We start from the raw sequence: 288,358 nt of genomic DNA, 5'->3' as shown, positions 1-288,358 counted from the left end.
CCCCATTAAAAAACGAAAATTAAAAAAAAAAAACAATTATATTCTACGTACCCGTCATGGAATGAAGTTCTCATAAAAATTTTCACTTAATTTCATCAAGTAGTTTTGTTTTTATCGCTAAAAGCATTTATTCGAGCCATTCGAAACAGTCAATCTAAACTAAGCCATTAGCCTTGATTTTGGTCGAAATGTAATGGATTACTTCCCTTTGATATCAATTAAGCGATTTATTAGAGAAATTCCATGTTCCCGAGATTGAAAACAAGCTGTAAAAACAAAACTACTTGATGAAATAAAGTGAAATTTTTTTAGAACATCATTCCATAACAGGTACGTAGAATATAATTGTTTTTTGAAATTTTCGTTTTTTATTGAGGGACATAAACTGCACAAGTACTATGATCGCTTTTCTTTCCGCCAATTTAAAAAAAATGTTCTAACACGTAATCTATAAAAGTTATATTTCATTTTAGAATAAGGGTTTAGCTCCATGTTAATCTACAAAGTCGTTATTGTTGTTGTGGTCGTCGTCATCATCACCATTTGCACTTCGTTTTGTTTTATTTTTTATAGCAAAGTAAATCGATTTAATAACCTACCAAATTTTTATAATTAAAATAAAATTTTAGTTCATTCATAGAGAGAAGGCACAGAAAGCTCACGCAATCTCACGTTAAAAATGTTTTACTAAATAGTAACATTATTATATAGAAATTCGTTCGTAACAATGACAGGTGGCGTTGTTAAATATATTGTTCTTACATCGTTTTCTTATTTTGCCTACCAATCTTTGAATATTTTCAACTATTTAAATATTTATGTAAGTAGCATGTTATACAGTAAATACGAACTGATACTATATAGCTTTGTTTAAAAATCAAAATAAAGGTTTTGTTGTCTTATAATTGTTAATCAATTACAGAGCAAACATCTGAGAAAAAATATACGCGGACATTACCCAGGGTTTCATGTAATAATTTGAAAATTGACAAAAGAAAAAAAAATCAAAAAACAAAACACATCTCTAATTAAATATGCATAAATTTTAAAAGAATCGGAATCGGAATAGGATCGGAATCGGTAATTGTATTGGAATTGGGAAAAATTTTGGAATCGTCCCATCACTAATATATATATATACACACATACACATGTATATATATATATATATATATATATATATATACACACACACACATATATATATATACACAAAGATATACATGGATATATACACACATGCATATACATGTATATATACACACATACATATACATGGATATATATATACACACATACATATACATGGATATATATACACACATACATATACGTGGATATATATACACACATACATATACGTGGATATATATACACACATACATATACGTGTATATACATGTATATATATATATGCACATACATATACATGTATATATATGCACATACATATACATGTATATATATGCACATACATACGTATATATACACGTATATATATACACACATATACATGTATATATATACACGTACATATATATATCCACATACATATACATGTATATATATACACACATACATATATATATACACACACACACACATATATATATAAACACACATACAGATACATGTATATATAAACACACATACATATATATATATACACACACACACATATATATATAAACACACATACAGATACATGTATATATAAACACACATACAGATACATGTATATACATACACACACATACATATACGCATGCATATACATGCATATATATATACACTTACATATATATATACACATACATATACATATATACACATACATATACATATACATATATATATACACTTATATATACATATATATATACACACTTACATATACATATATATATACACACACTTACATATACATATATACACACTTACATATACATATATACACACTTACATATACATATATATATATATATATATACACTTACATATACATGTATATATATACATGTATATATACACACACATACATGTATACACACATATACATGTATATATACGCACACATACATGTATACACACATATACATGTATATATACGCACACATACATGTATACACACATATACATGTATATATACGCACATATACATGTATACATATAGACACACATGTGTATGTGTATATATATATATATATATATATACACACACACGTATATATATGCACATACATGTATATACACTCACATATATACACACACACACACACATATATATATATCATTCAAACAGTCATGTTGTAATATATGGTTAAGTGGCAGTTTTAGTCATTTAGAACTGCTTTAAAGCTTCACCGCTGACTCATTTTGGGACCAAATTTTAAACAATATAGTTTATAGATTATCTATCTTCTCAGCTAAAATATGAAAAAAATATTTTCAATTTTCGTTCAGTAAAACACAAGTTATGATGAATTTCCTGCTGTTCAAAATCGTAAAAATGTGTAAGGAGGAGCGGCACATTTTATAACTGTTTTCCATAGCAACCATGTCGCTTCACCGACTACTGTTGCTACTATTTCACTGCTGTCTCAAAAAGAGAAGTAACAAGTGAAACAGAGAGAATGAAAGCATGATTGGGGGGATTTTAGTGAAAGCAGACGACTGCCATACATTGTTATTGGAGATGTGTTTATGGGGCAAAAAAAATAAGACAAATTAAACAAACAAGTGAATTTATTGGAAGCCTGGAAAAATCATGGATTATGCGAGCATGAAAGTAATATGGTTAAGCTTAACCATGATAAAATAAAGGACTATTGTTTCAATCTTTTTTTTTATTACATTTTCACCCCAAACAAGACACATTGCTACTTTGGTGTGGGGCTACTAACAGGGACATAAGCTACTGGAGTACTATGTAAGGAGTTGGGCAGCAAGATGTCGGTTCACGTTACACTTCTGCATGTCAGTACAGTTGGGGAAGCAGAGACCTGGAAGAGAATTCCAAAGTGTAGCGGTTCTGGGGAAGAAACTACTGGAGTAGAAAGCTCTCTTACATCTAGGGATCTCTACTGTGTATGGGGTGAGATTTAGCTGCTTGTCGGGTTTGTCGGGAGTATTTATGTTGTGGGGGCACGAGTGCTTGCAGTTCGTCAGAGCATTCACCATTAAAATACTTGTAGAACAGGCAGAGGGATGCAACATTTTGTCGATGAGACAGAGGCTGAAGCTTAGATGACAGTTCAAGACCTATCAGGATGGCGACTCTTTTTTGGACTCTGTCCAGGAGCAAGAGACTAGTAGCAGATGCATCAGCCCAAATATGATAACAATACTCCATATATGGGCGAATGGTGGCCTTATAGAGGTACAGGATACTTTTGGGCGTTACTAGCTTTCTAGCACAGCAGAGAGAGTCCATCCTCTTCGCAGCAATCCTGACAATGCTCTCAATGTAATTGTTCCAACTCATGTTTCCTGTGAACGTTAGGCTAAGGAGTTTAAAAGATGTACTTTCAGATAAAGAGTCTTTAGCCATTGCTATTGGTGGTAGAGAAGATTTCTTTTAATTATTGAAGGAAACAAGTTTAGTCTTGGCAGCATTGAATGCGACCATCCATTTTTGTCCCCATTCCATTACAGATTGAAGGTTATCCTCTAGTGTTTCTGCCATTTCCATAGATATGTATTCATTTGTTTTCCTGTCATGCCTGTTATAGAGCGTGGTGTCATCAGCATATATACTCATCTCAGAGGTAGTTGTTAAAACTGGAAAAGAAAAGGACAAGTAAAAAATATGATACATTTATAACTTAAAATATTGCAGCATTAAGAATTTTTTTTAAATTCAATTTATAACATAATATAATCAATTCTTAATGCTGCAATATTTTAAGTTATACATTTATTTTATTTTTTACTAAAATACCTTGTCCTTTTCTTTTCCAGTTTTAACAACTAGTCCTTTACTTTTCCATGTTTAAGCTTAACCATATTACTTTTCATGCTCAAATTTTTCTATTGTAATATATACACATACACACACATACACATATATACATATATGTATATATGTGTATGTGTGTGTATAAAACAGTACTTCCATTTTGATTCTTTTCTTTTTGATCAATCACAGCAGATATCAATTGTTATTTTGTTCTGAAACCTTTGAAGAAAAACCCTGCTGCTATTTAGTATAGTCTGTGCATATTTCTATTTGCCCCCTCCCTTCATCAAACTACAGAGAGATACAATAATAATATAGACTCACAGACGCTACATTAAAATGGAAAGTTAGTTGTATCGATTTTTTAAATAAAAGATAATGTAGAATAATATAGTTTCTATTGAAGAGACTTTTATATATTAGATGAATAGAATGCTTACAATGTATAGCAGCAACAAAATGTTCAAGGGCATCACCATAGAGTTGAACAGCATCATGGATATTTTCAGCCTTATCTGCCTCCACAGCTTTGCTGACAATTATTTTCTAAATACAAAAATAAATTAAGTTTCATCACACGTTGATTATTATTTTGTAATATTTATGAGATGATATGAAAAAATAATCATTTTGACTTTTATACAAAATATTAAATGAAAGTAATCATTTTAATTATAAGGAATAAATAAAATGAACTCATTTTTTCCCGTCTGATTTTGACATTAATAGGATTAAAAATCAAGATATTTCATGCAAATATAATATGCACAAACGGCAGAACAATATCTGAGGTGTGTTATAGGCTTATTATTTCTCAAATTCCTCGATAATCTTAGATTTCTATACTTTTTCTGTTGAGAAGTCACGGCCAAAATCGGTTAAGATCAATGGAAGTGGTAAAATATTTTCTCTCTAATAAATTCCTCCTCCCTCTGCCACCACTTAACACCGTTTGGGGATCGTTCACAAGGAACAGTTGAGAAGAGAACACCGGTTTGGCTTCGTAGTTCTTTCATGTGAAGTTATTTAAAATCACTAAACTAAGCTGCAGTGCTCTGTGGCGTAGTGGTTAGCGTGCTGGAAAATTCACATTATATTTTCACGTACGCGCCGTAGTCGTTTTTTTTTTTTTTCCTAAACAACTGGAATGGACTTTTCTTGGTGGCCGAACTGTTAATGTTACAGATGTTTTTGTTTTTTTTTTTACACTTTATTTTCCTACTTTTACTCATGACTCCGGATTTGATCCTTCCTACTTACCTACTATAACATTTTTTAAAACTCCCCCCCCCCGTCCCGGAAACAAACACTCGGGCAACGCCGGGTACCCCCGCTAGTAAGGAATAATCTTTTAATGTTATATCAGTAAAGTTATTATGAACACCTGTTGAAAAGTTTTTTTGATGTGTAGCTTTACAAATTTATGTTGTAAAATTAGCAGCTATGTTCATCATCATCAGCATCATAATCATAATGTTGAGTTTAACGTCTGTTTTACATACTTGTACGTTTTGGATAGCTTTTAGAAATTAACTTCCAAATTAATCTATCTCTAGCCAGGTCTTTATTCCTCTTTCTCTCAAATCATTACTTATCGCTTTCCAGGTTTCCCTTGTCTTTCCCCTGCCAACTGATGTTCTTACTGCAACTGTTTTACATTTAACCCAACAAGTCTCATTCATTCTTTCAATTTGACATAATCAATAAAGTTTCCTTTAATAATTCTGTACACATCTCCCTATACTACACAGATTTAATCTTCCTCTGACGCCATCAGAACTAAGCCTGTTATTAAGACTCACATTAGACATTCATTGTATTCTTTTCATGTCATTTCTTTCTATGCAATGCATATATTCAACATATTGTGGCCTAATGCTAACACAAAGCTGTCCTTCAAGTCTAGCTTAACAAAATATACATTTCATTGGGTTTTTTTTAAATTTTTTTTTACCAAAAACGTTCTCTTGCATTTGTTTAAAGATAGTTGTAAGTTAAAATAACTTATGTTACTTTATGTTTTTCTCTTCATTTTGTTGGGGTCAACTTCATAGAAAAAGAAAAATACACGTCAAATGTGGTTGACGGTTGCCACTATTGTAGGTTGCATGATTAGCACACATTTTAAATAGAAAACCGTGGTTCTGTTTTTCAAATCATTATTGTACAAGTTGAAAATTTAGAAAATCGAATGATGTAACATAATTTTTTATTAAATGATTAAAATCATTTTTTTCATTCTGAAAATTTTGTTAAAACAAATAATTCATAGAAGAAGACTTAGAGTTTTTATTTTTCACTTTTTTCAATAGAAATGATTATAACTCTTCTTCTAATAGAAATAATTATGATTCTTCTTTTAATAAAAATAATTAAAATTCTTTTTTTTCCAAAAAATAATTTTAATTTTTTTTCTTCCAATAAAAATAATTTTAATTCTTCTTATAATAGAAACTATATTAATCCTCTTTGTTCCAATAGAAATAACTATTTTTTTTTCTAATAGAAATAATATTAATCCTACACTTTCCACAATAAATAATTGTTATACTTCTCTTCCAATAGAAATAATTGTAAATATTTTTCTTTCAATTTAAATAATTGTAATATTTTTACTTCTAATTTTTCTTCTTCCAATAGAAATAATTGTAATTTTTCTTTTTCTAATAGGAATGATCATAGTGATTTTTCTTCTAATCTATATATCTATATATATATATATATATAAGTGAAAATGTGTGTTAGTGTATGTGTGTGTGTGTGTGTGTGTGTGTGTGTGTGTGCATTTTTGAGTAGTCCGCCAAAGGCTTTTTTCGCTGGGCTTCTCGGTCAGCTCACTCCTTAAAACATTTTATATAATGTCTAAATCATAATATCTACGACTTAAGAATGGGGGTCACGGCTATCTTTAATTTGCCTGACTTTTATGCGCTATTTTCAAGATATTTTTCATTACACTTTTCAGTATAAAAAAAGCGAATGATTAGCACTTCCTCTCCCCTCGTGGCCAAGACGGTTAGGTCTTAAGAGTTGTTTTTTTTCGTTTCCACCTTCGCCTCAAGGCCTACCTACCTACTAAAACTTTTTTTTTCTTTTATACCTCCAAACACCCGACCAATGTTTTTTTGTTTTTTTTTAAACAGGGTTGTTTTTATCTACCTCCAAACATCCGGGCAATGCCAGGTACCACCACTAGTCTATATATATAAAAGACAAAACGGCCATGCGTGTTTTTGTATGTCCAGCAAAGGCTTTTTTCACGGCGGTTCTTAGGAGGGTTACTATTTTTTAGAACTTTTTATATATTCCTTAGGTTATAATATCGAAGATTTACGACATTTACAAAATTCACGCTATTCCTTCCTCCCACTTGTTTGTTCGCGTTTTTCATATAAAAGCGAAGGCAGCTTCCTAGCTTTCATGCCATGGACGTCCAGAAGCAATTAGCTTTGATCAATGTGGGGAAACCCTCTTATCAGACAATTGCTATTCATTTGGACACCCCTTTTTGTGGGGAGCATGAACTCATTCACTTAACTTTCACTTTCTGCATGTCAACTTTTTGATCGCTATGGTCTCGTAGCGTAGCGGTAAGTTTTCACGTTTCCTTTCACTTTCTTTTCTGCCTTCGTATCAAGGCTTCGGGTTTGAGCCTACCTGCCTACTAACACTTTTTTTTATTTTTTCACATTCTTTTCCTTCTTCGTTGTTCAGATTCGAGCCTGCCTCACTACCACTTTTTTTTCCTCCACACACACCTACAAACACCCGGGAAACACCGGGTACCCCCGCTAGTCTATAAAATAAATCTCACCTGCCTGTTTAAATGTGCGAATGTATGCATGTCTCGCAAAATCTTTCGACGGAGGCGATGGATTTTCACGAGATCAATATCATTTTGAAGCTTGACCATCCGGATGAAAAAAATGGCCAAAAATATTAATTCCTTCACCCTCAACCGGGCACTTTTCTACAGGGAAGGGTCGCTTTTTCACCAATATTTAAAAAAGTCATCGTCTCTTTTTGATTGTCTAGCCTTAATTTAAACCTACGTCATTTCTGGTTTGGCGATGGCCGCAACAGCTAATACATCAGGGTTTTTTTTTTCATTTTCTTTTCCTCCTTCGTGGTACGGGTTCGAGTCTGCCTGCCTAATACCACTTTCTTTTTTCTTTGCTTAACCAACACTTTTCTGCCTTCACTTCACGAGTTCAAGCCTGCCTACTACAACTTTTTTTTTTTTTGCTCAACACACACCTCCAAACATCTGGGCAACACTGGGCACCCAGGCTTGTATATATATATATATATAAGGCAAAATGTGTGTGTGTGTGTGTGTGTGTGTGCATTTTTTGTGTATGTCTGCCAAAGGCTTTTTTTGTAGAGGCGCTCGGTGGGGTCACTCATTCTTAAAACTTTTTATATGCTCTCTAGATTATAATAACAAATAGCAAATAAAACTAAGTTCATTTTAGAATAATAAGTTATAAAATGTTAGTGACAAAAAAAGCACATTTCTACTTACTGCTTTTTCCAAAGAAGTCGATGAAGGTGCATGTTCAAGATCAATAAATGGATGGCTGAAAAATTCAGTAAATTCAATACGTTCGTCTGGATTTCTCTTTAATAAGCGTAATAATAAATCACGACATTTGTGAGATACTTCTACACCATAAGGAAGCTGGAAATAATAAAATAATGTTATTTTACAGATGGAAAACATGCTCAGATGTAGATATTTATTGTTTTTATAATCTACCAAAGCAGATATATTTTTCTTATGGAAATCACATTTTTTCTCATCTATTAAATGTGTAAAATATAAAAACAGCAAGCATAATATTCAATGCAAGATTATCAAATATGAAGCAGCTCATACAGGCCAACATTCCCAAACCTCTTCCAAGCAAGATATCATCTTTAGCCGATTATGTTGAACTTCATTGTCAACCTTGTTACTTTTAATTGTGAAGTTTAGTTTTGTTAATAAGGTCCCCTTGAAGAAACCTTGAAGATTTTTCATGATAAATTAAAAAATTATTATGATGATCTAACAAAAACAGTCCCTATTCAGTAAAAGACTTGTTAAGTTAAAAACATGTAGGAATGCTATAGAACGTCTGAAAGCGAATATTACGAAAACCAAAGAGATGAACAATGAACCAAAGTGATGAACAGTGGTTGTAACAAAACTCTCAGCAAGAGGAAGGTTTTCCTGTTCAGTTTGTGGAAAGTGAGTGAATGAAATCTTTTATGATATTTGTAAACATTGGTTACACAAGAAGTGAAGTAGAATTACTGGTATGTTAAGAAAGGATGACAAAAGATAATGAATAATTGGTAATCAACAATTTCTACACTATCCAATAACCATGAGGTCACTTGCGTGGGAACCAAAAAGGCTAAGATGCTTGCCCAGTGGTTTGCTTCCAACTCCATTTTAGATCCCACAAACCACTCTCTCCCAAATTTTCCTTTACGAACAGAAGCCATACTTATAGATCTGAAAATAACTCCTTCTCATGTCAGTGATGAAAAAAACCTAGATACCTCCAAGGCATGTGGGCCTGACTTCATCCTTGCTATTCTAATCAAGAAATGTTCCACTGAGCAAATACTTGTCCTCTCTAAATTCTTCAACAATTCTTGCCTCTGTGGTACAAGTATTCAAGAATTCTGGTGAAAGAACTGAACCGCACAATTATCGCCCTGTCAGTCTCCTCTTCCTTTTCATTAAAATCTTTGAGTCATCTATATATATATATAAAAGCGAAAATGTATGTATGTTTGTTTGTGTGTATGTATGTGTGTATGTTTGTGTGTCTGCTAAAAACTTTCGACACACGCGACGAAAATTCACAAACTCGGTATCATATCGAAGCCCCATCCTTCGCTTGCAAAATATTGAAAAATTGGCCAAAAACGTTAACTTTTTCACCCCGAAATCGACAATTTTCCACAGGGGAGGTCAACAAAAATGGGTTTCTCGTAACGATGCCTGATTCTACGCATGTGTCAGATGACATCATGACGTCGTGACCTGATTTACTTTAAATAGTTGAAAAACCGAGTAAACTTCATCTCCGTCGCTTTAGCGCAGTTGGTTAATGCGTTTGTTCATTATCTAAACGTTTTGGGTTCGAATCGTGGTGTGAGATGTTTTTTTTTTTTCGATTTTTTAAATTTAAATATTGAACCCTGTATTATTTAAGCCACTTTTCACGTAACGTTCGTTTTCCTGGTTTTTTCTTTACTTCGCTTATTCTAAGTGACACCCGGGTATCTACCGATTTTTTAAATTTTAATATCGAAACAGGCTCATTTAAGCCATTTTTCACATGTTCGTTTTTCTGTTTTCAACGTTCGTTTGCCTTACGTTAGATTTTTTTGTGTTTTTTTTAATGTTTTGATTACCCCCCTCCCCCCGCTTAATTAAAACGTTGTTTTCTTTTCTTACTTCGCTTATAACAATGCTTACATCGTCGTCGTAACACTCAACGACTTTCAAACATCTTTCACTAACTCATTCTGGCTGGACGATTTTATTTTCACACTTCGCCTCAGGACGTCGGGTTCCATCCTACCCCCCCTCCCCGATTATTTTTTTATTTAACACCACACACACCTACAAACACATGGGCAACGCCGGGTACCCCTGCTAGTTAATCAATAAAATGCTAGTTCACCATCTCATAAATGCTAAATTTCTTTCTAACCAACAATATGGATTTAGGCAAGACTGTTCTATTGCAGATATTTTAACCATCACTGGATAAGACAGATATAGATAGAACTGTAGCCCTTGATATATCCAAAGCCTTTAACACAATTTAGCATGAAGGGTTTCTCATACAAAATCCTATGATATTTGGACAAATACTTAACATAATCAGATCCTTCCTAGGCAAGAGAACAATCTAGGTTGTCCTCGATGGCTGTACATATAAACAACATGATATTAATGCCTCAGAAGTAGAACCTAGAACCTTTATTATTCCTGATATTCATAAATGACCTGCCTGATAATATTCTGTCTGATGGCACCACACTTTATAATAGACATGAGGGAAAAACAAATGTATACATATCCAAAGTGATCATAGAAATTTTACAAAACTGTCTCCAGTGAAATGTAAATGGTTGGTAACATTTAATGCTACTATGCTTCTTTGCTTTTAACAACTACAAGAAATCTTCTCAACCATTGATTGCTATGATTAATAGCACCCTGAGAAATACTTTCATGGAATATGTTTAATGAACTCATAGCATTTGTGCCAGGCTCAACATACATACTTCTGACAGGCTCAACAAGCAACAAAATCCCACCTCTTCACTGTTTAGGTCTCTAATTGCTGGAAAGCCTTCTACTTAAATAGTTTCTTCCCTTGTACTACTCGACTTTGGAATTCTCTCCCAGTTTCCTGCTTCACTAACTGTACTAACCTGAAAAAGTTTAAATGTTATGTGAACAGACATCCCGCTGCTCAACTCCTCACAGTCCCCTGTTAGACATGATCCCAAATAGTAGCCGCTTATGCAATATGCCTTGTTTGAAAAGGAGTAAAAAAAAATAGAAACACATAGAAATCAGATGTGGACAAAGTATATTTGGATGGCAGAAAGTTTTGTGTCAGTAAATTTAGAATAGTTAAGGTAGAGGTCCACATCACAAGGGAAGGCCAAGTAAAACATGGGAGGGAGTAATAAAAATAGAGAGAAAGAGGGTTAATTTAGTAGTTAATTTCTTAAAGCTGTCCCACACAATAGCATGTAAAACTTATTGATAATGGTACAGAGTTCTGTTTTAATGTTTATCAATTTGTAAAAATGAGGTTCTATCTAGTTTCTCTAGCAATTTTAATGTTAGTTTTTTCAAAACCGAACAGAGAGAGGGTGTTTCTTGACTGTACAGAATCTTTCATGCCACACAAGCACCAACTCTGCAGGCAAGTAAAGAGATCTTTCATTATTTTTATGAGTCTCTTCAAAATATTGAAGCAGTAAGTATCGAAAGGAAATAAATTTTAAAACTTTCAATCTTTATTTATGATGATTTGCTAAGAATTTTAAAATCAGTTTAAATGACTTTCTACTCAACAATACAAATGCTTTCAAAACACACAAACAGTACATTTTGCATTCATTATTAGAAACGTATGATTCTTCTATTGTGTGAAGTTGAATTTGTCATTTTATTGCTAGAGCGAAAAACGGGCCAACATTATAAATGTATAGAGAATTAAATTTTTTTTTTTAAATATGATTTTTGAAAGTTATTGGGAGGAGTGTATGGGGGGAGAGTAAAGATAAAATAACTCATTCTTTTTTTTTTTGTTGTTTAATTATTAATAATAGATTAAAATGACTGACTTATTTAAGATTGAACGAAATACATTAATGGTGAATTTAATTGTATAACTTAACATCATTATTAGATTTTTTTTTTCATTAGCTAGTTGGTTGAGGATAGCTTAAAAATAAAAAAAAAATAAAAATTTAGACTCACTGATTTGTTTGCTTGGGTAATGGTTAGAGTAGCTTTGTTTTTAATTTATAATTTACAACTAAATTGCAACTTATTAAAATGTTAAGAATTTATCTATGAAATGAAACAATCCTCTGTCTAGTTCTCTAAGATATTTTTAATACAGTCATCCAGATATTCTATAAAGATAAGTCTTAGAATTGTAATGCCTTTGGCAGCTGATCTCACTTCTATTACTCTGTCAGTTTGGTTATTTTGTTTTATGGCAAATCAATCCCTTTCAGGTTATTTAATGTCAAATCCAGTAATTTGGAAAAAAGTTTTTATACTTCAAGTTCTTTATATTTTTAAATACTTATTCATGATATTTGTTTTCTAGCTTTTCGGTTTACTTAATGCAAAATTCAGTAATTTTGAAAAAAAAAAACCTTTTACGCTTTAAGTTCTTTATATCTTCAAATATTTATTCATGGCATTTGGTTTGGTTGTTTTATAGAAAAAATTGTTTTTGTTTTCAACTTTGCAGAACATGATTAAGTTTTGGGTACTTGTGCAGATTTTGAACCGAACATATCTAAGCATTTGCTCAGCTTTGGTCAAACCATGCTGAGCATCACCAATGATCAAATGTTAGCAGTACAAAACAAAAATAGTAAAATAAATAGAAATAAAATTTAAAAAAAAAAAACTATTACCATAATTTTGTTTTATTATTCATTTAATGTTCATAGCAAACTTTTTTTTATGCAGGGTGTGGAGAGGGGGGCTACTATAACTATTATTTTTGTATTTTTTGTTTTCATTTTTGATAGAAAATGTTTAGCAAACAAAAATTGTTTTTGTTATGTTTTTTTTTTCAAAACAAATTATGTACTTTTTTTGTCTTTGAAAGTTTTTTAAAAAGGTTCAAAGAAACAAAAATATTTTTTTTGTTTTCAAAATTCTTTTTCTTTTTCTGTCAAGAAAATTTTAAGAAAAGGTTTGTGCATCTCCAGCCATATCTGTCGCTTATGCAGTCTATCTTTGCATCTAATGCCACATGTAAAGCAATACTTTTTGGTACCTGATTAATTTCTTACTTTGACAGAAAAACAACTACTCCTTCGGGTGTCTGCAGTTGTTTTTCCAACAGTGATAAATTCATAGTGTTTTCCATGTAAAATCTAGTTTTATCTATATATTTTTCTTCCAATATTTATCCAAAAAGTTGTCTGCTCATTGCTACGCATTATTATTGACTGATCGGCATCTGATGTCAAATTACAGGCAAACTCTAGTGGTTGACGTGATATTTCAGGCAAAGCCGAGTTGGCGCTTAGATACAACTGGTTCAAACTCTGCATCAGCACCAAGTTTTGCAAAGGAAAAAACAACATTAATGGCTGACAGAATGAGAGCATGGAAGCTGTTTAAAATTGCATTCCAAATCCAGTTTGTTTAGACAGCCTGATCTGGTAGCATCATGGCTCTGTTGGTCATTATTGGAAAATGTCACCAGTGTTGAATAGGTATAGTTTTTTTGTTTTATTTTTTGACAAGAACATAATCCAAAGTTCCACAACAAAAACTGAAGAATTATTATTATCAGTTTTTATTTTCTCATCTTATGAGGTTAGACATTTAATTAATAACTTCCAATTTCCCTGTTAGTAGGATGGAAGCTATAGAACACCATATTTGAGAATTAGTTTATTATTACAGAAATATAAAAACATTAAAACTTGCCTACAAAATAGTAATAAACTAAGAACACACTAATACTGAAGCAAAAGTAAACAAATCATTTTAGTTTTATATTCTGACATGTGTTGGATGCCTTTTAGAAACTGACTTCCAAGTCAGCAGTAGAAACGTTACATTTCACCATCACAGCAGCAGTTAGTTTGATCCTGTTATTATAAAGTAAGTTTATTTTCACCTCTCTGAATGATTTAACAAACTTTTGTTTTTATTCACAAACATTAAGATTGTTTTTTATCGAAATGTAATTTCAAAATGTTTTTATATAGTGTTTGTAAAATCGATGACATAACTTTGGGATTATGTTCTATATGTGTAAAGGCGCCTCTTAGTATGAGAACTTCTGTGGAAATAGCATTTTATTACTAATTTCATTTGTAATTCATTTACTTTCACTGTGTGATCTTTGGTTTAATCTAATATTACTTACTTATCTATATTTGGTCTGTTATACCGGAAATAAGAGGAGCAAACATTTACAGGATTCCAACCAAGTCCTCCATACTGGATGTCAAAGGAGCCCTTGCCGATCATTACACTCAAAGTTACACTCAGTTTTTACTGAGAACTACAGCTTTTGTCCTTGTTTGGTGTAATCTTTTTAATTGTCTTGTTGGTGTATGCATCAACACTGAGTGCAGCCTTGTTTTTCTTTAGCTGTGATCCTGTCTCAGGGATAATGTTTATCCAACTCATATGTAGAAATAGTAGTACACTATCACACACATTGAATGTGTTAGATGTTTTAAATCTAGAGTGTTCATCAGTATTGATATCAATGATTCATAAGCATTTTTGAACATACGTTTACACATATAATCTCAAAGTTATGCCATTGATTTTTCAAATGCTTGCTATTAATTTACAATTTTTTTTATTACTTCAGCAAATTATCTTTTTATGTTTATGTGTATTTAATCCTAACGCTCATATTTTCTGCAAAAACTTTGATAGAAGTCTTTAAAGATCATTCATTTTATTAATGTATAAATTCATCATAATTTTGATTTCATGTCATATAAATAAGCATTTATTAAATTTGGATTTGAACTAGGATCACCTCGATTGGTTTAGAATCAGTGATTTTCTCTTCCAATTCTTGAAAACTTTTGGATGCAAAAGGAGCCTGGCCAAAAAGACATTCTGAAAGTATATAAAAAAGAAAATTACATTAAAAAAAATACACAGAACTTTTTATACCAATATTAAGGCAGCTGAAGCTCAGAAAAATTAATAGTAAATCTGAATTAAATCTTGCTAAGTTATAAATCTTATATATGAAGTGAATTTTCCCTTATTTTATTAACTATTATAGCTACTTAACCAAAACCTGCATATGTTACTGATTTGACAGCCATTTAAAACAATCCCTGATACATGTTTACCGAAAAAAAATTTTGTTTGCTGATATGTCGTGTATAACGCTAAGCAAGCGTTCAACAACCACCTGTTCTAGTTAATGTCAATTTATAAATATGAGCTATCCGCTCATATGTAAATTATATTTAATTTGCATACCACTACATCTCCCTATAACGGAGGGGCTTTATGCAGCAAGTATTTCTTGCACTTCTTTTCGTACCCTCCTGAACATCTTCCTTTATCTCTCTCCTTTTCCTTGGAGATCTGGATCTATCACGTCTTTCCCTATAATCACAGTGTTCCTCCTGCATATTCTGATCTTCCGCTTCTGCCTTGTCTCATTCTACTTCTTCCTCTTCTACCTCATCTCCCCTCTACTTCTTCCTCCGCAGTCTCATTCTGCATTAACTCTTCTGTTACGTCAATAGTGGCAGCTCTGAAAGCATTTCTATATCTGATTGTTCTCCTTGGGATCTTATTCGGTCAGTATGAGCTTGAATACTGTTCCCATTTTCTCTATTAAATATTGCAGTATTATGTCTTTTCTGCATAATAAATTCTGCTGTCACGGCTTCCATATTCCTATTTTATTTGTACCACATCTTTTTATGTGGCATATGACATAGTTAAAGGAGACCTTAATTGTCTGCCCATTAAGGCAGATGGACTTACTGGCCTGCCTGCATGTGGAATTGTTCTATAACTTAGTAATAATCTTGGTAGGAAAGCATCGATTTTCTCCTGTTGCAAGCATGCTTTTATGCCCTTCTTTACTGTCTGGACCATCATTTCCGCTATTCTGTTACTTTGAGGGTGGTAGGGAGGGGTCTTGTAAGGTCTGCATCCTATTTTTCTTAACCATTCATGCAAATCAGCATCCGCAAATTCTGGCGCGTTATCCGTCACCAATGTTCTCGGTATCCCATTTCTCAAAAATATTAATCTTAATATTTGTTTTACGGTAGTACTTTTTTTATCAGGTACTCTCACCACTTCAGGCCAACCTGAATATGCGTCTACTAACATTAATAACAGTCCTATCTCATTGACATAGGCATGATCCATGTGTACTCTGCTCCATGGTTCTGCTTCTCAGGGCCACAAATGTATTTTCTTTTGCTCAAAATTCCTGAGTTCTGTGCATTTTTTGCATCTTTTTACATAGTCCTCTACGTCTCTTGAGTACCCCGGCCACCATGCTTCTAATTTTAATCTTCTTTGCATAGCTGCTACTCCACAATGTACATCATCATGTACACTGTTTATAACCTGTCTCCTCTGTGTTTCTGGGGGAACTACCAAGTCACCATTGCATATTACCCCGTTTTCTATAGTCAGTTTATGTCATATTTATTTGAATGATCTTTCAGCCATTGAACAATTTCCCTAGCAATTCTCTTTTATTCTCAACACTATTCTGTTTAACAATGGGTCATTTGTTGTTTCAGTAGCCATTTTATCTACAGATATTACATCGGTTTCTACAAGGTGCAGGAATGTCTCCTCAAATTCCTTGTTGTTTTTGTCCTTATCCTCTCTATAAAACCTCAATCTAGATAAGGCATTAACGTGCGGTATCGTATTCCCTTTAACATACTCAATGTCAAAGTTGAATGCCATCAATCTGATCGCCCAACGTAATATTCTGGACGTTGTAACTTTCGGTAGTTCTTTTCTTGGGTTGAAAATAAATTCCAGTGGTCTGTGATCACTTTTCAACAAGAATTTTTTTCCCATCAAGAACTGTCTTGCTCTGTCCGTTGTCCACACTATGGCTAGTGCCTCCCTTTCTATATTAGAATAATTGTGTTCAGTCGTTGTTAATCTCCTCGATAAGTACATTACGGGATGACCATCTGGTGAGAAAATACCGGATACGGAATACTCAATAGCGTCAGTAGTTAGAGTTATGTGATTCTTAGGGTTAAAAATTTGCACTATTGGCTTTTTCGCCAGAATCTGCTTTAAGTTTTCAAAGGCTTTCTGTTGGTGTTCTAACCAAATGAACTCTGCATTTTTTTTTTCTTAACTTCACAAATGGTTCTGTCAATCTATTATATTTTGGTACATATTTTCTATAAAAATTTACCAAACCCAAGAAAGACTCCAACTCTTTTTTTATTTTTTGGTGTAGCCACTTTTAGAATTTTCTCTATTAACGCTTCATCTGGAGAGATCCCTTCCTTTGATATTGAGTAACCCAGAAATGATATTTCATTAATGTTGGTTACACATTTTTTTGTATTTACTGTCATTCCAGCGTCTCTTAGTCAGTTCAGTATATTTTCAGTTTTTTTTCTTTAAATCATCTTCATTTAAATCTCGAACACATATATCGTCTTGATAACAGATGGTATTTTCAACATTTCCTATTACTTTTTCAATAGCTTTTTGAAAAATTGCACTTGCCGTTTTTATGCCATACGGCATCCTTTTCCACCTTAACAGACCTATAAGTGTGTTTATGGTCGTCACTTCTTTAAAATTTTCATCTATGGGTATTTGGTAGTAAGCTGATTTTAGGTCTATCTTTGAAAATACTTTTATTCCGGCAAGTTTATGTAGAGCTACTTCCACATTTGGAATAGGGTATGAGTCGGCACAAACTTTATGGTTCATCCCTATTTTATAATCTCCACAGATTCTCAAGTCACCGTCTTTTTTTTTTTAATACCACAATGAGTGATGCCCATTCACTTCCTCCTGAAGGGGCAGGTTCTAATAAATCTTCCTTTATTAACTTTCACAACTTAGCTATTACTAACGGTAATAAATGTGCTGGTACTTTTCTCGCTTCATAGTAGGAGGGGGGGGGACATTTTCTTTTAATTTCAGGCTAGCTTCATAATTTTTAATTTTCCTGTTTTTCCATTTCTATCTCATTAATCAACTTTGTTGAATTTATTTTTCATACATCATTCCCCAATAGTCCATGCATTTTTCGGCAATTTGTAACTATAATGGGTACTACTTCATATTTTTCTTTTAGTGCTGTTGAACCTTCAAAGTAACCCATAATTGCTATAACTGAGCCATCAAACTGACATAATTGTACGTTGCTTTTTTTTTAAACGCGGTTTTCCCATTTTTTCTCCACAAATTTCTGGGTATTATTGTTACTTCACTGCCAGCATTTCAACAACACAATCGTTGATTTTCATTATTATTTTTGCATTTCCATTCCTTGATCCAGTATTTTGTATATTATCTTTCTTTACATTAAAAATTTGTCTATTTTCATCCCCTATTCTTTCCACATTTTTCGTTTTACATACTTCTTTGAAGTGATTCTTTTTAAAACACTTTGAACATGTTTTTCCAAATGCTGGGCATTTTTCTTTTTTTTATTTAATGAATTTTTCTACAGTAAAGACATTTTTTTCTTTTCGTTTCTACCGTATACGTGTAAGCCATTATTTCTTCGTAGGAGTTTTTATTTTTATTTTGGTTGTAGGTATTTATTAATTCCTGCTGTTGTATAAATTCTAGACACATATTCAAGGGCATGTTTGTAAGTTGTAACTGTTCCATTAGCTTATATATATGTGCCGAATTATGTATACCGTCAATCAATCTTAGTTGAATTAAGTCTTCTTCTGTTGTCTGTTCCTAGTTTTTCAAAGTCACAGTATTTACTCGCACTTCTTAACTGGTGTAAATATTTTACTATTGGTTCATCCACTTCCTGCTTCATTTCCATAAACTTGGTCCTTTCTGCAATCACCAGTCTTTTCTTTGGCCTCATGTTTTGACGTTAAATTTGAACTCAACCTCAGATTAAAAGTCTCAAATTCAGATCCAACTGTTCTCTTCTCTCTGCACTTTCCACACTGACGCCAAAATAAAGAAGACAGCTCTTTTATAGAGAGACCCAACCACATCTCATTTGCATACCCCCTCCCCCTCTCGTCACATCACGTGATCATCAGTCCATAAATACCAGGGGGCGGTCATTTTTATTTTCTCTTTTTTTTCTTTCCTAACATGAGCCGCACGATGCATGAGGTAAGGTTCTTTACTTTTAACCACACGCTCGCTTGATCTCTAAGATCAATAATTAATATCATAGTCCGCCATCCACGCTGAGCGTTTTCATTCACGGTGCGATCGTCGAAGAGACTCTTCTTCAGACACTTCAACATCAGCATCAACCTCCCCTTCCTCTGATGGCAAGGAGACTCTCCGTATATCTAAAATGTGATGAGGCATTCCGTCAATCGCTACCTTGTTTTTGGAGAGTACTTCAGTCACTGTACCTTTTCCCCAGCGAGTCGTGCAACGAGAACTAGGCGGTTTCACCCACACCTCTTCACCAACTGCGATGTCCACGCAGGCCTGTTCTCTCTTTGTTACAGCCAATGGATGTTGCCACTCATAAGAAAAAATAGACCGGTGCGGCACTGAATTTTCGTCTTGATCAGCCTTCGGCGTCATATTGTACAAAAAAACTGCTTCTTGGGGTGAAATCTGGCTTCTTGATGCCACAGCTTTTATAGTGCGATGGTGCCTCTCTATAATTCCATTTCCACTTGGACGGTATGCAGCTTTAAAATATAGCCCCACATTCCACTTTGCACATAAGTCTCTAAAAACTTCCGAGCGGAAAGACGTATCATTATCCACCAACACCTCTTCTACTGGCTCCCTTTCCATAAAAACCTCCTCGACAACTCTCTTTACCTCTTCTGCTGTTTCATTCTTGATTTTCCACCATATCACTACTCTCCTAGGCCCACAATCTATCATAGTTACATGCAGTTCATGTTGATAATGTGTGATGTCAATGGCCAATCTCCGCCAATTCTCTTCAACATGCAGTCCCCCTTTTTCATGTCTAGCCGGTGCAGGGTTGATTGATTGGCATTCCCTACATTGTTCCACCACCTTTTGGACGTCTTGCATTGTGACGTGCGGGTTTACTTTTCTTGCCAGGTAAAGGGTCCGTTCCTTTCCAAAATGATGCAGGTTATGCAGGTCTTTTAAATTCTCTACTGCACAACATGCTGGAGCCCCGTCTATTCCCTTGTGTAGCCAGGCTTTCTTGAATCTTGTCAGCCCATTTGCTTTATTTTTTTGTGACGGAACTAAGGTAATAGTTACCTTTAGTTCGAATTCTCAAACCAAGTCTCCCAGCGCTCCAAGTCTACGCTTGATAAACATCTCCGTTGCTCCTTTTGTTTTGATCCGCTTATCACCAGACAGCTCCGATTTAATCCACGACACCACTGTTGCAGAGTCTGTTTTAACGTTCACTATCTGTAGCCCCATTTTAGAGCCAGATTGATGCCTTTTATCACAGCATCGAGTTTCGCAACATTGATATGGGCGCTATCATCCTTTTTGCGTAGCCAAGCAGCATCTTCAACAGCCACTTCTCCTATTTCCAATAATACCCCTAATGCTACACTGCTAACATCAGTCAATGTCACCCCTTCATGGCCCTCCTTTACATGCCATTCTCCTCTCACAGGGTCCATTTTTTTCACTTCTGCAATGACTTCTTGTATCATGAGAAGCACTTTTTGATCAACTGCATCTTCCCAACTGTCTGTCCCAGTCTGCCTTTTAATAAAACTGCACGCAGTTCGCAGTCATCCAGCTATTGGGTAGTGGCCAATCAGCTTTCCACATATAGAGAAAAGCTCTCTCTTGGCTTCAGGGATCTCATTTCCTCGTCCAAACATCAATTTTCTAGCCTTATTGTTCTGTAGTCGAAATCCCAAAGCCATTCTGTTTTCCAGTGACTCAGGTGGTTTTGTCGTCAGTCCATATGCTTTGATATGCTCTCTCACCCTTTTCGCAGTCACCTTTGTTTCTTCCACTAGTACATCATCGATGTAAGAGCAGGTGCTTCTCTTCACTGCATCATCTTTGGCCAGCACTGTCTTAAGAACTGCCGTCATTATCTTTGGTGCGGAGTTCAGACCAAATCCTAATCTGATCAGACAATAAACTTGACCTTTGTACTCTACCAATTGATATTTCCACAATTTCTCATCCACATGAAGTTGGAGGTAGGCTGACTTCAGGACCACAATTTTAGTTGTTCAGCTCCCAGAAATCCAACACTGGCCTAACTTTCTTCTTAATAGGTTGGACCACAGCCATGAGTGGCAAAATTCCTTCAACTTTCCCTGACCACGGCATTAATATTCCTTCATCTATCCATCTCTCAACTTCTTTTTCAAACTGCGGCTCCGCAGCTCCTTTCAGTGTGCTTTTGTAGCAGCTGACCCGATTCGTCAATACAGGTGGCTCCACGGACCATCGCCATTCTACCATCCATTTTTCGCCATCGGAGCAGGCTTGAAAGTCATCATCCTCAATCAGACATGGTCGGGGTTTCGACGGTTGGTTGGTATCACCCCTGGTTACACTTCCTGTTATTCCCGGTGCACTCTGATTGCCAAACTTCACCTGGCCTTTAGCAATAATAGCTCCTCCCAGTCGGTCTATCGCGTCCAGACCCAGCACCACATCAATTCCTGCAACCAGTCTATCCAGCACGATCACTCTTAGTCGCAATGGCATATTCCTTACTACAATCTTCGCATCGGCCTCTCCACAGCATTCCACTTCTCTGCCATCCACCGCTCTAACGTTGCTGGTTCCATTCCAAGAGTTGGCGACGCTCGTAGTAATAAGTGTTGTTGTACATCCAGTATTAACAAGAGCAACAAATTTCTGGGTATTATTGATTGTGATCACTAACTGTGGCAGCAAACTCTCATACGTCTGTTCAGTATAAAAGGGGTGACTACTGGCACAATAGCACCCCTTTACTCGTTTCCCGGAAGCGAAGGGCAATTTCTGCTAATGTGCCCTACTTGGCCACACCGAAAACAGATAATGTCTGGCCGTGGCTCCCTACAGTCTCTCATCAGGTGTGGTCCTTGACATCGAAAGCATTTATTGGTAAATCTACGCCCTTGCTTCATCACTGGTCGCTCCTTTCTGCTTGCCACAGCAGCCGCGACCGCCCCCCCCCCCAGCTCACTGGGCTGTTTCGCCAAAACTCTAGCATGCCTTAGAATCTCCTCCACCTCCATGGTTTCAATATCAGTAAGTCGTTGCAGTTCCATGGAGATGCGATCAGGGAAACCACTTACAAGCGCCAGCTTTACAGTCTTCTCAAGGCTGCGTCCCCCATATCCAGCCAATCCTGCTAGTCGCCTTATCTCTGCCATGTACACGTCGACAGACTCCCCAGTCCAGGTGACTCTTTTGAGCTTGTTGTAAGCCTCAAACGCGCTCTCGGAAAATGCGGTCTTTAACCGGTTTTCAATGCTCTGAGCAATGGCCTGATCCGTCTCCCCCATTTCTTGATAGACCGCTAGAGCACTTCCTTCCAAATACATTGGTATTAACGTGGCTACATCCTTGATCTTCTGCAGCCTTGCCACCAACTTCAGCTTGTTAAGCCACGCAACCACGTCACCTTCTCCAGTAAATGGCCTCAGGATATCGCTGCTCAATCTTACTCGGTCACCCATTTTTGTCACTGTGCCGAAATAGCTTGACGTTAAATTTGAACTCAACCTCAGATCAAAACTCTCAAACTCAAATCCAACTGTTCTCTTCTCTCTGCACTTTCCACACTGATGCCTAAAATAAAGAAGACGGCTCTTTTATAGAGAGACCCAACCACATCTCATTTGCATACCCCCTCCCCCCTCCCCTCTCATCACATCATGTGATCATCAGTCCATAAATACCAGGGGGCAGCAATTTTTATTTTCTCTTTTTTCTTTCCTAACACGAGCCGCACAATGCATGAGGTAAGGTTCTTTACTTTTAACCACATGTTTCCTTTGATAACCTGACTTATTTCTTCGAAAGTCATTTCTTCTAGTTCTCGAGGGTAAACCATTGTAGCAACTTTCATAATTGCTTCACAACCAGCGTTAGCCATGAACAAGTCAGTGATTTCATTTTCCTCTCCTGTTTTTGTTGTCTTTCAACTTCTTGCATCTCGCATTAGCAGTGAAGCAACAAATCCAAGTATCTATGTATTCCAGGTCTTCAAAGACCAGGGAACATCCTATCGGCGACGCCATTGATATGTCATGTATAATGCTAAGCAAGCGTTCAACAACCACCTGTTCTTGTTAATGTCAATTTATAAATATGAGCTATCTGCTGATATGTAAATTATATTTAATTTGCATATCACTACATTCGCTTTAAATAAATTTTACATTTTCTCCTACTCAACAGCTTCATCTAACACAGCTATTCTAACAGGAGGTTGAAGGTATTTTCAACCTCACACTTACATCGGCATACCGTTACTCACTTCATCAATTTATACTGTTACCTACTTCATTGAGAATTCTTTTCCATATTTTGTTGTATTTTTGACTTACTAATAACTTCCTTTCACAACACTTTCTTTTTCTTTGATTGCTTTTTGATTGTTTTCTTTCACATTCCTGATTGGCAGAATACATAAATAACACTGGTCAACAAAAAGAAACTTTTTAAAAGGTGTCTGATATTTTTGCCATGCTAAATCTAGAAATGACATCTATTTTGCTCTCGGAGATCAAGTTTTTTTGTAAATTTGAATTTAAAATTATGCGACATATTTTTTAAAACAATGTTTTCAAGATTTACTAATGATGTTTCAATGGCAAAATGTCAGTTTTTATGATAAAATTGCTGTATTCTAACAACGAATCATGTACCCTTCATGTACAGTACATGTAACTAAAAATAAAAACTTAATGTTTGCATTATTACAGTCTAAATTTTCGTTTTTTTTTATTGTCGCGAATGTTTTGGTGCTTGCACATCTCTTTTTAAATTCTAACAGTAGTCCGCCATCATCACCATGTCCCTCCTTCCCTGGTAGCGTAATTCCATTTCTCTCAAGTTCTGGTGAAAGCTCTCTCCATGCTCATCGCTTAAAGAGCCAAGATTTTCGGGAAAGCGGTCCATGTGCGAGTACAGGTAGTGCATTTTTATGCTCATATTGCAGCCAAGGTTCCTAAAGGCCACTAACATGTTTGCTACTAGATCTTTATAGTTCTCTGCTTTTGTGTTGCCTAGGAAATTCATCACGACCTGAACAAAGCAATTCCACGCTTGTTGCTCAACAGGATTCATGGTCTCCTCAAACGCGGGAGAGTTTTTTTATTAGCTGCCTAATTTGAGGACCATCAAAAATACCAGCTTTTAATTTTTCAGTTGACAAATTGGGGAAAGTTTTACACAGAAACTGAAAACACCGTCCATCTTTATCCAGGGCTTTTGTGAATTGCTTCATCAAACCGAGCTTTATGTGCAGTGGAGGAAATAAAATACATCCCCTGTCAACTAGAGGCTTGTTTATCAGATTTTTTGCTCTAAAAATTGTAAGCTCTTCACGTACTGGCCATTCTTTTTTTACGTAATGTTGAGTACGATCCCTACTATCCCAGAGGCATAAAAAGCATGGGTATTTGGTAAATCCAGACTGTTGACCAAGTAAGAAGTTGACCATTTTTAAGTCAATGCAAATCAGCCATTTATGTTGGTCATAAGAAATTTTTTCTAGGACGTACTTAATTGCTTCATGCTGTTCTTTTAATGTTGTCGAATGTGCCAATGGCACAGATGCAAATTGATTTCCATTGTGTAACAACACACATTTCAAAGACCTTTTGCTGCTGTCGATAAGAAGTCGCCAGTCCTCTGATTTGTATTCAGGTACGCCGAGATGTTTCAGTAGCTCTACTATGTCATTGCAATAGACTAATTCTTTTTCTTGAGCAAAATATCTTAAAAATTCCTGGTGCCTGGTACGGAAGAAACTTACCTTAACTTTACCATTTAGCATGTTCTTGTCCTTTAAAGGAGATGCAAGAAGTTTGGCAGAGTCTTTTGGCAAATTTAAATCGCAAACAAGATCGTTTAGTTCGTTTTGGGAAAACAATTTTGGCTGCTCATCATTGTCATCGGGAAAGGATGCATCATGATGATCATCGGTAGTGGTAATGCTTTCAGTTTCATCCTGGCTACTGCTGCTTTCTTCAATAATTGTATCTTTAAATACAGGTACGGGAATTTCTTCACTATGAGGAGTAGGGCGCATAGCTGATGGCAGATTGGGATACTCCAGTGTTGTGCGATTTTTTTCTGTTAATCCCCATGACATTGATAGCACAAAAGTAGCAATCGGTTGCATGATTTGAAGGCTCTCGCCAAATCATGGGGATGCCAAAGTTCATGGACTTTCGCGTGTCTTTGCTCCATTGACGGAGATGCTCTGTGCATCTTTTGCAAACCATGTGAGGTGCCCAACGTTTGTCTTGATCGCCGAGCTTCATGCCAAAATATGCATAGTAAACGCGCTTGATAAAGGTGGTGACAGTATTGCGATTTGGTGCAAGTGTGTATTCACCACAAACATAGCAAAAAACATCTGGCTTATTTACACACATTCTTCGAGTCGCCATTGTATACCTGAAAAAATTAAAAATTAAATTTGTGTACGTTGTCTCCATGAAATTTAAAGTCTGTATCAAAAAAATTCGGCACAATTATATCTATGTCCTGCGAACAGTTTTAATCGCACAATAATGAAATAATTTGACTCTGAAACACACAGAACCAATATGTAAGACTTACCTTCTCGTCTGCTTTCATATGTTGGTGTGTTTTGTTTTAATAACAAGTTTTACCATTGAATTCCCGTATGGGCCAAATAAAGTCTTATCTTATCTTTAAATATTGCATAATAATCGCAAAACTTAGACTCCCTAATTAAAATTTAATCAAAAATTGTTTATTCAAATGCTTTCTTCTTTGTATTGCTAGTGCTAAAAAATTTTAATTTGTTCAGGTAATAGAACTTTAAACGGTAAATGGTTAATACTTCTGTTGTACCTTTCTCGGGTATTTAAAAGTTAAAAAATAGAAAATTAACGATAGCTTAAAATGTTGACCTGACCCAGCAAAAAGAGTGTTATTTTTGGATTCAGCACATCAAAATTGTCCAAAATCAGCTTACAAAACTGAGACACCAAATTTGCTATTGACCAGTGTAATAGATTGGCAGAATACATAAATAATAGATTGGCAGAATACATAAATAATAGATTGGCAGAATACATAAATAATAGATTGGCAGAATACATAAATAATAGATTGGCAGAATACATAAATAATAGATTGGTATAGAATACATAAATAATAGATTGGTATAGAATGCATAAATAATAGATTGGTATAGAATGCATAAATAATAGATTGGTATAGAATACATAAATAATAGATTGGTATAGAATACATAAATAATAGATTGGTATAGAATACATAAATAATAGATTGGTAGAATACATAAATAATAGATTGGTAGAATACATAAATAATAGATTGGTATAGAATACATAAATAATAGATTGGTATAGAATACATAAATAATAGATTGGTATAGAATACATAAATAATAGATTGGTATAGAATACATAAATAATAGATTGGTATAGAATACATAAATAATAGATTGGTATAGAATACATAAATAATAGATTGGTATAGAATACATAAATAATAGATTGGTATAGAATACATAAATAATAGATTGGTATAGAATACATAAATAATAGATTGGTATAGAATACATAAATAATAGATTGGTATAGAATACATAAATAATAGATTGGTATAGAATACATAAATAATAGATTGGTATAGAATACATAAATAATAGATTGGTATAGAATACATAAATAATAGATTGGTATAGAATACATAAATAGTAGATTGGTAGAATACATAAATAATAGATTGGTAGAATACATAAATAATAGATTGGTATAGAATACATAAATAATAGATTGGTATAGAATACATAAATAATAGATTGGTATAGAATACATAAATAATAGATTGGTATAGAATACATAAATAATAGATTGGTATAGAATACATAAATAATAGATTGGTATAGAATACATAAATAATAGATTGGTATAGAATACATAAATAATAGATTGGTATAGAATACATAAATAATAGATTGGTATAGAATACATAAATAATAGATTGGTATAGAATACATAAATAATAGATTGGTATAGAATACATAAATAATAGATTGGTATAGAATACATAAATAATAGATTGGTATAGAATACATAAATAATAGATTGGTAGAATACATAAATAATAGATTGGCAGAATACATAAATAATAGATTGGCAGAATACATAAATAATAGATTGGCAGAATACATAAATAATAGATTGGCAGAATACATAAATAATAGATTGGCAGAATACATAAATAATAGATTGGTATAGAATACATAAATAATAGATTGGTATAGAATACATAAATAATAGATTGGTATAGAATACATAAATAATAGATTGGTATAGAATACATAAATAATAGATTGGTATAGAATACATAAATAATAGATTGGTATAGAATACATAAATAATAGATTGGCAGAATACATAAATAATAGATTGGCAGAATACATAAATAATAGATTGGTATAGAATACATAAATAATAGATTGGTATAGAATACATAAATAATAGATTGGTATAGAATACATAAATAATAGATTGGTATAGAATGCATAAATAATAGATTGGTATAGAATACATAAATAATAGATTGGTATAGAATACATAAATAATAGATTGGTATAGAATACATAAATAATAGATTGGTATTCCCAAAGTTTTCTGATTCAATGCGACAGTTATGTTATTCATACTTTTAACTATTTGATTCATTTTACTTTCTTTTCACATTCACTCATGATTCCTGTAAGAACAAGCAATTCATTCCTGGGTCATTCTGGGTATACTAAGCTTATTCTTTACATTTTTTTACTTTTCTTCAGTTCCAAATTTATTTCTGCATATGTTAGACCATTGTGATATATAGTATCTTAAATAAGGAAGTAGCAAAATTCACATTTTTTTTATGCACCACAAACTTCGGTGTCAGTAGTTGCTTTCTTATTCTAATAAAAATTATTTTTTACTTTTCCTTTTAAAACATTCCATTTCTTATCTTTCAGGTAATAACAAATTCCAGCTTCCTGGACAACACAGGTTTTATTTTTCATTACTTTTGATTACCAAAGGTTTCAATTTCACCCTAATTTTGCTATAATCCAGTGGATTTTCCTCCCATTATAACACAACATAATGTCTAAATCTGTCTCCATGGAGAGGCACTAGAGCCAGCTGCAGTAGTTGGGTACAGAACTGACAGTGTTCTTATGATGTGTATATTCTCAACATTCACTAGCTAGGTTTCACTTCCATACATCATCACACTGTGCACTCATACTTGAAAAGCCATCAAAATATACTTTCTCCATATTTGAGTTTTCAGTCATCTCTGAAACAGTATAGATCTTTAATTTACTTTAACATTAAATCTGTTACTAAATGTGTTGTTGATTCTAACACGACTTTGAGCATTTCCGTTCATTGCTTAAACAATCTAAACCAACAACTTCCTTGCCCTTGATTTATACAAAGATCACAAGTCAACATCTCTTGGCACTCTGTCAAAGCTTTCTTCAGATCTACAAAAGTAAATTAAATTTTAAAGAAACATTTCATATTTTCCAATTCAATGTTTAGATTTTCTGCTTATTAATCTTGCTCATTACAAACAAGCAAGTTCCAAGATTGAACTGTAACACTATGTAAGAGATTTTTATAAATTGTTAAACACTGTAATGCAAACACAAATTACAGACAATGTGAAACTATATGGGAGGAGGGGGGGACTGGAAATGAGCATAATCTCTTTTGTATCATCTTTTGTTTTTATTTATACAAAAAAACATAAAACCTTCATTCTATGTAGAAAATGCTATAAAAAAAACAATCTAGAAATAAAAAAAATAATTTAAGTTGAATAATAAAGGACTATTAAATTATTATCAAACAAAATTATATTCTATAAACAATAACAAAAATAATAACACCAAAGTTTCAACTGGAAAATTTAGATATCGGAAAATATGTTTTTTAATAAAAAACGGCAAAAGTATGTTCAATTCACAAAAACTGAATATAAGTATTATATATTACCATAAAGGATCACTCCTATTGACCAAAGATCAACACGACTATCATATTTTCGTTTACAGATTATCTCTGGTGCCATATACAAAGGTGACCCTCGTAATGTATGAAGTTCTGTTCCTTCCAAAATGTGTTTAGCAAAACCAAAATCTGAAATTTATCATAAAAATAAGAAAATTTTTAATATAAATAAAGCAAACTAGTCAAAATGAAGATAAAGATGTGTTTCTAAAAATTAAAGAATCAACAAATTTCTAAATTATTTAAATGCCCCTACTCCAACCCCAAAAGATAACACATTATATAAAATTAAATAATAAAAAAGTAAAACTTCAGTTTATATTTTAAATTTTATTTATTTTTCAATTTTTATTAATAAATAAAAATAGGATCAATTTCATCTGAGTTATTTGCTCTCATACAAAAAGCCTAATGCCATCAACAGCATTCTTTCATCTAACATTATTCCTGGTTTCTCTCTTTTCTTTATTTTCTCCATCTCTTTTTTTTAAGGGAGGATTTTTATTGACACCCTCTTTCATTTCCTCTGTGGGTTTTAGTTTAGTATTAATTAGCTAAATGTTCATTTTCTAAGAGTGCTCAATCATACCCTCACTTTTTCTACAAGATTTCATTTACAATAGAAGCTTGCCCTTCTCTTATCCTCATTGGGGACTTTTTCTCATCATCTGATAGAAAAAAATCTGTTCCAAACATGTTTTAAATAAGATTTGAAATTTTTGCTGCAAATTGTAGAACATTGGTGTTAATGATTTGAACCAAGTGTAACTATATGAAAAACTCAACCATTTTGATAATGTATACTTTCATTAGTAGTGATATACATTTTGAAATCAGGATAATTAATACAAAATATTATCTGTTAAAATTAAATGCAATTTTGAATACTACTTCTTCTAATACAACTAAAATCAAATTTTAAAAAAATGACACTAATGAAACAAAGCCAATTTTTTTTTCTTTTAATGCATCACTAGAGGCAGTTTGAAGCTGATTTTGGGCTGATTTTTTTATGATGGAAATCAATCTAGGCAATGCATGAAGCCATTCGATGTAAAGAGCTAACAAAAAGGAAAGATGATTATTGCAAAGACAGATAAAAAAATGAAGGCTCGAAAACAAATATTAAAAAAACAAACAAAAAAAGCTTCAAAAAAATTTTTGGGAGGGAGGTAGGCTTGAACTCGATGTACCTGGCGTTTCCCGAGTGTTTGTAGGTGTGTGTGTGTGTGTGTTGGGAGGGGGGGGGGGTAAAAAAAAAAGAACATTTTTTAAAAAGTTTTTGCAAGACAGTCAAACACACACACACACACATTTTAGCTTTTATATATATATATATATATATATATATATAAAGCAAAACAAATCAAACTCAATCGCCAACTTCCAGGCCGAGATCAAAGTATAGTATCTGTTCTGATGCTTCAAAAAAAAACAAAAAAAAAAAACTCGAACTCGGGGTACCCAGAGGTGTGTGTGTAGATCAAAAAAGAAAACTCAAATTAAAAAACAAAAAAAAAGTTTCGGGAGGGAAGGTAGGCTCAAACCCGAAGCCTCGAGGGTAATAGTCTGATGACATACCACGCAGCCAGAAAGCCAGGGACTTTTGAAGTCATCGAGTACTACGACGATGATGACAGCAAATGAGGTCAATGACCAGGTTTGTTTGTTATAAGCGAAGTAAAAAAAGAAAACATAAAAACGAACATTAAAACTCAAGCTTGGGGAGGGAGGGTAATCAAAACATTGAAAAAAAACACAAAAAAAACTAACGTAAGGCAAATGAATAATGTTAAATGTAAAAAAAAAAAAGAAAACAGAAAAACGAACACGTGAAAAATGGCTTAAATAAGCCTGTTTCGATATTAAAATTTAAAAAATCTGTGGGTACCCGGGTGTTTTTGGGTGTGTGGTCAGGGGTGGATAAGCGAAGTAAAAAAAAAACAGAAAAACGAGCGTTACGTGAAAAATGGCTTAAATAACACTGGTTCAATATTTAAATTTAAAAAAAAAAAAAAAAAAGACATCTCACACCACGATTCGAACCCAAAACGTTTAGATAACGAACCAACGTGCTAACCAACTGAGCTAACGCGACGTACATGAAATTTAGTCAGTTTTTCAACTATTTAAAGTAAATCAAGTCATGACGTCATCTGACGCATGTGTAGAACTAGTCGTCGTTACGAGAGGACCGTTTTTGTTGACCCCCCCCCCCTGTCGAAAATTGTCGATTTCGGGGTGAAAAAATGAACGTTTTTGGCCAATTTTTCGATATTTTTGGAGCGAAGGATGGGGCTTCAATATGATACCGAGTTTGTGAATTTTCGTCGTGTCTGTCGAAAGTTTTTAGCGGACACACAAACACACATACAAACATACATACATACATACACACATTTTCGCTTTTATATATATAGACTAGCGGGGCTACCAGGCATTGCTCAGGACCCTATAAACAATGAGAAAATTGAAGTTGATTCTGAACATATTTGTTATCCTTCGGATAGAGGAATTTTTAATGTCTATGTATCGTTAGCTTTTTCAAGCAAAAGAATATTTTACATAACCTTTTTTTTTTTTTTTTTTTTTATTACATTTTCACCCCAAACAAGGCACATTGCCACTTTGGTGTAGGGGGATACTATTAGGGGCAGCAACTACTGGGGCACTATGTAGGGATTTGGGCAGCAAGATGTCGGTTCATGTTGCACTTGAACTTCTGCATGTCAGTACAGTTAGAGAAGCAGGAACCTGGAATGGAATTCCAGAGTCTAGCAGTTCTGGGGAAGAAACTACTGGAGTAGAAAGATCTTTTACATCTAGGGATCTCTACTGTGTGGGGGTGGGATTTAGCTGCCTGTCGGGTTTGTCGAGGGTGTCTACATCATGGGGGCACAAGTGTCTGCAGTTCGTCAGAGCATTCACCATTAAAATACTTGTAGAACAAGCAGAGGGATGCAACGTTTCGTCGATGGGACAGAGGCTGAAGCTTAGATGCCAGTTCAGGGCCTATCAGATTGGCGACTCTTTTTTTAACCTTGTCTAGGAGCGAGAGACTAGTAGCAGATGCACCAGCCCAAATGTGACAACAATACTCCATACATGGCCGAATGGTGGCCTTATAGAGGTACAGGATACTTTCAGGTGTCAGTAGTTTTCTAGCACGGTAGAGAGAGCCTACCTTTTTCACAGCGGCCCTGGCAATGTTTTTAATATAATTGTTCCAGCTCATGTTTCCTGAGAACGTTAGGCCAAGTAGTTTGAAAGATGTAATCTCAGACAGGGAGTCACTGGCCATTGCTATTGGTGGTAGAGAAGGTTTCTTGTAATTATTGAAGGAAACAAGTTTAGTCTTGGCAGTATTGAATGTGACCATCCATCTATGTCCCCATTCCACTACAGATTGGAGGTCATCCTCTAGTGTTTTTGCCATTTCTTTAGATATGTGTTCATTTGTTTTCCTGTCATGCCTGTTATAGAGTGTAGTGTCATCAGCATATATACCAATCTCAGAGGCAGTTTTGTCAGGAAGGTCATTAATAAATATCAGGAACAATAGAGGTCCATGAATAGACCTCTGAGGCACTCCCGCATTTATATCACACTGTTTAGATGTTCGACCGTTGAGGACAACCTGGATTTTTCTCTTATCTAAGAAGGATTTAATTATGTTAAGTATTCTACCAGTGATACTGTATGATCTAATTTTCCTGAGGAGACCCTTGTGTCATACCTTGTCAAAAGCCTTAGATATATCTAGAGCTACCGCTCTGCCCTCCCCCGCTTTGTCCAGTGAATGGTATATACGTTCAGAGATTGCAGTGAGGATGTCAGCTGTGGAACGGGCTTGTCTAAATCCATATTGTTTGTCAGTCAGAAGTTTAGCATCTGTAAGGTGCCGGACTAGAGCATGGTTAATTATGGTCTCAAATATTTTGGCGAAAAGTGGGAGGAGGCTAATGGGGCGATAATTTGATGGGTCCGTTCTTTCGCTAGAATTCTTGAATATTGGTACCACAGAAGCAGTTTTCCAACAGCCCGGAAAGCATGATTCATTAAGGCATTTGTTGTAATACCCTAAGATGGGTATTACATATATCAAATAATTGTACCTTATCTAGGATAAGTAATTTATACCATATATATGAAATAATGTTTCCTTTGAGAGGAGGGTAATATACAACACATATTTAAAATAATTTTACCTACCCTCGGACGGGTAATTAAAATAAATACATGAAACCATTTCACATACTATCTGCAGGTATTGTACAACATGTTAAATAATTTCTCTTACCACCAAGGCTACCATAATTTTTAGAAAACTGAAACAATTTTTAGAAAGTAGATCATTAGACTTTCCAAATTAGTACATAAATACATCATCTTGGTTAAGAATTAGGCAACCATTGCTCCATCAAAAATTGCGATATTACTGGGTTTTTTCCTTCGTCACTATCGGCACTAAAACTGCAAGAAAAATTATGATATTTTTTTAACAAAGTCTCAGTATGATTTTCAAATTAATGCATAAATACATTGACACAGTTAGTGATTAGACAACCCTTGCTTCATTATCAAATTCCACAGTACTGTGTTTCATTTTAATTCCCCACAACCGACACCAAATTAAAAAAAAAAATACTTCATTTTCTGAAGATTACTCAGTAGGTTTTACAAACAAATACACAAATGTGTTAAGTTTAGTGATTAGACAACCCTTGCTTTACTACAAAATTCCACATTACTGTGTTGAATTCCTTCCGACTACCGATGCCATATTTTTAAGTGAAATGATATCATTTCTGGAACATAACTGAGCAGGTTTTCCAAGTAAGTATAGAAAAAAAATTAAAAAAATATGGATCACCCCCTACAGAAACTGGCCTAGTAAATTTTCATAGAAAAACAACAATATATATGAATTAATCTGATTTTGAGATCGTAAACTGTCTCAGCCATATCCGGAATAAACTTCAGAAATAAAGTAATTTAGAGATTGAAAATTATTTAAGCCATTTCCAAGACAAATTTTACATTCTACCACCCTCATTAAATCCAAGCGACGCTGGGTTGCTAGTATATATATATGATCAAGACAATGTTGCTTAACTTTGGTGATCCACATAAAGCATTTGGTATTCCTAAGTAGTCACCCATCCGATAATGACCAAGACAATGTTGCTTTACTTTGGTGATCTACATAAAGTATTTGGTATTCCACAGTAGTCACCCACCTGATAATGGCCAGACTCCATGTTTCTTAACTTAAGTGATCTATACAAAGCATTTGGTATTTTCAAATCGGACCTATACTGCAGAAGCGCCTTAAAATTTTTCAATTCAATTTGCACAAACACCTTAAAATATTTAAAAATCGGAAATATACTGCACAAGGATCTTCAAAATTGTAAAATCGAACTTATACTGCACAAGCACCTTTACAATTTTTCAAATAGGACCTATACTGCACAAGCACTTTCAAAATTATCAAATCGGACCTATACTGCAAAAGAACCTTTACAATTGTCAAATCGGACATATACTGCACAAGCACCTAAAAATTTGTCAAATCGAACCTACACTGAACAAGCATTTTCAAAATTGTCAAATCGGACCTATACTGCACAAGGACCTTCAAAATTGTCAAATAGGACCAATACTGCACAAGAACCTTAAAAATTGTCAAATCGGACCTATGCTGCACAAGCAACCTGAAAAATGTCAAATCGGACATATCCGGCACAAGCATCTTCAAAATTTTTCAAATCGGACCTATACTGCACAAGCACCTTCAAAATTGTAAAATTGGACCTATACTGCACAGGCACATTCAAAATTTTTGAAATCGGATCTATACTGCACAAGCACCATCAAAATTGTAAAATACTATCTATACTGCACAAGCACCTTCAAATTATCAAATCGGAACTATACTGCACAAGCACCTTTACAATTGTCAAATCAAACCTATACTGCACAAGCACCTTTAAAATTGTCAAATCGGACCTATACTGCACAAGCACCTTCAAAATTGTCAAATCGGACCTATACTGCACAAGCACCTTCAAAATTGTCAAATCAGACCTATACTGCACAAGCACCTTCAAAATTGTCAAATCAGACCTATACTGCACAAGAACCTTCAAAATTATCAAATAAGACCTATACTGCAAAAGCACCTTCAAAATTGTCAAATCGGACCTATTTTACACAAGCATTTTAAAAATTTTTAAATCGAACCTATACTGCACAAGCACATTTAAAATTGTCAAATCGGACCTATACTGCACAAGCACCTTCAAATTTTTTCAAATCGGACCTATACTGTACAAGCACCTTCAAAATTGTCAAATCGAACCTATACTGCACAAGGACCTTCAAAATTGTCAAATAGGATCTATACTGCAAAAGCACATTCAAATTTTTCAAATCGGAGACATACTGCACAAGCACCTTCAAAATTTTTTAAACCAGACCTATACTACACAAGGACCTTCAAAAATGTCAAATCGGACCTATACTGCACAAGCATATTCAAAATTTTTCAAATCGGACGTATACAGCACAAGCACCTTCAAAATTGTCAAATCGGACCTATACTACACAAGCACCTTTAAAATTATTCAAATCGGACCTATACTTCACCTATGTCATACAATCCCGGGCGACGCATGGTATTCTGCTAGTACATATATCCACCTATGTAATACAATCCCGGGCGACGCCGGGTATTTTGCTAGTACATATATCCACCTATGTAATACAATCCCAGGCGATGCTGGGTATTTGGCTAGTACATATATCAACCAATTTTTTTCAATCACAGGCGACGCCAAGTGTTCTGCTCGGAAAAATTCAATGCCAGGCCATGCCGGGTATTCTGCTAGTACATATACACCAATTTTACCGAATCCCGGGCTTCGCTGAGTATTCTCCTAGTACATATATCCAGCTATGTAATTAGGCTAGTACATATATCAACCAATCTTATCCGATCCCAGGCAAAGCTTGGTATTCTGCTAGAAAACATTCAATGTATTTCCACCTACGTCAGGTAATCTGCTTGTACATAATACTTTTATATGAATTCCTTAAACCCTTCCTCCTTAACTGAAGATTATATAAAAAACATAACCCCCCGCCCAATACTAAGAATTGCTTTCTGATTAATAATGTTTTTATTTCAGAATTTGGAATCAGCAGTTTAACGATGTGTGATGTTTGGAATATGACATCTTGTCTCAATATAATATACGATAAATATATAATATGACATTTTTTTTACTTGGTCTTTTGGCTAAGATCAAAGTGTAGTATCTGGTCTCTGATACATACACGCGCGAGGCAGTGCTGTTCTGGCGACACATTCTCGTGCCCAGAACACCTGACGAGCTTGTTGGGTAGCGTTCTGTCCGCACCCCCACTTTGTCTGTCTTTCTCTGCTTTCCCCCATCACAGGGGAATCCGAGCTGATAATTTACGATCTTCCCACGAGGGAGGGTCAGAAACACCTACTCTCTTCCCTCCACTAACTTCCCACTCCCTCTCTCCGTTCTATCTCCCCTCTTGCCGCTTTTTGGCGCCAAAGTCGGCTCCCCACTTTGGATGCCGACTCCACGTCACTCTTTTCAGTGATTTTTAAAAGAAGGAATCAAAACGGACACCCCAACCAGGGGGCCACCAATATGGATACCCCCAGCCAGGGGGCTACTGCTCCCCAAGAGGACGACTCCCCAACAGGAGGAGAAAAAAACAACGTACCACCCGGATATGACAGCATTGGACACTCCTCAGGAGGGGGAAAATTTACCAATAGCTCCCCCCGAGGGCGACTTCCCCCAAGGAGAGCAAAACCAAAATCGGTCGTAGCATCTCACTCTGACCACAAAAAGGAGGAGGTGCCAGGCTAAAAGGACAATAAAGGGGACAGCGCTCCCCAGGAGGGCTGCTCCCCCAAGAGGGGAGCAGATCAAGAAAATGAGGGGGCATACCGCCTGGACCTCACAAACGAGGAAGGGGCAGATGGCCTCCAAGTAAACAAAAAAGATCATGTTCCCCAAGAGGACGACTTCCCAAAACGGGAAGTTGCTCCCGAAAAAGACTAACCAAGGAGAGTCAGGCCCAAAAGACACTGAAAAGGGAGACCCCTCCCCCCCCCCCAAAAAAAAATGTGACATTCCCACAAAAGGACAGACTAAGAAATCTGGGGAGGCAGGAAGCGTCGCCAATAAACAGGCAGGGGTGACCTCCATAAAAGACCAAAAACGGGCTAACCCCACTAAAGACCCCATACCAACACCAACAAGAGGGTCTGCGTGGGGGAAGACCGCAGAAAAACAACTGTCGCCTCAAGAGTATAGAAACCTGTACCTGACAAAGTACAGACAATACATAGAGGGGGCAGATATAAAACACATACCGGATGCCTGGGAGGCGACTGAGGGCAGAGTCCTGTCCTTCGTCATTTCCGATATACCGGAAAACCGCCTTCTGGGGATGAAGAAGTAAGATATGGCGGGGCTCCTCCACAAACTTAACATCTCAGTACTTTACCTGTACCAGAGGAACTTCGCCGTGTGGGACATCCTCCTACCCACCAAGGACGATGCGGAGAGACTCTCCCTCCAAGAAATAAAGCATGGAAGAGTGAAACTAATACCCAAATACCAGGACAAGAGAAGGACTCAGGTGCAGGTATTTAATGTGCCAACCCAAATACCTGCGGACCTGTTAGGAGACCTCTTCAGCCAGTACGGTCAAAAACTGGGACTCACCTGGGTTGTTACACAATAACAATGAGGCTGAAGAGGGAGGGTGTTCGGGCGATACCAGTGCTACTGACATACAAGGACACCAGCATAACGGTAGTGGTGGAGGGCCGTCGTCCGCACTGCTGGTTCTGCCAAAACAGGGCCACATGGCTAGGAGCTGCCCCCAAAGGGTAACCTCTAATAAAACAACCCAAAAGAAGGTCACAACCCCTGAGACAGCGCCCGCGCCAAAACAGGCGGCAACAACCCCTGCAACTGCGGCAACAACCCCAGCTCCAAGGAAAACCCAAACACTCCAGGAGGCCAAAGTGGAGGAATGGAGTACGGTAGTGAGACAAAAATGGAAGCACATAATCCCTTCCGCCACCGTCCCACCACCAGCCCAAAAATCTAGGCAGCAGCCTCTGCAAATGCAGCAACAACAACAGCCACCGCAGCCGATGCCGCGGAAACAGCTGCAGCAACCACAACTACCGCAGCAGCAAGTGCAGCAGCAGAAGCAGCAGCAACAAAAACAGCCGCAGCAGCAACTAGAGGAACAGACACAACCAACGGTCCCTACACCAATCGAGACAGGGATCAAGCGGAGAAAAGACTGCTCCTCTGAGGATGAATCCACAAGTGAGAGGGAGAAGAACTCAACCTCACCTCTCCCCGGTTCATTCGAAAGACTAAAAACGAAAAACAAAAGAAGAAAAGGGGAAGAAAAGGTGCCCCCCCACTCCCTGTGAACATACACTACCCCTAACAACAAAATCCACTTCCACCCCCAAACCAGACACCGCACCAACACCAGACACTGCACCAACACCAGACACTGCACCAACAACAACACTAGGCACCACACAAACACCCATCCCCACACCAATGCAAACTGAGCCACCATCCCAAAAAAAAAAAAGGAAAAGAATGAACCAAGAGACTCCTCTGCCTCTCACAGACCAACCAAATTAAACGCCCTTGCCCCCGAGGAACTATGTTATGTAGACCCTCTATCTGTGGCAACAGACATTTCCCATCGGCAGAGGAAAAACTTAAAACCTCTGTTCGATTACAAACAGATGGAGGGGAAAGATGTAAATATCCCCTCAAATTTCCCGGACGCCCTTTTGTCAGAACTCCAGAGGCCTGCAAGACCAATTTGTGGACATGGCTGCAGGCCGCTGAAGGGGCATTTCCGGAAATCGAACTGGTGAAGAAAAATGACCCTTCTCTTGATGAACTGTCAAAACAATGCAAGGGAAGGGTCCCAGTGTTGGTCAATCCGTCACTCTACAGTTGGACGTCGGCGGCATTGCGAGAGAAGGTCAGGATATGAAAAACCTGACCACCTTGAGCATGGCACATAACGTTGGCGTCCTCTCCCTGGCTGACTTTGGAGCTGAGTGTGACACACCCTAAGGTAGGTACAATGGCTTTGAATTTGGCTAGTTTGAATGCGAGGGGCTTGAGATCATCGGGCCGGGCGGCTCGCCTCCGGCACGCCCTCTTCTCCCTGGGAGTGGATGTGGCTACAATTCAGGAGACGCATTTTGTTTCCTCTGTGGACTCTCAGGTGCTGGCCCGAGATTTTGAGGTTTTCTTGGCATATGGCAGCCCGCGGGGGAAGGGAGTTTCCATGCTGGTTAAACGTACCCTGTCTGCGACGGTTGACGTCGTTCATAGGGATCCGGTGGGCAGGTTGGTTGTGGCCGATGTTGCCATAAAAGATTCTGTGTTTCGGGTGACCGCGGTTCATACGCCCAGCATCGCTCGTGAGAGGGTCTCATTCTTCAGTCAGCTTAACGTGTTTGTAGATTGTCAGAAGCGGGTAGAGCTAATGGGAGATTGGAATGCCATCTTAGACCCCGAGATAGATAAGGTAGGAGGCGATGCTAGAGGATCGGAGAGGTGCGAGCCCAGCTTGGCTGATCTCATGGCTAGATGCGGTCTGGTCGACAGGTTTCGGGTTGAGCATCCGGGGCGGGAGATGTGGACGTGGACCAATAGCGTTTTCTCCTATCCAAACACTTACTTGGACAGGAGAGGCGAAGTAGACTTCTTATCTTGTCCTACGTTCACTTGGCTAGGCCAGACGGACCATAAACTAGTTATCGCCCGGCTGAAGCTAGGAAATAGGCCTAAGTTAGTGGATCACTGGAAGTTAAACACCTCCCTTCTGGAGATACAAGACTTCCAAGAGAAGCCAATAGAATTAATTCAAAAAGCACTAGTGGGGGCGGTTACCAGAAGTAAGTGGTGGATAGGTCTAAAAGCCAAAATTAGAACCTTCTCCGTCAAGTATGCCCAGCGCCCCGCACTAGATAAGGCCAAGATGAAGAAGAAGCTAGAGCAGAAACTAGCCCGGGCTACGGGGGAGGGTGATAGGGTTTGTCAGGAACTAGCTAAGCAGGACCTTCTGCATGAGAAATGAGAATAGCGAGCATTATGAAGGTCAAGTAGTCAGAGTTAGGCTTAGAAAGGTAGGCAATGAAGCAGTCAACTCCAACACTGACGCGCGTCGTGAAATTTCTAGGCGTGGCTCGGACAAGTACATTGCAAAGGTAAGACATCCGGATGGACGCACCCTGGAATTAACTTGGGAGATCTGCGAGGGGTTTTGAGAACATTTCGAGGAGCGTTATACGCAGCAGCCCGATCTTCCGGTCCTTGAGTTTAGCGACTATTTGGCTGACTCTTCCCGCCTCGAGGTGGCTAGAGCAGCTAGTTGCGAGGGCCGGGTGATGGAGCGGGAGGTTTTTACTGCGCTGAAGCAGGTCAGCTGTGACAGATCACCGGGACTCAATGGTCTGCTATATGAACTGTATTTGAGGCCATCACCCATGTTTCTACCTCTTCTGACGGATGTGTTCAACCATTGGTTTGCTCAGGGATCCATCCCAGGGCAAGTCAACAAGAGAGTGATCACATTGCTGAGGAAAGGTGACAGGCATGGTGGGGAAGAGTTAGACAATTACAGGCCCATAACTCTGCTAAACACAGTGTTGAAGATTTTGGCCAAGATCCTGTCGAATCAGCTGCAGTATGGGGAGATCAAATCGGTGTGCCCAGTCAGAGGCCCGCGTAACCTCATGACGGGAGATTACAAGCTTATCATGAGGGTTGACCGAGACAGTTTTGACAAGATCCCTGCGGTTCTGAAATATGAAGAATGGACAATGTCAGTAATAGTAGAGGGGAGGAAGCCACACTGTTAGCATTGTCATAAGCAGGGACATATGTCTAAAGATTGCCCCAAAAGACCGTCTGCAAATTCACCAACCAAGCCGCCAGAAAACAAGGCAACTACAACTGCTCCAGTGAGCCCAGTGGAAGAGAACAGCTGGAGCAAGGTCATCCGGAAAAACTGACCAGGTAATCAACAGACCAGCAGCAGACGGCAGAACAATAACTGCAACAACATGAACAAAGACAACACAAAACAAAACAAAGACAATACAAACAAACAAAAAGACATTACAATCAACACAAACAAAAACACCACAGTCACCACAAGTGAAAACATCACAAACAAGAGCACCACAAGCACCAACAACGCATGCAATAGCACCTCACACTCAAATGCCTACAATAAAACCAACATGCATGCAAACAACAAAAACAAAGACGTCACTGTAACAAAAAAAGACAAAACAATCACCATCAATGTAGACAAAAAACCGTCTCCAGAAGAAATAGAGACTCAAACGTCGACCAAGATAAAGCTTCCTTGCTCCCTGTCAGAGTCAGAGGAGGAAGCGGTCTCAGAGGTGGAGGAGGCTTCTGCAGATTCCAAGGAAGCAGTAACAAGGAGGAAAGGGAAGAGGAGAAATAAGAAGAAGAGAGAAACCACTCCAACAGGGGAGGCTGCTACCATCGAGCTGGCTCTGTCTGAAATAAAAGAACCCAACAACGCTCAGGCGGAACAGGCTGATGCCCCCCTGAGCACCTCACAGCAGACCCCTCTTTCCTCTACAACCCCGGGTGAAACCCCACCAAAAGCTGAAGACAACAAACCCCAACCTGTCAGAACGGAACACGAAAAAGCTTCCATTCCTGCCAGGGAACAAAATCTGTGAAATAAGCCCTACGCTAGCCACCAACGAACTCAAAGGCAAACCAAGGGCTCAATTTCACAAACTCAAGCAACTGGAGGCAGCCGAGGAGAAATGGATTATCAACCCACTGAGCTTTGCGGATGCTCCGATGATGACCACTTTTGTAAGAACGGATAGGGATGGCAGAACCAAAGGACTTTGGAATATGCTGGAGGCTGCCAATACGGCTTTCGAGGAAGTCAATCTGGTAGACCTCGAGTACACATCTCTCCATAAACTTTCATTAAGGTGTGAGGGAAGGGTCCCTGTTTTTGTGCACCCTCATTTTACAGGGCACTTAAATTAACTTTCCCACTGGATGTAGGAGGCGCCTCTCGAGACGGATGATTCACGTCCGAACTACTCACGGGCAGTCTCGGTCATGCCTGCTGCGTCCTCACCCCCGAGGATTTTAGACCCGTTTGTGACACTGCTTAAGGTAAGTGAACATGTCTTTGAACTTGGCCACTTTTAATGTGAGGGGCATCAGGTGTCGCGCGCTGTGAGTCCCAACCAGAATGCCATCAGCGGCTCAGGTTACCTCAGCAGCTGAGGGTGGATGGTCGACGGTCACCAGGAAGGGTAAACCTTCCAAAAACTTACCCAAGCAAGTGATGATCAAAGACCATCCCGAAAAAGCTACTAGTATTTCGGCCATGGAAGTGGAGGTACCCTCTTCCTCTGGCAAGAGGAAACTACAAGAGTCGGAGGAGGAGGAGGAGGAGGAGGAGGAGGAGGAGGAGGAGGAGGGAGCATCCGAAAAAAAGGCCGGCCAACCCGAAACAACCAGCAACACTGTCACAAAGACTTCAAAGGAGGAGAAAAAGACGAGGAGGAAGAAGAGCCGGAAAATCAAAGTTATCTCCCTGGACATTACCATCATTGAAACCCCCCTACCCCCAACCCCCATTCAACCAGAGCCAAAACCCCCTCCCCACCAAGATCCCTCAAGAAGTCATCCCAGTACCCCCCTGGAGACAGTGTAAAGGGGATGGAAAATCACCCCAACCCCCAACTCAGGACACTCCTCAAAGTCCTGTCACCACCCTTAACCCTATCCTTCCGCCTCCTCCTCCCCCTCCTCCTCCTACTACCAAAGAAGACCAGGCCACCGCTACGAAAGTTCGTACAGAACGGACTAAGAAGTTTCCCTTCCTACCAGGAGACAGGATATGTGAAGCGGGCTCTCTGATACCAGTTCCGGAGTTGAAAGGGAAGCAGAAAGCACAGTACGAGAAACTCCGGAACTTTGTGCACATCGGGGCGGAGAATATTACCAACCCCAGCAACTTCAAGGATGCACTGACGCTGACAACTTTTGTTCCGGAGAACAAAGACTCCAGAACTCAAGTCCTCTGGAATATGCTAGAAGCAGCGAGGGATGCCATAAAGGGCCAGCAGCTGGTGGACATGGAGCACCCCTCGCTCAGAAAAATAAACTTTCAGTGTGAAGGAAGAATCCCCATCTATTGTCATCCTTCCTTCTACAGGGCGTTAAAACTAACCTTTCCCCTGGATGTGGGAGGCGTGGCTAAGGATGGACAGCCTTCTACGGATTTACTTACCGGCAGCCTTGGCCAGGCATTCCACGTCCTTACAGCCAAGGATTTCAGACCCGTCTGTGACACTGCTTAAGGTAAATGAACATGTCTTTGAACATGGCCACTTTTAATGTGAGGGACATCAGGTGTCGAAGCAAGGCCTCGTGCGTTGTGAGAAACCTGGTGTCCCTTAAGGTAGATATTGCCGCTATCCAGGAGACCCACTTTGTTTGTGACGAGGATTGTCAGGTGCTGGTAAACGATTATGTTTACTCAGCATATGGCAATACTTATAGTCATGGAATCTCCTTGCTAGTGAGTCGCACCCTGTCACCGTCGGTGAATGTTGTTCATGCAGGCAAGAATGGGCGGCTAGTCGTAGTTGATGTTGCCGTTAATTGCAGTGTTTTTCGGATCGTCGCTGTTTATGCTCCCAATTCTGCTGTAGAGAGGGTATCCTTTTTTCGACGGTTCGAGGGCTTCTTAGTGGATCCGGAACGGTTAGTTCTAATGGGTGATTGGAATGCAATCCTTGATCCCAAGATAGATGAGGTCGGAGGGGCTAGTGGGTCGGTGTGGTGTGACAGCAGTCTGTCTGACCTGATGGCCTCGTGCGATCTCGTTGATTGATTCCGTCTGGATCATCCGGGGCGGGGGATGTGGACGTGGCAGTCTGTAGTGCCTTCCCATCCGAGTACCTACTTGGATCGGATGCTAGTTAGAAGAGGCGACGTAGACTTTCTATCTTGCCCCACGTTCAACTTGTTTGGACACTCGGACCATAAACTTGTTATGGCCCGTTTGAACTTAAGTGCTAGGCCTAAACTAGCCGGATACTGGAAGTTCAACAGCACCTTGTTGGAGCTGGAGGACTACCGGTTGAAGGTTACCAAGTTAATTCAGCAGGCTTTAGTGGGGGTGGTTACAGGGAGTAAGTGGTGGGTTAGTCTTAAGGCCAAAATTAGACGCTTCTTTGTCAAGTACAGCCAACGCCTCGCGTTAGATAAGGGTAAGGCAAAGAAGCGTATAGAGGATAAGCTGACCCGGTCGGTGGAGGGGGAGGGGGGAACCCCGTAGAGACAGCACTAGTTAAACAGGACCTCAGTTGCTTGGCTAGCGAGCGGTATGAAGGTCAGGTAGCTAGGTTAATGAAAGTCTCTAACGAAGCTGTGAACATTGACGCTGTTTAGCGTAAGGCTGCTTTAAGGCGTGGTTCGGACAGGTACATTCGAAAAGTACACAACCTGGAAGGACACGCCCTCGTGTCGACTCGGGAGATCTGTGAGGGGTTTCAGGAGCATCTATCAGAACGCTTCACCCAACTACCCAGACTCAGGGTCGAAGAGTTTGGCAGCTATTTGGCTGATTCGCCCCGCCTCACGGCGGCTCGGGTAGCTAGCTGTGATGGTCTTGTTACAGAACATGAGGTCATTACTGCGTTGATGGTTTGCCCTATGAGTTCTACTTGAGGCTGTCGCCCATGTTGGTCCCTATTCTGAAGGATATGTTCAACCATTGGTTTGCTCAGGGTTCCATCCCTGGACAGGTGACCAAGGGAGTGATCACATTGCTGCCCTTGACTCTGCTAAACACAGAGTTAAAGATTTTAGCAAAGGTTCTAGCGAATCGCTTGCAAGTTGTCATCAATGATTTGATCGAACCGGACCAGAGCTATGCTGTGAAGGGGAGATCGATTCAGGACAATCTTCATCTGATTCGTTCGATCAGGAGGGAGTAGAAGACGACACCGAAGCCGCACTGATAGGGTCAACCATCGGTTCCTGGGATCTGTGCTAGAGGCCGCCGGATTTAATCCGGACTTCCGCAAGTGGATCTTTGTCCTGTATGATAGGCCAACGGTAGCGGTGCAGATCAACGGTAAGCTGTCGGAGTCATTCGCCGTCTCCCGGTCGGTGCGTCAGGGTTGTCCGCTGTCGCCTCTTTTGTATGCCCTGGCGTTGGAACCCCTCCTTCGCAAGTTAAGGGACGAGGCGGCTACACCAGTCCTGGGCGGAATTGCTTTACCTGGAGGCACATGAACCAGGGTTTTCGTGTTCGCCGATGACGTCACCGTGTTCGTGTCTTGCCCCACGGACTTTCAAGCGGTGGTCGAGGCACTCGCTCGATACGAAGAAGTCACAGGGGCCGTCTTCAACCACAGCAAATCTGTCGGCCTGTGGTTGGGGGCCTGGACCGGGGTAAACTCGCTTCCAGGAATCTTCAGCTGGACCGATGGACTGGTCTGTATTCTCGGTGTCTGGTTTGGACCGGGACTTCAGCTGGAGAAAAATTGGTCGGAAGTACAGATCAAGGTCAAATCGTCAGTTAAGATTTGGATTAGAAGGAAATTGTCCTTGAAGGATCGGGCGGAGGCGTGTGCTACATACGTCTTTTCGCTCATCCTTTACTGATTGTCTGTACTTCCTCTCCCTGCACAACGCCTAACCCGCTTACAAAAGCGCCTCGACTCACTTCTGTGGGACGAAGGTAAGCACTATGTCTGCAGAGAGGTCTGTGTCCAGAGTCCGAGCGAGGGAGGACTGGGTCAGCCCAGTCTCTTGTGTCATAGAAACGCAGACAGATTGGTTTTCTGGCTCGTTCGCTATAGGAGAACACTCCTTGGGTCCCTGCGGTTGAGAACTCGTTTCCCAATCTCAAACCTGACCCCTCGGTAAAAGGTCGTCGTAGACCGAGGGGGGAGTCCAAGTTCTTTGCCGAATGCCGGACCGCTCTTAGAGCTTTGCCAGGGACTAGTGTCGTTGATCAGCCTAAAAAGAGACTTTATCAGGAACTAGTGGTGGGTACCGCGAAGGATCCTCCTTGTAGGTGGTTAGGTTGGTCGATGGAGGTTATCTGCTCTCAATGGAGTTGGGCACCGGGACGGTATTTTCTGACAAACTCGGAATTCTCCCTGACCTGACGACTGGTCCGAAGAGCACTGCCCCTCTCCGACGAATTCTGCCTGTACAAAGAACAAACAAGGGCCTGGTGCCTGCGCAGGGACGAACACAAGCTCAAATTGGTCGAGCATGCGTTTTTCTGCTGCAGCCGGATCCAGGCCCTATTGGAGTATGGTGATTTGGATCACGCGCCTCAAGTTGGTCCGCGAAGGGATATCTGTTCCAGATCGGGATCTGATCGTTTACTTTAAACATTTGCTTAAAGTAAAGATCAGATGCGATTGGAGGAGGTTGCCTCGAGTGGAGTTTAATAAGAGGTGGGTGCACAACACTGTGCATCCGTCGAGGAGCCAAGTTTGAATACGTGTTCCCTCCTTGAGCATGGCATGGGCGGTACTGGGTCCATCGGAACCCATCCCGCCTAGGTTCTAGCTAAAGAAAGATTAAGAAGACTTGACTGGTGGTACAAATGAGATCCTGTTCCTGGTTTTATTTTTTGGTGCTAGAGAACCTCTGAGTCTGCCCACCCCCTATTACACCACCTGTTTGCTTTTTGGACACCCCCCTCCCCCCGGTCCCAGTCACTCTCCTACTCAGAGTTCACCTTCCAACCCCCTCCACCCGTTGCTTTATTTTTTCTCTCACTTCCATTAAGGCCGCTCCCCAACCCCCAATAGGGATCTCCCTGCTTGTTTTCAGTTCCCCGGAAAACAGTGGGGAATCTAGTCACTTAGAGTAGGACAGTAGGCGTTATATTGTTATTTTTTTAAAAGAACAATTTTGATTAGCCTCTCCCCACTCCATGAACTTTTTCACATTTAATTCAGGAACTCTCTTATTTTTCCAATGAAATTGAACTCTTTTATACAACACACATGCACATACATTTATTTAAAAAAAAAAAAAATGTATACACAACATACAGATATTTTCTTTACACAAATTGTAAATATGTTATTTAGATTCTAAACGATGGGGAATCATTAGTTAGATTAGGATCCACAGAGTGAATGAGGTATTGTGGTAAAAGTTGCCAGTCAAGAGTGAGACTCCAAAAGTCATCATTTAATCATTTGTCAGATAGTCACAAAGACCCTGAATCCACCCCCTCCCCAATTTCTTATAGGGCCTTGTGCCTAATTTTGTTGTTTGTTATTTTTGTTTTTATGATTTTTTAATTGTAATTTCATTTCTGACGATAATAAAATATATAAGATCAAAGTGTAGTATCTGTTCTTAGAAATGCATTGTTTACATTTTAAAATATAATAAAACTATTCTCGTTTCCTGTCTAGACATGTCTCTCTCTCTCTCTCTCTCTCTCTCTTCGCCTTCCTCACTCTAAAGAGAAATTTTTTTTTTTTTTTTTTTTTTTACAAAGGCATCACCACATTATCAAGGCCTAGAGGCCACTCAAGGATAAGGGTTAAAGAGTGTACAGTAGAAATTGGTCAACATAGTAATCATTAGTAATGAAAATTTGGTAAATTTAATAACTTATATGGAACGGCTCATCAAGAACTTATTTACGTTAGACTTGAACACAACCATATTGTAGTCAGCCGGAAAGCAGGAAAACGGAAGACAATTCCACAGGCGTGCAGTTCTAAGAAAGAAGCTTTGTTCATGGAATCTACGTTTAGGTTTAGGCACAGATAAAGAGTGGGGGAAATTATTGATAGTGTTTACAGCTAGACGAGTGTTTCTTGTGAAAGTTTGGCGAGGGGGGACCATAGATTGAAGCTCAGTTGAACACTTTCCATGAAAATAACGATACATCAGAGACAAACTCGCAACATCTCTTCTGTGAGATAGAGGTTGCAAGGAGGAGAAAAGGACATCTCCTACGAGGCTACGAAGTCTATTTTGAACTCTATCAAGGCAGGACAAGTCCTTTCTAGCAGCTCCTGCCCAGATGTGGCAACAGTATTCCATCCTTGGACGTACCTGGCTCTTATATAGGTAGAGAATAGCATCAGCAGTGAGATATCTACTGGATCGATAGAAAGATCCCACCATTTTTCCAGCGGCCTTGGCAACAGATTTGATATACGTGTTCCATTTAAGATCAGGAGTAAAGGTCAAGCCCAGAAGCTTGTCAAAACTTGAGGCCTCCTGAAGACGAGAGCCATTCATTTCAATGTTGATGATGTAAAGAGAGAAGCTTGGTTTTAGATGCATTAAAAGTAACCAGCCACTCCTTTCCCCATTGTACTACGTGCTCAAGATCAGAGGAGAGAGAATTGGAGAGAACTTGGTCGTTTACTGTCTTAGATGTGGTACCATAAATGGTAGTGTCGTCAGCATAAATGTCTACAAATGATGTAAGGATATGATTTGGAAGATCATTAATGTAGATCAGGAAAAGAGTTGGGCCCAGGATGGATCCCTGAGGGACACCGGCATTAATACTGTGAGCTTCTGATTTTTGCCCCTCAACTACTACTCTTATGAACCTATCAGAAAGAAATGATTTAATAATTGAGAAGACTTTTCCAGCTATACCATAGCTAGCGATCTTATGAAGTAAACCTTTATGCCATACCCTATCAAAGGCCTTAGATATGTCAAGAGCAATTGCCCTAGAAAGATTGCCACCGTCGAGAGATTTGCTAATCCTATGCGATATAACTGTAAGGACATCTGCTGTAGATCTAGCAGAACGGAAACCATATTGAGTGTCACTAAGAAGGTTATTTTTGTTGAGATGTTTGATTACTTCTGTATTTAACACAGATTCTAGCAACTTACTCATGACGCACAGGAGACTTATTGGCCTGTACTGAGAGGGGGATGAGCGATCACCTGAATTCTTAAATACAGGGCATACTGATGAGATTTTCCAGGGAGATGGGAAACTATTCTCCTTAAGACAACGTTTAAACAGTTTTGTAAGTATGGGCGCTAATTCAGGTTGAAGTTTTTTGAGTACTATAATTGGAATACCATCAGGGCCAGTTGCTTTACTGGAATCAAGGTTTTTAATGAGCTTGGCAACATCACGTACAGATATACGTATATCACATAGCGTGTTTTCTGATACAGGAGGAAATATTGGAGGTTGGCGGTCTTGGTCGCAAAGGGTAGAATTAGCTGCAAAGTTCTTGACAAAGAGTTTGGCTTTGTCTGATGCTGACGAGATTACCTCAGGTCCATTGATAATAGTTGGGATGGAGCACACGCTTCTATTCAGGATTCTGTTTGCAATTTGCCAAAACTGGTGGGAACCAAGCCTCTGCTCAGCTACTTTGGACTTAACAGATTGAGCATATAACACTCTTGTGTTCCTTATTACTTTCTTACAATGGTTGCTGGCAGTCCTGAAAACGGCTTTAGTTTCCATACAATTATTACGTTTGAAGCAGTGGAAAAAGTGATTTCTGTGCGCAATGGCAGCAGCACATTCTGGAGAGAACCATGGCTGGCTGTTAGGTTTTTGCTGAAACTTTTTAGAGGGTATGAAATGGTCAATACCTACAATTAACCATTCAGTTAGGTCTAATACTATAGAGGACACATCCTTTTTAAACATGAAATGCAGAGGTAGATCAGATATAAATGTACGGAAGCTATCCCAGTCAGCCTTAGTGTATCGATATACTGTACGATGAAGAGGTACGTCTGGGGACATATTACATTTCATTTTTATCTTAATTGATACAACAGAGTGGTCGGAAGATCCAAGAGGCGACAGAACAGAAACTGAACATAGTTCAGGGCAAGTTGTGAGAAAAAGGTCTAGTAGGCTCGCATACTGGCCGTCATTATCGGGCACACGGGTAGGTTCCTGAACAATCTGAGTGAGGTCATAGGCAATGGAGAAATCATGACAGAACCTCCCCTCATCATCGGTCTTGTTTGAGTGGGTCAACCATTCGACGTTGTGAACATTGAAGTCTCCACATACGTGAATGTTAGCTGAAGGATAAGTAGAAAGGACTTGGTCAATTTTCTCAGATATGCTTTGAAAGATAGTAACTCCGCTGTTGTGGGGGCGATAGAGAGTAAATATAAATGCAGTAGTGTGAGCTAAAGCAACCCGGAAGCACATATAGGGTAAGTTAGGATCTTCCCTGGTGATGTCCCTCCCACATGGAAAGCTATCTTTAATATAGGCACATATTCCATGCCCATGGCGATCTTGGGGGTCAGATTTAGAAGTTAAGTTAGAGTATCCTGAAATTGCAAACTCATCTAGGGAAATAGCCTGTCCAATGCCAGTTTCACTTAAAAATAAAAGGTCTGGTTTAGTCTCCTGTAATTGGGTTTCAACCTCTGGAAGGTTAGAACGAAGACCCCTGATGTTGGAGAAGGAGACATGGTAGTAGGGGTCTACGTTGGAAGTTGGAGAACCGGGTTTAATCGTGTATTTTTTCTTGAAACTTGTCATGATGAAATTTTGGAATTTGTGGACTAGGTCGACAGATTTACTTAGAGCAGGACAGAGAGGGGAAATTAAGAGAGAAAAAGAAACGAAGAATTTTTTTTATTTTTTTTATTTGTAGCTAATGATAAGGTAAAGCCGTAACAATTACCCACTAGTATGGCATCGAGAGGCCCCACCAGAAGCTACTGCATGGTCCAGAATCCATTCACCAAATGGCAATACAGCAGCCCCAGTACTTTGCACCTGCTGATAGGACAGCCTCCTTAGTGGTTAATCCAAGGTTCGGGTCCCTGACTATCAGGCGGATAACGTCAGCCCAGACAAAACGTTTACCTCCAGCACCCTTACTAGTGACATGGCTACAAGGATAGACATAGAAACAGAAAATTTCCGCCATCTCAGCCAACTGTTCGCAAAAATACTGCCAACCTAGAAAACAGCTTTTTCTTCTCCCTTTGTCCGAAAAATCACTCATTTAAAAAATGAGGACTGAGGGACAAAAAAGAAGAAGCGAGAGTAACAGGAGCTGCCGATAACGCATCCACAATGCATTTTCTACTCTCCATTAAAAAAAAAAATAAATAAATAAATAACTATTAAGTATTGTACTTAATAAAAGTCCAACAGACGTGTATAAGGGAAAGTATGGCGATAGATTCCCCTCACACGAACTAAAAATGAGTATAATTCGTAATTTTTGCTATCAACTCGGTAGATAAATAAACATATGTACGAGGAAAAAAAAAAAAAAAAAAGCTAGCATTTAATAAAACAGAAATACACAAATTAAATACTGAAATAAAATGGAGTTGTTAATATTTTAAATCTAAAATAAAAAGCATGATTGAAATCACTTATCTCAACAAAAACAATTCCGTCTCCAAATTGCAAACTGTATTGAGAGAAATTCAGATTAGTAGCGTTCAAAACATTTTTTTTGAAATCAGCCGTTAAAAGAAAATCGTGATTTTATTCTGAACTTAAGCTAGTAACGTTTTAAGAAGCTTACGATATAAAAGAAAAGGCTGATGGGGGGGTTCTTCAGAAAGTAAGTTTGTGCCGTTATAAGTAATTTCGAGATAAGATGGAAGCTGGTATTGGACTAGAAAAAAGCTAGCATTTAATAAAACAGAAATACACAAATTAAATACTAGTGTTACTAATATAAAAAAGAAAATGGCGTTTGGCTTTGTTTTTTTGTAAAAACATCGATCGCTTAATATTTTTAAGCATATTTTTTTTTATTTCACATTTTTGGCTTGTTATTTGTTTTCGTTTAACTCTCGTATCTAACTATTTTTAACCTGCTAATAACTTTGGTAACGTTTTCATAACGTGTAAGTTAATATTTTAATTTGTATTTTTAGTCAACTTTTTTTACCGATAACAATCTCTTATTATATGAATTGTTTTATATACAGACCACCATTACAGCTTGCTGACATCAAGGTCACGTGACATGACTCAGCGTTTATTAAATTACGTGTAAATATTGTTAAAATGTCACTTTTTGGGGCCCCCCCCCCTCTAGAAAAACGGTCAGCTGACTAACTTAGAGTTGACCTTTTGGGCCAAAAATTCAATATTTGTCGTCCGGAGGGTCGGGCTTTAATATGAGACCAAATTTGTGAATTTTTGTTCTGTCTGTCGAAAGTTTTTGGCAGACATACAAACACACATGTTCGCTTTTATATATATAGACTAGCAGGGGTACCCGGCGTTGCCCGGGTGTTTGGAGGTGTGTATGTAGGAAGGTGACCCAGTTTAAATATTATAAAAAATACACAATGTTAAAATAATTGGAAAAACCAAACCAAAACAAAACCGCGAACGAACGTAAAAAACAGAAAAAAGAAATGTAACGGCGAAAACCAGAAAAATTGGCATAAATAACCCTGTTTCAACCTGCAATCTTATAATAACAACTGATGACCACGTGTTTGGAGGTGTGTGTGTAGGGCGGGTAAACTAAAGAATAAGCGAAGTAATAAGCCTGTTTAAATAAAATTTTTAAAAGTTACCCGGGTGTTTGGAGGTGTAAAAGAGAAAAAAAAAAGTTTGGGTAAGAAGGTAGGCTCGAACCCGAAGCCTCGAGGCTAAAGCGGAAAAAAAAGTCTGACACACGTTACCCCTACGCCAAAGAGACATACAACTGTTACCCTCACCTTGTAGAAAAGGGTCCAGTTTAGGGTGAAGGAAATAATGGTTTTGGTCAATTTTTCAATATTTGTCGTCCAAGATGTCGAGCTTCAAAATGATACTGAACTTGTGAAAATCTGTTGCCTCTGTCGAAAGTTTTTGCGAGACATACAAAGACAAACATGTTTTCGCTTTTATAAATATAGACTAGCGGGGGTACCCAGCGTTGCCCGTATGTTTTAGAGGTGTGGGTGGTGGGTGGGTAGGGGGGGTCAAAACAAAAGAATAAGCAAAGTAAGAACCCTGTTTAAATATAAAAAAAAAAACAATGTTAAAACTTCTTTAAAAAAAATTCATTGCCCGGGTGTTTGTGTTGGGGGTGGGGGAACTTAAAAAAAAAAACAGTTTTGGTTAGGATCGAACCCGAAGCCTTGAGGCAAAGGTGGAAAAGAAAGTGTGCAAAAAACCTGACACGTTATCCGCTCGGCCAACAAAGAGCAACTGAAACACTTTTTAATTTATTTAAAAGTATTAAAAACAGAATTGACACGTGCCCGCAATAAAAGTTAACTCTGCTCCTTTTTGACCTTATTAATGAGGTCAAAAAAAAGGAGCAGAGTTAACTTTTAGTGCGGGACAGCTTTTGGGTTTGTTTACCCAACTTTGGCTGGTTGTTTCCCTAAGATGTTGAGGAGGGGAAAACCAGCTCCCCATTGTCCAAATTGAATAGCAATTGTCTGATATAAGGAGTTTGGCCCCACATTGATCAAAGCTGATTGCTTCTGGACGTTCCTTGGTGCGATTGCCGGGAACTGCCACCTTAGCTTTGAATTAGTTTCTGTTTTATACAAAAAAGCTGAACGAACACAAGACGGGCTGAAATAGCAATAATTTTGTAAAAATCAACGTAAATAAATCTAGACACAACGCGCATTCGCAAATCATAGATATTATTATCTAGGGGCTATATAAACAGTTCTAAGCGATAGTAACCCCCCCCCCCGGGACCGTCGGCGAAAAAAGCCTTTTCAAGACATACAAAAAATGTGCGCACATTTGCCGTTTATATATATACATTTTATATATATATAAAGCAAAACAAATCAAACGCAATCGCCAACGCCCGGCCTTCCAGGCCGAGATCAAAGTGTAGTACCTTTTTCTGATCAGGATCTGATCGCTTTCTTTAAACACCAACTACGGGTGAAGATCAGATGTGATAGAAGAAGGCTGCATCGTGCAGCATTTGACAGAAGATGGATACATGTAGCAAGTCTGTGTGTATGAAAAGGAGCCAAGTTTGAATACGTGTTCCCCGTGTGGAACGTGCAGTTCCGTCAAGCATAATCCATTTTCAGTCTCTTAGCTAGCCGAGTAAATGCTTCATCCCTCCTCAAGTAAGAAGCCTCCAAGATCCCCATCCCCTCCTATCTGCAATTTTTTTTTCTAACCCCTCACTCTAAATTTCATCGATCTTGGAGAGAAAGAAATCAATCACTAACTCCCCATCCCTCACCCACAAAATTTTCTTTTCTCCATTTCGTCCCATCTAGAGAGCATCCCCACTTAGAGACCGGCCTGCAGGAGCTCAGGTTCCTTTACAAACCAAGTGAAACAGACAGTCTATTAACTAGACGAGGTTGGGAGGGTCCTACTAACCACTTTCTTTTTTTCTCCCCACCGTCCTCAACACAGATGAATTATCGTACCATCATTGTTATCCTTTTTGTTTTTACACGGAAATAAAAAATGTTTTAAACAATTGGGTGCCAAGTAGGACGTCCCCAAGTACGAAAGGGCGAATGCGGTATTATGGTGAAAGAAGATTCTAGCTAAGAGAAACTTTTGTTTAGTTCTAGAGTGACAAGGATGACCAACGACCTCCATCTTCCCCCCTTTTTAGTTGGCCTTGTGCCTAAGTTTTTTGTTCATGTTCTTTTTTTTTTTTGCCTGAATAAAAGATTTAATATCTCAAAGTTTAGTACCTGTTCTGATGCTTCACGGCACTTAAGTAATTAGGTTTGGTCAATATGGAGAAACCTTTCATATTGGACACTGCCTGAGTGCCCTCTTTTTGGGGGAGCTGATTTTTCCCCCCCACATTAAATAATGACCTTGTGTCTAATTTGCTTTCATGGGGAAGCAAATAAATACCTCAATAACTCCCAGCCTTTGCTAGGTAGTATCTGTTCTGTAATTGGTCCTTAATGTAGGGGAAACCTTTCATACTGAGACAATTACTATTTATTTGGATACTGCCAGAGTGCCTCTTTTTTTAGGGGAGCTGCTTTCCCCCCCACATTAAAAACGACCTTTGTAGGAGGTTTAAAAGCGTTTAAAAGCAACATCATTTCTGCAAGTCATTTTTTTTATTAACTATGTTAAATTTAAACGTTTTACACTTCTGGTCACGTCATGGAGTAGAGGTAAGACGTCAGATTTTCTTTCACTTTCTTTTCTGCCTTCGTATCACGGGTTTGAGCCTGCCTGGTTACTACCACTTTTTTTTGTACTCAACATACACCTCCAAACACCCGGGCAATGCCGGGCATCCCTGCTAGTAAGAATGAAAGACCAAAAAATTTCAGTTTCAGAGCAGAATTTCAGAAAGAAAAGAGACAAATCTATGCTTAAACAAAACATGCCATTTCATATCCCAATCTACAACTGAACTCAGATCAACTTCCAGATTAGCTGCATATTTCAAGTTATCTGAGGAAGATGGGAAAGAAGCAATAAGAGAGTGGTATCATCAGCTAATTTTCAGGAAGATCACTGACATAGAGTAGAAATAGCGTCGGACCTGAAAAGAGAACAAAGAAACAACATCCAGAGTTAATTGCAAGCTCTGATCAGGAAGAAAAGACAATGATGTAAAGAACCTTACAACTATTAGAAAACTAGAATGCCACATTCTGTCAAATGTCTTCAAAATGTCGAGCACGATGACCTTATTCTCTCCTTAAACTAACAGATGCACTCAATTACAAAAATTAAAGTAGTTGAATGAAAACAATGGAAGCCATACTGAACATCAAAATCATTATATGTAATCAGGAATTGAGCTATGAATAATAGAGACAAAGGACTTTCATCTTTGATACATCAAGATAAGTTTGTGAAAAGAGCAAGTGGAAACAGGATCAATAATACACATATGCAGTGTTATGCTCCACTTTGATCAAGATTATGAAAGCTTTTACACAAAACAATAATAAAAAGATAAAACATATTACTTAAGGTCTCAGGGTCCTGATTAAATAACACAAAGGGTTCTCCAATTTAAGACAAAAAAGTAAAAGTGAATAAAAAGCAATAAACAACAAAGTTATGAATTCAAAAACATATTTGCAGAAAATATAGAAAGAAAATATAAAACAAAAGATCAAAATCTAATAAAAGACAAAATGGTTTAAAGAATATATCAAATCGATGGACAAAGGATACACTTAAATACACAATATAACTTTATGAAAGAAAATTGTGTTTTCTGGGTCATTACTACACAATCTTTATTAGACATCACAAATCAGGACATCAGGTCAATAACCGCAGACAGTATAAACAAAGTTGTGGTATGGTCAAGTTTGTTGGATAAGAAAGATAATGGTATTTTATCGATGAGACAAGTGGATAAGTACTGAAATTGATTCAGTAACTCAAATTGAACCGTTTCTTGTTCAAATTGTTCACAGTGGCATTTTTGTTAAGTTGAAAATCCATCTTCTTCAAGACACTTTTTACTCAATCGTTTACTCAGTCAATATTTTACTTTCTCATTTTGATATTATTTTCCTTGTTCACAGCAGCATTTTTATGAACTTGAAAATCTGTTTTTCTTTTTTCAACACGCTTATTGTCCAATCTTTTATTTTAAAACAATAAAGTCCATTTTCCTTTTTCTTTTTGTTCTTTGATTTGATCAGCAGCATGCAAGAAAATGTGTAAGCTATGTCTAAGTGCCTAGGTAATTATATTATTGTTAATCATGTGACTAAGAATACATCTGTGTGAGTGTATGGCCTGACAGACAATTCTAGTGAAAAGGTTGGATGTAATTAGTCAAGGTTAATCTTCACTAGTCAAGGTCACAAAGTACATTGATAGGGTAATAAAATCGACAATGTGTAGGCAGTAACACGTAAGGGGAATGTACAATAAATGATATATGTCTTTAAATCTCTACATTCTTTTCTCTCACAAACTAGAAGGCAAAAAAATAAAATATAAAAATACATTCTGATAAAATGAATAAAATCTCAATAAAATATGAAAACAAGTACAACAAATATATATTTACAAAATATGAAAGTTATTTTGCATGAGTGAATTGTCTGCAAATTTAAAAAGTTGTTCATTTGTTCATAGAGTGCAAGATAGATGTGTGTAAAAAGTGTGTACGAGGGACGTGCAATAAGTAATGCCCCTGACCCACTTTCAGTTGTCTGATCTAGCTGAAATTTTGCATGTGCAATGATTCATATTTATACAGGTTATGTTGCAAATTACAGCTCTGAACTAAATGTGGTTTCTGTTTTATAGGTGTTTGAACTGAGTCAGGTGTGAAATGGAGCCTGTTGAATGTCGAGCAGTGATCCGTTTTTTTGTATTTGAAAGGACGCACACCACAGGAGACTTTTGAGGAAATGAAAGAAACTTATGGTGATAATGCCCCATCATATGACCTTGTAAAACGCTGGCATCGTGAATTGAAACATGGCCAGAAATCTGTGGAAACAGCTCCCAGACCTGGTCGCCCCTTCCTTCTGCCATTGATGAGGCATCTGTCCGTCAAGTTGAGACTGCCATTTTGGAAGATCGGCACATTACTATTCGCCAAATAGCCCAAGATGTCAAGATTAGTACAGGGTCTGTGGAAACTATCATTCATGACCATTTACATATGCATAAGGTGTCTGGCAGATGGATTCCTAGGTTGCTCACACCATTCCAGAAGCGAGAACGTGTTGAGTGCTCGAGGATGAATTTGGAGATGTGCCAAGAAGATGAGTCAAAGTTTTTCAAAAGACTGATTACACAGGATGAAGCCTGGGTCCATCACTATGATCCAGAGACCAAAGCCCAGTCAATGCAGTGGAAGCACTTGGACTCACCACCTCCAAAGAAGGCAAGGGTGCAGCCCTCCGCTGGCAAGGCCATGCTCACAGTCTTCTGGGACCAGGACGGAGTAGTGATGACAGATTTCCTGGCAAAGGGTACCACAATTACAGGAGCCTATTATGCTCCACTTTTGAGGAAATTAAGGGACGCTATCAAAATCAAGAGTCGGGGCAAGATCAGCAAAGGTACCCTCCTCCTGCAGGACAACGCTCCGTACACAACTCGCATGTCGCCAGATCAGAAGCACAGGCGTGTGGCTATGAAATTCTTCCCCATCCTCCCTACTCTCCTGACCTTGCACCCTCTGACTTTCACCTCTTCCCAGCCATGAAGTTGTTTTTGAAAGGAAAGCATTTCCCAGATGATGCAGCCTTGATTTCTGAAGTCACGTTGTGGTTGGAGGACCAACCTGAGGTGTTCTACAAAAACGGTCTCCAGAGCTGCATCAAACGATGGAGAAATGCATAACTCTGGGTGGTTCCTATGTAGAGAAAGACTAATAACTGTGCCAAGTTTCGTTGCTCTACTGCTATGGGAAGTGGGTCAGGGGCATTACTTATTGCACGGCCCTCGTACATATATATATATATATATCTGTATCAGTGAATGTGTATGACATTATGTGAAAATTCATACCCTTTCCCTCAGTGAGTCATCAAGAGAGAGTGTAATTGTGTTTTGAGCAATCTCTCTTTGCTGACTAAAGGAGACTGGCTTTCGTGGTTGTGTGGATTAATTTTATCAGAAACATTTGACTGACAAGGGGGAATTTGTTGTGCATGTAAAAATTTGTGCGTAATCAAAAACGTTTAACATGATTTATTTTATCAATTTCGTTTTATTCTGTTTTGGGATGATTTTTGTGGGAAAATGTGCTTTTAAAATATAATTTTGAGGCATGGCCTGTATGTATATATATGCAATGCCTCAAAATTGCTCATTCTATGTTAATCCTATAGTTTTTTCTCTTTGTGTTTTATTTTTATTTTATTTATTTATTTATTTTTATTCATTTTTTTTTTTCAAAATCAGCCATCTTCTTTTTTCGTTCAAATTGAAAACAAATAAGACAATTTTTCAACTTTCATAAAATAGCGAAAATTTTCTCAACCATTTTCTAAGGGAGACAACTCAATTCATCCTTTTTGTTTCTTTACAAAATTAATCATAAAACAATTATAATTATCTTTTATTGCATGTGAATGAAATTTAAATAAAAAGACTTCTTTTCTTCAATCAGAATATTTTTCTTAAGAGAAAAATTAAAACTCTCATTAGAAAAATCTCGATTGTGCAAAAAGATGCTGTTCTCTCAATATTATATATCTAAATTAACTGCCAATTCTCTCTCATGAACCAGCAGATGTAACCAGAAACAAGTGAGAACTCCCAACCAATCAGAAGCAAACTCCCTTACTCTTTTAAAAATTTAACTATTTTAAATCAAAATGCAAATATGAGCAAACAAAAATTAGTCACCAATTGACAGTAGGTGACATTGCTTATGTAAGAATGTTGTCAAAGAAAATACCTTAAGAAAATTTAAAGATCATTTACTCATAAATCATTTTTTACTCATATTCAACCCAAACAAAGCAAATTGCCACAAGTATTATTGTGAATTAGGGATCATGTCTACAGGGACACTCTAAGTAGGGAGTTGAGTAGCGAAATGTTTGTTTATTTTACACTTAAATTTTTGTATGCTAGTACAGTCTGAGAAGAAATGTAATCATCGTGCACAAAAGAAAACATTTTTAATAATAACCATAATTTCAACTGAACTTTGAATTAGTCTTTTACTTCAGTTGAACTTTTGTATATTATAAAAAGTGCACAAGAGGAAATATGAAAATGAATTATTAATTTCAGTTAAATATTCTTAATCCTGATTGTAGCATAATATTGTCAGCTGTCTGACTAGTTCATCTAGAACTAAATAAATAGAGTCAGTATATAAGCATGGTATTCTATTGTGTTTACATGAACAGGCCCATTTTAGGTCTGCTTATAATTTATTCAAACAAAATAAAAGATATCATTATCACTTACCACCTATCTTCAACACAGGATTCACAGAAGAAGATAATAAAATGTTTTGTGGCTTCAGATCCATATGGGCAACATTGTTTAATCGAAGGAAGTGCAAAGCTAATGCTATAAAAAGAAATTTAAAAAATAATGCAATCAAAATTATTGAAGAATTTTGTTTGAAATACTTTTTCATATTATGAAAAGTTTGCATCCAAAATGGAAAATAGGTTATTAAACCAATGTATAAAACAAAATACTACAAGCTCATTATGAGAAGAGAAATAATAAAAAAACGAATGCAAATTATTTTAGTTTTGACATACAATGAAAATAATCATTATTAATAAACACAATCATTCCTTAGTTATTTCTTATTGGATAAGGTGAGGAGAGTTACAATAATAATAATAACTGATTTATTTAAAAGGTAAATAAGTTAGTTCATAAGATGGAAACTGTACTTACCAATTTGTTGGAGGAATCTACGAACCACTATTTCTGGCAGAGCTCTTTTCTTACGTAAGAAATGGGACAAATCTCCCCCAGAACATAAGTCCATAATCAAAAAAATATATTTATCATCCCACTAGAAGAACAAATAAAAAATAATTCTTTAAAAATTAACGATTTAAAATATGAATCACATTCAAGTAAAAAACCTGTTCTTTTTAATAAAAGATATTTGAAAAAAGTACATTTTTTAAAAACAGATAAAACACAATAATAAATAAATTACAATGATAAATAGCTTTTATAGCAATGCAATTTCTTCAATTTGTCTCGGAAAATTGAATAAGAAAGAATTCCTTATAGGACAGTGTTTCCAATGCAATGTTAAAATGACATTGCATTTATACCGTTTTTGCTATCATGTGTGCACCATACATAATATAAAGTTTTATTTGAAATTAGTTTTTTTCCCAATTCTTTTACCATCAACCATCAATATCTATTTTAGTAATTGTTATGGGACCGTTACCTACCCATTGATAAACTCTTCCAAATGCTATATTAATTGATAGCTAAGTACTCTTAGGGATATAGGACTCTACTGATATCCGACTGACAAGTAAGCCTAACTTATGTCATCACTTTTCTCTGTATTTTGTTCCTTTGTCAATATGCCGTTAAAACCTATTTCAAGTTCAGAGTTGTCCTTCGTGGTCCCAATCTAGCTCTACATCAACTGGCGAATGAGGATTTGAGATGATATTACTCACACAAAAAGAAATTAAAGTTGATTCATACAGTTGTAGAAGTATCGAGACAATACTCACACAAATAGCCCAGTCAATTCATATCGATGGACTAATGGAAATTCAAGGAAATTACATGCAAAAATTCGGTGGATTTATACATCAACTATCAAATTAAAGAAATGAAGATTTCAAATCAACGATCAACCATGAATCTTGTGCATAAAGCTACCCTTCCTTGAAATTACTGAATGTGATTTTCAAAAATATAACCAGTTTTTGTTAAACAGAAATTTCAACAATTTTGAAAATAAAACCTGTTTCTGCTAAACAGAAAAAATAAGTTTTTCTGACTTACTGGGTTATTTCAACTTTAAAACTAGTGACTCGTACGGAAGAAATGATAACCATTCCCACAATTCAAAGTTTACCAACAAATGTCAGAGTATTCCAGTTAAAGAAATAAAACCCTGTTTCAGTTTAAATAAATTCAAACAAATTTTGACATGTTTTTTTTTTTATTTCTGTTAAATTATTTTTGGAGCGACTGCAAAAATAAGTGTGGAAAAACTGTAAATTGTCTCATGAATATTTCAGAATTATGGGGGGGGGGGGTTTAAAAAGAAAAAATATCTAAGTACATTTTTTTTTTTTAATGTCTTTTCCCCTTCTGGTAAACTGGAGGTGAGAGCTTGAATCTCTCTAGAACCTCCTTTATATAACAAAAAAAAATCTTAACTAGATTTTTTTTTTGTTGTTGTTCCTCCTCTTTTTATTACATGTTTGGAAAAGAAAATGTAATTACTGTTTTTTGTTTGTGTCTGACTTTTTTTTTTTCTTCCACATAAAAATTTGTTATACTTTTTGTCATTGTCTGAATTTTATAAAAAAGTTCTGCATGGGGGACTTCCAAAAGATAAATCATGCAAATGTTAAAAGTGCAGATAGACAACCAACAGAGAATAGAGGAGTGTCTAATGGAACAACAGCAAATGCAACAAAGAAATGAGGAAAGATTTTTACAAGCATTAATGAAAAGTGAGGAATGACAGAACCAAATGAAAAAATTACTGTTAAAATCGTTAAACAGTATTAAAACTGTTGAAAACGATACTTTTTCTCAAGTTACTATTTACCATAGAAACTTTTGAGTATGTACCAAGAAATGATAAAACTTTTGATGCATTCTACAGACAATATGTAGACATATTTAACGTGGACTACAAAGAATGGTCAAAAAAAATTACACTTATTACTCAGGAAATTGGGTAGAATTGAACATAGTAGGTTCATTGACCTTACCTTCGCAAAGAAAACAATGGATCTGAAGTTCTCAGAGACAGTTAAGTGAACTATTGGGGCCAAATACGTCTCTTTACCGTAAGAGATGTAAATGTCTCAATATAGTTAAGAAGGACTAGCAAGATTATTTGATGTTTGTAGCGACAGTGAATAAACATTGTAATTATTTCAATTTTAACTGCAGATGACTTCAAATGGCTTATTTTCGTGTAAGGTCTGGTCTCAGCAGAAATTAAATGTGTATTAATTAAACTGGAGAACAAACAAGAGCTGACCTTTAAAAATTTGGCAGAGGGTAATCTGTTAAAAGTGACTCTTCAACTATTGAGGAATCGAGAGTTGCTCATATTGAAAAGATCAAGAGCAAACTCGCTATTCCCCATAAAGAGAAAGGTAAAATCATATGATCAAAATTTTACGACAAAGAAAAGATGAAAGAATACACCCTCAGAACCATGTTATATCTGTCATGAATTAAACTGAAAGAAAACCTGTAAAAACTGTGGTAATGTTAGCCACGAAGTAACATGTTGTTCGTATGTCAAAAGAAATTGAATAAACTAAAATAAAACACAAGCAACAATGAAGATAGGAATTCACACAAATATGTAACGGTTAAAATCTTAAACAAGACAGTAAAATTCCAACTTGATTCAGGTTCCAACGTCTGGATAAATAAATTGCATACATGGCATCATCTAAACAAGCCATCTTTACTGAGAACAAAAAAAGTTGTCTTCAGTGTAACTTTGGACGGAATTACAAACGAACTGAAAGCATATGTGCTGAAGAACACAGATAATCTATTCGGAATGAACTGGATTGAAAGATGCAGCCATTGGGACTTCCCTATAAGCACGTTTTGTTGTAAATTAGAAAGCCCAACTACTAATATGAAAAAATCAAAACAGAAACTCAAACAAAAACTGAGGTGTTTACAGGGAAATGCACTAAAATTAAAGATAAAGTTCCAGATAAAGGACAAATGCCCAGCCTATATTCAAAAAGAAATCAAACGACCCTTCTGCAGCTCTAGAGCAAATAAATGAAGAGCAGGACATGTTGGAAAGAGCAATTTTTGCTATGACCAAGTTCCACAGATACCTTCACGGCAAACAGTTTACATTACAGACAGATCACAAACCCCTGTTATTGATATTTGGGTCAAAAAAAGTTTACCTGTATATTCTGCCAACAGACTTTTATGTTGGGGTACAATACTATTAAAGTACAATTTCAAAATTAAATACCTGTCTTCTAAAAACATCTGTCATGCCAACAAGTTATCCTGACTTGTTCTAAAAAACAATAAAGTATTTGAGGATTCAGTCATAGCAACAGTAAGAACTAACTGAAAAATAAAGAATATAATCATGGATGCTATAAGAACTCCCAGTCACACTTGCAGACATAAAAAGAGAGGCTCTGAAGGATGACTTTATCCAGACCACAAAAAATAAAATATATAATAAATTATGGAACCGTTACCTACCTATAGATAGATTCTTAACTTTTATAGCATCTTAATATATGTTTAATGCAGATTTATAAATGAAATTAGTTATAGAAGTCATTCCACAAATAATAAATATATGTTTAAATAAATGAACAAGGTTTCTTTCTTACTAGTAACATAAATAAAAAAAATATTTTTTTTACAATAAAATAACTTTTGCATAATTTTTTTATAACACAAAATATAAAAAAAAATAGTTCTAGGAGTGAATGTAAAATATATTTAACATTCACTCCTGGAACATTTTCTTTGATGATTTGCAATGATCAAATTTTTATGCGTTCAACGGAAATATTTGTCATTGAAAACTTCTTACCAAAAAATCTTTCAGTTCCACAATGTGTTCATGTTTTAATTTCTTTAAGAGTTCAATTTCGGTCAGCAAATTCTCTGTGGATTTTTTGTTCAAGCTGGTTTTAAGAATACATTTAATTGCAACCACTTCTCTAATGCCTGTCTAAACAAGAATGCAAAATATTATATTGAAAAATGGAAAGGAATTCAGTGTGATTAAGCAAAAAATAATTGTGATTAACATAGAAAATCAATAAAAAGTAAAAATAAAAATAATCAAACAAAAACAAGAAACTAAAAGGCCTGTCCAATAGCAATTTAAACGATCAGGTTATAATATATTGCGGTAAATAAGAAACTAAAAGGCCTGTCCAGTAGCAATATTCTACACATTAGATGTAGAATAGCACTTCCACAAGACTTTAGTGCCTTAAATTAACATTAAGATATTTTCTGTCAGTACAGAGGGATTTGCACAAGCAATATCTTCATCACAAATGATAGACTTCACATGGTCAAACACCTCTTTGATATCGTCACACGCAATAATTTCCAGGCAGTGGGGAGGGGGGGCATCCAACTCAAAATCATTTGATTTGCAAAAGCAGTATGTTCATCACATGTGGTTTAATACTGCTTTGATATTGTCTCAGATGATACTTTTCATATGAATAATCCCTCTCCAATATTCTTCATAAGGGACTCATATATCATACTCTTCAATACTCCTCTCTCTTACAATCTTTCCTCACTAACAACTTTTTTTTAAGTTAAATAAAATGATTGTAAAACAATCAGTCAAAAGTCAATTCTGTGCTTTGTTTATTTCTTTCTCACTACTACACACTTTATTATATAACATTTAGAATCTCATTCTTAACATGTTTTTTTGTAACTACACTATATACTTGTGTATAACTCGAATTTCTGGGAGATGATTTAAGTTTATTTTGAGGGGGGTCGACTTATACATAGGTAATGTTTTGGGAAATGTTGATAAAGAGTGACTCGGTGCTCAATCATAACATAGAAAATGCCATTTTGTTTGTGCACTTGGTATATATTGGTACTCCTAGTAATTAATCACACTCCTTCTGAACCCCACTGCAGTGTGTTTGCCAACATGTAAACACATGCACAGTTTTTTAGTGGAAGGCTTAATAATAATTGGAATAGCTCTCGCAATGTTCACTCTCTAGATGTGGCTATAGGCCTAAGTCCGATATGATATATTCCATGATGATATGACATTTTTTTAATAGATTAGGAAATGTAGCATTTATGATATGTCATTCTCCCCCAAGTTCAACAAGTTTTAACAATTTAATGAGAACTATTTAATGAAACCATTTAATGACACTTAACGCAGGCATTCAAATTATTATGGTATATTACTGTTACAAGAAAAGAGCCCTTTTCTTGTAAGTAAGAAAAACATTAGATAAGTAAAAATGAGATTAGGATAGACCGAGATTCGAACCTTGTAAGCAAGGTTCAGAAATAGATTCAGAAAGGAATTTCGCATTGTTCAGTTTCACATAAAATAGTTAGATATATTGTTGTAAAAAGGAATTTTAATTGTTCAATTCTTTTTATGAAAACTGAATTAAAATAAGGTCAGTTAGAGAAGAACGAACAATAGCAAATTAAAAACATATTGAAAAATAAGTTAGGTCGAAAAATAGGTTAGTAAGAAGTGTTTGTCTACAGAAATGGTTTGGAAACATGTGCGAACCACGCATGCTCAGGCCATGTGGGTCGATCACGTTTTTGCACACACGTATGACGTCATGGCAGAAATGAATTCTCAATATAGGAGCTAGAGTCGAAGATGAGTTAGACAGAGTTGGAGACGAAGATAGGAGACAGAGCTGACATGGTCAGAGGAGGGTCCCTTTTGAAGCGAGGGAGAAAGTTTTAATCATGTAGAAACAACTTTGAATTCCTGGATCATTTTGACCGGTCAAATGGAATAAAAGAACATCTCATATTTTTGTAACTGCCATCTTCGTGTCGTCTTTCTACAACAAAGGTAATGTGTAATCATCTTTAATGGATTTTGAATAACTCATCCTAAGTAATGTCTCTCTCTTCATCCTAAGTAATGTCTCTCTCTTCATCCTAAGTAATGTCTCTCTCTTCATCATAAGTAATGACTGTCCCCCTCTTGTGTTATAAGAACTGATCACCCTCCCTCCTCTCTACGATCTATGTATAAAAAACCACAGACTGTAAAATGTATAAATGTCTCTTCTCTATCTTCCCCTCATCACATTAAAAAGACCCCAACTACACAACATTACGGCCTGTGCAATGTATGTGTTTATATTATTATGGTATGCAACATAAATTATGTCTAAAAGCAGTAAATGCGCATGGAATCTACAACATGTTATTGATCAGAATGTCTGATTAGCAACATTTGCGTTCGTTGCATGTAAGTGTGCAACAGGTTGATTCTATATATGAAAATCAAATTGATCACATTTGCATAAATGCGCATATTATCACTTACGGATGCCGAGAAACAATTTATAAAATGTCTTACTATCACACTATATGGTGTCATGAATGCATGCAGCGAGGTGCATATTGCGGTGAGGGGGGGGGGGGATGACCAGACGGAATGGTGTGAGGGAGCGCAGAGAGATGTAAAACCTTAGTTAGGAAAATAGGACCAGCTGCTGATGTGTCATTGTAAGCTTGTTAGACGCAAAGCAGATGTTGTGTTGCCTCAAAAAGGGAGACAGATTTGGAATTATCTACATGTCAAAAGAGATGATCTTGTTTTTCAAATAGAGGAAGAGAGGGCAAGAGAGTGGGGTGTTGATGTCTGATTGGCACAGGGCAGAAATGTCTGAGACTTTGACAAGAAAAGAGAAAAAAACAAAGAATAATTGTTTTTATCTCATTGTCGTTATATATCTGTTAATATGAAAGGTTGTTTTTAAGGCCACTGTTGAGAGATCTGAAGAGATCCAGACCCTTAGCTGATTGGGGCTGACAGCTTAGGGTCGGGGGTGAGGGTCGCCGCCGAGCGTTGTTCGACCGGGGTGACTAATCACCCCTAATTTGATAATAAGTAAAAACCTCAGTACAAATTAATAGGATAAAAGGGAGAGAGAGAGAGGTGCTGAGTGGACAAGACGAAGAGTAAGCTCTAAGAGGAAGAAAGGAAGAGTGTTTGTAACCACTCTCTGAAGGAGATGTGGGGGGAAAAAGGGGTTGGATTTAGAAAAAGGAATTCTAAAAAAGAGAAGAGTTGTAGCCAGCAAACCGAGCGGCTGGGCTGCTCAAGTGCTCCGGATCTGAAGTCCATGTTATAAAATCAATATAACTCAAAGAAAAATTAATTTCTCAAACTAACAATATTATCATTGAATTAAGTATTGTTTATTCAATGTTTTCAAAAAAAAAAAAAAAAAGAAGAAAGAAAAAATATAATTTCAAAAATATTTCATGTGATTTTAATAACAGTTCTTGGAAATTTTTTAAATGTGATATAATATTTCCTTCATACAAATGAACATGTAAACATCAGTGTAACAATTTGTTTTGACAAAACAGAATAATGGGCAACTCCTAGTCTGCCAGAACCAGATGTTTTTATAGAAAAATATTCTGCTTACTAAACAAGGCTTCCTGTTTTAGTTAAAAATAATTTTTCAAATTGGTATAAAAGAAAATATGTAAAAGTTTTGAACGCATTTTTTATTTATTATTTTATGCAAAAAATGATTAAGTGTTACTTATTTTTATAAAATATATTTTTAAAAATAAAAATTTGGAACTAAAACAGGAAATCAGGGTTAGTAAGCAGAACATGTTTATAAATTTTATCTGATACTGGTTCGACAGAATTTGAATCAACCATTGTTTTGCTATTTTTTATAATCTTGAAAAAAAAAAAAAAATTGAGGATCTGCGTCACTAAGAAAAATTTAAAAAATGGGATAATTTCTACTAACAATTAATTTGGAGAAGTACAAGTGGGCAACATGCTGAAAAAAAGAAAAAAAAAAAAAAAAAACAGAAAAACAGACAGAATTTGTATGCTACCCACTGTTGTGATAATTATGTCCCTTGTATAACTCAGAAGTAGAGAGACGTTATTGTCCTTAGTTTTTATTGATTTTCTTGTAATGGAGTTTCATAAATAAAGTATGTGATGAATCAGCTCGTCTTGTCTGTTCATTATCACAACCATTTTATTTGATAATCCCCCATAACATGGTGTCAAAAGTGGGATTATAAGGATACACTTAGACCAAAAATGAAATGAATTGGAATAATGAATTAGTTATGACATTTGTTTTTCTCCAGGAGGATGTTTTTTTAAAAGTGAACATGTGCATAGCAGCTAAACATTAAGGTAAGATAACTAATAATAAAATTTAGCAACTTCATCTCAAGTTCCTCCACCAACAATATAATTGGTCTAGCACAAACCTTGCCAAATAAATTGCTAAGTCAGGCTCCATTTTGAAAGACCCATGTGCCATGTTGATGACAACATCAAACTTAGATATTTTTTGCTATGGGCTGATATCGAGGGACAAGAAATAAGTGACACATTTGTTTTTCAACATGAAGAAGAAAAGACCGTCGAAACGTACATTAATTACTTTGCACATCCCAAGGTCGAATTTTCTTGTGGCACGAACTGCTGCAGTGCAAGTAAAATTCAGACAAATTGGTACACTCATTCTTGAAACAGCTTCACCAAATAGTCAAACAGTGTGAATACGAGCAAATGATGAAAGACACCCTTATAGTCAATCTCTTCATATTTGACATTTATTTAAAGTCAAAACAGAAATCCTTAATTATGAAAGTATTCATCTTACTATAGCGAAAACACTAAGCATGGTAGAGACAGAGGATATGATTCCAAGCAAGTTGAAGCTATACACATCCCAGTAGAAAAGAGCAGTATGCATTCAGGTTAAAAATAATAAAAGGCCAACACAGTGTGGATATTGTGATAAATATCCTCATGGAGAATGCCCAGCAAAAGGAAAATCATGCAAGATATGCAACAGAAAGGGACATTTACGATACGTTCAAGAATAAATCAAGTCATCATGTAAAAATAAATAAAATAAAAATTGATGCTGTAAGAATTTTACAAAAAATTTATTTAAAAGTATCAAGAAAAACATTGATAAGCAGACTTCATCAATATTTTCAGAATATTACTGAATTTGGGATTTTTTAACCAATAATACTGTTGACTTGTTAAAAATGCTCCTGAATTTAAAAGTAATATCAATCTTTTAATAGATTTAAAAAATCTGAGTTATATAACATTGAAAAATATTTTAATTAAATAAGCACTTCTTTTTTATTACAACAAAAAAAAATTTATATTAAAAATACAGAAATTAGAATATTAAGGAACTAGCAGGACCCATTAACCAGTGTTGCCCGGTGGTAGCATTCCTTTGTGTAAAAAATTAAAGTACAGTTGGTGGTGGTGTTGTAGTCCAACAACCAACTTCCTCATGTTAAGAATGGCAATTGGAATGGAACCCCCAACCTACCTATGTTAAGAACGGCTTTCACAACAGACACTCCATTTTGTGTGGGTGTGGGTGTGGTTGGCAAGAAATTAGCCCGAAATGTAATAATAAAAAACAATATATTTTGTTTTGTGACATATTTGGGTCAAAAATGAATAACAAAACATTCAATAATAGTTATAATAGATTAAAGTAGACACAAATAGTTTTAAACTTCAATGGTATTTTGCATTATGACGTATTTGTGTGTAAAAATATAAAAAAGAACCATTTAATAATAGTTAATCTCTATGTGAGGTTTCCGGAAAGAAAAATCTATAAAAATGTAAAGTGCACCACCAACCCCCCAAAAAAATAAGAAAAAAAGAAAGAAAAGGAGAAAAAAAGAAAAAAGAAAATTACCTGCATTAGCAAGGTGCTAACATATGATGGCAGAAGGAAAACAAGATGTAGAAAAAAAGAAAGAGTCAAATGGGCCGTGGTGAACCTATGATGTTGGGAAGAACGAAAGCTCTCTCTCTCTCTCTCTATCTGTGCATCTATCTATGTATCTTTCTATCGATCTATTTATATGTCTCTATCGGCAGGATTGTCGTTTAGTTGTATGAATATCTGCTAACCCTATATCAAGCAAAAAGGAATAAAGTGGGTGACACTGATGGCAGAAGGAAAAGGAGAGGAAGAAAATTCTTTTTTATTCGTGTCGAATGAGCTATGGTGAACCTACGATGTTAGGAAGTATGAAAGCTCTCGGTCAGCTCTCCATCTGTGTATCTATCTATGTATCTTTCTATCGGCAGGGTTGTTGTTTAGTTGTATGAATACTTGCTAACTCTATATCGAGCAAAAGTGGGTGACACCGCTATCACACTGAATGTAAACCAAATGTTTTTACAAGTAAACAAGTAAATAATCTAAGTTAAGAATTTGAAATAAAAAAAATGTCTTTTATTTTAAAAGTAAAACTTTTTCACAAATAAACCAAAAAGTTAAAGAGTTTAAAGTAAAAATAATTTCCTGTATTTTAAATAAAATAAAACTTATTCATCAATAAACAGAAATATTTAATAAAACCCGGTTCTTATGCAGTTTTCAATGTCCGGTTCCAATTTATATAAGTTATTAAATTTACCAAATTTTCATTACTAATGATTACTATATTGACCAATTTCTACTGTACACTCTTTAACCCTTATCCTTGAGTGGCCTCTGGGCCTTGATAATGTGGTGATGCCTTTGTAAAAAAAAAAAAAAAAAAAAAAAAAAAAAAAATTTCAAATTTAATCAGTCTTTTCGTTTTCGTTTCCTCAGGAACCATTGTTTCTTTTTGTGTGGTTGTCTTTTAGGTGTTGTAACTCTTTACCAGATTTTTGCCAAGCAGCATCTAATCTAAGTACAAACACAATTTAACATGTACCTTTAACTAAAACCTGTGACAATATCAAACCTGAGTAAAAGAAACGATCTCGCTTGTTCTCTCTCTATCTATCTATCTATCTATCTATTTATGTATCTATATATCTTTCTATCTATCTCTATCGGCAAGATTGTCGTGTAGTTGTAAGAATACTCGCAAACCCTATATCAAGCAAAAATGAATAAAGTGGGTGACAATACTATCACACTGAGCTGACGTACACGAGTGAGGCCCCCATTGCAAAATACACACCGACTACAATGTTGTATGCAGCATGTTGAAGAGAGCGTTCTGTTTTTGCTCTGAAAAAAAAAAAAAAAAAAAAAAAAAAAAAAAACTTTGCGCTTTTCGGATTATTTTGTTATTTCTTTTTTTTTTTTTGCCGGAGATTATTGTTATAGGTAATTATTAACAGGAAAATTAGTGCAAGTCCAGCTTTACACTTGTAACGATAAACAAAAATAAAAGAAAAACCTTTAACATGTACCTACCTGTCACAGAATGAAGATGGTTATCAAACCAAGTTTTCATTTCAATTTCATCGCTGTTTTTTCTCATATCGAGAAACCGTGAAATTTTATTTGGTGCAAGTGCACTTATTGATCCGCGCTATTTTTGAAATAGTATTTTCAAGTTTAATTAAAGTTTTACGGTATCTGTTTTTATTAAATTGTTAGGTCTAACTACAGAATAGGTACACAACACCCTCCCATCCTCGTGTTCAGAATGGCTTTCTAAATAATATTGTTATTATTTCAGCACGAATCAATAAGTGCAAACCATTCTCATTGGTTCTGTGATTTCACACATACATGTGAAATCCGTATTATATACTGTATTTATTGGGGGGGGGGGTCTACTTAAAGTATCCCTAATATGTATGTGACCGGGTGAAAGGGGTATGAGCACAAGTTCCAAATATTTAAAAGCAATTAGAAACACTTCAAATATTGCGGAAGGCACTTAAATCATAAAAAAAAATCACGATAACATAAGTGCATAAGCACCATTTATATTTTGTTTGTTTGTTAAATCTGGCAAAAAAAGAATATAACAAAATAATTAGAAAATCGCCAAGTTCAAGCCAAATTGAAATTTTCATTTTTTTATTTTTGAATAAAAAAGAATTATTTAAAAAAAACAGTCATGTTCTTGTCAAGTAGGGTTTTTTTATCCAAGAAAATAAAATTTCACTGTTTTTCGATTAGCAGAAACAGAACACTCCCTGCAACAAGCTGCATACAACATTGTAGTCAGTGTGTATTTCACAATGAGGGCCTCACATGTGTACGTCCGCTTTGAAAGTTTTCACAAGTAAACAAATGAATAATCTAAGTTAAGATTTTGTAATAAAAAATATCTTTTATTTTTAAAGTAAAATGTTTTCACAAATAAACCAAAAAGTTAAGAGTTTAAAATAAAAATAACTTCTTGTATTTTTTAAATTATCAATAAACAGAAAATTATAATAACACATGGTACTTATGCAGATTATGAACATCCGGTTTCAAATCTAAAATAAATCATAACCTTTTCATTTTCGTTTCCTCAAGAACTATTGTTTCATTTTGTGTGATCGCCTTTTGGGTGTTGTAACTTGTTACTGGATTTTGTTTTCACAAGTAAACAAATGATTAATCTATGTTATGAGTTTGCAATGAAAAATTTTTTTGATTTTTTAAGTAAAATCTTTTTACAAATAGACCAAAATATTAAAAGTTGTAAATAGAAATAATTTCTTGTGTTACAAAAATAAAACTTAATAATGTTTACATACAAAAATGGCGACATGTTTCACAGTGGCAAACTGTTTGTTTAATGGTGGAAGAACCGAATAGCGGAACTTTAGAATGTCTACTTCTCAGCCAATCAGCTGGACCGGATTTCGGTACAGGAGAAATTATTATTTGTGTCGATAAAAAATGGTAAGAATATGCAATGTGTATGAATTAAGTAGCCAGTTAATAATGGCGTAGACACAGGAAAGCAGGAAAAAATATAAATTCATGTGGTAAAGAATGAGGTCATACGGAATAGGGGGTGAAATTGGAATGCCATCATCATCTACATAGCCTACAGTAGCTATGTAGATGATGATGGCGCTCCTAGGAATAAATTTAATGTTTCAATATTATGAATTAATGTGTCTAAAATGTCGTTCTATAGTTAAAAGCGGTAAGGGCTAATAGTGTAAACATAATAAATTTGTATGTGGCATCAGTTATTGTAAACCTAAAGTATTTTGGTCCAGAGAGGAAAAACTGCGCCTCTTTTATTATATATAGGGAGGGATTAAGGTTTAATAATGTTTCAATTTCTTTATAAATTTAAAGATAAAATGAACTTTTTGAGATTGGGCTTCCATAAAAACTCTGCATCGCTAATCATTTTTTGACAATTGCCTGAAGGCTGGTTTCTGTTTTTTATCACTTTTTTTTTTTTGGGGGGGGGGGATAATTATACCATTTTTAGTAAAAAATAGTTTGTTTTTTTTCAGTATTTTAATACTTTAATTTACTAATTATCTTTTAATTATTTTTACTTCCAGAAAATTACTATTTATCTTTCAATTAATTAATTTAAAATTTAGCTGAATTTTATGAGCCACCATAAAATTTTTCATTATTATTTTTTTTCGCATGTAAAAAATATATTTTTATTTTAGAAATTAACTTTTATTTTCCAAACACAATGAAAAAGTAATCAGAAACTTATTAAAAAATATATAAGCCAGCTTTTATATCAATGACCTTTCATCATTATTTTGCATATACCTAGTACGATAATTTCTTCTGTTTTAAAGCTATCACAATATTTAATTGTGAAAAAATGGCAAATCCCAGTAGACGATCCTATTTATTTGTCTGTCCACGAGAGCAGAGCTAGACACAAGGTCAGTTTTTAATGTGGGGAAAATCCAGCTCTCCAAAAAGGGGCACTCTGGATAGGAACAAAAATTAAAATTGTCTCAGTCATGAAGGATTTCTCCTCCACTGACCGAGGACAGAAAAGGTGAAGTGTAGCATCAGAACAGATACTACATTTGGTCCGACCGTGATCTTGGCTTGAAGGAATGTTATAAAAATACAAAGCTGTGCTATGTTCTCACAGCGGACGTTTAGGAAATTGCCCCCACCTTTAAATTCCACAATTTACACTTTTTTTTCTTTTTACACGTTAATCTCATCGATTTTTTCTTTTTACACGTTAATCTCATCGAGAAAAATGGTTTATGACTTTTATCATCGGGATCAGTTTTCAATTATAGCATTCTATTAAACTGAGCACCCACTTTGTGACCACCATGTGCATGAAGAACGTGCAAACACACAATGTTGTTGATTATTGACTGTTATTCTCTTAAAAATAATCACATTAATTCCAAGGCACACGTGACACTCTGGAGATAAAAATCAGTAATTTCAAACGTTGTGCTAATCTCACAAAATCCTCACTTTCTTAATCCTGCATAATGAACAATCCATACAAGAAAACACTTATGTTGGAACAATTCAAACTAATATTAGTGACACATAAATAATAGTTGTTTATTTTGTGTTAAAACAGTGATTTCGAGTTTTTTGTTAAGTGTCGTTATTTTCTGGAGTTATTTCTATATTTTTATTCTTATTTATGTGAGGATGTGCCTTGGCGAAAACCTTGTATTAATCTGCAATCTCGTTAAATTTACCTTTAACGGTCCCGTGGATACCCTCCTACTTTCGACTTCAAGAAATTTCAGCACCTGCAACCTCGGTCCTAAAAATTGATAGATCCTGGTTATGAATTTGTGAACACTGACTCACACCATTACAAACAGGTTTCTGCTGGTGAGTTCTTATAATTAGTAACTTTGCGTGAGGCTTTACAGTTAGTGACTCCATAGCCAGCACCTACATGATGTTAAAATAGAACATTACTAGGTACGGGCAATTCTAATGGCTGCTTAGGTATGGGACCTGGTTTTGAACGCTGACTAATCTTATTTTTTAAATTTTCGGTTACTTTTTGATTATGTTTAAAAGATTACAGCTTAAAGTTAATTTCTCAAAGAAAAACTAGCGTATGAAATAAAAAATACATGGAATAATTTTATCTCAAATCTGAAAAACCGTACATTTCACGTAAAAATTCATCATGACAAAAATCGTGTTTACATTTTTCTGGCAAGAGAAATATAAGTTTTCTGGAATTATTTCCAAGTGAAGTATTAAGTTTGTGGGAACATGAGAATTGGCAGCCAACCGGATGTTAACGTATCCACCATGAGAGACAAATGAAAAATCGTCTTTTGCACATGGCTCAACGCATCGCTTCCGCTTGGGAAGAAAAAAATAAGATAACCACAAAATAATTATCGACCAATGGCTGAGCTCCGCGCCTAAAATAAACACCTCAAATATCACAGTCGCTGGGAGCCAGTTTGCCACTATAAAAACGAGGGATTTGAGGGAACCAAAAAGGGGGAAGAGGAGATTCGCCCTGCTGCGTCAGTGAACGCACGGGCGGATTCTCCCACCCAACCTAAAGAGATGAAGAAGAAAAAGAAATAAGGCACCAGTGAACTGAAGCCGACTACGCTCTCATGTTATGGGCCAAACGCCTTCAATTCTAAACAATGCCTAATTCACACAAACCAAAGAAGAGAGGAGGAAAAAGACAAAGACACCGGGCTGCTAGCTGCTGATGAAAAAGTCACTCGCTTTCCAGTTACAAGCCAGGACATGCACCACCGACAGCAGGATGACCGACCCCTATCCTAACCATCTCCATCGTCCAAAAGATAGGTTACATTTTACGAACATTCATTCCTCGTCAATTCATACATACCTACAAACATTTTATGAACATTCATTCCTTATCAATTCATACATATCTACAAACACGTTTACGAACATTCATCTCCTTTGTTAAATCACATTCCATCCTACAAACTCTTTGCTTCTCCTAATACAAATTGTTGGTTGTAAATAGAATCGGTTCGCAACCTTCAATATTCGTCTGTCTTTAATTATATGGAGTCAGAATCTACACACTTCCAACGCTGTTCATTTCATGTATCTTTTGTTGTAAAGTCTATGGCATCCTTTTCCCACCTCTAATCCCCTTTTATAAAACCTGGAGGCCATAAGTTAAAATCTTAAAATAATGAATGTACTTAACTTTTGCTAAAAAGGGTAATAATTATCCAAAAATATGGCCATGGTATAGCAACAAGATTAGAATCATGTCAAAAAATAAGTCATGGCGGCAAAATTCAAAGAAGTATGGAAGCACATTAATGATATAATTTCATTATTATTTAACAATGTTCCGGCTTATCGAGAATTTTTTTTTTGCAGTTGCAGACTCCTCCCTGTACTTAAAAATTCATAAAAATTCAGGAAATCAACCAATTTTTATGAAAATCTCAGTATTTATTAATTAATGATCATAGAATACAATGAACCCATTATGGTGTTCCAGAATTTTGACCGACTCTATTTTGGAGTCGAAAAGTTATGCAACTCCAAAACAGTTCTAACTTTGCAGGCTTTCCGAATATTTAAGTGTTTTTTTTTTCTATTAAAAATAAAGCTATTAGTTAGAATACGCACACACAAAAATAAACTGATCTAGTTATGTAGAAAGATAGCTTGCCTTTGGTAATATTTATTTGTTTTTGTTTGTTTTTTTGCTGTTTTTCCCTTCGTTTTTGCTTCGTCGGCTACTCTAAATGCATCGATAAATTATTTTTTAATAAAACTACAAATGTATTTTAAGTGTTGGAAGGTCAATTTAATTGACTCAATTAAATTCAGTGAATTCAATTCACTAAGTTACAATGACAATTTATTCATTATAAAAGTTCAAACTATTATTAATAGAATTTAAACTTTCATAAACTTTAAACGGCATAAATGTTAATTAAATTAATTGAAAAAAAAGTTAACACTATTATTTACTAATATCTATACAGAATTCAAAGTGGAAAGGAAACAATTTATAATCATTTAAAAAATTAACACTTAAAAAAAATACAAACTTACGTTTTAATTAATCGGAATGTTTAAACGTGAAATTTGAAGTCGACTTTACACAATTTGAAACGTATCTGAAAATGACATCGGGTAGTTGGAGGGAAAAGGTAGGAGGCAGAGGTGGAGGGGGCAAAACGGACAGGGTTCCTTTTCTTTTCAAAAATGGGCATCCGTAGTTATCGACATTGAACGTTTGTATAAATTTTTCCATTTTTAAATTTAATTATTTTTGTATATTCCTGTTTTTAAATTAATTTTTTTTTAAATTATAGTTCAATATTATATAAAAAATATGTTACGCTGAAAGTTTCACATTCTTGCAAGCAAGGAAATTATTAAAAGCTTGCATATAAAAATTATGCAAAATCTGTAATTAAAAAAAAAAGTAGAAATATTTTGTCAATTATGATTTTTTTGGTGAAAATATTAAATAAGCAATGCTTAATTCATTGGTAATATCGGTAGTTCGAGAAATTCATTTTTCTTCGAGTTATATCGAATTCATTAATACAGACTTTAGGAGCTTTTTTTCGTAATGTTCCTGTAAAAATTATTTTATTTTATTTTTATTGTTACAAATTACGATGCTTTATTCATATAAAAAAAGCAAAAATAAATTCTTGCGTTTTTTATTTACTACTGAAAATCATAACTTTAGTAAAGGTATTTTTTGTTTAAACAAAATAATACATTTCCACTAAGAGTTCAATAAAAATAATTAGTTCATTATATTCCGCGATCATTATTTGATAAATACTGAAAATTTCATTAAAATTAGTTAATTTCCTGATTTTTGGTGAATTTTTAAGTAAAGGGAGGGGTCAAAATATTTATACATTTGGAGCGTCAGCATTCATTTTGCCCGTACCTAAACATTAGGTGTGTCAGAAACTTAATGAAAAATATTGAATAATTCGACCCCCTGTCTTTCCAAGCTTATAACTACTCGAAAAATGTAATTCAAACCCTAATTTTTTTTTCAATTAAAGGAGCAAGGACCAAGGTTTCATTTAAGATAAAAAATAAAAAAAATCAATGTGGTTTAAAAAAAAAAAGGTTTTAAACTTCAGACTTTACAGGTAAATTTCTAAAAAACTCTTCTTTTTTTTGTTTTAAATTTGAATATATTATTTATTGATCTTTTATCTTCAATTTGTGATATATAAAACTTTGGTGAGTAAATTAATTATTTACTTTTTAATAGACATTTCAAAATGGGGGGGCGTGAATTAAAAAAAAACGTTTGTCTAAAATATTATATTCGGTTTATTGGAAAGAGCATAAAATTTCACATTGACCCTGAAAATATCGTAAAAATAGAATCAATAGAAAAATTTTGATAGATTTTTAAAGTTTAAAAATTGAAAAATACTGAACTCGTAAAATTCAATTAATTTCATTACTGTTTTTTAAAAAATAATATTTCTATTACTTTTTATACAACTTTAATAGTTTATTTTGGAAGTATAATCTGTAAAGAAAATAAACAACCCATTTTTAAAAGAGAAATTACGTTTTTTATATTTTATTTGCAGTTTCGTGTTAAGGGTGTCAAAAATTCATACAAAAATTCTGATACACCTACCTAAACATTACCAATATGACATTTATATTCAGAGCAGACAAGCAGTTTTTTTTTTAATTCACAAGAACATTGTTACCAAAGGCAAGAAATAATTTATTAAAAAAAAAAAAAAATCAAATAAGATAGATGAGAGAGGAGGTAGAGGGGGTTAAGAAAGTTCCCTTCCTAACTCTTTTTTAGATAGGTATATTCATGGGTCATGTGAGAGAGTCATAATATTTTTCTCGGTGATGGTCACAAAGTAGGTGTTTAATTTAGTAGAACGCTATGATTGTAAACTGATCCCCGATGAGAAAAGTTACTAAAAATATTTTTTTAAATCTTTTTTTTAATCTGAAAGTTAAGTTTGTAATCGATGAGATTGTGTGATTAAACACACCTAAAAAAATGCATTCACTTTTTTTTCTAAAAATAACAAATAAATAAATAAGAACACAATTACGCGGGCAAACAAAAAAATTAATTTCAGAGGCGCAAAGATTTAAAAAAATATGCCCATGCAAATTCTGTGAGGAACAAAACTTAAAATGCGTTTTTTTTCCGGCGGATATAGTTGAAAGCATACCACGTGATAAAAGAGTGCACTTCTCGGCCAATCAACGCCCAGAGAAAAATTTAATTTTCAAAACCTTTTTTCTCACATCGCCTTGGAGCCGATCGACAAATATTAAACAAATTCACTCACTTACTCATGCATTCTTGCTCCGCAATCTGCGTTCCTCACTCTTCACTCACCGTTCTTTGCTCATTTCACTATTCACGTCAACGACTTTGCCTGTGGCTACCGTAATATGATGGCCTAGCGACGACTATAATTTAGTCTGGTGACGTCATGAACATCAGTCTGTTGAAATTTGGTCACGTGTCTCATGACTAAACCGGAAGTTGGTTTAAAGTTTTGGAGGGTTATATAAATTTAAACATGCTGTCGAGATGTATAGTTCCAAAATGCCGAGGTAACTACGAAAATGGACCAAAAGTTACCGTGTTTTCATTTCCCAAAAAAAAGCAAATAATTTACCCGTGGATTAATGCAATAAAAAGAAAGGATTTTACTACATCTAAATATAGCAGAGTAAGTGTTAAAATATTTGAGATATTTAAAAAAAAAAAAAAAAAAAAGTGCACCTTTTTTTATTTTTATTTATTTATTTTTTTAGAACATATTTTAAAATAAAAATGAAAGTATGTATATAAAAAATGAATTTTACATGTAATTTAAGTTATGTGCTGAAATAATAAATTATTATTTAGAAACTTATTTAAAATGGGGAGTATGGTGAAAATATTATGTACTTTCACCTAACAATTTAATAAAAGCGATATCGTAAAAACGGAATTCCTTGTTTAAATAATTCTAAATAAGAAAAATCATTTATCTTTTTAGTTCAACTATTTTACTGTGCAATATTTATATCAGCATGAAATAGATTAAACTTTTTTTTTAAGTTTATGACCGTTTTTGTTATCCCAAAAGCTTATTAATAATTATTTGTGGTAAATGTTGTGGCCCTGTAGGTGTCAGAATTTTGGAGAATATACTTCCAAAATAAACTATTAAAATTGTTTAAAAAAATAATAGAAATATTATTTTTTATTTAAAAAAAGTTTGGGTTTTTTGGGGTTTTTTTTACAAGGAGCTCACCTCATCAAGGCCTGGAAGCCACTCAGGGATAAGGGTTATTGCATGTACAGTACGTTGTATGTTAGTGTTTAAGATTTCATAAAGTGTCTACTTAAGGAGGCGGTTCATCAGGAATTTGTTTACGTTGGATTTGAAGACATCCAAGTTGTAGTCAGGTGGGAAACAGGCAGACGGAACAGAGTTCCACTGGCATGCTGTTCTAAGAAAGAAGCTGTGTTCATGGAATCTACGTTTTGATTTAGGCACAGATAGAGAGTGGGGAAAATTTTTGACAGTGGCTTCAGCTAGACGGGTGTTTTTCGTAAAAGATTGGCGAGGGGGGGGACCAGAGATTGGAGTTCAGACGACCACTTGCCATGGAAATAACGGTAAAACAAAGATAGGCTTGCAACGTCTCTTCTGTGGGAGAGAGGTTGCAGGGAAGAGAAAAGGGCATCCCCCACTAAGCCACGAAGTCTATTTTGTACTCTGTCAAGGCAGGATAGGCTGTTTTTAGCAGCTCCTGCCCAGATATGGCAGCAGTATTCCATCCTTGGACGTACTTGGCTTTTATATAGATAGAGAATTGCATCAGTAGTGAGATATCTTCTGGAGCGGTAGAAGGAACCCACCATCTTTCCAGCGACCCTGGCAACAGTCTTGATGTACATGTTCCATTTCATATCAGGAGTAAAGGTCAAGCCCAGAAGCTTGTCAAAACATTGAGCTTCTCCTAGACGAGAGCCATCCATTACAATTGATGCCAGATGGGGATCAGAGCGTTGATGGTGTAAAGATAGGAGCTTGGTTTTAGATGCATTAAAGGTAACCAGCCACGTCTTCTCCCACTGAACTACACGCTCGAGATCAGAGGAGAGAGAATCAGAGAGAACTTTGTCATTTACAGCCTTTGATGCGTTGCCGTAGATGGTCGTGTCATCAGCATAGATGTCAACGAATGATTTAAGTATGTGTTTAGGGAGATCATTGATGTAAATCAGGAAGAGAGTTGGGCCCAGGATGGACCCCTGAGGGACTCCAGCATTAATAATGCAGGCCTCTGATTTTTGTCCATCGACCACTACTCTTATGAGCCTATTAGAGAGAAATGACTTAATGATTGAGAAAACATTTCCAGTTATACCGTAGCTGGAAATCTTGTGAAGTAAGCCTTTATGCCATACTTTCTCGAAGGCCTTTGATATGTCAAGAGCAATTGCCCTAGAAAGGTAGCCTTTGTCAAGAGATTTGCTAATCCTATGAGATATAACCATTAGCACATCTGCGGTAGATCTTGCAGAACGGAAACCATATTGCGTGTCACTAAGGAGGTTATTTCTGCTGAGGTGGTTGACTATTTCTCTATTTAGTATGGATTCCAGCAACTTACTCATGACACACAGGAGACTTATAGATCTGTACTGAGTGGGAGATGACTTATCACCTGAATTCTTAAATACAGAGCATCCCCATCCAGTTAGAACGACTCAGTGCATATATTAAAATGCATTAGAAACAATTGGCTTGGCCAAAAAGATGAACGTAAATGCATTATGTTCTAAAGTTTTGTTATAATGGAAATCATGAATTAGATAGCATCCAAAGTGCTCCATTTTCTAGTTTACATAAACTTTATGCCCTAGAATCTCAATCACTTGTGAAATATTGCTATAAGTTGACTTCAAAAGCTCTTTCTCAGACTACTTTTGAAAGGCAAAATGTTAATTTGGTTTTGCAAATTTTCAATGAATATACTATTCAAGGTTTGTTAACCTTAGGAAAACAGGAATGCTTGCCAAATTATGCAGAAATCGCAGAATACATTCAAATATTTTATATTTGGTGGACAATACTGAATGTGAAAACACCATATAAAGGTTGTCGACTTTGTAATAAATATGCTAATCCACTTACATTAAATAGTGATAATTATAGTTTCCTAAATGTGTTCTGTGACTGGTTAGAAACTTGAAATAGCATTCCTGGAAGAACTGGTAAGTTAACAAAGGAAACATATACTGCTTTGCACCATACTACTTACGCAATTTTAGAATTGACTAAATATTGTATAAATGTACTGAACAGTGTGTATATATTACCAGGAAAGTTTCAGACAGATAACCTTGAGGCGAGGTTTGGCCAGAATCAACAACTTAGTGGAGATCAGTATAATATATCGATACGTCAGGTGTATGAATGTGAAAAAAAACTCAGAATGCTGTCAATTTTAAAATTGAGCTTACCAATTAATAATCGAACTATTGAATTAAAAAATTTAAAAGAAACTAACTGGGATGAAATGACAAGGGAGCAAGAGTTACATGTTTATAAATTTAACATAGATGTAACAGAAGATGATGTTAATCAATGCAAGGAAGCAGGTTTTTGCTGTCATGCAGTTTTCAAAAAACTGAAATGCAATAGCTGCAAAAATTTAATATCCGGGAGAGAGGTTGTTGAAGAAATAGCTGAATTAAACAGCTACTTTCAGGGTATTAACAGAGGTTCTCTGCTATACCCAAATGATATAACTAATAATTTTGTCTTATATAATTATATAGTTATAAACAAACTTACAAAATATGATTCTTTTTTACATTCGATTCGTCAGAGAAAATTAGCCATGTACATAACTTTAAATATTTTGGATGATCAAAATCGATTATTTCATGTTGACTCTTGTGATGAGGGTCACACTATTCAGCAAATTGAAAAAATACTGATATGGAGTTCATCGAATTCCCTTATAAAAAATTTTGTCGCAAAAAGAATGACAATATTAGTAAAAAAAAAAATATCAGAAAAAGAAAAATTCAAACTTTTAATTAAATTCTACAACAGATTTTTGAAAAGTTTTAATATTCAATGTTTGAAATATTTCTGCCTTAGTAACTTTGTTTATACTAACATTTGTTTGAATTTAATTTTTAACTTATTGTTTGTTACTCAGTTAAACTAATTTATTGTTTGTTATTCAGTTAAACCAATTTATTGTTCGTTTTTCAGTTAAACTAATTTATTGTTTGTTTTTTGAGTTAAACTAATTTATTGATCGTATTTCAGTTAAACTAATTTATCGTCTGTTTTTCAGTTTTGATTGTTAAAATATTGTTTTTTTGATTTAAAAAATATTTATTGTTCATTTTTATTTATTTCTATTGAATAAACTTCAGTTACATACAAATCTTTTTTAACTTTTTAACAACTTTTCTCCCTTTCAATTCGTTTTTTATTATTAATATTTTTATTATTAATATTTTTATTATTAATATTGAGTGAGTTTCAGTACAAAGTATCATGTTTATCTTTTTTAATCCAATTTTGAAGTTTTCTAATGCTTTCTGTAAAAAATGTCTGCTCATTATCGACAGTTTGTGTTCCACTTATCTTGCTTGCTAGGACCTATGGCGATGACGTCATTTTTTAGCTGACAGGCCATCTATGATGGTCACGCTCTGCCAGCATGACAAAACACGATTATCCACATGCACGCACACACACAGCAGCGAATAATGCAGATATTCAGCCGTACATAAGGACATTTATCTTCCTGTTTATTCCTCCTTGCACACACAAAAATTAATCCTGTTTTCTCGCTAAGAAAACAAAGGACGCTCTCTGCTTTCTTGTTTCAAAACAAACAGTCTCAATAACTTTCACATTTGCAAGAACTGTCTATCCAGACACACCTTCTGGACACTAAAAAGTGATTCATTTGTTACTTATTATTTTTGTGTAAATAAACACTATTTATTTCACATGTTTTATTTTATTTTAATTTACTTTATTAGTGGTGGAAAAGGGGATCTTATGAGACTTGAATTCCACTACAAGATTAACATGAAAAAAAGGGGAAAAAAGTCTAACTCATGATATTTAGAGGTGGGTCCAATTTCTTAAACGTCCATCATTCTCACCAAACGCCACCATAGGATGACTTTTAAAGGCCAGAATTATACTTTCAATACATTTTTTTTTGGGGGGGGGGGGGTTGTATTACTGTACAATACATTGGAAAAAGTTGTCAAAAAACAAATATATAACAAATAAATGTTGTTATCAAAGGCAAGATAAGTTACTTTTCTACCTAACTGGATATGTTTATAGCGTTTTTATTTAATGTAACATGTTTATTTAGCTCGAAAAACATGCAGTGTTTACCGATGTATTGGAAAATTTAAAATGGTGCTGGATTCTCTGTTGAACACGGTAAGGGGAAAATGAGTTAAAAATTTTAAAAAATATACAAAATACTGTTACAAACCCACTGAATATGTCAGCCTATGTCACAGTAATATATATTGAGTGAGTTTCTAACAGTATTTTGTCTAGTTTTTTTTATTTATAACCCCATTTCCCAAACTTAAGAGACCTTTATGTAGTTATGGTGGAAGAGAAAACGAAATGAACAAGAGAACAATTCTTCATTACCTTTCGACATGCTTTGTAGACAGTGGCATAAGTTCCACTTCCCAGTTTTTCGGCAAACACATAATCTTTTAATTTGGGTGTAACATTAAACGACAAGGAAGATTTAGCCATTAGTTTTCTTCTCGGTGGCTGGATGTCAAACCAGTAACGCATTTACTCCGATATACGAAAATATCAGAGGAAAAAAAAAGGAAGCTAATATTATTTATTTGAAGTTAATATTAATATTAACTCTTAAAATTATTTTAGGGTGAGAACTTTTTAAATAATTAAAGCGATTAAAAAATAAATAAAATCAACAAAACAAAATTATTTTAAAATCTAAGTTAGCTTTACATGAAAAATAAAGGGGAACAACTCTAAACAGCTTAGCTTGTCTATCAGGGTTGCCAGGTTAGCTTTTTTTTAAGGCCAAATTTCGCGAATCTGGCCTTTTTGGGTTTTTTTTTAAAGTAGTTTAGCTTTCAAAATTTCTGGGTACTCATGCAGTTGATCCGTGCTTTTTTTTTTTTTTTTTTTTTAATAACATTTTCACCCCAAACAAGGAACATCGCCACTTTGATGATTATCAGGGACATAAGCTACAGGGGTACTATGTAGGGAGTTGGGCAGCAAGATGTCGGTTCAGGTTACACTTGAACTTCTGCATGTCAGTACAGTTGGGGAAGCAGGGTCCCGGAAGGGAGTTCCAAAGTCTAGCGGTTCTGGGGAAGAAACTACTGGAGTACAAGGCTCTCTTACATCTAGGGATCTCTTCTGTGAAAGGGTGGGATTTAGCTGCTTGTCGGGTCTGTCGGGGGTATTTACGTCGAGGGGGTACAAGTGTTTGCAGTTCGTCAGAGCATTCACTGTTAAAGTACTTGTAGAACAGGCAGAGGGATGCTACATTTCGTTGATGGGACAGAGACTGAAGCTTAGATGACAGTTCAGGACCTATCAGATTGGAGACTCTCTTTTGAACCTTGTCTAAGAGCGAGAGACTAGTGGTAGATGCACCAGCCCAAATATGACAACAATACTCCATACATGGGCGAATAGTGGCCTTATAGAGGTACAGGATACTTTCGGGCATTAGTAGTTTTCTAGCACGGTAGAGAGAACCTACCTTCTTCGCAGCGGTCCTGGCAATACTCTCAATGTAATTGTTCCAACTCATGTTTCCTGTGAACGTTAGACCGAGGAGTTTAAAAGATGTAAGTTCAGATAAAAAGTCTTTGGCCATTGCTATTGGTGGTAGAGAAGGTTTCTTGTAATTATTGAAGGAAACAAGTTTAGTCTTGGCAGCATTGAATGTGACCATCCATTTTTGTTCCCATTCCACTACAGATCAGAGGTCATCCTCTAGTGTTTCTGCCATTTCTTTAGATATGTGTTCATTTGTTTTCCTGTCGTGTCTGTTATACAGCATGGTGTCATCAGCATATATACCCATCTTAAAACAATTTTGTCAGGAAGGTCATTAATGAATATTAAGAATAATAGAGGTCCAAGGATAGACCCCTGAAGTACTCTCACATTTATATCATATTGTTTAGATGTACGACCGTCGAGGACAACCTGGATTTTTCTCTTATCTAAGAAGGATTTAATTATGTTAAGTATTCTTCCAGTGATACCGTACGATCTGATTTTCCTGAGAAGACCTTCATGCCATACTCTGTCAAAAGCCTTAGATGTATCTAGAGCTACTGCTCTACCCTTCCCTGCTTTGTCCAGTGAATGGTATATATGTTCAGAGATTACAGTTAGGATGTCTGCTGTGGAACAGGCCTGCCTAAATCCATATTGTTGGTCGGTCAGAAGTTTAGTATCTGCAAAGTGATGGACTAGAGCCCAAATATTTTGGCAAAAAGTGGGAGGAGGCTAATGAGGCGGTAAATTACTGGGTCAGTTCTTTCGCCAGAATTCTTGAAAACTGGTACTACAGAAGCAGTTTTCCAGCAGGCAGGAAAGCAAGATTCATTAAGGCATTTGTTGTAAAGTTTGAAGAGAAGTGGAGCTACTTCGGCGGAGCATTTTTTTAATAGCACAGCTGGGATGAGATCAGGTCCACATGCTTTTGAAGTGTCAAGATTTTCAGATCGTCTCGTGTGGCGTCTGTCCACAAAAAAAAGTCAGGGAGGGGGCGGTTAGCAGGGTCCAGTGTGGAGTTGGAGGCAAACCGACTGGCAAGCATGTTATCCTTCTCAGTTGCTGAGCAAACAAGCTCATGATTGTTGGATAGTGGGGGCATAGTTGATTGCCCATTATTTACTACACTGTTATAGAATTTCCAGAAGTCACGAGTTCCTAATTTCTGTGCGTCGATGCGTTTTTTGGTGGTTTCAGTAAATTCTCTCTTAGCTGTCGCTATTTCTTTCTTACAGTTACTTCTGGCTTCTATATATTTCTGTCTATTTGAACTGGATTTATGTCGGTCAAATCTGTGGTATGCATGCTGCCTTTGCGTAAGTAGAAGTAAACCATTGGGGAGAGTGGCGCTTGCTATAAAATTTCCGCATGGGAACGTGTGCTTCAATTGCCATTTTGAACCATTCAGTGATCTTCTTGGCGCACTGTTCAACAGGAAGTGAAAAGATATTTCGCCATGGGGCGTCTCTGAGGAGATTCCTGATGGCTTCCCAGTCAGCCTTTTTATAATATCTTGTTGTTTTGAGCAGTGGCTTTTCAGTTTTGGCTCTAGAGTTAAGGGCGATTTCAATCATTATAACTGCATGATCAGTGTTCCCAAGTGGGCTGTGGGTATTCGTTACACAATCATCAGGAACTGTGGTCAGAAACAGATCTAGAGGTGAAGCGTGTTGTTCTTGCTGGTCTGGAAAACGGGTTGGAAACGTAACCGTTTGTGATAGGGAATGAGATATAGAGAAGATATGTGTTGTAGTACCAGCTGCGTCTCTGTAAGTAGAACATCCAAGCCAATTGCTGTGGGGGACATTAAAGTAACCAAATACAGGCACTTGTGCGCTAGTATCGAGGGAAAGTGCTGTATCTATACTGTCATAGATTTTGTTTATTAGGGTACAGTCCTGGGTCGAGGGATAGCGGTAGAGAAAATAAAAGTAACTAATGTTATGTTGCATCTAAAACACATAAAGGCTTGATCGTCCAATTCTAGTTTTATTTCTTTAGTCAAGGGGGGGGGGGTTACGAATATAGACTCCAAGCTTGTGCATATGCCTGTCAGAGTCCTTACGACAGAGTGAGAGATATCTGGGCATGTTAAAGTAGTTAGAGGGGATAGAGGAGTGTAGGTTAGTCTCACTTAGTGCTAAGATATTCGGGGTGGTTATTAGGAGAAATGCTTCAACATCATCTAAATTAGTTCTAAGCCTAAGCTGAAATAATAACGTTATTATTTCAGAGGGTGTTTTGTACCTATTCTGTACTTTAACCTTATAATTGAATAAAAAAAACATATCATAAAACTTTAATTAAACTTGGAAATACGAATTATAAAATAGGACGGATCAGTAAGTGCATTATTAGCATCAATGGACTTTTTTCAAATTTGGCCTTTTTCTGATCATTTTATATAAATACTAGTTGTACCCGGCCACGCGTTGCTGTGGCTCAGTTTGTTAAAATGGAACACATTCCTCAAGAAAAATTGCATTTTGTTCGTTTATTTACTTTTATTATTTTTTGCAATTTTTTTTAACTAATAAAAGTTGTTGTTTCCCCCCCCCCCAAAAAAAAACATTAATTTTGTACCATAAATTGTTAGGTGAAAGATTTTTTGGGGTTTTTTTTCAGGAAAACTTGCATTTTTTTTTAAAAAGAAATTTGGCAGTAAACGTTTCTTTTTGAAAACGGAATTTTTATTATAAAAAGAACAGATGAATGCTTTATATGAACATTGTAAATAGTACGGTGAAAGTAGAGAAAAGTTTGATTTTTTTTATTTTCAAAAGACTGTATAAATTATTTTTTTTTCAACAGATGTTAAGAAAAACAGAAAACATACTTCCATTATTAATTATGAAAAAAAAAAAATAAAGTGGAAAACTTTCTGTTATTAATGTTTGCTAAAAAATAAATACAGTAAACTTCGCTGAAATATTAGCATATGCTGCATCTTAAAAAGTTGATTCATGCTGACAATTAAATAAAATAGACGTCTACAAATTAGTAAAAATAAGTAAAATCATGAATGACGGCTCTTGGGGGGGGGCAAGTAAGTAGGAACAACACAATCATTTGTGTAAAATAATTAATATTCGAGAAATTGTAAACAATAACAAAAATACCTGATACCAAATGCAGTAAAATTCAAGTATCTTTTATACGTGCTGAAACTGTTTAAGTTATTTTTATTTCATTTCTTTTATTAAAAGTTGTTTTTCCAACAATTAACGGGTTGCATGTCGTTTAACCATTGGGGACTTCACTCTTGGAAAATTGTATAAAAAATCTATGACTATCACTAACTCTAAATTTGGGAGTGCAATTCGAACTTAGGGTTAGTGGTAGATAAGTCATTTGTTAGGTGTGTCAGAAATTTTGTGAAAAATATTGAATAATTCCACCCCGTTTTCCAAGCTTATAACTCCTCGAAAAATGTAATTCAAGCCCTAATTTTTTTTTTTCAATTAAAGGAGCAAGGACCAAGGTTTCATTTAAAAAAAAAAAAAAAAAAAAAAAACAACGTGTGTTTTTAAAAAACAAAAGGTTTTAAACTTCGGACTTTACAGGTAAATTTCTAAAAAACACTACTTTTTTTTGTTTTAAATTTGAATGTATTATTTATTGATCTTTTATCTTCAATTTGTGAGTAAATTAATTATTTACTTTTTAATAGACATTTCAAAATGGGAGGCGTGAATTAATTCGGCCCCCTGTCTTTCCAAGCTTATAACTACTCGAAAAATGTAATTCAAACCCTAATTTTTTTTTCAATTAAAGGAGCAAGGACCAAGGTTTCATTTAAGAAAAAAACAAACAAACAATGTGGTTTAAAAAAAAAAGGTTTTAAACTTCGGAGAGGTAAATTTCTAAAAAAAAACACTTCTTTTTTTGTTGTTTTAAATTTGAATATATTATTTATTGATCTTTTATCTTCAATTTGTGATATATAACACTTTGGTGAGTAAATTAATTATTTACTTTTTAATAGACATTTCAAAATGGGGGGGTTGTGAATTAAAAAAAACGTTTGTCTAAAATATTATATTCGGTTTATTGGAAAGAGCATAAAATTTCACATTGACCCTGAAAATATTGTAAAAATAGAATCAATAGAAAAATTTTGATAGATTTTTAAAGTTTAAAAATTGAAAAATACTGAACTCATAAAATTCAATTAATTTCATTACTGTTTTTTAAAAAATAAAAAAATAATATTTTTATTACTTTTTATACAACTTTAATAGTTTATTTTGGAAGTATAATCCATAAAGAAAATAAACAACCCACTTTAAAAGAGAAATTACGTTTATTATATTTTATTTGCAGTTTCGTGTTAGGGGCGTCAAAAATTCATACAAAAATTCTGATACACCTAGTCATTTGTTTACAACTTTTGAGAAACTAAGCCTCCTTACTCCTTAAGCGATAAGCGGACATTTGTTTATTATATTTTTTTTTTATTCAGTGTGTAAAATCCACTTTGAACAACTTATTTGAAAATTAGAAAAATAAAAAAAACAAAAAAACTTTGTTTTAGCATGTTAAAAGAATTTAGGTTGGTAGATAATAAAATTCTACTGTGTTTGGTATAAGTTTTTTTTTTTTTTTTGCTGTAGTTTCTTGCTTTTTAGAATTTTTGACTAAGGGGGGTTGCTTAGATCGTATTTTAAACTAAACTACGGAGATTGAAATGCCCCCCCCCAAAAAAAATGTACTTGGAAAAATCGATTTTATAGCGAGATTTAAGAATGGTTAGCCGAAAAAAAAAGGTGAAAAACAAAACAAATAATCAATAAATAATTGTTACCAAAGGCAATAAATGCTACTTTTTTTACTTACATGAATGAGTTTATTTTATGTTTTAAAGTATTTTCAAGCGCTTTTCTTTATTTTTTAATCTAAAATTGCGGGTGTGTGGATGCGAAATATCTCCAGATTTTCTGGAATTCCCCGCTAGATTGCAAACGAAATCTCCAGATCTAGCGGGAAAACCGCTAAATTGGAAATACTGGTCACGTGACGGCAAGCGCTGATAAATAATTGTCCATAAATAAAAATAAAAAATGGCCTATCGGTACAAAGAAAGCCACCTATTTATTATAGAAAAATTAAATATAATCTTATAATTAAAAAGAGATATATAAAAACACGCATGGGTACAGTAAACATATTATACCAAAATGTCGAAACAATCATTTATTTAGTTATTTAGACTATTAATTACGAACGAACCAATAGTTACATTTTATATATATATATATATATATATATATATATATAGATTTATTTAATAGTAATTATTAAAGAAAAGGTCATAATTAAGTAATTTAAAAAGTAGTTTGCATGTCAAAACTTGTAGATTTTTTTCATTTTGCCTTTTTTTCTCGATTCATGGATTTGCCTTTGAAAAACAGCTACCATTTGTTATACCAGGAAAAAAATATTTTTCTAAAGACTAGGGAATCTCACACTTAAATGTTTAAATTAATTTTCACACTTACTTACTAAATGTATACATGGAACATCTCATAGTTTACAGTTGAGCATAAAACCGTTCTGGGGATATTTTTGTAATACTGGCGCCTTGGCCCTGTCTAGTCAGGTCACTGAGTTTCATTTTTTCCTTTTATTTTTTTCATTTCAATAAATGATACAAACAGACACACACATATGCACATGCGCGCACACACACGCCACTCATCAAGTCTAGCCTTTGAATTGGACAAATATTACTTTTTTTTTCTTGGTTATTCCTTCAAAATACCCAAGTGGAAAAATAGTTATGAAACTGGGCATAAATATAATAAAGCCTGGGAAAAGTCGTATCCATGGCTCAAAAGTGCTGATGATTGTCAGCGATAATACTGTGTGTTGTGCAAAGTGAAAGTTTTACCTAAACAAAACAATATTTCAGCTCATGGAAGAGCAAAAAAGCATCAAGATAAAACACCAAACAGGAATATTTCCGAAATTTCTCTTCATAATTTTATATGTATAATACCAAATGACCAAGAAAAGGAAGCAGAAATAAAACTTAGTTTAAGTATAGCTTGTTATTTTTCAATCTGTTCAATTGGTGAGATTGTGAAAAAATATGGTGAAAAAAAGTGTTCTAGAGAATATAAACATGCATAGAACTGTGCCAGTTGACACAGTTAAGATTCGGATTAAAAATTGTTATAAAAATAAATACAATTTAGGCGCGCAGTATGATTATGATTATGTTGCCGCATGAAAAATAAAAAATAACTCCCACGCAAATTCCGGCGTGGCCTTATATATTAAATTGACTGAAAACGAGCGGACGTAGTACAGAGCACCCCACGTGATGTTTCCGTCCAATGGGATTTCTCCAAGGACATTTTTCTAAACTTTTCTTTTTAAGCTCGCTGGGAGCCGGTCCAAATAGTATTTTAACACACACAAACATCAAATCTCGCTCTCAACTGCATTCTCATTCGGACGTTCCACGCGTGTTACTATCACTCTTCCATTTTCACCGCTCCGCGCGCTTCATACAATTTCACAGGCGAACATTACCTATTTCCTCTCTTAACATGTTTTAACATATGAACAGTTCAACAAAAAAAGACATTCTCCTTTTTTTTATACTAACACTTAAAAAGGACTTCTGAACTCATTATAAAGAGAATTATATTTTATTTGTTAATGGTTGGTTTCTGTGAATAAACCTCCGTTTGTTTTGCATGTAAGTCTTCTTCTTTTTATTTTTATTTATTTGTGGAGTAAGTTAGTTCCTAAAAAGGCCTGACGACCCCCACAGAACTAAGTGCACTGCAATACTTAAAAATGTAATTTCGGCTGCACTAAAAGAACTAAAAAATGATTTGAAAGACAAAAAATATGTTTACTTGTGATGTACTCAGAAGCATCTATCTATTCTCGTTAGATTTTACTGCAATAAGAACGAAAAAATCCAAACAGCTTTTCTGTCTATTGTACCAGTAATCGAAACTACTGCACATATTTTGTTTGACAAAATAGTTGAAGAAATAACTGATTTCGGCAAAACTCTTAAAAACTGTATAAGATTTGCTAGTGATGATGCAGCTTCTATGGTGTTGGATTTTTTTTTGTACCAATAATAGTGCATCCCCCCTGTTTACATTTATTATTTTTTATCTGGTTCTTATATATGATTTTCTGTATTTAGTATCCTTTATGATTTTTAGTTTCGTATATTTTGGGTTTGTACAAAACTCCCTTTAATTTGGAGAAAAGGGAAATGCTAGCTCCGTGATGACGTCACGAGCCCAGCGTGAGATTCTTCCTCTTTTGAAATTCTGCTGACGTGGAGATTGAACATGTTGTTCATTGCCTGGTGCTGAAAATGGAATTTTGACGAGCCTCCTTCAAAGAAGAAAACCCGGCAAGAAATTAATACCCAGAAACTTGACGAGACGTACTTCTGGAAACTATTTACGTGACTACGGGTTTGCATGTATTTTAGAAGGAGTGAAATTATTTTAAAGAAAATACCTTTTTACGTGACAAGGAATTTTGGAATCTCCTATCCGGACAAGCGACGTGGTCTTGCTCCTGAAACCCATCTGTGTGTGTCTGCGGTTTGCATGCAAACATGGAGGGAGAGAAAATTCTAAAAGGACTTTAAACAAAAAAAAAGAAAAAGGCACCTTCCTGACTGGCTTTCAATTTGTGAGTACGCTCCTAAAATTTGTTTCATATGCGAGTGTGATTAGGAGATACTATTTTGAATATTATTATTGAATTCGTTAATGGATACACGCAACTTCTTTGTAAGAACCAGTGTTATATTTTTCATAATATGTTACTTTGGCGTTTCATAAGTTTGATGCCCGCAAATGGAAAAATTTGCAACTTATTATTGTAAATAAAAAATTTTCTTCGTTTCAAAGCAAGACCTTTATATTTTATTCTTTACCCCCTCCCCCTCTTTTGTTTCATGCTGTTTTTTTTTTTTGTTTTTTCAGGTTAGTTACTTTAGCGTCGAATTTATCAGGAAGCAAGATAAATTCCGACAATGGTAGGCAGTAAAAATTCAGTGTGGTCACGAATTAAGTCTGAATCACCAGGTTGTATTCAAATGAAATACATGTCATTCTTTGAGTCTTTGCATCGAACATGCATTCTCAAAGTTGCCTGCTAATATTGGTTTTCTTTTAATTGAAGTGCTAGTATGGTTCAGTAATAGTGCCCTTAGACAAGAAGAATTCAAAAATTTATTTCAAACTAGCAGTTCAGCCCGGCTTTGCCCGAGCCCTATGTACTGTTCATAACTTTATGTGCATATGTATATATGCATATTAAAAAGTTTGACTCATATCCAGGTAATCTAATTCTAAAATTTCAAACGTTTAGACCCAAAATTGGCTGAATAGTTTGCTAGAGACCGCAAAGGTCAAATCTTCTGAACTTTGACCCTTTGGCAGCCAAATTTTCGGCCAAAAACCGATGAAAAACTTGCCCTATGTCTGAATATACTTTACTTAAAATTTCAAATGTTTACACCTAAAATTGGCTGAGTAATTTTTAAAACTTTGACCTCAATTTTGACCCTTTAACATTTATTGTTTTAAGCTCAAATCAAATTAAAAAGTTTGATGCATGTCCAAGTAACCTACATCTAAAATTTCAAGTGTTTAGATCCAAAATTGGCGGAGGAGTTTGGTAGAATTTTCAAAGGTCAAATCGTTGACAGCCAAATTTCTAGCCAAAAACAGATTAAAAAAATGTTCTCAAATTTTAATACCCCTTATGTCAAATCTCGGGTCTGTAGACTGACGATTGACTGAGTAGTTTGGTAGGGAAATGCACACACACACACACACACACACACATAATTTCACTTTCATAGATATATAGATAATGAACCCTGTAGATGAAGAAAACGACCAAGGGAGAAATGTTCCTCTTCTATTTCAAAATTTATCTAAACCAAGATGGCTAGTAAGAGGAAAAATTTTATATCATATTTTGATGAACTGGAAGGAATTATTAGGTTATTTTAGTACTTGTGAAGCAAAATTAAGTATTAGTGTAAAATACAAAAATCGTCTGCTTAAAGAAATGCTGTCAGATAGGATTAATCATTTTTATTTTTTGTTTGCAACTCCTATTGTTCATTAATTTAAATGATAAATTCAACATTTAAACAAGAAAATAGTGATCCACACGAACTGTCAAAACAGTTGATAATGCATTACCAGAGTTTGTACGAAAGGCTTTTCAATAAATAAGAAAATGTTGACTTTGGTGCCAGTTTCAGTCAAGAAATCCACAGGTTCACATTAACTGCTGGTGCACAAGTAGACAAAGACTACAAAATAAAAGAAATGAAATTGAGGAGTCAAGCTTTGTTGCAAGAAGCCTTACATCAAGTAAAAAACAGATTTCCCGAAGCTGCCAACTTGTTTAAAGGACTTTCTTTTCTAAACCTTGATAAAGTTTTTAATCAAAGATTAAGAGCAAAGTTTGAAAATTTGCCATTTCCACATATCATGGGAAATAGCTGCATAATTGAGGCACAATACAGAAAAGTTTGTTTGGTAGAATGGTGTGGAGAACCATATTTTGTAGAGAATGGATTTCCTCTAGATTCTCTTAAATTCTGGCAGTTTGTGGGCAAACATGATAATTTTAAGGAACTTGCAGCATATGCTTTAACATCCCTGATAACACCCGCAAGTAATGCAACTGTTGAAAGAATGTTTTCTTTAGTTACTGCTATCAGAACAAAGCCTTGTAACAGAATTCAAAGTAATTTACTGGATGCTTTTGTAAGAGTTCGTTCTTACCTTTTATATAACGGTACTTGTTGCAAAGACTGTATATGCACTACTAAAATGATAAAGCTTGCGCTTTATACACTGCATATATTTTTTTTTCCTAGGAAGGGGAGTATTGCGCGAACCTTTTCTAGTCTCACACAAAAACATGCGTTCACATCTCAAGCTATATTACTTGCCATATACATACGCGCACACAAACATATGCATGCACGTCCACACACGTACATATATTCACATTCGCGTACATACACTCACATTCACGTGTATACACACACACGCTAACACGCACAGATGGACAACGTCACTTCCCCTTTCAAAAGAAATCCACACATGCGCAATAGACCACCGGAAACAAGTATAAAAGAAAGAGCAATAAGCGGCTTCTTCCTTTTTCCAACCTGCCTTCTGAGGTGGTTGGTCGGCGCACCAGCCACCGCCGTTTTGGCAGGCGCGCGCACGCGCGTACCTCTCACCACTTGCTACTATGTGGAACAAAAAGCTAACAGACTGTACGTACACTTTATACGCTTTCTCTCTCCATTAACTGGATTGACTTTCTCACTCTATCTCCCCTTTGGCTTTGGTCCATCAACAGACATGTGCGCGACTCTCTACTGAGCTTAACCCTCTCTTTCTACAGGCCGGCTTGCCACTTCGCGTTTCTCTATTGCATTCCCCTTTCCTTCTACGCGCATAGTCGTCAACGGCTGAATGAACACATGTACACCCAAGACTTTCATTTCTCAATAGTTTTCTAAACGACATGTTTATTTTATTCCAGCATTTGAGTTCTTTGTTTCCTTCATTCAATTCGTTTCATTATTTATTCTTGTAGGGAGTTAGGGTATTTATATCCTAGTCTTCTACAAACTACACAACAGTGACAATCTTTATAGTAAAGAAGAAAGCAGCACCAGAAATAATGATGAAATTAAGTATTTCTCCACTCTTTGCCATGAACTTTCAGCTTATTACCTTTTATTTCTTTGCCATGTTATAGACATTTTAAGGAAGAATTATGTTTCTCTTTGCATTTCATTGGCCAATATGTGTCTTTTTATACAATGTCATTTTACTCCATTAAAAAATTTTCCATTAATTATTGCACATTCAATTCTACAGACTTGCAGTTCTGCATCTTTCATATAAAAAATCGGATTAACTGAACTTTCTGGACCAATTATATTTCTGTTATCGTTTTAACGTTTGTGTGCATAGCTGCATTTCAATTCGATATTTGTTTTTATCTTGTTTTGATGTTTTTCATATCTTCTAAAGATAAAGTGCAAGAGTTAAACCTTATTCATGAAAAAGCCGAACTCATTTCTTCGTTCCCTCATAATTTTTGTGTTTGTCGGATAGATATCCGATTTGTGATAATAATTAATAGAAAGTATTTTGAACACATTTTCAACTATATTGAAAATGTTAGCTCAAATGTTTGCATGATTCCTCTATTTGTTTTATTTTCTTAACGGTGAGGGTACAAAGCCTTCTTTATGAAATTGAAACCGTAGTCTCTTTGATATCATTGGGGATGGGGGTGGGGTGGGGTAAAAAATATATTTAGATAAATAAATTCACACTGTGAAACAAGTCTATTATTTTTTAAATTGTACTGGAGGACATTAAAGGAAAAATAACATGTGAAAATGTTATTTTTAAATAATTTAAGTCAATAATCTTGTAAAAAACATAATTCATCTCCTTTTGCAGAAGAAGTTCTGGTCATATGCTCTTAAAACACTATCCTGTTAGAAATGGGTGGTCACCATATGTTAAATTTATATGCGAGACTGAGCTCTCACTCTAAATTCTAAAATAATTGTTTTACCCAAGTTTTCAAGATATTCAAACGTAATCATCTAAAAAGTAGATCTATTCGTTATTGGGGGCGGGGGCGGAGTACTTTAGAGTTCTCATCTACAAATTTACCAACTTTTCCTTATATTATTTAATATTAAAATAGTACTAAAACGTTAACATTTTCTTGTATAATCTTAAAAATATCTAAAGTGTAGAATGTATTGTAATTAAATTATTTGCCTAAATATGAAAAATATAACCGTTCTCTATTAAATTAAAACTGAAAAATATGCTTGGAGGGGGGGGGGGCAAATCATATTTTTCAGTTTTAATTTCATAGGTAACAGCATTGCCAGGAAAACACTACAAAACTAATACAGAAAAAAAAAGTTGCAGAGATATAGGGGTTAAAAACTTCAATATAGTCAATTTTTCTTTAATTTTTTAATTTGGCTTTTTTTTTCTTTTCTTTTTTTACCTTCTTTACTTAAAAAATGCGTCTTCGCTTTTAAATTTGGCCCTTTTTTGGCTTTTTTTTCCTGAAAAATTTGGCTTCAAACATTTATTATAGTCTGGCAACCCTGTTGTCCATCGTGACATAACGAAAATGACGTACAACAATAATTATCGGTGCTTGTTAAGATGCAGTCAACAGTCTACCCAAATTCCAATAAGTCTCAGTCTTGTGAAACCTTTGATCAAAACCATATCTCCCACTTTGATCTCATTATCAAAATCAGCTTGATATAGATCTCAAGACAATTCTCTCAAGCCCAACAAATAATGTTTATACCACAACTGTTTAAACTTGTGCAAAAGGGAGTCTCTGCATTTCAAACTTTTGATTAGATCCGATCTATAGAAGGACTATTCAAAAAGGGATCTTCATCTAAATTCAAAAATACCGTATTTCGATAGAAGAGGTGAATAAAGGCACTAGGGGCAATCACTTCCAAACTGGAATCATCGGAACAACGATAAATTAATGGTCTATCGTTGATTGACTTCTGCAAATCTGACAAAACAGTCAATAACTGAAAATAATCCAATCTATTATGGCCTATGACCTTAAGTAAACGCTTCTTAATCAATCTTTTCCCATACCGCTCCAAACCATGTGGAGTACATAGGTATAGTGTTTAATATTACAAGCATCAAGATTTCCTTGGAACTCATCAGATAAATATACCTTCTTTACCGAGTTACAACCTGAGACAAAGGACAAGGCATTATCAGAGTAATTGTGTGTAGGAACACCAAACAAGTTAAAGAATCTTAGGAAAGCCAAAACTACAGAATGAGTAGACATATCTGGCAAGAGTTCCAAATGAATAGCTCTGACATTGAAAAACATAAAGATCAAAAGATACATTTTCTTAGTTTCACTACCATCACTAACTCACAGGTGACACATGAAATCAATGCCTGTATGCAAAAAGAGTCTGACAAGGTTTACCCTATGCCTAGGTAAGTTAGTTACCTTGGGATACTTGAAGGACAAGGAATTATATCTTTTTAATAGCACAACCAGAGATGACAGGCTTGTCTGGCTTGGGTAATCAAAATCTAGCAGTGCATAATCTACTAAGTGTAGCAGCAATCCCTAAATGTTTGGATTTAGCATGACAATCCATAAGAAACAAACTGTAATATGACACGATTTAGGAAACACAATAGGATGAAGTACATCGCTAGGAAAATAATCAGAATTGTCTATTCAGACATGACTGCAAATTAGGTTTTTGCTATCTAAGAACAAATTATACCTAGATATCAACGGTGGTACCTCACCTAGATCAGGATGTTCCAAAAGATTCTTCTCCCTGGTGAAGAATTGACTTTGAGCTAATTTAATTAAGTACAACTTAGCTTTAATACCAACATCATCGTTCATATCCTTCAATTTGGTAATGAACTTAAACACAACAGTTAATATTCTTACTAACCTATTTAAAGAAGAGAACCTGTCCAACTTAATTACAGAAACAGGACAATTCTTCTCCACAACTGGTGTAAGCATTAATCGACCTTTTACATTTCACACTGAGACACTGCAAGTTGTAATCAGGCCAGATTAAGTTGTCTTCCCCTCAATCATACCGGACTCTTTTACAAAAATCCTTCTCTTTAACAAATTTATTCAGTGAAATTCCCCCTTGTCACGAAAACAGCAGGATTTTCGACTGTATTCACGTACCTAAACTTTTGAATAAAGCCTTTATCACGTAAGTCACGAACCATCACCTTTATATCCTTCAGACGATTCCTAGTGAATTGACACTTCATGTTAACTGTTTCTAATAGTAACGATGTCACCACTGAGTGTCAATTGCTACTATAATTTCCTTCAACATTATAGGAAACATCTTAACTAACACTGAGACATGTTTAATGCCTAAATACATTGACAACAGCTCCAATGTAGACAGAGTTCTCCTGACAGAAAGAACAGACTTAGCAAACAACAAATTAGCTTGACCATGTTGATGCAAATATTCAACAATGCCATAGGCTTGATTAGAAGCATCACAAAACATAACTAAAATAGCCGCAAAGTCGGTATCAATAGAACCTCTGTTGAAACCAATATCGTCAACACCAACAAAATTTTCATAAAACTTGCCCCAGGAAATCAATATATTGTGCAGAACCTGCTGGTCCCAGAAAATACCTAGTTTCCATAACTTAGTATTATTTTACCTTTAATGGTAGTAGACAGCACTAAGCCTAGAGGATCAAACACTGACAGCATGTCTCTTTTAGTAGAGACAATCCTCTTAGTAATACTACTAATAACCTTTAACTCGTCCAATATAGGATTATATAAATAACCTAAAACTTTTTCATGCGTAGTTCCATGAGAGAACTATTATTATCCAATGTCATGCGACACGATACTAATTTACTATTGCTACAAACAAGCGTTACATTCAAATCCACCTTCCTACATGATAATTACAGCCACTGCATACAACTGTAGCAGGTCTGAAGGTGACTGTTATGTCTTCACCAAATTATCTACATAGAATTCATTCAGCAACATATCCCTACAAGGCCCAGAAGAATACTTTTCTATGCAATTCTTTACAATGTAACTCAAAATGAAGGGACTAGACACAAATCCAAAAATAAGCTTCTTATACCTGTAGCATACTAACTCATTCCTCAATTTCAAAAAGAAACAAAATCGATTCTTATCAGACTCGTCTTTCAACTTAATCATTAAAACGGTTTTTCTTCACTAGAAGGATGTAACGGTTTGTTCTAAACTTAAGTATAAGTTCTAGCATGTCTGCGTACAACTTCACAATAAGCACAATCGTTCAGAGAGGGTTTACCACCAGTTCTCAATGAACAATTGAACACAGGATGAATCTTTGTAGTACTTTGCAATTTCTGCTGTCCAGTGTTTACTGGACGATGAGGAATCCAAGTGTATTTTTCAAAGTCAGAAATTTGACATAGATTCTTTCTAAGTACAAACCTCTGTCAGGCAGATAACAGATAACCACACCCAATAATTTGAAGTCACCAAATCAAGCTTATTCAAATTCCATGGCAAGCTCACATGATAACTATTTTCCAAATATTCGATAGATGAATGAAAAGATTCTATTTTCATTTTATTGTAATCACTATACTCTTCATCAACAATGCTTAAAGTTTCCAAACTAAACATCTTATTGGCATTTCTGTCGACTGAAGCCTGGATCAAAATATTCAGATTTCGCGTCCATAACAAAATAAACCCATGTAATATCACACAAAGAAAATTCCTTAATGATATAAGTGTAATTTAAACCTAACTGCACCGATTGTCAAGGCGTAAAATTATCAAGATCACAAAATAAAATAATGCCTTGGGATAATTCCAAAAAACGAGTCCGCCTCTAAACTTATTCAATCGCATAGGTCCTTTATAAGATCTATTCCCAAAAGACCATACACAGGAAGAGTGTTATTTCTCATTCCAGAGAAATCTATGGCTAACTTAACCTTATGCTTTTCCAAATCTTCAACCACTGAACACAGTCCTTCAATGCAAAAGGACAAGTCTAATTTTTCATAAATCAGAAAAATTCACACAGATTAATCTCTTTTAAATCTCTAATCTTATTCCACAAAGAGGTCTTAATAAGAAACTTACGATCTCTTGAGGGTAATGACAAGTGAGCAAACTTGTTCAATAATTCTTTGCATAAATATGATCTCTTGCTGCCTGTATCCGGCAGACAATTAAATGAAACATCTTTGCCACCACTTAAACTGACTGAAATATTAATTACTGGAAACAAAGATGTACTATTAGTCAATCAACATGCATTGGATGCTGTCATGGGGTTAAATGCAATCAGACATAAAGCACAGAGGTGTCCCTGTTTGTTGCAAACCAACAAGAACTGGAATCTCTCTTATTGAGAAAACAATCCTTATCTTCATGGAGTGCACTAACACATTTAACATAAAGTTTTAACTCTTGACATCTCTTTATCTTAGCAGCATAAGTCACATGCATAACCTACATGCACGTCTTCTATGGTCATTAGACTTGTAAAAAGTACAATTGTAATTAAACTTAGAAGCTTTGGCACAAAAATTTTCCAAAGTAGAAGGCTTCTTAGCTTCTGAGGAATATCTAAACTTTTTCTTAGCAAAATCCGCTGCCTTACGATGTTATCATTCTTACAGAACTCAATAGTACGAGCGATATCCACACAATTTTCTAGAATTTGGTCAAGTGAGGATAAATTACTACCAATCTTGTGCACCAGTTCAGATTTAAATAAAGCTGGCAGCTTACTAAAAACTATGTGACTAAGTAAACGATTTCCTGGCGTTCCACATTCCACAATATTCATTCCAAAAGAATTTCTTAACTCGTAAACCTGCATTTAAACCATATTTAGAAATTTTCTGACAGTTACAATACTAGTCAGTCTGTCCACACCGAATATAATGGAAAATATAGAATCTATTATGCTATTCTCATCCAAACATTCCTTGGAGAAGAGTTCCAATGCTGCCCCATAATTTTCTTCAGACAAATGCCTAATCAACTGAAATGCATATCCTGTAAGATATTTTTTTTTTTTAATTTAACACATCATTATCAAGATTAGCAACACAATTCAGAAATTCTCTATGAAAACTCAAATATGCCAATTTATCTGCCTCCAAGTTTCTATTATTAAACTGAGGGCATTCAATCTTGGGAGCTAAATCAATCAGTAGATGCCGAAACCTCAATTTTCTTGCCTCCCCACGAGGGCAGAATTATACACCAAGGTCTAATGTGAGGAAAGGAACAAAAAAGGATTTCTTCTCCACTAACTGAAAACAAAAAATTGAAGTGTAACATCAGAACAAATACTCTATTTTTTATTTACTCTGAAAAGTTGCCAAACAAAACAATAAAATAAACAAAAAATTAGGCAGAAGACCACTCAAAATTTGGGGAGGAGGTGTCTATGATCATCTTTGTCAATGTACCTTTGTTAGTCTATGCAGATCCTAGCTAAAGTTCTCATTCACCACAATACCTCAAGCACACCGAGGGTCGTTCTACTTAAGATTCCCAAATCATATTGTGTGTTTTTTTTGGGTTTTTTAAACAATAAAATAAATTTGTAAACATAAAATTTTATAAAAAGTCGTTTGTTTAATTTTATTTCATTGGTTTGGGATATGGGGGAAAAAAAATCCCAAAAATATTTAAAAAATGTTACTGAGACCCTCCCAACCCTCTCTAGGTGGTAGAACACCCACTGTTTTCCGGCTTGGTGTTGGCCGAAAACAAGCAAATTATTCTTTATATGGGGCTGAAGTTCTAGGCAGGATCAAAGAAACTGGGGTTGGGTGGGGGTATGTGGAGTTTCTTGAAGATTGCTTATTGGGGTAGTTGCGGATGAAAAAGAAAGAATTGAGGTGTGGACATCTTGGAGGTTTCCTACCGGGGATAGGGGGGGCCATTCACTCGACTAACTAAGAACCTAGTCAAAACACTTGTTTAAGGGTCTGGAGTCTTGCAGATCTTGGAACTGTGTGTGCCATGCTTAGGTAGGGAATACAAACTCCAACTTGGCACCTCTACGCACGCACAGACTCACCATCTTTATCTTCGATCAAAGGCCTCGGAGTACAATCTTTTCACATCTGATCTTTACATTCAGTGCTTGAAGAAGGGGGCCAGCAAAAGATTCAATCCCGGACTTCTCTTGCACTCTTGAACTCCATATCACCATTCTGGCCATAGTCAAGATCACAAGAAACATCATTCACCTCTCCCTGTCCCACAGCGACTCTGCGCTGTGGATGACGTAGGACATGTGGTCGGGATCGATGACATATGCCCAGTACTGTCTGAGACCACTGCAATCAAAGAATGCGTGTTCCAGCATTTTTCAGCGGGGTCCTGCAATGGGGACACCCTGAGGACTTTACTAGTCTGGCACTTTTCAGTATGGCATTGAGGTGTGATGCATTTCAGGCCAATCACCAGGTCAAGAAGAACTCAGAGTGATTGAGATGACTCAAACTTGATGCCCAACTCCACCGGGAGCAGATCTCCTCCTTTGACAACCCCAGACACTCAACAAGCGAGTCGCCCCCCCCCCCACTCGTTCCTTATATAACTCCTTTCTAATCAGCCATGAAAGGTCGCTGAACCTTGAGAGGTTTCTTAGCATGATACTACACTCTTTCAAAACTATGTCACTCCATGGTTTTCGACGTACATCGACCTTGTGGTCGAGGATAGAGTCGGGAAAAGTGGCCTCGACCGTGGGGTTCCACGCAAACTTTTCTGTCAAGGTTCAGCTCAGGAAGGCCAGCCTCTTGGCATCTCAATGACACCTCATGACACCTCAAGTCGAGCATTCCCAAACTTCCCTCACACAGACGTTGAACACAGACCTGTCTGCAAACCCAATATGTCTCTTTGTCCCAAAGAAGCGAGGACAACTTGCTCTGTAGGGATTTTAGATAGATCTCAGGCAGGAGAAGTACAGCCAGTCAGTAAAGGATGAGCAGAAAGATGTAGGTAGCACACGCTTCTGCCCTGTCCTTCAAGGATAGTTTCTTTCAAACCCATGAGTCGACTGCAGGCTTCGACTTTACTTTGACTTTACCTCTGATCAATTCTTTTCCAGCTGGAGGTCCAGTCTGAACCACACACCGAGGATCCAAACTGGGCCGTTGGCCCAGCTGAAAGGAGAGAGAAGGGAGTCAGTGCTCCTCCAGGCTCCCAACAGCAGACCGGTCAACTTGCTGCAGTTGATTTTGGCCCCCGTGGTCTTTTCATACTGTATCAGCGCCTCTGTCACTGCTTCAATGTCTTGGAAGTACAACAGAAAGACAATGATGTTATCCGCAAATGCAGAAACTCTGACTCTCAATTCGCCAGGCAGAACGATTCCATGCAAGACCGGACTTGCCTCCTCCCACCTCAGCTCCAACGCAAGGACATAAAGCAGGGGAGAAAGCGGACAGCCCTGATGCAGGGAGATAGTGAAGGATTTCTAACACTTTCCGTTTACCTGTACTACTGCCGTCGATGCATGGTACAGTATGGAGATCCATTTGCGGAAGCCCAATGGGAATCTGGCAGCCTTCAGAACAGATGCCAGGAAGCAATGGTCGACCCTATCGAAAGCTTTGGACTGATCCAAATTGATCAGCTCGGCTTCCATGTCATCTTCTATCCCTCCCTCTAAGATCATAAAAATCAGGTGCAAGTTGTTTTGAATTAATCTCCTCTTCATAGTATAGTTCTGCTTTGGTTTGATCAATTCGCCGATAACAACCTGCAGCTGATTTAATAGGATCTTGACCAAAATCTTTAGCTTTGTGTTTAGCAGAGTTATGAGCCTGTAATCGTCTTTCCTGCCATGTTTATCCGTTTGCCTCAGCAATGTGACCACTCCCTTGGTGACTTGACTCGGGATGGAACCCTCGTCAAATCAATGGTTGAACACATCCATCAGAATCGGTATCAACATGGGCGACAGCCTCAAATACAATTCGTAAGGCAAACCATCGAGTCCCAGCAATCTGTTGGTGCTTCAGTGCAGTCAAGACCTCCTGCTCAGTTACCCTGCCCTTGCAACTAGTCACTCTAGACGTCTCGAGGCGTAGAGAGTCGGACAAATTCGTGGACAGGAAGATTGGGTTGCTGCGTGAAACGCTCTTCGAAATGCTTCCCTCAGTGGACCTCAGGATGCGTCTGTCTGGGTGTTTGACGCTAGCTATATACTTGTCTGTGCCATGCATGGAGACCTCTCTATGTGTGTAACTACTTGGCTCTCATAATGCTTGCTAGCCTTGCATCAAAAGTCCTACCTAGCTAGTTCCTGACCTATAGTATCCCTCAACACCCATGGTCCTAGCTAATTTTTCCTCTAGCTGCTTCTGTGTCCTGGCCTTATCTGCTGCGAGGAGAAGTTCCTAATCTTAGTTTTTAAGCTAACCCACCATCTACTCCATGCAACTGCCCCCACTAAAGCCTCTTGTATGAGCCAAGCTAGTTTTACCTGGAAGTCTTGTATCTCCAGGGAGGTATTAAACTTCCAATACCCTCCTAGTTTGGGCCTATTACTAGATTCAGACGGGCCATAACTAGTTTATGGTCCAACTGTCCTAGCCAGTGGAACATGGGACAATCTCTATGTCGCCTCTTTTTATTAACATCCTTACCAGATAGGTGTTTGGGTAAGATTCTATGTTATTGGTCCGCATCTCCCTGCCCAGGTGCTCGACACAGAACCTGTCGACCAGATCACATCTAGCCATCAGATCAGCCAGGTTGGTTTCACACCCCTCCGACCTTCTAGCTTCGCCTCCTATCTTATCTATACTGAGGTCAAGGATGGCATTCCAATCCCCCATTAAAACTACACACTTTGGACCCACAATAAAAGCGTCAAGATCGAGGAAGAAGATCCTCTCTCGAGCGGTGCTAGGCACATGAACTGCAATGACTCGAAACACGCACTTTTTGACGGCAACATCGGACACAATCAGCCTGCCCGCATCGTCCCTATGGACAATGTTTACCGTCGGGACAGAGTGCATTTCACCAGTTCCCATATGCTGAAAAGACATCATAATCTCTTAACAGCACCTGAGAATCCACAGATGAAGCAAAGTGCATCTCCTGTAGCACTGCCATAGCCACTCCTAGAGACAGGAGGTCTCTCTGGATGTGAGCTGCCCAGTCTGAGGCCTCAAGCCCCTCACATTCAAACTTGCCAAGTTAAGAGCCATGATTGGTTACTCACCTATTCAGTGTCGCCCACCATCTGCCAAACTGGGGTTTTGTGGTCAGTGGGCGATCTGATAAAGGCTGTTACAAGGTTGGTATCTGGTAAGTTGTTGGGTGAATCAGTGTCTTTTCCCTTTATCTGTCAGCAGCAACGGCTTTAGATTTCTCCTCCTGCCAACCAATAGGGGGTTGATCTTACATATGTTCTTCCTTGATTTAAAGGGAAGGGCTTTGACATCCCTTTTCTTTAGCTGAGAGGGAGATGCTGATTAGCTTCTTTTCCTCCCTGGTTCTTCACGGTCGGGGTGAAGTGGTCAGTGTGTGTGTGCCGGTGTTTGATTTAGGTGCAGTGTAGGGGTGGGTTTGGTGACCAGTGCTGGTGGTGGGACCAGAGTTTGTAATGTGCATGCATGTTTCGTTGTTCTGGGAGTGGGCGTTGGTGGTATGTGTGTGGTGCCGGTATTGAATGTTTGGGAGAGTGTATGTACAAAGGGGCAATAACCTCTTCCTTGCCCTCATTCTTTACTCTTTTTTTGTAGGACCAGGGGAGGGTGATGTAGCAGTAGTCTCCCTCTCACTCATTGGAAGAGCTCTCAGTTTCTCTCTTTGTTCCTTGTTTGGTGGAGACTGGGAGGTCCTGATTTTTTTTTTTTGTTGTTGTTGTTGATGATGACCTTTCTGCTTCTGTTTCGGCCGCTGTTGCTGCTGTTTCGGCTGCTGTTGCTGCTGATTCATCTGCTTTGGCTGCTGCTGTTGTTTCATCTTGGTGCTGCTGCTGTTTTACTTGTTGCTGCTGCTGCTTTGGCTGCATTAGTGGCTGCTCTGCCACCTGTTGTGGCAGCTGTGGCTGCGTTGTGGTTGGTACTGCTCCCTCTCTTGTTTTTTCAACAGTGGCTTAGAGCAGGTGTTGGAGCCATGGCAGAGGTGGTTGAGGTTTTTCCCCTGCAACCCACTATAGTGCTCCAACCCTTCTTTGTTACATCTGGTGGTTTAGACAATCTCCGGGCGTGCGGTAAGGCCAGCCTTAGCAGGGCTTTTTTGGCTCCTTCCTGAGCTTTAGGACAGCTTTTGCTGCTGATTGGGCAGAGGCAAATTTCTTGGGGCACTCTCTGATCAGGTGTCCCTGTTTCTGGCAAACCCAGCAGTGCAGACGACAGCCCTCCACAACCACTCTTATCTTCCAGTTTTGGTACACTATCACCACTGGAATTGCCAGAAAGTCCTCTTTTCTTAATTTCAATGACACCACATAGTCGGAATTGTAGATGCCATTTCAGGACCTCACCAGGACTACTTGTTCCACCTCCTCGAATTGGCTGAAGAAAGAGCCCAAGTATTCGGTGTAAAAATCAATGGGCATGTTGAAAATGCAGACCTGAATCCTCTTTCCTTGATACTCAGGGAGGAGCTTTACTTTGCCACTTTTGTGTTCTTTCTAGACCAGTTCTGGTGAAGCTCTTTTCACAGTAGAAGGTTGCCGGGATGTTGAGTTTCTTTAGGAGCTCCACCATCTCCTCTTTTTCCATTCCAACAAGACAACTTCCTGTAATGTCCTGGGTGACTAGGGACAACCTGTTGCTATTGCCTCCTACACTCCTAGTACTCTCTGGAGTACATTTCTCCTCTATATATTTCTTATATTTAGTAAGATAGAGGGACTTGTAATCCTGAGGGTTAACTTTGCCTCTGAGGTCTAGCCACATGCGGACTTGGCTGGAGGTATGTCTGCTGGTTCCTTGGCGGGGTTTGGCCTGGTGTGGTTCCTTTTTTTTGGTGGTTTGCTCTTTTGTGGAACTCCTCCCTGGACAGTGTCTTTTGGGGTTGCTACCCCTTCTCAGGAGACTTCTGTCTTTTCCAGGTTTGGCTCTCTTTTTGGGAAGCTGCCCTTTTGGGGAGCGTTTGCTCTGGCAATGTTTTTGGGGTTGCTGCACTTTGGTTTGGCAAATCCATTTGGTGGGCCTCCTTGTTTTTTGAGAAAGCTACCTCTTTAGGGGAGTTGCGCTCGTGGGGAACATCTTCCCAGGCAAAGTCTTTTGGGGCTACTGCCCCTGCCACCATGTGGTCTGGGCGGTATGCCTCTTGGTTTTTGGTGTTGCTCCCCCATTTGGGGAGTCATCCTTTGGGGGAGCCGTCTCTACCACGCTGTGATGTGTTGCTGGCATCTCTCTTCCACAATTTTGCAGTCTCCATGGTCGTTCAGAAGAGGTGGGGGGTAGAAGTAAAGTCCAAGATCACGATTTTGACCGACTTGGAGACAGCGTCCAAAGTGAGGAGCCGACTTTGGCGCCATAAACAAGTGGCGCCAAAGGCGGCAAGAACTGAGAGAGGGAGTGGGGAGTTAATTGGTTTAAGTGTTTCCGACCTTCCCATAAGGGAAGGTCATAATTATCAGCTCGGATTCTTCCTCGTGGGGGTAGAGCAGAGAAAGATAGACAAAGTGGGGCGTGCAGACAGAATGCTACCCCCCAAAAAAAGAACAAAAGCTTGTGTGTTCCGGGCACAAGAATGTGTCGCCAGAAGAGCACTGGTTAGTGCGAGAGAAAAAATGTAGTAAGAAAAGATACTACACTTACCTATGCACATACTAACAACACAACACTACACCTCTTCCCCCAAACAAAAAGAAACCCTGAAAGAAATATGTATGGGTACCATTGTTTATTTTTGGATCTTGGAGCAAACCTTACCCGATACTATTTTTTTTTTACCCGATACTATTTTTTTTTTTTACCCGATACTATTTCTTTTCTTTTACACTGCTTACCATTCACTATTTTTTTGTTGGTTCATAATATTTGCGGGTGGGTATTCTGAGAATGATTATCAAGGTTAAATTTGGAGCAAATACTTTGGCAACAAAAATGATGTTATGTTTGATTTTAAGCAAATTATACTTTCTGTGAAGTATTTTGCTTATTTCTCTTTTCTGCATATACATTACCTTTGTTTACGTTTTTTCATAAGTAAATTTTTACCTTAGCTCCATGTCCACACTTTTTTTTAAAATGATAATCTCTATAGGTTTTTTGACTATGCTGATTAAGAAAATCTCATTTATATTTGGCAGATACAAGTAGTTTACAAGATATAAAGACCTGTATTATGCACTTTAAAACAGTGGCCGCCAGATTTTTGTACACACACGAGGAGCAAATTTAATTCTATCCAACTTAAACTGTCAAACCCTCAATTTTTTTGCTTGGTTTATAGTATTTGCAGGTGAATATCCTGACAATTATGATTATCAAGGTTACATTTAGGGCAAATATTTTGACAACCCCCCTCACAAAATCGGGTGTCTATTCTGATAGCCTTAACATGGGGAGGTTAGGGGTGTCTATTGCAAAAACTATTCTTAAAATAGGGTGGTTGGGGGTGTCCATTCCAAAAGACGTTCTTAATATGAGGAGGGTGGGAGTGTCTATTCTGAAAGTCGTTCTTAATATGAGGAGGTTGAGGTTTAAGCAACAACAACAATCGTAATTTAATTTTTTATGAGGGGGGGGGGCATGCTTCCACCGGGCAACGCCAGTTAATCGATCCTGTTAGTAAAAAATATTCTGTTTTCTAATATTATTTCACTTTAACTTTATTACATCAATTTCAATATAGTTTTATTTTAATTTTAAAATTCTTTTACACTAATTACGTCAATTTTCGTATTTTATTTCAAGAAATCGTTTTAGTGTTGACATTTCTTGTGTTATCATGAAACGAAAAAAAAAACTTTTATTTTTTACATTTTCTGTAAATACGGTATTTTTTATTTTTTTCGGTTTAACACTTTTATTATGAAACAATAAAAAAATAAAATATTTTTGGTAAATGTTTACTTTAACTACAACAGAACACCGACCAATAAAATTTGGTTCTGAATAGGTTTTCGGGGTCGCTGACAACGAATCTGATATTCAAATCCGTCGCAAATTTACCGTTTGCATGGTATTAACTCCTGAACCCTCGCACTATTTTGTGCCATATCACCGCACCGCCTTCATTTATGCTATTTTTACATGATGCGTTCACGCGTAGTAAAGTGACGTCACTTCGCGGAAGAATTTTTTAGCAGACATTTGAAATAACAAGAAAGTTTTCAAAAACAAAGAAATGTGGTCCATTTTTCGGTATTACGTAGTTTTTGATGTTTATTGTTTTTTTAATTGATCTAAAAACAACAATAAGTTTTCACAAGGGGTATACAAAAACATTTTTATTTTTATTTTTTTGAGAGGAGAATTCAATTATAGAACTTGTACAACATTTAACAGGTGCTTCTACAGTTTAATTTACTGTTTTTCAATAAGTAACGCCCCCCCCCAATTTATCGTTTTTCCATAAGTAATGCGCCGACATACACTGAGCATTCTGAAACAATAAAGAAATAAAGATTTTTTATTTTACATTTCTATAAACGAAGTCTTTCTGCAATATATTAAATATATCAACACAAGTTTTTGAAACTGGGATATTTTTTTGTAATAGGTTGTTTCTGTATGGTTTTGTGTTTCATTTCATGCTTGGTGGCTTATTCCATATGTGCATCAACTGTATTCATTTCTGTCATCTTGCTTTAGGGAACACAGTTGTTAGAGATTGTTCCAAAATTTATATTTAAAGTAAAAGAAGGTTCATTACCCTATTTGCCTCCTTCCAGAGTAAAAGTCAGACACCAGATCGGTATTAATATTATCGGAATTTTGGGTTCGTCACCAAAATCCGTTTTTCATGGTAACAAAATGGAAAGAAAAAAAAACGGGAAAAAAGCATTTATGGCAAATTTCTCGGAAAAGAGTAACTAATAGAAATGAGCAAAGAAATACAGACCCGAATGTGTTTAAAATGATCCAAATTTATTAAAAACAAAAAGTTATCGATTGCCTTTATTTCCCAAGGCTGGGGTTAAAAACCCCTTAAGGAAACATTTAAAAATACATATAAAAAAATACAAAAAAAGACGTCAATCTTTACTTGCAAGAAAGGCTGAAAGAAAAGAACATATAAAAAAACGGGAAACAGTCCTTGTTTTGAATTCAGTCCTTTTAACAAAATATTCAGTCTTTCTTTGACACAATGTTCTTCTTTCCCCCCCCCCGAAAGGACAAACAAAATATTTCTTTGACCTAAAATAGGAGAAAGAAGTATTTTTCCTTTGTGAAGGCTCATGTGCCTTTTAATTCAAAGGGGAGAGAAGTCTATGACGCCGCTTTGGTAGGCTTTATGTGTACAAATACGTGGTAAATTCTCGTATTATGGAAAATTTCCTTTCTGAAGGGCGATATTCTGCTCGTCTCGTCAGAGAAATTAATTTTTGTTTTTCTTAGAAAAGAACTCCTCAACACACGGTTGTTTCCTTCGTTACGCATTTGAGAATAATAATTTACCAGTTGTAAGACTCGTTTGTCTTTTAATAACCGGTATTAATCTTCCAGTCGTAAGACCTAGTTGTCTTATAATGACTGAGAATAAACTAATGTTAACAGTTTAGTACCACCCAATGGAGTTCTAAAAAAACGTCTTTCTCCAAAGGAGGAGACAAAAAAAAAACGTAGAATTTAATGTCAAGAATCCTTTTTTGACGGAGCCGAATAGCGTCCTTCTTCTTGGACGGCTAGATTCGAACTGACGAAAACGGGCAAAAAGACGATTCTCTTCCTCCCCCTCCAGAGGGTAGGAGTGAAGCCGACTGCTAGGAAGGGAATTATACCTATGCTGCTGATGATGATAATAGAAGTGACTTGCCAGTCAAGGAATGCGTTCCTTGACCCAAATGAGGAGATATTGAATGGGTATAAATAAAAAAATAAATAAAAAATTATTTCTCTATTAAAAATTTCAACAATATGAGGAAAATATATTTTTCCAAAAAGCGGCACTCCTGATTGAGGAAAAATTTATTAATCTAGAAGGATTTCTCCTTTACTGACCATCACGTGGACAGAAAAGATGAAGAGTAAAGTTCCATAGCCTACTTTACAAAATCAATTATTTACAACTTTATTTGTCGTGTTCCAAGTATAGGTGGAGAAAGTGAACAGAAAATAAAAGAGTTGCATATTTTGTACAAAAATTAGCTTTCAAATCTTCTGTTGTATTCCTATAGTGGGGTGTATATATTCTGACCATATTATGCACGTGTATATAACGAGTGTCTTATTTAATGTGTGTTCGCGGTTTCAAATCACCATCTCCATTTTTCTTTGTTTTTCTTTGTTCGTCATCTCCACTGTTTACTCTTTGCCTGTGTCTACCTTGTTAGTTGTTGGGCTGATTGTCCCCGGATGACTGGCCCCGCAATAAGTGGTGACCCCGATGTGATACTTAACATGGGCAAACAGCTGGTAGAGAAGATGGCTGAAAATACAGACGAACCTGAGATCAACTCATCAACTCCTTTCATACAGCTCCCACCGTACAATGCGGTCAACACAAGGAATTGGTTCATCCAACCTGAGGCGATATTTGCAGCCAGGAAAGTCACACGCCAAGACACCAAATTTGACTCAGTGGTACAAGCCCTTCCTGCAATAGTAGTGGAAGAAGTGGAAGGCATCCTCTTCAACACACCAGGCCAGCTCCCATGCACCCACCTGAAAGAAATCATCCTCAAGCCTACGGGACGTTCGGATGAGGACCTCATTAGAGATCTATTCTCTAATGTGTCTCTGGGCGACAAAACACCATCCCAGTTCCTTCGTCTCATGAAAAGTCGCCTCGGGAACCACACCATGGCTGAACCCATCCTCCAAGACCTATGGATGGATCGGTTACCATCGAACATTACTCAAGTTCTGGCTCTGGTGCCAGTAGACACACCCCTGGATATTGTAGCCAATTCTGCCAACAAAATTTACTCCCAGGGCCATCAAAGGGTCCACCAAGTCGAAACTCTACTCAACGCTTTGACGAGATGATAGCTCACTTAAGAGCCGAGTCCAAGACCTGAAATTCTCCCTACTCCAGAGACGACGAAGCTCAGCACCAAATACCTAGAATCGATGCCCAGCACCACATACCCAGAATTGCAGCCATACTCGCAGCTCAAATCGGGGACGAAGTAACAACCCAGACGAATGTTGGTACCATCAAAACTTCAGTGACCAAGCCCACAAGTACCGACTCCCCTGCAGACACCAGAAGACCCAGGGAAACGACTAAACCAGCAAGCAGTGGCGACGACTCCTGTTGGTACACAATTACATAGTCGTCTCTTTTATGTGTGTGACCGAAACAATGGCCTAAAATTCCTTGTCGACACCAGTGCAACCATCAGCGTAATACCTCCTGCCAACAAATCCATTTTGAAACCCACCCCATTTCAACTTCGGGCAGCAAATGGTTCTGTCATAGAAACCTACGGGAACAAGGAATTAACATTTAATATCAACCTCAGGTGTGACCTCAAGTGGTTGTTCACCATAACAAACGTCAGAACACCCCTGCTTGGCGCTGATTTCTTGGCTTATTACAATTTGGCTGTTCACATGAAGATGAGGAGCCTGTCCGACAGCACAATATCTCTCAAGATTACGGGGACTCCATCACGTCTGAACTCAACTAGGATTAGCGTGGCAACACAGCATGACCCACACTATGCAGGAATTCTGAGTCGATACAAGGAGGTTACCCAGCCTATTAAGCCTACTGACACTGGTGAACATCAGACACAACATCATACTCCTGGCCGCGACGACTCCTTCCACACAAGTTGACATATGCTAAGAAGGCATTCGAGGAGATGCTGGCAGACACCATCCATCCTTCAGACAGCCCATATGCCTCATCACTCCATCTGGTACCAAAATCTGATGGGGAATTCAAAGTCTGCGTGGACTACCGGAAACTCAATGCATCTACTGTTCCTGACCGGTATCCCCTCCCACATATTCACGATTTTGCCTCGGCTTACAGGGGGCCCGTATCTTCTCAAAAACAGACCTGACGAAGACGTACTATCAAGTCCCAGTCGCTCCAGAGGACATTCCAAAGACAGCAGTCACAACCTCTTTTGGACATAATGCGGCCCAGACATTCAAGAGATTGATCGATGAAGTCCTGCGTGGTTTGCCATATGTCTTTGCATACAGAGACGACATTCTAGTGGCCAGCAAAGATGCAGATGCCCATGAGCAACACCTAGAGGAAGTGTTTTGCCACCTGAAACATTATGATCTCCAAATGAACCCTGACAAATGTGAATTTGGGGCCCAACACAGATTTTCTTGGACACCACACAGATGCCCACGGAATCACCCACTTTCCCGCTAAGATAGACACCATCCAGGATTTTCCAATACCTACATCCATAAAGCAGCTGCGTCGTTTCTTGAGAATAGTAAATTTTTACCGACGATTCAACTCCAGATGCTCAGACCTCCTCACCTCCCTGACGAATCTCCTCCAGAGAAAAAACAAAGCCATCACCCTGGAGGGCGACCAGGAAAAGGCATTTCAAGCCACAAAAACTGCCTTAGCTAACTTTACCAAGTTAGCGTTTCTAAACAAGGACACACAGATGCAGATATACCTCACAACAGATGCTTCAGATACGGGAGTGGGAGTGGTGGTAGAACAAGAGTGTGGTGGCCAACGCAAACCTATCGCATTCTTCTCTGCAAAGCTATCACCCGCTCAGTCAAGATACAGTACTTTCTCAAAAAGGGCTTCGGGCAATATATCTCAGGCACGTTTGATACCCACTGGAAGAGCAGAACTTCACTGTCTTGACTGACCACAAACCACTGACAACCTCTCTATCAAACAACTCTGACAGGTATTCGGCCCGTGAAATCAGAACCGTCATCTCACAATTCACCTCTGATATCCAATATGTCAAAGGAAATAACACCCTGTTGCAGATGCCTTGTCCAGATCCAACATCAACGCCTTAGAAAACAGCCCACTCAGCCAAGACCTAATAGCAGAGGCCTAAGGATCCAATTCAACCCTCCCGGAAGTGTTGGCTAACACATCCCTGCAACTGAAAGAGTTTTCAGCCCCTTTCAGCAACAGAACTATATACTGCGATACCACACTGGACCATCCCAGACCATACATACCTCCAGCACTCAGAAGGCAAATCTCCGACCATCTGCACAGATTGTCACATGCCAGCAAACATGTTACGGTCAAACTAATTGTTGATCGTTTTGTGTGGCCCAGCATGAATAGTGACATTCGTGATTGGGTATCAACGTGCCTTGAGTGCCAGAAATGCAAGGTACACAGACACACTAAATCCCCACCAGGCACATTCAACAACCCAGACGCATCATCACCACTGACCGAGGTGCACAGTTCCAATCTCTACTCTTCCAGGAGTTCACTCAGCTACTCTGTGTAAAACACATCAAGACGACGGCTTATCATCCTTGCGCCAATGGCCTCGTACAAAGATTCCACCAGACACTAAAGGCTTCCCTGACCACGAAACACCCCACCAACAACTGGGTAGATGAGCTTCCTCTGATTCTTTTGTCAATCCGCAACTCACTTAAGAAAGACCTAGGTTGTACTCCAGCGGAAATACTCACTACCCGGCAAATATTTTGAGGACACTATTCTCGATCTCATATCCGCAAGTCCTTTCACTCAGGAACTACGCCATAAAATGACCCAACTAAAGTACACACCACCCAGGCAACCGTCATCAACAGTCCACGTCCCACATCAGCTACAGGACTGTGAGTTCATTTTCATCAGAAATGATGTGCTAAAGCGACCTCTGACACCAACATACCAACATACCTTTAAAGTCCTGAAGTACTCAGAGAAGCATCTCACCATCGACCGAGGAAATCAAACAGACACCATTTCCATCGACAGAGCGAAGCCAGCATTTCTGGAAAAAACACCGCCAGGGACAGAATTTGTCTCAACCCACGCAGATGCCATAGCCGTCCCACCAACCATGCCATCACAGTCAGCACATCAAGAGGTACATCCATCTTCAGAAGTGTCCATCCCCTAAACTAGACACACTCATCGAGGAAGAAAGGTTACCTTCCCAAGCAAATACAAGACATATATCTATTATTAATTGATAAAGATCAATTATCCAGGGAGAGGGCATTGTCATGGTTTCAAAATCCATTTTCCTTTGTTTTTCTTTGTTTGTCACCCCCACTGTTTCTCTTCACTTTCCCTTACCTTAAACAAAGGACACGATTGGCTAACACAAGCTATATGTATGAACATATCTGGATTCAGTGAATTCATTCACTTCCCCTTTCTCTTTTCATCATCAACGTCGCTACGCACGTCAGAATTTAAACATGTCAACAAACACCAACAAAACAGACGATTGACTTTTTACCTTTTAGATGAAATTAATTTAAATGGAATCAACAAACGCACAATCCACTTTTGATTGCATAAATTTTGTTCTAGAATTAATTACAGTCATTTGTTTGCCTTATTGGGAGCGACAGCACTAACATCACAGCTCGTTTTGGCCAATTCAGGTCAACTCGGCCGGGGAGTAAGAGAAGCTCCCGAAGCAATGACTGACGCTACCAGTCACATCGACCGAATCCACCAGCGCCAAAGGATTCCAGCAGCAGCAGCAGCGACAGCAGCCATCTCAGCAGCAGCTCAAACAACCCTTATCAGGGCTAAACAACCAGCCCTTATCAGGGCTAATAAGTTTTTTCACTAATGCGATTCACTACTGCTTGCTTCCTGAGACCCACCAGCAGTGAACTTCACTCCCAGTCTCCAGCGCTTCCAGCTTACTCCAGCGGTTTCCTGCTCATTCCCACAGCCTTCCAGCCCTTAGTGCCTCCAGCTTCCTCCTGCAGTTTTCCTGCAACCTTGCCTGCACCTTGCTCCTCCAGGCCTGCAACCTTGCCTGCACTTCACTCCTCCAGCCTGCAACCTTGCTTGCACTTCACTCCTCCAGCCTGCAACCTTTCTTGCACCTCGGGTCTGCTACCTCCAGGCCTGAAACCTTGCTTGCACTTCACTCCTTCAGCCTGCAACCTCTCTTGCACCTCGGGTCTGCTACCTCGCTTACACCTTGTTCCTATGGTCTGCAACCTCATTTGCACCTATTGACCATCTGTTCCTTAACACTGATCCCCCGTTCTCAGTGTTGTCCGTTCCCTAACACTGATCCTACACTCTCAGTGTCGTATGTCCCTTAACACTGACCACCTCATTCTCAGTGTCCACCGTCCGTTTCCAGATCGCCCTGGCATCCAGCCGATTGTTCCAGACCCGGCGAGCAACCCTGAACCATGCTATATCTAGAGTACCTGTTCCAGACCTTCAGACCTTAGCCTCCAGTGACGTGTGACATTCCAGGCGACTAGCATCCAGATCATACGATTTTTCCCTTCCTTTGCAAATAAAAGGCGAACCCTCGTCTTTAACCAAACAACCTGTGTCTGTCATTCTTCTTTGCCTTTTTGTTGTTTACTTTTTGCCTGTGTCTACCTTGTTAGTTGTTGGGTTGATTGTCCCCGGACAACCGGCCCCGCAACATATGTGTGATTATGATTTCCAAATGTCGCAAAACAATTTATCTGACAAGTAAGGGACAGAATAAACATCAGACAAAGGAAGATTAAACTATTATTCCTAAGCAAAACTGACATTGGACTGATGAGTTCGTAATTCAAGCATACTCTAACTTAACATCCAAATCTGACCCCCAAGATCGCCATGGGCATGGAATAAGTGCCTACATTAACGATGGGTTTCCATGTGGTAGGGACATTTCCAGAGAAGACTCTAATTTACCCTATATGTGCTTTCAGGTTGCACTTGCTTACAACACAGCATTTATATTTGCCCTCTATCGCCCCTACAACAGTGGAGTTACTATCTTTAAGAGCATATCTGAAAAAATTGACCACATCCTGTCTGCTCATCCTTAGAATTCACGCCTGTGGAGACTTCAGTGTTCACAATGTGGAATGGTTGACTCACTCAAACAAGACAAATGATGAGGCGAGGTTTCGTCACAATTTCTCCATTGCTTATGACCTCACTCAGATTGCTCATGAATCTACCCGTGTGCCCGACATTGACGGTCAGTATGCAAGTCTCCTAGACCTTTTTCTCATAACTTTCCCTGCGCTATGTTCATCTTCCATTCTGTCTCCACTGGGATCTTCCGACCACTCGATTGTATCAGTTAAAATAAAAACAAAATGTAATAAGTCCTCAGGTGTACCTCTCCATCATACAGTATATCGATACTCTATGGCTGACTGGGATAGCTTCCATATATTTATATCTGATCTATCTCTGTGTTCCATGTTTAAAAATAATAGCATAGTATCAGAGCTGACGGAATGGTTAATTGTAGGTATAGACCGTTTCATACCCCCCAAAAAAATCCAGCAAAAACCTAACAGCCAGCTGTGGTTCTCTCCAGAATGTGCTGCTGCCATTGCGCACAGAAATCACTTTTTCCATTGCGTCCAACATAATAGATGTACTGAGATTAAAGCCGCTTTCAGGACTGCCAGCAACCACTGTAAAAGAGTAATAAAAAAAATGCAAGAGAGTTTATACTCAGTCCGTTAAGTCCAAAATAGCTGAGCAGCAGTTTGGTTCCCACCAGTTTTGGTAAATAGCAAACAGGATCCTGAACAGAAGCTTGTGTTCTATCCCAACCATCATCAATGGACCTGAGGTAATCTCGTTAGCATCAGACAAAACCAAACTCTTTGACAAGAACTTTGCAGTTAATTCTACCCTATATGACCAAGGCCATCAACCCCCCGTATTTCCTCCTGTAACAGAAAACACACTATGCCACATGCAAATATCTGTACATCTTGTTGCCAAGCTAATCAAGAATTTTGATCCCAGCAAAGCAACTGGTCCTGATGGCATTCCAATTATACTGTTGAAAAAGTTTCAACCAGAACTAGCTCCCATACTTACTGTTTAAGCATTGTCTTAAGGAAAATCGTTTCCTAACATCTTGGAAAACCTCATCAGTATGCCCTGTATTTAATAATCCAGGTGATAGGTCACCTTCCTCTCAGTACAGACCTATAAGTCTCCTGTGCGTTATGAGTAAGTTGCTGGAATCTGTGTTAAATAAAAAATGTGCTTACGTTATATATCTAGAATTAGCGAATCTCTCAACAAAGGCTTCCTTTCTAGGGCTCTTGACACATAAAAGGCTTTTGATAGGGTATGGCATAAAGGCCTAATTCACAAGATTTCTAGCTGTGTATAGCTGGAAATGTCTTCTCAAGTATTAAATCATTTTTCTCAATTATTAAATCATTTTTCTCAATTATAAAATCATTTTTCTCATTCCCACAGAAGAGATGTTGCGAGCCTATCTCTGCTTTATCATTATTTCCATGAAAAGTGCTCGTCTGAGCTCCAATATATGGTCTCCCCTTTGCTAAAGTTTCACGAAAAGCACTCATCTAGCTGAAACCACTGTTTATAATTTACCCCACTCTTTATATGTGCCTAAACCAAAACGTAGATTCCATGAACAAAGCTTCTTTCTTAGAACTGCATGTCTGTGGAACTCTCTTCCATTTGCTTGTTTTCCAGCTGACTCCAATTTTGTCATCTTCAAGTCCAACATAAACAAATTCTTGATGAACTGTCCCCTTAAGTAATCCAATTTACCAAATTTCCACTACTAATGATTACTAAGATATTATCCTATGTATTACCATACACTCAATAACCCTTATTCTCGAGTGGCCTCTGGGCCTTGATAAGTGGTGACTCCTATGTAAAAAAAGGGACGAATATAATTCTATGGGTCACAACATGTGGCCAATTAAGGAACACATTTGTCCCATCTTTGATCTTGTTGGATGGAAAGCTGCAATGAAAATTCTACCACAAACAACAGACCTCAGATTTATTTTCGGTAACCTTTATTGTAGAATGTTGTTCACATCTTGGAAAGGTTTAACACTGATGCATCCCTGTTTCCATCTTAATTATCGATTTCGACCCTGCTGGGTGCCATTCTGTCTATTGACCATCTCTCTCAGCCGCCCGTTATAGACTGAATGCTAACTAATTTTGTAAGGTGTCTCTAAACACGTTATGTCAAGTATCTATGTAACCAAAGATACTTGCCTGGTCTTTTGTCACATATCTTTGTTTACTAAAACCAAACATTCCAATTCTATATTATTAAACATCCTTCTAAGCATTTTATTGTTTCACATATTTCTGGCTTAATTATCTCTACATTAAATTCCAGTCCTATTTCAGAACATTCTTCCCTTATCAAAACACTTTGCTATTTCCATTAGATTGCCACCAGTTCAAATATCGGTCACTCACCTCTCTACTCAGGACATCCGACGTTGCCCGGGCCATAATATAATACTTCTTCCTCTCTACCCATAAACAAAGGCAAGCATATACACACCCTGACTACTGAACTCATTCAAATGCAAATTCACATGTATACACTTATATTGATTAAATAAAGGCAATCGTATATAGATACATGCACTGTCTACATTGCCTACTGTCACATGCACTGTCTACACATGACAGGAGGCAAACATATAAATATTCTTAAACAAACCAATTCATTTTTAAAAGATGCAAACATTTAACTTTTCAAACTCAAACAAACATTTCATTCATATAAATTATTTTATATCTTATATTTGTAAATTCTTATGAAAATAAAAATGTTTTTAATTTTTTCATTTAAAAGAAGCATTTTTGTCCATCTCAACATTTTGTTAGCATGGCTATGTATTCAACTTGGCGAATATTCAGTAGACAATTTTAAATTCTCTGTAATTAAATTGCACCAAAATTTGTTCTTTCTGGAGAATCTGAAAACCATTTACCGTGGAAGAAATAAAATTATTTTGTTCAAGAACTCTGGTAAAAGAACTGCAAAATTATTCCCCCATAACTCTCCTCTTGTTATTCAATCTTTGAATTATTAATCAATCTATAAAACGCTATATTTTTTTCTGACAAACTGTATGGATTTAGTTTCTACTGTAGATATTCTAACGGTCATCTCTGAACGCATCAATCCTATATATGTCAGATGAAGCTTGATATTTTAAAGTCTTTAACAAGATCTGGCATGAAGGTTTACTTGAGAAAATTAATTTGTATAGTATTACTGGATGAATATTTAATATAATCAGATCCATTTTATTTAAAAGAGAGATCCAGGCTGTCCTCAATAGTCGTACATCCAAACAATATCACATTAATTTAGGTGTACTCCTTGAACCTTTATTATTCTTGATTTTCATAAACGACCTCCCTGATACATCCATATTCGAGATGGATTACATTTGTGGACGATATCACTCTTGGTTCTCAACATAAGGGAAATCAAAGGCACATATATTCAAGGCAATGGCTGAAACTAATTGAAAATGCCCTCCAATCTGTAGTGCTAAAAATAGATGGCTATATTTACTGCTCTTTTTTTTTTTAACAATTATGAGAAAACTTTCCAACCACTGATTCCATCCCGAGAGTCCAATATTCAAACTGCTTGGCCTGACATTCACAGTAACATGAATTAGAATAAATACGTAGAAGATACTAACAGGTCTGCTGCAGAGAGGACGACCTCTCTTTATTAAGCTGGAAAACTATTAAGCTTTCATTTGCTCATACATGGAGTATCGTTGCTGCACCAGCCATTAATCTCTCCCCCCTTGTACAGTCGTCTTGTATAGGCCATACAGAAACAAAGGTTATATGTTGTGCTAATAAAGTGTCTATTATGCATTATTTACAGCTAGTATAGCTACCCAGCATGGTTTGAGGGTATGAACAACAGACAGGTTAGTATTGGATGTACCCAAATGAAGTAAAAATACATGCACGAGCAAATGGTGTCATCATAGAGATACAAGATATTGGCAAATCAAAACATTTTTAATCAAATAACAGTTTTGTGTAAGCTTTTAGCATCACAGATTCTATTTTCAAAAGCTGGAAAGAGAATTGTGGATGCTGCAAATACACATACACCAAGTTTATTAAATTAGCAGTTGCTAATGAACATGGCTTGTGTAATGATGTGTAAGTCACATATCGATTTTGTTTTTGCTTTTTTTATTTTTTTATTACATTTTCACCCCAAACAAGGCACATTGCCACTTTGATGTAGGGGGCTTCTATCACGGACATAAGCATCAGGGGTACTATGTGGGGAGTTGGGCAGAAAGATGTAGGTTCACATTACACTTAAACTTCTACATGTCAGTACAGTTAGGGAAGCAGGGACCTGGAAGGGAATTCCAAAGTCTAGCGGTTCTGGGGAAGAAACTACTGGAGTTAGAAAGCTCTCTTACATCTAGGGATCTCAACTGTGAAGGGGTGGGATTTTTCTGCTTGTCAGGTTTGTTGGGGGTATTTACGTTGAGAGGATACAAGTGCTTGCAGTTCATCGGAACATTCACCGTTAAAGTACTTGTAGAACAGGCAGAGGGATGTAACATTTCGTCGATGGGACAGAGGCTGAAGCTTAGATGACAGTTCAGGACCTATCAGATTGGCGACTCTCTTTTTAACCTTGTCTAGGAACGAGAGACTAGTAGCAGATGCACCAGCCCAAATATGACAACAATACTTCATACATGGGCGAATAGTGGCCTTATAGAGGTACAGAATACTTTCGGGTGTTAGTAGCTTTCTAGCACGGTAGAGAGAACCTACCTTTTTCGCAGCGGTCCTGGCAATGCTCTCAATGTAATTTTTCCAACTCATGTTTCCTGTGAACGTTAGGCCGAGGAGTTTAAAAGATGTACTTTCAGATAAAGAGTCTTTGGGCATTGCTATTGATGGTAGAGAAGGTTTCTTGTAGTTATTAAAAGAAACAAGTTTAGTCTTGGCAGCATTGAATGTGACCATCCATTTTTGTCCCTATATATAATTATTTAAAGTTTATTGTTTTAACTATACTATACAATTACTATGGTTATCTGGCATTACAACAAAATAGAAAAATTAAAGTAGGTGTAAAATCTTTGTTTTAAACCTTTTCTTGCTCTATCTTTCTCTATCACTCCTCCCTCCCCCCTCCCTATTACAAATCACACCTAAGGTCTCTTTTTTCTTACCTTCCACAAGGTCGTTTTTTATATGAGAAATATCTAATATTCTAACAGGAAACTGTGGACTGGGACAAAAATAAAAATTATCCCAGTTCAGAAGGATTTTCCCTCCTCTGATCTACTACACTTTGATTCTAGTCGAAAGATAAAGAAAGTGTACTTGAGTTTGAGTTTCACATTAAAAGAAAAATCGCTCTGTTGATCTTTCACTTCTGATTAATTTTGTTCCGAGTGACTCCCAAAACAATGAACATTAAAAATAAAATGTGTACATTGCGCAAGCCTTTTCTAGTCTCACACAAAAACACACTTACACATCTCAAGCTATATTACTTGTCATATACATACGCGCACACAAACATACGCGCCCACGTCCACACACTTACATATATTCACGTTCGTGTACATACACTCACATTCACGTGTATATACACACACGCTAACGTACACACATGTACTCATATACACGCACGCATGGACAACGTCACTTCCCCTTTCAAAGAAAATCCCCACATGTGCAAAAGACTACCTTCCGGTAGTCTCTATAAAAGAAAGAGCAATACGCAGCATCTTCCTTTTTCGACTTAGCTCTTGAGCTGAGCGGTCGTCGGACCATTTGCTCACCTTTCGGGGCGCCCGCACGCGTCGCGCCCCTTGCGACTATGTATGGGGCACGAGCTAACAAACAGTACGTACACTTTATACGCTTTCTATCTCCATGAACTGGATTGACTTTCTCACTCTATCTCCCCTTCGGCTTTGGTCCATCAAAACAGACATGTGCACGACTCTCTACTGAGCTTAACCCTTTCTTTCTACGGGCCGGCTTGCCACTTTGCGTTTCTCTATTGCATTCCCGCGCGTAGTCGTCAATGGCCCAATGAACACGTGTACACCCAAGACTTACATTTCTCAACAGAAGATAAACGACATGTTTATTTTATTCCAGCATTTGAGTTCTTTGTTTCCTTCATTCAATTGGTTTCATTATTTTTTCTTGTAGCGAGTTAGGGTATTTATATCCTGGTCCGCAACAACATATTCTGTCGGTGGCAATGTTGAAATAGAATATGTTGCCTTTGTGGATGCATCTTGTGTAATTTCTGACTTTCTGCTAGAGAAACAAATAGTAAAATCACAATTTGATGGTCTGAATGTAATTCAATAATTGTTATTTTGTCTTGTTTTTGTTAAATAAATAAATGAGGAACCATTTCGAGTTAAAGTATTATGCTTGTAATCTTAAAAACATGAAATGTGCACGTATGCTGAAATAATCTCTTTGAAAGGAAAACAATCTTCATAGAAACACAGAAGGATTTCAAGTGTAATATTAAATATATTTTTACTTTAAGGAGAGTAGAAAGTGGATCTTGCGTTTATTTCAGCAGCTGTGTAATTCTTGCTTCCTTTATTTTTGTTTTTAATCCTCACATTCCATAAACAGACAGATCAACTGAGTTACAACAGTTAATCAAGAGTTGAACAAAAACCACAAAAACCTTACTGAACATCAATAATGAGACTTTCCAGAAAATGAACAAGCTTGCTGCTAACCAACATTTCAAAAACTTTGCTAATAACAAAGAGCAGACTAACGGGGTGATACTGAGTTAAGTCAGACCGATCAATAATATTTCCTTGACGTTATTCTCGCATTACCTACACACTGTTCAAACATTTCAAAATACAACCGCCAGATACAATGCGCAGCTCTTTACAAACAGACTTCTTTCTCCAAATTTACAACATGGCAAGGAAGAAGAAAAGGAAAAAAAAAAGAAACAAGACAATACACTGAAGATGGAGTATACTTCTGAAATATATTTGTGATAAATTTCAAACAAGTAAAATATTTGTTTATTTTCCTAATATTACGTTGTATTTGGCTTTCAAGCGCACTTGATGCGTACTTTATTTAATTCATAAGCTAAACGTTTTGGCTCTGATTCTCGGTGGTGAGGTTCGAGTCATTTTTTTTTTTTTTAAATCATTATGATATATGGGGTCCAATATAATATAAATACGAAATCTGCATTGATCAAAATATCATATTTAAGCGTACTTTACGACTGGGCAATGCTGGGCGGCTTGCTAGTAATACATAAAAATGTTGAACTTTGTGGAAATAATCAAGTCTTATTTGCTTTTAGAAAAGACTATCAAAAGCATGCTATTTTTGTAACTGCTGTGAACGCACCCCTACTACTTGAAATAATGAACTATTCCATGACGTCACTTCCGTTCATGACGTCACTTCTGGGGAACGAGAACCGTTTTACCAGAGTCTGACTCCTCTGGTAAACAGACATAAGGAGAGTATGGTCGTCATTACAAGTCCAGCAGTGAGCGAAGATATTGCTAAATTACCTCTTTTACATATTTTTGTTAATACATATTTATTTAATTATTACTGTGTGTTTCTCGTCAGTTATCCAACAACTAACACCACAACAATAACAAGTAACTGTAGCTTCCAAAACTTTATATCTTTGCAAGGACAACCTCAGTGTTTATTCTGAACGTTTTTTTTTCTGAGGTGGGGTGTTCAAAGAAAAGATTTTTATGAAAGAAGTTTTTAGAATAAAAAAATTTTTCAGCATCTGAAGATATAATTTTGCTGCTTGTCTGATTGGCAGAATTCACATTGAGTAATTGGAACAAGTTTGGAGCACATTCTGTTGAAGTACTTACTAAACAATCACAGGAATTGCAATGATGAGACAGAGGCTGGATCTTGATAGACAGTGTCGTATCTATTAGGTTAAAGACTCTTTTTAGGACCTTGTCCAAAGAAGGAAAGACTAGTGATTGCTGCACAGATGTGTCAGGAATACTTACTCCATGTATGGAAAAATAGTGACTTTGTAAAGATATAATATACTGGCGGGTGTGAGAATTTTCTAGTCCAGTAGAGGGTGTCTACCTTCTTTACAGCAGACTTAATATATCTTCTATATATTTATTCTTAATTCATATTATCTGTGAATGTTAAGCAAAGGAGTTTGGATGTTGAAGTATCAAGAAAGCAATCAGTAGTTAGTGAGGTTTTTAATAATAACAATTACTACATTCTGACCGTACATTCATTGCCCTTTATCCTTGAGTGGTTTTTGGGACTTGATAAGTGGTGACTTCCAAGTAAAAAAAGAAGAAAAAAAGAAACGACTCCCCACCTGATAAAAATTCTGCTTTTTAGTAAATTTGTTTTAATGCTGGTTCAGTTTCGCAGTTTATTATAACCAAAAGTTGAATAAAAAAAATTATGATTTTTTTTCATAAAAAGAGGTAAAGCAAATACATGCATTACTTTGTTGATGCCTCATCACAGAAGAAATACCTCCTACCTCTTCTCTCTTTTCTTCTCTCTACCCTTCCCCCTCTCTCTACCCCTTCCTCCTCTTTCTTCTTCTCTTTGACTCTCCTCTCTTTTCTCTCTATCTCCTTCTCCTTTTTCTATTCTCTCTACCTCCTCCTCCTCCTACTCTCTCTCTTCTTCTCTCCACTCCTCCTCTCTCTCTTCTCTCTTCTTTTCTCTACCTCTCCTCTCTCTCTCTCTCCTTCTTTTTACACCTATTCCCTGTCTCTCTCTTCTTTTCTCTACCCTCTTCTCTCCCTCTATCTCCTGTTGAAGCTTTCACTTCCTTAAAGTATTTATCCTTTTGATTTAAAAATTAAACAAACGCAGTCAAATATTGCACATTTCTATAAATATCTATGAAATTAAGATAACACGCCTAATAACCTATCATCTCATATGTTTCTCAGCTTCTTTCCTGCCTTGACAGAATTTCAAAACTGGCTTTGAAATCTACTTCCTCTTTCTCATAGAGAAGACATAACGAGTCTATTTCTGCTATTCTCTCACTATTTTTCTGGCAGATGCTCAACTCAGCTTCTATCTATGATGCAATCTGTAAAACATTCACAATAAATGTTCGCCTAGCTACAACAACTGTCAACTATTTCCTTTACTTTCTATCTGTGCCTTAAACTAAGTATAAATTCCATGAACAAAGTTCCTTTTTCTAGAACTGCTCGTCTGCGGAACAATGCTGCAGAGCTGCTTCCAAGATGACTATAATATTGATGTTTTCGATGTCTAACATGAACAAGTTCTTGTTGAGCTGTCTGCTTGGATAAACAAACACTGGCCAAGAAACATTATTAGTGATAATTACAGTGTTGTCTCATCGGTCACCTGACACTCGTGGACTCTCCTTAAATGGTGTTTAGGCCTGGGCGAGTGGTGACCCCTCCCTCCCGCTACCAGTAAAGAGAAGAAGAAAAAAACTCTTCTGAACATTCAGCCAGATCAAATTGTATTTGTTGTGGTCATGTATGCAAATAAGCAAATACTGTTGGGGGGATACAACCAAGCATTGATATTCATGATGCTATTGTATGGCTGTGAGATCTGCCCCTTTAGAAAGATGATTCACACACTCAAAATCTTTTATCTATACTGCATGCCATGCATCCACTTCTGCAACCAAATCTAAAGCCGTGCAAGTGTCACATTTTCAATGTCTAAATGAAAATACTATCCTGTGGGGTGTTTGTATGGGCATCTCTTTTTTATAGTTGTTTCCTCTCGTCGTCACCATTTCATCTTGTAATTACTTAAGGAATAAGCTTCTTTTCATGAAAAAGACTATAGGTAAGGTCTCATCTGCCCGACTTCAATATGGAGACTGATCTGAAAAACCTTTGTTTCTCTCGAAAACGTGACATCATTCTTCATCTCTCTGTTTTGTCTAGTGTTTGACCTCTAGCTCCTACGTGAACTTTCTGTTACCCATCTTTGGGAACGATTTTGCTTGCAGATTAAGATTATTATTACATGTACTAAATGTGAGCCTTGTCAAAATTCACACTAGCTGACTTAATTGCAATTGACATAGGATTCCTAATATATAACACAAGATATAAAACCACCAATATGAACGGAAACTTTTCTACTATGCTTCGATGTACTAAGGAAGATTCATCCATAAGTTGGTAGCCCTACTCACATGTACAGACTGGAGGAAATGCAAATGAAGTCAACTGAAGACATGGATTAAAACAGTGAAAACAAATATGAAAGTGGTAACTGGACCATTTTTTTTTTTTTTTTTTGTATTCATTGCTGAAATTGTGAATGGCTTAAGTATGCCAATAACTTGTCAATAGAAAGTCCGGTTGGTATCACCACGTGTTAACTTGTCCTTTTGGTACCAGATCTCAAGTGGAATACATGGAAGCTTTATCCCTCCATGGCCTTACGATAAGTTAAATACAAATATGTCTATGCTTCTACAAACACTTAACTCTTTGATTTTGTCTGTGCATCAAATTTTATTTTAAATCCTTATTATCAATTTAACCATACTTTAACATGCTATCCTATTCCTAAACTAACAAACAATATTTTAACCATATATTAACATCTCTCTCTCTCTCTCTCTCTCTCTCTCTCTCTCTCTCTCTTAGACCGACCAGTTGCAAATTTAGTTGCTTCAACCGCATGAATTTTTACTTACCCCTTTTCCAGTAACAATGAAATGGAAAGCATAGTAATGTCCTTTTCAATTTTTGAGGAGCGTAACTTTTCAGTAGATATATAACCTTTAACTACCCATGCAGGGTTGAAGAAATACCTGGTTTAGAACCCAGGTGTGGGGCTAACCCTCTCGGTTCTGATGGACCCATAGATCTTCTCAGGTCATGTCTAGGAGAAGAAAAACTCTGAAGCTAAACCTGTGCTACTAACCCCATACGTTTTATCACCAAATAAAGGGAAGGGAGGCCTCTTCAGTTCTGGTTGACAACCTTCCTAGAGCTAGTGACTCAAACAAATTACCAGTTTGCAAACCTAAACTGCTTAAGAAGAAGATAGGCTCTATCGCCTGCCTTTCATACTCCTTTGCCCATTAGCTAGGCGCAGAGGTGCAATCACAGGGACTCGATAAAAACACTCAATGGTTGACCTTGTTTCCTGACTAGAGCAATGAACGTCGTTCCCCATTCTGTCACATTCCCATCCCCTAAAACTGAGCACTGTGGGGGTGCTTGAGTGCCATATATGCCAATGCAATTGGATTGGGTTGATTTTTGTCTGACGGGTTGAGGGTACCAGTTTGATAGTTACTGGCTGCTGTTTTCGACTGATAGTACAGGAGCTCCAACTCTTTGGTAGAGCTTAGAGCAGTTGCTCCATCATCAATTGTATAATATAGGGATGGTTGTAGTGCCAGGTCACACATGGAAAGGGATCTGTATCTATCTCAGGTGGGTTACAATCCTGTAGATGAATAGTTGGCTGATGGTCTACTTGTTTGCTATTCTACACAAGCACTTTGTCCAGCAACTCTCACCCTTAAACTGAAACATTTAAATAAAATAAAATGGCAATTCAACCAAAAATTATGATTAAACCGGGCATAAACTCAAACAAAACCAATTTGCCTCCTCCCTTGAGGCTTGCATTCACAAATATCCACAGGCTTAGAACTAATTTAGATGATGTGGAATCATTTCTCCTAGCAAACACCCCGGATATCTTGGTGCTAAGTGAAACTAACCTACACTTCTCCATCCCCTCTAACCACTTTAACATGCCTGGTTATCTCCCACTTTGCCGTATGCATTCACTTGGAATTTATATGCGAAACACTGTCCCCTTGACTACAGAAACAAAACTAGAATCAGACGACCAGGCCTTTATGTGCTTTCAGACTTAACCTGCAACATAACGCTAACTACTTCTATTTTCTCTATTGCTCTCCCTCGACCCAGGAATATTTCATAATCAACCAAGTCTCTGGCAGCATAGATTCAGCACTCTCCCTTGATACTAGCGCACAAGGACATGTATTTGGTGATTTCAATGTCCACCACAGTAATTGGCTTGGTTTCTCTACTTACACAGATGCAGCTGATAGCACAACACATAATTTCTCTATATCTCATTCCCTATCACAGTTACATTTCTCAGACCAGCAAGTTCAACAAGCCTCACTTCTAGATCTATTTCTGACCACAGTTCCTGATGATTATGTAATGAATGCTCATAGACCACTTGGAAATGCTGATCATGCTGTGATAATGGTAGAAATCGCCCTTAATTCTCGACCCAAAGCTGAAAAGCCTTTACTCAAAACGACAAGGTATTATAAGAAGGGTGACTGGGAAGCCATCAGGGATCTCATAAGAGATGCCCCATGGGGAAATATCTTTTCTCTTCCTGCCAAATAGTGCGCAAATGAGACAACTGAATGGCTCAAGTGGCAATTGAAGCACATGTTGCCACACGGAAGTTCTATAGCAAATCCCACTCTCCCCAATGGTTTACTTCTACTTGTGCAGCTGCCATTGCTTAAAGGCAGCATGCATACCACAGATTTATCTGATATGAGTCCAGTACAAATAGACAAAAGTTTATGCATGCTAGAAATAATTGTAAAATAGAAATAGCGACAGCTAAGAGAGAATACACCGAAACCACTAAAAAAACCTCCCTGATAAAATTGTCTCGAAGATGGGTATATTTGCTGATGAAACCACGCTCTATAACAGGCACGGGGGGAAAACAAATGAACACATATCCAAGACAATGGCAGAAACACTAGAAGACCTCCAATCTGTAGTGGAATGCGGACAAAAATGGTGACATTCAATAATTACAAGAAGCCTTCTCAACCACATACAGCTTTGGCTTGAGATACATTATCTGAAAGTACTTCTTTCAAACTTCTCGGCTTAATGTTTACAAGGAACATGAGTTAGAACAAATACATCAAGAACATTGCCAAGGCTGCTGCAAAGAAGGTGGGTTTTCTCTATCGTGCTAGAAATTTATTTACACCTGAAAATATCCTGTGCCTCTATAAGGCCACTATTCATCAATGTATTTAGTATTATTGTCACATTTCGACGGATGCATCTGCTGCTTGTCTTTTACTACTGGACACGGTTCAAAAGAGAGTCGCCAACCTGATAGGTCCTGAACTGTCTTCTAAGCTCCAACCTCTGTCCCACCATCACACCGCTACACAGTAGCGATCCCTAGAATATAAGAAAGCCTTCTACTCTAATAGTTTCTTCGCCAAAGCTGCTAGAATCTGGAATTTCCTTCCAGGTTCCTGCTTCTCCAACTGTACTGACATGCAGAAGTTCAAGTGTAATGTGGACAGACTTCTTGCTGCTCATCTTTCTACAACTTGTGTCCCTGATAGTAGCCCCCCTACATCAAAGTGGCACTATGCCTTGTTTGAGGTAAAAATGTAATTTAAAAAATAAATAATTGTTAGAGGAAAGGAGTTTAGGGTTAGTAGCATCAATGTAAACATCCATTTTTAGCCCCATTCCACTATGGACTAGAAGTTATTTTCTAAGGATTCAGCCATTGCCTTGGATATGTGTTCGTTCAATTTGCCCTCATGTCACATCGACACAATTGCATCAGGTTGTTTATCAAAATCAGTCATAATAAAAGTCATAATACAAGTAAAAGTCATAATAAAAGTCATAATACAAGTCAAAGTCATAATAAAAGGTCCCCTGATCACCTTCTAAGACATATCCACATTGATACAATACTTAGATTTTTGGCCATCAAGGATAAGTTGGATCTTAAAGTTAATGGTTTTGTTTGGTTTACAACATACCAATTATCAATGGGTTAATGCCGAACAAAGTTGTCAAATATAATTCTATACATGGAGTAATCTATTATATAAATCTCACCTGTCTGTTTAAATGTATGTATGTACTAGCCTAGGTGCCCAATGTTGCCCGTGTTTGTAGATGTATATTGAGGAAAAGATAAAAAAAAGTAGTAGGCAGGCAGGTGCAAACCCGTGAGGCGAAGGCGGAAGTAAAAAAAAAAAAAAACTGACGGACGTCCTACCACTACTCCATGATGCAACCGAAAATTTAAAGCGTTCAAATTGAACGTAGAACTTGCAGAAATGGTGTTGCTTTTTTTTAAACCTCCCACAAAAACAAATTGAACCCAAGGTCGTTTTTAATGTGGGGGAAAATAGCTTCCCCAGAAAGGGGGTATTCTGGTAGTATCCAAATAAAATAGTAATTGTTTCAGTATGAAGGGTTTTTCTACATTGACCAAGAACCAATTACAGAACAGATACTACTGGCCCGAAGGGCAGGCGGTTGCGTGCTAATAGTTTTGCTTTATTTATACAAAAAAGACAAACAACCGACATGGTGAGAATTTTGTTTAACTTGATAAAAAAAAAAAAAAAAAAAAAAAAAAAAAAAAAAAAAGAGACGATATCCGGATATCCGTTTGCGAATCTGAGAAATTACGATCTGGGAAGTATGCAAAAACTTCTTGCAGAATCTGATTCGAGACCTCCTATTCAAAAAGCCTTTCATGGACACACAAACACTCGGGTTCGGACCTGCCTGCCAATTACCAATTGAAAAAAAAAAACAAAAAAAAAAAAAAACACCTCTCTCCACCTGGGATGAGTACTGTTATTCACTTTTTTTCATCAACACTTTTGCAAGTCATTCAATCAATAAGACCGTTTGCTTCTTTTTTTCACCTTTTTCTTTTGTGCATTAAGGGTTCGAGCCTGCTACCTACTCCTAATTTTTTTTTTTTTTTGCTCAACCAACACCTTCACATACACCTCCACACACTGGGGCACCCAAACCAGTTATTTAAATGGCTAGAATATATTGCTCTCAGAATATACTGCATTACCCTTAGAAAAGATTTCATCTAGAAGAAAATCATCCTATTTTTCTCAAATATGGCTACTCCCAGAATATATTGTTTTGGGAATATATTGCACCTGGACATTGATAATCTTTGTTCTCAACACTATTGGCTCTCATCCATTGCCTTCTAGTGTCTATTTGGGAAGAAAAAAAAAAAAAAGGAGAAATACTTTGATTATTTGAAGAATCAGATTGAATACTATGATTGAGGATGAATTTATAGATACTAAGGCATGACCAACTAATTGATTGGATTGGGCATCTCCGATCTAACTAGCCGAAATAGAATGGCTCAGCCACCAGGTATAATGGGTTGCCAGTTATAACCCAGAGTGGCCCCATATTTTGGGTGTGTGTGTGAGGGTATTATCCCTTTGCATGGGATTGCAGTTGGTGAATACGTGACCTTGCCAACAAGGCAATTTAGCTAAGTAGAATCTGATTATATTAAATATTCGTCAAGTAACTTAATTTTTCTTTCTCAAAGGTTTTGGATATATCAAGCGCTACCACCCTAGTTTTACCTATTTTTTCCCTTTGTATGGTATATAGAAATGGCCATAATGTTGGTCAAAGAAATTTAGTATTTTTGAGGTGATAAACTATCATTGAATTGATAATGATTCAAAGATTTTAGCAAAGAATAGGAGACAATTTTGCAAGTCAGTTTTTCACTGGTATTCTTGAAAATGATATCACAGAGGTAATTTTCCAACTACCAAGGAAGCAAGACATTTATAGTTTGGAGAGAATAAGGGTCAGTTCAGTAGAAATGAGATCTGGTCTCAATACTTTGGCGGTATCAAGGTTTTTTTCATGCTAGCTAGGAAATTGGAATCTAATAGTTATCATTTCTGATATCCTGACTAGCATAAGTGTGGTCTCAATCCCATAGTAAAAAATAAGGGAGGAAATAATTTATAGCATTCACGGTAAAGTTTGTGGAAAACTGTTGAGCAAAAAATTCAACCTTGTCTGTTGCTGTGTGACAAACCTCTTGTTTAAGAGAATGGAAGAATTGTTAACCACATTACAGATTTAAGGTGTATAAATTTAAAAAAGAAATACTATACATTTTGCATCTAAGATGATTTTATTTAACAATAATTGATTAAACCAACATTATATAAAACCAATTTAATTAGTAAAGAGTGATGTTAAAAGAAAACGTTCTACGCAAATTCACAGCATAAGAAAATGTTGTATGAACATAACTTTGTTTTTTTCCAAATAAATATTCTATTAGATGAATTAAAAATTAAAAAACAGACGAGCATTTTCAATGGTAATTTTTATTTGACAGTATTTAATATATCACATAAATGACAGGTTATTTAAAAGAAAGAAAAAGGTTGCAAGAAAAATGTACAACATAAAATATAATTGAAAAAATAAAAGGGAATTATAATTTTTTAAAGTAAAATTCAGCACTAAATGAAAGTGTATTTAATGTTAATGTTTTCTGTTCTTTCAAAAGAGAAAGTAAAATTTATCATAATGAAAATCTTACAACTAAAAGACTATATTCTCTAAGAAAAGAAATTACATAAGAAAAAGAAAACAGGTAACTTTAATTACGCTATCTTACAATTATACTAAATTATTTTACAATTTTTTTTTTATATTCACGATCCAAAGAGTTTCAAGGAAATAAATTCCAAAATAATTATGAATTCTCTTAAGTTCATAGACAAAATCAGCAAGATTTTGGTGTGTGTACTTGTGAATACGATGCTATACAGACACAAAAATGTTTGCTTTTGTTATCAAATTAATAAAGACGTATAGTAAATGGAAGAATTTTATGGTTTTCAATTTTAACAAGAAAATGTCATTTTTGATTTAATCCAGAATTGCTCACTGAAAAAAATTCTAGAAGTTCGTTATTACATTGTATTATTAATTATCTTTTGGGGTTTAGTTTTAAAATGCATAGCTAACAATTGCATTATAGTAAAACACTTTAGAATATTGTTAATGCCAGTTCGATATACCAGAATTTTAATATATATATATTGGTAAAAAAAAATTACCGCACTAAAAAGGTGACATTACAATTATAATAATCTGGTGTACAGGTGTATATATTTAGACATTGATATTTTTCTTTCATCTGAAATTTGTTGTTGCTTTATTTTTGAAGTTTCCAAATCAAAATCATGTTGATTAGTCAATGCGAAAGAATTAGGAAAAAAAAAGAAAAAAGGCAACTATAAATTAATTTATCTTAAAAAACCATTAAAAATCATTAAAACCAAAAATATGCAAAGGCCCAATAAATGAATAATACAAATGAAATACATTTCAGTGTTTAATTTAGATTCACCTTTAATATGAAAACTGATTTGAGCAATTAAAAAGCATTATGTTATTATCATGGTTTCCCAACAACATAGAATAAATATTAAAGAAAAGAAATTAAAACTCAAATGTGAAAAACTTTTTAATCATGATTCAACTTGCTTCATTGAAACACCCTTAAATGACATTTTAAAAATAACAATGTAATAAATGAAGAGAGGAAATGAGAATTCCTCAAAAATTATTAAAAGAGGAAGTGAAGGAGTAACAGATATGCTGAACAGTCGAATTACACGTTTGAAAATAGCTTTTCAAAAATTTGCAATTCATTTGCCATTCAACATTTGTGCATATCACTTGGGTAGATTTCTAAGATTCTGGTAAAATAATGGCCCCATCAGCACCATAGCTTGGTTTGCTTTCTTGGCTGAGAACTGTGGTTTCTGTGACATTGCCAGCAGCCTCATCAGCTCCTGGTTCTTCACTTGGTTGAACACTTGAAGTTGGCTGTGCAGTAACAGGGGAAGTTTCTGCAGATTCGCTACTCAGTTCTTCCTACAAATATATATTAAAAACGAATGTGACTAATTGATTCATAGGTAGAAAAAAACAGACAAATGCACAACAAAGAAAACTAAAAGCTAAGCAAGAGTAACAAATATAAAAAAAAAATTTATCCAAACAATTGACTAATATCAGCTCAATCTGTGTGATCCATTTCCACTACTAATGATGCATTTTACTTTGTTTTTCTTAATCTGCTTTTTTTTTTTTTTCTTCTCCATTTTAAGAAATATACATATTGGATATGTTTTTATTGAAGTGGAAAAATTTTAAATTCTTTATTATTTGACACTATTTCTGAGTGAAGGTTTTTACAGGTTTCTTCATCTTGGTTATTGTTATGTGCAAACGTTTTAGCTGCTCTCTCCCTGGCCTTCTGTTGCTTCGGGTCATATACATTAAAAAAAAAAAAAATAAAAATAAAAAAAACCCTTTCGATTTCAAACTGAATATCTTATTTAACTGCTCTGATCTTGCATTCTATGATTTTTAGTTTTGTATCAATTCATTTTATTATGTTCTTAGAGATTGAATTTACAACTTCTAAATTATATCATAAGAAATGTTATCCAGTTGACTGTCTAATAGAACAACTGAGGATAAATTTTTATCATTATAAACATGGAGATTCAAAGGAGGTTCAGTTTGAAATTCACAGGTTATGAAGATATGACGGTAGTAAATGAAATGTGAAAATGACAAGAGCTAAGATGAAAACATGTAAATACTTATTTCATATTATTATTATTATCATCCTCATCATTATACTATTATTGCTTATTATCATCATTACTATTGCTTATTATCATCATTACTATTGCTTATTTTTATTATCATTATTGCTCATCATACTCATCATCATTATTGCTTTTTATTATTACTATTGCTTATTTTTATTATCACTTATCATCACTTATTATTTTTATTGCTTATTATTATCATTATTATTATTTTTATTGCTTATTATTATCATTATTATTATTTTTATTGCTTATTATCATCATCATTGCTTATTATCACCATTATTATTATTTTTATTATTATTGCTTATTTATCATCATCATCATTCTTATTATTATCCTCATTATTATTGCTTATTTTTATTATCATTATTATTGCTTATTATCATCTTAAACACTCATAGAATCCTCATAATATTCCATTGATCTAGTTTTTTGCAAACAAAAACAAATGTTATATATATTGGTGTTTACACTTAACACCATTAACTGACACTTGTATATATTACTGAAATTCAAATATATTTCTCTGATAGATGAAAGCCAGTGCAATGCCCTCTCTCCCAGTATATATTCAATTTTGTATGCTTACAGAATTACGATGACTAAAGATGTTTGAAAATTAAAGCTCATGTAGAAAATGCCAGATAAGTAAGCCAAATGTTACATTTTAGCTCTTCAAATCTGTAATATAGATATAGAAATTTATCACTAGTTCATTGTTTTTTGCCATCAACACAGCAAAAGATAAAGAATATGATGTTAGATATACTAACAATGAACTTAATTCTATGATACAGACATTATCACATAACCATTGAAAGATTCTGCATAAACTTTGCTCACATATTTTCTAAATAGCACTGCTCTATTATTTTATAGTTTTTAAGCTTATTTAGAATATTACTCTGCAACATTAATTTTCTGTTACATTTTTTTATTTATGATTTCAAAACAAAATTACAATATTTCTTTCCTTGGCAACAACTTAAGGAAATATATGTATGTAAAGTATGTTGAAAAATTAAATAATTTTTACCAAAACTTTTTAAATTTATATTTATGGCTTATTGCTTTAGTTGACTGTAATTTGAGGATTAAAAAAAAAATAAATAAAAGAAAAAAAGATGATCAATAAACACTGATTTTCAGTAATTTTACTTAATAAACCAGAATCATAGTTTTATTTAGTTGTGTTTTTTGGCATATCAATCCTTTCTGGATTATTTAATGTAGAATCCGGTCATTTTCATAAAAGTTTTTATGCATCAAGTCCTTTATACCTTCAAATATTTATTCATGGTGTTTGGTTGTTTTGTAGAGAAAAATTCTTGCTTTTGGCTTCACAGAATGTAACTAAGTTTTGCATAGGGAAAGGAAAAAAAAACAAAAAAAACAATAACATCAATGTTTGCTACTCTTTAGATTAGGAAACTGGTATCTAGAATCATAAACCCAAATTCTAGTACATATTGTTTTCAATGCTAATATGTAGTTAAAAACAAAAGAAATTGTTTTAGACTATTAAAATAATTTCAAGACTATTGATAATGTTTATTCATTCCTTGTGTTTGAATTCATGTTTTGAAACATGATGTGATATCAAATCGATATTTTCTTAGGATGTTTTAAGCTCTATTTATAAGAAAGTTTGAATAGTTCAGCTGGTAGAATGTCAAACTGAAGAACTCAAGATTCTGGTTTTTATTTCTGGTCATGTCATCTGCTTTATTTGTTAGGAATTTATTATTTACAATGCAACATGTTCTATCTCTAAATATAGAGAAGATTTGATATTTTGAAATGTGACAAATTATGTTTTAAAAGAGTGCACCAGATAGAAAAAACTGGGGAAGCAGAATCTATAAGATATTAAAAAATATTTATAATTTAAAAATGTGCTTTCTTTGAAACTGCCCTTAAAAATTGTGTTGCTGCAGATTCTATCAAAATCATAGAAATTACAGTGGTGCTTATCGTTGCCAAGGATGCGGCTAAATCACGTTACAAAAATTTCAACACATTGAGTATGAAATAAAATTATTTATTTTCAATATATTTGGTATCTGGCCAACGCTGGCTCTATTAATATACAAATTCAACTATGAAAGAAAGAATGAAATCATCAACTTGTAGAAATGGTGAAAGAATTTTAAGTACAATATCTGTTGAGTATCCGTTATCAAAATATTAGTAGTATAAAATGTTCATCATCAGAAAAATATATTAGTTCAGTGTAAAAGACGATTATACAGTACTATAAATTGAAGAGTTTTATTGTATACAAAATGGAGCAAAATTTTTTTTTAAAAATGATTTCCTCTTAATTTCTCATGTACAAACATGCATTCACCTTCAACACAAAATGCAAATGTAGTGAGAAGTTTTTAATTTCTACCAAAGACGATATCAAATGAATAAGAGGATGAATTGCATGCAGAAGCAGCTGTACATAACAAATACAAATTTCTTGAGCATTGATTTATTTGGAGCCAGCCTTAATATATACCTAAAATATAGCATATAAATCCAATTATGTAACTAGAGTGATGTATATTGATTTACCCACTAAAAGTATTGCAAACATGTTATTTTCGGATATTTTTTTAAATTAATAAACATATGCAAATACTGTACAAGGCTATTCAACAAACAAATTTGGAAAGATTCTAAGAAAAACATTTTTAATCACATAAGTAAAAATTGTACTGAATATTGTTTTGACTTAGAATATACAGATTCTTGTAATTATTCTTGAAATAGTGCCCATTGTGTTAATGCAATTCATGGTTTAACTATTGTTAGTTTATCAGATTATAATCAAAACAGAAAACAGTTGACATGAAACATAACTTAGATTATGAATTTGAGGTTAGGAGAAATGTTTGAATTAAAAAGATTTTTTAAAGAGTTGCAGACTTAATTATTCAGTTTATCTACTTTTAGATGAATATTCTTCCCAAATTTTGTTTATTTAATGCCAGAAATATTGTTTGAAAAGTGATGAGGATTACACATATACAAGTTTGGAGCAGGTGCAGCGTATGAACAGCAATGTGAAAGAGAATGCAAAGGTTATCCAAAAGCTAATAAACACTTGCTAAATAGCAAAACTTGAAAGGTAAATTTTTAAATAATGAAACATTTTTTTAAATATTTTACACAGTGGCTTAACTTAGTCTCAAGACCTATACAAATACTCACTGCAATTTGTCAATAGAGAATTCATATTGTGAATTAAAAAAAAATTTCAAGCAAACCATATCTTTTGCTTAATTAATTCATAAATTTCAGAATTTAAAAGCAATGCTAAAATAAATTTTGTATTTAATAAATTTATCAAAAAGTAGATTCTATAGAACTTCAGGAACTTTATTCTTATCAAATTTGGAACAGAGATTCAAAGATATCAGCACTGGAAGCAAGACTGATATATTTACATAAATTTATTTAGTATTGTACATATGCTTCTAAAGATCTATTTTGAAAATGTTTGGTGTTTCAAGTATAAAACAATGTTATTTTACTAATTTTATTTTATTATTTAATATTTTAAATGCCCTTCATTTTTTATCAGAAATAATCAAAGAAAATATATTAAAAAATAAGAAAAAACAAAGAGGAGGAACAGAAATGCAATTACACCTATGTGAGGTATATTTATGCTAGAAATAGAACTGTCAAATGGTTTTTCGTGATGGGGGTGGGGGACTAGGTGTTGAAATGCTGTGATTGTTTTTTTATTTATATAAAAAAAATGTTATATAATTACTGAAGTATAATTACCAAGTGAGAATTATCTGCAAGATTATAACCACTTTACTACTTCCATTATGGTTACAAGTACAGAGTTTTGTGAATAAAAGGACAACGATGATATAGTTTTTTGTGTTTAAAATCCCATGTTCTGTGTAGATAGAGCAAATTTATATTCTAATGAATACACTTAAAATTCAGATCTTTATAAAATAACAGCCTATAGACACTATTTAACTATACTGATATTACTCAAGTGAATTGTTTTTCAGTTTTTTCCTTTTTTCTTTTTTAAAGTTTGACAAGTATATATTTTAACATTCCCTTTTAAGTCTGAAAAACATTTTTTACTTTTTACAAAGATTTTCTTTGGTTGTAATTTTGTTCTGCAGATTTGCTATTGTGTTAAAAGAAAATTTTTTTTAAGTAAACAGTTATTTTTATTTAAGATTTATTTCAAACACCTTTGTAAGAAGTACATAGTTTAATTTTTTTTCTTTAGATACAAGTGGGAATATAAAAAAAACAGTTTATTTTTGCAAATATCTTTTGAAGTCCATATTCGAGTTTCATAGAATCTTCACGGTTGAAAGTTGTAAGTAAAGCAATTTTTTTTTGTTTTTTTTTTTCAAATAATCGTAATAGAAATATTTCATAGTTTGGACTGAAGTTCACATTAGCTAAATGATAGCAGGAATAGGAGTTGACTTATACAATGAGCCTAGATTGCCTAGATAAAGAAATCATCAGCAGCAGTGGTGGTAGTGCCTTGTCATGTTTGGTTGAGCTGCCATATATAGTTTTATAAAAATAATACTTATCCTATCATAAACCCTAGGTACGAGTGGTAAGCCCTTCTAAAAAAATAAACAAAAAAACCTTTTTCTTAATCTCACCACTAATCCTGGTAATTTCACCTCAACACAAAAATCAAAAAAATTGTAAAATCACATGTTTAACAAAATAAACCCCTGCCCTAAAAAAAAAAAAAAAAAAAAAAAAATACAAAGCTTATCTCTCATAGAAAATTTTTTTTAAAAAGTGGTTAATTGCTCCAAAAATGAGGAATCATTTTATTTTAAATTCATATACGAGACAGATCTCTTACTCAATTTTAAAATAAATTTGTTCATGTTTTTTTAGGGTGTTTACACATATTCACCTCCCAAGAAAATAGAATCTCATTTTTTTGGTGGCAAATGGTGTACATCTAAAAAAAATTTTTCATCATACTAAAATGTTACATTTAACAGAATTTATTGAATTTAAAAATCCTTAAATTCTGTTAAGCTGAAGTTTTTATCTAAAAAAAAAAAATAAATAAAAATAATCAAGTTTTTTATGTCTGCTCCAATAAATAAAAACATAACTATTAGTTCCTGCTAATGACCATCCAAGTGTTTAGGAAATAATTTTTGGAGTCAAAATCTTTCCTATCCATCGCAATTTATTTTTGCAATTTGGCAAAATAAGCGGTTTTAAAGAGAGGGGAAAATACAAGATGAAAGAAACAGAGAAAACAGAAAAAAGGGAAAGAAAAATAAAGCATGAAAGAATTAAAATAAAGGCAAGACAGAAATCAGACTTCTTTATATAAAAAAGACATTTTATTCAGCGTTCAAAAGAAAAAAAAAAAAAACAAACAAAAAAAAAAAAAAAACGAATGTCTCACATCCCTGCAAAGTATATAATGAAAAAGGGCCTTGTGGAAACATTGATTCACTCAGTTTCAGTAAAAAAAATGGATACACTTGAAAACCAAAAGGATCATTCTCCAAGAGACCCTGGATTCTTCAGATCCAATAAGACTAAACTGTCTCTAGAAAGATTATACTTCTATTAACACAATCAAAAGTTAAAAAATTGATTTTGTATTTAGAAAGCTCTTGATAATTATATTTGAGAATTCAACTATTTTATGAAATAGATCTATTTAAACTAATTGTCCATACCTGGCACTGCCCATAACTCATTAATGTAAAGTAATTCTTTTAGTATTTGGATTTTAAAAGTTCAAAATGTAGTAAATTTTTCCATTCAAGTAGTTATTAAAGATGAAAAATATTGAATTGTTTAAGAATAAGAAAAAATGCATTATGATAGTGTAAGATGTCAAAAGAAATAAAAATGAACGTTTAATCATATAGAGGCATTACTATGTCTATTTACTGAAATTGCTGATTTCTTCCTGAATGAGCTGAAATACAAGTAATTGTTGTAAATTAAAGAAATTTTATATGTTATTGCATTTAGGATATAAAGAAATTATAATTCATGTTATCACATTGTTTAATTCAATAGATACGCAAATAAAAAGAAAAAATAATTTTTTAAAGGCATTGATTGCCCTAACATGCAATAGAACCCTTGACCTTCAACTATTCGATCTAATGTGTAGCCAATCAAGCTGTGATGGCCCATATAATAAAAAAGATGAAATATGTGTGTAGTGAGGTGAAGAAGGTGTCCACAATGAAATCAATTTCTCCTCCTACTCATACCCTTTCCTTCTCTTCTCCAGTTAATAGATGATACTATTACTGAGGCTATTTTTTCACAAATAAATTATTTTCAATGTTTTGCTAATTATTCTAAGCAAGGTGATAACATGACTTTCTTGTATTTAATTTTTTACATATCCAATTTCAATGTACAAATTACTTCACAAAGAAAGTTTAACTATGTTTTTATAAGGAATGAAAAGCTACTTTTAGCAATGACTAATCACTTAAGAAAACCTTAATTAAACTATTTAAATTGTCTTTGGATTTCACTAAAATTATAAATATCAATGTTTATGAAATTTGTTTCCCGATTATATTAATGAAGAAAATTTGATTTATTTAACAGTCATTTTTATCATCATTCAATCACTGTTATTCAACATGCGTGGGTGATATAACGTTTTTGTTTTAGTAGTATTTAACAAAAATGAAACAACTATATCATAAAATGTAACAAAAAATATTAAATGAAACAAATTCGTTTCAGCTCAAAAGTTAGTGTTTTAAATCTTTTGTTTCAAATATAAAAAAGTACCTAGTGACCCCTTGTCATGTCTGATAAGTTGCAATGACCAGAGGCAAACAGATTTAATACAAATAATTCTATCGATCTGTTATTCTGATAAGATAGAATACAAGCATTTTAATGTGCAAAGGAAATTACTTAGATTATCCAATAAAAACGCTTTGTAAAAAAGAAAGAATGAAAATGAAACCAAATGTCAGTGTTGCGGTCAAAATGTTAGTGATTACAAACTTTTGTTTATTAAAAAAAAAAAAAAGTAATTTGTGAACGCTTGTCATTTGAAAAGAAATTTGGAATGAACAGAAGCAAATACGATTCAATAAATGCAATTCTGATGAACCTTTAATCATATAAATGAGAATAGTGAAAAAGTAAAAGAGAATATTATTTGGAGTATCCAATCAAAAATGCATCAGAGAAAAAGAAAAGAGTGTAGTTAGGTAGGTAGATAGAGAGAGAGAAAGAGTGTGTCTTTTGTTTAGATTGAAAATGTAAAGCATTTAACAGACATTAGAAAAATTGAAATATGAAATAATACTATACCAATAAAAAAAAAAATCTTGTGTATACAGGAAGATGTGGTAGTAAGATTGAAAATTCCCATGATTTTTTTTTTGTGTGAATCTTAAGAAAAAAAATCGAGTATGGCGAAATACAAAATTTGATGAAAGGGAATGAAACATGCATATAATCTGAAAAAAACACATTAACAGCATAAATATATGCTGAAGTAGATTTGTATAGGCAGTTTTTGAATAGGCAAATATAGTGGGGTTTTTTTTGTTTTTTTTTTACTGCTTTTTGTATAGGCAGCTATACTGATCAGTGAAATGGGGGAAAACATTTTATTTCCTCTTTCAAACCCATCTTTCTGCTTTAAAAGTAAATGCAACTTCCTTATATACTTAGTTATGCATATACTTGCGACTTCAAAAAGAATAACGAATTTGCATATTCCTTTAAAAACGAACTTCTATTAATTCATTGTTTGTTTCTTTCTGTTTAATGAATGATTACTTCCATTTCACTCTTATACACTGTTTTCTTAATGAATGACTACTTCCATTTCACTCTTATACACAGTTCTATTTGTGCATATTTTCTACATTGTGCATAATTGCATGGCATTTGGAGTTACATTTAGAGTAAATCTATTTCTCTATAGAACAGTCAATTTTTTACCTACAGACTTGAAACTTGATATATGGGCTCTTTGGGTCTGTAGAACAAAATAGATTTGTTTTTTTAACCAGAAATATGGCTGCCAAGAGATCATAACCGAAAATTTGGAACTTTGCAGGCATAGTTTGATGTAGTATATATATACTCTACACATGTGCATTTATACATTAATTTGTCAAGTTTTGATATGCATAGTTGTGAATACAGCTAGAGAGCTAAATGTTTTGGTTTGGATTCTAGTGAATGGCACCCAAATTATTATTTTTTTTACTTTTGAAATCACTATGTATTGGGTACAATATAATAATCAATAGATAATTGGCACTAATAAATACAAAATCTGTATAAATTAAAATATCATATTTAAGCAGGTTTTAGAATCAGCCAATGCCAGGCAGCCTACTAGTATGTGTGTATGTGAGTGTAGCAAAATTAAATACAAAAAACAGCATTTCAAACTGTTAATATGGCTAAAAAAATAAAAATAACAGATTGTGTGTGTGTGTGTGTGTGTGTGTGTGTGTGTGTGTGTGCACACATATATATATATAGACACTCACATACAGAAAATCTGGGGTTTTTTTTTGTTTGTTTGTTTTTTTTTACAATATTAACAGTTTGAAACACTTTTTTTTTTAATTTAATTTTGCTACCTGAGCAAAGAGAGAGTTACCTGTCCTTTGTTTTGCATATAAATGCATCACCCCCCCCTTTTATTGACAGAATGTATTTATTTTTTAATTTTATTTTTAAATATTTCTACATGGATAAAAGTTATACATGGACACGATTGTTTTCGGCTATCAGCCATCGTCAGCATGACAAGGATCAAATACCATGAATGCACAGAAAAATATTAAAAAAGAAAATTTCTTTTTGAATTAAAAAAAAATACATCTCGTCAGTAAAAGGAGTAAACACATAAGCAAAACAAAGGGTATAAGGTAGCGAAATTAAATACAAAAACTGCGTTTCAAACTTAATATCATTTTAAAGAAAAAAAAAAAAAAAGATCTATTTAAAAGTGATAAAAATTTTGCATAAAACGTGGCTCAGTGATAAAAAGTCAGACTGCGGATTGCATAGTCATGAGTTCGATCCTTAGCCATGTTGACAAAAGATCAACTATATGAAATAAAAAAAAAAGTATAGAAATAAAATATTTCTGTTACAGAAAAATGCATGAATAATAAGAACACTTTAAGACACACAAATTATTTTTAATCCAATAAATCCAGTTTGTTAAATCCATATATGAAACTTAAAATGACTACTCTATCAAGAACTGAAACAGCTAAATAGGTTAGAGCATAATGAAAATTATCTTTGTACCTGCAATCACTTCTGATTAAATATTGATCACAATTTTGGATTACTTTGGGATAAAAACTAATTAAAGAATGTTTGCATAAAATAAAATAAAAAATTTAAAGTGAAAAATGGATCACCAGTATATGATTTGTGCATAATGAAAACCTAATCTGAAAAGTTTCAATAATTAGGAAGCATTTTTATCTTTACAAGAGACAAACCAGATTTGCTAAAATATGCACACAACTTTTTGCATGTTTTGCAGAATAAACTAAATGTAATTTTAGATATTTTGTGACCAAGTGTAATTTTTGCCAATTTGGAGATCATTTTCAGTCAGCTGAGGTAGCAAACCAGGGTTTTAATTTAATTTTATTGCAGTAATTGAATTACCACAAAAAAATTAATGTAAAGAACTATTAATCACAACATTTGGTGAAATTGGTACAAAAACTAATGAATTTTAGAGGTTCCGAAAATATTCCCATTTTTGTTTCTGATACCCTTACCTCCTAAATAGTTTAGTCAGTTTTTTTATCATAATTTGATGCAAAATTTTATAAAAAAACTTGATGAATTTTGATAAAATCAGAAGAAATAAACAAACAGTAACAAAAAAATGGGGTTAGTGTGATTAATCAGATTCTAAATTTTCATTTGCTTTCAATTATGATCAGAATAATTCATGTATACCTTGGATAAAATCTTGAGCCAATCACCTATCCTCTAAAAAGTTTTCGCAAATATTTTCAAAATATATTCAAGTTTACTATAGATTGCCAAGTTTGCTAAAAATCATGATTATAAAATATTTTTTTTTTAAATGGAACCTTAACTTGCCTAATTTTTGGTATGGATATTTCTAATTTTCGTAACCATTTTAAAATAATTGCCAACTTGGAGACAAATGTATATATAGTTTAGGTTTTCACCTAGTTTTAAAGTAGCCAAAAAATAACAAATTCTTACTCTACTCTAACTGATTAAAATGCTTATTTATTTTTTAAATAAATGTTTATCATTTAATTTATTTTTTTTGGTTGCTCCCATATATGGAGTCATGAAAAGGCTATGTTTATACACGTTCTTTCACAGAAAACAGATGAATTAACACTGGCAACAAAACTCTCACAGGTAAGAACATTTGTTTTCAATAATTGTGTCAGACTGATAGTAAATTTAAGTACTTATAAAATAAATTTTCAAAAAAGGTCAAAGATTTCAAAAGGGGGAAGATTCATTAGCCTAGAGGCAAGTCTATGAAGTTAAAGGTGACTTGAATCTCCCAACCAGCAGTAATTATCATCTACTATACTGAAAAATAAATATTTATTTAAAAAACATTATCGTTTATACACACACACACACACATTATATATATATATATAAATAAAATATTTATTTTTTTTTCCATTATCTGGTTTGATAGTAAAAATTTTAGTCCATTATCAAATGTTGATTTTGAATCCTAGACCAGGTGATAAATATTTTCACAATGTGTATATACAGAATTTACTCCTAAATTAACCGATCATGAATTTTGGAACAACCAACTGCTAGGCGTACGGACGGATGAATAATGTGGGTTATATTTAGTTTAAGTTAGTTTAGCATTATGAAAAAAAAAAAAAAAAAAAAAAAAGAGTATGAAAGTGTCCTGTTTGCGAAATTTATTTTATCCATCTGAAACTTAAGTATATCTTAGCCAATTATTCAAATTTACTTATTGAAATTTAATTAAATAATATTTTATAAACTAAATTTTTTTTTACATGTCTTAAACGATAATATTTTGAGGAAAAAAATGAAACAAAGAGATAGAATTAGAGAAATTGATTGTATTTAGTAATCTTTTTTTATCAATATAAAAATTTTTTTTAATTCAGGTGTGAATTTAAAAACAATAAAAAATACTAATTGCCATATTCAAAAATAATTCATAAAAATAACCAATTGCCATATTCAAAAATAATTCATAAAAATTACCAATTGCCATATTCAAAAATAATTCATAAAAATTACCAATTGCCATATTCAAAAATAATTCATAAAAATTACCAATTGCCATATTCAAAAATAATTCATAAAAATTACCAATTGCCATATTCAAAAATAATTCATAAAAAGTTACCAATTGCCATATTCAAAAATAATTCATAAAAATTACCAATTGCCATATTCAAAAATAATTCATAAAAATTATCAATTGCCATATTCAAAAATAATTCATAAAAATTACCAATTGCCATATTCAAAAATAATTCATAAAAATTACCAATTGCCATATTCAAAAATAATTCATAAAAATTACCAATTGCCATATTCAAAAATAATTCATAAAATTACCAATTGCCATATTCAAAAAAAATTCATAAAAATTACCAATTGCCATATAAAAAACAATTCATAAAAAAATACCAATTGCCATATTTAAAAACAATTCATAAAAAATACTAATTGCCATATTTAAAAACAATTCATAAAAAATACTAATTGCCATACTTAAAAACAATTCATAAATAATACTAATTGCCATATTCAAAAACAATTCATAAATAATACTAATTGCCATATTTAAAAACAATTCATAAAAAATACTAATTGACATATTCAAAAACAATCCATAAAAATACTAATTGCCATATTCAAAAACAATTCATAAATAATACTAATTGCCATATTTAAAAACAATTCATAAATAATACTAATTGACATATTCAAAAACAATTCATAAATAATACTAATTGACATATTCAAAAACAATTCATAAATAATACTAATTGCCATATTAAAAAACAATTCATAAATAATACTAATTGAAATATTCAAAAACAATTCATAAATATTACTATTTGCTATATTTAAAAACAATTCATAAATACTAATTGCCATATTTAAAAATAATTCATAAATACTAATTGCCATATTTAAAAACAATTCATGAATAATACTAATTGACATATTTAAAAACAATTCATAAATAATACTAATTGCCATGTGTAAAAACAATTCATAAAAAATACTAATTGCCATATTTAAAAACAATTCATAAATAATACTAATTGACATATTTAAAAACAATTCATAAATACTAATTGTCATATTTAAAAACAATTCATAAATACTAATTGTCATATTTAAAAATAATTCATATATACTAATTGTCATATTTAAAAACAATTCATAAATACTAATTGTAATTTTTAAAAACAATTCATAAATAATACAAATTGCCATATTTAAAAACAATTCATGAAAAATACTAATTTCCATATTTAAAAACAATTCATAAATAATACTAATTGACATATTTAAAAACAAATCATAAATACTAATTGCCATATTTAAAAACAATTCATAAAAAATACTAATTGACATATTCAAAAACAATCCATAAAATACTAATTACCATATTCAAAAACAATTCATAAATAATACTAATTGACATATTAAAAAACAATTCATAAATATTACTATTTGCCATATTTAAAAACAATTAATAAATAATACTAATTGCCATATTTAAAAACAATTCATAAATACTAATCGGCATATTTAAAAACAATTCATGAATAATACTAATAGCCATATTTAAAAACAATTCATAAAAATTACTAATTTCCATATTTAAAAACAATTCATAAAAAATACTAATTGGCATATTTAAAAACAATTCATAAAAAATACTAATTGTCATATTTAAAAATAATTCATAAATAATATTAATTGTCATATTTAAAAACAATTCATAAATAATACTAATTGTCATATTTAAAAACAATTCATAATACTAATTGCCATATTTAAAAACAATTCATAAAAACTAATTGCCATTAAATAAAAAAAAAACAATTCATAAATAATACTAATTGCCATATTCAAAAACAATTCATAAATACTAATTGACATATTTAAAAACAATTCATAAATAATACTAATTCCCATATTAAAAACAATTCATAAATACTAATTGCTATATTTAAAAAACAATTCATAAATAATACTAATTGCCATATTCAAAAACAATTCATAAATAATACTAATTGACATATTTAAAAACAATTCATAAATAATACTAATTCCCATATTAAAAACAATTCATAAATACTAATTGCTATATTTAAAAAACAATTCATAAATAATACTAATTGCCATATTCAAAAACAATTCATAAATAATACTAATTGCTATATTTAAAAACAATTCATAAATAACACTAACTGCCATATTTAAAAACAATTCATAAATACTAATTGCCATATTTAAAAATAATTCATAAATACTAATTGCCGTATGCAAAAACAATTAATAAATAATCTAATTGCCATATTTAAAAATAATTCATAAATAATACTAATTGCCATATTTAAAAATAATTCATAAATAATACTAATTGCCATATTAAAAAACAATTCATAAATAATACTAATTGCCATATTTAAAAACAATTCATAAATAATACTAATTGCCATATTTAAAAACAATTCATAAATAATACTAATTGCTATATTTAAAAGCAATACATAAATAATACTAATTGCTATATTTAAAAAATTCATAAATAATACTAATTGCTATATTTAAAAACAATTCATAAATAATACTAATTGCCATATTTAAAAACAATTCATAAATAATGCTAATTGCTATATTTAAAAGCAATTCATAAATAATAATAATTGCTATATTTAAAAAATTCATAAATAATACTAATTGCTATATTTAAAAAATTCATAAATAATACTAATTGCTATATTTAAAAAATTCATAAATAATACTAATTGCTATATTTAAAAAATTCATAAATAATACTAATTGCTATATTTAAAAAATTCATAAATAATACTAATTGCTATATTTAAAAAATTCATAAATAATACTAATTGCTATATTTAAATAATTCATAAATAATACTAATTGCTATATTTAAATAATTCATAAATAATACTAATTGCTATATTTTAAAAATTCATAAATTATACTAATAGCTATATTTAAAAATAATTCATAAATAATACTAATTGCCATATTTAAAAGCAATTCATAAATTATACTAATTGCCATGAACATGTTCAAAATTACTTGATTTTTTTGCTCTTTTGTGGACAAAAACTCCAGATCCAGCAGAGAAGATGGATTTGATTAAACATATTTCCATTATTTTATTCTTTCTGATTAAAAAGTAATTCCCTGAAAAGCTTTATTTTTCTAAACGATTTTACACAATATAACCAGAGTGTAAAAAATTATGGATTTTTTAGAATTATTATGCTGATATCATTTTATGCATATGATGTAATATATTATTGATAATTTAAATCTAGTTTCTATTGTTCTATTGTAATCCAATGCAATAATCTTAATTCATTATATATCATAATTTTTATTTTTAAATCAAATTTATGAAAAAAAAGGGAAGAACTCTAGAATATTATAGCAGTCCAACAATCTATAAGCAATGTTATAAGCAAACATAACATGAGAAAATGTGATAATTTTAATTAGATATTAAATATTAACAAGTCAATTTAATAGAATTTTATAAGAAATTGAAAGTCTCATGCATAGTAAAGTTAGATAATTGGCAACTAATTGTATATATCTAAGAAAATGTGTGTTAGGTTTCTATATACATTACTTTGGGCATAACCAATCATTAATCTTATTTAGCCAAGAAAAAGTTAAATACGATTTCAACTAATGAATTTTATTTGTACTTTAGCACTGTAACAAATGTTTAAAAATTTGGGAAGAAGCACAGAATTGTAAAATTAGAAAGATGTTATGACAAAGTGTTCACACACATATCAGCCATTGTCAGAAACTGCACATTCTTTAAAGGAGACATTTTAATTCATAAGTGACATCTGAATCTTCTTAGATTCTATCCAGTATCTTTACTATATCATGTAAAGGAACAGAGATCTCGAACTGTCTTCTTTTATTTTGCACAAACAGAACAAGTTTAATTACAAAGCTCCCATTACCCCAAAGAAGGATGTTCTTTTTTGGTTTGGCTGCTTAGTCAGCACCAAATGACTGACTGGACCCTTTTTAAAAAACATTTTTGTTTCTTCTAAATTATCCTACAACAATTATGATAATGAATCAGCAAATCGTCTGACATATCCCTTTTTCTAGACAAAAGGACCAGATTTTGTGCCCCCCTCCTCATTTTAATGAGAACAAAGACCTCAATCCCTTTTCGAATACATGCCCATTCATCTCAATAACTTTCCTCCGCTGAAAAACTTGAGTCAAAAGTCTTGTGCATTTGTTTCAAATTAATTCTAATACTGTTAACTGAATTTGAAAATCACACAAGCTAGAGGTATCTAGGGGATTGTGCCATGATGTAAATATATGCAGAAATAGAAGCCATTCTGAGTGAGTGTATCATATGGGCTAAAGGGTTAATGATCTAAGTTCTAAGTTAGCAGGATGCGGAGTAACAGTGAAAAGGAAAAACCAAAAGAAAAAACAAAACGTTTTAATCCCATTTATCTGCTCACATAATACTTACCTTTGTAATACAATAAAATGAAATGAACTGCATCATTTGCATTATTAAAACTACTACTCTCATCTTGAGTGTTATTCTCACGTTTTTCACCTTCTTCAAGCGTACCTTATTGAACTCAAGAATCTTTCTGTCAAACTTGGGTAATTTGCATTTCAACCTTTTTATTTAATCCATGGGGGTAGCATGCTTTTATTTTGTCAGCTATGATCGGGTAGAAGTCTGAAGTAAATCGCAATTATATTCTTATTACTGAGGATTGAACGTTCAACCTCTAGAAGAGTGTCCCTTAGAACTAAATATTACCTTTATCAACTACACCACGCGTTCTTATGAACCCGTGGTGTAGTTGATAAAGTACTAGGTAATATTATGTTCTAAATAACACTCTTTTAGGGATTCATTTTCAAGTTCAACAAGATACACCTGAAGAAGAAACATTGTGGAAATAACACTCAAGATCAGAACAGTATTAGAAATAATACAAATTATCAATCCGTATCTCATAAATTCAGAAACAAAAAATGAACTGCAGCTCATTGAAAAATCTATTATATGCATATAGCCATTTTTTTTTTTTTATGTAGCTTATATACTTATATCAGAAGTCATACTGAGCTTGTCATTTAATTTTAAATATTATTTGTGAGGTTTCATAAATTCATACAAGACAGTTATGCCTGGCATGAATTTATGAAAAAAATTCCAAGCATTAATTTTAAAGTGTTAGCTTTTATTAATAATTTATTAAATAAAGTTATTTGGAATTTTATAAATTTTTGATAATCAGTAGAATTATAAATACTATTATTTATGATATTAAAAAAAAAATCTCATAATGCAGACCATAAACTAAATTTTGCTCCGGTCATTACCAGAGTATATAAAAAAAAATATGTAGTAGCTGGAGTGAAGATCTGAATTCTTAACTATATAAAGCTTGCCTCTCAACCAATTTTTTCTTTATCATTTAGGGCGGCCAATAACCAAGGTAAAAAAAAAATAAAACTAAACGAAAAATAAGAAAACTATAAGCCCAAGTTACATCTGAATGTTTATTATTTAAATAACTATGATGATGCTATTATTTTTCACTTATTTCAAAATATTTCCTCTAAACATTTTTTAAAACTTGGGAATGTATATACTTGGCAGCATTTGAAAAATATAAGGATATTCATTCATTTTTATTGAATATTAAATTCTCATTTTTATAAGGTGATTCAATATAACTTCTGAAATAAATGTGTCATGCAGATATAAAATCATTTTGCTTTGAGAGCAATTTAGTATTTTAAATGACCACAGAAAATATGTCAAGACTTAGGTTAATAAAATGAATATAAAAAAAGAGAAAAAAGAAACAGGTTTTATGTTTATTTAATTGAATACAATATCGTTTTAAAGAAAAAATTACAAAGTAATTTTAGTTTTTAAAGAACAAATATAATTTAAGGTGGTTAAATGAAGGAAAACAATCATTAATTAAGAGAAAAAAATCTTTTGGGAAAAAATTTTAAACTTATATAGAAGAACAATTAAAAATGTTCTAGAAATAAAGACTTTGTAGATTTTTAATTTTTGAAATATCAAGAACTTTTAAAATTCAAATAAAACTGTAAGCTATTGTGTATTTAAGTAAAATTAAATACAAATTCAATCGAAAAGGGATAATCATAACTAAGCAGTAGTCCATAACCAAAAACTGAACCAAAAAAATATACAAACCGATTTTACTCGTTCTCCCTAGAGAGAAAGAAAATAAAAATTAATCAAACTAAAATAAACATATTTTGTCTCAGATTATAATTTCATAAGGACATAAAAATGAAAATTTTCTTCTTCACAAGATTTACTTATCACATTTTATGTTTCAGTTTTAAATTAAGATTTCCTTGCAGTATGTTTTATATCTTATTCATATAATTCATTCATATTCCTAAAATAAGTTTGCCCACGTCATCTAAAAAAAACAAAAATGTCTTAATTGTAAATTAAAGCAGATATTTGACCAGTGAAAAATAGAATAGAACAATAAAATAGTTAACAGTTATTTTGTGACATAATGAGTAAATAAATATATCTATCTCCTTAGCAATAAACCATCACAGCAAACTTTAAAATTAATACTATATTAAAATCGTAAACAAAATACATATCAAAAGAAACAAAGATTAGATAACAATAAAATGACAAAAAAAAAAAAGAAAAAAATACATGGGAGCCAAATCAAGCAAACATATTAAGACAAATAAAAATGCAAAGATAGAAATAAACAAAATAACAAAGACAAAGAAATAAAAAAAACACAAAAAAAATAACACAAAGACAAAAGAATAAAAAAAAATAACACAAAGACAAAAGAATAAAAAAAAATAACACAAAGACAAAGGAATAAAAAGGAAATACAAAGGACATTAGGAAAAATACGAGGACAAAATGAAGACAAATACAAGGATAAAAGAAAAAAAATACTAAAACAAAAGAAAAAATACATTGATAAAAGAAAAAAGTAAACAAATACAAGGACAAAAGGAAAATACGACAAAAGTTATGAAAAGAAAAATACAAGGAGAAAATGAATGACAAAAATACAAGGACAAAAAGAAGATAAATACGACAAAAGGAAAAAAAGAAAAATACAAGGACGAAAGAAAGAAAAATACATGGACAAAAAGGATGAACAAAAAATACACGGACCAAGGAAGAAAAAATACACGGACCAAGGAAGAAAAAATACACGGACCAAGGAAGAAAAAATACACGGACCAAGGAAGAAAAAATACACGGACCAAGGAAGAAAAAATACACGGACCAAGGAAGAAAAAATACACGGACCAAGGAAGAAAAAATACATGGACCAAGGAAGAAAAAATACACGGACCAAGGAAGAAAAAATACACGGACCAAGGAAGAAAAAATACACGGACCAAGGAAGAAAAAATACACGGACCAAGGAAGAAAAAATACACGGACCAAGGAAGAAAAAATACACGCAAACAGAGGATGAAAAAAATACACGCAAACAGAGGAAGAAAAAAATACACGCAAACAGAGGAAGAAAAAAATACACGCAAACAGAGGAAGAAAAAAATACACGCAAACAGAGGAAGAAAAAAATACACGCAAACAGAGGAAGAAAAAAATACACGCAAACAGAGGAAGAAAAAAATACACGCAAACAGAGGAAGAAAAAAATACACGCAAACAGAGGAAGAAAAAAATACACGCAAACAGAGGAAGAAAAAAATACACGCAAACAGAGGAAGAAAAAAATACACGCAAACAGAGGAAGAAAAAAATACACGCAAACAGAGGAAGAAAAAAATACACGCAAACAGAGGAAGAAAAAAATACACGCAAACAGAGGAAGAAAAAAATACACGCAAACAGAGGAAGAAAAAAATACACGCAAACAGAGGAAGAAAAAAATACACGCAAACAGAGGAAGAAAAAAATACACGCAAACAGAGGAAGAAAAAAATACACGCAAACAGAGGAAGAAAAAAATACACGCAAACAGAGGAAGAAAAAAATACACGCAAACAGAGGAAGAAAAAAATACACGCAAACAGAGGAAGAAAAAAATACACGCAAACAGAGGAAGAAAAAAATACACGCAAACAGAGGAAGAAAAAAATACACGCAAACAGAGGAAGAAAAAAATACACGCAAACAGAGGAAGAAAAAAATACACGCAAACAGAGGAAGAAAAAAATACACGCAAACAGAGGAAGAAAAAACACATAAACAGAGGAAGAAAAAACACATAAACAGAGGAAGAAAAAACACACAAAGGAAGAAAAACACACAAACAGAGAAAGAAAAACACACAAACAGAGAAAGAAAAACACACAAAGGAAGAAAAACACACAAACAGAGAAAGAAAAACACACAAACAGAGAAAGAAAAACACACAAACAGAGAAAGAAAAACACACAAACAGAGAAAGAAAAACACACAAACAGAGAAAGAAAAACACACAAACAGAAAGAAAAAATACACAAACAGAGAAAGAAAAAACACACAAACAGAGAAAGAAAAAACACACAAACAGAGAAAGAAAAAACACACAAACAGAGAAAGAAAAAACACACAAACAGAGAAAGAAAAAACACACAAACAGAGAAAGACAAAACACACAAACAGAGAAAGAAAACACACACAAACAGAGAAAGAAAACACACACAAACAGAGAAAGAAAACACACACAAACAGAGAAAGAAAACACACACAAACAGAGAAAGAAAACACACACAAACAGAGAAAGAAAAAACACACAAACAGAGGAAGAAAAAACACACAAACAGAGGAAGAAAAAACACACAAACAGAGGAAGAAAAAACACACAAACAGAGGAAGAAAAAACACACAAACAGAGGAAGAAAAAAATACACGCAAACAGAGGAAGAAAAAACACACAAACAGAGGAAGAAAAAACACACAAACAGAGGAAGAAAAAACACACACACAGAGAAAGAAAAACACACACACAGAGAAAGAAAAACACACACACAGAGAAAGAAAAACACACACACATAGAAAGAAAAACACACACACATAGAAAGAAAAACACACACACAGAGAAAGAAAACCACACAGAGGAAGAAAACCACACAGAGGAAGAAAACCACACAGAGGAAGAAAATCACACGGACAAAAAGAAAAAAAAATACAGACAAAGAGAGAAAAAATACACAAACAAAAATTAAAAAATACACTGAAAAATGAAAAATACTCGGACAAAAAGAAAAAACTACACGGACAAAAAGAAAATATACAGACAAAAAAAAAAAAATACACGGAAAAAATAGAAAGAAAAAAAAAACACACAAAGGAAATAAAAGTACATGGACAAAGGAAGAATAATTATGAGAAAAAAAAAAAAAGATATAAAGACAAAAATTAAAATTATTTTTAAATATGGTTTCATAATCATAATGTATAAATAAAAACAAAAATACAAACAAAACAAGTGATTCCATTACAGCTTCTCACATGAATCTCAATTCAAATTTTTTAGAAAAGTGAACAAGTTATATTTTTCCATTTTACTTTTTATGCAGGCGGTATGACTAGTCCAGTTGGCAAAACGGTTGCTGGATCTATATTGACGTTCATTTGAGCAATCTTTGTGTTTCAACTTAAGCAACTTCTGATTTTCCTTAGCATTCAGGCTATCTCTGTTTGTTGGCCCAAATATCCAAAGTATTTCTTGCTGTATTATTTGAAATCTATCTACTTATGTGTGTGCGTCTGAGTTTGTTCCCTATCAACTCTGAAATGGTTGAATCCATTTTTTTCTTTCAGTTTCACACAAATGTACTTCATGTGTCAGGGAATGTTTTTAGATAAATTTTGTATCAGAATACCCTCGAAAAGTATTTAAAAAAAAAAAAAAAAAAAAATTGATAATCGAAAAGATCTGATTAAAGATGGAACAGTATTTTGTTTAAAATTTATATTGGAGTCTAATTTTGACTAAAGTATTTCTGATATAGCGTAACATCACAAGTGCATTTTACAAGTTTTATCACCACACAAGCAGGAGAGTTCGGCATATAATTGATAAAACAGTGGCATGTTTGAAATGAATGTTTCTGTTTAGAGCATAATTGAACCATTACTTTTGCAATTTAAACTTTAATTCAAGCCATTATATAAAAATAATTTCCTAAAATCAATGGTAGGTTCTCTACAGTGCAATGTAGACTATAATCTATTGTGGACTAAATCACTGTGGGGAGGCATGTGAAGCTTCCTCCCAATGCACCAAGGTGGGTTCCCAACTAGAGCAAGCAACGGGCAATTTCACCGATTTTGATGACAATAAAAGTATTGGAAGTGTGGAACATTCATTAATCCTTATTCAATCCTGGGCAAAGTCGGCCCCCCTGCTAGTATATATATATATATATATATATATATATATATATATATATATATATATATATAATAAAAATGGATAAAGATACAAATAGTATTTTAGTAAATTAACCTATGAAAATAATAGAAGCTCTATACAGTTAAGTGGAGCAATTAATATAAGTAACAGATGAAAATTGGAAGTTCAATAAAAAAAAAACTTTATTAACTCATCAGATTAATATGGAAGACAGAAAAGAAAAAACTCTTTAAGCCAGATCATTTCGAAGCTAAATGCTTTTTATCAGAATAGAATAAAGAGACAGAATTATAAACTTAGAAAAAAGCTGGCTTGATGATATTAGCTAAGATTTGTATGCATATATTCTTTTTCATTTTTATTCTAATGTCGTTAAGCCAGTTTTTTTCTAAATTTATAATTCTGTCTCTTTTTTTCTATTCTGAAATGCCACAGTTTAAAGTTTCTTTTTAATGTCTTCCTTATTGATCTGAAGAGTTTTTTTCCCCCCCAACTACAAACGCTCATCTCCAATTTCTCTCCCCCTCCCTCCCTCTCTCTCTATATACATACATATAGAAAGAAAGAGAGAGACAAGTTGAGGTTTTGTCGCACTGAGACTGATATTAAAAGCCTACTTTTTCTATTTAAAAATTATTAAAATGAACTTCTTAATATGCTCAGTCACAAATATGTGAGCAACTTCAGAAAAGTTAATTTGCATATTCTTTTAAAAAACCAACTTTAATTATTCATTTTTATGCTTTATTATTTGTTCTATTTATTTTACTGAATTCTACATATGCATATTTTCTACATTGTGTAGAATTGCACAGTATTTAGGATAAAATGTTCTAGCCCATGCACACACACACACACGTGCAGAACGGTCTTTACCAATCTCCTCTCTCAATTTTTTGTCTACTAACTTGAAACATAATATATAGGAGATTTGGACCTGTGGAACAAATTCCATTTGGTTTTTTAGATGGTAAAAATAGCTGATAAGAGGTCTAAATTGAAAAAGAAATATATACTGAACTTGGCAGAAGTAAGCTGACTAAACCTGTTACTTTTATGCATGTGCAAATATACATTTATAAATTAAAGTCGCTTTATTTTTTACGTTTTCTCATCAATCTGCTGGAGCACTAAATGTTTTGGCTTTGATTCTAACTCATGGCATCCAGCCTGTTTTAACTTTTGAAATCATTATTATATATTGGGTATAATATAAGAATACAATTACGACATAGCTTTATAAGTAGGTATCCCAAACTAGTCTAGTTTATGATGCGAAAACTGGTAAATAAAGTTAAATTTCCCTTAACTTCAACTTGCGATATCTCGTTATTTTTTTAGGTTATTTTGATAAAGCTTTGATTTAAATAAAATTTTATATTTTTGCTTTATAAATATATAATTCTTTTTCTTGTGTCTTTAATAGTTTTTTTCCAGGCTACTTCAAGTTATGTCACTAATTTTGATGAACGCTGCTTTATTTTTTAAACAAAAAAAATGTTGGTGTTTTTTCAAATTTGGTGCGCAGAATATTGTGAGTCTAAGTATAAAAAAAAATAGTACCATTTTAAAGAAAAAAGGTCACTCATCAATATGGTGAGCTTAAAAAAGGGTTTTAAGTTGTTTTTCACAAAAAAAATCTAACTTGAAAACTTCAGTGAAAGAAATAAGAAAGAAATTCAATTGAAAAAAATTCTGAAAATGGCACCGTTTTGTAGAGAAATATCTCCTCTTTAATAATCTGTTGGCGTCATATTACTACGCTCATAAATCAAGGAGTGCTACTAATAAAAGTGAGTGTACCTACACATCGAGATTTACAACTTAATGCCAAGTGACCAAAGTACTAAGTATCATCACCAAAATCAACTGTCAGCATGAACAGATATATCAAAGTTCTTAAGTGAGTTTGTTTTTGTTTAAAAGTTATAGAAAGTTATTGTTTAAAATAATATTTTTAGTGTGACAAGCATGTCAATAAAAGAAATGAAAATTTACAATTTAAAAAATGTCAGTTGTTTATTTTCTATATCTTCTTTCAAACTTTCATATATTCTTTGCTTTATCTTCTTTCGGTTGGATAAACTTCAGTATTGTTAAATTATCTTTTAAAAATTAAACTAGGTACATTTTAAACCAAAAACAACATTTTTAGTTGTGTGTGACTGTGACGGAATTTTTTTTTCCTTTTTTTGTTTACTTATTTATTTCTCTGATGTTTTGTCGGGCGTTTTTGATATATCGAACATTTTAGGTTATTTTTTTATTAGACTGTACAGTTACATTACAAAAAAAAAATAAAATATAGCTAAGTTTTAAGTTACGTGCAACAAGTTGTGTGTAAATAAAAAAATTAATTTCACGTAAAAATGTGCATTTTTTTGTTTATGTTCTATTGTGCGTTTTTGATAAATTTTAAGATTTTGTTAAATTATTTCTTAATTACACTACATTACTTAAAAAATAATAAGTGAAAATATAGTTATGTGCACGTGGCGTGTAAATGAAAACTGTAAAAATCATTTTTTCTTTTTTTTGTTTATTTAATAATTCCTGAGACGGTACTTCTACAGTTTATCCCCGAAAATGGAGACGCCATTTTCTTTTTTCGCGCACCTGTCGTTAAAATCCGAGGGGGGAAATCAGTATTTGAAACTATGACTGAAGTTAGAAATAAATAACAAAATTAAACTAGATATTCATTCCGGAAAGAAGTATGAAACAAAGTAAATAAAGAAAGTGAAAGAGAACATATATTCATAATGGTTTAATAAGTCGTCTCCCTCTCAGTACAGACCAATAAGTCTCCTGTGTGTCATGACTAAGTTGCTGGAATCCATATTAAATAGTGAAGTAATCAACCACCTCAGTAGAAATAACCTTCTTAGTGACATGTAATATGGTTTCCGTTCTATCAGATCTCCAGCAGATGTGCTAACGGTTATATCTCATAGGATTAGTGAATCTCTTGACAAAGGCTTCCTTTCTAGGGCAATTGCTCTTGACATATCAAAGGTCTTCGATAAGGTATGGCATAAAAGTCTACTTCACAAGATTTCCAGCTACAGTATAACTGGAAATGTTTTCTCAATCATTAAATCATTTCTCTCTGATAGGCTCATAAGAGTAGTGGTTGATGGGCAGAAATCAGAAGCCCTCAGTATTAATGCTGGAGTCACTCAGGAGTCCATCCTGGGCCCAACTCTCTTCCTGATCTACATCAATGATCTCCCAAAGTACATACTTAAATCATTCGTTGACATCTATGCTGATGACACTACCATCTATGGCAACACAGCAAAGGCCGTAAATAAAAAGTTCTCTCTGATTCTCTCTCCTCTGATCTTGAGCGCGTGGTATAGTGGGGGAAGAAGTGGCTAGTTATTTTTAATGCATCTAAAACCAAGTTCCTATCTTTACGTCATCAACGCTCTGATCCCCATCTGGCATCAATTGAAATGGATGGCTCTCGTCTAGGGGAAGCTCCATGTTTTGATAAGCTTCTGGGCTTGACCTCCTGGCCTGAAATGGAACATGTACATAAGGTCAGTTGCCAAGATCGCTGGAAACATGGTAGGATCCTCCTACCACTCCAGAAGATATCTCACTGCTGATGCAATTCTCTATCTGTATAAAAGCCAAGTACATCTAAGAATGGAGTTGTTGCCACATCTGGGTGGGAGCTGCTAAAACAGCCTATCCTGCCTTGACAGAGTACAAAATAGGCTTTGTGGGGATGCCCTTTTCTCTTCCCTACAACCTCTCTCCCACAGGAGAGACGTTGCGAGCCTGTCTTTGTTTTATCGTTACTTCCATGGCAAGTGCTCGTCTGAGCTCCAATCTCTGGTTGCCCCTTTGCCAATCTTTTACGAAAAACACCCGTCTAGCTGAAACCACTGCCAAAAATTTTCCCCACTGTTTACCTGTGCCAAAACCAAAACGTAGATTCCATGAACAAAGCTTCTTTCTTAGAAGTGCACACCTGTGGAACTGTTCCGTTTGCCTGTTTCATACCTGACTACAACCTGGATATCTTGAAGTCCAATGTAAACAAATTCCTGACAAACCGCCCCCTTAAGTAAGACACTTTATCAAATCTCCAATACTAACGTACTGTACATGCAATAAACCTTATCCTGAGTGGCTTCCGGGCTTATAAATGGTGTTAAAAAGAAAAAAAAAAATGTTTTGATTTAATTAATGAAAACGAAAAAGTTTTCATGAAACATATATATATTTTTATCATTAAAAACAGAAAATGAAAAAAGTATTAAAACAAAAAAAATTATTAAAAACAGAAAATGAAAATGACATATTGTCTAAACTGGGCGAGCGCCACTTAAAAACCAAAACATTTACTGTTATAAAAATTTATCAAAATATAATTGTAAAAAAATTTATTGAAAAGTTTGCGTAAGAAAATATAATTTTAATAAAACAATTTTATAATGAAAGCAACATTGGATTTTTATAAAATAGTTTTTTTGTTTTTCGAACAAATAAATAATTTTAATGAATATTATATTATGAATAGCATAGTTTAAAATACTGATTTCTCTCTCGGATTTTAACGACAGGTGTGTGAAAAAAAAATGGTGTCTCCATTTTCAGCGATAAACTGTAGAAGTACGCCCCCCCACCCCCGAAACGTATATGTTCTATCAGGTGTTTTTGATAAACTTGAACTGAGATATCTCAAGGTTGTGTTGGATGTCAAAATCAACACCAGTGGAAATAAAGTTCAACTGGAAACTGCTTTCTCTGACTACTTAAGAAGAAATCCAGTTGATTCATTTCCACCTCCAAAGCAACAAAAAAAGTCCCTTAGTGAATCTGCTGAACATTCAGATAACTCCTGTAGTTGTGATGAAGAACCATCTCAGGATATCTTTAGTTATGAGCATCAAGGACAATGGGTTGCTGTCTACTATGACACCAACTTTTACATTGGCCAAGTCATTGAGGTTATATTTGCATCCTGCGCTGTAATGAAATTTTTTGTTGCAAACCAAAGTTAGAAAAGATTTTTTTTTTTGGCCTTTGTCAGATGATATTGCACAGGTAGAGTCAGCATTTGTTTACAAGTGGGGTTTTGAGGTAATGCCAGTTTCAAGTGATGGTAGGATTTGGAGTGTTTTCGATATATCTACCATAGCAGAAGCCTATGAAAGAATTCTGAGAGAAAATCAATAAAAAAAGGATAGCTCAGACAGTAACGAGGAAAGCTGAAGCCCTAAATAACAACGCTAGAATATTGAATGTTTTGGTTTTGATTCCAGATGGCACCAAAGCCCCCCTCCCTTTTTTTTTAAACTTTTGAAATCCTTACTATATAGATTGGGTACCAAATAATAATCAATAGAGAATTTGCTCTATAATAATCAATATGAAATCGGTATGAATTAAAATATATTTAAGCGTATTTTGAAATTAGGCAAAGCTGGGTGGCATGCTAGTTAAAAATAAAACTACTTTAATTGTAAATGTTACTCGAATATGGACCTAAAAAATATATTTGCCAAAATAAATTCTCACTTTGGAAGAGAATTAAATATTTGTTGACATATTTGTGTTCTATTGCATTTACTATTTTTAAAAATTAAATTGACATACCAAAAAGTATTTTTTTTTTTCAAACTAAAAATCAAGAGATATTTGCTTTTCAGTTTGGTTCATATTTTTTTTTAACTTTTTTAAAAGCTGTTTGCGAAACAAAGCACACAGTTTTAATTTGGACAGGCTGATCAGTTTCTGTTTTTGATCATATTATTTAATTATTATAAATAGTAACTATTTATTTAACAAAATGACAATAAAAAGTAAATATATCAACAAATTTAACTCCCAAAACACTGAAAATTTTTTATGGGAAATATATTTTACCAGCAAAGAAAAAAAACAAAAAAACCCAGCATGTCAGCTCATCAATTTGGGTGCTTTTTGATATAAGAATTCTAAATAATTACAGTTCAAATTTTATGTTATGCAGATTTGTTATGCTGTTAAACACAGACTGTTTTAAATGTTAGGAAAAACAAATAAGCAATTTCGAATTTCCATAATTAGTTTGAACAGCTTTTTTTTTTTCTTTTTTCACTAGTAAGGTTTTGGAAACAGTTTCATAAAAGTAAAAAATACACTTTTTCTTTTGTTTCAGACTTCATAAAAACATCTAAGTTTAATAAAAAAAAATGTTCATTTTTATTTTATTTAATGAGACATTTAAATAATAAAGGTCCATAAGTAAATATATATATATTTTTTGCAAATATCTTTTTAGGTTCATATTTGGATTCCATATAATTTTTCAACAAAGTTGACTAAATCAGTTTTATTCTTTTTTTTTTTTTTCCAATAATACTGCAAAAATATTTCAGATACTTTAGGTTAACAGAAATCAAAGGTTGCTAGAAACAATGGGCACAGATTATCTGAATGCCGACTGCAATAGACAATCAGTAGTGGAACCCTGAATCTTTAATTATCAGATAAGTATCTTGAATCAAATTATTTTCATAAAATACATTTATTGTTAATGAAATGTTTCATGAGAAAAGTTACATGACTATTAGAGTAATTAAAATTAACTTAATCCAATAGAATAGAAAAATTTTGTTAAGCAAGACCAAAAATTATATTTTCCTTAGAATGAAAACTACATCCATTCAAGTTAAGTTTTTGAAATAACATTTGTCATATATATATATATATATATATATATATATATATATATAGAGAGAGAGAGAGAGAGAGAGCGCAATAATCACTTTATTAAAAAAAAAGAAGAAAACAACTTTATAACTATCACAATAAACTAAAAAAAATAGAGCAGCTGCAGATACTTCAGTTTTGTGAGTGAATAAAAAGAAAAGCTGGAAATTTAAATAAGTTTTATAGTATAAAAATTTAAATAAGTTTTATAGTATAAAAATTTAAATAAGTTTTATAGTATAAAAATTTAAATAAGTTTTATAGTATAAAAATTTAAATAAGTTTTATAGTATAAAAATTTAAATAAGTTTTATAGTATAAAAATTTAAATAAGTTTTATAGCATAAAAATTTAAATAAGTTTTATAGCATAAAAATTTAAATAAGTTTTATAGTATAAAAATTTAAATAAGTTTTATAGCATAAAAATTTAAATAAGTTTTATAGCATAAAAATTTAAATAAGTTTTATAGTATAAAAAAATTAAATAAGTTTTATAGTATTAAAAAGCGCTCTGACAGAGTAAAGTATAGAATATATATATTTTTTTAATAACGTGTTGTAAGCGGTTTCAATGATTTTTCAAATTCATATTTATATAATGTTCATTTTATGTGTAGCAAGTGAGTGGATTGAGGATATTCATTTGAGAGAAAACTTGAGGAGGAGGAGGAGGTGAATAACATTGCCATTTCAACATCAGTTGTAAGAGTAAAAGCACTTTATCGAAGAGGCAGAAACTGCAAAGGTAGATATCATCATCAGGTGTGTGAAGGGAGGAACAGGTACAGAGTTCTCAAGAGTATTGAATTAATAAAATATATTTATAAGCAATTTGTTTTATGTAATTGATTTGAAAGAAAAAACTATCCATGATTAGTATTTTAATACATCTTTTAGAGCAACTTAATATAAATAGAAGTAATTTTCCAAACATTATCCCACTTCAAACTCCTCAGTAAAACAATCTAGACCAGAAGACAAAACTATGAGAAAGAAAACAATGAGCTTTGGAGAAAAAAAAACAATCCATAAATTTTGATGCCAAAGTACAAACAACTGACATGTTATTGACAGTGGGCCCAGAGGTGGTAATTTTGTCAAAAATAATTATCAAGCAAAGCACCTAAAATCAAAAGGTAGATAAAATTTCTGATTCAATGCAAAATTGTTATTTCAACTAGAACCAATTTTATAGGCTTTTGATTATGAAGAATTTAAGAAAATTGGAAATCTGACAATTTTCCTTAGCATTTTATAAAATTCTGTAATATTTTTGATATTACTTAAAAAATTTAATTTTATCTATTTGTAAGTGCTTATATCCAACTTTTTATGTTATATGGATCATAAAATCACCAAGAAAATTGATTTTTACACTTTTTGCACCTATATCCTGATCTTTTTTTTATAACTTAAGGGGAACTTAAAAATAGCCTTTTTTTTTTTCATAGAAAAATTCTACCAAATAAATATTCAACCTCCTGGCATGTGGAGATAGGCAAAGTATATATATTCTGGATCCCTAACTTATACATTACATGAATCAATAATTGTCTTGTACCAATCAAATCCATTTTGTAAAATTACCTGAAGATATCTAGGAGTGGAAATAACAGGGGTAAGACCTGAAATTTTTTTAATTTTAAAAATCCGATCCAACATTGATTATTGAACTTTCCCCAGGATCCAAAATGCCTCTAAATCAAACTAATTTCACTATATTGAGAGCATAACCATTGAAAATACTATTTTTGAAGCCAATTCAGCTTCCACATTGTCTGATTCTGGCCCTTTTTTATAACCCTGGGAGTGTCAAAACTAGCCACACTTTTGAAAAACAACCAAATACTCATTTGCACTTGAGATTGATCCCCATATGAATTAACAAATAAATAGAAAGCAAATTTAAAAGTTCAAACAAGATGAGTGAAGAAAATGTCAGAGGAAAAGAAAATCCTCCAATCCATCTTCTTTTAAGTGATTTGTATCATGAGTTCGGACTTTGTGATCAGACGCTTTGCATACTATACATAACTTTGCTCCAATGTACTTTAATGTTACGCATGTCAGATATGGATTGCTCCAGTAATTGATGGTGAACATCTTAGATTTGCTTGTTGACATCGCATTTTCTACTAAGGTGTTCCAAATAGGCCCGAATGTCCTTACTCTTGGAATCTAACACTTCCTCAGAATACCATCACAAACTCTCCCACCATTCATTTGATCAATTCAATACTGTGCTGTATGGTTCCATGTAAAGTGTGCCCCAGACATGAAGAAACTTTCTTTTTTTAAATTCCAGTGCATTTGCCTTGACCATAGCTCACAGGTTCACCCAAATTTGAAATATCCCAATTTTAGTGTTTTGGGACTGCACTGCCTAAATGTAAAAATTCAGCCCCAGTGGATAATTAGAGTCCCCTTTCACAGATCTCTGTAAATGAAGAAATTTTAATTTTCTTTTATTTCGTTGCATTCACCTTGATCATACCTTTCTAACAAGCTCTCACATAATATCATACTATATAATTTCGTTGTTTTATGCTCAAATTATCAAAAAATGGCATTCTGGGCCCACTGAGTAATGTTGCTAAAATGTAATTATATTTCAATAAAAAATTATTAACTTTAATTTATTACATTTAAAGATGTTTTAATAAAAATCAAGAAAAAATTCAGCCACAAAAAAAAAAAAAAAAAAAAAAAAAAAAAAAATCAAATATAAAAGCTAAAATATTTGAATAAACTTTGATAGCAAATAAAAAATAGGACAATTAAAAATTAACCATTTGATGGCAATTATCAATTTGATAGTGTTTCGATTTAATAACACTAAACAATACAAAAATAAAATTTTCCATTACAAACCTAATTATTTTATTAAAAGTGATGAATCTTAAATCACTATGAGAAATACCTAATTCCAAAGCAAATGCTACAAATCACCTTAATTTCCAATTTCATGCCAAAGTAAGAGGTTAAATATGAAAAATTTTTGAGTAGAAATTTCCATCAACTCAGATTAAAAAATAAACACTAAAAAAAAAACAACAAAAAAAAAACACAAATTCAACAACTAGTTTATCAGACAAGATTTATCATCACTACAAAATGAAAGCTTTCACAATTTTTAATTGTTACAGTGAATCATAACTTACAAAAACTAGTAAAAAGCCAATAAAAAGCTAAACTTTTGAACTAAAAACAACAAAAACAAGCATTAAATTTACAGAAAATAAAACGTTTTTACTAAACAAAATATGCATTTCATTTTGACCTGAAACTTAACTTTTTCAAATTTCAAATACTGAAAGTTGAAAAGTAGAGAAAAGTAAAATCAAAAATCAATTTACAAATGACTGGCCTAAAATTGTATATTTCTAAGTGAATTAATTCTCAAAATGATGAAATCTGCTACGCAGTGAACATAAGGGCCATGCAGGATTCAATGGGCGCTCTCCAATAGTGTTAGCAAATCTTACCGGTGGATGATCAGAGTCCCCTTTCACAGGCTCCCTCTGTAACAACAAAAACTAAGGGTACTAAATCTGCTGTCAAACAAGTTCTTTTAAGTTTCAATTACTAATTCCAATAAAGGCGAGAAAAATCTGTTATGTTAGAATATGTATAAAGAATAAGACAATATTACTTTTTTATTATTAACAAAGAGCACAATTTTAGAGTATCGCCTCAACTTATGAATTATATATATATACCAGACAACCTATTCGGTCAATATATATCATAACCAGCTATGGAACAGTGAGTATATTAATTATGCCAAAAATATGCAGGCTTGCATGTACAACAATGGCCACCACTTTTAACATAAGGAATAACATTGCTTAATATCTGAAAAATTACTTATTTGCAGAAAATTTAAATGCGATATTCGTTTTCACCATACCCAAAAACCTATAAAAAAGTCATCATTTTTAAAGGAAAATGTTAAGGTGGAAACCAAGTAAAAATTTACTAAAACTTCTATTTTTATATTTGCTTAAAAAAATAAATTAAAAAAAAAAAAAACAAACATTATATACAGTGTTGGTCATCCATACCTTAAATTTGTCTGACGTCACATCTGCTGAATGTTTTGTAAACAAAGAAGTGTGACTCTTAAAGAAAGCTAGTATGGCATGAATCACTTATCACAAGTTAACGACAATAACTTTTGCCCATTTTTAACAGGTTAAAAAGTCTATAGTTGTTTGCATAATCTACAAAGTAATAATAAACATTTGTAAGTAATTTTAATCTCTTTAAACTGCCAATTACGGAATCTAATGCAATAAAAAAAAATAAATTAAAAAAAAAAAAAAAAAAGAGTTAAAAATAGTTTAAATTGTAAAAAAAAATAAATAAATAAATAAATAAAATATGTAAGAAAAGTAACCGCTATTGTGTTTGGTTACAGTGAGAAATAGGATTTACTGGTTAAATGGTTTCATTTTTTTTTTTTTTTTTTAACCAACCAGTTAACTACGAGATGTCACTTATTGCCTTTGGTAACAGTTACTTATTGTACAATTTTTGGTTATGTTCAATTTATATATATAAAAAAAATTAGATGTTATTATGTGTTGATAGTAAGTAGTTTCTTTTTATTAATACAGTTTCAATGACAGGGCAAGCTGATTTGAGTTATTTTAACATCTTTAAACTGTCAATTACAGAATATATAAAAGATTAAAATATATTAAACTGTAAACATATTTGTTCTGTTTTTGTTTGAAAACGATTCCAACTTGCAATGAAAAATACAAATAAAATCTGTAAAATGCCAATGTAAAACAAAAAAAGCGAAAGGGAATTAGTTTTGTTTTTATTTGCATATTTTAAATGCGAAAAAATTGTCAATTAAAAAAAACTTTCAGGGTTTTGTTTTTATTTTACTACACACGCGCAGAATTGTTCAAACCAGAAGCTGTAAAATGGATAGATGGTTTTAAGCCCAAGCAAGATAATTTGAGTTTTATAATATAATAGATATATAATTTGTTAATAAAATGTTTTTTACACTTGACCTTACTTTCTTAAAAAGAGCAAAAATTAAGTTATTATTGATTTTTTTTTTCAATCAATCGAAGACTACCGTTTCAGATTATAATTTTTTTTCTTCAAAAGCATGCATATTTAATATTTGCCATAATCAATTTAGTATAAACCAGATTCTTATATTTTTCAAATTTCTTTTTTATAATCTGAAAAATATGGGAGGAGCAAGAGAGAGAGAGAGAGAGAGGGGTGGGAAGAAGAGGGAGAGAGAGCAATGGGACAAAAGATAGGGGACATGAAAGAGAGCAAAACAGGAGATGTGAGAAAGAGTCGGGAAGAGGAGAGTTAATATTTCATCTATTATTAAAATTCTCTTCCCCTTCTCCCTTGTATCAGTCTTTTTTGTTCCTAAAAAATATAAATATCACATTTCTACTTTGTCTTCAATTTGCTGTGTCAGATTTTCTGATGCGATGTTCCCGATAGTTATGTACATCCGTGTTGTTTGCTTCTAGTCCCTCTTTCAAATACCATTCCAAACTTTCACCGCCATTCCTCTTAATCACCTCAGTACTGTGTTGGATCGTACCCTGCAAGCTATGATTTTAGAGAAGGAAAATTATTCACAACAGTAAGTACAGTTTCCTTGCAGTGTAGCGCAAACTTGAGCACATCAATTTTTTTCTTGTAGAGAAAACTATCCAAAAGATCGTACCAAGTACCGATACACTATGGCTGACTGGGATAGTTTCCGTACATTTATATCGGATCTTCCTCTGCGTTCCATGTTTAAAAAGGATGTGTCGTCTATAGTATCAGACCTGACAGAATGGTTAATTGTAGGTATAGACAATTTCATACCCTGGAAAAAGTTTCAGCAAAAACCTAGTAGCCAGCCATGGTTTTTTCCAGAATGTGCTGCTGCTATTGCGCACAGAAATCACTTTTTCACTGCTTCCAACGTAATAGATGTATGGAAACTAAAGCCGCTTTCAGGACTGCCAGCAACCATTGTAAGAAAGTAATAAAGAACGCAAGAGAGTTGTATGCTCAGTCCGTCAAGTCCAAAGTAGCTGAGCAGCGGCTTGGTTCCCACCAGTTTTGGCAAATTGCAAACAAAATCCTGAACAGAAGCATGTGCTCTATCCCAACTATCATCAATGGACCTGAGGTAATCTCGTCAGCATCAGACAAAGCCAAACTCTTTGCCAAGAACTTTGCAGCCAATTCTACCCTTTGCGACCAAGGCTGCCAACCCCCAGTATTTCCTCCTGTATCAGAAAACACACTATGTGATATAACAATTTCTGTACGTGATGTTGCCAAGCTAATCAAAAACCTTGATTCCAGTAAAGCAACTGGCCCTGACGGTATTCCAATTATAGTACTCAAAAAACTTCAACCTGAACTAGCACATACTTACAAAACTGTTTAAACGTTGTCTTAAGAATTGTTTCCCATCACCCTGGAAAATCTCATCAGTATGCCCTGTATTTAAGAATTCAGGTGATCGTTCATCCCTCTCTCAGTACAGGCCAATAAGTCTCCTGTGCGTCATGAGTAAGTTGCTGGAATCTGTGTTAAATACAGAAGTAATCAACCATCTCAGCAAAAATAAACTTCTTAGTGACACACAATATGGTTTCCGTTCTGCTAGATCTACAACAGATGTGCTTACAGTTATATCTCATAGGATTAGCGAATCTCTCGACAGAGGCAACCTTTCTAGGGCAATTGCTCTTGACATATCAAAGGCCTTTGATAGGGTATGGCATAAAGGTTTACTTCATAGTAATAGTATAGCTGGAAATGTCTTTTCAATTATTAAATCATTTCTCTCTGATAGGTTCATAAGAGTAGTAGTTGATGGGCAAAAATCAGAAGCTCACAGTATAAAATGCTGGAGTCCCTTAGGGGTCCATCCTGGGCCCAACTCTTTTCCTGATCTACATTAATGATCTTCCAAATCACATCCTTACATCATTCGTAGACATTTTTGCTGACGACACTACCATTTATGGTACCACATCTAAGCCAGTAAACAACCAAGTTCTCTCCGATTCTCTCTTGATCACGTTGTACAATGGAGAAAGGAGTGGCTGGTTACTTTTAATGCATCTAAAACCAAGCTTCTATCTTTACATCATCAACGTTCTGATCTCCATCTGGCATCAATTAAAATGAATGGCTCTCGTCTTGGGGAGGGGAGGCCTTAAGTTTTGACAGGCTTCTGGGCTTGACCTTTACTCCTGATCTTAAATGGAACACGTACATCAAATCTGTTGCCAAGGCCGCTGGAAAAATGGTCGGATCCTTTTATCGATCCAGTAGATATCTCACTGCTGATGCAATTCTCTATCTATATAAGAGCCAGATACGTCCAAGGATGAAATACTGTTGCCACATATGGGCAGGAGCTGCTAGAAAAGACTTGTCCTGCCTTGATACGGTTCCAAATAGACTTCGTGGCCTGGTGGGAGATGTCCTTTTCTCTTCTCTGCAACCTCTATCTCACAGAAGAGATGTTGCAAGTTTGTCTCTGCTTTATCGTTATTTTCATGGAAAGTGTTCGACTGAGCTTCAATCTATGGTCCCCCCTCACCAAACTTTCACAAGAAACACTCGTCTAGCTGTAAACACTATCAATAATTCCCCCCACTCTTTATCTGTGCCTAAACCTAAACATAGATTCCATGATCAAAGCTTCTTTCTTAGAACTGCACGCCTGTGGAATTGTCTTCCGTTTTCCTGCTTTCCAGCTGTCTATAATATGTTTGTCTTCAAGTCCAACGTGAACAAGTTTAACAAATTTACCGAACTTCCATTACTATCGATTACTACATTGTCCTTTTGACTACTCTACACTCTTTAACCCTTATCCTTGAGTGGCCTATCGGCTCTGGTAAGTGGTGACGCCTATGTAAAAAAAAAAAGAAAAATGAAAAAAAGGTGTTTATGCAGTTTACTCATTGCATCTCAGTGTTTGAGATTGTGTCTTTTACTGAACAAACTCTGTATCACAGGTTTCAATTTCACAGAAATAAACAACGCTCTTGGTTACCATATATAGAAGTACCTCCTTTTCCACAAGTTAAATTTACATAATTTAATCAAAGACCAATTTTTTTTTTCTTCATATATTCTTTTATCTCCTGTTTTGATCTATTTAGGTGATCTGTGAAGCCCTCTCTTTTAACCCAAACCTTGTAATCTACATGATGTGTGCAAAGCATTGTCCATTTATGTAGAAATGGGTGATTGTGATGGAAAGTTGGCCAGGATTTCAAAGAGATTCCTGTCAAATTTGCTCATTTCAAAAATCACCTGGTTTGATTCTGATATTACCATTTTCATCAAAGGCATTGTTAGACGCATACTTATCAAGTTGAAAGTCATTTTTCACTCTGGTTGGATCAGTCCAATCTTTGACCTTTGACTTGTGTAGCATACAATTGGCACCTAAATCTAAAATTAATTTCTTAAATTTGTAGTCCTTCATGGTATCTTTCACAACACATGTAACCCTGTCCGTTGACGTCTACATTCACTCCATTGGTGTTAAGGTCATTGCAACCTGATTTGTTTCTGTAATGAAAAAAGTTGAGATTGCCCATAACCACGTCAACTTTCTAATCAAATTAATTGCAATGATCCTGCAGCAGTTTTGGGAACCCTGTTCTGCCAAATATGTTCATCTTCCTATGTTAATTTCAAAGAAGCCATATAAAAGAATTAAGCCATATAAAAGAAGATGAAAATATTGATCTCCATCCTCTTCCTTGTCATCATTATTGACCTCATCATTAAGAACCATTGTTGCCACCAGCCTCCTGTTTGGATTTGAGTGCAAGCATGGTATCAGCACCATGGTATTATAAGGTACAATCACGTTGACGTACTAGTTCTCGCCAGATCACTGAAGTTAAGCAACGCTGAGCCTGGTTACTACCAGATGGGTGACCATTGAGGAAGGCGAGGCGCTGTATGTACCGCGAGGTAAAATACCAGGTTGGGAAACTGGTGCGGTCTATCCTTCTCTCAAGGGTAGATGAGCCTCTCTTAAGCCGTGGTAGGCAACCCATCTAGTGATGGTGTCACGATAAAAATATTCTTGATAGCCCTTACAAAGCATCAAGTATTCAGCTATGAACAAGATTTGAATTACACTACAAACTCATCTAGGGAGTTCAATCTTGGCTGCAGCCGCATGTTACATATGTTATCAGCTCCATCTCCACCATCTAAATCTTGCAGAGGCTGATGTCTTACTATTTTGATTACAAATGATATTGTTTTCCCTACAAGTTCCTTATAGCCTTTATTCTTTAATGAGCATGTTCCATGACCGGCAAAATAGAAAAACAATATAATCTCTTTATTTGAATATATTCTGGCCATTAAGAGTTTTCAAATGAACACTCATTGAGGTTATCCACCTCTCATAGCAAAGAAGAGATATCTCATTTATAGTGTTTTAGAGCCATTATACTTAAACAGGGAAATTCACACCACCACCCCTTTGAAAATTTTTGTATTTGATTGTATTTCTGCTATCAAGAGCTTTCCAATGAATCCTTACTAACCCTTTTTTTTTTTTTAATCTATTTCAAAGCAAAAGAGATATCTTATTTTAGTGTTTTCACACCACTGTGCCCAAATATGAAAATTTGATCCCAGACTAGACAACAAAATAATATTTATCTAAATGCTTTCCAAAAAGCCCCAACCCATTAAAATCGATCATTTTTACAGAAATTGCCACTATTTGCCAATTTGAGTCCACTACTTACAAAATTATCTTCATTTAGAGCATGAAAAAATTATTAAATGTATGATTAAATTTGAAATATACCAATAAAAATATATACTTGTGTTTGAAATTCAATTATAGATTGGTTTGATAATCTAAATTATTACTAATACTACTGGTTTCCACTTAAAAATTTAAATGTTATAAATAAAGAGTCATCCTTAATTTTTTTGTGAAATACATCAAAGTGTTACTTGTGTTTAAAATTATATGCTTTCTTAGCATTGTCTATAGCTTAAATTTGTTAGAAAATTGACTGGGGAGAAAAGGAGATAGGAATGTTCATTTAAATACAATATTTTATTTTCAGTTTAACATCTGTCTTACATGCTGACTATGTGTTGGATGACTTTTAGAAATTGACTTTGAAACTAATCTATATGTAGCCAGGTGTATATTTATCCCCTTTTCTTTCAAATCTTTCATAGGGATTGATTAGAGAGATAAATGATAAGTACTTCCTCTTGTTTTCCTTGGTTTTCCCTTGCCAACCAAATCTGCTACCTAAAGAGAATTCAATGCGACTAAAGCTTCCTATTCTGCACATATTTCCCTATACTGTCCAGATTTAATCGGAGTTCATCAAATCTAAAACTGTCTATAAATTCACACAACATGACTTTTTTTCTTTCTTTCTAAAGTGTCAAATTTATTCCAAACAACCAACCCAATAGTTTTTTATATCAAAATTATCTTTATTTAATCAAGAAAATGTACAATTTTAGTGAAATTTTGGTCACTTAAGGAAAGATTTGTTTTATAGGCCAAGGGAAATTTGTTTTTTTAATATGAAAAAACTTGTATCTTTTTTAACTTCTATTCATGCAATAAAGAAATTAATGAAAAAAAGATTTCTACCAAGATGCCTTTTCATTGTCAACAATATATTGTTGAAAACAGGAGCAAAAAAATGTAGATGATAAGATAGTCAAATAAAAATGCTATGCTGTAAATTAGCAAAGAGTAAAGCAGAAATATAGAGAAATGATTATGAAAATCACTCCTCTCACCATATGCTCATAAGCCCCAAATTGGGATGATTGACATAAATTAATGGCAACCACTTTGAATATGTTTGGATGATTTTTTGGACAAGTCTTGGACAAAATAGAAAATGCTTCATCTGAATCACCAATATTAGGAACTAAATGTTGCTAAATATCAAATTGAGGACAAATTGAGAATTTCTAACCTAGACAATAACCAGATGACACAGCAAACATAATTAGCCTCATACTATGGAAATAATGAACAGTAAGATTATATATTGGATAGAGACCACGTCCATATGAATGGAGGGAAATATTACTTGAACATTATTTACATAAAAAAAAAAGAAAAAAAAAGAAAGTATCTAATTTCAGTGGAGAATGAATCCCAACTGATATACACACCTACAAACGTAGATTTCCTGCTGCTACAAAATGATCACCCATTTTGACAAAAATGTCCAGGAAAGATGAATTATTGAACTCCCTGACCACAGTAAAACTTAATGTAGAGTGAATTAAATTCAAACATCCAAAAAATCTATTTAAGAATGATAAAAAGTATCATCTGCATAGCAGAAATAATAAAATGGCTTTGGCAAACTTTCAAACAAACTATTCCTGAAATACAAATATGTGTGTATGTTCTTAGCTGTTAAGTTTTATTGAGAAAATTTAAGAAAAAAAGTACAATTAAAAATACAGAATTTTAATAGCAATACCCACCAGCCATAAAATGCTTTGGATAAGCACAAATTTCAAGGATGTTCTATCAAAATAGCCTTCTTTTAAAAACCAAAGCACTTCAAGTCTTTAAAATGCCACCATTTTCTTTGAAAATTAATATTCTTTCATATGCACTAAAAAATGATAATCTACATGATATATTTGAAGAACTTTGAACAAAGACAGTGATAAAAATTTTGACTTTTGTAACTTTTTTACAATCCTCTCTCCTGTTCTTTTAAAAGTTATCACTCCTGTATGAGGAATTTCAGCATGAATTTGAAAACTAACCAGAAAAAAACATTTATCTCAATTATTATCAAAATACAAAATAAACCGGCTAATTCCTTTCTTTTATTCTCCGTGAATGTGAAGAGGAGAATCATATGCTGCAGCACTGCTTTCTAGCGGCCAACCAATGCAACTTGAAAAATCTTGCTGTGCTCAATGATAATGCAAAAGACTGTATGAAGATGTATGACCACATGTTTCAAGGACACACAAAGTGCAGTTTTATCGAAAATTAGGTGTACCTGCCTGGGCCTTTTTATTTTCAGTTTTATATTTTTTATCAAATTATTCTTTTAAATAGGATTTTCAAAATTAAATTTAATTATTACGGCATTTTCCTAATTTAATAATGCACAAAAAGCTTTTATTCTTTTCTTTTCCAATGTGGATTGCTTAGAGTTTAAAATGTTACATCCTTTTATCTTTTTTTTTTTTACTTTATTGAAAAAAAAATTATTTAAAAAGATAAACCATTTAGGTTTCTGTAATTTGTATATTAGTTGGATTATTTTGGAAATTGTTCACATTTTGGTTGTTATTTTCATCAGATTTTAGTTGATGTAACATCCAGATTTCGTGGAGTGCGTCTTTTTTAACATAATAGTCACGGCCGAGAACCTTTAAAAATTTGGAATTAAACCTTTATAAAGATTTTCACATTCGAAAAGATGTATCCAAAGAAGGTAGGAGGTTACATCAGCCAAAGCATTGTGAATATAACAAGCAAAATGAGAATAATAATCTCAATAATTGAACATTGAATTGTTTTATTTTGCAAATTTGATTTTAACTTAAAACTAGCAGGACCCATATACTGGTGTTGCCCAGTGGGAAGATAGCACAAAACTAGAACAGATTTCATTGAAAGAGACCCACCCACAAATTAAACTGTGATTTTCTAGCGCATTATCATATACTGATCTCATTTTGTTTTTAGTTTTATGAAATGATCTGTATTATGGTCTTAACCGACTAAAAAGTAATGTTAAAAAACCATGCTTCCACCCCTTTATAATGGAAAATAAAGAAAATATTTTTATGGAGAAATATTTTAAACAATTGTGAGACAATAAAGAGAATTGTTAAAAAGCATGTCAGTTAACTTTGTAATAAAGTTTGCATATGTAAATGACCCCCCCCTCCAATAAAGGAAAGTAATGAATAAAGATTGTTTGCAAAAACATATTTTAACCCATACTGAAACCATTGGTTCTGGTGTTTTTGCAATGAAATTGCATAACATTTATCTCAATTATTGTCAAAATAAAAAATAAACCGGCTCATTCCTTTTTTTTTTTTTTTTTTAATTTTCTGTGAATGTGAAGAGGAGAATCATATGCTGCAGAAGTAATTTCGTTTTATTTTTCTGAAGCGATTGGTAACGACCTGGAATGGAAACTTTAACAGCCACATTGCTAGGCAGTGTAAGGAAGAAAAAATACAAAAAAAAAAAAAAAGTTTTAAAGAAAGTTCAATTCAAATTTTATCAAAAACTGTGAAACGGAGAAGTCCTTCTAGATTGAAAAACTATTTGTGTTCATGAAGTAGTCTCTAAGTTAAGAACTGAAGCCCACCCTAATACTAAGAAATGTCTGAAAGCCCATTAAGCCGTCAATAAAGTAAAAATCCTTCTAGACTGAGTTATGTATGTGTTACTGTGATTAAATTGTTAAGAATTGAAGCTCTAGCAAAAATAAAGACATGTTTAAACTTGCATTAATTAATCATGTAACCATTGGTTCTGGTGTGTTAAGCAAAAATCCTACTAGACTGAGGTATTTTATGTTTTGTTTTTATGTTAAGCCCCCCCCCCCCATAAAGAAATGTTGAAAAGCATACTAAGCAATCCTGAAAGCATTGTTTTTGGTGTCATTCAAAATGAAATCCTTCTAGACCGAGGTAATTTTTTTTTTTATGAAGTAGTATCTAAATCAGGAACTGCATACCCGCTTACAAGAACTGTAAAAACAAAGAGGCCAGTAAACAGAAAATGCAAATAATTGTAAGTCAGAAGAAAAATTTGTCGTTGCAACAACCATATGCCATTTAACAATCGTGTAACATTTTAAAAACTAGTAAGAAAAAAACCCTAAAAAACCACAAGTTGTAGTAAATGTTATGGAAGAAGATGCCACTATGAGAAAAAGTGAATGAAAAATCTAAATAAACGAAAACTTAAGGAGTAGTTGAAGACAATTACTTGAATGTTTTTGTTATTTTATAGAAATGCTATCGTCACAATTCAATAGGTTTATTTTGTTATTAATTGTAAAAAAATGTGTTACATAAACTAAAGTAGTCATATGTTACTTGGTTTGTGCAACAGTACCCAATATTCTGGTAAGAATAAGCAAACGCATATGTAAACTCAGTATAACTGCTATAAGTAGTAATACTAGTAGTAATATGACTAACAGAAAAACGTGTAATAATAGCAGCCTCGTTGGTGTGTATGTACAGAAGCACAAAACTGATAGACATGCATAGGTTAGTGTTGAAAGTAGTAACACAAAGTGAAAGAGGAAAAAAAAAAGGGTAGTTTATTGTCATTTGGTGTTTCCATAACAATGAATGTGTTTAGTAAACCTGTAGCAGGAACAATTGCATTTCTATTTCTACACTGAATAAGACCTAAAGAAATGTGCGTTTGTATATAGAACCAGATGAAAGAGAAGCAAAAATCACAGAATTGTAATATGGAATGCAGTAAGTAGTTGTTTGGCTAAGCGGAATTTAAAGAAACGGCCAGACTGTATTTCTGCCATGGTCTAAAAAGAAAGTGAATTGTATTTTGGGATTGCTATGGTTAGAATATAGAATTATCAGATGGCTGTTTATGGCAAAACAGAAAATGTAGGTTTTCCAGAGAAATGCAGCAGCAGCACTGTTAGGCTGTTGTTGCAAGTGTTTTCTAACTGTTCCAAAATCACTTATTCTGTTATTCACTAATTCTGAGAAAATGTATGTTGGCAACCAGTAAGAAACTATTTCAGGGAGAGATCCTTATTCAAAGGCTTGTTGGGGAAAGGAATAATGTGAAATGTATGGGAATGAAAAATAAATACAAACTGTGTTCTTGTTAGGTTTGAGGAAGGAAGAGGAGAAAACAAAGTGAAAATTGTGCTACCACCATTTAAAATGACTTTATTTTGAATGTGACGCTCCTTGCAATTAATATAAGATTGCTTGATCAAAGGTAAAAGTGAATAATATGTGCAAACCCATAGATAATGGATAGTAGTCTTATCTTATTGAATTTATATGTGGCATCTGCGCTCACAAAGCTGTAATGCTATCTTCTGTAGGCGAATAATCGTTCCTATTTCTTTATATGTAGAGATAAATTAATCTAAAATAGAAATCTAGATAATCTATAATATAAATCTCACCTGTCTGTTTAAATGCATATATGTATGTATGTTTGTATGTCTGCCTAAAACTTTCGACAGAGGCAACGGATTTTCATGAGATCACTTTGAAGATCGACCCTTCAGAAAACAAATATCAAAACATTGGCTAAAAACATTAATTCCTTCACCTTCAACTGGGCATTTTTATACAAGGAGGGATCGCTTTTTCACCAATATTTTCGAAGTCATCCCCCTTTTTGATTGACTAGCCTTAATTTAAACCTTTGCCACTTCCAGTTGGCGATGAACGCAATGGCAAAGACGTCACGTTTTTTGGGGGTTTTTTTTTTTTCACGTTCTTTTTCTCCTTCGTGGTATGGGTTCGAGCCTGCCTGCCTATTACCAATCCCCCCCCCTCAACACACACCTCCAAACACCCGGGCAATGCTGGGTACCCAAGCTAGTATAATAATAAAGGGGATTATTTTTTTAGAAGAGAATCAAAGAATATCATCAGTCTTTCGTTTGTTCCTTTCTTCCATTCATCTTAATTTGAACATTTACACAGTAACCATGTTATAAAGAAATAATAAATATAATGCACAAACAAGGTTTTGGTTATTTATTAAACTATCACAAATGATCATAATCTTGTATGTGAAAATAAGCGGAATTTCTTTCAAGTTCCAGTAGCATCATCTCGTCTATTCTTGAATTTATTTGGACCAAATTTGGATGTAAACAAAATTTGATATTTTCTCTTTATAAATATACAATTTTTTTCTCTTATTGTATCATTAATTATTTTCCAGACAACTTAAAGTCATAATTTTTGGTGATGGTCAATTTATTTTTTATGCAAAAAAATTAGTTTTTCAAATTTGATGTAAATGCCATTGTGTATGATTATATATATATATAGTCATTAAGTAAAAAATTATAATCTCATCAAAATTATTGCGATTATTATAATCAAGAAAAATATGATCCCATCAAGAAAAAGGAACATTTATCAAAATGATTTGCTTAAAATAGAGTTCTAAGTTATCTTCAACAAAAATAAAACTAAGTTGAAAACTCTAAATTCAATAAAAAAAAAAAATCTAGAAAATGACATTTTTGTTATCTTTAATCTGTTGGTGCCATAGTTCTATAAATAATAGGATGATCAACATCAGATTGACATTATTCTAGATCACAATGATCTGAAAGATTTTTTTCACCATTTTCTTAATATTTAAAAATTTTCAGTCAAAATCATTTTTCTTTTGACTACAACGGCATTGAAAATTATGTGTAATCTTCATGATTAATTTGACATCTTTGCTAGCCCAGAACACCTTATCAAATTTTAGTAGCCTTTAGCTTTGGTGACCCATTAGTAAAAGAAAAAAAATAGATTAATATGATTTTATTAAATATTCTTACAAAGAACCACAGTGATCCACAAAAACTAAAGATACGAGAAAATGAGAAGACGAGTAAGAGAATATTTTACCTGAATAAGAATGTATTCTTATTCAGGTCTATTTAAAAGATAGATCTGAAACCATTAAAACAGAGAAAAAGGCATATATTGAATATAAATGCAGTTGTGTAGAGTGCACATGAATGTTCATGGTATATGTTCACTGGTGAATAGGCATGAAGATTTTCAAAGAATAGAACTAGATTTATGTGAAAAATTCTTATTTTACATATATATATAATTTTTCTTTTCGCACGCACGCACGCACGCGCATGTGTGTGTGTATATATATATATATCTGTGAAGGATGCTGAATTGGAAATATGTCTATGAAGCATTATGTGAAAATATGTCTATGAAGCCATTATGTGAAAATATGTCTATGAAGCCATTATGTGAAAATATGTCTATGAAAACATTATGTGAAAATATGTCTATGAAAACATTATGTGAAAATATGTCTATGAAGCCATTATGTGAAAATATGTCTATGAAGCCATTATGTGAAAATATGTCTATGAAAACATTATGTGAAAATATGTCTATGAAGCCATTATGTGAAAATATGTCTATGAAGCCATTATGTGAAAATATGTCTATGAAAACATTATGTGAAAATATGTCTATGAAGCCATTATGTGAAAATATGTCTATGAAAACATTATGTGAAAATATGTCTATGAAAACATTATGTGAAAATATGTCTATGAAGCCATTATGTGAAAATATGTCTATGAAGCCATTATGTGAAAATATGTCTATGAAGCCATTATGTGAAAATATGTCTATGAAGCCATTATGTGAAAATATGTCTATGAAGCCATTATGTGAAAATATGTCTATGAAAACATTATGTGAAAATATGTCTATGAAAACATTATGTGAAAATATGTCTATGAAGCCATTATGTGAAAATATGTCTATGAAGCCATTATGTGAAAATATGTCTATGAAGCCATTATGTGAAAATATGTCTATGAAGCCATTATGTGAAAATATGTCTATGAAGCCATTATGTGAAAATATGTCTATGAAAACATTATGTGAAAATATGTCTATGAAGCCATTATGTGAAAATATGTCTATGAAAACATTATGTGAAAATATGTCTATGAAAACATTATGTGAAAATATGTCTATGAAAACATTATGTGAAAATATGTCTATGAAAACATTATGTGAAAATATGTCTATGAAAACATTATGTGAAAATATGTCTATGAAGCCATTATGTGAAAATATGTCTATGAAGCCATTATGTGAAAATATGTCTATGAAAACATTATGTGAAAATATGTCTATGAAAACATTATGTGAAAATATGTCTATGAAGCATTATGTGAAAATATGTCTATGAAGCCATTATGTGAAAATATGTCTATGAAAACATTATGTGAAAATATGTCTATGAAGCCATTATGTGAAAATATGTCTATGAAGCCATTATGTGAAAATATGTCTATGAAAACATTATGTGAAAATATGTCTATGAAGCCATTATGTGAAAATATGTCTATGAAGCCATTATGTGAAAATATGTCAATGAAAACATTATGTGAAAATATGTCTATGAAAACATTGTGTGAAAATATGTCTATGAAAACATTATGTGAAAATATGTCTATGAAGCCATTATGTGAAAATATGTCTATGAAAACATTATGTGAAAATATGTCTATGAAAACATTATGTGAAAATATGTCTATGAAGCCATTATGTGAAAATATGTCTATGAAGCATTATGTGAAAATATGTCTATGAAGCATTATGTGAAAATATGTCTATGAAAACATTATGTGAAAATATGTCTATGAAGCATTATGTGAAAATATGTCTATGAAGCCATTATGTGAAAATATGTCTATGAAAACATTATGTGAAAATATGTCTATGAAGCCATTATGTGAAAATATGTCTATTAAGCCATTATGTGAAAATATGTCTATGAAAACATTATGTGAAAATATGTCTATGAAGCCATTATGTGAAAATATGTCTATGAAGCCATTATGTGAAAATATGTCAATGAAAACATTATGTGAAAATATGTCTATGAAAACATTGTGTGAAAATATGTCTATGAAAACATTATGTGAAAATATGTCTATGAAAACATTGTGTGAAAATATGTCTATGAAAACATTGTGTGAAAATATGTCTATGAAAACATTATGTGAAAATATGTCTATGAAAACATTATGTGAAAATATGTCTATGAAGCCATTATGTGAAAATATGTCTATGAAAACATTATGTGAAAATATGTCTATGAAAACATTATGTGAAAATATGTCTATGAAGCATTATGTGAAAATATGTCTATGAAGCCATTATGTGAAAATATGTCTATGAAAACATTATGTGAAAATATGTCTATGAAGCCATTATGTGAAAATATGTCTATGAAAACATTATGTGAAAATATGTCTATGAAAACATTATGTGAAAATATGTCTATGAAAACATTATGTGAAAATATGTCTATGAAAACATTATGTGAAAATATGTCTATGAAAACATTATGTGAAAATATGTCTATGAAAACATTATGTGAAAATATGTCTATGAAAACATTATGTGAAAATATGTCTATGAAAACATTATGTGAAAATATGTCTATGAAAACATTATGTGAAAATATGTCTATGAAAACATTATGTGAAAATATGTCTATGAAAACATTATGTGAAAATATGTCTATGAAAACATTATGTGAAAATATGTCTATGAAAACATTATGTGAAAATATGTCTATGAAAACATTATGTGAAAATATGTCTATGAAAACATTATGTGAAAATATGTCTATGAAAACATTATGTGAAAATATGTCTATGAAAACATTATGTGAAAATATGTCTATGAAAACATTATGTGAAAATATGTCTATGAAAACATTATGTGAAAATATGTCTATGAAAACATTATGTGAAAATATGTCTATGAAAACATTATGTGAAAATATGTCTATGAAAACATTATGTGAAAATATGTCTAGAAAACATTATGTGAAAATATGTCTAGAAAACATTGTGAAAATATGTCTAGAAAACATTATGTGAAAATATGTCTAGAAAACATTATGTGAAAATATGTCTAGAAAACATTATGTGAAAATATGTCTAGAAAACATTATGTGAAAATATGTCTAGAAAACATTATGTGAAAATATGTCTAGAAAACATTATGTGAAAATATGTCTAGAAAACATTGTGAAAATATGTCTAGAAAACATTATGTGAAAATATGTCTAGAAAACATTATGTGAAAATATGTCTAGAAAACATTATGTGAAAATATGTCTAGAAAACATTGTGAAAATATGTCTAGAAAACATTATGTGAAAATATGTCTAGAAAACATTATGTGAAAATATGTCTAGAAAACATTATGTGAAAATATGTCTAGAAAACATTATGTGAAAATATGTCTAGAAAACATTATGTGAAAATATGTCTAGAAAACATTATGTGAAAATACGTCTAGAAAACATTATGTGAAAATACGTCTAGAAAACATTATGTGAAAATATGACTGTATTAATAGAACGTTTTTGAAGAGAGATACATATATGTATGCAAAATAATATATTTTAATGTTCAATACTGTTGAAATGATAGCATTTTGAATTTGGTAAGTGAAAAAGCAAGATCATTTTTTTTTCTTGAAAAATGTGTCTGATGAAAGAGAAAATGAAACATTGTACATTTAATGTTGATCAGATTTGCACAATGGGAATATCATGACTTTTTTCTTTGGTGATTACATCTGAACTGATTTTTCTCTCTAATCCAGAGAGAAAGATAGGAACCATCAAATAACCAAAATGTTTCTATTCCCTAACAGGTTTAAAGAGAAGTGTGGAGAAGAGTTCTTGCCTTGACTTGACCTTATTAGCTGATGGCTAACAAGCAAAAATTTCAGGGTTAATGACATTGAACATTCCATTCTTTTTTTTTTGATGAAATTCCATGAAACTCACATAAGCACAAGATCTTTTTAAACTCACATTCTAACCACTCATGTTTGAATATATAAGTTACATTTTCTCAGCACCTTTTAATAAAATAACTTTCTTGAATGAAAATTAAAAAAAAATATTCATTCAAATATTTTGCACACGTGCTATATGTTCCTAATTTGGAATCATTACTTAAGTTTAAAAACAAAGAAAAAATAAGCCTCAGAAATATCATCAATTTATATAAAAAAATAAAAATAAAAAAAAGGAAGAAAAAGAAAAACAATGTTGGCTGGCTTTGTTCTTCAAATAGACATATAAAATCATTTCAGTTATTAATTGGAAGTTAATGTACTTATCCAAGAATGACATTTCAATTTTAGAAACTTAAGCTGGATTATTATGAGGAGGAAGAGGCTGCCATTTCTTGGATTGCAGCGAAGGGGAACATGCATGTATCTTATGAGCTTTATTCACTATTTTAAACTTTTATTTTTACAATTATTAAATTAAATCTTCCCTTTCTTAGCCTGATAAATTTATAAGTTACAGTCCATGACCTCCATTCAGTCTTAAGAGTATTAGGGTATTTGTACATGTAATTATGAAGCAAGGGTTATGTAATCCTAACCACAGGTCTCCTGAGTTGGTACTGTTTGATTCCAGTGGCAACTCAATGACTTGAAACAATTCAGAGATATTCGAAGAGTATATACAGCACTTGATATTTCCAAATAGTCACTCATTTTGACAAAAGTTAAGCCACATTAAACCTGGTCAGTACTAAAATGAGTGACCATTTAGAAATATCAAGTGTTGTATATACTCTTACTCTCTGAAAAGAATTGTTTTTGGCATCGGACAATAGGAACAAATTTTTTCCAGATTCCAATACCCAAAAAGTTCCGATTTTTTTTTTTTTATTCCCAATTCCGATTAATCATTCCAACACTAAAAAAAAAAAAAAAAATTATCCCAAGCCCTTCATTGAAAAACTGGTTTGCTTGTAAGTCTATTAATCTCTTACAATCACTGTATCAGTTTGCTTCAAAGAATTCACTCTAGTCTTATAGTATTATTTAAGGGATCATCAGTTGTTTAATACTAAATACTATTTTCAGGATTTAAAGATAAAATAGTATTTTATATCATGGCACTTCAGCAGTGTTGATCAAACAGCAGCTCCCTTAAAAAAAATATTCCGAATATCTGATCTAATTTTTTGCTCCAGATTAATTATTTTGCATGTTATTAAAAAAATGTTTTTAACTGTGGAGTTTGTCTTTGCCTAAGAAAAACAAAATTGTTGACAAAACTGCTGATTTTTATAAAAACATTTTTTTTCTCCAATTCTTTAACCCAAACTTTCTTGAGAAAGTCATCTGTTCATAATTCATTTGTTTTAAAATGAAGTTTCTTACAAGATCAAACATTAGATGTAAATATGGAACTAAACATTTAATAACAATTAGGCAAATTTATAATCATTGAATATTCTGTCTGCATCCCATTATAATGCCAATAAATTATTAATATTTATAAACAAGATGAAAAACGTTCATACAAGAGCTCCCAGCCTTCCTCTAACTTTAAAGTAATTTCTTCATGCATCTTAAACTGAGAAATAACCAAAACAAAGTATAAATTCCACAGAAAATTCAATTTAATAATCTTAAAATTTGAACAAAAGTTATATTTAAATCCATCATTAATCATTATTTGTTGTTAAATATATTTCAAATAAGTGTTATAAAGATAAATCCGATTATTTAATCCCTGCATTTGTGTTTTGGTAATTATGTTGTATATTCCAATCACACATAAAACTACAAAATTTTAAATGTCTACAAACTGATAATTGACCAATTTTGTGTATAATGTAAAAATAAAACTTTATCTTTTCTAATTATGTGATCAAATTGCTATAGAGATGAACAAATTTAAAATTTATACAGGAAGGAAAAAATATATAGATCAAATTTATTTGAAGCCTTTCAATCGCCATTTACTTTTTACCAGAAGTTGACACACACACACACACACACCCACTCACACACATAAAATGAAGGTAATTAGTAAAAATGAAATATTAATTGTGATTTGTTGAGTGAGATTACTATCAACATAATGAAAAAGAATTTCGGTTTGTTTCTTTTTTCTTTGACAAAAAATTTAATATAAATTTTGCAAAAGTAACTTTTTAAATGTTGGGTATATTAAGAAAATTATATATATATATATATATATATATATATATATATATATATATATTTTAAAAAAATATTAAATGTTAAATACATAATTGTTTTTAAATATGTTTTTTTTATTTACAATACATGTAACTAGAAAACTGTCTGGGAAAAACTGACTTTACTACAAACCAGAAAAAAAGGAAATAAAATGTACAAGTGTATGTTTTAAAAGTTGATGGTATGGAAAATGATTAAAGCTTAAATTTTTATTCTGATTAAAAAAAATATATAAGAAAATCTAATTATGTGCATTCAGATCTCATAATCTCATAAAAAGAACACTATTTATAAAAATGATAGAATCAACTTCTAAGCATCAGAACAGTTCCCACACAGCAGACCTTGCATGCACAAAGAGCTTTTAGACAGAGTTTTATAAAAAAACAGATAATTTAGATGAGCTTTTTCTATTATTGTTACACGCACACATATGTGAATATATGAATATCATGGCTTAGTACTGGTTTTCATGAGTGAAAAACAACTTAGTTGATCGAGTTGACAAAAACATTGAAAAGAAAGCAAAGGAATTAAAATGAACTTATACTTACATGTAGGAATGAATAATCCATATCTTCTTGTTCCATGTCAGGCTTGCATTTGCCACAGCAGAAGTTGAAGCAGCAACAACAGCAAAGGCAGAAATAGCAGCCAGTAATGACACCACAAAATATACATAAAGCCTGCAATGAAAAAGAAAAAGTATTTAACATTTTATCAAAGAAAATTCAGTATGAATTGAAGAATAAACTGGATGAATTTAGAAATAATGATAAAAATATACCGACTTTCTTTTAATTTTAGTTTTTTTGTTTGTTTTAAATTGTCAAGAAATTACTTATTAAAAAGGATATGCCCACCCTCCTCTAAAGAGGCATGATAAATATTTTGGTTGAACAGTTTTTACATTTTTCTTCAGTTTATTCTTTGTATTCCTGATCAATAAAGATGAAATCAATTGATTTGAGAGAGCAAAAATGAATCACAAATTTCAAAATCTTAAATAATGAAAATCATTCTACGTTTACATACATTGTATCAGGTTGACAAGAAAGTTCTTGCAGTTTTTAACTTTTAAATTCAGATGAACATATCTCGGCTCAAACAAAAATTTATTGATAAGCACCATCAGAATCAACACACTTTGCCAATGAAAAACAAGTGTATTTATGCCAGTAATGTAAAAATCTTGCGTTCTGGTAGCAATGAAGTCGCTGAAGGTGTTTTTGAAACATTTCTCATGCAGAAAGTTGTCAAGTTGCTTGAAAAATGGTAGTCGGTAGGTGAGAGGTCTGGAGAGTATGGTGGATGAGGCAGAGTTTCATAGCCCAATTCATTCAACTTCTGCAGGGTCTGTTTAGCAACGTGCAGTTGTGCATTGTCATGGAGGAGAATTGGCCCTTTTCTATTGACTAATGCTGAATGCTGTTGAAGTTTCTGATGCATTCCATCCATTTTTTGACAGTACTTCACACAGTAATGGTTTTGCATACATTCAAAACAACTAATCGATGAGACCAGTCGCAAACCATCAAACAGTCAGCATGACCTTCTTTTAGTACAACTCTGGCTTCAGGAAGCGTTGTGGAGCTTTGTCAGTGTTGCTGGTCATCATAAAGAATCCATTTTTCATCGCAAATCACAACCCAGTCGAGAAATGAGTCGTTCTTGTTGCGTAAAAGGGAAAATGACAATTCATAATGGCGTTTATTTTGGTTGTCGTTCAATTCGTGATGCACCAATTTATGTTTTTTTTTGTCTTTCCAATCTTTCTCAAGTAGTTGGAAATTGTCTTATACATTACATCTAATTCAGAAGCAAATTCTCAAACAGTTGTGCGTGGAATGACTTCGACTAAGGCTCTTAATTGATTGTTGTCAACATCCGATGGCCAACCAATAGGCTCATCATCTTCAAGACTAATCGCCGGCACAAAATGTCTTAAACCATTGTGATGTGCATTCAGTAATTGTTCTTGGGCCAAATGCTTTGTTGATATCACAAACTGCTTCAGCAGCTTTTTGGCTTAGCTTGAATTGAAATAAGAAAATTGTGCAAACTTGCTTTTTTTTTCCAACTTGTATTCAACATTCTGAAAAGAGGACTTAATTGTTTTAAAATGATTGTAATTAAAACAATTAGAGCGAAAAACGCTTTATAAAATGATATATAAAGTAAAAGTATTATAACAAAAATTTATTTGAAAATACATCATTTGAAATCAAAAATAAAAATCCTGTAAGAACTTTTATGGCCATCTAATATTAAAATTACGGAATTACCTACTTGCATTTCCCACATAGAAATACACATTACTTTTTTTTTTTAAATCATAAATTCCTTCTTTTATTATCTTTCTATTTTTGTTTCAAAATTCTATGAAGTTATATCTTCTCTATATAAATAAAATGAACTCATTTTTTCCCCTCCAACTTTGACTTTAATAGGATTAAAAATCATGACATTACATGCAAATGTAATGCATACAGACTAGCACATTATCTGAGGTTTGCTTTAGGCCTATTACCTCTACAGTTCCTCAACAATGGTACATTCCTATATTTTTTCCGGTGAGAGTTCACTGCCAAAATCGCTTAGATTCAATGGAAGTTGCAACATCTTTTCTCTCTATTAGATTCCTCCTTTCCCCTCTCCACATTTACACCGCAGTGGCTGTGTTCACAAGAAACAGTACGAGGAAACAGACCGGTTTGGAATCGTACAAGGTTACTTATGCCGTTTCTTTTTTTTTTTTTAATCTTTTTTCCCTGATTTCTGTTTTTTCCATAATAAAATATAAAAATGCGAAAACAGGATTACTATTATTGTTTTCTTTTTGCTTTTTTTTCGTTAGTGTAAGATGCAATCTGCGATACTAACCGGATTTTACTTCCGGTTTTAATGACTAACCGTGAAATCTAACTATGACCTTTATTAGTACTTTCAACTCAATATTTATTTTTACACAAAGATTACAACGCAAGGATGTCGTGATTTCACTTGCATTACACTTAAATTAAAATTAAAACAAAAACATTCATTTAGAATTCAAATGTGATGTGATGTGACTACTAATTGATATTTGACCTAATTCACTTTTTAGTTAATTCATCACTTTTTTTTTTTTTAGCACTTTCGCCTAAATGAGTCGAGTTCACCCCCCCCCTCTACCTTCAAACTTTTGGAGGATTTTTTCAAACACACGGGCACCGCCGAACCATTCGTATTGCATCACGTTCATTTTTTTTATTGTTTTTTTTTTTTTTACACATTTTTTTTTTAACATTGTTTGTTTTTATAATATTTAAACAGGGTTATGACTTTGCTTTGTTTTCATTTACCCCCCACCCCCAACCACACATGCCTCTAAAAACGTCGAGCACCCCCCACTAGTATATATATATAAATTCAAACATCAACTTTCCTATAGCAAATTAATCTATTAAATAACAAGGAAATTTGTATTTGTGTGTGTCCATCTAAAACCAAGAAACTTATATTTACGATTTAGCAGGACTAATCAAGTTATAGTAAAATAAAGAAAATACTGTAAATTATCACCATAAAGTTTATTTACAAATTAAAAATTATGTAATAAAATTAAAACATAAAGGACTTTATGAATTGTTAATGCTACTTTTGAAATAAGTAATATTTAATAAGGAAAATTGCAAACAATGCACAAGTTATTCGAGAAGTAGAAATTTTCTTTTTCTTGGACAGTATAAAAGAAAAAGCCAACTTTTTCACCTGGCATTTAATAATATATCAGAGATGAGGTATTGTTATTCTTTAAGTGTTTGAAATACTGGCTTGTTAAAAATTGCATATCTAAAATTGTAAAAAGAATAAAAAAGCTAATATGATGGATAGCAGGGGATGCAGGATTCCTCATCCAATGCTTATGCACTTAAATATTCGTTAGATGTTTCCTTGAACCAAATTAATGCATAGATGATTACTTTTTTGAAATCTTACTGGTAGATATTAAAATAAAAACACTGAAACGATCAATTAATCAACTGCTGATTACTTTTTCAGTACTTCTGCAGTTAACAACCCAAATCTCCATGATGTTGGCTCAGGCTTGCCTAGTAGCTGACATAAACTGCCGGAATATTTCAAGTGCCAATCAAATTTAAAAACAGTATCAAAAAAGAAATAACATTTATCGGACACCTATGCTAAAAAAAAAAAAAAAAAAAATGGAAAACATTAAAATAGAATATAACAACCTACCATAAATTTCATGAATAAATATTGTTTTTATTTATTTTTATATATAAACATTTAAAACTTTTTTTAGGTGTGGGGTGTAAAAATGTTTTCTTTTATGCTGTTTTTTTTTGAGGGGGAGGAGGGGGAAACTGTTAGAAGACAGGATGTTTCCTTAGGAATATTTTAAGTAGTTAATGGAACCCTTTTCCTCTAACTTTGCTGTCGGCTTTTTTCAGCAGTTGGATATGATAGTGGTCTTCGGGTGGCAGAATGTACTTCTTTCTGAAGCCGAAGATGACAGATGCTTTGACCACTGGTGACAAGACATGGTATCACCACTACGAGCTGGAGTCCAAATGGTAGGAAGGAGGGTTTCGGTATTATGGTTTGATATAATCACCAAGAAACCCTCCTTCTCGGTGGGGTCATATTCTCTGAAAACCCAGAGTTGTTCAAGGAGAGTTCCAACAGATGTGTCAATTTTTGTGTGCTGTTGGTGATCTGCTGGGACCCTAAGGAAATAATTTTGGCAAATAAAGTTTCTTCAGTTGGTAACTGTGTCGTGACCCTATACTACATTCTCTCTGCAGATTTTTTGCCATTGTCATGTCATATGACCACAATTATATTATTTTAATAATTTTGGAGATGTATATTCTTGATTTGGAAAAAATGTGTGATCACGCAAGAAGATTCACATCTAGTATTGATAAATTCATTGTTATGTCTTATTTTTTAGACTGATTAAATTTGTGCATGATTAAAACTAATTTTTTTTCTGCCAATTTATTAAAAGTCATCTGCTTAAATTTTCATTGGCTAAGCACATTTGTTATCAATTTTTCATTGGATGATCAACTTGATCAGCGCTCTGCACATTCCAGTGATTTACGTCAGCTAACAGGCAAGCCGAAGTCAACATTTACAGAAATCTGGGTCACTAACTGCAGAAATACCACTTTTTCTATATGTTAAAGATATTACAAAAGTTTGTCCATGAATTAAAAGCAGTAGGAGGGATATGCATGTTCAAAAAAAGAGAAATGTTTTAAAATAAAGCATTTACACACCGTTTTTTAACTATTCTTTTCCTCATACAAGAATTGGGTAACATCGACTATACCCGCTAGTAACTATAATGGCATTCACCTCTGGGGATGGATTGAGCCAACTCCAAAAGAATTCACCACATCTCATTGATCGGCAGCAGAATTCTTGATATACTTTCAACATTTCCGTATTTTTAGCATTAAACACCAAAAGTGTGGTGTCCAGTCATTAGCTTCATATCTGTCCTCGTGGTTCCTAACCAGGTTTTCATTTGCACTTCTCCCAGCTGGCGGAATTCCTTCTGGATAATGTAATTTCAAAAGTAATCCAAATGGATTAGAATGGATTGCAAATTGCATTGTTATGATGACTAAACTTATGTATTCATAATCTGAAAGTTTCATCTCTATTGCAGATATTGATGGTGTGAGATTTTAAGAAAGCAACCTGCTGTGACCATCATATGTCAGAAGTATAGAGGAGTCATTGAATTTTTCCATACAGAAAAATTGAACTGATCAGCATTCACCAGTGCCTGTTGAACGTTTATGAAGCCAATACAGTTGATATCAGCACAGTTAAAAGATAGGTTCATCAATTTCAGAATGGCGACAGATGTAAGTGATAAAGTGTGCTCCAGACGCCCATGCACAACCACCACTCCAGAAAACACTGTGCACTTCAATCAACTCATCCACGCTGATTGATGGATAATAGTGAATGAAGTGCATGGAGAGTTGAATGCGGCAGTGCACTATAGATGTTCTTATTCCTAGAATACAACAAAGTGCGTATTAGGTGGGCTCCATAAATGCTCATGCAGGACCAATGAAATGTCTGTCAGGATTTGTTGAATCCGTATAAATCTGAAGATGACGGATGCTTAGACCACATCATCACGAGTGACAAGATATGGTATCACCACTATAAGCTGGAGTCCAAATGGTAGTCGATGGAATGGCACTACTCATGCACTCCAGCAAAGCAGTTCAAGATGCAGACATCTGCAGATAAAGTGATGTGCACTGAGACAGCAAGGACATCATCCTCTTGGATTTCTTGAAACCAGGGTTGGTATCAATTCTGACCTTAACGTTGAAAAAGCTGAAGGCCCAGATTGCAAACATAAGGCCAGAGAAAAGGGAAATATTCCATTTGCAACATGACAATACCAGGCCACAAACAAGTTTGAGGATCACAAAATGTGTGATAAATTTCGGCTGGACGGTACTGTTTCATCCACCATATAGTCTTGACTTGGTACTCTTAGACTTCCACTTGTTTGGACTTTTGAAGAATGTATTATGTTGACAGTATTTCCTCAACAAGATTGTTGTAATCACAGCCATAAAAAAATGGACCGCCTTAGCAAGCACTGACTTTTATAACTGAGGTATCAAAGCTCTCATTCATCACTGGCAAAAGTGCATTTAGAATGGTGATTATGTAGAAAAGTAAATCCTAGAGAACAAAAGATTGCTTGTTTTAATGGTACCACTTCTGTTTTCATAGCTCTTCAACCTTTTGAGTTTAAAAATTTTATCTTGAAATATTTGAAGTGTGTAGAGAGGAGGGATCCAAACTGCACACTCAATTTTTTTAATCTGATACTTTCCTAACTGAACAATTCAGACATTTGTTGACTTTTAATAACAATAATACAAAAAATCAGATATGTATTTGAAGTTTTAAAGAAATTCTGTTCCCATGGATCACTTAGAGGTGCAGGCACATAGACATGGAAGACTACTTCCATTAACTTTTGTGGAGAATAAAATATAAATTTCATCAAAGTGAGATATATTTGAAATTTTAAAGGACGTTTAGCACTCATAACTGACTTACGCTACAAGGGCACTTAGTGATTTGGGACCATTTTTATTGTTTTCTCCAATTACAAGGGGTTTCTGCCCTCATAATCCCTTTAGATTTTTATCATTTTCAAACATCCATAATCTTACAACACCAATTCATACAAGCAATACAACATTTATGCACATTTTTATGCGCGTTCATTTATACAGTGATAGTTTTTAGATGAGCACTTACAATTTTTACATTTTAATTTCTGTGCGACTTGTACCTACCTTTGCCCATCGACTGTTTATCATAAAATACAAGCTGACATTTTCTTCACCCACAGTTTCAGCCACATACAGACCTAGAGATCCATACTGGTCATATATTCGTCGTTTTGCATTATCTTTGAGGACAGAATGTGCATGGTTGATCTCTTTAAACTAAAAAAGAAAAAAATTTTAAAAATAGGATTTAGTAAAAATTCTTCTAAAAGAGAAATAATTTTAAGAAAAAGTTGTTCACAATAATAAAGCAAAACATGATTATTTTCATTTAATGATTACTGTTCAAAATAAGAACAATAATCTAAATAATTCAAATACAAGTTATCAATAAATAATAATTCAAATACAAGTTATCAATAAATAATAATTCAAATACAAGTTATCAATAAATAATAAATAATTCAAATACAAGTTATCAATCATCTAAAAAAAATTTCAAAATACAAAACTTTGCACACAATATCTAATTTTCTTTAACAATTGCCACTTAAAAATTGATCACGAAATGAAAACTTATTAGAAAACAATGGAGATTTGGTTTAAATTCCAATAAACAATCTTTGTTACATTGTTTTTCTTCAACTCCTGCCCTCTTCAGTGTTAATAGTAGGTTTCAGATGCGGTGACCTCCTCCTCCTCCACCAGTCTTTTTCAGGTCTATTGTTCATTTACAGTGATCTTTTTCGAATACATACTATAAAAAAAATATATCATACTAGAATAAACATCAGTGCACAAAAAATTAACAGCAGTCATATTTAATGGATTTTTCTTAGTATAAGGAGCAACAATTCAACAAAGGAGTTGTATGTTTTTCTTCAGTTTATTTGAATCTTAATGGTATAGGCATGTTCATATTGTTGATCAGGTCTTTCTGGTTGGAAGAACTTCAAAGAATTTTTTTTAATACAGATATTTTAGTTTAGATAGAAGTACACTAATGTCAATAAGATTTACTGTGGGGTATTGTTATTAGTTCTTTTTGAGTATTATTGTTGTTGTATATACGCAAATTTATTATAAGGATTACTGATCAAATAAAATAAAGCAAATTAAAAAGGAGACACACTCTAGTTTAACATATATTTGGTTACATAGATACTACCAGTACTGATTCCCTCCCCCTATATTGTAAAATCTCTGTTCACTCTTGACACCGAAGCTCTTAAAATAGATAGCCTAGTAACCCCTTCCACCCCTATTGGACCCTTGAAGGTTTTTTTTTTATCCAGCCTGTTTGGAGTCCAGGAGTTTGAATGCTACTCATAAGGTCTCTTGAAACCAGGGCAAATTTTCCCGATGTTCAGTCTTTTCTTTTTTGCAAATCACCTTATATCCTTGCTCTTTGCGAGTCTAACCTAGATTTTTCAATTAATATTTTATATTGATTTATGTAGATTGTCTGCTTAGACTCCTATGCATTTACATGGTGTTGCTCTTTTTCTTCACAAGGATCTCCCCCTTTCATGTGTCCCCAGTCTTGAATCTCATGGGTGTCCTTTTAGATTATTACACTACTTCCTACTTATTCTTTTTCTATCACTCACTTTCTGACAATGACTGCTCAGTTGTTGATGCTATATACAGCAGTATTGATAATGCATTGATCCATCAAGCTTTATCTTTGTTTTTGATGACTTTAATGCTCATCATTCTGTCTGACTTCCCCACTCTAATCACACAGATCTAGCTGGTAAAATCTGTTTTAACTTTTCTTTGTTTCACGTTTTGTCCAAAATTGTCACCTTCTTTACACAATTTCCTGCTAATGACAGTTATCATTCTTAGTTGATCTTTTTCTCACTTCCGTTCCTGAACCTCGTTCCGTTTCTTCTTTTCTACTGTTGATGATGTTGAGATCGATTTTTCTGTTAAGTCTTTAACTGATCATCACTTCTATAGGAAAACGTTTAACTACTGGAGGGCTGATTGGGATGGGCTTTGCAGCTTCCAATGTTACATCTCATGAGGTCCTATCTTTGGTATGTCTCCGAATGATGCTGCAAAGGAGGTTACTGACTGGCTTCTTGTTGGAATTAACACTTTCATTCCAAGTTTCAAACGAAACCTCAATCTCCTTTCTGGTTTTCACATGTTTATGCTTCTGCTATTGCCCATCGTAATCATTACTTCAACTAGTATCATTGAGATGGTTCTAAAACTTGTAGACAATCCTACAAAAGAGCTAGCAATGCCTGCAAGAGAGCAATTTTTGAGACTAAGTCTAGCTAATCTTAAAGGGTTCCTGACTATCTCATCCCAAAAGATTAGCGCTCATGATTTTTGGAGAATGAATAATAGTGTGGTAAATAGTGGCAAGTCTGCTATTCCTCTTCTACTAAATGGTCTTCAGGTTATTTCATTTTCTAAGGATAAGGTTGATATATATTAGAAAGTCTCACCTTTTCTGATGCTTCAGGATTACTTAAATTTTTGTCTGGATGGTATTTTAATGCCAACTGAAAAAACAAAAAATAAAAGACAAATTGAAATAACAGTATTTCTTTTTGTTGAATATAAATGAGGTTGGGATATAAAAGAAAATATGGAGAAGGAAAAGTTCTAAATACCCAAGTTAGAATCATGTAAAAGTTTGTTAAAACACTTTTTTTAAAATAAATATTTTGTTCTCAAAAATGTGTTAAGAAAAAAAAGTTCAATGTACAAAATTCATGATAAATTATTTCAGATATCTAAATGAATACATGCAATAAACTATAAACATCAAAATAGGTTGTACTTATTTAATTCTATGATACAACATAGACTTTTGAAATAAAGGCACTTAGTTTGTTCCATATGGACTTTGAAATTTCATACAAATGTACTTTATTATGTATCCAGGAGTGTCCTTAGATAGGTTTCAGAATGCCCCTGATAAGTATAAAAAATCAATAATCGATAAAAAACTGATTAAAAGAACAGTTCAATCTGAACAAAGTTAACACTCTGATAAAGCCTAACATCACAAGTGCATTTTACAAGTTTTATCACTACACAAGCATGTTTAAGAAGGAAGTGTCCTCTATAGTATCAGATCTGACCGAATGGTTAATTGTAGGCATAGACCAATTCATACCATCTAAAAAAATTCCAACAAAAACCTAACAGCCAGCCATGGTTCTCCCCAGAATGTGCTGCTGCTGCTATCGCGCACAGAAATCACTTTTTCCATAGCTACCAACGTAATAGATGCACTGAGACTAAAGCTGCTTTCAGGACTGCCAGCAACCACTGTAAAAGAGTAATAAAAAATGCAAGAGAGCTATATGCCCAGTCTGTTAAATCCAAGGTAGCTGATCAGCGGCTTGGTTCCCACCAGTTTTGGCAAATAACAAATAGGATCCTGAACAGAAGTGTGCGTTCTATCCCAGCCATTATCAATGAACCAGAGGTCATCTCATCAGCATCAGACAAGGCCAAACTATTTGCAAAGAACTTTGCAGCTAATTCTACCCTATGCGACGAAGGCCATCAACTCCCCATATTTCCTCCTATAACACAGAACAAGCTAGGTAACATACAAATATCCATGCATGAGGTCACCAAGCTAATCAAGAACCTAGATTCCAGTAAAGCAACTGGCCCTGATGGCATCCCAATTATAGTGTTAAAAAAGCTTCAACCAGAACTTGCTCCCATACTTACGAAACTATTTAAGCGCTGCCTTAAGGAGAAGTGCTTTCCGACTCCCTGGAAGACCTCATCAGTTTGCCCTGTATTAAGAATTCAGGTGATAAGTCATCTCCCTCTCAGTGCAGACCAATAAGTCTCCTGTGTGTTATGAGTAAGTTGCTGGAATCTGTGTTAAATACAGAAGTAATCAACCATCTCAACAAAAATAACCTTCTTAGTGACACTCAATATGGTTTCCGTTCTGCTAGATCTACAGCAGATGTGCTTACAGTTATATCTCATAGGATTAGCAAATCTCTCGACGGAGGCAACCTTTCTAGGGCAATTGCTCGACATATCAAAGGCCTTCGACAAGGTATGGCATAAGGGTCTACTTCACAAGATTTCCAGCTACGGTATAACTGGAAATGTTTTCTCAATCATTAAATCATTTCTCTCCGAGTCCGATAGGCTCATAAGAGTAGTGGAAGATGGACAAAAATCGGAGGCCTGCAATATAAATGCTGAAGTCCCTCAGGGGTCAATCCTGGGCCCAACTCTCTTCCTGATCTACATCAATGACCTCCCTAAACACGTACTTAAATCATTCGTTGACATCTATGCTGATGACACGACCATCTACGGCAACACATCAAAGGCCGTAAATGACAAAGTTCTCTGATTTTCTCTCCTCTGATCTCGAGCACGTGGTTCAGTGGGGGAAGATGTGGTTGGTTACCTTTAATGCATCTAAAACCAAACTCCTATCCTTACATCATCAACGCACGGATCCCCATCTGGCATCAATTGTGATGGATGGCTCTCGTCTGGGTGAGGGCCCCGTGTTTTGACAAGCTTCTGGATTTGACCTTTACTCCTGATCTGAAATGGAACACGTACATCAAGTCTGTTGCCAAGGTCGCTGGAAAGATGGTGGGATCCTTCTACCGCTCCAGAAGATATCTCACTACTGATGCAATTCTCTATCTATATAAAAGCCAAGTACGTCCAAGGATGGAATACTGCTGCCATATCTGGGCAGGAACTGCTAAAAACAGTCTATCCTGCCTTGACAGAGTACAAAATAGACTCCGTGGCTTAGTGGGGGATGCCCTTTTCTCTACCCTGCAACCTCTCTCCCACAGAAGAGACGTTGCGAGCCTGTCCTTTTTTTATCGTTATTTCCATGGCAGATGCTCGTCTGAACTCCAATCTCTGGTCCCCCCCCTCGCCTATCTTTCACGAAAAACACCCGTCTAGCTGAATCCACTGTGAAAAATTTCCCCCACTCTATATCTGTGCCTAAATCAAAACGCGGATTCCATGAACAAAGCTTCTTTCTTAGAACTGCACGCCTGTGGAACTCTGTTCCGTCTGCCTGCTTCCCACCAGACTACAACTTGGATGTCTTCAAGTCCAATGTTAACAAATTCCTAATGAACGGCCCCCTTAAGTAAACACTTCATCAAATCTCCACACTAACATAATGTACTTGCAATAACCTTCATCCCTGAGTGGCTTCCGGGCCTTAATAAGTGGTGATCACTGTGTAAAAAAAGGGGCTCAGCATATAAAATCAATAGGTCCTCGCATTTTAAACTTTAATTCAAACCATTATATAAAAATGATTTTATAAAATCAACAGTAGGTTGTGATCTAAGTCACTGCAGGAAGGCATATGAAGCATCCTCTTCGTGCACTGTGGTGGGTCCTCGACTAAAGCAGTTAAATGATTTGATTGAAAAATGGACGATTTCACCAATTTCGATGACAAAGTATTGGAAGTGTGGAAAATCGGTGATCCTAATTCAATCTCAGGCAACATTGGGTCACACTATTAGTATTGTATATACACAGGAAACTGCAAATAACCAATCACAATTAGGTCTTCTTAATTTGCATATTTATTATATAAACAGCTTCTAATAAATGTAATATACAGTTATAATTTTGCATGGTCATATTTTTCATATACACACAATATTTTCATTGATAGCAAAATATCTGAGGTCGCAGGCGAGAAATATACTTTGAATTTAGTCAAAAAGGCCAATTAAAACCACAAAAATAATGGTTTTTATTGCAAGGGATTTTTAAATGAATAGAAAAAATAATTTAATCTATTATTTTGTTGTCATTAGACCATCCTCAGGAATTACCTCTTCCTTTTTAAGGGGATAGAGTAATCTTCATGGGTTTTACATCCTCTTTTAAGGGAGAGGGGAATGTAATATCAGTATTTGTGTCATGAGATTGTCTTGAGATAGTGTAACATTCGCTTTGTTTCCATGATACCATCCTTTCATGATTATCTTATTCATTTTGGGGTGGGGGGGGGGGATAGTGTACTATCTGTTCTGTTGTCAGGATATCATTCCCCCCAGGTATAAACTCTTCCTTTTTTGATGGGAAAGAGGAGGGTGTTTAGTTCAGGGAATGGCATATAGCAAAGTTATGGATGATGCTACCAGCTGTGTCAGTGTAGTTAGAGAAGCCAAGTCAATTTCTGTGGTGGGCGTTAAAGTCACCAAATACATGTATTTGGGCACTAGTGTCAAGGGAGAGTGCTACATCTATGCTGTCAGAGACATGATTGATTATAGTATAGTTTTGGGTTGATGGAGAGCGATAAAGAAAATACAGGTAGCTAACGCTATGTTGTAAAGTTAGTTTAAAGCACATGAAGGGCTGGTCACCTGATTGTAGTTTAGATTCCCTAGACATGGGGAGGGTGTTATGAATAAAGATTCCAAGTTTGTGCATGTGCCTGTCAGAGTCCTTACGACAAAGTGGAAGATAACCAAACATGTTAGATGGGATGGAGGAGTGCAAGTTAGTTTCACTTAGTGCTAAGATATCCAGGGAGTTTGCTAGGAGAAATGATTCTACATCATCTAAGTTAGTTCTAAGTCCTTGGATATTTATAAATGCAAGCCTCAAGGGAGGAGGCAAATTGTTTGAGTGTGGTTTGAACGTTTTTTTGGACTGAACTGTAATTTCATTTTATTTCATAGTTTCAGATCTAGGGTGAGGTGCTATGCAAAACGGATGTGCATAGCCACCATCATGCAACACCAGTAGACCATCAGCCGGCTCCTCATCCACAGGAATGTCGCCTCAGGAATGCCCACCAGAGATGAGTGCAGGGTCCCTTTCCATGCGCGACATGGCACTACAAACATCCTGATATTATACAACTGATGATAGAGCAGCCGCTTTAAGTGCTACCAATGAGTTAGGGCTCCTGTACTGTCAGTCGGAAACAGCAACCAGCAATTGTCAAACTGGTACCTTCAAACTTGTCTGACAGGCGCGGCCCAGTCCAATCATAATAGCATGCATGGTAAACAAGCACTCCCAAGATGCCCAGGTGTACGGGAAGGGAATGAGGCAAATGTGGGGGGGGGGGGGCATTCATTGCCCTAATCAGGAAACCAGGCTAAGCACTGGGCGTCTCTGATGAGTCTCTGCAGCCACACCTCTGCTCCTGGCTAATAGGCAAAGAAGGAGTATGGAAGCCGGGTGATAGGCAGAGCCTATCTACTCCTTAAGCAGTTTAGGTTTGCAAACCGGTGATTTGATCAAGTCACCAATTCTAGGGAGATAGTCATTCAGGACTGAGGATGCCTCCCTCCCCAGTTTTGTGTCAAGACGTATGAGGTCAGTGGCACAGGTTTATAAATCGGAGTTTTCCTTCTCCTAGATGGATGACCTGATCAGATCTACGGGTCCATCAGCACCGAGTAGGTTTTCCCCGTGCCTGGTTTCAAGGCCAGGTATTTCTATGTCCCCGCATGGATGGTTAGGATTAATAGAGTTAGTCTCCAAAAATTAGTATCTGCTTTGAAGTTACACTCATCAGATTAGGGTTTAGATTGGAAGATGTGGTTACGTTTTGAAAGGAGTTATGTGTAAATATGGGTTGTAGATCTAAAATTAATTTCTACTAGGAACAAAGATCAAATATGGTTTTTGGATTAGTGACTAATTGGAAAATTATAGTATAAGGGTTAGGGTGGGTTTTGAAATGCAGTTAGGTGTTAGTTTTCATGTAAAGATAATCACCAGTACATTTCCCATCAAGTGAAAGAAATGTAGTTTGCTAGTTAATATAGATTACTTATAGTCAGGGCACAAAAACTGTGGATAATATGTGTCTATTCTATAGAGTATAAATATAGGTTAATCTAATGCATGCCTTAGCAATAGAATTCTATGTTTAGTATTTATCAATTTTTAAAAAGCTTAGCCTTCTATTGTTTAGGACCGAAAGCTAAAAACTCCTCCCAAGGTGTATGCAAAGTATGTGATTTTACATCAGTCTGGGGAGAGGAGCAATTGTTTTTCGCCCACTTGGAACAGAAGAGATGATATACTTACAAGAATACAGCATTACTATACAATATAGATATACAGGGATTAGGAGGGGTTTTCGGGGTATAAGGGTTTGTAATGTTTTCATGCAAAGCAGACAGAGGCAGGGGTCTTGGAGGCAAGTATTAACCGTTTTAAGCAGACATTTAGAAATGACATTTGTGCCAGTTATTTTAGTAACATACATCAGTAACAATAAAAATGTGGCCAGTATAGGCTTTATATTTAACCATTACACTTAGCCATAGAATGATAAATTATGATTTCCAAAAAGAGGGAAGCAGTATAAGTAAATAAGAGCAGGAAAATAGGGTTGGTGAATAAGCAATGACTGTATTTTATATTAATTGCTTCCTAAGCAGTGGTAATTAAAAGATGTTTCTTTACCACGAAAGCTGCGATTGTATTCAGTTAGGTCTCAATGTTTTCAGCCTGTCATCAACACTGAGGGGTTTTTAATACTTATGAAAATTTGTATTTTATTTAGTTTTGTATCTTATGTGCTCAAGATCTGAGAAGAGAGAGTCAAAGAGAACTTGGTCGTTTACGGCCTTTGATGTGCTACCATAGATGGTAGTGTCAACAGCATAGATGTCTACGAATGATCTAAGGATGTGATTTGGAAGATAATTAATGTAGATCAGGAAAAGAGTTGGCCTAGGATGGACACCTGAGGGATTCCAGCATTAATACTGAGAGCTTCTGATTTCTGCCCATCAACCACCACTCTTATGAGCCTATCAGGGAGAAATGATTTAATTGAGAAGACATTTCCAGCTATACCATAGCTGGAGATCTTGTGAAGTAGACCTTTATGCTATACCTTATCGAAGGCCTTTGATATCTCAAGAGCAATTGCCTTAAAAGGAGGCCTCTGTTGAGAGATCAGCTAATCCTATGAGATATAACTGTAAGCACATCTGTTGTAGATCTAGCAGAACGGAAACCATATTGAGTGTCACTAAGAAGGTTATTTTTGTTGAGATGGTTGACTACTTCTCTATTTAATACAGATTCCAGCAACTTACTCCTGACGCACAGAAAACTTATTGGCCTGTACTGAAAGGAAGATGACCGATCACCTGAATTCTTAAATACAGGACATACTGATGAGATTTTCCAAGGTGTTGGTAAGCATTTCTACTAAAGACAATGCTTAAATAGTTTTGTAAGTATGGGAGTTAGTTCTGGTTGAAGCTTTTTGAGCAGTATAATTGGAATGCAGTCAGGGCCAGTTGCTTTACTGGAATCAAGGTTTTTGATTAGCTTGACATCACATACAGGTATTTTTATGTCGCATAGTGGGTTTTCTGATACATGAGGAAATACTGGGGGTTGCCGGTTTTGGTTGCAAAGAGTAGGATTAGCTGCAAAGTTTTTGCCTTTGATGCTGACGAGATTACCTCAGGTCCATTGATGACAGTTGGGATAGAGCACACGCTTCTGTTCAGGATTATGTTTGCTATTTGCCAAAACTGGGAACCAAGTCGCTGCTCAGCTACTTTGGACTTGACAGACAGCATACAACTTTCTTGAGTTCTTTATTACTTTTTTACAGTGGTTGCTGGCAGTTCTGAAAGCGGCTTTAGTCTCAGTACATTTATTACGTTGGAAGCAATGGTTTGTTTGTTTGTTTAACCAGCATATCAACCTTCTTTGGGTCATTTAATGCTGTATACAAGATTTAAATTTTTTATACTTTCAGAATCGATTTTCGCTGGGTATATTCGGCCAATGTTTTGGTATAGTTTGTTATTTGATGGTTTTTATATTTTATGGTAAAGATTTGCTTGTTTTAAGAAATTTAGAATGGTTTTAGGATTTTCTTTATCAAAGAGTTCTTTTAAGCTTGTAGCCTTGTAGTAGTGTTGACGAATTCGTGTGAGATCATGACAGTCAAGTAAAAAGTGTTTCACTGTGTAAGGTTCGTGACATGGTATACATTTGGGGGGGTTCTTCACTTTTTAGTAGGTGGGAGTGAGTTATGTACGCGTGTCCTATCCAGATACGTGATAAGACTACTTCTTCTTTACGTGATTTTCTAGTATCTAGAAGGTTTTTTTTTTTTTAAGTATAGACGTAATTTGAAAGAGTTTATTGTTTTGGTAATTGTTCCAATTTTCTTGCCATTTCTTTGTGATAAAAATGTTTATTGAATGTTTGTAATCCGTATATGGGACCTTTATGTCGCTTATTTATAGTTTTACAAGTGATTTCTGTGTGCAATGACAACAGCACATTCTGGAGAGAACCACGGCTGGCCGTTAGGCTTTTACTGGAACTTTTTCGAGGGTATGAAATGATCTATACCTACAATTAACCATTCCATCAGGTCTGATACTATAGAGGATACATCCTTTTTAAACATGGAATGCAGAGGTAGGTCTGATATACACGTACGGAAGCTATCCCAGTCAGCCATAGACTATCAATATACTGTACGATGGAAAGGCGTGTCTGAAGACCTATTACATTTCATTTTTATCCCTATTGATACAACTGAGTGGTCGGAAGATTCCAGTGAAGACAGAATGAAAGATGAACATAGCTCAGGGCAAGTTGTGAGAAAAAGGTCTAGGAGACTTGCATACTGGCCGTCAGTGTCGGGCACACAGGTGGGTTCGTGAACAATCTGAGTGAGGTCATAAGCAACGAAGAAATCGTGACAGAACCGCCCCTCATCATCGGTCTTGTTTGAGTGGGTTAACCATTCCACATTGTGAACATTGAAGTCTAATAAAAATTTCAAATCTATTCAAATAAATTTTAAAAATTATTTAATGGAATAATTAGTGTGTATGTGTAATATAGTTATAAATTAAAGAAAATAACAGATTTGAGTTTTATTTTATGAAGTTTTTAAACTTTGCCAATATGAGTAGAATTGTATGTCTGAGCCTTACATGTGGTTGGGTGGGGAGTGGGTGATTCACAGAAAAGCTGTCAAGAAGGCACTGAAACTATATATATATATATATATATATATATATATATATATATTATATATAGAATGAGGTTTTTCAAAACATTTTTCTCAAAACTCCAATTTTCTTCTATGAGAAGCGTCATCCCTAATATTTCATTTCAGCTTCAAAAAAAAATCATTGAAAATTTTATATTTATATATATATAAATATAAAATTTTCAATGATTTTTTTTTTAAAGTGCAACTTTGGATTTTTGTTTACTAAAACTTGTATTTGGTTGTTCAGCTTTGAGAAAATGTGTTATATAAAAATGACTATATGCAATTTTTTTCTTATTTCATGAGTAAATCAATTTTTTCTGTTGATATTGATTAAATTACAAAAATTGATTTTAAATAAAAGGATAACAAAACGATTCCAGAAGTCTTTGAATAAACAATTGTAAACACAACATATTTGCAAAAAATCAAAAAATTACCTTGGATTTATTTTATGTAATGTACATTTTGTTGCAATTTAAAAACAATCTTTCATCTAGCAATTAATGATATATCATTAATTGCTAGATGAAAGATTGTTTTTAAATTGCAACAAAATGTACATTACATAAAATAAATCCAAGGTAATTTTTTGATTCAATTTAAATTAAATTTTTATACCTTACTTTGTAAAATTTATAAAAGTGCACTTTGAAGATAAATAAATTTCAAATTGAACCCTGTACCTTTATTTTTAAAGCCTATAGTAAAAACCTTTTGTTTAACAATTTTCATGCCTTGGATGAAATGCTTTTCTAACTTGTATCTTATGTTTTTAAAATTATATTTTTAAACTCTCCTCCTCTCTATTTCAGTTTGTATTTCTCCTCACACCACAACTCATTTTTGCAATCCCCTCTTTGTATCATTACAGGTGTGAATATTCTGTTTCAGTTTGTATTTCTCCTCACACCACAACTCATTTTTTTGCAACTCCCTCTTTGTAATACAGGTCTGAATAATGAGAAAATCTGAATTTTTTTAACAAAAACTTTAAAATAACTTTTTTAGATTAAATTTTTTAAAACTTCTTTCAGAATAGAAAATCTTTAAAATTTAATAAGGAACATATTTCATATAGGTTTCATTAACAAATATTCAGTACATAATGAGAAAAATAGAGATGAAAATTTCAAAAGGACTGTATAACTGGTTACGGTCAATAGTAGTCCTTGCCAGCGAAAATCTGTTATTGTTATTCTATTATTATTTAAAACATTTTGTGTCCTGTTCTTTTGCGCGAGGACTAATATAACATGTTTAACCCCATTCCTTTGCCGAAGACACACTATATAAGACTAAAAGGGAAACTCTTATCGTTCTGTTGGAGAATTCTCCTCGCATTTCTGGAAACACCTTTGAAGACTAAAATAAAAAAAACACAAAAGGAATTTTCATCGCTTATTTTAGTTGACGCTACAAAATGTTCTTGTACTCTTCTATTTTCTATACTGGGGGGGGGGGGGGCTAAATACCTGCCCTCTAGTGAGAGCCAATGTTTAAGATGTTTTTGTTGGTCAATCACAAAATCTGTTCAGACATTTCCTCATTCCTTAGTTATTTGGGGGGGGGGGGTTGTGAATAACTTAGCTAATCTTTTATTTACTTTTCAAATTTTACACTATTGTTTTCAATATGGATTAACCATCAAGAAGACCGTTCTTTTGATATGATATGGCATAAAGGTCTACTTCACAAGATTTTCAGCTATGGAATAGCTGGAAATGTCCTCTCAATTATTGAATCTTTTCTCTTTGATAGGCTTAAGAGTAGCCATTGATGGGCAGAAATCAGGAGCTCATAGTATCAGGATTCCATCCTGGCCCAACTCTCTTCTTGATCTTCATCAATGATCTCCCAAATCACATTTTTTGATAATTTATAGACATCTATGCAAACGACACCACAATCTATAGCAACACTTCAAAGACCAACAATGATCAAGATCAATCTGATTCTCTATCTTCTGATCTTGAGCACGTGGTGCAATGAGGAAAAAGATGGCTGATTAATTTTAATGTATCTAAAACCAAGCTTCTCCCTTTTCATGATACTCTCTCTCTCTCTGACCCCCATTTGGCCCCAATTGAAATGAATGGCTCTTGTCTTGGGGAAGTATCAGGTCTTGACAAGCTTCTGGATCTGACTTTCACTCCTGATTTGAAATGGAACACATGCATCAAATCTGTTGACAAGGTCACATTCTAACGCTTCACTAGGTATCTCATTGCTGATGTAATTCTCTACCTGTATAAGACCCAAATACATCCTAAAATAGAATACTGTTGCCATATCTGGACAGGAACTACTCAGTGTGCCCTAATTTACCTCAATACAGTTCAAAACCAGCTTCAAAACCTAATAGGTGATACCCTTTTATCTTCCCTGAAACCTTTTGCTAAATTTTCACACAAAAAAAACTACTAGTTACAACACTATCAACAGTTTCTCCCAATCTCTATCTGCGCCTAATTCTAAATGCAGATTCCATGAACAAAGCTTCTTTCCTAATCCCAATTCTACCCATTAACGATTACTAAACTACCATTATACATTCATAAACCCTTATCCTCAAGTGACCTTTGAGCCTTGATAAGTGGCAACTCCTTTGTAAAAAAAAAAAAAAATAAAATAAAATTTTTTTAATTCTGTCAATGCATTTTTTCACTAAATTCAAAAACTTAAAGTGTGCGAGTCAGGTTTTTGAATTAATCAGTATCACTCCCACGTTAACGTCTCAGGGGCAATTTCACTACACATTTCCCAAGTTGTAGACATAAAAAACTGCCATAAAGAGCAAAGGAATCAACTAGATCTATATAAGTTCATTACCTCTTTGGAAAATGTCAATATATTATTATAAGCATAAATGGAAAGTTGAAGTAGCAAAGCCAAACTGGCCTGTTTATGTTGTAAACATGGGTAAAAACAGTGAAATTTTTGTAAAATTCAACTTACGATCTCTCTGGTATTTTTCAGGTTATAGCTATGAAATTAGTGTGTAAATAAGTTTATCCTTCCTCTTCTTAATGATATAATTTTTTTTCTTGTCTGATGATTTTTTTTCTTTGTAGGTTGATTTAAACTATTTTAATGAAAAGTGCATTTAGTTATACTTTTTCAAAATTTTTGTCTTCTTTTTAACATCTGTGCCATTCACACTTATTTAATTCACTTTGAAAGATCATTCTATCTTACAAAAAAGGTTATTCTTCAATTTGATAGGTGAAGTATAGAATTTTAAGTAAATTTTCACTACAAATTTCCAAGTTGAAAACTTGAGTGAATAAAATTTCACAGAAATTTAATTTAATAAAATGTATGCTATTTTTAGCATTGTTTAAAGCACAGATTTTACCAAATTATAATCATATTATTATGAACAGCTTCTCAATAAATGGGAAATATGTTTACAGTTTATGTTCAAGTTAACGGAAAAATAAAAAACAAAGAGTGTAAACATGCCTTCTACCACCCTCCCACGCATGTAAATATAAGACCCCTTTCCCTCTTCCATGATCATTATAATAATATGAGAAAAAATAGGCTGTTTGCTATTTCTTTTCTCTCATTTGAATGCTTTCTTTTCTCTTTTTCCTACTTTTTTCTGTCTTCTCACCTTTTGGATAAATATTTATAATTTAGTGCTAATATTCAATTTTTAAAAGAATTTTGCTTTTTATTTTGAAAAATATTTAATTAAATGCGGTTCTTATCTTATATTTGATGACCACTAATTTTTCAGATTATGAGTCATCGATGATTTACTTTTAATAGATGGCATCATCTAGGGTCTCTTTGGTATCTTCAATTAAGTAATTTAAGAATATAATATATCCTTCATATGAATACTATAATGGAAGAATATGAACAATTTAAAGCTACATAAAATGAGTGAAAATGCCAGTAAAGTCTTCCATTATGTTATTCAACAAATATATTTTATCTTTACACATTTTACATTAGAAAATTTTTTTAATTTAAGACTTTATATGACTGTTTAAAAATTGAAAAGATTTCCATAGAAAATTTCAAATGTTTGGTGCCAGTTTTTTACATGTCAAAAGTTGAATCACTCCACAAAATCTTCCAATATTAGAACTCAACATTTTTTTTTTAATTTCTCATCCAAAAATTAGATATAAAAGTTTTAGATTTGTATCTAATGGGTAACTTTTTACAAAAGATTTAGTAAGGTGTACATTTGAGCCATTTTTCTCATCATTTGGGCTTCAGACAGTGTTTACATTCTAGAAATAAGAGGTTTTTATGGATAAACTAATGAAAAAGAAAGTTAGCTTAATTTGTATATTATGAATCATAATAAATTTCAATGTGTTAGCTGCGAAAATAAAATTGATATAAACAAAGTTGCTCCTCTGTATCATTTTTGCATAATTTTTGTGATGACAGAATTTTTAATGTTTAAGACTGGGATATCAAACAATTTCTTTTTATTAATTCCTAATTATCTTCTTTTTACTGAACTACGGCATTATATTTACTAAAACTTGATATATTTGAAGCTTTTTCCAATAATTATACACTGCTTAAGTATCACACAAAACGTAACGGCCAACTAATTTTGAATAGTTATAACTCCGGTACTAATTGAGATACCAAGATAATTTTTTTTGTGTGTGTTGCAGTACTATATATGCATACTTAAAAAGTTTTTTGGTATATTGAGAAAAAAAAACAAAAAAAAAAAAAAAACAAAAAAAAAACAAACACACACAGTTTGAGCTATCTGAGCAAAAATTCCAGCTATGGTGGTAAGGTATCCAATGCTGTTCTTCAAAAACTTATATCTGAATTTTAAATCATGTTTAACTTACAACAAATAGATTATGATGCAGATATATCAAAATAACAGTCATACTTAAGCCTTGATGCAAAAGTGGAGTTAATTCCAGTTTTGAATAAGGTATATGTTCAAATTTTTTCAATATCTGAATCAACTCATTACCCATCATTGATTTCATAGTAAAAGATAACAATAAGTGCTCTGATGACAAGAATCATCCTACATGCAAGATCTATAACTTAACCAAAACAACTAGTTTTGGTAGAAGTGTTGAAAATTAGCCAACAATGGCTTTAATGTTTTAATGAATTCATTTAGCCTCATAGTAGTGAATTGAGCTTCAAAGAAATCAATAGCTAATTTTCACATCTTTTTGAGGAACATCACCCCTACCCTCTCCCACAAGCAATTCCAAAGAAAATTTCAGAAATTTGGCCTGATGCTAACATCTCATCTTAAATACTATTAATCAAATAAGAAAAATCAATCAATCTGAAAGACCAAAAGTGCTCAATCCAATAATAACTAAAAGCTAATGATCAAATGGAGATTTTAAACAGTTTTTTAATTAGGTAATTTTTGACTTCATATGCAGATGCATTAACCACCCCCCATTGCTGTCAAAAAATTTTTTTCATAGAGTTTCATCTTAATTGAGTGTTTATGAATTTCACTTCATGTGCAATATAAAAGAAAACAAAACAATGATAAATATTTAAAGAACAAATAATATTTGAAAACTAATGGAGTAATTAGTTTTCAAATATTATTTTTTTTCTTTGCAAGCAATCATTCATCAAAAAGTGCCCTCTATTGAATACCAAAATATACAAAATTCATTTAGTGTTGCTAAACAGAACGAGTGACTTTTATTAAGAAAAAGAGCAAACCTTTCTGTAAGCTTTCTTAATATCATCTCCCGTAGCAGTCTTTTTGACTCCCAATAACTCATACAATGAATCTCCAGAACTCCTGAAAAATAAAATTTATAAATTAGGACGTATAAATCTTTTCAGTATAATATATTTATTTTCTCATTTAAATTGTCTTGTATGAATAATAACAAAAACAACAACAGGGATGTATGTGGCTAAGGACCAAAAAAGCTAACATCGAAATGAAATTTCTAATCTGGGACCCACGGCCCCTCTCCTCACTACCAATTTCCCTCCAACTGCAATATGTGTAAAATTTAATGTAAAACGTTCCAAATTTCTGGACTACTTTAGCTTTTTAAGAGCAATTAATTAAAAAGTATTTCTGCTATGAGAAATAAATTCTATACAATATGTTGGAAATATAAAATAATTTAAAAAATGCAAAATAAATATTTTAAAAAACTGTTTATTAAATTATATTTTTTAAAAAGATGTAACTCTAGTTCATGGCACATACATTTGAGTTTTTATTTCTATGACTAAAATTCTCAAAAGACAAATAAAATTTGATTTATAATTTCTATTTTAACAATGGTTTTAAAATATTTCAGTACAACAATACAGGTACTTATATTCAGTTTCAATTAAATACATTATCTTTTGTTTATATATATATATATATATATATATATATAATACAGACATGGCTTACACTTTTACAATATATGTACATCTATATAATTATAAAACTCAAATGATTTTGTAACGAGTGATGTAATCCACTTTCCAGTTTACGACATCCAGTTGCACATGCGCGCATAAACATTAACCCATAACAACGTAAACAAATAAACACAAATCGCTTCTTTTGCAGATTTTGACCTGCGCACTGAAATATTAACGTTATTATTTCGAAATTATTATTTAACATGGGAAGAGTGGGGGTGTTTTGCAACTATTCTTTATTACAACTATACTGTCATTATTTTCTTACAACTAAACTTTAACCCATTCACAAACATAACAATTGTAGTAAAGCCAAGACTACTACTATTCTTTATCCATCCCTTTTCCTTCCTTCCTTCTTTTTTTATTTTTTGTTTACATTTCTAGATACAAAATGGTTGTGTGAGAATGGTGAATTTGTTGACACATTTACTAATCTGTTTCAATATTAGTTTTACTTTATTTTATTTATTTAGGTTTTATTTTTTTGCTTCAGGTTTTATTAATTATTATTTTTTTTTTTTTAGATTTTAAGTATAACTTGGTTGAAGGATTCCAATATGGGTTTTTCATTCTTATATTTCTCATCGGTAGGTTCATGTGCATTTTTGCTGCTAAATGACTTTTGTCGGCGTTCGATTCATAGGGAAATCATGTTTAATTTTCGACTTTTGAGCGATTATTCAGAAAAATAGGTAACTTTACACAAATAGGGAGTATTTTTTTTTCATGTTTGAGTGATCCGTCCGTGATTTTTCATTTTAATATACTTCCATAGAAATGTTTCTGTTATGTCAAAAAAAAAAAACAATTTTCTTTACGTCACAAGTGTCACGTTCATACATGAATTCCATAGCTAATATAACATACTGACCCAACGGGTCACAGGTAGTCTATTTATTTATATATATATATATATATATATATATATATTCTAGAAGTGTAAGCCATGTTTAGTTTCAGAACAGTTTCCGATGGTTAGTTGTTCTACACAAATCCTGGAGGTGACTGGTTCGCAGTAGACAGAGCAGTTTCCGATGGTTAATTAGTAAAAGTTCAAAGTTGAATTCCATACCATTGTCAGAGCGAATACGCTTTACTTCACCGTAGAGAGCAATGTCGGCTAAATATTTTTTAGTTGCGAGCAGGGTATCAGATTTGTTCCTTAAAAAACAAAGCATTATTAAACCTGAATGGTCATCTACAAAATTCAACACACATCTATAATGTTCTCTGGCCATCGGTTCCACAGGGCTGTTCATGTCACAATGTACCAGTGATAGGATTTTTGTGGCCTTCTTGTCTGGTATCTTGTATTGATGGTTTGTCATTTTTCCTTGCATACAAACGTTGCAGTTAAAAGGTTTTGGATGTTTTATTTTCATCATCAACAGTCGATAACTTTTTGATATTAGGAATATTGCAGTGCCCAAGAATTTTATGCATGTCTGTAAATCATGGCAGGCGGTTGTCGATGGGACTACGCTATTTAAATAACATAGTCTTCTATTTTCTTTAATGTTGAATACAGTTCCATTCGGGTACACCAGTTTTGATTTATTGGGGCTAAAGTTTATATTTGCACCTTGTTTAATGGCAGCTTGTACAGAAAATATTTTGTTTAAATTTTGGGATTAGAAGAGCGTTTTCTAGAATACAGAAACATAGTTCACCTTTATTGTTTTAGTAATACACACGAACGAAAAAAATGCTTTAGATAATCACAGATTTCAAGGTAGTTCTACTAAAATAGTCATATTTTTCAAACCAAAGCACTTCAAGTCTTCAAATTACTACTGTTTTGTTCGGAAATGAATATACTTTCAAATGAATTAATAAATATGAATGTACATTATATATTTTAAGAGTTTTAAGCAAATAAAATGATAAAAATGTGAACGTCATAAAATGGCGTTTTCGGTAAGGTTTTGTAATGACGCTTCCTATTTTCTAAAGGCCCGTACCATGATTGTATGAAGAATTTTGTTATGAAATTTGGGAACCAATCAGAAGAGGTGTTAATCTTAATACTGTCAAGTGTCCGAAATATTTTGGACCATTTTTTTTTTTTTTTTTTGTTGTGTTAAAAATAAGACTTTAATATGACGAGTATTGAACATTTTGAAAAAAAATTTAATCGGACACCCACTAGTAAGTAAATCATTCTTTTTACTATCTTTAACAATTAAAAGTAGTGTGTTGAGTAGGACTGCGGTAATTGATAATAATTTAAAAGGAACTACCCGAAAAAAAAAATGTTTCTATTTCTCGAGTTTTGTCAAATAAAGTTAGTATTAGTAGCAGCAGCAGCTGTAGTAGTGGTCATAGCACAGTATAAACAACACGTGTTCTTTAATTTTTATTCACAAACGAATTATGAAAATATGAATATAAATGTTCTGATATGTTTAATTAGAAAATGTTATCAGAATAACATTAGTTTAGAACTATTCGGCTTTCAGAATGTATAATCCCAACCAATTCGGCATTATGAATTCATTATAATTTCTCACATTTCTGATCAAATTTAAAAACATGGTTAAAAAAAACAAAGTAAACTTTTGTAGATATATAGCTTACATGCACTTTTATTCATTGCATTAGTTTTGAACAGTGAATTAAAACAATGTTTTACTGCAAACAGCCACAAATGTTTTTTTTCAAAATCAAAAGATGTATGAAAATCTCGTTTATACACATAGATTCGAAAAAGTTGTCAAAAAACAAATATATACCAAATAAATGTTATCAAAGGCAAGAGAAGTTACTTTTCTACCTAACTGGATATGTTTTTAGTGTTTATATTTAATGTAACATGTTTATTCAGCTTGAAAAAACAGTATTTACCGATGTATTCAAAAATTTAAAATGGCGGCCGACTCTCTCTTTGAGGGGGTAAGTTTGGGAAAATGAGTTATAAATAAAAAAACAGACAAAATACTGTTAGAAATTCGCTCAATATATGTTACCGTGACATAGGCGGATATATATTTGGTGAGTTTTTAACAGTATTTTGTCTAGTTTTTTATTCTTAATTAATTTTCCCAAACTTACCGTGTGAAAGAGATAGTCGGCCGACATAACTTTCCAATACATCAGTAAGCACTGTATGTTTTTTGAGCTGAATAAACATGTTACATTAAATAAAAACACTAAAAACATATCCAGTTAGGTAGAAAAGTAACTTCTCTTGCCTTTGATAACATTTATTTGTTATATATTTGTTTTTTGACAACTTTTTCGAATCTATGTGTACAGTAATACAAACCTCGTTATTTTTTTTTCTACTTATTAAGCGAAAGGTATTTTTACCACCTGTTCCAACGTAGTATAAACGGCCTATGGAATAAACACCTTCAACCTCGAAAATAGAAATCAACAAATTTATGGAATTTTCTTCGAAATTTCGTAACACAGATTTTTATTAAATTAAAACTAAATAACATTTGCTGACTTATTTACCTGTCGAATACACACACACACACACACACATAACTTTCTAAAACACTCTTTAACTCTAACAATAACACTAAGTTCGAGTGGCAAGCCCCCCCCCCCAACAAAATACCTCTGTAAGCCACATACAAGCATCTAAAACAAGCAAAAAATAGATCCTTCATTATAGAAAAATACACATAAAAAATAAATTGGTTAACTGTCCTAAAATGCTAGAATGGCCTGGAAATGGTGAATTATTTTACATTAAATTTTTGTGAAACTACCCCCCCCCTCTAATATTGTTTTTGTTGTTTTTGTTTCTGTCAAGTCTTCAGTATGTTCACACATGATTTTCATTAGCCCTACAATTAATTCAAAGTCCGAATGGCAACCCTCCCCATATTCTCATTGCATAGAAACCCTCCTACAACCACACATAATTGTCTTTAAAAAAATATAAAACAAAAAGCATACAGGATTTATCTCCTATAAAAAAAAAACAATTAATTGCCCTAAAACGCGAGAGTGACCTGTAATGGGGAATTATTTTAAATTAAATTCTAAAATAATTTATCTTTCATTAAAGTTTTTCATGGCATTTCATACATAATTGCCTGAAAAGGTAGAATCACATTTTGGAGGGGTGGTCAGAAGGAGTTGAGTGGGGTTAAACAGAAGGTGTTAATCTACAATAATACCAAAGAAATATTGCAATATATTCATTTTTAAATGGTCTTATGTTTAGATTTAAGTTTTTTATACATAAAGCACATTACAATTCAACTTTGAGTTCTCCAACTTCTTTTCTGTTTATGGATACATGGCATTTTTAAGGAATTGCTGCATATTTATGCACATTTACTGCAGATTATTTGGAAACCATGAACTTTTGGAGATTTTCAGTTGCATATTTTGATTCCTTGTACAAAAATACACTTATGGTAAATTTAATTGCTTAGTCTTGTGTTTTAACAAAGATATGACAGTTTTACTGAAAAAGTAGTGTAAAAAATGTGACGAAACGCATATGGTCTTAAAGAGGGGAAAATATCCAAACGTGTGAGGCACAAAAATAGTCATAACTTCCTTAATTTTAATCAGATTTTTTAAATTTAAAAAGATTCTTTCTTAGCTCATCAAGCTCTTTCTATGCATACCAATATTGAAATATTTTAAGCTATTTCAATTTTTACATGTGTATTGCAATTGTTTCTTAGCTAGATTTTAGCATCACCTCTTTTCAAAATATCATTTACTCGACTGCCGTCAGCAAGTTCTACAAAATGATTTTGTGGCCTAAAGTTGGGATCAAAATTGATAAAATCAAATTCCTTCGTAATCACATGTGCCATGGCACCACAATCGACAAGAAAATTATCATTGTTTGTTGAAGTATTAAACATACATGAAAATAATAATGTATGTTCGCTAACGGAGCTCTCCACATTTTTAATGGAGTCGCCTTTGAAAGTCCTGTATCTACATCCGAAACTCTTGTGATTAGGTCGGCCACAATATAATAAAATAATTTTTGTACTTTTCTTAGGAGAAAAATTGTTTTTGGCAAAGTTGCGGTTTTTATTTCCGGGATGGGTATAATTTATAAATTTGGTGTTTTTATGTGTGCATTTTTAAATTTCATGATATTTTTGCAGATTTGTTTTTTTCTGTGATCATTTTCTCAGTTTCCTCGTAACTTCTAAGTGCCACCTTGAATCGACTAAAAGTCATGGGTTTTTCTATTTGGGTTATCACGGTGGTAAATGGTTTGAAATCACTTGGTAATCCCTTGAGGACCATGGAAATTAACAGACTGTCGCTAATAACTTCAGACATTTTTAAAGAATTTGCAGTGGTTTTGGCTCTTATAATATAATCTGTAATGGTTTCAGCTTCCATTCGTTTTAGAGAGGCCAGTTTAGTATGTAAAGAAATAATTTTGGGTTTTCCTTTCAATAAATAATGCTCTTAACATGTTCAATGCTTTGCAACCATCGTCCAGGGTTTCTCTCATTACCAGTGATAGACTTTGGTCATCTAAGCACTGTATTAATTCTACAAAGACAGTTGCATTCTTTTCAATGAAGTCAGGGTAGTTTATGGTTAGATGTTCTATACAAATCCTGGTGGTGAAATATATATAGGAAATTTGTCTGTGTGTGAATATCCAACTAAAAATTAAAAACTACACAAGACATACCCACAAAGCTGATTATATGTGTTTTCAGCATTATCTCAAAAAAATTTTTTTAAAAAATCATCCTTTAGGATCAACTGGAACAGGATTTCTTATAGAGGGAGGAAACATTTACAATGATTTTTAATGTTATGTAGTCATTTAGAAAGAAATTGTAGATTCATTAGCATTATTAAAGAACTCAAGATAAATAACATCAGACGAATTAGTCTTATCTTTTATTATCTCTTCAGATGATTGTGAAAGAGGGAGACAAAAATCTCAAAGTTGCCTAGGAGCAATAATAGTCATCATAATCATAGCATTTCACTCCATCTCAAGGTCCATTGTCAGACAGCGTTTGAGGCATCCCTGATGGCCGTGTTGGAGCATGCCTCGCTTAAGGCAAAGTCTGTAAGAATGCATGTAACGTGATCGACCTGAGGGAGCCGGGTATGCTAAGATAGTTTTAATAGCTCCCGGGTAACAGCGGATATCCCGAAGATTTACAATAGAGGATATAAATATATATTTTATTTCATTGTCAAAATAGATTACTTATTGTTTGGAAGTCAGAGAGATATATTTTGTAATTCAAAATTGATGACAGAAATCTTGGAACAATAAAATTGGCATTGTCTGGCTCCGACGAACTCAGTGCCAGATGTTCGGACTGACAGTCGGTGATCTTAGGGTCATGAGAATTTAATGTTGACTTGAATCTCAGATTGCAAGCTAACGATATAACTGAAGTGTACACTTGCAATCTGGGTTTTTCCGTAAGTGTGTGGCGTGATTTGATTGGCTTAGGAAATCATCTCCCCCACACCTGATCTTAATATATAGTGCTAGTATCGCGTGAAATTAGCCAGTTTCCAGTCAGAGTTTGTGCGTGGAACTCGAAGTAACCACACCGCTCCCAAGACGTGACCCTCTCTTCCAAACCATCTGAGACCATCTGTGAAGAGAAGAGAGATTTGAGATTTTTAAAAACTTACTAAGAACTGAACCATATATTTGTAAAAAGATCTGTAATATATTTTGTGAAGTAGAATAGAATTCAAGCGTCTGTTGTCCTTCTTGCCTGCGTGAGTTTTGTTATTCATTTTCAGCATACCAGATTCAATGTGACGGCCTCCAGAAGTATGAAGACGACAGAAGCCAAGTTTTTAAAGATCAGGGGTTCTTACGCAACTTTATAAGAGGAGGTGTTACAGGTGGTGCCGTGACCAGGACGACCTTTGGACAACAGAGGCCAAAAAAAAAAAAAAAAGGGTGCTGAGATTGCGTTATAATCTTACAGGTGGAACCATGACCTAAGGATATCGACCCGAAAAAGGGTGAGACTTATTTTTTTTTTTTTGTTACCACGGACACAAAAACAAAAAGGAAAAAAAATATTTCCACAGCGAAGCAGAGAAAGACTTTAATAATAGGAAAAGACAGACAGATGGAGATGGTTGAAAAAAAGAAAAAGGACAAACTCAGAGAAAAAGAGAGAGGAAGAAAAACTCAGAGACATTTGAAATAAGAAAAAAAAAAAGAAAAAACCCTTAAGAGAGAAAAGAACACGGAAAAACATAGAAAAACGCACATTTGAATAAGTCAGAAAAAGAAATTGCACGCGTGAAAAAAAAAAAAAAGACTTAAAGAAAAAGGAGGGGAAAGAGACAGGAGAAATTGAAGAGCGAACTATTTTTTTCCTCTCTCCCCCTTCCATTAACTGCCAGAGCGCGCGACGAGTCAACGAAGAAGAAGAAACACAGACCACAGTAAGCGAACCTTATTTTTCTCTGCTTGACTGTTTGCGCAATTCGGCCTTCGCAGTGGCAGAGAGAGAGAGAGAGAAAGGAAGATTATTGAGTTAGACAGAGCGTAAGAATTGTGTTTTTTGCATTGTCGCTGTGAAAGTAAGGTTATGTTAGTATGAATATTAACATTAGTGATCAAATAAGGAGAGAGGTGCGTGCTTGCAGGTCATAGTAGTAATATTAGCGAGTTAAAGGCGGAAAGAGGGGTGATTTGTTGCAGACGTGAAGTGAGCCACTTGAACAAATTGAGCTATAGTTCTTTTGCTTATATTGAGTTGGAAGCTTAAAAGAGAAGAAAGAGAAAGTTTTGTTTTTTTTGTTTGAAATACTGAAATAAATCGATTATAATCCAATTGACGCTTAAATGAATCTTATATTTTTGTCTATATTGAGTTAAAGGCTGGGGAGGAGGAAGAAGGAAAAGAGAGTGAACGGAACTCATAAGTGATTGTGAAATCTTTCTTTTTGTGATCTAAGTATATCGATTGCATAATTGTTTTTTTATTATTCTTTTTTGTTGTTTATGTAATTTTTCTCTCATGTATAGGTTAATTGATATTGTGTATATCTGAATGTTTTTAATATCATGGGGCCGCAGAGAGATAATCAATAATACTGATGAGATAAATAACGGAATTATGCGAAGGTCTAGTTAAGACGTAAGAAAGATTTCTTAATTGCGATCCCAGCGTAAAAAGGGATTTCGAGATGTAGGCATTTTAGCACCAGGAGGGGGGGGGTCAGGGAGCAATGGTGTTGGTGGCAGAGGTCAGGATGGAATTAACTTTTTACGATGAAAGAGAGAAGGCCTTAGCAGCCCTCTCGGCGATGTTGATTGAAAAAGACATCAAGAGCAACCTGGCAGCCCAGAAAAATTCCTGGAGGGTCGGAAGACTGGCTTGATTCTGGTTGATGTCACCAGAGGTCAACGATAAAAGATTAGAATAACGTGGTTGAGGTTAAATGAGAACTGTGTCCGGGAGTTTAGAGGTATGTGTGTTTTGGGTAAATCAAAACAAAATAATAAAAAATCGTTGCCCGGGTGTTTGTGTCGGGGATTAAGATAACGACGCTGTCCGGGGAAAAAAAAAAAAAAAAAAAAAAAAAAAACGAAGGGGGGGGGGGTACAAAAACAAAATAACACAGAAAAAAAATATATCTGATAACTCAAATTCAACCTGCAATCGCTGTCACTTAATCCAATGTGCTATGGTTGCATGGGCGAATGTAGGTTGGTTTTTATAATATTTAAACGAATTCAAGATGCATGTTGATGCATGTGTAGAAGCCATCTTGTCATGAAGATACAATTTTTTTTTTTTTTCCACCCCTCCCTGTAAAAAAAGAGCCGTTGAGGATGAAGGAATGAATGTTTTGCGGCAATTTTTCGATATTTGTCAGACGAAGGTTCGAGCTTCAAAATGATACTGATCTGGCGAAAATCCATGGCCTCTGTCGAAAATTTTTGCGAAACACACACACACACACACATTTTCACTTATATATATATAGATAGTACGGGCCATGCTGAGTAGCTCTGCTAGTGTACAGTAAAGACTTGTCATTTATATTTGTAGATAAAAATAATAGTTTGGTATTTTCCTTTAAAATTCTGACACTACTGAGAAATACTGAATACAAGAACAATACTAAACTATGAGCTTTCTTTGCTTTAAACTTTCTTCCTCTGTGATGAAGAGTAAATTTCTTAAAACAATTCTTACCTTTGTTCTTGTTCTTACTTTTATATCAACACAAAACAAAATATTAATCTTATTCTCAGCCAACTCAGCAAACTAATGAAAACATCACAAATGGGTTTCAGTATTTTTTTTTTTTAAAGTTCTACTCGAGAAATACTATTAGTTTGTTTAGTACCACAAAGTATGTGTGTGTATGATTTTTCTCTATATGTAACTTTTATAAATACACAAATTGTCATGAATAATTGTGTGTATGGGGGGGGGGCTTTGTTTATAACTTACAATTTAACAGTGGATTGCAATTTGTTGATTAATCAAGTTAACTCAGCAGAAGCAACAAGCCAGAAAAAAAACTTAATCACCAATTCTAAGCCGTTTCTCGATAAAATAAAACGGTATTCATAGAGAGAAATATGCATTTGGTTCATATAAAAACAATCAGTGCATTTAGAAAAAAAGAATAAAATTCCTTTTGCACTTATAAACGATTACAACTTAAAATCACATATACCTAAGCAGTAGCAGAGAGGCATATCCATTGTGTGAATTTAAAAAAGAGCTTTTTACTGTCGGAATGAGAAATCTGACAAAATATACAGATTGTAATGAGTAAAGCCGATTTCCCTTGAAGTAAATGAGAAGGAGAATCATTTGAGATATACATAAAAGCTTCAAATGGCAACATGTATAATGTGATGTACTGCATTTGTAAATATTAAAAAGTGTAATGCAGTGAAGCAGATTTGAACAGTCAGCCTCAGAGTTACAAATGATTTATTATTTCAAACTTCATATAAAAAGGTGGATGATTTTCCTGTTGGCTGCAAGTAGCAACTAGCATCCTAAAGCTAAAAGCAATCGCAGTGATAGAAAGATTGGGCAATCGAACTGATGTTGCCCCATTGTGATGGTTGGTAATACTGGGCACAAATTAACATATTTTGCCGCTATTCATTTTGGCTTGGGGGTATGTTCCCTTAAGTCTGTAATGATGTCTACAGTAAGACAAACAAAAGGTAACTTGCAAAAGAAACATGAAGACATGGTTATAGTATAATACACAATTTCACACTTAAATGCAACAAAAATAAAATTGAATGAAAATAAGAATGAAAGGATTTTTTGCACAGCACTCTAGTATTCTTTGTAGCATATACTTACATTTATCAACAGTTCAAAGTCAATACTCATTTAGCTGTTTACATATCTTTTTGACACCATATGTTTTAATCATATTTGTTTTATATTTATCTTGTATATAATAAAGTAGACACAATTTTCCCCCCTCTGGACGAAACTGTTGTAGGTTGCCAACACCAGATGGCACATAGAAAATTATGTTTATGTCATTATCTAGCTATAAAACACAATTACATACACATTACTTTGTAATATTAAAGCATTACTTTTATTCCGAGGAGCGCCATGACCATCATCGTCATAACCTACAAAGGAAGTGGCTAAAATTTCATCCTCTCTATAGAGAGACCTCTTTTTACTTTCCTGTGTGTTAAACGTCATTAAATGACAACCAATTTCATACACAAAAGCATAGTCTTAACCCTTACATGCGACACAAATAATACTCTTATATTGTTTATTTGTGAAAATATTACACTCCAAAACAAAAACAAAAATACATTTTCTTTTTTCTAACAAGTAAGTTACATTTACTGTTGGCTTCTTTGAGAATCCATTAATGCATTTTCAAGCACGATAGCAACACAGAGAGAGAAAGATAGAGAGACACATATCATTTTCTTTTTTTTTGCATTCCAACAAAATGTTTATTTACCATAGACATGCCTAACAATTTAATAAAAAAACAAATATATTGTAAAACTTGAATTTAACTTGACCATACTATTTATAGCAATAGCGCGGTATGCATCACTTCAGTTTACATAGTTTATTTTAAATATATAGTGAATGTTACCAAGACCAATGGTTGTCATGTTTGAAAGCGTTAAGAAAGGAAAGTTTATCTGTTCAGTTTAATGAAGAAACTGGATGCAATTACACAAGAGGTGCAGCAGAGTTACATCTAGATTGAGTGGGCAAGAAATATAATAGAGATAGACAAGAACTTATATGTAGAGAAAGTATATTCCGATGGCAAGTCTAATGTTGGTCAGAAATTAACTCATCTTAGAAAAAATAGTTTAAATTACTATATGTAGTAATTTAAATTACACATAATTTAAATTTTTTTTTTTTCCTTCTCTATATAACTCTTGAGTATATCTGATCTATCCCTAGAAGTCCGCTCTCTTATCGAATCTATTAGCACTGTTAGCTTACCCCCTCCCCCCATTATAAATGCTGGACAGACAGATTTCTGAAAAAACTATACTTTATACATACAGGAAAAAAAAAAAAAAGCCAAATAACACTGACAAACCAGTCAGAATTAAGGTTCATATGAAAACTAAAAATACAGAACAAAATCAACGGGGTGTAAAGTTCCAGGGGATCAACTCTTGAGGTAAACATAGATTAAATAAAAATAAATAGTTTTGTCATATTTGATATAACCAGATATATGGAAGATGTAAATACCACGCCTGTTAACACTTGACAGAATTTCAACAAGCCAAAAATGACAACTAAAAATAATATAAATATTTTGAGGTTGATTATTCAAGTCAAGAAAAATGGAAGACAACACAAAGCTAAAAAAAAAAAAAAGAGAGCAGACAAAAAAACAGAAAAGGACAGGAGAGAGGTAAAAAATATAAAGAAAAAGGAGAAATAAAAGAAAAATAGAAGAGTAAAGAGATATGGACTTCCACTTTCCTTCTACATAAAGTTGACATCAGTTCAGCTAAGTTTTCTTTGATGATTAAAAAAAATACACATACAGCTCCACACACATTCTATACAAAATTGATTATTTTATACTAGCAGGGAGACTCAACGTTGCCCGGGATTGAATGAGAATCAACAAATGTTTCACCCTCCCATATTTTGTCGTTGAAATCGCCTACTTTTCAATCAAGTTGATTAATTGCCTGTTCAAGTTAGGGATCCACTGTGGTGCATAGGGAGGAAGTGTCACTTGCCTCCCCACAGGGACTTGGTACACAATACATTGTAGTTTATATTGCACTGTAGAGAACCTACTGTTGATTTCATAAATTATTTTATATAATGGCTTGAATTAAAGTTTAAAATGCAAATATCCAGTATCATGGCTCAGTTGTGCTCTAAATAGAAATATTCATTTCGAATGTGCCCCTGTCATATCAAAGAACTTACTGTCGATTTTATATGCGTGGCTTTTCTGCTTATGAGGTAATAAAACTTCTCAAATGTACTTGTGATGTTAGGTTGTATAAGGCGTTAACTAACTGTTCCTTCTTCCATAAGATTTTTTTTGGATTATCGATACTTATTGAAGACTTTTTTTTTCTTTACATGGAGGTCACCACTTATCAAGGCTCAGAGGCCACTGGAGGATAAGGTTTAATGGGTATACATCAGACATTGTTGTTTTAGTGTAGTAAACATTAGTGGGAGTTTTGTAACTTGGATTACTTAGGGGGACGGTTCAATAAGAACTTGTTCACGTTGGGCTTGAAGACAATCAGATTGTAGTCAGCTGGAAAGCAGGCAAACGGAATAGAATTCCACAGGCGAGCAGTTCTAAGAAAGAAGCCCTGTTCATGGAATCTACGTTTAGGTGTGGGAAATTGTTGATAGTGGTTCTGGTTAGACGAGTGTTTTTCATGAAAGTCTGGGGAAAGGGGGCACCATAGATTGAAGTTCAGATGAGCACCTGCCATGAAAATAACGATAAAGCAGAAACAGGCTCGCTACGTCTCTTCTGTGGAAAAGAGGTTACAGGGAAGAGAAAAGGGCATCCCCCACTAAGCTACAAAGTCTATTTTGAACTCTGTCAAGACAGGATAAGCTGCTTCTAGCAGCTCCTGCCCAGATGTGGCAACAGTACTCCATCGTTGGCCAAATCTGGTTTTTATATAGGTAGAGAATTGCATTAGGAGTGAGATATCTACTAGAGCGGTAGAAGGATCCCACCATTTTTCCAGCGACTTTGGCAATGGAGTTGATATACGTGTTCCATTTCAGATCGGGAGTAAGGGTCAAGCCCAAAAGCTTGTCAAAACATGAAGCCTCCCTAAGACGAGAGGCATTCATTTCGATTGATAGCAGCTGGGCAACAGAGCGTTGATAATGTAAAGTATGAAGCTTGTTTTAGATGCATCAAAAGTAACCAGCCACTTTTTCCCCCATTGTACCACGTGCTCAAGATCAGAGAAGAGAGAGTCAGAGAGAACTTGTTTTTTTTTTTTTTGTTTTGTTTTTTTTTACACAGTGATCACCACTTATCAAGGCCCGGAAGCCACTCAGGAATAAAGGTTATTGCAAGTACATTATGTTAGTGTGGAGATTTGATGAAGTGTTTACTTAAGGGGGCGGTTCATTAGGAATTTGTTAACGTTGGACTTGAAGACATCCAAGTTGTAGTCTGGTGAGAAGCAGGCAGACGGAACAGAGTTCCACAGGCGTGCAGTTCTAAGAAAGAAGCTTTGTTCATGGAATCCGCGTTTTGATTTAGGCACAGATATAGAGTGGGGGAAATTTTTTCACAGTGGATTCAGCTAGACGGGTGTTTTTTGTGAAAGATTGTTTACAGTCTTTGAAGTGCTACCATAGATGGTAGTGTCATCAGCATAGATGTCTACGAATGATCTAAGGATGTGATTTGGAAGATCATTGATGTAGATCAGGAAGAGAGTTTGACCCAGGATGGACCCCTGAGAGACTCCAGCATTAATACTGGGAGCTCCTGATTTCTGCCCATCAACCACTACTCTTAAGAACCTATCAGAAAGAAATGATTTAATAGTTGAAAAGATATTTCCAGCTATACCATGACTGGAGATCTTGTGGAGTAGACCTTTATGCCATACCTTATCAAAGGCCTTTGATATGTCAAGAGCAATTGCCCTAGAGAGGAAGCCTCCGTCGAGGGATTCACCAATCCTATGAGATAACTATAATCATGTCTGCTGTGGATCTAGCAAAATGGAAACCATATTGCATATCACTAAGAAGGTTATTTTTGCTGAGATGGTTGACTACTTCCTTATTTAGCACAGATTCCAGCAGCTTACTCATGATGCATAGGAGACTTATTGGTCTGTATTGAGAGGGAGATGAGCGATCACCTGAGTTCTTAAATACAGGGCATACTGATGAGATTTTACAAGGTGTTGGGAAGCATTTCTCCTTAAGATAACGCTTAAATAACTTTGTAAGTATGCGCGCTAGTTCCGGTTGAAGCCTTTTGAGCACTATAATTGCACAAGACCCTCTAAAAACCACGCATAATTGCATTGAAAAAAAAATTAAAATGCACAAGATTTATCTCACCAAGAAAAAAAAAAATGATTAACTGCCCCAAAACGCTAGAATGGCCCAAAATAGGGGGTTATTTTACATTAAATTCTAAAACAATTTTTGTTTATCTTTCATTAAAGTTTCTCAGGCTGTTCACATGTATTTATCTAAAAAGATAGAATAACATTTTAAGTGGTCAAGTGTGAGGGAATTTAACAGAAAGTACCAACCCACAACAATACCAAAGAAATATTGCAATTTAAACAATCCCATATTTAGATGTCAGCCTTTTGTACATAAAATGCATTACAATTCAACTTTGAGTTCTCCAACCTCCCCTCCTATAATGGATACATGGCATTTTTAAGGAACTGCAGCATACCTATGTGCATTTACTGAAGACCACTTGAAAATCATCCATTTCTGGAGATTTTCCACATTACATCCTGATTTTTTGCACAAAAATATGGCAAATTTCATTGCTCAATCTCCTGTTTCAACAAAGATATAACACCCCTATTGAAAAAGTAGTGCAAAAAATGTGACAAAACGCACATGATCTCAAAGAGGAAAAAATATCCAAACGTCATAACTTCCTTAATTTTAATTGGATTCAAAAAATTCAAAAAGACTTCTTCCCAGCTTATCAAGCTCCTCCCATGCCTGCCATTATTGAAATATGTTAAACCATTTCAATTTTTTTTATCTAGCAATTAAGGGAATTCATTTTTTTAAAGAGTTCATTTGACATTAGTGGTTCATAATTATTGGCTTTAGAAAATTTTATGGCTCAGATTTTGAACATCAAATTATTTTTAAATACGCAAACTTAGGTAAATGAGGGGTGTGAAACTTAACAAGAATTAAGATAAACAGACAAAACCTGTCAAAGAACACTGCCAGGCACATTTGTCTAAGAAAAAACAAAAACGGCCCAGCCATCTAGAAGGTTCATAGAGAACAAACTCATGGACAAACTTTGTCCAAATATTCCACATCTTCTGTTCTTAAGGAATAATTGTGTGTACAGTTACAACATTGATATCAAACTGTACTTATTGTCTTTATAGACACATGACGGTCCTTATCCATGAAATTCTTTATTTGGCCAATCAATTGATTGGCTGATTTCCTTACTCCTCCCACACCTCTCATCATCCCTCACAGACTCCGTCTTCCTTGAATCTCTCATGCCACTCAAGAACTGATGCTCAGTTCATGCAAGATGGTTCAAATTTTAATTCTTAAAACACACTTTAAATTTCTTTAAAATAGTTTTAAAATTTACATTTTTATGTTGCCATATTTTGTCTTTTGCATAATCGATTGTATTTTTGTTTTGTCAGTAGAGAGAAAATATAATAGCTGAACTGCCAAACGGTTTCAATAATATTAATAACTATGAAACATTTTTATTATTAGCCTTTAATTTTATTGCCTTCTATCTTCATCCAATCCATCTTTTATATCTTCAGAAATTTTGCTTTACAATCAGTTCACACACATGGAAACTGAAAATCTAAGAACACACTAATTTAACTTCACATCAAGTTTTTCAAAATGTTTAAATTTTTTTAATTTAAACACTTTTTAATCGTCTTTTTTAAGGTCTGACAATGCTCAGAGAGGTTCAGGACAAAAGCTCAAATTTTTTATATTTTACTTCTAATGAAAAACACGAAAGCTAGAGATTAAACAATCTCTAAAGAGATCAAAGCTTGTTAGAATAGTGTTTGCGCATGAGTGTCCTACACCAATCACTGGTAAAAACACAGGTACTTATACAAGTAGAATTACAAGTTGATTTTTTTCTTTTTAGATAATTATTATTTTATCAACTTGCTCATGCAAGAGCTATGTAAAAGATGCTTAAAACCGTTTGAATTATGCAAATACCATCAGTAGTTCAAAATTTATGAGAATCTTAAGTGCCAGAATGTAGGCTTTTTTTTTTTTTTTTTTTTTTTTTTTTTTTTTTTACATGGGTGTCACCACTTATCAAGGCCCAGAGGCCACTCAAGGATAAGGGTTAATAGGTATACATTAGTCATTGTGATTTTAGCATAGTAAACAGTGGGAATTTTGTAACTTGGATTACTTAGGGGGACGATTCAATTAGAACTTGTTCACATTGGACTTTTTCTTTTTTTTTTTCATAGGTATCAACACATTATCAAGGCCAAGAGGCCACTCAAGGATAAGGGTTAAAGAGTGTACAGTAGAAATTGGACAATATAATAATCATTAGTAATGAAAATTTGTTAAATTTGATAACTTATATGGAACGGCTCATCAAGAACTTATTTATGTTAGACTTGAAGACAACCATATTGTAGTCAGCCGGAAAGCAGGAAAACGGAAGACAATTCCACAGGTGTGCAGTTCTAATAAAAAAGCTTTGTTCATGGAATCTACGTTTAGGTTTAGGCACAGATAAAGAGTGGGGGGAATTATTGATAGTGTTTACAGCTAGACGAGTGTTTCTTGTGAAAGTTTGGTGAGGGGGGACCATAGATTGAAGCTCAGTCGAACACTTTCCATGAAAATAACGATACATCAGAGACAAACTCGCAACATCTCTTCTGTGAGATAGAGGTTGCAAGGAAGAGAAAAGGACATCTCCTACGAGGCTACGAAGTCTATTTTGAACTCTATCAAGGCAGGGCAAGTCCTTTCTAGCAGCTCCTGCCCAGATGTGGCAACAGTATTCCATCCTTGGACGTACCTGGCTCTTATATAAATAGAGAATTGCATCAGCAGTGAGATATCTACTGGATCGATAGAAAGATCCCACCATTTTTCCAGCGGCCTTGGCAACAGATTTGATGTACGTGTTCCATTTAAGATCAGGAGTAATGGTCAAGCCCAGAAGCTTGTCAAAACTTGAGGCCTCCTGAAGACGAGAGCCATTCATTTTAATTGGTGCCAGATGTGGATCAGAACGTTGATGATGTAAAGAGAGAAGCTTGGTTTTAGATGCATTAAAAGTAAACCAGCCACTCCTTTCCCCATTGTACTACATGCTCAAGATCAGAGGAGAGAGAATTGGAGAGAACTTGGTCGTTTACTGTCTTAGATGTGCTACCATAAATGGTAGTGTCATCAGCATAAATGTCTACAAATGATGTAAGGATGTGATTTGGAAGATCATTAATGTAGATCAGGAAAAGAGTTGGGCCCAGGATGGACCCCTGAGGGACAACGGCATTAATACTGTGGGCTTCTGATTTTTGCCCCTCAACTACTACTCTTATGAACCTATCAGAAAGAAATGATTTAATAATTGAGAAGACATTTCCAGCTATACCATAGCTAGAGATCTTATGAAGTAAACCTTTATGCCATACCCTATCAAAGGCCTTAGATATGTCAAGAGCAATTGCCCTAGAAAGGTTGCCTCTGTCGAGAGATTTGCTAATCCTATGAGATATAACTGTAAGCACATCTGCTGTAGATCTAGCAGAACGGAAACCATATTGAGTGTCACTAAGAAGGTTATTTTTGTTGAGATGGTTGATTACTTCTGTATTTAACACAGATTCCAGCAACTTACTCATGACGCACAGGAGACTTATTGGCCTGTACTGAGAGGGGGATGAACGATCACCTGAATTCTTAAATACAGGGCATACTGATGAGATTTTCCAGGGTGATGGGAAGCAATTCTCCTTAAGACAACGTTTAAACAGTTTTGTAAGTAAGGGTGCTAGTTCTGGTTGAAGTTTTTTGAGTACTATAATTGGAATACCATCCGGGCCAGTTGCTTTACTGGAATCAAGGTTTTTGATTAGCTTGGCAACATCACGTACAGATATACGTATATCACATAGTGTGTTTTCAGATACAGGAGGAAATATTGGGGGTTGGCGGCCTTGATCGCAAAAGGTAGAATTAGCTGCAAAGTTCTTGACAAAGAACTTTTCCGTGGACATTTTTCTTTAGAAAAAGTGGGCTAAATTACGGACCTCAACATTTCAAGAAATTTGGTAATTTCGCCACCATTTATTTATTTTTCAAGCTATTCTCATGGAACTTGGTACTCTTATGTAAAATTGTATGCTCTTTCTGATTATGCAGTTAAATTTGATGTATCTCTTTACCCTAAGCCATGAATTATAAATTCAGATGTACAAATTTCAATTTTTTTAAAACTGGCACATGGTATCATACAGTGGGTGTTTATTCATGAACAAAACTAAGTATTATATTGGTATTTAAATATATCCTTATTGAGAGTAGGTATTTACCTCCCTCCCCACCAAAGGAGAGCTTAATCTGGGGTGTAGCTATTGAATGCCTAAAGAGCATTTATGCCGGTATTTACTATTCCCCTCACAGAAAAGAAAAAATTGAGTAGATATGAATTCATCTTGGAAAAAAATCAAAGAAAATTTTTCACAGATTTTGGATTTCTGTAAAAGATGGAAATTCCCATAGTCAACCAGAACTTATGAATTTTGGGACCAGTCCAATTTTCAATTTTGTAAATCCTCTCTATCTGGCTCAAAATATACCACTATTTTCTGAGATACAACCATAAACTGTATTCTACATGAATCCTCGAATGTAGCTTCCACAGTATCAGGATACCAGGAATTCTGATAAACAGCAACTGTATATTCACCAGTTAATGGTAATTTTTATCATTTCTACTGTTGTTTTACTGAAAATTCAACTATATAAACAAAGAAATAAACCATAAATTTTTACCTTGTTTCCACCTTAACATTTAAAATGATTACTTTTATAGTTTTATGGTATGCTGAAAACGAATATCCGATTTAAATTTTCTGCAAATAAGTAGTTTTCCGGATATTAAGCAATGTCATTTCTTATATTATTGCTGATGGCCATCTTGGAGCATGCAACTATGAGAAACTATGCCCAAGAAACCATGTGCAATGTACCAGATGGCCACCAGCAATAACATAAGAAATGACATTGCTTAATATCCGGAAAGTTACTTATTTGCAGAAAATTTAAACGCAATATTCGTTTTCAGCATACCCAAAAACCTTGAGAGGTAGTCATTTTAAATAAAAATGTTGGACTGGTTGGGATTGCTTTAATTATATACTCTGATAACCAAATAGCTCTAATTAAACTAATTATGTTCTGATAACAAAATAGCTCCAACTAAATACGTAAAAACATTTTTTTTTATATTCATATTTTTATCTTTTAAATTTTAATTCATTCTGGAATAAAAAAAATTAACAAAAAATTGTTTATTTACAGCTGTGGAATTGCTGATAATATTGCTGCTGCTACTATAGTTTTTAAAAATAGAACAATTTTTTTTCCAAATATCATGATTTTAAGTCACTCGGTATCACAAGAGAAAGCAAGTTACAAGTTTACTTTTAACAGATAAAAATATTAAGATTTATTTAACAGTAGGTGTCCGAAGAAAATTTTTTCCAAAATTTTCCATACTTGTGTTGAAGTCTTTTTTTTAACACAACAAAAATATGAGTGGTCAAAAGAATGTCAAACACCTCAATCTATTAAAACTGGCATCTCTTCTAGTTAATTTCCAAATTTCATAAAAAAAATTCTTAACACAAGCACGGTACGACCATTTACAAATCGGAGGGGGGGGAGTCATTAGAAAATCTTACCAAAAACACTGTTTTATGACGTTCATTTTTATCATTTTATTTGCTTAAAACTCTAAAAATATATAATGTAAATTATTATTTACTAATTCATTTGAAAGTATATTCATTTCCGAACAAAACGGTGGTATTTTGAGAGCTTAAAGTGATTTGGCTTTTAAAATATGACGATTTTAGCAGAAACCCCTTGAAATTCTTGAGCAACACCTATCTTTGCTAAAAGGATTAGGAAGGATGAAAAACTTTCAACTCAAAATTAGAATAGACAACAACATTACACTGATAGCACAACCACCAAGATGGACACCATTTTATATCCAACAAGCAGTAGAGGGAAAAATCAGGGAAATACGAGAAAATGATATCATTGAACGAGTGGAAGGACCCACTCCCCGAGTCTCACCATTAGTAGCAGTACCAAAACCAAATGGAGAAATTGATTTGGAACAATTATATTGAGAGCATTGCCAGGACCGCTGCAAAGAAGGTAGGCTCTCTCTATCGTGTTAGAAAGCTACTAACGCCCGAAAGTATCCTATATCTCTATAAGCCCACCATTCACTCATGTATGGAGTATTGTTGTCATATTTGGGCTGGTGCATCTGCTACCAGTCTCTCGCTCCTAGATAAGGTTCAAAAGAGTCTGATATGTCATCTAAGCTTCAGCTTCTGTCCCATCGATGAAATGTTGCATCCTCTGCCTGTTCTACAAGTATTTTAATGGTGAATGCTCTGGCGAACCGCAAGCACTTGTAACCCCCCCCCTCGACGTAAATACCCCCGACAAACCTGACAAGCAGCTAAATCGCACCCCTACACAGTAGAGATCACTAGATGTAAAAGAGCTTTCTACTCCAGTAGTTTCTTTAAATACATGTTGATGTTATGCAACATTCGAGCAAGTAACGTCCTCAGACTGAGAAGATTCTTGGGAATGATAGGATATTTTCATAAATGTTGCAGATTTTTCTAACTTGCTTGGAATGAAATGCAAGTTTTCATGGTCCTCAAATTGCTAAAATACCTTTGAGGAGATTAAAAACTAATTTCAAAACTGGTGTTAAAAGCTCCAGATTTAAACAAATTTATTTTTGCTATCATTGCAAATGATCAAGGAATTGATGTAGTATGTGTAAATGGACAGGAAGGGTAATATGCACCAAAGCGATTACTCCACGATGGAAAAAGGAAGCACTTCAAGATTTCTATCTCAGCTTCAGTGAAACCTACTTTGTGTATACCGACCCAAACCCATTAATTTTTATAAATAAAATGAAACATTAAAAAAAAAAAAAGACTTCTATTTGAAGGTTAGTACTACAAGAATACAACTTGAAAATTCAACACCTTAAAAAAAAAAAAAAAAAAAAAAAATGAAGTTTTTTTTAAGGTGTTGATATAACATACTTAATGTGTCTTAGATGAGAAAAAAAAAACTATATATAATTAAAGACAAGAAACCTATCTCAACCTTCTCTGTATAACTCACACTCCCTCTCTTAACACATGCTCAATTTGCTTTCCTGTATCCTTACCAAATATGTGCCAGCATACTCTGTTCACATATACCTCGCCTCCATTATGATGCAGGATGTACAAATTTTCAAAGGGGGTTATAGTATGACGTTTCTGAATTTTTGAGATGAGGATTGGTTATATGTATTATTATTTATCAGATTACTGTTCTCATTTCAAACGGGATTATAGTAGTCGCATTTATGAAAAAAAAAAATTTTTTAAATATCGTCCAAAATGCCCTAATAAAGAACGTTGAAATGAAGTGCGCAGAATTAAGGTTCCCGTGAAAGCAAGGAACGTAGAAAAACCGAAGTGGTGTCAGTTCTAAGGGAATCATTTCACAAGGTAAACATACTTTTAATAAAAGTTTTTGAAAAAGTACAATTTTGCCTTATTTGATGTAAGCCAAAACTAAATGTAAATTCCAAACTCAACAGAACTTCAATACATCTGAAAACGGCAACTAAAAATAATGTAAACATTTTGACCTAAGATCAAGAAAAAACACAGACTTAAATTTTGATACAAATAAATTAAACTTCTAGAAAAAACTTGCCTTGCCAGAAGAGAATTCATCAAAATGAAGGAAGAGATCAGCACTAATAGATTATTTTTTTTTCGGTAAAAAAATAAATGCAATTTTGAGAGAAAAGAAATTTACACTAAGTCAAGAAAAATGGGAGATTATATGTGACAGAGATAACAAAAATGAAAAAGAAAAGCAAAATTAAATGCAGCAAAAAAAAAAAAAAAAAAAAAAGAGAGAAGGTAAATAGAACAAATATCAAAGAAAAGGGACAAAATAGTAACGCCCACCAACTATAAAAACACTGGATATTTCAAGATTTCAAGGTACGAGGAGCATGCAATAAGTAATGCCCCTGACCCACTTTCAGTTGTCTGATCTAGCTGAAATTTTGCATGTGCAATGATTTATATCTCTACAGGTTATGTTGCAAATTACAGATCTGAACTAATTGTGGTTTCTGTTTTACAGGTTTTTGAACGGAGTCAGGTGTGAAATGCAGCCTGTTGAATGTCGAGCAGTGATCCGGTTTTTGTATTTGAAAGGACGCACACCACAGGAGACGTAGGATGAAATGAAAGAAACTTATGGTGATAATGCCCCATCATATGACCTTGTAAAACGCTGACATCGTGAATTCAAACATGGCCGGAAGTCGGTGGAAACAGCTCCCAGACCTGGTCGCCCCCCCCCTTCTGCCATTGATGAGGCATATGTCCGTCAAGTTGAGGCTGCCATTTTGGAAGATCGGCACATTACTATTCGCCAAATAGCCCAAGATGTCAAGATTAGTACAGGGTCTGTGGAAACTATCATTCATGACCATTTGCATATGCATAAGGTGTCTGCCAGATGGATTCCCAAGTTGCTCACACCATTCCAGAAGCGAGAACGCGTCAAGTGCTCGAGGATGAATTTGGAGATGTGCCAAGAAGATGAGTCAAAGTTTTTCAAAAGACTAATTACACAGGATGAAGCCTGGGTCCATCACTATGATCCAGAGACCAAAGCCCAGTCAATGCAGTGCAAGCACTTGGACTCACCACCTCCAAAGAAGGCAAGGGTGCAGCCCTCCGCTAGCAAGGTTATGCTCACAGTCTTCTGAGACCAGGGCGGAGTAGTGAGGACAGATTTCCTGGCAAAGGGTACCACAATTACAGGAGCCTATTATGCTCCACTTTTGAGGAAATTAAGGGATGCTATCAAAATCAAGAGGCGGGGCAAGATCAGCAAAGGTACCCTCTTCCTGCAGGACAATGCTCCGGTCGACAACTCGCATGTCACCAGATCAGAAGCATAGGCATGTGGTAATGAAATCCTCCCCACTCTCCTGACCTTGCACCCTCTGACTTTCACCTCTTCTCAGCTAAGTTGTTTTTGAAAGGAAAGCGTTTCCCAGATGATGCAGCCTTGATTTCTGAAGTCACGTCGTGGTTGGAGGACCAACCTGGGGTGTTCTACAAAAACGGTCTCCAGAGCTGCATCAAACGATGGGAGAAATGCATAACTCTGGGTGGTTCCTATGCAGAGAAAGACTAATAACTGTGCCAAGTTTCGTTGCTCTACATCTATGGGAAGTGGGTCAGGGGCATTACTTATTGCACGCCCCTCGTAGTTCTACTAAAATAGTCATATTTCAGAAACCAAGGCACTTTAAGCCCTCCAAATATCATTTTACTCCGAAATAAATATTCTTTCATATTCTTTAACAAGTAATCTACACAATATATTTGAAGTTTTTAGCAAATTAATGATACAAATGCTATAAAACGGATATTTTTCGTCAGATTTTTTTTTTTTTTTTTTTACTCCCGTGGATTTTAGAAGCTAAGTACTACTCCCCTATGAGGAACTTTGTCAAGAAATTTGAAAAACAATTAGAAAAAACATCTCTTGTCAGGGCATGAAATACATTGGTGCATTCAGTTTTTTGTTGTTTTAAAAATAAAACTAACATATGTTTCAAACATTTTTTTCTAATATTTTTTCATATGCCAAGTAATGAGTAAATTAATATTTTTATTATGTTTGTTAAAATTATAAATCTACGTGGATTTCTCTTTTGCTATAAAATGTTTTTAAATAGGGTCTCCTCTCAAATTGTAACCAGTTTTCAGTGAAAATAAACAACTAGTAGCGCTAATAAAGTAGCAGCAGTTGTTTTATGCTTAGTTTGCAATCAAGTTTTGTGAATTACGTTTACTTTGAAAAAAAATAAAAACATTCTTGTTTAAAATTAATGCAGTTTGTGATTCTTTTATAAAATTTCCTTCAAGGAATATTGGTTTTAGAATATACTAGCTGAACACCCGGCATTGTCCATACAATACACTTAAACATGATATTTTAATTCATGCAGATTGCATATGTATTATTATAGAATCAATCCTTTATTGATTATTATATATTAAGGGGAATAATTTGCCCAGTGGACTAATTCACCAAAAAAATAAATAAAATAATAATGATAATCAAATTCTGTCGGTTTTTGTTTACAATATCACATCAGGTTTAGATGATGATCCCTGGAAAAGTCACTTCTAATTAATGTTTAGTTTTAAAAAATGCAAACAAAGAAATGATTTGTGGCAATTTTAAATGGTACCTCTTCTTTAATCGTAAATTGAATTCATTAATAAGAAAAAAATTAAAAACATGATTTAGATACACCTGAGCTTGAACAGGGGATCATTCGCTCTGTAGTCGAATGTTCTATCACTGAGCTATATCTCCAGATGGCAATAGTTCTGATTTTTTGGGGTTTTTTTTTTTTTGAAAAGAAATGATTTGCTGAGAATTATCTCCCTTGTCCAGTGTAACTGAAAAATATTCCCCTGTAAAAATACTATATTTAGGATCGGATTTTTTTCAATTTTCAATACCTATCAGATGAATTTCTGTACAAAACTAACAAAACAAAACACTGCCAGACATAAATTAGCTTTGTGTGAAATTTGCAAAAGATAGGCTCAGCCATTTCAGAACCTATGAGGAAGATACTCACACAAAGTGACTTTTATATAATAGTGTTATATAGTTGTGGAACACGAGAAATTATCTGTTATTTATCTGTCTATCTATATAAATGTATCTATCTCAATCTAGCTATCTAACTGACGAGGTAAACAAGAGATGAGATGTGAAGCTATGTTTTGATAAAAATTGCCAAAACATATTAAGGTGTAAAATGGACAAGTTGCACTGGAAACTCTAAAAATAGCTGATTGGAAGGATGTGGTTGCTTTCACATGTTCAGGTTGGCTGGGCAGTCAAGTTGGAATTTGAACGTTGAGAAGAGTGCATGGGTTAACAGTTATCTTCCACTCCCTTGGAAGGGATCTGACGTGTCTCAAAATTAGAGAATAGAATTAACCACCCAAGCAAAGACACATGGAAAGCAAATAAAAACTATATAAAACCAACCACCATTTTGGGAGTGAAATGCACTCGTTCAAACAAGTTCCAGCTTCTTTCCAAGAACAGAGGAATTCCAGGTGGTCCAAAAGACCAATGACGCAGTTGAAAAATTGATGAGGTATGTTGAAATACATGTGTTTATGTTATGTCTGACACACATGCACACAATACATTTAGATGATCATAAACATGAATAGACTGCAACATGATAACTTAGGGTTCAGATAGTGAAGAAGCCACACTATAGGCATTCAGTAACACAACACAATCACACAACATTTATAAATGAACATTTCAATAACCTAATAGAGATTTAACTTTTTTTTTTACACAGGCATCACCACATTATCGAGGCCAAGAGGCCACTCAAGGATAAAGGTTAAAGAGTGTACAGTAGAAATTGGACAATATAGCAATCATTAGTAATGAAAATTCGGTAAATTTGTTAACTTATATGGAACGGCTCATCAAAAACTTATTTATGTTAGACGAGAAGACAACCATATTGTACTCAGTCAGAAAGCAGGAAAACGGAAGACAATTCCACAGGCGTGCAGTTCTAAGAAAGAAGCTTTGTTCATGGAATCTACGTTTAGGTTTAGGCACAGATAAAGAGTGGGGGGAATTATTGATAGTGTTTACAGCTAGACGAGTGTTTCCTGTGAAAGTTTGGCGAGGGGGGGACCATAGATTGAAGCTCAGTCGAACACTTTCCATGAAAATAACGATACATCAGAGACAAGCTCGCAACATCTCTTCTGTGAGATAGAGGTTGCAGCGAAGAGAAAAGGACATCTCCTACGAGGCTACGAAGTCTATTTTGAACTCTATCAAGGCAGGACAAGTTCTTTCTAGCAGCTCCTGCCCAGATGTGGCAACAGTACTCCATCCTTGGACGCACCTGGCTCTTATATAGATAGAGAATTGCATCAGTAGTGAGATATCTACTGGATCGATAGAACTTTCAAACTTTAATTGCAGTAATGACTTTATAGCGGCCAATTAGAAAAAACTAAATAAGATTCTACTCTTTTTAGGTGATTACACGTGAATACCCCGGAGAAAAAAAATAAAATAAAAATAATTTAAAATAAAAAGATGATCATTTTCGTATATAAATTTAATGTATAATAAACTCCCATTTCTGACCCATTCTTGCCTTTTAGAGCAGTTTTTTTTTTGTATTTTTTTCAATTTAAAAAGTATATATATATATATATATATATATATATATATATATATATATATATATATATATATATATATATATTAGGGATGTACTGATTAGCAAATTGGTTGATTTCTGATTAATCATTTTGTGATAATCGGCCAATTACCGATTAATCAGCCGATTAAAAGGTTTTCTAATGTTGTCATAAATGCTATTAATCTTAATTCTATTGTAAACGAACAGTGAAAGTTCATCGAAGAGACATGCATCGTCTACACCACATTATCAAATAGCAGATATGATACGCTGTACTGAATTTGAGGCAAATAGATGTAAGCACATGGAAAATTTCTCTTTCTCTTCCTATTGATCTAACATGATCATTTTGTACTTTAAAGCATTTAACATGATCATTTTGTACTTTAAAGCATTTAACATGATCATTTTATCAGCATATCCTTCAGCTAACATTCACATATGTGGAGACTTCAATGTTCACAATGTGGAATGGTTGACCCACTCAAACAAGACCATGATGAGGGGAGATTCTGTCATGATTTCTCCATTGCTTATGACCTCACTCAGATTGTTCAAAACCCCACCCGTGTGCCCGACAATGACGGCCAGTATGCAAGTCTCCAAGACCTTTTTCTCATAACTTGCCCTGAACTATGTTCAGTTTCCGTTTTGTCTCCTCTTGGATCTTCCGACCACTCAGTTGTATCAATTAAGATAAAAATGAAATGTAATAAGTCCTCAGACGTACTTCTCCATCGTACAGTATATCGATACACTATGACTGACTGGGATAGTTTCCGTACATTTATATCGGATCTTCCTCTGCGTTCCATGTTTAAAAAGGATGTGTCGTCTATAGTATCAGACCTGACAGAATGGTTAATTGTAGGTATAGACAATTTCATACCCTCAAAAAAATTCCAACAAAAACCTAACAGCCAGCCATGGTTTTCTCCAGAATGTGCTGCTGCTATTGCGCACAGAAATCACTTTTTCCACTGCTTCCAACATAATAGATGTATGGAAACTAAAGCCGCTTTCAGGACTGCCAGCAACCATTGTAAGAAAGTAATAAAGAACACAAGAGAGTTGTATGCTCAGTCCGTCAAGTCCAAAGTAGCTGAGAAGCGGCTTGGTTCCCACCAGTTTTGGCAAATTGCAAACAGAATCCTGAACAGAAGCGTGTGCTCTATCCCAACTATCATCAATGGACCTGAGTTAATCTCGTCAGCATCAGACAAAGCCAAACTCTTTGCCAAGAACTTTACAGCCAATTCTACCCTTTGCGACCAAGGCTGCCAACCCCCAGTATTTCGTCCTGTATCAGAAAACACACTATGTGATATACGTATATCTGTACGTGATGTTGCCAAGCTAATCAAAAACCTTGATTCAAGTAAAGCTATCGGCCCTGACGGTATTCCAATTATAGTACTCAAAAAACTTCAACCAGAACTAGCACCCTTACTTACAAAACTGTTTAAACGTTGTCTTAAGGAGAATTGCTTCCCATCACCCTGGAAAATCTCATCAGTATGCCCTGTATTTAAGAATTCAGGTGATCGTTCATCCCCCTCTCAGTACAGGCCAATAAGTCTCCTGTGCGTCATGAGTAAGTTGCTGGAATCTGTGTTAAATAGAGAAGTAAGCAACCATCTCAGCAAAAATAACCTTCTTAGTGATACACAATATGGTTTCCGTTCTGCTAGATCTACAGCAGATGTGCTTACAGTTATATCTCATAGGATTAGCGAATCTCTCGACAGAGGCAACCTTTCTAGGGCAATTGCTTTTGACATATCAAAGGCCTTTGATAGGGTATGGCATAAAGGTTTACTTCACAAGATCTTCAGTTATGGTATAGCTGGAAATGTCTTCTCAATTATTAAATCATTTCTCTCTGATAGGTTCATAAGAGTAGTAGTTGATGGGCAAAAATCAGAAGCTCACAGTATAAATGCTGGAGTCCCTCAGGGGTCAATCCTGGGCTCAACTCTTTTCCTGATCTACATTAATGATCTTCCAAATCACATCCTTACATCATTCGTAGACATTTTTGCTGACAACACTACCATCTATGGTAGCACATCTAAGACAGTAAACGACCAAGTTCTCTCCGATTCTCTCTCGCCTGATCTTGATCACGTTGTACAATGGGGAAAGGAGTGGCTCGTTACTTTTAATGCATCTAAAACCAAGCTTCGATCTTTACATCATCAACGTTCTGATCCACATCTGGCATCAATTAAAATGAATGGCTCTCGTCTCGGGGAGGCCTTAAGTTTTGACAGGCTTCTGGGCTTGACCTTTACTCCTGATCTTAAATGGAATACGTACATCAAATCTGTTGCCAAGGCCGCTGGAAAAATGGTCGGATCCTTCTATTGTTCCATTAGATATCTCACTGCTGATGCAATTCTCTATCTATATAAGAGCCAGATACGTCCAAGGATGGAGTACTGTTGCCACATATGGGCAGGAGCTGCTAGAAAAGACTTGTCCTGCCTTGATAGGGTTCAAAATAGACTTCGTGGCCTGGTGGGAGATGTCCTTTTCTCTTCGCTGCAACCTCTATCTCACAGAAGAGATGTTGCGAGCTTGTCTCTGCTTTATCGTTATTTTCATGGAAAGCGTTCGACAGAGCTTCAATCTATGGTCCCCTCCTCGCCAAACTTTCACAAGAAACACTAGACTAGCTGAAAACATTATCAATAATTTTCCCCACTCTTTATCTGTGCCTAAACCTAAACGTAGATTCCATGAACAAAGCTTCTTTCTTAGAACTGTACGCCTGTGGAATTGTCTTCCGTTTTCCTGCTTTCCAGCTGTCTACAATATGGTTGTCTTCAAGTCCAACGTGAACAAATTTCTGATGAGCCGTTCCACTTAAGTTAACAAATTTACCGAACTTCCATTACTATCGATTACTATATTGTTCTTTTGACTACTCTACACTCTTTAACCCTTATCCTTGAGTGGCCAATCGGCCTTGATAAGTGGTGACGCCTATGTAAAAAAAAAAACCTACCATCTATGGTAGCACATCTAAGACAGTAAACGACCAAGTTCTCTCCGATTCTCTCTCCTCTGATCTTGATCACGTTGTACAATGGGGAAAGGAGTGGCTGGTTACTTTTAATGCATCTAAAACCAAGCTTGTATCTTTACATCATCAACCACTGAAAATGATCATTTTGTACTTTAAAGCATTTAACATGATTATTTTGTACTTTAAAGCATCGTCAAAGAAAATTATTAATTCATCTTTTAGTTTTCATGTTGAGGAATTGTACAGTAAATTGGAACGATATGAAAACCCAAAATAAAGCATTTTTCATCAATCATACTTTTGTTTCTCATTATTGAACTCTTGCTACCATTACAAATTATATTTTTCTGGTTTTGTTAATGTATATTTATTGAGATAAATTATTAATTAGATATCAGACATAACTAATTGAAATCAATAAAAAATGAACTTCAACCATTATGGTAATCAGTTTCTGTTGAAAGTATTTTGATGTCAATCCCAATAATAATACAGCTGTCTGCAAGTTATGTCAAACGACGATATCAAAGGGTGGCAAATCAGCAAAAACTTTTACAACTAATATTTTAAACCAGCTTAGAAATGTTCTAAGCAGAAGGAGAAGCAAAAGTTGTAGATAAGAAAAAGAAACAAAATGAATGTTCAGAGACAGATGGATGGATGGGTTATTTAACCAGCATATCAACCTTTGTGGATCATTTAATGATAAGGAGGTTATTTTATTATGTTTGTTGTTTATTAGGTAATTTGATTTTGCTGGAAAGGTTGTTTGGTTGTATTTTGTCTGTTATTTGGGTTTTAGGTTTTTCTGAAGTGGTTATTTGGTTATGTTTGTTTGTTGTTTATTAGGGTTTTAGATTTTGTTATATAATCTTGTTTCTCTTAGGAATTTCAGGATATTGCCAGGGTCCACTCCGTGAAAAAGATTTTTTGACTACCTTCACGGTAGTACATCATTCGTATCTGCTGGAGATCCACGCAGTCTATTAGGATATGTTTCACCGTGTAAAGCTCATGACATGACACACAGAATGAGGCCTCTTCGCCTTTTAACAGGTACGAGTGACTGATCCTGGTGTGTCCTATTTGAAGTCTTGTCATTACTGTTTCTTCTCTTCTTGTCTTCTCCCAGCTAGAGGTCCCGCCCTCCGTTCTTTTCCCGAGGTTGGGCTTCACCTGCGAGAGTTTGTTATTCTTGCAGGCATTTCATGACTCCTGCCACTTGGAAGTGATGTATTTGTTGATTAGTGGTTTGTAATCAGTGTGAGGTACTTTTGTATTTCTGATATTCATTTTTAAAGATTTTTTTGGCTGCTGTATCAGCTTTTTCGTTGCCTTTGAGTCCTATGTGGCTGGGAATCCAGCAGAATACAATGTCAGTGTTTTTGGAAAGGGAGGTGATTCTTTCCAGGAGGTTAATGATTAAGGGGTTGTTCAAGTTTTTGTTATATAATGACGTTAAGACTGAAAGTGAATCAGATGATATTAAGTATTATTTATTTTATTAAGTATTGTTTGACTTGGTTTTTTGGATGATGTCTAAAGCTAGGTCTATGACTGTTGATTCAGCACTAAAAATTGAGCAGTTGTCTGGGAGACGTTTTTGTAGTATAATGTTGTTAGATATGGCTGCACTTCCAGCTTTGTTTAGTTCTTTGGAGCCATCTGTGTAGATGTGTGTCCAGTTTTGATATTGTTCTAATATATTATTGAAGTTATTTGTATAAGTTAGAGGATGTGTGTTGGATTTAGAAGATTTTGTTACATTCTTGAGGTTTAAATTTACCGATGGCTGTTTAATTAGCCAAGATGGAGATTTTGGTTTGAGGGAAACATGGATTTCTGTGGTATCTATTTGGGCTTCTTAAAGAAGGTCTTTTATACGTAGGCTGTATAGTTTAATAATATTTTCTCTCCCATTGAAGAAGTTTATGTGTTGTGGGTGGAAAACACAATTGTTTGCAGGGTTTGATGGACATGATGAGTTTTAAGCAGTATTGAAGGGCTATTTTTTTTTCTGTCTAAGTGTCAGTGGAGGTTTGTTAGACTGTGTATAGGCTTTCCGCTGGTGAAGTGGTGAAGGCTCCGAGAGCCAGTCTTATGCTTTGGTGGTGTATTGTGTTTAGTTCTTTTATATATGATTCTCTGGTTGCCCCATATATGAAGCATCCATAATCCAGCTTGGATCTTATTAAGGAACGGTATAGTTTAAGTAGTGTGGTTTTGTCAGCGCCCCAGTCAGTGTGGGCTAGGACTTTGATCAGTTTAATGGCCTTGTGACATTTTGTTTTTAGATTTTTTATGTGAGGTATGAAGGTCAGTTTCCTGTAGTATATTAAACCCAGGTACTTGTGTTGTTCAACAACAGGGATGATATTGTTATCCAGTTTTAGAATGGGATCATGATGAGTTCTTTGGAGTTTACAGAAATGAACACATTTTGTTTTTTCTTTTGAGAATTTAAAACCATTTTCTGTGGTCCATTCGTTTATTTCATTTTGACAAAGTTGGAGTTTTCGTTCAGCTGTGGTTATGTATTTTGATCGGTAGCAGACGAGTAAGTCGTCCACGTATAGGGCACAGTTAGTACCAGGGTTTATGTTTTCAATGATTTTATTTATTTTTATGTTGAAAAGGGTGACGGATAAGATGTTATCCTGAGGTACCCCCATTTCTTGTTCTTTTTGGGCTGAGAGTGTGTTGCCTAGTCTTACTTTGAAGTGTCTATTATTTAAGAGATTGCAAATGAATTCTGGCATTCTGCCCCTAAATCCAAGTTCATATAGGTCTTTTTTAATGTCATATTTCCAAGTAGTGTCATATTCTTTTTCTACGTCGAAAAAGATTGTTATTAGATGTTCTTTTCTGGCAAAAGCTTCTCTGATGAATGTTTCTAATCTGATTAAGTGGTCGATGGGGCTTCTATTTTTTCTGAAGCCTGATTGATATTCTGTTATCAGGTTTTTGCTTTCAAGATACCATGTTAGTCTTTCATTGACCATCCTTTCGAAGGTCTTGCATACGCAGCTGGTGAGGGCAATGGGTCGGTAATTTGTTGGATCTGAATGGTCTCTTTTTGGTTTAGGTATTGGAATTACTATGGTTTCTTTCCAGTTTTTGGGGATGTTATTGTTCATCCATATGTCGTTGTATATTTGTCGAAGGTAGTTGAGAGATGGTTTCGGTAGGTTTTTTAGAAATTGATAGTGGATTTCGTCAAGGCCTACTGCTGTATCATGAGATTTTTGGATTGCCTCTTTTAGTTCTGTTGAATGGTTGATTGTAATGTTCTTCGTTTTTTTGATTTGAAGTTAATTCTTTTTTTTTTTTTCTTTGTTCTGTTTCAGGGTTTGGAATTTCTTTGATTGGTTTTTGATGAGAAGTTTATGGAGAATTGTTCAGCTAGTTTGTTTGCAATATTTTCTTTGTTAGTAATTTTTATGTTACTGCAAGTAAGGTGTTTGATTGGGTCTTTGTTTTTTCCAGATATTTTCCTTACCATCTCCCATACTTTTTTGATTTTGGTGTTCTCATTTATTTTTGATACAAAGTTTTTCCAGGTGTTCCTTTTTGCTTCTTTGATAATTTTTCTTGCTTTTGTTCTGCTGTTTTTAAATTGATCTAGGTTTTCCTTAGTTGGATTCTTTTTAAATTTTCTTAGTTTGGCACGGCGCATTCTCGCTGCTTCCTGGCATTCTTTGTTATACCATGGTTTGTTGACTTTTGTAGGGGAAGAACTTTTTGGTATGTTTTCTTTTGCAATGGAAAGGAGTGTATTGTTGAAATATATTACGTGATCCTCAGTCTGGGTGTTTGCTTCTGGTATCAGTCTAGATTTGCAGGAGTTCCGGAATTTTTCCCAGTTTGCCTTTTTTAAATTCCAACAGGAGGGTTTGTCGTCTGGTTCAGGGTTTTTGTTTTCTAGTATAATTGGGTAGTGGTCGCTTCCGCATGTATCATCATGTGTTTTCTAGTTGTAGTCCATAAATAGAGTTGGGTCACAAATTGCTAAATCAATAGCTGAGAGAGTGCCTGTTGCTGGGTGTAGATATGTATTTTTTTTGGTGTTGAGTAGGCATAATTGATTTTGGTTAAGTAGCGTTTCGATTATTTTACCACATTTGTCATTTCTTGTACTACCCCATAGTTCGTTGTGGCCGTTTACGTCCCCCATTAGTATGAATGGTTTTGGTAGTTATTGGATTAGGGCATTTAGTTCAGTTTCTTTTATTCTTTCACTTGGTGTATAGTGAACAGAATGTTATTGTTTTATGGAATGTTGCGGTTATTGCAACAGTTTGTATGTTTGTTTTTAGGTTTATTTCACTGTGTGGGATGTTTTTGTTTATAAATAGTGATGATCCTCCTGTAGCTACGTTTGAATTTTTGTTTATGTAGTTATATGAGCAGTAGTGTTTTATATCAATTGTATTATCTTCTTTTAAGTGGGTTTCTTGTAGGGCAATTATAGCAGGGCAGAAAGTTTTTATAAGGAGTAATATTTCTTCAAAGTTGGGTTTTGTTCCTCTTATGTTCCATTGAATTATTTTATGAGCCATGGTTTGTCTTTTTCTGGTTTTGGACTGTTGGTGTTTATGTCTACGTCCATAGTTTCGATGTTTGCTTGGGTGTTTCGGGTTTCAGATCACGAATGGGGTCGCGGTGGGTGATGGGGTCCTGATCTAAAGGTTGAGCGGGATCTGTTTATTTTGCTTTTATTGGTAGCGGTCTTGTGGGGTTCTTTTGGGGTCTGTTTATTTTTTCTGTCGTAGGGGTTGTTTCTATGGATGCTGTTGTTTGGAGTTTAATAGGTTTTTGTGGTAGAGTTTTAGTTTGGGGACTTTGTTTTATTTCGGTTATATTCTTTAAAAAATCTTTACTTTCTGTGATGGTTTGTTTCATGTTTTTTTTTTTAAGTCTTCTATTAGTTCTCTCATTTTGTTGAGTAATTTCATGAATATTTCAATTTGGGTGTTTGAGGGATTTGTTTTTGTTGTATTATTATTTGGTTCAAGGTTAGGCTGTGTATTTCTTTTTGTTATCTCAGAGTATTTTGTGTTTTCTGCTAGTTTACGGGCTTCTTGGAAACTTATGTTTTTGGTGTATTTTATTCTGAGAGTTTCTTTTTCTTTTTTCCATTTTTCGCATTCCTTTGAGTTTGCGCTATGATTTTGATGGCAATTGACTCATTTTGGTGCGTTTTGACAATCAGTATGTGTTTCTTTGTCTCCGCATCTCATGCAAGTTGGTGGTCATGTACATCGATCTTTATGGTGCCCGTATCAATGAAAATTGTGACACCTGAATGGGCTGGGTATGTAAATTTCAGTGTTTATTTTTTCGTATCCTATTTTTATGTTGTTAGGTATTTGAGGAGTATCAAATGTTAATATGTAAGTGTTTGTGTCTATGATTTCGCCGGATCTTGTTTTTATCGGAATTCTTTTGATATCAATGACGTTTTCATTTTTAAGATTATTTTTTGTTTCTTCTAAGGGGCACAGGGTTAGTTCGGGGCACCTGATTACACCTTTGCTAGTGTTCAATGTTCTGTGGGGGTAGGTTTTTATTTTTCGATCATCGGAAAGTTTCCATTTGTAAATTTCAGTTGCTTGTTTCTGGTTTGTTATTTCGATTAACAATGTGCCATTTTTTTCTTTTTTTACAGTTTTTGGTTTGATTCGTTTTGATAGTATTCTTTCTATTTTGAAAGGAGATATTTTTGTTATTTGTTCTCCTTCAATTGTTTCTATTACAAAAAATCTCGGGAAGGTTTGTTTATTTCAGTTTCTGAGCTAGTCAGATCAGAAACTTCTGAATGACTTCTTTTTTGAGGTTTATAGTGGGCCATTTTTGTAGTTCGTAATTTTTCTTCTCTCGTGCTCCCCACCTACCCCGGGGCCCTATTATATAGGAGGTGTTGGGGGGGGGCCCATTCGCCCCAACAGCAACAGGCATACACGGGAGGTATAAGCACCTGTAGTTCGTCCATTTTTACTAAAAAAATTTTTTCAAAAGCCTCTTTTTAGTAAGAATATTTGTTTTTCAGCCGTGATAAGTCCATTTGTCCAGCGAGTTGATTGACCCATGAGCCACCGCTTTCTAAATGTGTTTATTGTAAAAAGGTGGGGAGTGCGAGTGAATTTTCTTGTTATGCTAGTCCAGTTTAGAGCTTGACGTGACCAGCCGATTGATTGGATCAGGCCCGTCCAACCACCCGTCTAGCTCAATACGAGGCCAAAGTGGAGTGTTGCAACTGATACCTTTGTTTTCCCTAGGTATCAGTTACTCAGCCACCAGGATCCCTTTCCATAGGCATTACGGGTCGCCACCCACGGCCAACAGGTGGCCCTATTGAGAGGTTTTTATTCTCTGCAGGGAGACAGTCGGTGTATTCTTATGCCCCACCGACGGGGTAGGGGTAGTAGGGATAGAAAAAGAAAGGAGAGTGGAAGGGGGGAATGGGGAGGGCTGTTATTTTTGTTTTTATTTTTGCAGAACATAATTAAGTTTTACAAAAGAAAATAGAAAACAAAAAACAGAAAATCGATGTAGGTGCATTTTGTCTCAGGAAGCCAATAGACAGTCTGATCTGGTAGCACCAGGTTCAGAGACAGACATTCCAAGAACAAGTGGCAGCAACTATGAGCCTCCAACAAAACACCAAACTACTATAGAATCAATATTGGCCAAGAAGAAAATTTGGGATATTAATGACCAAAGGTCACAAGTGATCCATTATCTGATAAGAGAAATGATTGCTGTTGATATTCAACCATATTCTGTAATATCTGACATTGGATTTAAAAGACTTATTGCAAAACTTTGGACAAATTACAGTATTCCATCAAAAAAGTGCTTCACTGAAAATATCGAATATATTTACAAAAGTAAAAACAAAAATTCAATCATCTCTTGATGAAATTAACAGCATTTCTTTGACTGCTACAGCTGTTACAATAATACTCACTTTCTGAGTTTGATATAGGCTTTCAAATGACTTTGAACAGTATAGGTGTGCTTAGAGTTGTTCAATTCCATGGTGCACTGGTGCAAGAATAAGTGAAGAATTGCAAAATGTTCTGGATGAGTACAAAATCTTCAAAGATTTCTTAATCTTACAGGATTCGGGAACAAATAAGGTTGCTGGTGTCAGGGAATGTGGTTTACAATCACTATCATGGTTCATACATACAACTCTCAATAAATGACTCATTTTTCCAACAGGCTGTTAAGGCAATCATTACAACTAACAGAAATATCACCTCACTTTAATCGCTCTCCATTAGCAAATGAATTGAAATACAGGGTCAGCTTGATTTGGAAAAACAAACTCATTCAAGATGTGAGCACGACTGTTGTAATGTATGCTGTTGATAAGATTCTTACCTTATCAACTTAGCAATTGGGATTTGTTAAAAAAATTGTCCAATTACAAAGTCCATTTGAAGAAATCACCAAAGAAGCAAGTCACAGAATTTCAACCATATCGATAATACAGAGTGTACAAAAAGTCACTGAAGGGCTTTGAACTTAAATAGATTCCTTATTTTTGATGACATCTTTCTGTAATTTTAACACAATCTGACTAAGACATTGGGAAATTAAAAAAAAAAAATTCACGCAATCTTTATTTATGAAAAATATCTTTTAAATGTTGCCCATTTTCAGCTTTGCATATTTGTGCTCTTTCCAAAACATTATTCATGATAAATTGCAGAATCTCTGGATTGCAATTTAACTCTCTTATTTCGTTCCTGATGTTTTCCTTCAATTCTTGCAGAGTTTGGGGTTTATTAACATAGGCTCTTTCTTTAAGATATACCCACAAGAAAAAGTCAGGGCAAGTAAAGTTTGGGGAACATGGTGGGCATCTTATATTGCCCTGGCGAGAGATCATGTTGTTGCCAAAGCATTACCCGAGAAGCTCTATGGCGTCTCTCGTATGTGCCCTTGCCCCGTTTTATTGGAAAAATAATTCGGGCCTATTTGGAATTTGTGGGCACAGGAAGTCTGTAATCATAGTTCGATATCTCTTTTTAGTATCTGTGACAGCATTTCCGTTTTGATCTTCAATAAAAATAAGATGCAATAATCTCCTCCGTTACTGCACATCATACAGTACACTTTATGGGATGCAACTGCTTTTGATCACTTGCCCTTGGATTTTCAGAGCCACAAAATCTGTAATTTTGTTAACGAATCCATTTAAATCAAAATGGGCTTCATTTGACATGATCAACTTTTGCAAAAAATTGGGGTCATTTCGGACAAGTTCTTGCATTTGAACTGTATATTAAACCCTTGTTTGTAAATCTTCAAGCTTCAAGTGTTGAACAAGCTACACTTTATAAAGAAAAGAGTTTTAAAATGTGCAGAATATTGTGTAGTGGAGCTTCAATGTATCCCAAGTTGCGTGAAACATCGTTGAATCAATGTTTCAAGATGCTGTTCTACACTCTCTCGCACTCTTTCCCTATTTTTATTTGTGATGATGTTTCGAGGTCTGCCAGCTTGCTGAAAATCATGTACAGGTTCTTAGTCTTCAAATCGGCACACAATGTTTCGAATTGTGTTGTTACTTGGACTATCTCTTACAAGAAAATGCCATTGATAAGCTTTTGAAGTCAAAACAATTGACTTCTGATTTTGGTAAAATAATTTCACGACTTGCATATGTTGTTCAATGCTATACTTATCCATAATTAATTTTCAAAATATTATCTGTAAAACATAGGAAAGAAAAAAAAAAATCATTAATGGTAAAATGACAAAGATTTTCAACCCTTCAGTGACTTTTTGGACACCCTGTACCTACAAATGTAGCTTTGCAGTTATTTCTTTCAAAAACTGTCCATCTAATTCTGATATTTCTTACTTTAGTGAAATCCTTGTCACTGTTGAACATTTTAATGAATACGTGGAAATATTTTCATCCTATCTTAATGATAAAAACTTGTGGCATCTACTTTCCTAGATCCAAGACTCAAATTGAAATTTCAAAAGAATGACATGGAAAACACAATTAAGAATTGAATTCTACATCTTTCAACTGATGATAATGAAGCAGAATCTGCAGGATACACTTCTCAAGCTCTGTTGAGGGTCAAGAAGATCAAAGTGAAACTGTACCTCTTTCAAGCTTGTTTTATGAATTAGCTTCAAATAAGCCTATAGTAACAAATCAAAACTTAGAGCAAGTAGAAGCCGAGTTAAACCTGGGGACTGCAACTACAACAGTATTCAACTTTAAATATTGAGGAGACTATGAGAGCAGAGGATGCAGGCAGCAAGAATAGAAGAGGAAGTAGAGCAACAGCAGCAGGTGCAGAACTTATGCTTACAGTTATTCACTTAAAGAATTACAATTTGTACTCCGTAATTGGTTTTTAATTTCTTTTTCTCATATCTAATTGTTCAATTATATTAATTCAAGAATTGGAAATTGTACTTTGTATTTTGCAATTTTATTTAATAAAGGCAAAAAAACATAATAGTGGTTAGATACTTAACAAATGTTAAGTATAAATTAGCAATTACTATGTTAAATGTGTCAAAACTATCTGATGAGTCACTTGGCAGTGATGAAATGGTTTAAATTCAATAGGAAAGAGAAAAGTAATTAATCATCAAATTGGCCGATTACCAAATAATCGAAAAAGTGACCAATTAGACCGATTACCTGTCAATTAATCAGTACAGCCCTAATATATGTATATATGTGGTAGTGTAATTTTATTTATATATATATATATATATATATATACTTGTTTATTGTTATATAAACATGCTCACATCCCGCTGCTACAAACAGCCACTTGTTTCAATCAAACAACAGATATCATCAGGCAGCGACTTGACTATTCAAATATTCAATGAATAATGGATTTTTATTTTAGGTAGGAACTCTTTAAAAGTTGAAGTTAAAAAACCTTAAAACACAGAACTTTAATTATAAGATGTAAAGAGGGAGGGGCAATCTAAATAAAATTATAATGGAGAGAGAATGATTAAGAGAAGAAAAAATAAATAGAGAAAGAAAATAAATAGAGAAAGAAAATAGAGAAAGAAAATATAATATAGAGAAGAAAAAGAAAAAAGATATAAAGGGTTATTATAAAGAAAACAAGGGCTAGAAGAGAAAAGAAAGAATGATGAAATATAGAGAAAGAGGAAAAGTAAGAGTTAATAGGAAGGGAAGCTATAAATGTTGATAGTATATAGAAAAAGAAAAAGATCTGCGTGTCAACCAATTTATGAACAATTATACATTTCAGTAATGAGACAGTTATTACAACACAAACAGAAAATACAATCTTAGCGTTAGAAGTGTACATGTCAAAAGTGACAGCGAATGTAACCAACCAACATATTTATCATCTCACATACGTCCACGAGTAATATCAACGCAGTTCAAACATACGTCTACAATTAATTAAGCCCTTTATACTAAATGATATAAGTTTAAAGTTTTCGCGTTTTTATTAAATAAATATATTAAAAAATAATGATAAAACAATATTAAAATTAATAATAATAATAAAAATAATAGTAATAATAATAATAATAATAAAACAGAATAAAATTAATATTTATTATCTTTTTAATATAACATATTTAGCCATAAGAGGGGATTGAAGAAAGTAAATAGGATTAATAATTATAAAGAATAATCTAATATTTATGTATATAAAAAGAATACAATACACATATATATATATATATATATATATATATATATATATATATATATATATATATACATACATGCATATAAATAAAGGTGTAACTCTATACTATTAAGTTGAAAGTTTAAGCTAGTTAAGTATAAATATAAAGTCATATTAAATCACAAATTAACACATTCAAGACAGTATTACTAAAAACAGATACAAGTACACTTACATATAAATATATAAATATATTCAGGCAAAAGAAGTAATTAAATCAACAAAATACTCAAAAATAACAACACACAGGTAGATAGTAACAAAATTAAAAATAATAAAATACATATGTATATACCCACAGAGAACCAACAGACATATATATATATATATATATAATTTTATGTATACACATACATACAAAAAAAAACACAAAGATATGCACAGTCATATACTAATATACAACAACGCACACACACATATATATACACGCACATAAATATGTATAATTCACATAAACCATATATATAAAAATACATACGAATAAGAATTATTTGACAAGAGTACATATAGATGCATACACACATAAAAGCATACAAATGGATTGAAAAAACATTATTAGGGGAGTACACAACAAAGGAGGGTATACAAAATAACATAGATATATATAAACATAAGTACACACGGTCATAAAATAAACACATAGACACACAGGTATATAAGATAGGGGAAGTTAAGAATGAAATCAGGCGAGGAGAAAGTATATTAATAGTATTTTAATAAATTATAGAAATCAGTGACAATTTTAAATTTATTTAAATTTTATATCTAAACTAAATTACTTAAAAGATGGCTTTTATAATGTTTGCAATTAATTGAATTTTCATGCTTCTTATTTAATAATTTATCTCTTTCTCTAAACGTAAGTATAAACAATTTCTCAGAAAGACATAGGTAGCAAGGTGAGTTTAAAGATGAACAGGTTTTAGCTTTCTTTAAAATTTTCCAATTTACTATTGGGGAGTAACCTTGCTCTACTAGTTCATTGTAATATTTAGACAAGGAAGTTCTATTTTTGTACTCATTATTTTCAAAAGAGCACTTGTAATATTTTTTTTCGTTAGGATTTTCCTTAGTAGAAATAGTTGCTTGGTACACTACAGAAGTAATTTGACAATTTCCTTTAAGAGGGCATTTTGATTTAATTCTACAGTTACACCCTTCGGTAGCAATGGGTGTGCTATTTTTGTTTAATATTTTGTTATTATGTTTTTTAATTATTTTTTCAAGGTTTTCATTACAGCTATAACTAAGTTTTATTGTATTTTTATTGAAAATTTTATGTAGTATGTTACTAATAGGGAAGTGCTTTTTAATTAAGTTTAAGAATTTCATTCCTAGGTTTGTTTTAAATTTCAGATTAAAAGGGGGATTGTACCACAGGATTTTTCTCTTACGGTTTCTATTTGTATTTGTGTGTGTTGGTTCTATGAACTCAATTTGCGTGTTTTTGTATCCACTATCCTTAAGGGCCCTGTTATAGAAATATTTATGTTTATTAAATGTTTCAAGATTGGAAGAATTGTCACTGATTCTTTTACTAATGGATTTGGGGATATGCCTAATGATACATTTTGGGTGATTTGATAGGGGGTGTACATAAATTGGGTTTGAGTTTTCCTTCCTATATGGTTGGTAGATGCCTTTCCTTAAATCAAAGTTCACATCCAAAAAATTTACAGTTTTAACATCTGATATAATATCAACTTTTAACTTAATTCTACGGAAATTCATAAGCTTATATCTCTGTTTGACTATAGTGACCTAAAGCAGTTGATAGTGAAATGATTAAAGAAGGCAAAACTTTGAGTAAAGCATATTGAGTGCATCATTCTGAGGCGTTGCACATCAACAATTGAATGAGGAGAAATTTGATGATTTCAATTGTGTGAAGAAAATGTCGGACACAGCATTTGCTCTGGACTCCTTCACCGCATCGAAGCAATTTGCAGCATCCCGCCTTCAGCCAAGTGAAACAGTTGATGTCTTCTTGGAAGAACTATGCAGACTTGCAGTTTTGTTTAGTGCAATGTGCATTTATTGTTGGATTGCTCAAACATGCAGAAGATCCCTTACAAGTGTCCTCTCAAAAGGAGGACAAAAATTTGCCATGTGTGCTAGTACAAGCTTATGCGATCTTGAATAACTGCATTAGAGGCACAGTATGTGTCACGGCATTGTGCACGCAAATCACTATTTCCATTGCTTCCAACAAAATAGATGTGAAACCAAAGCCACTTTTAAGACCGTCAACAACTATTGTAAAAAAGTAATAAAGAATACAAGAGATTCATATGCTCAGTATGTCAAGCTAAAAGTAGCTGAGCAGCAGCTTGGTTCCCACCAGTTTTGGCGAATTACAAGCAAGGTCCTCTATCTATACCATCATCAATGGACCTGAAGTAATTTCATCAGCATCTGGCAAAGCAAAACTCTTTATCAAGAACTTTGCAGCAAATTCTACCCTTTGCGATCAGGGTTGCCTACACTCCATATTTCCTCCTGTGACTGAAAACACGCTATGCAACATACAAATATCTGTAGATGATGCAAAGCTTATCAAAAACCTAGATTCCAGTAAAATAACTGACCCTGACGACATTCCAGTCATAGAGCTCAAACAGCTTCAACCAGAACTTGCTCCCATATTTACAAAGCTGTTTAAATGTTGCCTTAAGGATAAATGGTTCTCAACACCCTGGAAAACTTCACCAGCCTTGTATTTAAAAATTCTGGAGATTGGTCATCTGCCTCTCAGTACAGACTAATCAGTCTGCTGTGTGTCATGAGTTGCTAGAATCTGTAATAAACAGAGAAGTGGTCAACCATATCAGCAAAAATAACCTGCTCAGTGGTATGCAATATGGTTTCCGTTCTGCGAGATCTACAGCTGATATGCTAACTCTTATATCACATAGGATTAGTGAATCTCTCGACGGGCTTTGTTTCCAGATCAATAGCTCTTGACATATGAAACACTTTTGATAAAGTTCTGGTATAAAGGTCTACATCATAAGATCGCCAGCTGTAGAATAGCTCGAAATGTCATTTCAATTATTTGATCCTTTTTCTCTGATAGGTTTATAAGAGTAGTTGTTGATGGGTAGAAATCAAAAACTCATAGTATTAACACTGACGTCCTTCAAAGTTCTATCCTGGGCCCAACTCTACAATGATCTCCCAAATCACATTCTTAGATCATTTGTAGACATTTATGCAAACAACACCACAATCTATGGCAACAAACACTTCAAAGGCAGACAATGATCAAGATCTTTCTGATTCTCTCTCTCTTTTGATTTGGTGCAATGGGGAAAAAGGTGGTGGTTTAATTTTAATGCATCAAAAACCAAGCTTCTCTCTTTTCATTATAATCGTTCTGACACCCATCAGGCTCCAATTGAAATGAATGACTCATCTTCGAGAAGCATCTTGACAAGCTTCTAGGACTGATCTTCACTCCTGATCTGAAATGGAACATATACATCAAATCTGTTGCCAAGATCGCTGGAAAAATGGTTGGATCACACTACCACTCCATTAGCTATCTCACTGCTGATGCAATCCTCTATCTGTATAAGCCAGTATGTTTTAAAATGGAGTACTGTTGCCAAATCTGGGCAGCTTATTTTGCCTTGATAGAGTTCAAAACAGGCTTCGAAACCTAGGTGATGCCTTTTTCTCTTCCTTGCAACCTCTTTCTCACAGAAGTAACGTTGCAAGCCTGTCTCTGCTTTATCATTTTTTCCTGGCAAGTGCGCTACTATTGTCCCTTTTACTAAACTTTCACAAAAACACTCAACTAGCTACAACCACTATATATGATTTCCTCTACTCTCTATCTGTGCCTAATTCTAACTGCAGATTCCATGAACAAAGCTTATTTCCCAGAATTGCTATGTGAATTCATGTTTAAGGTACAATCCATAGTATGTCTTCATTTTTAGGGACATACGTGCACATAAACGGGGGTGTTTTGAGACGCACACGCACAAGGTTTATTTCATATAAAGCTTTAAAGGGATTATATACCTTCATAGTCACTGAGAGATTCGAGAACACTTCTGTTAATTCTACAAAAGAATACACTTTTACATTTTGTGTAGCTTCTCTAACCGTTCTTTCTATAGGGAACATACACGCAAGTTGTTAAGAGAACCCGTTTCGTCTTTTTTATCGAATTTGCCGAATTGATTTTAAAAGAGACACCCTTTTTCTCCTTTTTTCATACTTTCCATATAATCTGAAAAATGGAATTAATAAAAATCCGAGGAAATTGTGTGGGAAAGATTCAAGAAAAGTTTTAGAATTAGCGTGGGTTGGAGTCGCAACACCTCCGCCCAATGGTATGTGAAAGGGGAAAATCTTTTTTTTTTCTTTTTTTTATAAGAATATCAACAAGATAATTCCTGGAAGTCGATTTATTCGGCAGACATAAATGGGTACTGATTGTACAATTCTCATCGTCATCATCCGGTCTGATTTTAGTGCAATATGGGATGATGATGTCTATAAAGAAGCTCTCATCGTCCACGCTGTTATCACAGACAATGCCAATAAGAATGGATCAACAGATTCGGATAAAAATGTTTATTTAATGTCTACATATTTAAACATTTAAAAGATAGTGAGACTAGGGTATTTTAAAAGTTTCATGTGATTTTTTACTTTTACATTTTTTCTGAATGGTTTATTCAGAATAAAAAATAATTCGGCATTTTCATACGTTAATTTTATTTTTATTTAATCAAACACGCAATATTTGGTTGTTTTAGTCTAATTTATTCAATGCATTTTATATTGCATTTTATAAATGATTAACAATGAAAAGTTCACTTAATCGATGTAATTGATTACTTTTAAGCTTTTATATTTTAACATAAGAAAAAAATTAGAGAATCTTTTGCGTCCAAATAACAATAAAAACTAGGTGTGAAAAAAAAAAAAAAAAAAAAAACGAACAATGCTTATTTCATGATTATTAAAGAACAAGATTAGTCCAATTTTTTAAAAGTACATAATAATAATAATAATAATAATAATAATAATAATAATATGGCTTTCATTGGCTTCTTTTTTTAAGGGAAGATTTAGTTTACAGGACGCAAAATTAGGATGAATTTTAAAAAAATGTTCAATGAAAGGCGTTTTTTGTTTTCATTCTACAAGGGAAAAAAACAATTGCGCCGTTAATTTTTATTAAAATTATTAAAAAATAAGTAAAACGGTAGTTTTCGCTGTTTATTTAGAAATAAACAAAAAAAACAGCGATAAAATTGTTTATTTTTCGAAAGAAGGAAATTAAAAGCATAATCAATAACGATCTTATCGATGGTGACAGCAGGGGGAACGAGTTGAAATGTCGACCTGAGAAACTGTTTGGGGCTTTTTTAAACAATAAAAGTAAGAAACGAGCGAAGAATGAATAAAAAGGAGTTGTCAATCAAAAATAAGACTTTAGTTGAACATGAAAAACTCAGATTGAATTCATATAAAAATAAGAATTGAAATTCATTTGCAAATCCGAGCAGAAACTGGCATTTTTTTCATCAGCAGCGAATTGTCAATGGAGGTAGAAATTAGGAACGGTCCATCTTTTCGAGTTTTTTTTTTTTTTATTATTTATTTTTTTTTTTTTTTACTATGATAAAAATTGTTATATTATCAGAAAAAACGCAATTTATAGATTTTTGCAGGATTTATTAGAATATAGTTTCGCTTTTTCTTCTATTGTCAAAAACAAATTAGAAAAATCAGTAGATTAAGTTTAGAGGGAATTGTGTGGATGGATGAAAGTAACTTTTGGAGAGCTTTTTTTTATTATCATTATTTTTGTCGTCGTTCCGCCATCGAAGTAAAAGATTTCCAAATTCAGATGGACGACACCGCTAAGCCTGCGTGAACAACACCCTACTTGATGAGAATTGATTACTCAAATGAAGACACAAATCAAATTCATGAACTTAAGAAAAATATAACACTTACGAGAAGGAGCGTTTCTTAGGTGCCGCTGTCATTTTAAAAAAGAAATGTCAGTACTCATTAATCAAGACATTATTTTCTAATTAGAAAATAAAAGTGGGCATCCGAAACATACGATGCCGGAATAAAATGGCAGCTAGATTCTCACGCCCCCTACACTTACAAAATTCAAGGGAGATAACTCTAAACCATTGATTTTTTTTTTTTTTTTTTTTTTCTCTCTCTCTCTCTCTCTCTCTCTCTCTCTCTCTCTCTTTTATTAAGGAGGTTATTAATCAATGCTTCAAACTACATATTCATTCAGTTGCTTTCAATTAACGATACTTATACAATGCAGACATGCGACTTAAACTGGGGGTGGAGAGGATATGTGAATACTAAAAATTACTATTAAACATTAATTACTGAGAAAAGTTTTAATAAGGAATTTATTAGTTTATTAGCGAGTACATTTTTTTTTTTTACACAGTGGTCACCACTTATCAAGGCCCGGAAGCCACTCAGGGATAAGGGTTATTGCAAGTACATTACGTTAGTGTGGAGATTTGATGAAGTGTTTACTTAAGGGGGCGGTTCATTAGGAATTTGTTAACGTTGGACTTGAAGCCATCCAAGTTGAAGTCAGGTGGGAAGCAGGCAGACAAGACATGTTTTTTTTTATTATATGTTACTTGATATATCTTGTGTTGTCAAGTTGTAATTTGGTCGGTAATTTGGTGTAATTTGGTAAGTTAACCTTCAACCAAATGTGAAGAAAGGAGCACAAAATCGATGACGTCAGCAATTGTGTTAACTATATGAACTTTTTACTACGTATGGGACAGTAGACGCGACTTCATACTTTTTTAAAAACGTTTTTTCTTTTCTTTTTTAAAACTAAATGAATAATGGAAGTAACATCTATGTTATAATTTGTCAGATTGTGAGAGTTACACTAATAATATAATTATTAAAATATGTGTAAATTTATTATTTTAAAATAATTATGTATTTATATGCCCGCTTCCGCTAATATTTTTCTTATAAACTTAAAAGTCTCAACTTAGAAATATATAACTAATAAATTTCATGCATATTGGTTATTCCCAAATATCAAAATATTAGGTTGTCTCAAACGTTTGTAAACACGTGCGAAAGATTCGAATTTTTATCCAATTTTTAATTGTTTTTGTGTGTATATTGCTATAGTAATCTTTACCATTCTATTAGGTATCATACATCTCAATTTCCTCCCTGCAGAAGCAAATGAATTCCACAAACAAAAGTCATACCTTTCAAACTCAAAATTTATTCATAAATAACAGCAATGAAATTTCTTTGGTTCTGGTAAGTCCTTTTGCAAAACGGTGGCCTGATTTGCATCCATATGCATGGAGCCTTTAGTTTGAATTCCTATTGTCGGAATATTAGTTCATTGTTCCTTTGGAAGGATCCATGAATGTTCATGGTAAACTCAGCGGGATTGATGGCACCTATAATTAGGCATAATGTGAGTCTCTTGGAACTCAAGGTGAAATGAAATAAGATCCAATATTTGGTAAATAAACATGCAGAACAGTTCCTGAATGTCATCCTCAATTTGGATAAATACAGCAATATAAGTTGTCTCTGCTTGTAGAGATGTGTCCTTCGTTCATCAACTGTTTGGTGTTCATGAAGGAATTGTCTTGGCTTCCTCGAGAGAGAGCCGCTGTGTTGAGTCTATTCTGATGCCGAATTTCTGTTAGACTGAAAAATAAAAGCATGAATCCTTCCAAAGGAACGACGAACTAACATTCTGACAATAAGAATTTGAAGTAACGGCTTCATGCGTATAGATGCAAATCAGGCCACCGTTTTGAAAAAGGACTATACCAGAACCAAAGAACTTTTATTGCGGTTATTTGTGAATAAATTTTGAGTTTGAAAGGTATGACTTTTGTTTGTGGAATTCATTTGCTACTGCAGGGAGGAAATTGTGAGAAAGAAATTTCTTACACAACTCAATTTTTTGGCAAAACGTAGGAAAAAAAATTCTCATTTTTTTGCAAAACGTCTTGTTTAAACATAATCTATTTTTTTTGCAAACGTAATGATTAGTTTTATATTATTTGTGCAAATTCTTGATTTAAGACAAGCAGATTTTTTTTCATAATTTGAGCAGATTATTGTCTTTTAACGTAATTCTTAGAAACTGTAGTTTGTTAACTCAAAAAAAAAGGAAGGAAAAGATAAAGTATTTTTTTTTCTGTTTCGTTAAATCAGAAAATTAATTTATTTCGTTAATGTAACTTATGTCACTAAAAACTAATAAGACATTGATAAGTTTCGATTGACGCTCCGTTTGCACTCTTAAAAATTAAGTAAGAAAAAAAAAATTTGGAATTTGTCTTACATTTGAAATTGCGTTAGATAATAAATTAATTCAACCTTAAAATTGGGGTCGTAAATTATTAGCGTATATAATTACATTTTTTCGATTTAAGATCCCATGTGGATCATTTGCGTGACTAAATTAGAGGGGAAAAAAACAAAAAAACTTTGGTTCAGATTCTGTAGATGTAAAAAAAAAAAAACAGGAATTAAGAAACCGTTAATGATTTTTTTCCCTGTAATTTAAATGTTTAAATGTAAAAGTCACACTTTGAATGTGTTTATTTGCACGCATTGGATATTAATTTGATTTTTAAGTTAATTAATTTAAATTTGAGATTACTAATGTTTGATTTGTAATTATGATGCCATGTTTAATGTACACATGGAATATTTTGTGCTTCCATTGTCAGTTTTCAAAATGATAATGTGAGTTGAAATTTTATTTTTTTAAAAATTAATTAGCGGGCAGGAAAGCATTTACCCCCCCCCCCATTTTTTTCAGGCATCCTTGATGTCGCTCGGGAATTTCAAATTCGGTTATTAATGTGTAATTTGATCATATGCTTTAGAGCTTTGCCCTAATTTTGGGGTAGATTAATCGCTGGCGGCCATTTCGTTCACATGGTTTATTTGTGATTATAATTCCGTTTGGAATAATATTGGCGGTTTTCGCCACCTTAATATTTGAAGATAATTATATCTGTTATTTTATTAATCGTTCTCAATGGGCGAAATATGGCCCTAGAGGAACTTATGACTAAATGTGAGGCCAAAAGGCTGCGCATAAATCGTGCTGTGAAGTGGTTAGAAGTTAACGACCCATCACCAGATTTTTTCAGGTCCCGAGAAGCAGTAATTAGAGTTTGGCTAAGGAACTTAGGACATGCTCTAATACCTTACCTTATAGTGATTGTAGAATGTTGGCGTGCGCGTTCAAAAACTTTCATATGGGCTGTACACCTTAGGACATGTCATCGTGTAAGCATGTTCGCCTCGATCCTGCAGAGCACATTTCAGCTTACTGAAAGCGTACTCGCTCGTTGGGTGATCGAAGTGCCAGCTTATCATGTGGAAGTAGTCAACGTCAGAGCAGTTCTTAAGTCGACTTGGTCCCGCTTTGTGGTATACCACGATGTTTGGGCGTTGGTCCAATATGTTAGCCAGCAGTGTGTTCTCTCTGTCGTTCTGGTTGTAGTCGCATGTCTTTTTGAAATTCTCTAAGTAGGGCTGTTCCGGTTTGATTTTGAAGGAATTCGTTCTTCGCCACCTGTAGACCCATGTGTAAGGTGTGATACGTCTCCCTACCGTGGTATCGGAGAGGTCGTAGTCGTTAAAGTCTGTCTTGAGTTCATGCTGTGTCGGTTCGTCCATGGCGAGTGTCTGGTCCTTAGTCTGAAAGCACATCTATTTATAATGATTTTATTCTTAGGTCTGCACATTTTTTCTGGATATTAGATTTCGCTGACTCTGCACGTTGTGTATGTGTGGTGTAAATGATGAAATGCAATTTTGCATTTTTAATTTTCTGCTGAATCTGCGATTTAACCCGGCACAGTGAATTCTAGCTTTGTACGGCGCCTTTTCCGCGGAGGAGGCATAATGAATTGTTTCCGTGGGGGTTTTCCTTATATATATCTAAGTAGGTCAATATATGTAACTATTGCATCATTTGTATTTATAGATCTGATAATATTTTACTTTTATCTAAGGTCTGGTTTCTAGTAATGGCACTATTACTTTTACATAGATGGGTCTAAGGTCTGGAGTGCAATTATGACACGCCTCTGCCAGCGTGGTATTCAATTTTATTTTCTCTGGCAGAGGCGTGTCATAATTGCACTTCAGACCTTAGACCCATCTATGCCACTATATGCAAGATGACCAACCGTGGCACCCTGTGGTCACTGCTGCCTTCCCCGACCTTGTTCTCGACCCTTCTATCGAGAGCCGTCGCAGGCCGTGGGGAGAATCTGCCTACATGAAAGAGTGCCAAGCTGCGCTAAGATGACTACCAAGGTCTAACGACCTTGTGACTGCTAGCCGTAGGGAATTCTACAGGGATCTAGTGAAGGGAGCCGCCGTCGACCCGCTATGCACGCGTTTGGGTTGCCAGCAGAGTGAGATCTGCTCCGTGTGGAGCTAGGCACCAGGTTCGAGTCATCTGAACAATTCAGAGTTCTCTCTGATCTGGCGATTGGCCCGAAATGCACTTCCACTCAACAGCATACAATGCAGTTCCGGGTTTTTTGAGTCACCTGATTGTCCCTGTTGTGGGACAATGGCCATAGAAACGACTGAGCATGCTTTCTTCGATTGCTGCAAACTCCACCGGTACTGGTTGTATGTCAGCAAGGTGACGGCTTGCATCGATCCTGAGCATCCTCGCCCAATTACCGTATCCAATGTCGTGGACAACGTGAGGCTGCCCTGGGACCGGGAAAGACAAATGGTCTACGTTACGATCCTGGCCGTGGCGAGAATGGTGATTTGGACGTCGCGTCTGCAAGGTTGCCGGGGAGGTGTTGTCTTTTTCTGATCAGGATCTGATCGCTTTCTTTAAACACCAACTACGGGTGAAGATCAGATGTGATAGAAGAAGGCTGCATCGCGCGGCATTTGACAGAAGATGGATACATGTAGCAAGTCTGTGTGTACGAAGAGGAACCAAATTTGAATACGTGTTCCCCGCCTAGGTGTGGAACGCGCAGTTCCATAAAGTAAAATTAAACAAGTAGCCTCTCAGCTAGCTGAGTGTGTGTTCCATCCCTCCAAGATCCTCACCTCCTTCTTCTTGCAATTTTTGTTTTCACCCCCTCCTCTAAATTTCACCCATCTTGGAGAGAAAGAAATACAAACTAACCCCCATTCCTTACCCACAAAATTTTCTTTTCTCCATTCACCCCCTTCTAGAGGGCATCCCCACTTAAAAACTGACCCGCAGAAGCGAGGTTCCTTTTACAAACCTAGTGGAACGGGCAGTCTATCAACTAGACGAGATTGGGAGGGTCCTACTAATCACCTTTTTTTTTCTCCTCCCCCCTCGCCCTCGACACAAATGAATTATTGTACCATTTTTATTGTTATCTTTTTTGGTTTTTACACGTCAATAAAAAATGTTTTAAAAATTGGGAGTTAAGTAGGACGTCCCCCAGTATGAAAGAAAGGGTGAATGCGGTATTATGGTGAAAGAAGATACTAGCTGGGAGAAACTTTTGATTTTGTTTAGTTCTGGAGTGACAAGGATGACCAACGACCCCCACAACCCCCCTTTTGAGTTGGCCATGTCCCTAAGTTTTTTGTTCATTGTTGAATACATTTCAATGTATTTTAAACATGAATAAAGGATTTAAAGTGTAGTATCTGTTCTGCAGATGCCGCACTTAAGATAATTTGTACCAGTCAATGGAGGGGAAACCCTCTATACTGGGACAATTATTATTTTTTGGTAACCAGAGTGCCCCCTTTTTGCCTACTTTTAGGGGAGTTGGTTTTTACCCCACATTAAAAACGACCTTGTGCTTAATTTGCTTTGGTGGGGAAGCAAATAAATGCATTAAATAAATAGAAAAGAATGTTTTTAATATGAATATCAATACACACAAAAGAAAAACGAATTTATACATAGACTAGCATTTCAGTCCGGCGTTGCCTGGGTGTTGTGAGGTGTATGTTGAGCAAAAAAAAAAAAAAGTGGTAGTAGGAAGGCAGGCTCGAACCCGTACCGCAAAGGAAAAAAGAATGGGGAAAGAAACTGACATCTTTGCTGTTACGACCACCATCAAACCGGAAGTGACTTAGGTTTAAATTAAGGCTAGACAATGGAAGCGAGAGGATGACTTTCAAAAATATCGGCAAAAAAGCGGCCCCCTCCCTGTAGAAGAGTGCCCAGTTGAGGGTGAAGAAAGTAATGTTTTTAGCCAATGTTTCAATATTTGAAAGGGCGAACTTCAAAACGATACTAATTTTGGTAAAATCTGTCGCCTCTGTCAAAAGTTTTAGGCAGACATGCAAACATACATACATGCATACATACATACAATTATATATTGGTAACTAAAAATTTTTGACCCAAAACGATGAAAAAGCTTGCCCGATCTCTGAATACCCTTTATGTCAAATTTCAAATGTTTAGGTCAATTTTTTTTTAACTTTGACCACTATTATGACTCCTTAACATTTATTGTTTTGGGTTCAAATCAAGTTATTAAGTTAGATCCATGTCCAAGGAACCTATATCTAAAATTTCAAGTGTTTAGACACAAAATTATCGGAGGAGTTTGGTAGAGTTCTCAAAGGTCAAATCGCTGAACTTTAATCCCTTAAGAGCCAAATTTCTGCCCGAAATCCGATCACAAAGATTTTCCCAAATCTCAGTACCCTGTATATCAAATTTTGAGTCTGTAGACTGAAAATGATAGTTATTGCATAGGGAAATGTACACAGACATACAGACAGACACACAGGTACGTTCACTTTTATAGATATATAGATAAATAGATTTCTGACTTAATTCATTGATATATATATATATAGCCATGTCATATATTATTTTGAAGCACATTTTTCGCTCTATCAAATCATGTTATTTGTTACTGTTCTTAATCTCTTCATTCATTTTTATGCACGCTTTTCAACAGCATGGACAAAATTCAAATTTGCACAAATTTTCTTGTTCCAATTAAAACTAGCCCGCTGCCGAGACAGCTTATGATATCAATGATGTGTTTGGTCCAGGGATCACTAACAAATGTGTGGCACAATAGTGATCAAAGAAATTTCGCAATTGTGATGAGAGTCTCGAAAATGAAAACGGCCGTAACCGACCAACTAAAAGTACATCTTTTAAACTCCTACGCCTAACATTCACAGGAAACATGAGTTGGAACAATTACATTTAGAGTATTGCCAGGACCACTGCTAGAAAGGTGGCTTCTCTCTACCATGCTAGAAAGCTACTAACGCCCGAAAGTATCCTGTACCTCTATAAGGCCATCATTCGCCCATATATGGAGTATTGTTGTCATATTTGGGCTGGTGCATCTGCTACTAGTCTCTCGCTCCTGGACAAGGTCCAAAAGAGAGTCGCCAACCTGATAGGTCTTGAACTGTCATCTAAACTTCAGCCTCTGTCCTATTGACGAAATGTTGCATCCCTCTGCCTGTTCTACAACTACTTTAACAGTGAATGCTCTGACGAACTGCAAGCACTTGTGCCCCCTCGATGTAAATACCCCCGACAGACCCGACAAGCAGCTAAATCCCACCCTTTCACAGTAGAGATCCCTAGATGTAAGAGAGCCTTCTACTCCAGTAGTTTCTTCCTCAGAACCGCTAGACTTTGGAACTCCCTTCTGGGACCCTGCTTCCCCAACTGTACTGACATGCAGAAGTTCAAGTGTAATGTGAACCGACATCTTGCTGCCCAACTCCCTACATAGTATCCCTGTAGCTTATGTCCCTGATAGAAGCCCCCTATTTCAAAGTAGCAATGTGCCTTGTTTGGGGTGAAAATGTTATAAAAAAAAAAAAATTTTTTAAAAAACTGCAGTTGATAATGAACATTTGAAAGCCTTAATTGAAGCCGATCCTTGCAAAACCACACAAGAAGTTGCTGTTAAACTCGACATCAACCACTCAACAGTTGTTTACCATTTAAAACAAATAGGGAATGTTATAATTTAAATTACCCTTGGTTCCTTAGCTATAATAAATATTGTAGTTATCCCCCTTGGTCAGAAATAGCTGTTTCGCCATTCAATTATAGTCAGAGCATGTGTATAAAAAAAAATGAAGTTGATAGAACCTTTATCAAAGGCGTTCCTGTTTTCTCTTACTTCATTCCTCTTTATATTTATATCAACTTAAACAACGAAATGGACAGACTACTGATAGATGTGACGTGCAACCCACTACTCCAAATTTAGAGAAAGTGTACAAACACTGGAAACTAACCTTCAAAAACTATATACATACCACAAACAATGGCGAAATTGAAAATAACCCCCAAAACTTCTTCATCTTAATCAACTCTATTTCAGCGGTTATCTATGAAATAATAAGCGATGCTACGGACTTTAACAGCACAATAAAAGTTCTAGACACTGCCTACATTTTGTAGAGAATGGGAATGGTCGATGAGACGGATCGGAAAAAAGTGGAACACCGGTCGTCATGTGGTGTTATAAATTCAGTGCTAGTCTTGAACTCTGGAAATGGTGCTATGAACAGGATCCATTTCTACAAGATTTATTTTTACCAGATTATTTTCTTACTGAAATTGGAATAGTAATGGCATCAGGACAATGCAGTGACAAACATTACTTGCAACTACTTCAGCAGTTGATAAATTTACAGAAACAAAACAATGAGTTTTGCACTACCAAGGAAAATATCAAATCGACTCCACACTCACTAAAAAAATGGACAGACCTGTGTCCGAGGATGGTTACATCGACAAGGACTGGGCATTATTCATGGACACATGGACCCGGTACAAATAAATGTGCAGTTTAACTGATCCCGTGGAAATACGCAACGAAATAAAAACGGCTTGCTTGAACGAGATAAACAGATTTTGTTCGAACTATTAGGGCCTGAAACTCTCAATATAGGCACAGAAGAACAGCTCCTATGGCATATATGACTCATTGCGGTGAAGGTCTACATCAAGAGTTGCATAGACATAGATTCTACAATATGAGACAGCAAGAAGGGGGGGGGGCGCATAGTTTCGGTCCTAAGCGAAGTTGTACAATTTTACTGTCCAGTGTCCTAACAAGAGCTGCCGACTAACTATAAACTATTTGGAGGACATGATGGCTGGCCAAGACGATCACCAGTGTCAGATCATGGTTTTGATTGGTTAATCAGGTATCGTATGCATTTTCACAGGTTGATATCACGTTCCCTTTTTGAGAATTGTTGTGAATAAAGGGCCACAAATTTCATTGGGATACTATTCTAAAAAAGTTTTTTGAAGAGTCAAAAAACATTTGGAAAAACGAGAAGAGGGTCAAAACATTCAAGAAGAACAGGACAAATTGCCTTTCAATAGACTATAGCAAGGTTGGTAAGGACCATTTGAAAATGATTTTGGCTAGATCCTGGTTTACAAAGGATGCAGAATCTTGCTACTCCCTCATAAAGTGTGAGGTACGAGCATTGATATACGGGTCAGAGTCTTGTCGGATGTTCGTTGTGGGGTGCCCAGATTTATTGGTTACTGTTAAGTTTGCAGGTTGAAACAAGTAACGTAGAAAGCAATACAAATGACGACTCAACAAAGGTAGATCAAATAAGAAGTGTATTAGGAAAAGGTATATTTACAGGATATTTACATAATGGTGTCAAATAAGAGAGTCTTTGCTGGAGAAACATATCTGCTCTCGGCAGCCTTCGGTGGCTTCTGGTGAACACACACTCAGACTAACTGAGTCTTCCTATTTATGTGTAATTACTATCCACATATGCAAATGAATGTGCGCCACCACAACAGATACATTAGCCACTGGTAAAAATATTCTCAGATCAGGTCCTGGAAAACATGAAGAACCTTTGCTTGTTTTCTTTCAAAGAACAGTCGTTAATGTAGAGGTTCTGGTAAACTTAACGCCACATCAGACTGCACTTCTTGATACCTGGCACTGTCAAGGCATAGCAAATTAAGGATCACCAATACTACTCAGCAGATCGAGGGGGTCATCCAAGCACCAATCACAGCTGTGTATGCACATGACCCTAAATTTAAAGCTATAACCTGAGATAAAATCGTGACAGCTGTAGATACTAACAAGGAATGCCAAATGTTAGTGATATATATACGAGATGGGTTCCCACAAGATGGAAGTCACAACACAAACTGCCAAAGGCTGGCAATTCTGGGCAATCACAGATCAACTATATTGTTTGGAAGGGGTATCTATAACAGGGGATAAAATTCTAATACCAAAGCAGCTTAGAGCTGAGGTACTTGAGGCACTGCACTCCATCCATCAAGCAGTGAATGGAATGTTAGCTAACGCTAAACAAAGATTATTTTGGCCCAGTCTAGACGCTAGTATCCGACAAACAAGGGCACAATGTTGAAAATACAATTCAATTGCTCCGTCCCACTTGAGAGAGCCATCCATGCCACCCTCAAACCCAGAATTGCCATTCCAAAAGACTGTCACAGACCTACTGGATATGAATGGGAAGAGTTACATGGTATATGTAGATGAATAAACCGGCTGGATTGAAGTTGTCCCGCTACCATCAGGGAAAGCTGCAGCAGTATGCGATGCATTGAGGGATTGCACATACGATGCATTGGAGGAGATATCATCCGATGGAGGGCCACCATTCAACTCATTGGAGTATAAATCATTCCTAGGAGACTGGGTCGTAAAGAGACATGTATCATCCTCACATTATCCCCAAAGTAATGGCCGAGCTGAACTGGCCGTAAAAAATGTCTGCATTGATGGCTGCGGCCACCTATGTCATGATCAGGCAGCACAGGCAATAATGACTCATAGGAACACGTCCCGCCAAAACATCGGATTATCACTAGCCAAAACTTTATATGGTTGAACAATAATGGATCACCTCCCAATACTTTGCAAGAAACACAGAATTAAAAGAAAGGGCGATGGCAAAGAACAATACAACATGCACAACAGCTTCAGATCGGCAAATTTGTTCAGGTGCAGAATCATCTATGATGATGGGCAAAAACGGGGAGAGTTGTTGAGACCATGGGTAATAGACAATACCGGATATGGTTGGATGGAAGCAGCAGGATAACACTACACAATCGTCGTTTTCTTCTGAAGATCCAACCTATCATGAATATGCCAGATTATTCACTCATACAACCACCTCTTCAATCACCTTCTCAAAGGCCAAGCATGGAGGACTTGCATATTCCCGTGTGACATATACGAGAAAATGGACATGGAAAAGACGGATTATGACATACTGATGCAGATGACACATCTGATGCAAATATGGAGGTGGATAACCAAGACCTGATCAGGCACAAACCAATGAATCTGATGCCACGATGCAGCATGAGAGTAACACAACCACCAAGACCGTTGTCTCCACAAATGTGAAGACCAGTTCAAAACTATACAGAACTGCCTCAACAAGTGGTTATAAGGTGGAGAGGAGACATGTAGAGAATAGGAACACTGATGAGATGGGTTGGAAAAAAGTGGAACACCAGTCGTCATGCAGTGTTATAAATTCAGCGCTAGTCTTTGACTCATTAGACTTTAGTCCACTTTACACATTAAGTCAGCAAATGTTGTATACGATAGACACCGGTTACTTACGAATAAACAACAACCGACACAAATTATCAATGCATTTATGCAACAATTAGAAGTACTCACTAAATTGTGTGAATTCCAAGTCGTAACTACAAAAGAGAACAAGAAACAATATATTCGAGACGCTTTTATTAGTGGCATCTTCTCCTCATCTATTCATTAACACGTGCTAAAAAAACTGTTCCTAACACTACAAGAGACCTATGACCAGATCCCTGAAACAAGCGGAGAAACATTCAGTAAGCTACAAAAATAACCTTAACATAGCCACTACTGTAGACCTCTTCAAAATTGACCTTTTTCTTCAAACATATGGAAACTGATATTATTCCCATTCTCCAAGGTCTAAATTAGCTAAATATACCAGTTATTGTGATCTTGGACCTTGGCTATGCTTGCCTCAAGAGCCATGTAATTTTATTGTTGACGTTTTTCAAAAACGCTGCAAAATTTGGGATATTATGTCCTTATTTTCATTGTAGCTTTCCAGAGGTTGATGCTATAGCATTGAAAGTGGTACCAAATGAAAGCTAATAAAATTTTCTTGCATATGCTTGTAAACACATGAAAACCTGTGTTAATTTTAATTAATTTTAATGCACAAACATATATATTTTTTATGCTTGGAAAGGATGCGATCATATAATACATAACTTTATCTCAAAAATGTTACTCTTAATGCATGTATATAATTTATTATCACTAAGTATGTTTTATCTCTTCATTTCAGATTGTAAGTTAAAGCTGATTTGTTAAGATTTGTGAACTGCTGACAACATGGCATCTGGAAGACAACTACGCTGTGGGAAAGTGGTCAGCGATACAAGTGAACGGGATGAACCAACTGAAAAGAGAAGAAAGGTGGCAACTCCTGCCACAAGGTCATTCAGTGATGTGTATCTCATTGGGCAACCCAACTCCAGCATCAGGGGCTCTCAACTTCCTACTAATCGCCAGGTGTTCCAGTATTTCCTGCATTTGAGGAATGATAATCCCAACAGTGACAATAGGTCTTTAGCCCATGATACAGTGGATGTCGTTTTGCCATTCTGGAATGCAAGGATTAAAACACTAACTAGACCAAATGCAGTCAACCGTTTCATGATCCACCATGAAAAGTACAGGAAAATTGTTAAAAACAAGGGAAGAAATAACAAACCAGAGGAAGAGAAACGAGCTAACTTTCTGAAGGACTTAGACAAGTTATTTGATATTGGAGCAAAGGATGTTGTGGAGGAGATAAGAAGCAACAGGCTGCTCACAAAGGAGACCAAAGAAGAGGACGTCAATTTCTACTTGGACCAACAGACGACTCGCCTGGCACACATGTCAGGTCATGATAAGGTGTTTGAGAAGAAGTCTAGAGAGAAAAGCTTCCGAGAAGAAAGAATGTTATCATCAGTGACTGCTGCAGCAGCAGAAGTTGGGAAAATTTCAAGTGATGAAGACCCAGAGAACAGTCAAAGCTCTGGTACTAGTGAGGGTTCAGAATACACTGAGACAAAACTAAGCTGTTCATCAAAACCAAGTACAATAACCTTACACTTTCCATACTCAGTTATGACCAGTGAAGAGATTTGCAGCACTGCAGATCGGTTGTCACTCTCTGACAACCAGACTACAGCCATGGTGTCTGCAGTGTTGAAGGCAGGAGGCGCAGATCTTGATGACTTTGTTATATCAGCCTCTACTACAAGACGAAATAGATAAACACTCGTCATAACTTGTGCCAAAGTTGCATGAATAACTTCAAGGAAAGTCCGCCAGATTACTGCACACTACACTGGGATGGAAAACTTCTACGGGATGTTCTTGGTGAAAGATACCCAGTGGAAAGTCTTGCAGTGCTCGTCTCTGGTACTCCACAGTATGAAGAAGGGAAGCTGCTTGGTGTGCCCTTCATAGAAAGTTCCACAGGAATCCAACAGTGTAATGCTACATTAGAACTGATAGAAGCATGGGGTCTCACAGACAACATTGTAGGCTTGGTATTTGATACTACAGCAAGCAACAGTGGCATCAACAAGGGTGCAGCGAAGCTTATTGAAGAAAAACTAGGCAAAAAGGTATTCTACTTCGAGGCTACGAAGTCTATTTTGAATTCTATCAAGGCAGGACAAGTCCTTTCTAGCAGCTCCTGCCCAGATGTGGCAACAGTACTCCATCCTTGGACGTACCTGGCTCTTATATAGATAGAGAATTGCATCAGCAGTGAGATATCTACTGGATCGATAGAAGGATCCCACCATTTTTCCAGCGACCTTGGCAACAGATTTGATGTACGTATTCCATTTAAGATCAGGAGTAATAGTCAAGCCCAGAAGCTTGTTAAAACTTGAGGCCTCCCCAAGACGAGAGCCATTCATTTCAATTGATGACAGATGTGGATCAAAATGTTGATGATGTAAAGAGAGAAGCTTGGTTTTAGATGCATTAAAAGTAACCAGCCACTCCTTTCCCCATTGTACCACATGCTCAAGATCAGAGGAGAGAGAATCAGAGAGAACTTGATTGTTTACTGTCTTATATGTGCTACTATAAATGGTAGTGTCATCAGCATAAATGCCTACAAATGATGTAAGGATGTGATTTGGAAGATCATTAATGTAGATCAGGAAAAGAATTGGGCCCAGGATTGACCCCTGAGGGACACCAGCATTTATACTGTGAGCTTCTGATTTTTGCCCTTGAACTACTACTCTTATGAACCTATCAGAAAGAAATGATTTAATAACTGAGAAGACATTTCCGGCTATACCACCTTTGCACTGAAATCAATCCTGTAAGTCCTGTGGCCTCTAAAGGGCTGCCTACTGATAAAAACATGACTAATGTGGAGGAAAAGAATCTTTTATCCGATCCTAAAGAAATCAACACCTCCCAAGAAGATGATGCTGGGGATCAAAATCCCAGTGAGTCGGTGCAGAGGTCATCCAGAATGTGACAATTCCCAAATAAATATAAGGACTTTGTAACTTAATACTTTAAATTACCTTTGGTTCCTTAGCTATAATAAATATTGTAGTTATCCCCCTTGGCCGGAAGTAGCTGTTCCGCCATATTAACTCGATTATAGTCAGAGCACATGTATTAATTTTAAGTTGATATCAAAGGCGTTCCTGTTTTCTCTTATTTCATTCTTTACACATCACTACTGAAAGTCAGAAAAGTTGGATAAATTGGTGCATGAACTGAATGATAATCCAAAACATTGTTGTTTTGAGATGTCTTCTACACTCTTTCTGCACAACAAAAATGACTCATTTCTCAAGCGGATTGTGACGTGTGATGAGAAGTAGATCCTCTACGACAACCAACAATGTTCAGCACAGTGGTTGGATGCCGGAGAAGCTCTATAACACTTCTTGAAGCCGAAATTGCACAAAAAAAAAGGTTATGGTGACTGTTTGGTGGTCTGCGGCTGGTCTCATCCATCACAACTTCTTGAATCCGGGCAAAACAATTATGGCGGAGAAGTACTGCTGACAAATTGATGAAATGGATAAGAAAAAAATGAGAGCTAAAGAATAGAAGCTTTATTTACAAAAGTTGGCATGACAGTAAAAAATACATAAGGGAAGTAACTCTTCCTGATTTGTCCAAGGGACTTAACTAACACAACAGGGAGGGAACAGCCATCTGATCACAGAGGAAAGACATAGCAATTTCTTTGAAATTGGCAAACTGGATACACCCACATCAAAAGCAATGATTGAATGCTTGAAGGTGCATTTCACTATGGAATTCCAGAGATACTGACCTCCGACAATGGTCCTCAATTTTTGTCATACACATTCAAAAAATTTGCAAGGAAATGGCTGTTCACACAGGAAACAATTTCATCGGGCAACAGCCAAGCAAATGGTGTTGCCAAAGCAGCAATAAAAATACCCCCAATGCCTCTTCCGCAAATGCAAAGCATCGGAAGAAGATCCATTCTTAGGGCTGTTGAACATATGCAATGCACCGACCAAAAAACTAAGCACCAACCCCATGCAAAGACTTTTTGGTAAAAGGACAAGGTCAACAGTGCTGTCAAATCAAAACTTGGCCCCTCTCTACCTACACTCAGCTGATGAAACATGGAGAAAAAAGAAAGGAGGCTCAGACAACATAATACAGGAGCTGAAAGGCTTGACTGTTGGTGACAATGTTCGAGTCATCCAAACCTTACATAAAAGAGTGGAGAGAAGCAACAGTCCTAAAATGAATGATTGTCATGAAATAGAGACAAGAGACAACTAAACCACTGAAACAGGTGATTCCTTTGCAAAACGTTTGTCAAAACACTCATTTCCAGGACACTATCAACTCACACACACACAGCTCATGCTTACTCTCAGTCCCAAATACAACCTGAAAAATCCATATCACAAAGACGCAAGAGAAAGAGTGAACTAAAGAAAGGGTTTATGAAAGAAAAACATCCAACAACAATTATGCATTCAGGATGCATTATGTAAAAATCTGCATACTAAAATGAATGAACAATCCATCCTTTCCCATTTTGCTGTTCAAACTCCTGTTCTTATCCCTCCAACCTAAGAAGAAAACAAAATGAACACCCTCCTTGACAGGGGAAATTATACATGTAATTAAACTCTCACTATGCCTCTCCCTAGTCCTCCCTCCTTTCTAGATAACTTTCCTATAGAAAGAGGAAGATTACTTATTGTAACTCAGCTCTTTGTCATCCATGTTTCTATATTTGGACAAGCTTGACATCAAATGAAAAATGGATCTATCTGGTCCAGCACAATTGAGAAAAGGGATGAGTTCAGAAAGGGCAAGAGGCACAGTCAGTTCCAAAACAAGATTCAGTGAAAAAGTTATGTTGTGCATTTGGTGGAATTTTGAAGGAATTGTGCATTCTGAGTTGATTTTGAATGGTCATGCCATCAGTGCTGAACTTTACTGGAAGGGGTCTATGAAAAGTTGAAGCAAAAGTACCCAGCTCTAATCAACCAAAAGCGCGCTTTGATGCAGTGGGACAATTCCAAGCCACACACTGCTAGGAAGATCAAAGACAAGTTTAAAGAGCTGAATGGCGATGAGGTTCTACCACATCCAGCCTACAGTTCTGACTGTACTCCATCAGATTATGGCCTTTTCTGCTCAGTGCAATACTTTCTGAAGGGCTGCTGATTCGAATTGTATGATGAAGTCTAGGAAGCATGGTAGGCCACACAAAGATGCTCCAAGATGATCTCTATGAAAGCCAGACACACCACAAGTTAGCATATAAATTTTGATACTTTATAATTTCCGTAAATTTCTTGTTAAAAACATTAAAAACAATTTTTACCAACAATAATTAACAAAGATATTTACAATTAAATATTTTTAATTGGTGTTGAATTTGCTATTTTAAAATTGCCGATAGTTATTATAATATTAAAATATTTTTAAACAATTGTAGAATCATACTCTAATTTTTATGTTTAAAATTGACCTTTTCAAAATTATCGAATTTAAATCTTTTAAAAATTATTTTTGAGAAAGTTTTTTTTTTTTTGTAATAATTAAACTGATTATATTATATACTAGCAGGGTGCCCGGCATTGCTCGGTCATAAACTATGCTTAAATATATTTTAATTTATGCAGATTCTGTATTTATTATTATAGAGCCAATTAGCTATTGATTAGTATATTGCATATTAATATAGTAATGATTTCAAAAAGAAAAAAATATGATGAGTGCCATCAGCTAGAATCGAAACCAAAAACATTTAGTTTTTACAATTTGAACTATCATCAGACAGATAAGAATTAGTTAAAAATGAATCAACTTTAATGTATCTTCTATATATATATATATATATATATATATATATATAATAGTAGCATTTGTGTATGTCTGTGTGTTCAACTCTCCTACAGCCCATACCACTGGACCAATTATAACAAAACCTGGTATGATGATGGTCCCCCACATATGGATGGTGCACATCATTTTTCAAGGTAAAGGTCAAATGTTAAGGTTATAGCCTATGTATATATATATATTCTCCTACAGCCCACACCACCAAAGCGATCATGACCAAATCTGACACGATGGACTCCAACCTAGATATAGTGCACACCATTTTTCAAGGTCAAGGTCAAAGGTTAAAGCAGGGACTTTGCTGTACGCTCGGATAACCACTTCGTGGGTACCGGAGCATACAGCAAAGTTCTGTGCTAAGCACGGATATCTTTGCTAGTAAACATATATTTGGACATGAATACAAAAGCACAATAAGTCAACTTATACCTGCCAAATTCCATTTCTTTTCAATTTTGACCCTTTAAATGCTATTTTTACCGGTTACCAAGCCATAAAAGAATGGTTCATAAAAAATGCAATCATTTGACCTTCCTCTTATCATTCTGCGACCTTGCGTCTAGGAAGAAATGCATTTTGAAAAAAAATGGAGACAGACAGACATAGTGAGCTTTACAAATTAGATTATTGAGAAATACCAGAATATTTTTTCAAAAAAATGATAAAATTAAATTTATTTCCATTTTCTATTTATAAATTCAAGATAAGTAAAAAAAAAAAAAAAAAAAAGAATATGATGCTTATACATAAAAAATTCAATATTTAAAACATGTTTTTTTTTATCTTCATAATATTTTGAACTTTCGCTCAATTCTAATATATTTTGTTTAAATTCCATATGAAATGGAGAGAGGATGGACACATAAAAAAATATTTCGCTTTATATATTTTACGAAAATGGCATTTTAAATATAAATTAATTGTAAAGTGAATAAGTATTGAAAATTTCATGAAAATCTAACCATTAGTTGATTTTTTGCTGAATTTTAATTTTAAATTTAATATTTAAAGTGCTCTTGTATGCATGTTTAATAAAAAGATGCATATGTTTATGCATGAGAAATTATGAATACATAAAAACGCTTTTTTGATGGTATTGATAATGTAAACATGATTTTAGTCTAGCATTTTCATTATTTCCGTATGTTGAAAAAAATTTTTTTTAAATAGTCTAGTTCATTTCAGGTTTCTTTTAAATAGTACAAAAATTATGATGATAATATTAACTTATATTAAAGTTACATCGAGTTACAGGGGGGAGATTAATTCTTTGGCGCATTTGGGGGTACCTATTGGCCGGCATAATCAATATACAAGCGTTAGTGTACCACTGGCATGTTCACTCAAAATCTACTGATTTCTTTTCACCTTGTTGGCAGGAAGATACAAATCAGTTCCCAAGTAGATTTCCTGCCGATACGACATCCTTCCTATCCTGTTCTCATTTTGCTCCAGAAATGAAATGGAACTCCAGAATACCACATTCTGTTTGTGACAAAAGCCAACGACCTCACAACCCTTTTTACATTCTAGTGTTTCCTTCAAATATTTTAGTGGAGGCGTTTAGTGTTTTTCATGAAAAATAATTACCCTTTTCAATTTTAATCAGATGAGTTCAGACATAAAGTGACTTTCTTCATCCTGAAGAAAGCCAATCATCCCCAAACAAAACAACTTACAATTATTAATTTATTTCTTTAAAATCAAATCATCAGTTAAATCATTGTATGTATGTTCAACTAAGTCCGTTGTGGAATGGAAAAAATACTTGGTAAAATTTAGTGACACTTTTCTGGAGATTGAAGATTCATTGTACATGATACTAAGAATATAACTGCGAATTATTTAGTCATAATTAACAGAATGAGAGCATTCAATGCAGATTCCTGAGTTTAGCAGAAAGATTCCCAAGTTTGACAAGATCAATTTGAAGAAGGTCAAAGGTTACATTGACCGAAATATTGTGAAAATAACACTCAAGATGAGAATAGTAGTCCGAATAATACAAATTAACATTTATACTTACTGAAATATTGTTAAATAGCAGAATTCCGATGATTAAAAGTAAAACATTATTTCTAAAAATATTCAATACAATGGCTATTTGATATCCAGCCATGTTAATATTGACTACAAATGACAGAATACTAAAAACTTACTTGCCTACAGTCATAGAATAAAACATACACTATACCGGCCTGTGTTGAGAATCTCCTTGTTGAAACTTAAATACAAAAGAAAAAAAGCAACAATTTGTTACAAAACTATGATTTAATGCAAACTAATTTTTTTGAATTTTATGAGATTAGATTTGGCATTTACAGGTACATTTTTAATTTTTGATTTTTTGAAATCATTTACAACTCGGCGCTCCTAACAAAATTGGATGTCTGATCTTTGAACAACTTGATTCCTGTAGTAGAATGTGGTTAAAAGTAAAGAACCTTACCTCATGCATCGTGCGGCTCATGTTAGGAAAGAAAAAAAGAGAAAATAAAAATGGCTGCCCCCTGGTATTTATGGACTAAAAATCACGTGATGTGACGAGAGGTGGGAGGGGGCATGCAAATGAGATGTCGTTGGGTCTATCTATAAAAGAGTCGTCTTCTTTATTTTGGGCGTCAGTGTGGAAAGTGCAGAGAAGAAGAGAACAGTTGGAGTTGGATTTGAGTTTGAGACTTTTGATCTGAGGTTGAGTTCAAATTTAACGTCATAGAAATTAACACAGTTTTATCTTTCGGCATACTTCATCGTTCTGTCTATACTCTACACACACAGATAACTTTATCAATCAAATCTATTCAAAATATTTTCATCATCAGCAGCAGCTGATCCGTCTGTATAAAAAGTTTTTGTTTTACTTGATGAGTAAGTAATGTTTCATATTTTTGTATTCCACCCAAATGGATCAGAGGGGATTGCAAATTGCATTGTTATGATAACTGAATTATGCATTCATAACCTGAAAGTTTCATCTCTCTGTTGCAGATATTGATGGTATGAGACTCTAAAAAAGCAACACTTATCATGGACATGCAGAGATACGTCATTGAATTCCGGACAAAAGTGCATTGAGACTGGTGGTAACTATGTAGAAAATAAATTCTAGAGCATAAATAGTTGCTCGTTTTAATGGTACTACTCCCATCTTCGTATCTCTTCAATGTTTTGAGTAAAAAAATAGGAGGCTTTACTTTTTAAATGAATGCCACCTTTATATTTTGTTGCACACAAATTCGTTTTTCTTCTCTTTTTATTGTTGTCACATATTCATTTATTTTTCTTTCTTTTTTGTTATTCGATTGTTTGCCGTGGAAGAGTTGCTTGGTTGAGAAAGGTCCTGGGAATGCCAATCAGCTCCCCAGGAGAATAAACGATATCAAACGATAGGCACATGAATAATAGAAACATCAACGGGTCAAGATGGCGTCAGATATAACGGCTGGCATGGGTCGTTTCTTGAGTCTTCTTTGCATCCTTACGGGCAGCGTTTCCATTGTTGGCAGTAAATGGCAGGAACTGCTTTCCTGAAATGAATGCTGTTGCTGCAGATAGGCCGCTTGTATAAAAATGCTTATAAAAATATAATTATTTTATTTAACACTGGAGGAACATATTGAGCTTAGTTGTTGGCCCACGTCCGTAGTCACTTGCAACCAGACTAAACTGCTATATGTCTGCTTTCGACGGAGTCCAACGCCTCGACTGTTTAAAAACAATAATTCAATTTTCTTCTCCTTCTTCATTGAGAGAGCGAAAGAGGGTGAAAGACAGAAAAAGAGAGACATTCATAAATAACGTTTGAATATTGTTTGGTTTTTGTAGGCCTTTTTGTGTTTGACTTTTCGAATATGGTGTCTCAGATCGTTTTGACTCGGTTGAATATTATAAACAACTGTCAGTTTTGACTAGAATCATACCTGATTGACAACAGTTACTGAAGCCATCATGTTTTTTTTTTCAAAGTGATGTGGCATTCCGTCTACTGCCACCATGTTCTTGGAGAGTACATCAGTTATAGTACCTCTTCCCCATTATGTTGTACAACGAGGATTGAGTGGCTTCACTCACACTTCTTCACCAACTACAATTTCTGCTTTTGGCTGTTCCACTTTTTCTGTTACAGCCAATGGATGTCTCCATTCGGCACCATATTATACCAAAATATCGCCTCTTGGGGTGAAATTTGTCTTCTTGCTGCCACAACTTTTATAGTACGATGGTGTGTCTCTATAATCCCATTGCTACTTGGGCGGTACGCGGCTCAGAAATATTGTCTAATGTTTTACTTTGCACATAGCTCTCTAAAAATTTCTGAGTAAAAAAACATACCATTATCAACTAGCACTTCTTCTACCAGTCGCTTTTCCATAAACACCTCCTCAACAATTTTCTTAACTTCTGCCATTTCCATTCTCATTCTTCACTGTATTGCTGACTGCCCAGGCCCACAGACAATCATAGCCAGATATGATTCATGTCGATAGTGAGTGATATCAATGGCCAGTTGTCTCCAATTTTCTGCCACATGTAATTCCCCTTTTTTGTGTTTAGCTGGCACAGGGTTAATGGATTGACATTCCCTACATTTCTCCACCACCTCCGGGACATCTTCCATTGTGATATGCGGATTCCCCTTTTCCACTCATTTTTAAAGTTCATTCTTTTTTAAAGTTCATTCTTTTTTAAAGTGATGCATTTCACGAAGGTCATTTAGGTGTTCTGCTGTACAGCACATTGGAGCCACAGCGTTCTTCATTCTGGTCAATCTGCTTTATACTTCCGTCTTGGAACCAAGGTAACAGTTACCTTGAGTCCAAATTCTCGCATTAGGTCTCCAAGTCATCAAGTCGATGCTTTATAAGCATTTCTGCTGCCCCTTTTGTCTTATTTCCAGACACCTCCGATCTAATCCATGATGCTACTGTTCTATGAGTCTGTTCTAACATCCACCACTTGTAACCCCCATTTTAAAGCCAGATTGATGCCCTTCATCATAGCATTGAGCTCTGCAACATTGATATGAGCACTATTGTCTTTTTTGCGTAACCAAGCAGCATCTTCAGCAGTTGGACCTCCTAGTTCTAATAATACCTCTAATGCCAGGTTGTTAGCGTCACTCCATATCACCCATCCACAGCTCCTTTTTAGATGTCATTCTCCCTTCATCGGGTCCATGTTTTTCACTTCTGCAATGACTTCTTGTATCATGAGCAGCACTCCTCGGTAAATCGCATCCTCCCATTGATCCATACCCATCTGCCTCTTAATAAAACTGCATGCTGTTCACAATCATCCGGCTATAAGGTAATGACCAACCTTCTGCATATTGAAAAAAAAGCTCTCTTTTGGTTAGGTCTTCCTTATCTTCAGGGATCTCGTTTCCTCGTGCAAACATCAACTTTCCTGCCTTATACTGCTATAATCTCAATCCCCAAGCTGTTCTGTTTTCCAATGATTCGGACGGTTTAGCCATCAGTCTGTACGTTTTTACATGATTTCTCACTTTTTTTGCAAAAACCACGGTCTCATTTACCAGCACATCATCAATGTAGATGCACCTTTGGCCAGCACAGTTTTAAGAATTGCTGCTCCTTTTGAATGTTCCCTTTTTTATGTAATGCTTCAATGGCTTCTGTCTTGCCCAAAAAACTGCTGCACATTGAAATTACAAGTTCCTTTCTCATACCATAACAACAATATATTATTATAATGATATTCAAAAGTGAGGCTTTTGAACATCAAATGAAGGTCACGCTTATATTCTTGTCCATGGTTACCAGACTGGCCTTTTTAAAGCCAGATTTTGTGAATTTGGCCTTTTTTGAAGCAGTTTAACCTTTAAAAATTGTATTTGGCCTTTTTCAAAAGAATAACATATGGACTAACTAAGAAAGGAACAAGCAGAATATTACATAGATTAAGTAGCGGGGGATACCCAGCGTTGCCCGGGTGTTTGGAGATGTGTGTGTTAAAAAGAGGTGTAAAAGAAAAAAAAAGTTTTGGTCGGAAGGTCAGATTGAACCCCGAAGCCTTGATGCGAAGGTGGAAATAAAAGGGAAAAAAAGCCAGTCACCTAACCATCTGTGCTACGATGGAGAGGAACTGATGAGGGCGTTATATGAAGGTCTATGAAGCACAATGAACAGATGCGAGGAATTCTGACCTGCAAGCCAAAGCATTCGCGGACATACACAAGAAGAAGCGAACACACACACACATTTTTGCTTTTATATTTATAGATGCCCCCCCCCCCCAGTTTAGCTAATATATGATGGGAGTAAATATTCTGTAAATGCAAACAGTGAGCCATATAATGTAATCGAAAGTTGGGTTTCACCCGACGATAAAATGCCATTCCATTTATTTTAAGCAACTACGAACTCCAATCGGTATTTCCTCCCAAATTCTCCTGCTGTTAAATGGTCGCGGGGGGGGGGGGAGTATGAACGTAATAGAGAGAAAAGATTTTACCACTTCCATTGATTCTTACAGGTTTTGGCAGTGAACTCTCACCAAAAAAAAAAAATATAGGAATGTACAGTTAGTGAGGAAGTGTAGGGGTAATAGATCATGTGCTGCAGTTTGTGCACATTACATTTTATGAAATGCCTTGAGTTTTAATTCTATTAAGGTCAAACTCAGAGGGGAACAATAACTTCATTTTATTTATATAGAGATATTATTATCATAGAAAAAAAGTCTGTAGAGCATCCACTACAACAGACAACTACTATTAATACTACTATCACCAACAATGATGAGATCAAAATAAATATGAAAATATTTTGTTACTTCAACAAACAAGAATTGTCTATCACTAGACTCGAAAAATTTTCATGTTACTATATCGATTAAACACTAAAATCACTTTTTAAAAACTTACTGTTCAATTTTTAGGGAAATGCTTGCAATGGAAGCTTAACATAAAATGAAATTCTGAAAATATATTATTGGCTATGACTGGTAAAAAACATCAAGGGACCATTTCTATAAAAAACTGAATCCCCAGAATGAAAAAAATTTTTATATTCTGAAAATTTAGTGTCTATCAATAATAATCTCTCTATATAAATATCATGTGTGTGTTCCCTATAGAAAGGTAAGAAAATCTACATGAAAACTAAAAGTGTATTTATATACAAAATCGTTTTTGTGTGGGACTTTGTTGTACGCTCAGGTACCTGTGAAGTCCTGCCCTTAACATTTGACCTTGAAAAATGGTGGGCACCATCCCTAGATTAGAGACCATCATACCAGCTTTGGTCATGATCAGTCCAGTGGTGTGGCCTGTAGGAGAGTTGTGTACACACATACACACACATGAACGCTATTATTTTATACATATAGATAGTGAAAAAAGAACATGTTGAGTTTTTCATACTATATAAAACACATAAAATAGCAAAAGACATGTTGTATATGTTTGTCAACCTTATAAAGAACTAAAAGATCTGATTTTTTTTTTTTTTTTTTTTTACACGGTGGTCACCACTTATCAAGGCCCGGAAGCCACTCAGGGATAAGGGTTATTGCAAGTACAGTACATTGGTGTGGAGATTTAATGAAGTGTTTACTTAAGGGGGCGGTTCATTAGAAATTTGTTAACGTTGGACTTGAACACATCCAAGTTGTAGTCAGGTGGGAAGCAGGCAGACGGAACAGAGTTCCACAGGCATGCAGCTCTAAGAAAGAAGCTTTGTTCATGGAATCTATGTTTTGATTTAGGCACAGATAAAGAGTGGGGGAAATTTTTCACAGTGGATTCAGCTAGACAGGTGTTTTTCGTGAAAAGGGGGGACCAGAAATTGGAGTCCAGACAAGCACCCGCCATGGAAATAACGATAAAACAAGGATAGGCTTGCAATGTCTCTTCTGTGGGAGAGAGGTTGCAGGGTAGAGAAAAGGGCATCCCCCCTAAGCCACAAAGTCTATTTTGTACTCTCTCAAGGCAGGATAAGCTGTTTTTAGCAGCTCCTGCCCAGATATGGCAGCAGTATTCCATCTTTGGATGTACTTGGTTTTTATATAGATAGAGAATTGCATCAGTAGTGAGATATCTTCTGGAGCGGTAGAAGAGTCCCACCATCTTTCCAATGACTTTGGCAACAGACTTGATGTACGTGTTCCACTTCAGATCAGGAGTAAAGGACAAACCCAGAAGCTTGTCAAAACATGGGGCTTCTCCTAGACGAGAGCCATCAATTTCAATTGATGCCAGATGGGGATCAGAGCGTTGATGATGTAAAGATAGAAGTTTGGTTTTAGATGCATTAAAAGTAACCAGCCACGTCTTCCCCCACTGAACCACGCGCTCGAGATCAGAGGAGAGAGAATCAGAGAGAACTTTGTCATTTACAGCCTTTGATGTGTTGCCGTAAATGGTCATGTCATCAGCATAGATGTCAACGAATGATTTAAGTATGTGTTTAGGGAGTGGGCCCAAGATTGACCCTTGAGGGACTCCAGCATTAATACTCCAGGCCTCTGATTTTTGTCCATCGACCACTACTCTTATGAGCCTATTGAAGAGAAATGATTCAATGATAGAGAAAACATTTCCAGTTATACTGTAGCTGGAAATCTTGTGAAGTAGGCCCTTATGCCATACCTTGTCGAAGGCCTTTGATATGTCAAGAGCAATTGCCCTAGAAAGGAAGCCTTTGTCAAGAGATTGACTAATTCTGTGAGATATAACCGTCAGCACATCTGCGGTAGATCTTGCAGAACGGAAACCATATTGTGTGTCACTAAGAAGGTTATTTCTGCTGAGGTGGTTGACTATTTCTCTATTTAATATGGATTCCAGCAACTTACTCATAACACACAGGGACTTATTGGTCTGTACTGAGAGAGAGATGACTTATCACCTGAATTCTTAAATACAGGGCATACTGGTGAGGTTTTCCAGGGAGTCGGAAAGCACTTCTCCTTAAGGCAACGCTTAAACAGTTTCGTAAGTATGGGAGCAAGTTCTGGTTGAAGCTTTTTTAACACTATAATTGGGATGCCGTCAGGGCCAGTTGCTTTACTGGAATCAAGGTTCTTGATTAGCTTGGCGACCTCATGCACAGATATTTGTATGCTACCTAGCGTGTTCTGTGTTATAGGAGGAAATATGGGGAGTTGATGGCCTTCGTCACATAGGGTAGAATTAGCTGCAAAGTTCTTTGCAAATAGTCTGGCCTTGTCTAATGCTGACGAGCTGACCTCTGGTCCATTAATAATGGTTGGGATAGAATGCACACTTCTGTTCAGGATCCTATTTGTTATTTGCTAAAACTGGTGGGAACCAAGCCGCTGATCAGCTACTTTGGATTTAACAGACTGGGCGCATAGCTCTCTTGCATTTTTTATTACTCTTTTACAGTGGTTGCTGGCATTCCTGAAAGCAGCTTTAGTCTCAGTGCATCTATTACGTTGGTAGTTATGGAAAAAGTGATTTCTGTGCGCGATAGCAGCAGCACATTCTGGGGAGAACCATGGCTGGCTGTTAGGTTTTTGTTGGAATTTTATGGTATGAATCGGTCTATGCCAACAATTAACCATTCGGTCAGATCTGATACTACAGCGGACACATCCTTTTTAAACATGGAATGCAGAGATAAATCAGATATGAATGTACGGAAACTATCCCAGTCAGTCATAGAGTATCGGTATACAGTACGGTGGAGGGGTACGTCTGGGGACATATTACATTTCATTTTTATCTTAATTGATATGACGGAGTGGTCAGAGGATCCTAGAGGAGAATGAACGGAACATGAACATAGCTCAGGGGAAATTGACAGAAAAAGGTCTAGGAGGCTTGCATATTGACCAGTAGTATCGGGCACACGGGTGGGTTCGCGAACAATCTGAATGAGGTCATAAGCAATGGCAAAATCATGACAAAACCTCCCCTCATCGTCTGTCTTATTTGAATACTCTTAAAGATAGATAGTAACTCCGCTGTTATGGGGTCGATAGAGGGCAAATATAAATGCAGTAGTGTAAGCAAGTGCAACCCGGAAGCACATATAGGGTGAATTAGGATCTTCTCTAGAGATATCCCTGCCACACGGGAAGCCATTTTTAATGTGGGGACATATTCCATGCCCATGGCGATCTTGGGGATCAGATTTAGCTGTTAAGTTAGAGTATCCGTTAATTATGAACTCATCTAGGGAAGTGGTCGGTCCTATTCCAGTTTCGCTTCGAAAGAATATGTCCGGTTTTGTCTCCTGTAATTGGGTTTCAACCTCTGGAAGGTTGGAATGTAGACCGTTGATGTTGGAGAAGGAGACCTGGTAGTAGGGGTCTACGTTGGAAGATGGGGTTCTAGGTTTATTCGAGTTTTTTTTCTGGAGATATTTCATGTTGAGGTTTTGGGATTTGTGGAATAGGTCGGCATACTTGGTTAGAGCAGGATAGAGAGGGAAAGTAAGAGAGAAAAAGACAGGAAATTTTTTTTTTTTGTAGCACATGACAAGGTAAAGCCATAACAATTACCCACTAG

The 288,358-nt window shown here is 34.6% G+C and overlaps 3 protein-coding genes across 11 annotated transcripts in view; 1 reads left to right on the top strand and 2 right to left on the bottom strand.

Moving 5' to 3' along the window:
• Positions 1-85,688, bottom strand: part of LOC145276888 (serine/threonine-protein kinase ULK3-like) — a 169,661-nt gene extending 83,973 nt beyond the window's left edge. For 3 of the 6 annotated variants that reach the window (XR_013868048.1, XM_080128320.1, XM_080128321.1), the window contains exons 1-8: positions 85,500-85,681; positions 64,923-65,063; positions 61,058-61,178; positions 60,611-60,715; positions 29,603-29,746; positions 15,247-15,329; positions 8,484-8,639; positions 4,399-4,504 (exon numbers count right to left, since the gene is read on the bottom strand). Coding sequence is in view for 5 of the 6 variants with exons in the window: in XM_080128320.1 (XP_079984446.1) it covers positions 4,399-4,504; positions 8,484-8,639; positions 15,247-15,329; positions 29,603-29,746; positions 60,611-60,715; positions 61,058-61,178; positions 64,923-65,063; positions 85,500-85,652 (1,009 nt within the window). In the remaining variant the exon portion in view is untranslated. Of the gene's footprint in view, positions 1-4,398; positions 4,505-8,483; positions 8,640-15,246; positions 15,330-29,602; positions 29,747-60,610; positions 60,716-61,057; positions 61,179-64,922; positions 65,064-85,499 lie in introns of all 6 variants that reach the window. The other 3 variants (XM_080128323.1, XM_080128324.1, XM_080128322.1) reach the window with 3 other exon arrangements.
• A 28,073-nt stretch (positions 85,689-113,761) lies between these two features.
• On the top strand, positions 113,762-114,394 carry LOC145276603 (uncharacterized). The gene has a single exon (XM_080127798.1). The coding sequence runs from the start codon at positions 113,762-113,764 to the stop codon at positions 114,392-114,394; it is 633 nt and encodes a 210-aa protein (XP_079983924.1).
• Positions 114,395-135,536: 21,142 nt separating this feature from the next.
• On the bottom strand, positions 135,537-260,571 carry LOC145276886 (dnaJ homolog subfamily C member 5-like). 4 transcript variants are annotated; one of them, XM_080128315.1, is made up of 8 exons: positions 260,369-260,539; positions 213,134-213,215; positions 198,885-198,941; positions 196,486-196,638; positions 189,682-189,813; positions 169,768-169,803; positions 155,393-155,410; positions 135,537-137,116 (listed from the first exon to the last, which is right to left on the bottom strand). In XM_080128315.1, exons 1-8 carry the CDS (start codon positions 260,398-260,400, stop codon positions 136,931-136,933), a joined length of 696 nt encoding a protein of 231 aa, XP_079984441.1. In that variant the 5' UTR covers positions 260,401-260,539; the 3' UTR covers positions 135,537-136,930. The 4 variants fall into 4 exon arrangements, with proteins under 4 accessions (XP_079984441.1, XP_079984442.1, XP_079984443.1 ...); XM_080128316.1 differs by lacking the exon at positions 155,393-155,410; XM_080128317.1 differs by lacking the exon at positions 169,768-169,803.
• Between the last annotated feature and the right edge of the window lie 27,787 nt (positions 260,572-288,358).

The sequence above is a fragment of the Euprymna scolopes genome, chromosome 5 (assembly GCF_053919585.1).
Source record: "Euprymna scolopes isolate OS-2025 chromosome 5, ASM5391958v1, whole genome shotgun sequence".
NCBI classification, from domain to species: domain Eukaryota; kingdom Metazoa; phylum Mollusca; class Cephalopoda; order Sepiida; family Sepiolidae; genus Euprymna; species Euprymna scolopes.
This window is presented reverse-complemented; position numbering and strand designations above follow the sequence as displayed.

Excerpts from the sequence above, each read along its gene's own strand:
- LOC145276886 (XM_080128315.1), bottom strand. The coding sequence starts at position 260,400 with ATGACAGCGGCACCTAAGAAACGCTCCTTCTC. Across the intron at positions 213,216-260,368 it reads CCTAAGAAACGCTCCTTCTC|GAGTTCTGGAGATTCATTGT; the intron begins GTAAGTGTTATA and ends TTTATTTTTCAG. Across the intron at positions 189,814-196,485 it reads TAAACAGTCGATGGGCAAAG|GCTTTATGTATATTTTGTGG; the intron begins GTAGGTACAAGT and ends TTTTCATTGCAG.
- LOC145276603 (XM_080127798.1), top strand. The coding sequence starts at position 113,762 with ATGACTGGCCCCGCAATAAGTGGTGACCCCGATGTGATACTTAACATG.